The sequence below is a fragment of the Pleurodeles waltl genome, chromosome 7 (assembly GCF_031143425.1).
Source record: "Pleurodeles waltl isolate 20211129_DDA chromosome 7, aPleWal1.hap1.20221129, whole genome shotgun sequence".
Taxonomy (NCBI): Eukaryota; Metazoa; Chordata; class Amphibia; order Caudata; family Salamandridae; genus Pleurodeles; species Pleurodeles waltl.
Genome location: NC_090446.1, coordinates 1,240,070,956 through 1,240,359,313, shown reverse-complemented (window position 1 = coordinate 1,240,359,313; position 288,358 = coordinate 1,240,070,956). Strand labels below are relative to the sequence as shown.

The window sequence follows — 288,358 nt, the reverse complement described above, 5'->3', positions numbered from 1 at the left end:
AAATTACTGGCAACGCGCCTTGCACCGGCTGTACCAGGCCTGGTACACTCAGACCAAAATGGCTTCGTCCCAGCCAGAGATACCTCCCACAATATTAGAAGGTTATTCCGAGTTATGCAATACGCGAAACGGGACTGGCCACGAGCGGGCTGTCTCGTTTTAGACCTGGAAAAGGCCTTTGACTCATTGGAATGGCCCTACATGTTCGGAGTCCTTTGACAATTCGGTGCGGGACCATTCTTCACTCGCCTGACTAAGTTATTATATACCAGACCACTAATCCGAGTGAAACTGGGGTCTGAAATTTCGGAACCAATTCGAGTGGGCAGAGGTACGAGACAGGGTTGCCCCCTTTCACCACTGCTGTTCTCACTCGCTATGGAACCTCTGGCAATAGCCATGCGCAGAGCGGAGATGGCTGGGGTATCCCGTTAGGAGACGACACTCACATAATCTCACTTTATGCTGATGACCTTCTTTTATATTTCCGAGACATCACACAAATCCCTCCTGAGGCTGGGTTACTCCTACAACAATTTGCCCTCTCATCTGGCCTGAGAGTCAATTGGTCTAAATCCTGCCTCTTCCCATTCGACCCGGGTCTCCCTGACCCAAGACTTATTATTTCCGGAAACCCCATACCATGGCAACCCCATACATTCAGATACTTGGGTATACGAATATACCACCGTGAGGAAGACATATTTGAGGGCAATCTTGTAAGAGCAGTCTCTTCGGTTAAATCCCAAATGGTCTTCTGGAAAACACTACCGTTGTCAGTGGCAGGCAGGATGGCACTCCTGAAAATGGTGGTCCTACCCCGACTTCTATACTTCTTCGCTAATCTGCAGCACTATGTTCCTCCTGGTTTCTTCAGGGCTCTGGAGTCGGGACTGAGGGAATTCATTCGGAACGATGGCCGCTGTAGGGTAGCCTTAAAGAAACTGTACTTGCCACCAGATAAGGGCAGACTAGCAGTTCCTAACTTGGAACAATACTAACTAGCGGCTCAACTTCAATGGATAGCCAGATGGTTGGCAGATCTTCAGCGTGTAGGCACGGCATCAGAAAACAGACCCTGGACACTCCCACAGATACAACATTTATTTCACCCACTCACGCAGGCACAAACACCCCGACAACTCTATCTCAAGGTGGCTCACAAATGCTTTCGTCGCTCACTTCGCCTTACAAATACACAGCTCCCTTTTGCACCGGCCTTGGCGATATCAGGCACCCCAAGAGGTTCCAGAATCACGTCAGAATCAGAACTGCACGCATGGCACGAGATAGAAATAGACACACTAGGAGACTTGTATGAAGACTCCCGACTGCTCCCCTTTGCCAGACTTCAAGAAATGGGGCTACCACCAGGCCAATTCTTACTGCACCGCTCCCTGATAGACGCAATGAGATCCAAATGGGGCGACATCTCTGTGGCTCCTCCCACTCATTTATTGATTCAATACTTACAGGTGATAGGCCGAGGGCATCATTTAATTAGCTGGCTAGCAGATGCTTTGAGATCCCAAACTACTCTTGACAACGAAACGCTGCATATGGCATGGGAAACAGACTCAAGCTAGACAATCACAATGCCACAATGGAAAACTGACCTTTCAAGCCATCTTAACATACCCCGCAATTCCCGATTTCGCTTAATCCAATACTACATAGTGAATAAAGCATACCTCACACCGGCTCGAGTCAATAGATACTTTACTCGCACAGATGCAGCCTGCCCCAGGTGCCAGGTAGTCGGAGCAGACTTACTACACATGCTCTGGTCCTGTCCTACCTTGAGCTCCTACTGGAGAGCAGTAATGGAAAGCATATCCGACTGTATAGCGCTACAAATACCCTTTACATGGGAGCCATGCATATTAGGTTTATTTCCCAGAAGCAAGCAACATAGAGCAGAGGTACGCTTCGCTGACCTGGGACTTATAGTAGCAAAATGATTAGTGACCCGCAGATGGAAATCACCTGACCCGCCACCGACACAGGCCTGGAAGCGTTCTTTCGAGGTTTGGGCGGGAGCTGAAGGCACATCGCTTGCGCGGGAGGAGGTTTTAGGGCTGAGACAGTTCCCATTGTCTGCTAACTGGGAGGGAATGCTACTGCGGCTGCGAGATGAGGGAATGCACCCATCAGAAGAGGAAGTGGAGTAACACAGGAGGACGCCCTCCTGACAAGAAAACACAATGCATGGGGGAACTGAATAAGAAAAGTTAGCCAGATATACCTTGACACTGGAATTAAAAATGACAATGCTTATTTAACCTGACACCTGACCCAACCCTCCTATTAATAAACTGCTTCGCAACAATATAATCCCATTCCGACTGGAAATAATCACATAAGTGTATTCCACATAAGTGTCCATTGCCGACAAATGTTGAATGTTAATCTTTTTCTCCCTTGTTGTTTTGCACCCTCCTCCTCAATCTCAAATAAGCATATATACGAAGTTCATGATTCTTTTCCTTTCTCCTCTTTGTATCTAATCAGACCACTCCAATTGAACACACATACTAGAAATAAATGTAAATCAACGTACACTGTATGAGCATGCTGATAAACATCAGAAACCCTAGGGGGCCATCACTCCTGCAAATCTATAAGGGGTTGATAAAGTTAAAGCACAGCAAGTAACAGGTACAGGTACAACATGATGTGATAACCTTGGATGTTGTAACAACAGAAATGTATAACTGAATAATTGCAAATGTATACCAAGTGGTATGTTGCAGCAATGCATACCATATACAATATCAGTTATGTAATGATTTAAGAACACATGCCATGTTGTATGCCATGTTGTATGAAACATAAATAAATGTAGAAACATGAATCAAAGTAAAGTTTAAAAATGCCAATAAACAAATTTGTGAAAAAAAATAATCAAGGCAGCCTATGGCCAGGCTGCCATAGGCTGGCCAATCAGAGCACAGCAGCAAAAACAATGCAGGGCTGATATTGGCAACTTTTCAGGTAAAGTTTAAAACTCTTTACCTGAACTAGTTATATTAAATCCAACAACTGGAAGTTGTGGGATTTATTATAACAATTAATTTGATACCAAACTTTTTGTATCTGTCACTTAATGGGACTTTTAAAATGAAAATAAAGTCTCCCCATTCTAGCCTACGAAGGCCATTCACTACAATGAGGGAAAAACAAATGTGGCTGTTTTTACCTCACCAGGGCTTATAAAACTATTTTTATAAGGTCCCTGCTTATAGCTACATGGCACCCAGCCCTAGGGGCACATAGGGCACACCTTAGGGGTGAATTATATGTAAAAATAAGGTAGTTTAAGACTTTGGAACTACTTTTAATTCCAAAGTCGAATTTGCATATAACTTTAATTTAAAAGCAGCCAGCAAGGCAGGCCTGCCTTTAAAATGACACTGAGCACCTCAGCAGTGCACCTATGGGTGCACTAACTATGCTGGGGTCCCTAAACCTACATGCCCTACCATATACTAGGGATTTATAGGTAGGTTGACTTAGCCAATTATGATTAGCCTAATTTGCATACTCATTTTATACAGAGCACAGGCCCTGGGACTGGTTAGCAGTACCCAGGGCACCATCAGGGTCAGGAAAAGACCAGCAAAAAGTGGAAAGTGGGGGCAAAAAGTTAGGGGGCATCTGCAATCAGCCATGTTTTCTCACAATGTACCATGCCATCCTTTTGGCAACTTGAAATATGCATACTGTCCACAAATAAAAAACACTCAAGGAATCACAGGATCTTTTCCATCCTAAAAGAATTCACTCTTTCCTCTGACATCAGAAACATGTTCACAATTACCCTTCCCTATGGACAACAGATTGATATAGCTCTGAACAATGTCTATGCATAATTTCCCTTTATGTGGCCAGTCTAAAGATAAAGCTGGTAAATTCCCTTGCCCTTGGTGTTCTGTTTCTTCTTTCCTCCCTCTGTGTTGTGTTGCAAGATCTTTAACTGTTCTGGATTTAGTTTCCAATTCCCTTCTTTGGTCTTCCTCTAAAATAGCCGAACCAGTATGTTCATTCCATCATTCCCAGAACTGTGACTGTGCCATTTGCGAAGTAAGGTCAGTCTGGAAAGAATACTTATGACTAGGCACTCTTGCTCTTTTTGATCTTCTTAGTGCCACACCTTTGTGGTCGCTTTCACTCAGGTTAGAACTTTCAGTTTCTTCAGCAATCGTTGGTGGCACACGTTCTTTTGGCAAACTCACTTTCCCTCATTTCCTAGGCCAATAGTCTCCAGCTTCCACTCACTTTCTTCCAGCACTAGTTCCTTCTCCAAGGTGTGATTCTGAGTTTGACTCATTCGCCACAGGCCAAGGTTTGTTTCAGTCTCAGACGTGACTTGTTCAAGACCTCCTTCATCCTGAAAAAGTGCTGTTTTTGGCTCAATTCGGTCCCCAACAGCCTATCTGTCCACCTCTTGTCGTCTTTCTCGCACCATCGGTTCATTTAAAATAGGTACTGTTGTGTCGAGGGGAGACTCAACTGTGCGAGTGTGCGAAGCAAGTATCCAGTTGGGAAGAACTTTACAGCAGTCGTCATCACTAGGATCACCTGGTAAGACCCACACCAGCGAGATTCTAAACACATCTTTCTGACATGTTTCTTCACCAAGACCCAATCACATGGATTATGGTCATGGCCTTGTTCTTGATGCAGAAGTGTTGTGGCTGCTCCAACCTGAGGAGACACAGAACACACCACATCAGGTCGTCCTTTGCAATAGTCTAGGACCATATCATCAGTAATATTCACATGTGCATTTGCAGGAATAGCTGGCAGTCTCATTGCCCTCCCTGTTATGCTCTCATATGGGTACAATCCGATCAGGTACACTCCACAAACTCATTAACACAAGAGGCAGAGCATCAGGCCATTTCATTGACGTTGACGCACACACTTTTGCCAGTCAGGATTTCAGCGTGCCATTCACCTGCTCCATGAGAACCGAAGCCTCAGGCCTTTAACTGCAATGTAATTGCTACTCCCTTTGCAAAGCTGAACATAACAATTTCAGGACGTCATTGTTGAAATGAGTTCGTCCATCTTATTCCAAAGTGGTTGGGATACCACACCTAGGAATACTTTCCCTCAGTTTGGTTACAGGGAGACTCTCATTTCACCTAGTTAGGTATGCCTCGACCCAATGGGAAAAGACACACACTACAACCAAACGATATCTCAATCCATTGCACATGGGCATCTCAATGAAATCCATTTGTACCCTGTTAAAAGGTCCTCCTTACCTCCCTATGTGACTCAGCATGACTGCAGTTCTTTTCCCAACATTGTTCTGTTGACACATAACACATCTATGACACAATACTTCAGCTATCAACCTGAATTTAGGGTTGAACCAAGTCTGGCTAAACAATCTCACCAAGGCATCCATTCCAATATAAACTGGAACATGAAAATGTCTAACCATAGGAAGCAACAGAGTATTTGGCACCACTGGTCGTCCATCCATCGAAACCCAAATGTCATCATCTCTTAACACTGCCTGCTATGACCCAACTTTGTTGTTCCTCCTCTGACACTTCCTCCTGAAGACTTTTCACTTCATTCCAGGGGTCAACTGTTGTCTACAAAATTAGTCTCATACATTTCTTCAGTCTGTGAATTATCCATCAAATGTACAAACATTGTGTGCACAGTATTTTGCGGCTTTGTCAGCGTACTTTTTTCCCGAAGTCACATATTCTTCTCCAGAACAATGTGCAGGGCACTTAACCATGGCAATCTGCTGAGGCAATTGTAGTGTATCAAGTGGATTTCTCACTTGCTCGCCATTCCGGATCAGAAATTCAGAAGAAGTCATAAAGCCTGAGACCACAGTTGTCTGAAATCATGAACAATACCAAAGTCTTACTATCAGTAAAGATTGTTACTTTCAACACAGCATGCTCTAGTAATAGCAATTAATTCGGCAACTTGGGCAGAGACTATTCCTTGAAGCCAGGAAGCTTCAACAACTCCGGAAAGGGTACAAACAGTATAGGCTGCTCTCAGACTTCCTCCACTGACTGCTAAGCATGAACCATCGACATAGAGGACATAATCAGATTCATGGAATGGTTCATCTTAGATGTCTGGTCTAGGTTTGGTGCACAGTTCAGTGACATCAAGACAATCGTGGTCTCCTACAAAACCTTCAGTACTTTCCTGATTCACTATTGGCAACAGAGTGGCAGTATTCAAAATCCCACACCATTTTGATAGTTACATTCTCTGTAGCCAATATCACCTGCTCAGATTTGGTAAGTCATCAGCTTGCGAGATGCTGCATTCTTGTTCAAGTCAACAAAAGCTCTACGGAGTGTGGGACGTAAACAGTCAATAGGTGACCCATAACAATATTTACACACATCGCTATACTTGTGCAGACTTAAGGCACCTGGGCAATGCAGAAGCAATGGGATCTAATGTGGTGGAAAAACAGGCCACAGGTCTCTCAGCATTTCCATGCATTTGAGGTAGAACTAAAAGAGCACAGCCCTCCCTCTCACTATAGAAAAGTGCAAAAGCTTTGTTATAATCGGGCATCCCCAGAGCCAGGGCATGATGGAGACATTCACTCAGCTGTAGAAATGTGACTAGACAGTCATTGTCCCATGGTACCCGATAAGACACATCCTTGTGTGACATCCTAACTTCTCTTTGTGTAGTTGGTTTACTCATTTTCAGTATGGCTGAAATCTTCTCTTGTGACACTTTCCTCACTCCCTTATGTCCATTCTCAGGCAGGTGGTTCAGCAACACAACAGTGTCTTGTTTACAAGCTTTTTGGTTATTCAACACCAACATTAGGTCGTCGATGTATTGGATCAAGACTGAGCTGCAAGGCATGACTAAGAAGTCCAAATGATTCTTTAAAATCTGATAAAAAATAGATGGAGATTCAGCATACCCTTGTGGGACCAATACCACGTTAAGACCCTGTTTTCGAGCCAGGACTTCCCATTGTCTACTTCAGAATTCCCTGCTGTAGCATAGATTCAATCACAGGAGTTATACCAACATTAGTTTCTGGTGTCAAATTATATTGCAGAGTTCTATGGAATTCAGCATTTGGATTGACAGAAATCCAGACAAGATCTACACCATTAATAAGTTCAATACCTTCCCTGTAAAATCCCTCACCTCATGTTTGACAGTTCCTCTCAAATCTGGAGGCAAATCATCAAGTGTTAGCAATGTCAGCATCATGCAACACAGCTCATTTTTCATCTGCTTAAAGACAACATTGGGGTTTGCACTTCTATTCCTGCTGGAGTGCAAAAGATAACACAGTTTAGTTTTGTAAGTAAACTTCTTCCCAAGAGATTCACTGGTCTGCAATCACATATCATAAACTTGTGTTTATCCTAAAAAGATCCTATTTTCACCTTAACTGTGTCAGTTTCTTGAGCAGTCATTTCTTTATTCTTTACACCAACAATTTGGAATGTTTTTCCCGAGAGGGATAAGTTTGGGACTTCTACTGTTCTCGAACGTGAATGACACAGGACAGCCATCCACTTCACTGTCTATAAATGGTCCACTCTGGTCCACCTCTGAGGCTGCACCAAGTACGCAGTCTTCCTCCCCTGTCAGGAAATCCTTGGTTTCTCCGGCTTCCCCTCTCCAGGTTTTGGGGGCACCCACACAATCTGCAGACTTCGTTATTGTGAGTTTCCTGTAAGCTGAGGGCTCTCAAAATGGCGCCCAATAAGAGTCAAGGCTACCGCTGTAGTGTTTCGGCTTGAGGAGCTCTTTTGGACAGCTGAGTGATGTGAAGTGCGCGTGCAGCCTCTGAAGCGGTACACTTCACTGAGGAGATTTTGAGAGACAGAAGCCTTTCTGGAGAAGTCGTGCATTTGTTTTCCTGAGTCAATTCTTGCAGTCACACAAGTATTGTGAGTGAGAGAATGAATTCTTAAAAGTTCCAGTTTCAAGCCATAGCAATCTTTACTTCCTAGAACATTCGTTTTAGTCATGAGAAAATAGGAAGAACGGTATTTTCAAGAACACTTGTTTTCTGTCATATTAAAAAAAGTGAAGAGCAGTTATTCCTAGAGCATTCGTTAAGTCCTGAGAAAACAGTACAGAGCAGGAAGAACAGTTATTTAAAAAAACACCAGTTTTTAGTCATATGCAAAAGGTGAAGAGCAGTACTTCCTAGAACATTAGTTTTAGCAATGAGAAAACGGTAAAGAACAGGAAGAGCAGTCATTTCAAGAAAATTCGTTTTAGTCATGAGAAAACTGTAAAGACCAGAAAGTGCAATATTTTCAAGAACATTTGTTTTAGTCATGAGGAAAGTGTAAAGAGCAGGAAGAGCAGTTATTTCAAGAACATTTTGTTTTCTGTCATGTGAAAATTGTGAAGAACAGGTTTCTCCTACAATATTTGTTTTCAATCAAATCTAGCGTGGTGAAGAAGAGGAAAAGAATATGAAAACAGAAGTTGTATAATTCTATACCAAAAAAACTCCACAATTAAAATGTAATTGCAATTTTTACCATTAACTGCAAACACAGAAGAGAAGTTAATGCCTCTCTACACTGGGGTAGGTGCACTCAAAGTTACGTTTTATAAAGAAAACATTAATCCTAGTTAAAAGGAATAGAGAAGGTAGGACTTAATGAGAGAGTATTAATGTTCTGCTTTATCTTACAGCTCGAGTAACATAACCTCTAAGTTGTCAAAAACAACATGCAAAGTGATAGACGAGCGCAGAGTAGAGGCCGAGGCAGTCTCTTCTTTCACCCCCAACCCCTTTCCCCTCTAATAATTTGTTAGTCTCCAGATAAGAATATAGTTGGGGACTAAGAACTTTAGAGAGGCATTGGATTTAAGGCGTCATTCTGCTCCAGTGAAGATTTGCAATAGATACCTCTCGTGACATCCCCCCTCAGGGACCATCAGGCTGACTGATTGGAGCCATTTCCTTCATTCAAACTGAACAAGGGAAATTGCTGAAATGGATTATTTTCTTGCGTCAGACTCATATTCATTCTCAAACCTTGATTCATATTCTGACATGACCCACCAGTATTTTGTTGTAGCATCGGAAGTTGGGAACTTGCAATATTGGAGCTTGAGGCACATTAAAATTTTGACTTCTAGGTCTTTGCACACCCTGCATCTGATTGGAATAAAGTATTCGGAGAAGGTACAAATCCTGCATTTTGGACTTGATTTGCTTGATTTAAACAACATTCACGCTTCCAATCTCCCATTCTATTGCATATGTGACATGGAGTTGATCTTTTTAAACTACTTACATCCATTCCTCTACCCGGATCTATGGGAACTACCTTGCTTGGGCTTTTGTAGTTGTTGATATACACCTTGCATTGTGGTCACATTGTTTACAGCTAGGGGCATCTGGCTAGTCCTTTGAGGGGCTTTCATTTGAGCAACCGTCTGTTTTTCCATCAGCCTTTTCTGCTTCATGTCTATCTCATCATGACAATATTTTGTGTAATGCGAAATTTCATCAATAGACTTATTCTGCCAGCAAATCAAATGTTGCTGGATCATCATACTGGTTAATGGCCTCAACCCTGTCACAAACCTTGACATAAAATACCCCATATCCTTTGCTTGTAATGTTTCCATGGCACTGTGTTGTGGGAAAGTCTGCAACATTCTCTCGTAGTAAGCATGGATCAACTCCTTTGGCTCTCTCAATTTTGACCCAATAAACATCCTGAGGAGGGACTTTTCCTTTCAGGATTGGCATAACCTCCTCATATTTCTTCATTACCAATGGTGAAGGATCCTTTGTGAATGTGTTTTCTAGTTGGTTTCACCTCAGGCCATCGAACAGCTATCTTACATTCCATCCACAGGTCACTCTGAGTAAAAGTGTTGAACAACATATTCAGGTCAATCCACAACACTTGTGAAATTTTCACAAATCTTTCAACCTGTCGATACTATTCCACTAGTGTTTCTCGTAATTTTGGGAAATCGTTGGTAAATGATGCAAGATCACTTTTGCTCCATGCCACATGTACATAACCTCTAAAAGGCACTTCTCTTAAAGGGAAGTTTGCACCACCTACCGCTGCTCCAACCCGAGGCGGTTCACCTGAAGGTTTCTTCTCCTCCTTCTTCTTTGCCCATTTAGTCTCCCATTTATACAATTAATTAAATTTCCTAAAACTCAGAATTAGTTCTTTAATCTGAGTTTATAACCCTTGAGTTCTCATATCAGCAATGTCTTTTTCACTGAAGCACACTCCATAGCTCCATTGCGGAGTATTAGTTTTATTTGAGTCAACCTTATATTTCTGGGCCGATTTTGCCAATTTATCATGAACTCGCTTACTGATGTCCCTATACTTAAATGCCAACTCATCCTCTTGATAAGTCTCTAATTGTTTTAAGCCAAGATTTCCAACAATCATTGCTTTCTCTCGATGTCGTTGGACTTCTGTACTTGAGTTCTCTTCAGATGAAGTATCTTTATTAAAAAAATTGTACATATTTGTCTATCTCTTTTACACTAATAGATGTAGTTACTACAGGAATCCTAGGTGTAGAATTATTTCCCTAAGCACCATTCCCCAAATCAAATTCAAAGGCGGTTTCCATACAGGGATAGTATGAGTGGGCATCTTCTGATATGAACCTATTGAAGGACCTGCTGACATATTCAAAGTCATAGCTGAAGTTGCTGCAAATGGAGTGCTTGTATGTGTAGGAATCAAAGGAACAAATCCTCCAGTACCTGAATTATTTGGAGCATTTGTTGATCCTGCAACACTATTAGGCTGCTAGATTGTTTGTATTTCTCCAATGGCCTTCTGATTTATACATAGAAACTACTAGGCCAATAGTAACTTACATTGTGAGAGCATTCAACGGTACTCACAGTGGTGTCAACTAGGATACATTCTTTCAGAACCTCACTTCTTAGTTCACAAGGGACATTAGCAGGAATACATCCCATAGGACTAAGAGCCTTCCTATTCAGGACAGTAGGAAAGGTAATTTACGCCACTGCCTCCAATACCATTGTTCCCACTCCCACCTCTAGCTCATTCTACAGGGGTGGGTGTTCAGATAAGAACGCATCCAAAAGACTATCTCGAGAATCGTCATCATCATCATCTATGCCCATGTCATCATGCTCTTTTTGCTTATTCTTCTTTTGCTTTTTGATCTTCTTTCTTTCCCCTTCTCCTACAGTCACATCTGTGGTCAAAGCCGGACACAGCTTAACCTCCTCTGCCATGTCTGTTCTCCACCTTTTCTGATCAGCATCCCATCTAACATCTGCATAGGAACGCAGAGCTTCCTTCACTCTACCTTGATATCTCTGTTGTCTCCTTTGAATGAGTAGTGCGTTCCAAAGCATTAGATGTTTCACATTGTGCAGGTCTAGAAGGTGGCTTAATTTCATACAGCACCCTCCGCAAACTTTCAATAATTTTCAAATTAAATGTGCCATATTGTAGGAATCTCAATGGGCCATTCTTTTCTGTGGCCTTGTGCCACTGACCAATCCAAACACATATATGAAGCCCTACATTAATCGCTATATAATGACCAGGAGTACCTTCGGAAGCGGCCACTTTGTCCTCTCTAATAGGTATATGAACATCACCTCTGAACAGGTCTCGCAAAACTTTTAAACATTTAGGTGGTCATTACAACCCTGGCGGCCGGTGGTAAAGCGGCAGTAAGACCGCCAACAGGCCTGGCGGTAAAAAAATTGGAATTACGACCATGGCGGAAACCGGCAACAAAGACAGCCACTTTAACACTCCGACCGCCACGGCAGTACAAACAAACAGCGCGGCGCTCACCGCCAACAGACAGGCGGAGGACAAAGTACCGCCCACAGTATCACAACCTACCAATCAGCCACCTTTTCCGGGGTGGGTTCACCGCGAACAAAAACACGTCGGAAACAGGACTTCGAAGGGAAAACACTCACCTCTACACACCCCACGAGGAATCCGGACGCCATGGAACCAGAGCTGCACATCCTGCCAGCCCTTATCTTCTTGCTCCTCTACTAGGAGCACGAATGCCGGCGGCGAAGACAACAGTGAGTACTGCACCTACGACACAGGGGAGGGGGGAGGAAAAAAACAGGGACACACACACGCAACACGCGACACCCACACCCCCACCCTCACCCACTACAACACACACACCAATACAGCATGATACATTACAGTTACACCCCCCAACCCCCCTGGAAGAATGCAAAGGGAAAAGGAAATGAGTGGAACCATTGTAATATATTAAAATCAAGTACGCAAAAATATATATATACACTATAAACAAAATATACACCAAGCTTAGTAGTCCAGGTAGTGCTCCAATGAAGTCCGTGGAACACAGGGCCCACACAAGATCCCCGACCATGACGGAGAGAACACTGCAGGGGCACCAGAGCGCAACAAAACAGGCACCTCAGGGGGAGGGAAAGGGTGGGCACCTCAGCCGGTTGAGTGCATGACGCCAAATCCACGAGGGGGCCACATGCCCACTGTTCAATCCTGGGGAGTGCAAAGCCACAGTCTCTCAAGTCTTTTCAGTGGGTGGGTTGCCCACTGCTTTATCCTGGGGAGTGCAAAGCCACAGTTTCTCAAGTCTCTACAGTGGGTGGGTTGCCCACTGCTATATCCTGGGGAGTGCAAAGCCACAGTCTCTCAAGTCTTTTCAGTGGGTGGGTTGCCCACTGCTTTATCCTGGGGAGTGCAAAGCCACAGTCTCTCAAGTCTCTACAGTGGGTGGGTTGCCCACTGCTATGTCCTGGGGAGTGCAAAGCCACAGTCTCTCAAGTCTTTTCAGTGGGTGGGTTGCCCACTGCTTTATCCTGAGGAGTACAAAGCAACAGTCTCTCAAGTCTCTACAGTGGGTGGGTTGCCCACTGCTATATCTTGGGGAGTGCAAAGCCACAGTCTCTCAAGTGGATAACAGTCTCCACTGGTTCTGTAGGGGGCATTGTGCCCAGCGTGCTTCATCCTGCTAAAGTCAGAGGTAGTGGATGTAAATCTCCACTGGTTCTGGAGGGGGCATTGTGCCCAGAGTGCTTCATCCTGCTAAGGACAGAGGTAGTGGATGTAAATCTCCACTGGTTCTGGAGGGGGCATTGTGCCCAGAGTGCTTCATCCTGCTCGTGACGGACTCAGTAGCGTCAATGCCCTTGGCGCTCATGGGCCAGCGGTGCTTGTAGCGGCGGTGCCCTGTTCAGCGATGCTTGTGGCTGCGTGCCCTGTTCAGCGGTGCTTGTGCCGGCGGTGCCCTGTTCAGAGGTGCTTGTAGCGGCGGTGCCCTGTTCAGCGGTGCTTGAGGCGGCGGTGCCCTGTTCAGCGGTGCTTGTAGCGGCGGTGCCCTGTTCAGCGGTGCTTGTGGCGGCAGGTTCTTCTGCAATGACTCATCTGCTGGCGGTCCTCTCTAGCCTAGCGGGGCTTGTGCTGGCGGTCCTCTCTAGCCCAGCGGGGCTTTCGCTGGCAGTCCTCTCTAGCCCAGCGGGGCTTGTGCTGGCGGTCTTCTCTCGCGCAGCGGGGCTTGTGCCGGCGGTCCTCTTTAGCCCAGCAGGGCTTGTGCTGGCGGTGGCCTCTTGGGCAGCAGGGCAGGTGCTGGCGGTGACCTCCTGGGCAGCGGGGATGATGGCGGTGGCCTCCTGGGCAGCGGGGATGATGGCGGTGGCCTCCTGGGCAGCAGGGCAGGTGCTGGTGGTGGCCTCCTGGTCAGCGGCGATGATGGTGGTGGCCTCCTGTGCAGCAGGGCAGGGGCTGGCGGTGCCCTCCTGGGAAGCGGGGATGATGGCGGTCTTCTCCGCCGTGCTGCTCTTCCCAGCCTTGCCGGGTTTCTTGTGGCCCTTCCCCACCTTGGAAGCTGTTGCAGCTGACTCCACAGTCCCACGGGACCCCTGGGAGCGGTTTTGGTGGCTGGAGTCTTCCCCCTCTACCGCCGGGCACTGGCCAACTTCTGATCCTTGACAGGTGGGGGACTGTCCGTGCTGTGGCTCCGTGCCACACTGGCTGCCCTGGTGGCCGGTGCACTCCATATTCCGGTGACTACAGGCACCACTGGTCCCGGAGATGCTGTGGCTGAGGTGCTAGGTTGGGACCTGGAAAGTCGGGACCTAGGAGACGGACGGGGTGGGGGAGGTGTGGGAAAGAGGTCAAGATTGGACAGGAAAAGTTTTTGGGAGACACTGGGATGGGTAGCTGGAGGGGGTTTGGGAGTGGAGGAAGAGGTTGTGGTTGTAGGAGGTGTTCGTTTGGTGACTTTGGGTGAAGGTGCATGTGCTGGAGGCTGTCGTGAGGTGAATGGCTGTTGGGTGGGTGTGTGCCTGCGTTTGTGTATCTTGGGTGGTGGTGTCACAGACACACTGGGATAGGACACAGGGGACGTGTGAATGGTAGTGGGGGTGGTCAATGCACGTGAGCGGGGTGTGGTGGTGTGTGTGCTGGTGATGGCAGTAGTGGCTGTAGATGTAGTGTATGCAGGTGTGAGTGTAGACGAGACTGGGAGGAAGGAGGGAGACGAGGAGGAGGGGGACACAGTGGAGGCAGTGGATGTTGGTGTGTCTGCATGTGTGTGATGCTAGCGTGAGTGCCTATGGGATGTGTGGTGCTTATGTTTGCCTGAGCTTCCCTTGTGTGTTGAGGTGTGTGCATGCAGGTGTGCTTGGGATAGGCTGGGGTACAGGGGATTGGGTCTGGGTGGAGGAAGTTGGAGGGAGGAGGCTAGAGATGGGGACAATGGCTGCCATCAGTGCTGAGGCCAGAGTCTGAAAAGCTCACTGAAGCCACCTGACCAGAATGAATGCCCTCCAGGAATGCATTTGTTTGTTGCAACTGCCTTTCTACACCCTGGATGTCATTCAAAATGGTAGACTGCCCAACAGTGAGGGACCTGAGGAGGTCAATGGCCTCCTCACTGAGGGAAGCAGGGGTGACTGGGGCAGGGCCTGAGGTGCCTGGGGCAAAGGTGATGCCCACCCTCTTGGGTGAGCGGGCACGGGGAAAAGGCTGAGGGGCTGCTGGGAGGGCGGTGCTGGTAGGGGGGATGGCAGCTGTACCTGTAGAAGCAGGGGGCACAGACGGTGCCACCACCACAAGGGAGCTCCCATCAGAGGACGAGTCCGTGTCACTGGTGTCAGCTCCTGTCCCCGCCGTGGAGCTCCCCTCGGCCTCAGTCCCACTGGTGAACTCCGAGTCCGTTGTCTCGCCCTCCAGGGCCATGTGGGATGCAGCTCCCTCCTGCTCCGGTGCCACTGCTCCTCTGCCTGATGATGCTAATGCACACAAGAACAGAGAGACCACAAAAAGGGGGGGGACGACAGAAGAAAGACATGTTCAGTGCATGCATTACTGCTACCGTTGGCGGACACGACAGACACAGAAGCCCCCTGCACTACGCAGCGATCTTGGGCTCCACTGATCAATCCCTGGGACATGGCCTACAAGGCTATGGACGACATCTGCACACATGGATGACACAGGGGCATTACTAGGTGTACTTGGCACTCTACTGAGGTGGGGTGGGGTGCCACATGCCCTGCCTTACAGAGGGACCTTGCCTACAAACTCGCCCTGGCGTAGGGAAACCCACAGCCCAACTCCCCCACCCAGACACCTCCACTGCGTGCAAAATCAGCAGGATGAGAGTGTACTCACCCCCTTGTGGCTGCTGTGATGCCCTCAAGCGCCCATCCAACTCCGGGTACCCCACCGCCAGGATCCTGAATATCAGGGGGGTCATAGTGCGACGGGCACCCCTCCCACGTTGGGAGGCCATCCCCAGCTGAGCCTCCGCTGTCTTCTTGCTCCAGCGGCGAATGTCCTCCCATCTTTTCCGGCAGTGGGTGCCCTGTCTGTGGTAGACCCCCAGGGTCCGGACGTCCTTGGCGATGGCACGCCAAATATCTTTTTTCTGGTGGGCGCTGACCTACATAATTTGTACAGGGGGAAGAGAAAGTTTATTACCAATTGCACCGTCACTGTCATTGGCCCCCATCCCTACCCTTGCCATGTGGCACATGCATTCATCGTCGTTTCATGCACGCCTCAATCCCCCCCCCCATCTTTCATCCACCCCACTCCACACAGGCATAGCCCATACAGCATGCTCCCAGTGTACTTACCTGTTTGTCTGGATGACTGTAGAGTAGCGTGTACTGGGGGAGGACCCCATCCATGAGTCTCTCCAACTCCTCCGATGTGAAGGCAGGGGCCCTTTCCCCAGACACTCAAGCCATTGTCTCTTCCAGACCGAGGTCCCAGCAGCACTTGCAGTGTAGGTCCTCTCCTGTCGAAGATCAGGTATCGAGTGATTGAACAGATAGAAAATGGCGGTCACGTCCGCAGCAGTGCGTACCGTCACCGCCGGCGTACATCGTCATTGGCTCCTGGGACCCATAGGGTCCAATGTTAACCAATGCAGCATTGCGCCGCGGTCTTCGACCGCCTACCGCGACGGTGTACAACGCCAGCCCAGTTACCTCACATCCCATTGTCCCACTTTAGAGGTCAGGCAGCCGCCATTTCAGGGGCCCACATGGCTTAATTTTTAACTGCGTCATACATACCTAGGCCTAGCCTCAACACACATACAGGCCACTTTTCGGATTATGATTCGTGTTCTGTGTAAGCTGTGGGTATGTACCTCTAAGTTGGTTGACTCTGTGCTCACTGTTGTCATTCATAGGCACCGTCCGCTGGGACATGTGAGGAGATGGCGGCATACTCCGGTGTACAGACCGCTGGTGGACCTGTCGACAATGGGGGAAAGACATGTGATCATCACCTACAGGCTTGACCATGCCACAATCCATGAACTGTGTACCCAGCTGGAGCCAGACCTGATGTCAGCTATCCGCCATCCCACAGGAATCTCCCCTCAAGTGCAGGTGCTGTCAGTACTCCATTTCCTTGCAAGTGGATCATTTCAAACAACAGTGGCCATAGCATCAGGGATGTCCCAGTCTATGTTTTCCAACGTGTTGTCCAGAGTGTTGTCTGCCCTGCTGAAACACATGCGGAGCTACATTGTTTTCCCTCAGGTGGAGGATTTGCTTACAGTGAAAGGTGACTTCTATGCCCTGGGACATATCCCCAACATCATAGGTGCCATTGATGGGACACATGTGGCTTTGGTCCCCCCGCAGGAGTGAACAGGTGTACAGAAACCGGAAGAGTTATCATTCCATGAATGTGCAGATGGTGTGTTTGGCAGACCAGTACATCTCCCATGTGAATGCCAAGTTCCCTGGCTCAGTGCATGACGCCTACATCCTGCGGAATAGCAGCATCCCTTATGTGATGGGTCAACTCCAGAAGCACTGTGTGTGGCTATTAGGTGAGCACCTGGAAGCAAGACAATGGGAATGGTTGTCTGGGTCTGGGGATATCCCTACAGGTTAGTGTGTGTCTAACAGTTGTCCCTCGCCATTTGCAGGTGACTCTGGTTACCCCCAACCTGTCATGGCTACTGACCCCAGTGAGGAATCCCAGGATAAGGGCAGAGGAACGCTACAATGAGGCCCATGGGCGAACTCGGCGGATTATAGAACGGACCTTCGGCCTCCTGAAGGCCAGGTTCCGGTGCCTCCATATGACAGGTGGATCCCTATTCTACTCACCAAAGAAGGTGTGCCAGATCATCGTGGCCTGCTGTATGCTTCACAACTTAGCTTTGCGAAGACAAGTGCCTTTTCTGCAGGAGGATGGTCTAGATGGCGGTGTTGTTGCAGCTGTGGAGCCTGTGGACAGTGAAGACAAGGAAGCAGAAGAAGAGGACATGGACAACAGGAACTCGGTGATCCTGCAATATTTCTAGTGAGACACAGGTAAGAGTACAGACCTGCCTACTACATGTATTTTAACACTACTACCTCTCTACTGTCTGTCGTTTTCACCCAGTGTATGGTCACTGAGTTGTCACTTTCCATTACGATTTCACAGATGTGGGTCCCACTGTGTGACATCTGCTTTGTTTCCTCATGGACTAGAGCTGTGTGACATAGGTATGTTGACATTACAATTGAAAGAGCATTTTGTCACTGTAATTGCTAATACACAATTTCGAAATCACAGACTGAATCCAGATTGTTTTGTGCTTCAAGGGTGTTTATTTAAGTGCTCAATATTGGAGGGGGTTGTAAAATGGTGAGGGGGGATGGTGGAGGAATGTCCATGGCAGAGTCCAGTCTATTAGTCTCACAGGTGCATTGCCCAAATGGGCATAGGAAGTGCAGCTGGGGCAGTTTGAGGATGGACAGGGGGCAAAGTGGGACAGAAAGATGACATTCAGGGTGGTCTCATTTCTTGGCGGGGATCTTGGCATTGTTCTCTGTCTTTGTCCTGGATCTCAGGGACCGTTTGCGGGGTGGTTCTCCCTCTGCACGGGGTGGGATGCTGGTGTGGTGGTCCTGTGGTGGGGCGTCCTGTCCACTAGCACTGGCGGAGGTGGTGGGCAGTTCATCGTCCATGCTAGTGTCAGGGGCCCCTTGTTGTGTCACAGTGTCCCTCCTGGTGTTGAGTACTTCCTTCAGCACCCCTGCGATGGTGGCCAGGGTGGAATTGATGGTTCTGAGTTCCTCCCTGAAGCCCAAATACTGTTCCTCCTGCAGGCGCTGGGTCTCCGAAACTTGGCCAATACCATTGCCATCGACTCCTGGGAGTGGTGGTAGGCTCCCATGATGGAGGAGAGGGCCTCGTGGAGAGTTGGTTCCCTTGGCCTGTCCTCCCCCTGTCGCACAGCAGCCCTCCCAGTTCCCCTGTGTTCTTGGGCCTCCGTCCCCTGGACCGTGTGCCCGCTACCACTGCCCCCAGGTCCCTGTTGTTGTTGGGGTGGTGGGTTAGCTTGGGTTCCCTGTAGTGGTGGACACACTGCTGATTGACGTGTCCTGGGGACAGAGGTATGGGCCCGCTGGGTGGGTGCTGGGCCGGTGTTTCCAGAGGGAGGAAGGTCTGTAGTGGCCTGTGACTGTGTGAGGGGAACCAACTGTCCCGGGTCCCTGATGGGCCGGGCTGGTCATCTAGATCCAGTTGGACAGAGGTGCTGTCATCACTGTGGGCCTCTCCTGTCCGGTTACGTTGGGTAGGGGTCCTGCAGGGGTATAAAAGGATATTTATTACATCTGTGTGTGGCATCGTGTGCAATGGGTGGGTGACCGTGTACCCCAGTGCCTGCATTCCTGTGTGTGACCTTGTGTGATGATGGTTTAGGGGGGTGTATGGGTATGTGCAGTGGCCATGCTTTGGTGCTGGGTGTCAATGCTTTGTTGTTGCATGCAGGGCTTGGTGTTGGGATGGGTGGTTTGTGATATTGGGACATTTGTGAGGAGTTGGAGTGATGGGGCTGAGGGTGAGAGTGGGATATGTCATGGCATGCAGGAAAGGTGGGGGATGTAATAGTTAAGCTTTGACTTACCAGAGTCCATTCCTCCATCTACTCCTGCGAGGCCCTCGGGATGCAGAATTGCCAAGACCTGCTCCTCCCATGTTGTTAGTTGTGGGGGAGGAGGTGGGGGTCCGCCGCAAGTCCAAAAACCGCAAGGTGGTGTCTTGAGACCACGGAACACACCTTCCTCCGTAGGTCGTTCCACCTCTTCCTGATGTCATCCCGATTTCTTGGGTGCTGTGCAACTGCGTTGACCCTGTCCACTATTCTTCACCATAGCTCCATCTTCCTTGCTATGGAGGTGTGCTGCACCTGTGCTCCGAATAGCTGTGGCTCTACCCGGACGATTTCCTCCACCATGACCCAGAGCTCCTCCTCAGAGAACCTGGGGTGTCTTTGCCGTGCCATGGGGTGGTGTGGGTGATGTATGGGGTGGTGTGTGTGGTGATAGGTGTGCTGATATGTAGTGGTGTGTTGTGTGAGGTGCGTGGAAGTTCTGTTGGTGATGGTATTTTGTGCCTGTGGATGCTTGGTTGTGGATTGTAGTGTCTCTCTCTGGCCTTCTCTCGGTAATGTTGTCGTAAGGGTTTGTGGGTGATGTGGGTGTGTGTTTTATATTGTATTGGGTGTGTGGGAGTGGTGTGTGTATGTGTATCAGGTGTGTGTATTTCGATTTGTCCAATGTGGTAGTGTTTTGTAAATGTGTGTGTATTTTGAGCGCAGCGGTGTGTACCACCAATGGAATACCGCGGTTGAAAGAACGCCGCGTGGATTCGTGTGTCGTGATAGTGTGGGCGTATTTCTGTTGGCGTGACGGTGGAGGTTTTGTTTTCGCCAGTTTATCACTGACCTTTGATGTGGCGGACTTGTGTGGGTGTCTGAATTTTGGCGGATTCCGAGCGGTGGGTTGTAATAGCTGTGGCGGATTTCCGTGGCAGCGGCGGTGTGTTGGCGGTCTTCTGCACGGCGGTAAGTGGCTTTTACCACCTATGTTGTAATGACCCCCTTAATTTTTAAACAATTTCACAAGACTTCAATTCAATAAAAACAATATTGTATTCACAATTCCTTGCTTCAATGCAACCACCAATCGCAGCGCACCACCATATGACATTGTCTACCAATAACAGTGCGACACTATATCAACCAACCAATATCAGTGTGGTACACTGTGATGTAGACCACAATATCACACACACACATAAAATACAAAACCTTTGTCTGCTCCTCTAAAATGAATAATTTCAAACACACAAGAATGTTTGCAATCACTTCTGATGAAACCTCGACCTGCGCGGTGTAATCAAGACCAGTATAGTTTCACTCTGCACACTAAGATTCACTAAACCAGTCGCCTCACATTCACACATAATAAGTCCCTATTGTAACTATGCCGTTGACATCTCACGACACAACCTCTAAGCAGACAATATAATATGGTGTCTTATAAAACTTTTAAGCTATCCTGGGATCTTAGGCCACGTCAGACCCGATAACCTCTTCAACCTCTTTATAAATCATCACACTCATGCAACATGCAAAAACATCTCCACAAGATACCACTTATTCACACAATCACTGCAAACTAAAATCAACTGCCACAATCTGCAACCCCATTAATACTCACTACCAGTACAACTCTCCTCCTAATCAACACAATTCCACTATCTTCTAAGTCTGGATATGAACATCTAAACTGGACACTGGGCACTAACTGTTGTAGAGCCTAATTCCAGTTCCCCTCATTTCAGAAAGAGAACCATCCTGATTGCTACCTTCTGTTCCAGCACAAGGACCTAATTCTAGATTCCAAGGTCCGATTAAATGTTCTTATCTATTCCGAAGAGTGAGAAGACAATACATCAAATTATTCAAATTAATAACAGTGTAAGATAGCCACAAATTCAATTCCAGAGACCAACTTAAGGTTCAAAGGGTTTTACTTAGACTCAAAGTCAAACTCAAAATCATAGTATAAATGTACAGAATAACCAAAGGAGAATCAAACTTAGCATAATGTGAAATTTAACTAACATGTAAAAGACCACTAATTCAGTAGCGATAATACAGAAAATTGAGTTTGAATCCAGGTTTTCCTGCCTAACTGTTAGACTTTTCATCCTTGGCGTGGTCTTCCTTAACTTTTTGCCTCTGTTCCCCAGGTTGTTGATGTGTGCTGGACTCTGATTTTACTGTTTTTGTTACTCTGGGCACTTTACCACTGCTAACCAGTGCTAAAGTGCAAGTGCTCCTTTACAAAATGTGTATGTAATTGGCTTATCCATGATTGGCATATTTAATTTACTAGTAAGTCCCTAGTAAAGTGCACTAGAGCTGCCAGGGCCTGTAAATCAAATGCTACTAGTGGGCCTGCAGCACTGGTTGTGCCACCCACATAAGTAGCTCTGTAATCATGTCTCAGACCTGCCACTGCAGTATCTGTGTGCAGTTTTGACTGTAAATTCGACTTGGAAAGTGTACCCACTTACCAGGCTCAAACCTTCCCTTTTCTTACATGTAAGGCACCCCTAAGGTAGGCCCTAGGTAGCCAAAAGGGCAGGGTGCAGTGTATGGTTAAGGTAGGACACATAGGGGGTTATTCTAACTTTGGAGGAGTGTTAATCCGTCCCAAAAGTGACAGTAAAGTGACGGATATACCACCAGCCGTATTACGAGTTCCATAGGATATAATGGACTCGTAATACGGCTGGTGGTAAATCCGTCACTTTTCCGTCACTTTTGGGACGGATTAACACCTCCTCCAAAGTTAGAATAACCCCCATAGTAATGTGTTTTATATGTCCTGACAGTGAAATATTGCTAAATTCGTTTTTCACTGTTGCAAGGCCTGCCCCTCTCATAGGTTAACATGGGGGCTACCTTTAAATCTGATTAAAGTGTAGATTCCCTTTGGGAGTGGACAGACATGTGGAGCTCACAATTTAAAAATACATCTTTTAGTAAAGTTGATTTTGAGATTGTGTGTTTGAAAATGCCACTTTTTAGAAAGTGCGCATTTTCTTGCTTATACCATTCTGTGATTCTGTCTGTTTGTGGATTCCCTATCTGGGTCAGTTTGACAGTTGGGCTGGTTGCACCTCACACTCGACAGTGACACAAAAGGAGCTGGGGTGTAGAATGCATTTCCTGATGAGCCATCTGTGCTAGGAGGGAGGGAAGGAGAGGTCACTCACACCTGAAAGGGCTGTGCCTGCCCTCACACAATGAGGTCTCCAACCCCCTGGTGAGTGTCTGGGGCCTGGCCTAGGCAAGGCAGGATTTCACATTCAAAAGAGACTTTACTTTGAAGTAGGCCTACTTCAAAGGAGAAATTGGGTATAAGAAGGACACCCAAAACCACAGACTTTAAAAACACTTCTGGAACCAAGAGGAACCTCTGCCTGGAGAAGAGCTGAATAGCTGAGGGAGAAGAGCTGCCCTGCCTGTGCTTTGTGGAGCTATCCTGCAGTTGCTGCTTCTGCCAGAGTAAGGGCCAGATGTAGCAAAGTCCCAAATTGCGACTTGCAATTTGCGAGTCCCTGCGACTCGCAAATTGCAAGTCGCAATTTGGGATGCAGAAAGGTGTCTCAGACACCTTCTGCGAGTCGCTATGGGGTCGCAAAGACCCACCTCATTAATATTAATGAGGTGGGTCGCAATTTGCGACCCCATAGCGAGTCTAGGCACTCACGGACATGGAGGCCTGCTGGGAACAGCAGACCTCCATGTCCGTGACTGCTTTTAAATAAAGCAGGTTTTTTTTTTCAAAGTGCAACCCGTTTTCCTTAAAGGAAAACAAGCTGCACTTTGAAAAATAAACCGAAACCTTTTGTTTCGGTATTTTTCAGGGCAGGTAGTGGTCCATTGGACCACTGCCTGCTCTGAAAAATTATTTTTTAGGCCAGACACAAAGGGGAAGGGGTCCCATGGGGACCCCTTCCCGTTTGCGACTGGGTTACTGTTAGAAATGGGGTCTTTGGTTGACAGTCAGGTTACCCCCTGTTCAAGCAAGGACCCTCACTCTAGTCAGGGTAAAAGAGAATCACCCTCAGCTAACCCCTGCATACCCCCTTGGTAGCTTGGCAGAGCAGTAGGCTTAACCTCAGAGTGCTAGGTGTAAAGTATTTGTACCAACACACACAGTAACTTAATGAAAACACTACAAAAGGACACAACACCGGTTTAGAAAAATAGGAAATATTTATCTAAACAAAACAAGACCAAAACGACAAAAATCCAACATACACAAGTCAAGTTATGAATTTTTAAAGATTAAACTCAAAAATAGCGCTTAGAAACAAAAATGCTTCAATGAGATGTTAACACGGCGTCGTGACGGAGTCGTTCCCAACAAGCCGACACCAGCGACGCCGGACACGGAGTCGTGTAGACCCCCAAGTACAGTACCTTTGGTGAAGAGTGAAAACAAGCCGAGGCGCAAAGTCAGGAATCGCGGCGTCTGTGCGAAACGTTGAACCCGTGCACTTCAAGCGGCGTCAGTCACGACGTAGTGCGGCGACTTCCACGGAGTCGCGGACTTCAGGGGGGCTGCTGCAGCGACGGGCCTGCGAAGAGTGTCGCGTTCCAGCGAAGGTCACGGCGTCAGGTGCAGGCAGCGTTACCGGATTCAGCAGCGGCGTTGGTCCGGAGTCGTCCGAAGTCGATTTCCTTGGATTTCCACCAGCTTTCCTTTCAAGGGCCCAGGGACTGGACAGGGCACCACTTGTCAGAGCAGGACTCTCTCCAGAGACTCCAGGTGCTGGCAGAGAGAAGTCTTTGCTGTCCCTGAGACTTCAAACAACAGGAGGCAAGCTCTAACTCAAGCCCTTGGAGATTTCTTCACAAGATGGAAGGCACACAAAGTCCAGTCTTTGCCCTCTTACTCTGGCAGAAGCAGCATTGCAGGAAAGCTCCACAAAGCACAGTCACAGGCAGGGCAGCACGTCTTCCTCAGCTATCAGCTCTTCTCCAGGCAGAGGTTCCTCTTGGTTCCAGAAGTGTTTCTAAAGTCTGTAGATTTGGGTGCCCTTCTTATACCCATTTTAGTCTTTGAAGTCACCTTTCTTCAAAGGGGACTCACACCTACTTGTGAAATCCTGCCTTGCCCAGCCAAGTCATCAGACACACAGCAGGGGGTTGGAGCCGGCATTGTCAGAGGCAGGCACAGTCCTTTCGGATGAGAGTGACCACTCCACCCCTCCCTCCTAGCAGAGATGGCTAATCAGGAAATGCAGGTTACACCCCAGCCCCCTTTGTGTCACTGTCTGGTGTGAGGTGAAAAACAACCAACTGTCAAACTGACCCAGACAGGGAATCCACAAACAAGGCAGAGTCACAGAATGGTTTAAGCAAGAAAATGCTCACTTTCTAAAAGTGCCATTTTCAAACGCACAATCTTAAAATCAACTTTACTAAAAGATGTATTTTTAAATTGTGAGTTCAGGGACCTCACACTCCACATGTCCATCTACTCTCTAGGGGAATCTACACTTTAATCATATTTAAAGGTAGCACCCATGTTATCCTATGAGAGAGACAGGCTTTGCAACAGTGAAAAACGAAATTGGCAGTATTTCACTGTCAGGACATATAAACCACATTACTATATGTCCTACCTTATCCATACACTGCACCCTGCCCTTGGGGCTACCTAGGGCCTACCTTAGGGGTGCCTTACATGTAAGAAAAGGGAAGGTTTAGGCCTGGCAAGTGGGTACACTTGCCAAGTTGAATTTACAGTGTAAAAATACACACACAGACACTGCAGTGGCAGGTCTGAGACATGATTACAGAGCTACTTATGTGGGTGGCACAACCAGTGCTGCAGGCCCAATAGTAGCATTTGATTTACAGGCCCTGGGCACCTCTAGTGCACTTTACTAGGGACTTAACAGTAAAACAAATATGCCAATCATGGAGAACCAATTACATACAATTTACACGGAGAGCATATGCACTTTAGCACTGGTTAGCAGTGGTAAAGTGCTCAGAGTAGAAAAGCCAACAGCAACAGGTCAGAAAAAAATAGGAGGCAGGAGGCAAAAAGACTGGGGATGACCCTGCATAAGCAAAAGTCCAACAGTTACCATCCACTTCAAGTTGATGGTAACTGCGAGTCCATTTGCGACCGCTTTCGCAGTCGCAAATGGAATTGCATACCAGTGCGACTCGCAAATAGGAAGGGAACACCCCTTCCTATTTGCGACTCGGAAATGCATTTTGCAAGTCGGTTCCGACTCGCAAAATGCATTTCTACATACCAGATGGGCTTTAGCGACTCGCAAACGGCGTTTTTCGCCGTTTGCGAGTCGCTAAAGCTTTCCTACATCTGGCCCTAAGAGAGCAAAGACTGGATTTTGTGTGCCTTCCATCTTGAGAAGAAATCTCCAAGGGCTTGATCTAGAGCTTGCCTCCTGTTGTTTGAAGTCTCAGGGACAGCAAAGACTTCTTTCTGCCAGCACCTGGAGCCTCTGGAGAGACTGTGGTGCCCATCCAGTTCCTGGAACCCTGAAAGGAGAAGCTGGTAGCCTAAAGACAAGAAAATCCACGTACAGAGCGCCATGCGGGAAAAGATTGACGTGACTCCGATCTGCGGCTGAAAAAACGACGCGCCGCCGGCTCCGCAGCTGAGAAAACGACGCTCGCAGGAAACCCGACCAAAGAATCGACGCACGGAGCAGGAGAAACGATGCTCAGCTTCGCTGATGGAGGCTGGGAGATCACAACCTGTGCTGCGGGGATTTCGGGTCATCATGCGGCTGGATTTCTGACTCACGTACTGCCGTTCGGAGTTATATTTGACGCACACCCGCCCATGCTGGGTTATTTTTGACGCACACCAGGTACATTTTCACGCTAGCAGCGCTCGTGTGTGTTTAAAACTACTTAAAGACTCTTTTTGCATTTTTATTGATAACTTGACTTGTGTATGGTGGATTTTTGTTGTTTTGGTCTTGTTTTGTTTAGATAAATATTTCCTATTTTTCTGAACCTGTGTTGTGTCATTTTGTAGTGTTTTCTTTAAGTTACTGTGTGTGTTGGTACAAATACTTTACACCTAGCACTCTGAAGTTAAGCCTACTGCTCTGCCAAGCTACCAAGGGTGTAAGCAGGGGTTAGCTGAGGGTAATTCTCTTTTACCCTGACAAGAGTGAGGGTCCTTGCTTGAACAGGGGATAACCTGACTGTCAACCAAAGACCCCATTTCTAACACTAACCATTTAATTTAAAATCCTAACTATGCTAATATTCTATAGGTTCTGGAAAGTAGTCAGCATGACAGAATTTCTGGAGAAGTTTCCATCAAGAGACGTATGGCGGCATAAAACCACATAGAAATTAGAGTTCAAGACTAAATAAGGTCCACTCTAAGCTAAGGGCAGAGGGAATCTGATGCATACTAATAACCAAACCACACTTAAATTTTGTTTCTTCCAAGGATGATCTCATAGGGAAATACCGTTCCTAGTTCAAAAACATAGCCACAAATTATAATTTGCTAACTGACACTTTGGCCTTCTGGGGTTTTGGCGTCAACCTTGGTACACCCTCATGCTCTGGAATTTCATAAGAGTTACAGCTGCTATCTCAGGATACTCCTCACATCCTCAATAAGCATTCCACTGGGATTTTCTTATTATTCCAAACAATGATCTCCCTTTTAACTTGGTCTTGGATCATGACACCTGCAGCTTTAGAAAAACATTCAAAATGTTGCACATTGAAGGTTAGAACACAGAAAAATATATATGGGCCTTCAATCTGGCCAGACTAATTAAACATGAATATACATCAGGTTAAATAAATTCTATACGTCTCTGATGTCAAATATATAATGATTATAAGGAATAATATTTCTAAAACACTGTAGCATAAACATTCTTTCAAATTATGGAAAATATGGCATGCATGAAACATTGCAGTCATCTGTGCACTTTACTCGTATAATTCACCGTGCACCTTGTTAAAAGAAAACATTTCTTTGTTAAGCAGAAAACCAATAACCCTTTTATTTAATGTGTTAAGAGGTGTAATGGCACAGCGAGATTACACTTTCTCAACATCTAATCCTAAATCACCCACCCTAAACTCAACAGTGATCCTAACACATCCTAACTGCAACCTTAAAGCACAGGCATAACTATAACCTCTGAACCCATCATTTAATACTAAGCTTAACACCAACTGTAAGGATACTGTGTCTACGATTCAAGATGAACACCACACACCTAAAAAGGTGAAGTATTTACCACACATATTCAAACGGGAACAGAGGTAGCACATATCATAACACGGTACACATGCCTAAAGTCAGAACACTAACACAACGTTGTAAGCAGATTTTGAACAGCACACTGGGATGTGACGGGATGCTGGTGGCTCATCCAGACTTGGGATCATGCAATATGCCAGTGCTCTGGGACACTATTGATCCTATTAAACTAGCACTGTAAACATGATGTCCAGCTGACATAAAACAATTTGTCACCCATAATGTACTGCACTTGTATGTATAGAGCATCGTTTTTGCTTTCTTTCTGGCCTCTTTTTGCAACCACCTCCTGGATACAGAGCAAAACTTTGGAACATGCAGTATTTTGGTCCTAAAACAGTTCACGTGACTAAAGGCCACTAGTAAATAACTGTCTAGTACATATTCAAAGATGATTGGTAGAAGTACATAGCTTTGCAATGGCAAGCATGCTGGGATTTGCACACCCACACTTATAATGGTAAAAGAGAAATTGCAGACAGACAGAAAAAAACAAGGAATGGCGCAAAGCTAACGAATACTGAATATGTACCATTTTTCTAAAGTATACTATGGGTGTGGCAGTGTAGCTCTAGGAAGGGTTGGGAATTCTATATTAAGACTAGCAAACACCATGATTTCCCCTGTGAGATTCTGAACTACAATGTGTCACACTATTGTTATCATGATGTAACATGTATAATTGTATCCCTGACAGAAATGATCACAGGGCAGCATTCAGAATGGGTCGTCTATGACCTACCCTTCTTCGAGACCTTTGATGTTTGCCTTACAAAGACAGAAGCATAGTGTCATTAGCAAGCTATGACCGTTCCCTACACGACATGGTGCAGGAGATGGGTGACTGAGGACGTGAAGGCAGGGCAACATTTTCCCTTGTGTTTTATGGGTGATTGGTGGAGTCCACAGGGGAATGGGAAGTGAAAGGTCAGAGCTTAGGCAGGTTTTTAGCACAAAGTAGGATGTAGGACAGCCTCATTTGGCAAATCCTTGCACACCTGGTGGGCTAGGTCTATTCGGGTTAGAGGTAGGCCTGAGGGGGTACTAGACGATTGGGTGAGTGCAGTGACCATTGTGGTGGCCATTGACACAGTGAGGAGAGTATGGAGGATTATCCAGGAGTGTGGAAAACAGGATTTAATTTTGCTCTTCATCTTGGAGTAGGGTTGCAGGGATAGGGAGAATGCCTTTACAAGTAATGACAGGAGTGCCAGGTGCTAGAGTGCTTGTTCATGCAGGGAAGGAGCAAAACACAGAAGGAAGCTATTGAAATTAAAGGGTAGTGGCAGTAGTTGGGGCAGTAGAGTGAGGGGCATGGGGAAATAGAGTGTGCCAGCTTTGAGGCCTTACCTCTGCTCTGAACTCAGAATTGGTAAGACAGGCAGAGCCAATGGTCAAGCAATGCAGGCTAAATGAGGAGCTGAGGTAACCACAGTGGCCTTGTAGGCATAATTGATCCCATGACCTACCTGTGGTGAGGTGTGGCTGTGGCCATGTTGAGGGGCTGGGAGAGAAGAGTGGGAGATGTAGCATGCAGAAGAGAGTGCATGTCTGAGCCAAATGAGTGCCTGTGAATGTGAGCATAACTGTGCACGCACAATGCTGTTGTGCCACATACTAGGCTGAAATAGGGAGAAAGATGAGGGAGGGGTGAGCTGGAAGGTGAGGATAGTGTGCCCCACATAAGAAAAAAAGGGACAAGTGGTGAGGTGAGGAGCAAGGGACAGAGGAAGACAAACAATACTATTAGCAAAAAGGCAATTAAGTTACAGTGAGTGCGAAAGTTGATACAAATTGGGAAGAAACTGAATATGTGAATGTCGGGTAGGTGTAGTCCAAGGTTAAGTACTATGGAGTTGCATGGTGGCAAGAAGGCTGGATTTGTGAGGGCAGAACAAGGGTGTAATGAAAAGAACAGAGGAGGGCAGCAGGGGCATACAGGGGTGGCAGTGGGTAGCCTGAGGTTCAAAGGGGTTCTAAGGGTTCCAGAGGAGGCTAATTTAAACAAAGAGTCTAGTGTGATTTTTGAAGCCCCAGGTTTGTAATGATTGCAGACATGTGCAGTGCAGCCTTGAAGAAATAATGCATGAAATCCCACACAGATATCCTAAGACAACTTCTAGCTGCTGACAGTCTCAGTGATGTCAGCATTGAGAAAGGTAGTGGAAGAGAGTTGCTTTGCCAACAATAAAAAAAACAAAAATGTCAAGATTGGCATTAAGGGTGGCAGAATCAAAATCTTGTTCTTGGGATATGAATGATGGTGAAGTGGAAGATAGGAGGGTTACAAGTACAATTGAGGTGCCTGAGATGCCTGGGTCAACAGATTTGGAGGGAGGAGGGCCTAGATTATGATGAGGATGGGGACTGGTAGGAGAAAGAGGGATGCCAACGGACACAAGGATGTGGTGGGCGCTTGAGGAACTGCGAGCTGCAAGTACAAACTGCATGGAGTAGTTTTGGTGCATTTCTGGCAATAACAAACAGGCTTAACATGAGAAAGCTTTGAGTAAGACATATACAAAGAAGAAGAACAGCAGAACTTAGGTGTAAATTGCAGCTGGGAATTCTGAAATGCTCACACTCGGTATGAAGGAGTGGTAGGTGGCACTGGATTTGAGGAGAACACAAGAGTAAGGAACAGTAATAAGATTTACATCGATGGGTGTGGGCAAAGGAGAGGTAAGCATGGAGTGGGAAAAAGATGGTTAGTAGATAGGAGAGTCAAGACAGGGCCACCAAGAATGTCAAAAAGCCAAGGGTGCGTAAGAAAATGAAGGCTCGTCTCTCAAATAGCAGTAACAAGAAGCAAGATGTAGAGGCTGAGCAAAATAACTGGAGTACCAAAAATGTGGCAGATGTTAAAAAGTATCTGTCTTTCATAGAAAATACTGTGGGGAGGGGGCTCACTTGTAAACTGCCATGAAAGAGAAAATTTGGAAAGGAGAGGTACAGGAGAAGAAGGGGTCTAAGGAGTACCAGTGGGAGTTGCATAGAACACACAGAATGCCAGGTTTAATATTGGATTGCGGTCATCTGCCTTTTTGATGTATGTAGGCATCTATTGTGAAAGCCATTAAGAGAAGTGTATTACATTATTTAAGTGCATAGATGTAGTAAGAAAAGTTCAATTGAATTTCCAAGGAATGGCTTAGTTCAGATACAATGAAGAGTTTCGGACAAGAATGGGAATGAACCCAGGCAGGCAATGGAATGAGGTAGGGTATGAAATATAGCTACAATGGATGGCCCCTCCACAGCAAGGCCCAGCTCTACACAAAGAGAATTAATTAACAATAAAATGTTGACCCTTTCTCTGGTGGCCCACTCAATTTTGGGAACGTGTGGGGGAAACATTCTTTGCAACGAAGTCTTTTTAACGAAGTCGTGGTTAACGAAAGCGCAACAATGCTTTTTTTAACCACGACTGTTATTTTGTGCCTTAACTACGTATGTTCTGAACTACGAACATGCGTGGTTAAGGTACAAAGAAGGGAGTTGGTGAAGGAGGAGGACGCAGGTGACAAGGGGTCGACTAAGGTAAGTGGGGGGTTTTAGGTTTTGGGGAGGGGGGGTCAGGGGGTTTTAGGTTTTGGGGCGGGGTTGGGGGGTGGGGCGTTTTTGGTTTTGGGGAGGGGGTGGGGGGTCAGGGGGCTTTAGGTTTTGGGGCGGGGTTGGGGGGGTGGGGCGTTTTTGGTTTTGGGGAGGGGGTGGGGGGTCAGGGGGTTTTAGGTTTTGGGGCGGGGTAGGGGGGTGGGGCGTTTTTGGTTTTGGGGAGGGGGTGGGGGGTCAGGGGGTTTTAGGTTTTGGGGTGGGGTTGGGGGGTTGGGCGTTTTTGGGGAGGGGGTGGGGGGTCAAGGGGTTTTAGGTTTTGGGGTGGGGTTGGGGGGGTGGGGCGTTTTTGGTGTTGGGGAGGGGGTGGGGGTAAGGGGGTTTTACGTTTTGGGGTGGGGTTGGGGGGTGGGGTGGTTTTGGGGAGGGGGTGGGGGTTAGGGGGTTTTAGGTTTTGGGGCGGGGTTGGGGGGTTGGGGTGTTTTTGGTTTTGTGGAGATGATGGGGGTCAGGGGGTTTTAGGTTTTGGGGCGGGGTTGGGGGGGTGGGGCGTTTTTGGTTTTGGGGAGGGGGTGGGGGGTCAGGAAGTTTTAGGTTTCGGGGTGAGGTTGGGGGGGTAATGCTTTTATCAGGAATGCCTTTACAACGAAAATCGTTGTTAAGGCATTCGTGGTAAAATCATTAGTAGTAGCAACGAGGTCGGTGTTAAGACACTAGGGCGGTCATTCTGACCGCGGTGGGCGGCGGTAGCCGCCCGCCATGCGGTCACCGCCATTTGGCTGCTCCGCGGTCAAAAGACCGCGGAGGCCATTCTGGCTTTCCCGCTGGGCCGGCGGGCGCCCGCCAAAGGAGCGCCCGCCGGCCCAGCGGGAAAGACCCTGCAACACAGAAGCCGGCTCCGAATGGAGCCGGCGGTGTTGCAGGGGTGCGACGGGTGCAGTTGCACCCGTCGCGATTTTCACTGTCCGCTATGCAGACAGTGAAAATCATGCTGGGGCCCCACAACACCCGTTCCCGCCATCCTGTTCCTGGCGCTAACAACCGCCAGAAACAGGGTGGCGGGAAGGGGGTTGGAATCCCCATGGCGGCGCTGCTTGCAGCGCCGCCATGGAGGTTCAGCCCTGCAAGGGGTATTCCGGCGGGAAACCGCCGGATCCCCTTTTCTGACCGCGACTTTACCGCCGCAGTCAGAATGGGCAATGAAGCACCGCCAGCCTGTTGGCGGTGCTTCCGTTGCCCGCGGCCCTGTCGGTCTAGGACCGCCAGGGTCGGAATGAGGGGCTAGTTGTTTAGGAAATCAGTGTTCCGTCGTACAACCACGTGTGGTCATATTAAGGATTTTGGTGGCCCTGAGCAAGACATATTTAGGGGACCCTTTTCCTTTTTTGCTAATCCAAACCTGCATGATGCATGAATAGTATCAAATTATATCTTAAACTTTAACAGGCTCACACAAAACAGATGAAATATGACTTGCCCAGGACCCCAAAAATCCTCAGGGTGACACTTGGTCGAGAGACAGAATTCAGAGATAGAGGTAGGCAGAGGAGGAGAGAGGTTTTGAAAGAGAATACAATAGACAGAGGTCAAATAGAGGAAAATTTCACTTTCCCAGGAGGTCCTTTGAAAGATGGAGTCCTTGGGTGATTGCCCACTTTGCCCATGCCTTAAAATGTCTCTGGACTATGTGACAAAGGCACCTTGTTTGACAGGAGGTACATTTTGGTGTTTTAATGTGTCCAGGCCTTTTTCACATTCAAACATGAATATGCAAAATGTGAGGGAGGGGGAACAGGCAATTACAGAGTGTTGTAGACATATTGACTCAGAGAAAAGTTGCAACAAGGCAGAACTGAAGGATAACAGCATTTTTGTGGGAAGGGCAAAACGCAATTAAGGTGCATACTCCATGAGAACAAGTAGAAATCTGCAAACAAATGGTGTGGCAATTTAGGGAGGGTTTTAGACTGGTCTATAACGGCCCAAGAGTAATGAGGGGAGAAAAATGTAGACATTAGCGAATAATTTGCCTTCTGTGTTTGATTTGACGATAAATTCCTTCAGGCTGTAGGCAGAAGATACCCATGTGCCCAACAAACACAATACAATTAACACCTATCTAGTTTCACTTGGGAAGTAACAAAACTTAATTCTGTGCACTTCTGTTTGAAAATATGGGTAAATGTATAAAATGGCCAAACAAAGCTGTATTGTTCTTTAGACCTTTTATTGTTCCTCCGGGGCATAGCTTAATCAATAAGATTGGGGGAGTAGGGGGAGCTTCAGATTTCCCAACAATCATGCTGGGTTACCTTGTTAAACACATTACATAGGAAGCATGACATGAAGGGGGCATATGGAGCAGTGGAAAGAGAGAGGAGGACAAGTTTGTTAGGCACACGTAAAACACAACTTTTTTTCAAACTAATCAATATTTTTCAGGACTTCAAAACATAGACGAGAGAGTGTCTGTGTGTCTGTTTTTGTCACTGTTGGCATGCAAAAATCCCAGGTGAAATTCGACAGACACTTCACCATACCTGACTGAAAGCCCTTGTACCCACCTGTACTACAGAATACGTTTTTTTGGGGAGTGTAACACCCAAACAACCCCCTGAGGGTACACCCCTATTGTTTGTTAATCAGCAAGTTTATTGGTTTGTGCAAAGAGCAGAAGTAATGCTGTGGGTATTCGGGGTCCTGTCAGAATGAGGCTAGACCAGTGAGACCAGTCTAGCCGGTTGACCTGACAACTGCAAGACCTAGCAGGGATGCATTGGCATAACAATAGCCCCTGCAGTCCCATCCGTAAAGGGCGCCCTGAGCTCCAGGGGGCCCACTCCCACTATGTGCACAGGCAGCAGGCACTAAGAACTCCCGACTGGGTCTGGAGCGTGGGGGGCCCCCTCCATGTATTTTGCAAGGGAGGGGCCCTCAAGTTTCGTTACGCCACGGAGGGGATGGCACCCGTTCTCTCAGCATTGCTGGTAATGGTTCACAAACTCATCTGCTGGAAATATTGTCCACAAGTAACACCTAAAATAGGTCTGGAATTTTCTACCCTTGGCATAACAATAACTGTCACAGGTCAGTCACAAAAAGCAATACAATTCCTATTAGAACACGAAGTAATGCAATACTCTGTGGAAGGACGTCTGGCTGGATGCAGACAGCTCACATTTCAATGATCTTTGCAGAGTTCTCAGCTTATATATATGTATTCACTGTAAAAACAAAAGTTAAGGTGATGCTATAGTTAGGAACTGTAATAATATCGTAATAAAAAAAGTAGAAATTCACAGAAAAACACGTTAAAAGGACGTCAGTGTCAGAACATACCATTTTAAACATACCAAAGCACTGAAATTCACCAGTTATAGATATCTCAAGTAACTATGGGGGTCATTCCGACCCCGGTGGTCAAGGACCGCCGGGGCCGGGGATGCGGGAGCACCGCCAACAGGCTGGCGGTGCCCCGCCGGGCATTCTGACCGCGGCGGTTTGGCCGCGGTCAGACAAGGAAAACCGGCGGTCTCCCGCTGGTTTTCCGCTGCCCTTGGAATCCCCCATGGCGGCGCAGCTTGCTGCGCCGCCATGGGGGATTCTGTCACCCCCTACCGCCATCCTGTTCCTGGCGGTTCGCCCGCCAGGAACAGGATGGCGGTAGGGGGTGCCGCGGGGCCCCTGGGGGCCCCTGCAGTGCCCATGCCAATGGCATGGGCACTGCAGGGGCCCCCGTAAGAGGGCCCCACTGTGTATTTCAGTGTCTGCAATGCAGACACTGAAATACGCGACGGGTGCAAACTGCACCCGTCGCACATACCCACTCCGCCGGCTCCATTCGGAGCCGGCTTCCTCGTGGGGAGGGGTTTCCCGCTGGGCTGGCGGGCGGCCTTCTGGCGGTCGCCCGCCAGCCCAGCGGGAAAGCCTGAATGGCCTCCGCGGTCTTTCAACCGCGGAGCGGCCATATGGCGGTTCCCGCGGAATCAGGGCCTATAACTTGTGTGCTAATATACCTTTAACTCGCCCCCTACCATGCAGTGTTGTTGTCAGCAAATATTTTATGGAGTTAAAAACAAAACACATACACGCAATGAAACAATATTCTTTTAAATTATATTTAGTACATGATATTTGTTAAAAATGAAATTTTCAAACAATATTCTGACACACATGACTGTGTATACAATTTCTAGAATCTGAGTAGTAACTCTTGTTAAAAGCTATGGGTAATAACCCTGTTGCATGGGCCTGAGCCTGCTTCATTTGATCACTGTGTTGTATGCCTGGTCATGTACAATCGTCTCTGTGCCAGTAGCCTAATGAATAAAAAACAATAGTAGAGCTCAGTTATAGAAGTAAGCCTTATATGCCTGTCTTGGGGCTTTTTAACAATTGTTTCTGTGTTATTGATGTTGTCTCCAGCTCCACTGCTGGGTTCTAGTTTATTATATTTATGCACAGATACATTAGCTGAAAGGCTAATTTATTCTTCTTGTTTTCCCTCTTTGTGCTAACATTTCAAACTTTTCAATTCCTACTTAGTCTTCAGCTCTATCTTTTCTTCAGTTCTCTCTTATGTTTATTCCTTATATCTTCAAGCCTTTTTGAAATATATTTTAATTAAAGTTTTACAACAATCTGAAGGGTTATATGTTGACAGTCATAAATCAGCTGCATATACATACAGTTAAAACATAAATATGAAGGACCATTCGATTACTTTCCAGGCATCATTTCAAATTGCAAATTTCAATGACATTACGTTGCTACAATTTTTCAAGTACTAGCTTACTAGCTTGCAAGTTTACTAAGCATGACTTATTGAGATGGGTCTGGCATCCCTGAGCAACTTATTACATGGCAGTATACATGAGGGACTTGTGAGATTTGTGTAATTTACTTTGGAGTAATTATGTGACATTTTGGCAAAATTACCAGTAATTAGGTGAAAATAGGTGAAATGCTGTCATTGAAGCTATATTTTAGAGAAAAATTAGTCCTCAAATAACTTTTTGATGCATGTACGCAGTCCAAGCTAAAACAAACAGTGCAAAAAAAAAAGTACTTCAAACAGCCTACACTTGCCTTCTATTGTTCCTGTGTGTATGCAATACATTTCGTTTTTACTGCAAACAGCATGTATGTGAATTTCATGTAACACGTGCAATGGAAAATTCCCAAACTTTAACAAATTACACTGACGTAATTAAACATTTTCCAAGCCATATTAGTCGTGTAGCTCTACTGGAAGCAATCTAATGGGATTGTTTATTTGAAAGTGAGTGTAGACCTGCGATGGAGATCAGTGAGAGAGGAGGATATGACCGCATCCGGGTGTCTGTATTTTGTAGTGTGTTTGAAAGAGAGTCCAAAACATTTTAAAACGTACATTTTTATTCATAACTATGGCAATTCGTTTTTCCACTGTGTATAAATTCTATATTTTAGACCACAACATGCTTAATATGCAGGGGTGTGTAATTTAATAAAATATCTAGTTGTCCATGGACAGGTTGCTTCTTAAATCTAAATGTCCGGTAAAAAAACCTAGTTGTCCCTTTGGTGCCATGTAGTGCGGCGACAAATTATGGCAGCAATCTCATTATGTAAGAGCTCTGATAATAGCCTTTCTGATTATGTCAGGGCTACTAATATAGTAGGGCTTGAATACTTACAATTTCAATCCCTACTATAGCAATTTCCTTATTTTACCACCTTTCCACAGCTCTACATATTGGGGATGGACAAAGAAGTAAGCAATCGTTCCAGGGCTGGAATGGCTTTGAGTCTGCAAACTTACTAACTTGCATGTTTTAAGGATTTTCACCAGCTCTTCTGTAAACTTTTCCCACATTGAGAAAGTTTGAAATTTACTCCTGACAAGGGCAGAAGTAGATGTTCTTCCACGGTTTGGGAAAAAGTGTTTGGAGCAAAAGTGAACTTGTAAACGCTCAATAGATTTTCACATGAGCAAATCTACACATGCATATTTGCTTGTGCTAAACTACAATTCACACATATTTTCTAGGAGTATGATTTCCTGGTCTACTTCTGTAAGTTCTTTTGAATTCATGAAAGCCACTAATTCAAAGACATATCCCATTGGTGCACTTTTGTGACTTTCTTTAAGAATTGGGTCCCTTATTAGGGTTGGCGTTAACAAAGACATTTTATTTTTATTAAACTTCTGTTTCTCTCTCTATCTATCGGCTGGCTTTACTGTGATTGATCGCATTCTGCTCTTCCACAAGGAGCATATTGGCACACAAAGTAGTTTTGTTCACTGCCAGGAACCACTGTGGCAATCAGTAGTGTAACGAAACTAGAGGGCCCTCCCTGCAAAGAACATAGAAGGCCCCTCCCTCCAGACGCACTCAGGGCAGGTGCTTTGCTGAGGGGGCCCACCATAGAGGGGCTGGGGGCTTTTGTTACACAACTTGTGGCAATGTGTGCTTTTTGAGACCAAAAATGTTTTTTTTTTTCTTTTTGCCAGTGTTTGTTACAATGGTGTGGGCCTGGCAGCTCTCACAACAATAAAGTGTTACAAAAGCCATGTCAAAACAAGACACGATTGACCAAATGAAAAGACTCACAAAAAATGACAGATCAGTTGGCTTTGCCAATGCTTGTTTATTTTCATACTTCGCATAGTCTTGTTGAAAATGGTTACACTGATTTTCCATTAGGAATATTTTTTGGGAAATACTAGCATGCGTCAACATATTTTACTAGATGACGCTTCAAAGAAATAGCATCTAAAATGTCATAGTAGCAAAACGTTTTTCTTTCCTGAACGTTTTATTTTGAAAGAAAAGAATCATCACTCTTGCTTACAAGCTGCTGCAAACATTTGCATCTAATCAGAGAGCATTCTGGGAGCATTACACTTAGCCTCATATTGTTAAACTTTTCGAACATGTGTGTACACTTTTTTATTTTTTAATGGAATTACTGTCAGTAGTGCACTGTGACCTTAAAATGTGAGGCTGGCTGTGAATAAAAGTTAAGAAATAAGCTTTCCAATTGGTGTTGACAGTGGGTATAGCCCTTCATTGTCTACTTCCCTCAATGGTACCACTGAGGATTCATCTGTAGCTGTTTATATCTTTATTGTATGACAGAACTTCTTTCCAGATGCCCTTGACACTATTGCATGGCCACCACATACGATAGAGCATCCTCATTCTGTACAACCTCTCCAGCATATATCTGAGTCTCCATATAAAGCTTTTATGTGAACGGGCATCGGATACCAACTGAGCATTATTGTATAGATACTGGGTCAGACCTTGCTTAGCTGGCAACAAGGCAAGCAACAGCTAGGGGGCCACAGCTATGGTGGCTGGAGTCGTTTGCCTCTGATGTCACGGGAACATCCTACTATAGCTCTGCAAGTTGGACCAAGTACAACCCTTTCAGCATTTGACTCTCAGCGATGACAAGCTATCACAGGCTTTGCAGGGATGTTAGTGTGGGGGTACAGCAGATTCAATAGTTAACGGACACCAAAAGGTGCAATAATGTGATTTTCAAGCTCAGGGCTTATCTTTATGAAAAAAAGTACTTTATTACACTTTAATAATCACTACTAACACTGGGTTATAGACATAAGGCCAATACTTCCAGGTAAGGCTGTCTTTCTTTCTTACTATGCCTCCTTTCGCCATGCCTTCTTTAATCTCTGGTGCTCTAGGGTGGGTTGTAATACAAGTTTAGTCGTTTAGAGGTTTTGCTCCCTAGTTACCAGTCTATGGTAGTAAAAGCACTCAGTCTCTAGCCCTTGTTCTAGGGCTGTTGTAGTCCTCATGTCAATCTCCTGCTCTTCAGTTCATGCTCCGCTCATAGTGGGCAGGCACATGGCAAAGTCCCGGAGGCTGTGGTGGTGCTTTTCTGGCAGGCCACAATGGCAGCAAGTGCACCCTTTGGTAGTCATCAGGCCTCCTCCTTAAGGGCGGATGATTTTTGGGAACAGTTGTTGGAGTCTCCCTGCAACGTGGCATCAATGTACTGGTTCTTCAGGCCCAAGTCACAGAGCAGTGACTAGGTTACTTTGAGGTACTTCTGGGTAGCAGTAGCTAGATTCCATTGGGTTCGCTTGAGGGTAGTGCTACAGAAAGCCATTTAGTTTTTTTCAGCACACTTGAAAGAGTTTTGAAGTTGCAATTACTTGTTGCAGCATAGCTCCTACAGGCACATAAATGACAAGTATTGGGGGCTCAACACAATCTTATTTTATTTAGAACATTTTGGTGAGTATCACAGTTTCACAGGTTTATTCTTACACTGCACAGACCGCTCTGCTGCAAGCGAGCAAGTGCCACAGCTACACTGGCAAGTCACTTCAGGCACACAAGCAAGTGCCGCATGCCAGGACTGGGCCCTACTTCAGCAGGCCAGATTGTTTGAGCACACATAGGCAAGTGCCAGGACTCAAGCAGATCTACTCAGGCACACTTTGGGAGAGCCGCAAATCCTCTGCTTCTGCATCAGTGACCATCTCCAACCTAGAAAATGCCAGTCACTCTCTTCCCCAGTCTCTTGCAGATGGACCGATAGCACGAGAAGCCACAGTTCTTGCCCACAATCAGCTCCTTCTTCAGGGAAGGCTACCTCCATCTCCTTTCTTCCAGGTAGGGCTCTCCAGGCATTCTAGGACAGGGAAACAGTTCTTCCTCCTGATCAGACCCCAGATGATGCCTTGGTAAGAAGCCTTGCAAAGACAATTTTCCCCTTTCTTCAAAAAGAACTCAAAATTTTGGTGACTTTAGCACTAGTTATTTCTAAACTGGACTATTGCGATGTGCTGACACTTAATATCAAGAAGGCCTCTCTCAATAGACTGCATTTTTTTCAGAATGCTGCGGCTCGCTTACTTTTAGATCTTCCACACTTTTCTTCAGCTAGCAGTAGCCTAAGACAGTTGCACTTGCTACCGGTGGAAAAACCGATTACGTTTAAAACACTTTGCCTTACTTACAAGGCTCTTCACCGGGAAGTCTGTAATTATCTCAGCTCTGTCCTGCGGCCGTACCGGCCGGGCCGTTAGCTCAGATCTTTTGCTTTGAATCTCATATCTATCCCTCGCTACTGCAGGGCTAGATGTGAAGACAAAGCCTAATCAGTGATAGCGGCAAGACTCTGGAATTCACTTCCATTATCCATCAAGATGGAGGAGATGTATCTCCGCTTCCGGACGTAGCTTAATACCTGGTTATTCTCATACTAGGGCAGGCCCCCCTTTCTCTTTTTGGCCCGACTTTGTCACTTTTTTTGATAAAATTGGCATCTGGTCTCTCTCTATACTCTTGGAAGGACTCCTCCGACTTACTGTTAGTTTTTAGCGCTTCAATGCTACGGCTAGAATGCGCTCTATAAATGCTTTACAATACAATACAATACAATCTCTGGTAACCTCTAGGAAGCATGCTGACTGGCAGACACCTGCTCTGATTGTGTAGCAGTCCTCTGGATACTCTGTGGAGCACCTCTTCCTTGGTTAAAGAGAACGTCGAATTGGAGCAAATGGGTCAACAACTTCAAACTTAATGCAGGGATAGCAGACAGATGATGTGTATTCTCTGTATGTACTTTCAGAACCGGTTTGAATGAGTTCTCCTTTCGTGTGTCCACCTCAGGCTGTCTTTCAAACTCAGCCTTTGTCTAAAGTGATGCTATTCACAGTAGGATCATCTCCACGCTGGAGCACTCACAATAGAAGCGCAAAGTGATGTGAGCACTCTGTACCTGACTATCAACAGCCGCACCCGACAATGATCAGGAAGAAAGACAAAAGGCAAACTCCCTTCTAAAGGACCCTTCTTTCTCTGCCAACAAGGAAATGCAGTTTTATCATCACCTCCTACCATTCACCAAATGGCAGCCAAATAACTAATTAATAGCTCTTTCTGCCAATGGGACCTAATCACATTTCTGAAGGGAAGCCTGTCCCCTCTTTCCATGCGTCAGTGCCTTGATCCTCTTCCTTCAGTCTTAGGAGTGTCAGCAATACACTTTCACTATCTGGGAAAGTAAACTCACCTCCATCTTTAGCAGATGAACAGTCCAGGAGTTCCTAAACAATAATTTGTTGTGTGCCACGTTTACCACACACAACAAACACCTATTCACACGCTATAGATCTTTTTACTAGGATCTAGGTTTATCAGTTTGTGGTAAATCGGTTTAAAGGACAACACGGGGTCTGGGAGTATAGTTCGAATGTGATTTATTTTGAGAAAATAGTGGAGTAACGAATAGGCTTTTCTCTGGGTTTCTTGTAGTGTTTTTTCTTGGGCAGCTTCGGTCTCGTTTCCCTGGATCCTTACTTCTTCGTTGTTCTTTTCTTCTCTTTCAGGGCTGCCAGGAAGCACATGCGTGGAGAAGAACAAGAGAAGTATCGGTAAGTGGTTGTATTCTTTACCTGCCTCTTATCCTTTTCTACCTCTTCTTTTCCTTCCTCCTCTGTCTCACGCACGTCTTGCTCTCTTTCTTTCTTCCTGTTCTCTGTACTGGTTATTACTGGGTCCTTTTCTTTCTCTCTCTCTTTTGTCTCTGTCCTATCTAGGACTCTGTGCCTCTGTTCTTCCGTTCCTGTCTCTTTGTATTAGTTTTCCCTTTCTGCACGTAGCTTTTCTGTTTGTTTTACTGACCTTTCTGTGTGTTCTTTACTCTTATAGCACCTTCCCCTTCGATTACTGTGCTTTTGGTGGTTTCCTGGTAAAACCCTTTCTGCCAGTGATGTCCCTATGTTGTGTTCTTAATTCTTTGGTGGGTTTATACCGCTGTGCATTCATTTAGTGAGGTAGTGCTCTTGAGGTGCCCGAATTCCCTCCCCTTTTTGTCTTTTTTCCACCACCCACATCCCCTTGATTAGTGGTTACCGTTCCTCCCGTCCTCCGAAACGCCTGGTTATTCGTAGTGGGGCGGGGACACGCACCTGATAGTGCCACGCTTCTCCAGAAGCGTGGCGGGTTTCTTTGCTTGGCCTCCCGGAGCCGCCGCGGTGTTCGGTCCTCCGGCTGCAGCTTCCTCGTCTTCTTCTTTCTTGCGGGCCAAAAACTGCTCTTCGTCGTCTCCTTTTTCCTCCTCCTCGCCGCGCTCCTTGTCCGCCTCGGACATCGGCGTTTTCTCCTCTCCTGAATCCCTATTTCCGCCTCGGCCCCTCCACGTCACCGCCGCTGACGACTCCTGATTGGTTCCTGCCCCAGGCTGCTCCGGAGCACCTGGCGCAGGGTCAGCACCAGTTACGGCTGTGCACGGGCTGTCTCCGACCGGCCCGTCACATACACTCCCCTAGCGAGCGGCTGATAGAGACGCTTCGACGAAGGATAGCGCAATAAAAAGTCAGCATTTGCCATGTGGGAACCCGGGGAGTGTCGTATCTGAAAGGAGAAAGGCTGCAGTGAGAGGAACCATCGCAGAACACGGGCGTTGGTATCTTTGTTGTGGGCGAGCCAGGTAAGGGGAGCATGATCAGTCACTAAGGTAAAAGTCCGGCTCGCTAAATAGTATCGTAGGGACTCCACTGCCCATTTAATAGTGACACATTCCTTCTCTAATGTGGGATAGTGTTGTTCCCTTGGGAGGAGTTTCCGACTAATGTATACAATGGGGTGAAGGGTCCCATCATCCTGTTCTTGTGAGAGGACGGCCCCAAGACCCACATCTGAGGCGTCGGTTTGTACTATGAAGGGTTTCTGGAAATCCGGACAACACAACACCGGTTCGGATGTCAACGCTGTTTTGAGTGTTTCAAACCTCTGTTGTTCTCTATCAGAAAGAGGGGGTAGGGTATTTGGACATGATTTCCGTAGGAGGTCAGTAAGCGGTCCTGCTAAGGTGGAGAATTGTGGTATGAATTGCCTATAATAGTGAACAAGGCCCTTATATCTTTCTTTGTACGTGGGAGGGTGATTTTAGTGATGGCCTGTATCTTCTCAACCTGTGGTCTAACCTGTCCTTCTGCCAATATATAGCCCAAATATTTGTTTCTTGTGTGTCCCAACCTGCATTTCTCAGGATTGGCTGTCAAATTGGCCTTTCTCAAGGCGTGTAAGATGTTGTCTAAGTGTTTCAGGTGAACCTCCCAGGTCATGCTGTATTTTACAATATCATCGAGATAGGCAGCTGCATACTGATGGTAAGGGCGCAGTATCCTGTCTATAAGTCTCTGAAAGGTGGCTGGAGCCCCATGAAGACAAAATGGAAGGACCGTGAAGTGATAGAGTCCGGATGGGGTCGCGAATGCAGTCTTTTCCTTATCTTCTGGCCGCAAGGGTATTTGCCAGTAACCACTTCGTCAGATCTAATGTGCACATATACCGAGCCTGTCCCAATATATCGAGAAGCTCATCGATGCGTGGCACGGGGTATGCGTCAAAGTGGGACAAGTCATTGACACGTCTGAAATCAACACAGAAGCGGGTGCTTCCATCAGGCTTTGGTACAAGTACCACAGGGGAACACCATGGGCTAGTAGATGGTTCAATAATGCCAGCTTCTAGCATGGTTTGCACTTCTTGTTCTATGATTTTCTGTTTTGCTTCTGGGATACGATAGGGTCGCTGGCGGGCTATACTGTCTGATTTACTGCGAATCGCATGCTGTACTAATGATGTTTGACCTGGGGTTTTAGAGAATACGTCTCGATTGTTATCAATCAGATGGTTGAGTTGCCTAAGATATGGTTCTGTGAGTGCGGGATTTATTTGAGGGGACGGATCCTTGGAGGGGCCATCAATGGAAAGGGAAGGGTAGGGAATCTCATCATTACTTTCCTGTGTGACATACATGACAGACTAATCGCATGAGAGTTCCTCCCATTTTTTTAGTAGATTGATGTGATATATTTGCTCCCTTCCTGAGCTTTGGGGCATGGCCAGCCTATATGTGGTGGGATTGATCTGTTCTATGACCTCATAAGATCCCTGCCACCGGGCAAATTGCTTATTTTCACAGCTAGGTAAGAGGACTAACGCCCTGTCTCCAACCTTCAGACTTCGATAAACACGTTTAGCATCATATAGCCGTTTTTGCTTATTTTGGGCCTCTCTTAAGGTGGTATGGGCCTCTTCCCATACCGTGTGGAGATTTTCTCATAGTTCTCGCATATATGTCAAGAGGTCTTTTACCTCTTCCTCAGTTTCTTCCCATTGCTCAGCTAACATCTCTAAAAGGGTACAGGGTTGTCTCCCGAATAACAGCTCAAAGGGACTGTGTCCTGTGGAAGTCTGAACATGGGTGCGTATGGCATAAAGCACGAGAGGTCGTTTTTTCTCCCAGTCTTTTCCAGCTTCGGAAATACTTTTTCGAAGTAGGGATTTAATTGTCTTATTATATCTCTCTACTAATCCATCTGTTTGGGGATGGTAAACTGATGCTCTGATTTGTTTAACCCCTAGGGAACGACTCACCTCCGCCATGAGTCTCAACATAAATGGGGTCCCTTGATCTGTGAGTATTTCTTTCGGAAACCCCACCCTGAAAAAATTGTATCATTGCCTGGGCTATGGTTTTTGTGTGCATACTGGGTATTGGTATGGCCTCAGGGTAACGTGTTGCGTAATTGACCAATACCAAAATATATTGTCGTCCTCTCACCGAAGGAGTTAGGGGTCCTATAATGTCCATCCCGACTCTAGAAAACAGGGTTTCTATAATGGGAAGGGGTTGAAGGGGAGCGGGACGTTCTGGAGAGGGATTTAAGAGCTGGCATTTCGGGCATTCAGAACAATGTTTTCGAATATCACCAAACACTCCAGGCCAATAGAAGCGACGCAATACTGCTTCTTCTGTTTTCTCTCTCCCCATATGCCCTTCCCCATTATCCCCATGGGCTAATTGCAGGACCTGCTGTCTATGACTGCGGGGTACCACTAGCTGTAGTTCTCTCTCCCTTGCAGCGGTGGAGCTTCTATACAGTGAGTTGTTCCTGACCAGGAATTTGGGACCTAACATATGGTCATCTGGGTTCAAGGCTTGGTGCCACGCATGTTTCAGCGTGAGATCGTCGTGTTGGCTCTGACGGAAGTCTCCTGTGATGGTGCAGATGACGGCGGAGGGGTTTTGGGAGTCTGTATTACGGGATTCCTGAGCCAGCGGATATTTTCGTCGTTGCTCTCTCTTTTGTTTCCTACTCAGTTTGATCCGCGGTCTTCTATTCTCTTCCTCACCTGCCCCTAATGGTATCTCTTCCCACCAGGTCTTAAAGATATGTTCAAGACCTGCTTTATTTAGGAGGGAGGAAAAATCCACGTAGTAAGTCCCGAGGAACAGATCCTCTCCCAATTGTGGAATTACACCCACCTTTATTGACTCATTCTCTCCTTTCCAATTCAGGTTTACTGTAGCTACTGGATAGGATCGTTGATCTCCATGTACACAGGCTATTAATACACGGCTCTGTGGATTCACTTGTTCAGGTAGTACTAAATTCTGTCTGATCACGCTTTGACTGCATCCTGAATCTACTAGAGCCGTTCTTTCAATATCATTGAGGAGGACAGTTAGAGTATATGTTGGTCTTTTCCCTCCTGACCATAATACTCGCCCTCTCATCATTCCGATTTACATAGGTTCTTCAGGATCCTTTTTTAACGGACAGTGTCTAGCAATATGGCCCCATTCGGAACAAAGGTAACATTGTGGCCCTGTTGTTGGGTAACCTGGGGATGTCGAAGTCGTGGGGAGAGAACGCTCTGGGCCATGCACGGTCATAGGTCGCTGGGTGGTACATTTGGCTATGGCTGGACGGACAGAAGGGGATGTGTACTGGCTGTAGCACGGAAATCTGGGGCCCGGTGGTAAGCACATGCTAGGTCAACGGCAGTTTGGTTCGTTAACCCCAGATGTTGTCTAACCCAGTTCCGTGTGCTAGCTGGTAGGGCATCCAGAAATTGTTCAAGGACAAGAGTCTTGAACATCTCCTCCCTGGTAACCTCTGTAGGATGTAACCATTTTCCTGCAGCATGATGCACCCTATAATATAAGGTGCGTGGGTTTTCTTGTTGGTGCCATTTTGTCTGGCGGAACTTGGTTAGATAGCTCTCGTTATCTAGTCCAATTCGTTCCAGGATGGTTTTCTTTATCTCCTTACACGGAAGAGTACCGCCCGTGTTAATGGCTTGGTAGGCGGCTTGCAACTGTCCCGTAAGGAGCTGGGCTATATACTGACCCCATTTGTCTTCAGGACAGTTTGCCGTACTGGCTACCCTTTCGAAATTAGTAAAGAATGAATCTGGATCCTCCTGTTCTTGGTATCTTTGCAGCACGCTACTCAGTACGTTAGGATGGATCTTTGTGTGGGCAATAGTTTTCCCAAGGCTGTTTCGTGAACTAACTGGTTATTTGCTATTATGGTTGCTTGGCTTTTTAGAGCAGTTTGCAAAGCCTCTCGTTCTTCCTTTTCCTCTTTCAGCTGTTGTTCCCAAACGATTTGTAGATGTCGTTGCCCTTCGGCCAACTGGGCAATCATGTCCGCCAAGGTTGGTTTCTCTTCCATGTTGGCGATGGTCCTTTCTGATCCCATTTCTGACACCACTTGTGGTAGATCGGTTTAAAGGACAACACAGGGCCTGGGAGTACAGTTCGAATGTGATTTATTGAAGAAAATAGTGGAGTAACGAATAGGCTTTTCTCTGGGTTTCTTGTAGTGTTTTCTTGGGCAGCTTCGGTCTCGTTTCCCTGGATCCTTACTTCTTTGTTGTTCTTTTCTTCTCTTTCAGGGCTCCCAGGAAGCACATGCGTGGAGAAGAACAAGAGAAGTATTGGTGAGTGGTTCTAATCTTTACCTGCCTCTCATCCTTTTCTACCTCTTCTTTTCCTTCCTCCTCTGTCTCACGCACGTCTTGCTCTCTTTCTTTCTTCCTTTTCTTTGTACTGGTTATTACTGGGTCCTTTTCTTTCTCTCTCTCTTTTGTCTCTGTCCTATCTAGGACTCTGTGCCTCTGTTCTTCCGTTCCTGTGTCTTTGTATTAGTTTTCCCTTTCTGCACGTAGCTTTTCTGTTTGTTTTACTGCCCTTTCTGTGTGTTCTTTTCTCTTATAGTACTTTCCCCTTCTATTACTGTGCTTTCGGTGGTTTCCAAGGTAAAACCCTTTCTGCCAGTGATGTCCCTACGTTGTGTTTTTAATTCTTTGGTTGGTTTATACCGCTGTGCATTCATTTAGTGAGGTAGTGCTCTTGAGGTGCCCGAATTCCCTACCCTTTTTGTCTTTTTTCCACCACCCACTCCCCCTTGATTAGTGTTTCCCGTTCCTCCCGAACCCCTGGTTATTCGTAGTGGGGTGGGGACACGCACCTGATAGTGCCATGCTTCTCCAGAAACGTGGCGGGGTTCTTTGCTCGGCCTCCCGGAGCTGCCGCGGTGTTCAGTCCTCCGACTGCTGCTTCCTCGTCTTCTTTTTTCTTGCGGGTCAAAAACTGCTCTTCGTCGTCTCAGTTTTCCTCCTCCTCCTCGCTGCGCTCCTTGTCCGCCTCAGACATCGGTGTTTTCTCCTCTCCCGAATCCCTGTTTCCGCCTCAGCCCCTCCACGTCACCGCCGCTGACGACTCCTGATTGGTTCCTGCCCCAGGCTATTCCGGAGCACCTGGGGAAGGGTCAGCACCAGTTACGGCTGTGCACGGGCTGTCTCCGACCGGCCTGTCACACAGCTGTTGCGGAATTTCACACAAGTGAACAAGTGGGCGTCCACTCTTGCAGCACAGTATCAGAACTCTTTTCACTGGGTCACGGGCAAGCAAGAGTTACTTGGTCCAACAGTGGTGGCCAAGGCCTTTTACTCACAATGTTCCAGGACCCGCCCTCCTAAGGATACTGTTCAACTGGTCCAAGCACCCATTCTGCACCTGACTCTCAGGTAGCGTTGGAAGAGAGGTCAAGCTCCTTCAGGGCAGAAAGTAAATAAATGTCCAGTCAAATACTTGTTTTTATGTAAAGCAGCATTTTAATTCTAATTCTACATGTGAAAAGGTAAATGACATGCAAAAGTAATAACAAAATTCCCCTAGAAGTCAAGGCTCTAGTAGGTGTCAGGTCACTCCCTGCCCTACTAACTTTAGTGCAGTGGGTTCAATGTTCTTCCCTATTCACTGATGACCACATCCAGGGAATGTAAACTATTAGGCCGTACTCTCCCCTCTGACTTCTTTTGGAAGTTCAGTCATAAAAGTCCACAGGGTTGCAGTACCGATCACAGTATGTCCCCAGGGGACCCAAAGGCCCAGTTCATGGCTTACTCGTTCCTGCGGTATGGAACCCCTCAGCAGCGCAGCAAAGTCCTGCTCCAGACTGGCAAAGTTGGGTTGTGTGCATTCACAAGTGGCAGCACCTAGGAGGTTCAGGCTATCTCCTCCGAGCAATGCTACAAGCTGGTTGTGGGGATTAGGGTTGTTCCTGCTCTGTTGATCACACTGTAAGTTACACTTCCCTTTGGAGGGGGGAGGTGGATCTTCTTGCTTTGAAGGGGCTTTGGTGATGTCTTTTGATCTTTGGGCTTTCTTCTGTGTAGTTAGCCTTGGTCACAGCAGCAGTTTCTCGGTTCTGGGCGATGGCCTGAATCCTTCGTCTCAGCGCCTCCGGCGGCCCCTTCTGGCATTTGGGGTCGCCAACACGGCACTCATAAGTCCAGTATTTTAAAAACACACATTGCCAAGATACACACATTACCCATGTGTTTACTGTACCACACTTCACCCCTTTTGTAGTGTATTTTTTGCGAGCACACATACAATCAGCATGTTTTCATTATGCACCAATTTCCACATCTACCTGATGTAGGCCAGGGGTGAGTTAAGCACACTCCTCACTTGTCCTACAGCTTTACTCCATTTTTTATTCAAACCCCTCATTACCCTTCCCAATTTACTCCCTTTTTCCAAACCCCTTAGCCACTCTCCTTTGTGATCCTTTACTCACAAACCCCTTACTTCCACTCCTCCTTTACTCCTTTTCAACAACCCCCTACTATTTCCCATCCATGTCTTCCCCTTTGTATACCCCAACCCATTTTTCCATTATTACCTCTTTATCTCTGTGTCCTTCAAAATAAATATTTTCCTCATCCTCTGAAACATTATATTTTTGTGGAAATGGTGTCATATAATTTTACCCTTTCTCTAAGATTACGTCTCAACAGCCTGTTTTCCTCAGTCTGGCTTTCTTCATTTCAGGAATTCTTCAAAAGTATATATTACCATCTCCTTGTACCTCTTTGTGACTTGTGGCATAAAACACCACCAGTTAAAAAGTTGACACAAGGGTAGCTCTAAAATGAACAAAATGTTTTAAAAAAAGCGAATCTGCAAATTTTTAAACATAACAAATGAATACTGCCATACCTCGCTAGCTCTAGTTAGTGTTTTAGTAGGGACTCAAAATAGGGAACTTATATCTGGGAACAAAGGACTGCACTTCTGTATTATGATCTGTGCTGGGGAATTTGAGGCTGCTTCAAGGCTTAAGAGATTGTGTGCGTGCTGTGTATTTTATGCTGTAATTACATAAGGCTGGTATGTGATGGTTGTGCCTCTGACCTAAACAGGGTGCACTCCTGGAATAGCATGGCAGTACCCAAACAGATAATGAATGAACAGATATTAGTTTACTTTAATACGTCAAGGTTAAAGTTCACATAGGATGACTTTCTGTGTGGTCATTGGAGAGAAAGATCAAGTAATATCTCTTAATGTAGTGTTAGGAGTATCAAATGTCATTAAATGCCACTTCAGCTGCCCCTGGCATTATGGTGAATCAACGCTCATGATTCCATTAATCAATTACTAATATTACTTATTCCTAGTACTTTTCTGATCCCTGATGTTTTCCTGAATTTGATCAACTTCCTATATAATGTACTTTAACATTGAGGATATCATACGTTTGGTTTTATTTCACCCCGATGGTGGTATGAGGCCTTGAGATGAAGCATTAGATGATCATTTTAAGAAACAAGTCATGGCATGGTGGCATGAACAAGAACTTTGTTGAAATGTGGATGCAGAAAACATTCCACCAAAACGTTCTCCTGCTAACCTTTCTGCCACAGGAGGGAAAAATAAAAAAGTATGTCCAGCATTTACCTGAAGCTCAACCCCACCAAGACAGAATTCCTGTTAGTTGCCAGAAGCAAAAAACAAGAAACAGTAGAAACTTGGCTCAGTGACATGAACCTTGACAGTTTCAAACCCCTACTTTTACTGAATTACAAGTTACTTCGGTTCATCCTAGACATCAACCTCGACATTAAGGAACACACTGCCAAAGATGGCATGGCACTAGCTCTCTCCTCTAAAGGGAGTGAAACTGTTTCTTACAGAAAGCAACTTCAGAACTACTGTAGAAGCTCTGCACTGAAACCCCATAAGGGCATCATAAACACTGCTGCATGTTTCATTCAGTGGCTGAATAAATATGATCAAATCACCCAAATACTTCTGGAACTCTATGGGCTCCCTTTGTCAGCATACACCATCTTCAAAACAAGCTGTATTATTTGCAAAGACATCATGACCAGCACCTCCACTTCTCTTCCAGACAAGCTAGCCATTTAGGTAGTTCTTGACACACCTGCAGCCATAACACTATCAGACTGCATTAAAAAAAGTGTAAAAAAAAGAAAGAACACAGCAGCAGCCCTTTCTAACTATGTCCCTAGATCTGGAACAACAGCCTTCCATCACTGCTCCAATTTAGGAAAGAGTTGAAAATGCACCTCTTTACAGACCATTACATCACAATACAATAACAGTCTACATAACTAGTTAGAGAATTTGCCAGTTTTTTCCCTGAGGAGGGTATGATATGTACTTTTCCTTTTGGGACTTTGGAGATGTACCTGGTGTCCTCCCTTTAAAAGCAGAGAACAATCAATCAATCAGCGATTTGTAAAGCGCACTACTCACCCGTGAGGGTCTCAAGGCGCTGAGGAGGGGAGGGGGGAAAAGGTGGGGGGGAAGGTGCTGCTTCTACTCGAACAGCCAGGTTTTGAGAAGTTTCCTGAAGGTTAGGAGGTCTTTGGTCTGGCACAGGTGGGTGGGAAGAGTGTTCCACGTTTTGGCGGTGACGTCGCGAATGATCTACCGCCGGTTGTAGTTCTGCGGATGCGTGGAATGGTGAAAGGGCGAGGTCGGCAGAGCGGAGATGCCGGGTCGGGGTGTAGAAGGAGAGTCGTCTGTCGAGGTATTCTGGTCCGGTGTTGTGCAATGCTTTGTGAGCGTGGGTGAGGAGTTTGAAGGTGATTCTCTTGTTGACTGGGAGCCAGTACAGGTTTTTCTGGTGGTCTGTGATGTGGCAGTGGCGGGGGATGTCCAGTATGAGGCGTGCGGAGGTGTTCTGGATGCGTTGCAGCCTCTTCTGGAGTTTGGCCGTGGTTCCTACGTAGAGGGCATTGCCGTAGTCCAGTTTGCTGCTTACGAGGGCTTGGGTGACTGTTCTTCTGGTTTCAGGGGGTATCCATTTGTAGATCTTTTGAAGCAAGTGGAGGGTGTTGAAGCAGGAGGAGGAGATGGCGTAGGCTTGCTGGGTCATGGATAGTGAGGGGTCTAGGATGAATCCTAGGTTGTGTGCGTGGTCGGTGGGAGTCGGAGCGGTTCCGAGAGTGGCAGGCCACCAGGAGTCATCCCATGCGGAGGGGGTGGAGCTGAAGATGAGGACTTCCGTCTTGTCGGAATTGAGTTTAAGGCAGCTGCTCTTCATCCATCCGGTGATGGCCTTCATTCCTTAGTGGAGGTAGGTCTTGGCGGAGTCCTTGGTGAGGGCGAGGATCAGCTGGGTGTCGCCGGCGTATGAGATGATGTTGAGGTTGTGGGATCGGGCGATGTTAGCGAGCGGGCCATGTAGACATTGAAGAGGGTCGGGCTGAGGGACTTACCCTGGGGTATGCCGCAGATGATTTTGGTGGCCTCCGAGCGGAATGGGGGGAGGCGGACTCTCTGGGTTCTGCCAGTGAGAAAGGAGGTGACCCAGTCCAGGGCTCTGTCGTGGACTCCAGCATTACTGAAGCTTGAGCATAGGGTGTGGTGGCAGACGGTGTTGAACGCTGCCGAGAGGTCCAGGAGGATGAGCGCCGTGGTTTCGCCGCTGTCCAGTATGGTTCTGATGTCGTCAGTGGCGGCGATGAGGAAGGTTTTGGTGCTGTGGTTGCTGCGGAATCCGGATTGGGAAGGGTCCAGGGTGCGGTTCTCCTCTATGAAGCGGGTTAGTAATCTATTGACGGCCTTCTCTATTACTTTTGCCGGGAAGGAGAGAAGGGAGATAGGTCCTTTGGGTCCCCCTTGAACACAACAAAGGTTCATGATATGGTTTTACTCCTGGTCATTATTAATGTATTATATATAATGCAAGTCTGTCCCTCCTTAAACCCTGTCATAAATATGCCCCTACGTGCCTCTTGGAAGATTATTTTTTTTGTTAGGATATTCTGTACTCATAGATCAGAATGTTTTTGTAGCCTAAGAGCCTACGCTTGCCATTAAAGTCTAAACCTGTGTTATTAGTCATTCCATTCTCTTCAAGTCAATATCAAGCAGCCATTTGTTTTTACTTGTTGTTCTATAGGAAGACTAGGGTTTAAGGACATTTCCTAATAAACGTAATCACTCTAAATTAACTTTAAACCAACAAATGTGTGCAGTTATTAGTAAAAAAAAAACATATAGTTTATATTTTTGCTATTTTTGAAAATCTCGTTGCTGTTTTAAATTAAATGTCACTGTTACTCTAGAGTTATTATTTAATGTGTTGATATATTTATTTGCAGAGTTTTATGCACTGTTGTCATTACACAGTCACTTTCAAGTGCTGGATCTATCAAGTATCTATGTACCACAGATGTGATTGGTGCAACTGAGTCGTAATCACAAGTACCACAGGAGCTTCACTCAGGGACTCTTGGTGGTGTTGAGTCACCCTCAAGGAAAAGAAGAGTGCTCCTTGAAAAACCTAGTAGGCTGATTTCAGAAAAACCTAGGGGGCTGATTTAAGAAAAGTGCTGCTGCACCCCGGGCAGCGCCACTTTTCTTGCGTCCCTCTGTCGCCCCCCCACCGCCACAATGTGTGTGCCATATTTAAAATACAGTGCACCATGGTGCAGGATAGAGGGCAATAGCATCAGAATTCCTGACCCTAATGATGTACTCTGCAGGAGTAGTGCCAAAATTCTGCTGCTACACCTGCAGAGTACATAGGGACCCATTGTATTCAATGGTATGCCCCCTTTTAATGCCTGCTCTGTGCAGGCATTAAAAGTGCCGAAAAAAATGGGGGCACCCCACCCCCCAACGTGGGAACACCCCCCATGCATACATTATGCCTGGTGCAGGCATAATGTGGTGCAATGGTTTACAAAGTGGCGCAATGCATGCATTGCGCTACTTTGTAAATATGGCATGTGTAAAAAATTTCAAAAAATGCGACACCTTAGCGTAAAAAAAATAACGATATGGCGACACTAAGGTAGCGCTAGGGCCTCCTAAATCAGGCCCTAAGTATCACCAGTAGGCGTCAGGAAAGGCATGACAATATCAAAACCAAAAAGTAACCAAAGTGTTCTATGACAGCTCACAGCCCTACAATAGTGCCTCCAGCCTTTGGCAAGTTATCAGCCCTCATATTGTGAAGAAGCCACAGATAAGCAGTCTTGGAAACATACCTGTTTTTTTCCTAACATTGATTTTTACCTGGTTGTTCATGACAGTAGAGTCAATCTTATCATAAGCTACACTTTCCTGCATTTGAAGGGCCCTGCTGTTTTCTGTCTCAGCTGGGTGCTCTTGTTTACGCTGATTTTATTATTGAAATTATGAATTAATATTCATGTATTTTGAGTGTTGAGTTGGCGTAGGAAATGTAATAATATAGAGAAAATAATGCACGCATCTGAAAGTGTGACCATGTCAGTGGCCACCAATGTTCACAAAGTATACTTATTAATGTCTTATTAATATGAAATGTTGAGCTTTTGTTCGATTAATTTAGTAATATGTCATGTTTAGGGTTATGCATTATGTATTAACTTTATTAACTGTAGGCCTTAACTTAGCGAAGGTCTTGGCCTTGTTGCACGGCCTCATGTCAAGCTGCATTTCTTATGTGTTTGACAAAATGTCTGCTTAGAGAGTTGAATTGTGATTTTCCACTGTACTGTCCATGTGCTTGTAGCTAAAAGTCTTACTCTTGAGAACTGCTTGCTAGGAGATGATGTACTAGCTAATGCAACATTGTTAATGTATTGTGTGTAAGACGGACTTTCCCAGGAGAAAACAAAGACCATACTGACTGGAGTATAAACTGCAACAATATTGTTACCTGACGAGCCAGATGAATGCGAACAGGACAAGAGGAGCCAATTGTCGACATGTGAACCATGTACTAGTAGGAATGTAGATTTGAAGTTTTAGTTTTATTGGACAAAGTGTAAACATGACCAATAGGGACGTGGGAAGTAGTTTTAGGAAACCTAACTTAGCCAGACTGCACTGAGAAGAAGACACCAGTTGTCCATTTTCCGTTTGCCATACCGCCATTATGTTCTTGAGCATCTTGAGAATAGACGTCCTTAACTTTACTGCTTAAAGATTTTGCCTTCTCTGAACTTTGATGCTGAATCCTGATGCCTTGCTGATCAGACTGAAGTCCTGATGACGAAGACTGTCACAGCTTGCTGATCCAAACTGAGGATAGGTATATTTTTTGCTATGTCAATTTGCTTTTGTTTCTAGGTAACAACTGCAGTAATTTTGATAGAGCCACAGTCAGATGTTTTTCCAAATTTGTGTTGACCAACTTGTTTTGCATGAAGCCCAGTATGCTAATTCTAATCTGATGTTAGCTAGGGTCCTCATTAATTTAGTTTGTTATATGTAATAACAGCTGATGTATTTTATTTGCTGAATATAAATGTATGTGACATTGTTTGCGCAGTTGTTCGTTATTAATTTGCACCGCTATTTTAGAATTCATAGTAGCTCATTCTTTGATTAGATTGCGATTCTTTCGTCGCTTCGGACAGTCAGTGTTGTTTCTGTATGTTTATCAATTGATTTTGAGATTAACCTACATCACATTAGCTTTGTTAATACAGGTAAATAAATATTCGAACTTTTATATAAAGGTGTGGTTATTCATGATTGCAAGGTCAAGTTGTGTAACAATTACTGACTTCAATTGATTATTAATGTTATTGATTGTTATTGATTATTGATCTGCATGTGCGGGATATATGGTGGGAACATCTTACGTGCAGCCAAAAGGTTCATCGATCAATTCGTGTCACCTTGTATGTTTACTTATTAAGGTCAGATGCTCCAACACTCTTCGTGCTTCGGTTAGTAGCATGAGGTATTACTTAGCACTATATCAAATCTCAAGAATTACTAGAGGAAAAAGGGAACTAACTTATCTTTGTAGAAGAAGCATTCAGTAGCAAGAGATTAGACTTTCACTTAAGTGTAAGAAGTATCACACTGGACACGGGCCCATAAACATAGCTATGTAATGCTCTATCAATGCTGTCTTATATGCTTATATAGTGAGAGGAAATTTCTTAAGTAATATTGTGAGATATTTTAGAGTTGTGTCTGAACACCGGATTCTCCCAGTGTGAACAGATAAATCAAGAACAGACAAGGGGATTAACAGAGCCTACTGTCAGCTAATATTCTCTTTTTCCCATTTCCTTTCTTTTGTATTTCATATCCTCCTCTGTGATGCTCAAGATGGGTGAAAGATTAGACATTAGAGCAGGTCATCCTCCTGCTCCTACGAACAATCTTGACAATTCTGACAGTATGAAGAACCCATTTGTATCGGTATAACTAGGTGGGATGGTAGGGGGCTTTTCATTGTCTTATTTGAGAGGATTCCGAAACACCTGTCAACCTCATGAGAAAATCACTGCTTACAAAAGCACGTTGCAGCAACATGTTCAGACAGTTGGTTGTGCTGCAAACTTGACATTTACCCTTCATTTTTAGGTTTTGCTTACAGCGGAGACGTGTTGTTTTCAATATATTACAAAAGCGATTTTGGTTCCGTCCCTAGTTCATGATGAGACGGCTTTGATGTCTACCTCACTTCTCTGGTCCGAAATATGATGATTTCCATTCCTTCTCTTGTGTTTTTCCTGCCCAGAACCATTTAAGTTTCACAGTGTTTTGAACTGAAGGTGTATTTTTTTCATTCAAAGATGACTCCACTTGTTACAATAAAACAACCATCGAATAAGATGCAAATGTGAGTGACAAGAAAGCCTACCAATGGTAAGCAATGGGTGGGCTCTAAGACCATTGAAAATGTTTGAAATGGTCCACAATAGTTCTTTTGATAACATCCAGTTTAAAGCTGTATGTAGGCAAGACCTAATCAGGGTGACGAGTTGCTCACATGGCCCTCTACAAATCTGACCAAACGTGGAGCACTACCAACTCACTCTTTGGCCACATGGCTGTACCTCATAACGTGTCCTAACATTCGAATATCTCCCTTTTCATGTGCTGCAGGTACTTCACAACGGGTGTGTCAGAAACACAACATAGTCAATTTTCAAACAAGTAGGTACAGAGACCTCAATGATTACTGTGAGTCAGACTTACACGTTTGGAGGTTAGGTGATGCTCTCACTCACAACAGCCTAAATGTCACACATGGTAAGAAAGGCTGCAATTTGAGCACTAAATGAAACACTTTTCAAAGCTCTGCTGTATGCAGAGCAGCCCCAGTGAGCTGAAAAGACTCCAGGAGGTAATTCCACCACAATGAGAAGGCTTCTAAGGACTGCTTCAGTGAATGTATGAAACCACTTTGGAAATATGAGATTATTACTCTGCTACTTTTGAAAGCCATGTATGTACTTCAGTGAAATTTTGTGTGTTTGTACTTCGTATTAGCTATTTTATTAATTTTTATTTTAATGATCACTTCTAGCGTTTTCATTGATTTCAACATTTCTGGGATATCACATCGTATAATGTCATCGAATATGCTAATTAGTTTTTGGTCCTGCAAATTCTTCAATGTGCAGGACTAAAGAGTCCTAATAGAGTTGGAAACTCAAAGCAGAATATATTGGCTATCTCTTTTCCTTAATTTTCTAATTACTTTGTAATCAGGTTTTGTAAAATGCATAAATATAATAAATAAATAAATAAATAAGCAGAGGCCGCGTTCTCATATCAAACTTGTGTGTTTCCCTTAGTAAATGTTGCGTTTTTAATACAGCGCGAGTCTCTTGAAAAACACGATTAAAGTTGAAATTAATTTACACTTTCACTGTAACGATAAATGTATATGATTATACAATGGAAAAAAATAGGAATATTTTTGTCATCTATAACCATACCCGTGAAGAGGATATTTGAAATAGAAGCCGTACGGTCTACCGGAATGGCGCTCAAATGAGGAACTTTTTAAAAAAATCACTCCATTTATTTTACAGACCTTCTAAGGGTGAACTTGCGTTTTTAGCGGCCATATTGAAACGGAGTTTCTTTATTTCGTTTCTAGACCTGCGCGATTAGTATAGGCAACGGATTTAGTTCTTTTTTTTTGTTACTTTTCGAATATGTTTCACTGCATGGGGTGAGCCGTTGAGCTTAACACGACATAACAGCTTGCATTTTTGTCAGTGATTAGAAGACGCAATGGTAATACGGAGTTATCCTGGAACTCTGAGCTGCATGTGTACCCTAAAATTCGTATTATAGCTCGGTGATGTGTACTTGCAACTGGAATACTAAGGCTGAAGCACGGCTCGGAGGGGAGTTATAATGTCAGAACTTTATGTGCACTTTTCATAGGTACCGACGCCGACGCCATTTTGCAACGGGGAAAAGGTATTGAACATTGACTCGTGCGGCACGTTCGGACACGTTATAGAGTCGTCGATGATAGCACTACTCGGCGAGGGCGGGTGTACACGAAACTAACATAGAAGAGAGACATCCTCTAGTGTACGTCTGCTGTGAACAGGAGCTGCATGCCCCTCACAGCTGAATGCTGCTGCCCCGTTTGGCAGTCTTGCTTCGCCGCACCTTCCTGCTCCGCAGGATGGAGGAACACCAAGGAAACAGCCGACCGCTGTGCTCACGGAAACCACGGCCACCGAAGGATACCTTGCGGCACATCAAGAACCGGGAAAAGCGGCGCGGTGTAGAGCGCCCGGGGCCAGCAACCGTGTACCTGCAGGTGGCGGGAGCGGGCAGCCGCGACGCTGGGAGTTCTGTTTACGTTTTCTCAGAGTACAATAGGTAAAGGGGTACACGTGTCTGCATGTATGGGGTGGTTGGGGGTCCTGAACGGAGCAGTATGATTGGGCGGCCGTCATGTGCAGCCTGTCCAATCAAATTCAAGACCATAACAACTTCATCTTCCTTAAAAAACTATAGTGATAAATAATACCTGAAGTGAATTTCTGTAATGAAATTCACGTAAAGATGATGTACAAATCGTCAGAACGTGGATTATTAGCCTAAGTGGATGGTCTCCTCTTACTGTAACAATATCACTATTTTTTACTAGGTCCACTTGGGTCTCAAAGATTTAATCATGAGCTCAACCCGTAGTAGCTGTAGCACAGGGCAGACAGGCTTAACTTGTGAGTAATTTGTAAAGCATTTACCAGTACTGAAACAATTAAAAAGAAAACGCAACAATAAAATAAAAAATAAAAAACTCACTTCTATTTATAAAAAGATATATTTTTTTTACTGGGTAGACAGACACTAAAATGACAAAAATCAGACATAGGGATCTGGACATATGATTTCTCATGTTTCTAGCACAAAGAAGCTCAAAGTGCGTGCTAGACTGGGTCAATCTCAAAAGTTAAGTCCAACCATGATTGATCGTAGGTCCGATACAGGGGTCAGGTTTGGTCTGATGTAAAGCTTACTTTCTATCTTGGACTTTTTCTTCAAGAAAATCCTAATTGACGGAGCCGTCAGCTAGTTGAGGTGCTAGCTGAATCTGAAGACCTCATTGATGTTGGTCAGATGAAGCACAGGACCTTGGTGGGAGCCTCATCTCCTGCAGAATTTTGAGGCACTTGGGTCGAAGGTGAAAATACTCTGAGCAGCAATCCAACGACCAGGTCTAGGAAGGTGTTGCTGTCGACGGGGCACTCCTGCTTTGGTCAAGTATCAATGTTCAGCTGGGCAAACCAGCAAGTTGAGTCTGACCAGCAGTTTGACGTCAGTGGCTGCAGCTCGCGGAGGTCTGGCTGTAGCCTCTGGTTCTTTTGGAAAATATTCTAAGTCTCATCTTTTAGGGATAGGCAGGTATACTACATTCTGACACTTATTCAGGGACCCGAGGACCTTAGGGACACCTCTTGGGCGGTCAGGACTCACACCTGTGTAAGCCACCAGCAAGATCCAAGGCAGGTCCAGTTAGAACTGGTCAGCTGTGTCCTTCAGAAAGGTGTACTTTGTGCATCTTTTGTGTCTTTGTAGCTTAACAAGAGGTCAGCCAACTGACCCTTGGAGTCAACTTTGCAGTCCTGGGTAAAAAAAAGTAGGAGCAGGTCACACCCCTATCGCCCTCCCTTCCCCAAGTGTTGGACTGATGATGCTGTTTTTTTGTTTTACTCTGTTCACCCATGTCCTTCTAACTAGGCTCCAGTGCATGTGCTCTGATGCCTAAAGCTTACATACAGTTGGTGTTAGACCTGATAGCCTTAGGGTGGTCACCCCTAACTTTTTGTCTGCCTCCCTCCACTTTTTGGACACTGTTTTTGCTGGTTTTTAGACTCTGTGCACTTTACCACTTCTAACCAGTGCTAAAGAGCATATGCTCTCTCTCCCTTTAAACATAGTAACATTGGATCATACCCAATTGGACTATTTAATTTACTTCTAAGCCCCTAGTAGAGTACACTATATGTGCCCAGGGCCTGTGAATTAAATGCTTCTTGTGGGCCTGCAGCACTGATTGTGCCACCCCCTTAAGTACCCCCTTAACTTTGTCTCATGCCTGCCATTGCAAGGCCTGTGTGTGCAGTTTCACTGCCAATTCGACTTGTCATTTAAAAGTATTTGCCAAGCCTAAAACTCCCATTTTTCTACATATGGGGCGGGTGCTGTGTAGGCAAAAGGCAGGACATGTACCTATGTAGCTTACATGTCCTGGTAGCGTAAAAATCCTAAATTCGTTTTTACATTGCTGTGAGGCCTGCTCCCTTCGTAGGCTAACATTGGGGCTGCCCACATACACTGTTTGAGTGGTAGCTGCTGATCTGAAACGAGTAGGAAGGTCATATTTAGTATGGCCAGAATGGTGATATAAAATCCTGCTGACTGGTGAAGTTGGATTTAATATTACTATTTCAGAAATGCCACTTTTAGAAAGTGAGAATTTCTCTGCACTTAAATCTTTCTGTGCCTTACAATCCACGTCTGGCTGGGTTTAGTTGACAGCTCCTTGTGCATTCACTCAGACACACCCCAAACACAGGATACTCAGCCTCACTTGCATACTTCTGCATTTTGAATGGGCCTTCCTAGGCTGGGAGGGCCTGCTCTCACACAAAGGACTGCCACACCCCCTACTGGGACCCTGGCAGACAGGATTGAACTGAAAGGGGACCTGGTGCACATCTAAGCCACTCAATGAAGTCTCCCCCACTTTAAAGGCACATTTGGGTATATAAACAGGGACTGCCCCTTCTAACTCAGACACTTCCTGGAGAAGAAACTAACCAGAACCTGCATCCTTCCAAGAAGAACTGGCTGGCTGCCCAAAGAACTTACCTGACTACTTTCTGTGAAAGACTGCTGCTTTGCTGTTGCCCTGCTGCTTTGCTGCTCTCTGGTTGTGGTGAAGAAGTGCTCTCCAAGGGCTTTAATAGAGCTTGCCTCCTGTTACCTACAGTCTCAGGACAAAAAAGACTTCATCTCTTCTAGAAGCAAAATTTGCCGCACAGCCTGCCAGAAACACTGCATAGCCTGCACCGTGGTGAAAATTTCACCGCACGCCAAACCGGAACGACGCAGCCCGACTTCGCAACGAGAAGATCGACACAGCGACAACGTAGCGACTGGAAATTTGACGCACTGCCCACTGGATCGACGCATAGCCGAGCCGGAACAACGCAGCCAGACTTCCAGAGAGGAATCGACTCTGCGCTTGCAGTGTGGTAGAAAATTAGACGCAATGGCCACAGGATCGACGCAGCTGCTGTGACTTCGTCCTGCCAGCATAGGGAATCCAAGCACCGTCCCTAGGGTGTCTGAAAACCCTGCAACTCGAAGAGGATCCACGACCGAGCGCCGGAAATCGATGCACAGCCGTCCCTGCGTGGAAACTAAACAACGCATCGTCATGTGCTGCCAGAGAAATCAACGCACCCCCCCTTTGTTTCCATGCTTCTCCTCCTCTGTGGTCCTTTGTGGAGATTTTTCACGCAAACCAGGTACTTTGTGCTTAAAGAGACTTTGTTTGCTTTAAAAAGACTTAAGACACTTTATATCAATTTTCAGTGATAGCTCTACATTTACTTATTGCATCTTTTGATCGTTTTGACTGGCTTTATCCAGATAAATATTATATATTTTTCTAAACACTGTGTGGTGTATTTTTGTGGTGCTATATGGTGTTATTGTATGATTTATTGCACAAATACTTTACACATTGCCTTCTAAGTTAAGTCTGACTGCTCCGTGCCAAGCTAACAGAGGGTAGGTACAGGTACATTGGATTGTATGTGACTTACCCTGACTAGAGTGAGGATCCTTGCTTGGACAGGGGGTAACCTGACTGCCAACCAAAGACCCCATCACTAACAGTTGGCTAATCCCTGATTGACATATTTAACTTACTTGTAGGTCCCTTGCATATGATATCTTGTGTACCCAGAGCCTGAAAGGTAAATGCACTAGCGGACAGCAGCACTTACTGGGCCACCACCAAAGTGACTAGGTAAAACAGCAGCTTAGCATGGCAATTTTAAAACTGCCATTTCAATCCTGTTAAAATCACCCGTTTAATAGGCCTAAACCTTGCCTTCTAATACTTTTAAGTCATCCATAATTCAGGGCTTAAAACGCTCATAGGGTAGGGTCCATGATATTTAAAAAGGACATGTGAAGTTTTACTTACCCTGGCAGTGAAAAAACTCCAAAGTCGTCGTTCATTGCATCAAGGCTGTCTGTGTAGGAAAGTACCATCTTGCCTGGCATGTTACCCCCATTTTCACTGTATGTATGTTTGTTTTTGCCCACGTGTCACTGGGATCCTGCTAGGCAGGACCCCAGTGCTCTTAATGTATGCCCTGTATGTGTTCCCTGTGTGGTGCCTAACTGTATGCTGAGGCTCTGCTAACCAGAACCTCAGTGGTTATGCTCTCTCTGCTTTCTAAAATTGTCACTGCAGGCTAGTGACTAATTTTACCAATTCTCATTGGCACACTGTAACACCCATATAATTCTCTTGTATATGGTACCTAGGTACCCAGGGTATTGGGGTTCCAGGAGATCCCAATGGGCTGCAGCATTTCTTTTGCCACCCATAGGGAGCTCAGACAATTCTTTCACAGGAGTGCCACTGCAGCCTGAGTGAAATAACATCCACGTTATTTCACAGCCATTTACCACTGCACATAAGTAACTTATAAGTCACCTATATGTCTAACCCTCACTTGGTGAAGGTTAGGTGGCAAGTTACTTAGTGTGTGGGCACCCTGGCACTAGCCAAGGTGCCCCTACTTCGTTCAGGGCAAATTCCCAGAACATTGTGAGTGCGGGGACACCATTACACGTGTGCACTACACATAGGTCACTACCTATGTGTAGCGTCACAATGGTAACTCCGAACATGGCCATGTAACATGTCTAATCATGGAATTGTCACCCCAATACTATTCTGGTATTGGGGGGACAATTCCATGATCTCCGGGGTCTCTAACACAGAACCCGGGTACTGCCAAACTGCCTTTCCGGGGTTTCCACTGCAGCTGCTGCTAACCCCTCAGACAGGTTTCTGACCCCCTGGGGTCTGGGCAGCCCAGGCCCAGGAAGGCAGAACAAAGGATTTTCTCTGAGAGAGGGTGTTACACCCTCTCCCTTTGGAAACAGGTGTGAAGGGCTGGGGAGGAGTAGCCTCACCCAGCCTCTGGAAATGCTTTGATGGGCACAGATGGTGCCCATCTGTGCATAAGCCAGTCTACACCGGTTCAGGGATTCCCCCAGCCCTGCTCTGGTGTGAAACTGGACAAAGGAAAGGGGAGTGACCACTCCCCTGACCAGTACCTTCAAGGGGAGGTGCCCAGAGCTCCTCCAGTGTGTCCCAGACCTCTGCCATCTTGGATTCAGAGGTGTTGGGGAACAATGGACTGCTCTGAGTAGCCAGTGCCAGCATGTGACGTCAGAGACCCCTCCTGATAGGTGCTTACCTCTTTGAGTAGCCAAGCCTCCTTTCTTAGTAGCCAAACCTCCTTTTCTGGCTATTTAGGGTCTCTCCTCTGGGCTATTCCTCAGATAACGAATGCAAGAGCTCACCAGAGTTCCTCTGCACTTCCCTCTTCGACTTCTGCCAAGGATCGATCGTGGTGCATTCCCCTGAGGGCTGTCTGCCTTCACCCTGCAAGAAGAAATCTCCTGTGGCTCGACGGAATCTTCCCCCTGCCAACGCAGGCACCAAACTTCTGCATCACCGGTCCTCTGGGTCCCCTCTCATCCTGACGAGCGTGGTCCCTGGAACACAGGAGTTTGGTCCAAGTGTCTACCACAGTCCTGTGGCCCTTCTGTCCAAATTTGGTGGAGGTAAGTCCTTGCCTCCCCACGCCAGACAGCAAACCTGTGTACTGCGTGATTTGCAGCTGCTCCGGCTTCTGTGCACTTCTCCAAGGATTCCTTTGTGCACAGCCTAGCCTGGGTCCCCAGCACTCCGTCCTGCAGTGCTCAACCCGCTGAGTTGGACTCTGGCGTCGTGGGACCCTCCTTTTGTGACTCAGAGTTCACAGATCTTCTAAGTGCCTGTTCTGGTACTTCTGCAGGTGCTGCCTGCTTCTGCGGGGGCTCTCTGAGTTGCTGAGCGCCCCTCCCCCGTCTCCTCCTCCAAGGGGCGACATCCTGGTCCTTCGTGGCCCCCAGCAGCACCCAAAATTCTCAACCGCGACTCTTGCAGCTAGCAAGGCTTGTTTGCAGTATTTCTGCCTGGAAACTCTTCTGCAACATCCAGCACGCTGTGGGACAACTTCCTTCCAAAGGAGAAGTTCCTAGCCCTTTTCGTTGTTGCAGAATCTTCAGCTTCTTCCACCCGAAGGCATCCCTTTTGCACCTTCATCCGGGGTTTCCTGGACTCCTGCCCCCCCCGGACACTCTCGTGACTCCTGGACTTGGTCGCCTTCCTTTACAGGTCCTCAGGTCCAGGAATCCGTCTTCAGTGTTTTGCTGGTGCTTGTGGTTCTTGCAGAATCCCCTAGCACGACTAATGTCTTTCTGGGGTAGTAGGGTAACTTTACTCCTACTTTTCAGGGTCTTGGGGTGGGGTATTTTGGACACCCTTACTGTTTTCTCACAGTCCTAGCGACCCTCTACAATCTCCCATAGGTCTGGGGCCCACTCGTGATTCGCATTCCACTTTTTGAGTATATGGTTTGTGTTGCCCCTAGACCTATGTGTACCTATTGCATCCTATTGTGATTCTACACTGTAAGAAAAGTAGTGCAAACTGTTACTTACCTGTTTTTTGGTTTGTGTACATATAACTTGTGTATATTACTTACCTCCTAAGTGAGGGTATTCTCTGAGATACTTTTGGCAAATTGTCACTAAAATAAAGTACCTTTATTTTTAGTAACTCTGAGTATTGTTTCTTATGATATTGTGCTATATGATATAAGTGGTATAGTAGGAGCTTTGCATGTCTCCTAGTTCAGCCTAAGCTGCTTTGCCATAGCTACCTTCTATCAGCCTAAGCTGCTAGAAACACCTCTATTCTACTAATAAGGGATAACTGGACCTGGCACAGGGTGTAAGTACCACAAGGTACCCACTATAAGCCAGGCCAGCCCCCTACAGTCTGTCCCATAGAAGTGCACTTTAGGTTACATTATAACACCATACAATGCATACTTTCATTTTGGGAAAAAGCTACAACCATGGCCAAAAACTCAAATATGAATTAAAAATCCAATCTGAAGGTCCAGTCTAAAAAAGCTGCCATTTGCCTGTGTAAAGCCTCTAATAGCCTTTTCCGAGTTAATCCCCAACGGTCATCTGGCAGCCTGCTGGTAGTGGTGGTGAACAGCTCCCAGGAAACAGAACATAAGGGCCTTGGCTTGGCTGGGAGGAGGTGTGATCTACTCTTGATTGGATGGCCCCGGGGTGTGTAAACCAACTGCAGAAGCTTCATAGGGGCATCGCCTGTCACAGGCAGATGTAATTCACACGTAGACATGTCCCTACCATTATCCAAGTAGCCAGGGTAGTACCAATCCCAGTGAGGGGAAAAACCTGCCCCAGAACTGGTTTCTATGTTGGGGGGAGTTATTCATTTTCATAGACACTCCTCCGGGAGTATGCGCAGTGCTCTAACCAAGGGAAGAACAATTTTGCCATGTTGAAGCCGAAGTCCAAGTGGGTAGGGTTGCCCCGGGACCATTTTTCCTCTTGGTCAGGGAGTGCCCCCCACCTCCAAGCTAGCGCTAGACATACAAGTGGTAACCTTGGGTACCTGTTTCAGAACACCTCTGGATCTTTGAAATACAGAAGGAGGATTACACTTGCTATTGAACCTGTGGAAAGAACGTAGGGTGTAACAAAATACACTTGTCCCTTTGGTGTCGTGTAGTGTGGCAACAAATTATGGCAGCAATCTCATTATTTAAGCACTCTGATAATAGCCTCTGATTATGCCAAGGATCATACTATAGTAGGGTATGTATACTAGCAAATCCCTGATTTTGCCACCTTTCCACAGAAGTACATACTGGGGCTGTAGGTAGCAGTAAGCAATAGTTCCTGGGTTGGAGTGCCCTTATGAGTCTGTGCAAATCGACGAACTTGCATGTTTTATGGATTTTTGCCAGCTCTTTCTAATCTTTTCCCATACTGAGAAAGTTTGGAAATGTATTCCTAACAGTTAGGAAAAATAATTGGAGGGAAAGTGAACTTGTACATGCTCAACAGATTTTTGCACGAGCAAATCTACACATACATATTTCCTTGATCTAAAATACAGTTCACAAATATTTTCTAGAGGTACTATTTCGTGGCCTACTTCTGTACATTCTTGGTAATTCAGTAGTCCTAAATCTGCACTAATGAAAGAGTCTATACCATGGATTTATTTTCATGACTTCCTATAAGAATTGGGTCCCTAATTAGGTCTGGCATTAACCAAGACCTTTTTGTTTTTTATTAAAGTTCTATCTATTGGCTGGCTTCCCTAGGAATGACAGCATTGTGCTGTTTCACATAGGGCATATTGGCACACAAAGTAGTTTTGTTCAATGCCAGGAACTACTGTGACAATGTGTGCTTTTTTTAGACCAAAAATATTTTTGATTTTTGCTAGTATTTGTGATAATAATGGGGAGCCGGCAGCTCCCACAACAATAACGTTTTGCAAAAACCATGTCAAAACAAGACCTGCATTGACAAAGCCAAAAGGCTGACGACCAAGGTCGACCCTACTGGCTTTGCCAATGCTCGGTTATTTTCATGTTTCCCATAATCTTGTTGAAACTTATTACACTGATTTTTCCATTATGTGAATATGTTTTGGAACGACTAGCATGCATCAACGCATTCAATTAAATGATACTTCAAAGAAATGGTACCCAAAATTTCACAGTGGTTTAGCAAAACCTTTTTTCCTAGTTGCAGTTTTAATGAACGTTTTGATTTTGAAACCAAATAATCCACAATATTGCTTTTAAGTTTTTGCTGATATCTGCATCCAATTAGAGAGCATTCTGGGAGCATTAGGCATAGCCTTATATCGTTATACTTTGTACATATTTTTATGCTGGAACTATCAGTAGTGCAGTTCCGATTACAGCTTTTCCTTAGCCCTCTCACCCTAATAAAAGGCTTTGCATTAATGAACCATAAATCCAGGTTTGAACAGCATTAACATAAGGACCCAAATGTTACCTTTACTGTAGACAATACCTTTCGCTGATCCATAATGTGGTACTGTAAACAGGCAGACAAATGGTATGTGCTGCAGGGGGTTGGGCCTACTTGTTACAAATACAAAAATAAACATGACGACTTGTTGCCCTTGACCCCAATCAATGTGTCATGGGCACAAATGTCCGGCTATAGTAATTCCACACCCCTGCATTTAAAAAAACATTGTTTACCTTCCAGCTCCACTACACCATCCTTCACACTTTTTGAAATGTATATAGTGAAACTCACATTTTGTTCTTCCGGCTATTTCCTCTCCTAATCAAAACAAGTTCACCTACTCTTCCATTCAGTGTTCTTACACCATATTTTCTTTCACAATATTCTTTAATTTCAGTTTGTTTAGCTTCCACCCACTTTCTAACCAAATGATTGTTCATTAGCTCAATCAATATATCTACACATTTCTCAAATTATGTTGAATTTATTATGTGTCTGATCAATGAGTAGTTTCGTTCCTCATTTAAGTGTAATACCAAACTTTGCCTGATCTTCCCAGCCCACTATATCTCGTCCGTCTTTTGCTGCATCCACTTTGGTGCAAATAGTTCAATCCTTGAAATTTAAATTAGCCTCAAAAAATTATATGGTATTTATGACACGTTTTCTATCCACTATCAGGATTTACACACCTTGTTTTAGATCTCATGCATTTTTTATCAACTGCTAGATGTTGAGTGTAACTTCTGATGTGTGTTCTTGAACCATATCTACAACGGTTTCTATTAGTTCTGTCCATTTGTTGTCTCACATGTTTTTCTTGCATACCACATTGACAGGTGTCATGACATGTCCTTCAACTGAATTTACCAATGTTTTGCTTGTCACCAAATATCTCTCTATTCCTTATATAATGTTTATTTTTTGCTCAAGCGTAGGATTCCTGCAGCACAGCACATGTTCCTGTACAATTAGTGACAATTTGTTCCCTCGGTTTTGATCTATACTACTCTCAAATTCGTACGAAGATGGGAATACTCGTAACTCAGCAGCATTTTTATCAGTACCTTCAACAGAGCCTTGCTTTCTTAAAATATCCACCACTGCACTTGGTTCGTCCTTACACTGACGTTCCTGTCTTGTAACCGCTTCCTTATAGACATTTCAACTACCAAGTTCTATCCATCTGAACCTAACACACTGAATAAAAGTGCAAATTTGTGTTCATAATTCATTCATCCTGGGTCATTTGCCACAATGTCATTTTCAAAAGCTCAAATTCAATGCTTCCATCAAACTGGAGGTTTTCCTGGACTTCTCATAATGGTATTTGTGTTAAAACACCATGTGATGATGCCATAATATCCTTGTTAAAGTTTTTATATATATACATAAAGTCAGTTCCTGCCATTGACTATTCTTTCCGATTTAATATTCAAATTCTTCAGTTGCATTGCTATAAACACAACAAGAACTTCATACACATTTTAATCTATATAAGAAATGACCATTACAAGCAGTACTCACCACAAAAACAGTACTCACAATTCACTGATGAAGTGTGGTGCGCTCTTACATTATTTTTTTGTTTGAATTTGTGCCCTGAATTGGCTGGTAAAAACACCACAAGATACCAGTGAGCATTTAACAGCACTACACTGTGGCTAACCTTTAAATGAGTTGTGTCTAACACAGCCAGGATGCCTGCTACAGCACCCGATCATGCATTATGTGAAATTAGGCATAAATCGAGAATGAATGACTGAGTCCTCAGATGTTAGTCACCTACCTGTCTGTGCTATATCTAACAGCTCCCCATGGCCTATGACAGTAACCCATCCAGGATTCATTGGTTCAGCTGCAACAGTGGCTCAATCTCTACATGCAACTGCCCTGCACACATCTGCACCATTTTCCAAGCCCTCCACGTTGACAGCCTGCACATACAGCCTCAGACACAGCAGCAGCCATTAACACTAAAATGGGCAGCACACCAGAAACTCCTGCATTCTATTATCATGTTGCCAAATGCATGTTGTGGTGTATAGGAGAGAATTACACTTACCTGTAATAAGAACTTACATAATGTTATGAGAACAACTCGAGCTTTCAATTATGCAGTACAAAGGGGACCAGGGGTCCTTACTGGAATTCCCCGATATCTTACTTCCACATTAATATTCTTAATTCTACATAGTAATTTCAACAGACTTTGTCAAAGCACAAATAGTTAAATAGGTATACCTTCAGAAACCACAGACATGCACCAAAAAACTGTAACCTGCTGTAAGTATCCAATCTAAAATAAATAGCGTGGAGAGTTGAGTCTGTACTGCAGACATCTGTGTGCTGCCTGTAGGTCACAAGTTCAAATCCCTGTTCTATTGTTGATTGGATGAATGCATTAGCTCCAAATATGCATGACCTTAGGGTTATGTCCTGTTAATATTGCATGTCGGGAAAATATTCCTGATGCGGATATCTCTCCATAAAGTGTAAGATGCATTTTCCTATACCATTATGACTTGTCAGTAAGTTAATGAACTCATGGTAGAGTGTGTATTGTGTGATGTACTGTTGTTAAGTTCCAGCCCTAGTAAAATAGCTTAGTGAAATAATTTGTCAACTCCGTAGATGTGTGTGTGTGTGTGTGTGTGTGTAATCTGCTGGTTACACTTCGTCCAACACAGTCGTCAACTAGCTTAATCTGCCTACTTCTAGATATAGTTAATCTGCAAGTCATTGGTTGCAATCTTTCTAGGATAGCTTGGGGATTAATTTGTCTGCTGCACAGATTTACTTGTAAACTGCAAGTCACAAGTTCCTGTACGATAGATTAGAGGCTTAATTAATTGCTTAGATCTGTGTGTAACCTGTAGGTCATAGGCTTAAATCTTGGCTGGGCCAACTCAACCTTATACCATTTTATAGTTTAAAAAAAAAAGTATACTTGAATCTGTGCACTGTTTGCAAGTTGTGAATTGGGGGTCAAGCATTTTGTAGTTAATAAGCATATTGCCTATCCCCGCCAACTTTTATGTACCACAAGGTAAATTCCAGTGCTTGGCATGTTGGATTTTTACAAAATGAAATATACCCAAATGTTGCAAATCCACAGCTTTGTTTCAGGGCTCTGCTTGACAACTGGGCAATATTTACACTTGCACAGAGGGCCCCTGATGCATCCCTTACTCCCCCCACTCCCTCCCAAAAAAACATAAAAATAGTAGTATGTGGGTTTATTTTACACTTACCTTTTCTGTTAGTTCTCCTGTCCCTGCTGTGCTCTTTCCATCTTTTGTTGGTAGGACTCCGTAATTCCTTACTTTATTCCTAGCATCAAGATGGGTAAGGTTGCAAGCTTTTGTTCTAAAAACAAATAACTGACTTCACTTTCTGGAAGGCTGTAGGCTCGCTGCACTAGCCTCAACAGTTTTCCGATGATTTAGGCTTTTCAACATCTGTAAATGATGCATATGGAAACAAGGTTATGTGAACCACCTGTATTTGGGTTCAGCTATCAAATTAGGCTTGAAAGTGACTGACATACTAAGTACTTAAAAACCCATGGATCCTCTTTAAAGGCTGTTGGTTGATCATGTGCGTGGACGCTGATGGAAGATTTATGGTGGGTATTTACAGGGGTATGGAATTAAATAAATGATCTGCTTGTCTATCGGACAGGTTGCTTCATAAATCTACTTGTTCTGTAAAAAAAAAAATATATATATATATATATATATATATATATATTCCACTTGTCCCTATAGTGCAGCATCAAATTGCAGCAGCAGTCTCATTCTAGAACAGCCCTGATAATAACCTATCTGATTTATGCCAGCGTTCATACTATAGTAAGGTTTGAATGCTAGCATTCCCTTATTTTGCCTCCATTCTGCAGATCTACACACTGGGGCTGGTGGTAGTGGTAAGCAAACATTTTAGGGTTGGAAAACCTCTGGGTTGGGGAAAAAGGTGGTTGTAGGGAAAGTGATTATGCATATTTGCTTGTGCTGAAATGTAGTTCACAAATATCTTCTAGGTGTATGATTTCCTGGCCTACTTCTGTAAAATCTTGTGAATTCATGAAAGCCATAGATCTGCACGAATACAAAGACTTCTACTATTAGTTCATTTTTGTGACTTTTTTGAAGAATTGGGCCCCGAATTAGGTCTAATGTTAACAAAGACATTTTTGTTTTTATTAAAACTATATCTCTCTATTTCTTGCCGGGCTTCACTATGAGTGGCAGCATTTTGCTCTTTTACTTGGAGCATATCAGCACACAATGTAGTTTTGATCAGGGTCAGGGACTACTGTGGCAATGCATGCTTTCTGAGACCAAAACATATTTTTGGTGTACTGGTGAGGGCCGGCAGCGGTAAAGCTTTATGGAAACCATGTTAAAACAAGACACACTTTGTACCAGTGGCAGACCTGTTGGCTTTGCCAATGCTTGTTTGTTTTCATCTTTCCCATATTCTTGTTGAAACTGGTTACATGTTTTTTCCCTCCATTATGAATATTATTTTGAAAATATTAATATGCATCAACGCATTTTACTAAATTATGCTTCAAAGAAATGGTACCTAAAATCTTACTGTAGTTAAGCAAAACATTTTTTTCCTAGTTGACGTTTTGTGAAAATGTTATTTTGAAAGCAAAGAATAATCAATCTTGCTTTCAAGCACCTATAAATATTTCCATCTAATCAGAGAGCATTATACGTAGCCTCATATTGTTAAACTTTGCAAAATGTGTACACATTTTTATACCGGAACCACTGCGAGTTGTGCAGTCTGAACATTTATTTCCTTAGAACACTCACCCTAATTGTTAAACCTGGCATCCCTGGTGTGATTTCCCCTAACATTTTGCCCTCTGACCTCCTGTTATGCTGACATCGCTTTTGCTGGCTTTAGGTCTCTGGGCACTCTACCACTCCTGGCCAGTGCTAAAGTGCACATGCTCTTTCCCTAAAACATGACAACTTTGACTTATCCACAGTTGGCATATTTGATTTACCATTAAGTCCCTAGTAAAGTGCACTACATATGCCTAGGGTCTGTAAATTAAATGCTACTAATGGGTTTGCAGGGCAGTTTGTGCCTCTCACTGCAGTAGTCCTTCAAATATGGCTCTGACTGCCATTGCAGAGCCTGTGGGTGGAGTTTCAAACTTCCACGCTGACCTGGAAAGTTAACCCTCTTGCCAGGCCCAAACCCTCCTTTTTAATACATGTCACCGCTAAGGTAGGGTCTGCACAGCCCCAAGGGCAGGGTGCAGTGTATTTAAAAAGCAGGACGTGTACTTTTAAGTTTTACATGTCTAGGTAGTGAAAATCTAATTAATTCCATGTTTTACTACTACATGGCCAGTCTCTCCCATAGATTAACATTGGGATTGGATTCTTGTATTGCGTTTTATAAGTGCAATTTCCAATTGAGAAGAGTTGGGACCCGCAAGACTCATGTCTGTGGAATCGCAATTTAAAATCACAACTTACAGTGAAGTCTCATTTTAAATTGTAATTATAAAAATGCCACTATTAGAAAGTTGCCTGCTTCTTTCATTAAATCATCTACTGCCTTCTGCCTGTCTCTGAATACACATCTGGGTGGGTGACAGCTAGGTTCTTGTACATTCCCTCCAGACAGCCACAGACAGAGGGAGCTTAGGTGTGACTGAGTGGCCATCTGCATGTTGATGGGCCATCCTGGGCAGAATGGTAGGCAGGAGCTGACACACCTGAATGGGCTGTTTCTTGAGCCCTCACAAAGTGCTGCATAACCCCCTGTAGTGTTTCTGGAGTCAGTACAGGAAGGACAGGAACTTTGTGGATTTCAAAGACCTTTCTTTGAAGTCTCCCCCACTTCTAAGGCAGCACTGGGTATAAGAACTGAATTCTGGACCCCACCAAATCAATACACTTCTGGACTTGAGGGCATTCTGCCAGGAAGAAGGACTTCTGCAGTGTTGAAAGGACCGTTACTCTGTTGGACTCCTGCTTTACTGTGCCTGCCCTGCTGCCCTCCTTGCCTGAGAGTGAGGACCGGATCTGAATCCTTACAGCCCCAGAACCAAAGTGACTTCAAGGGCTTGCCTCTTATTCTGAAGTCTCCGGGACATCAAAGACTTCCAGCAACTTTTCTGAAGTTTCTGGACTCTGTCGCCCGTGAGTCCTGTCTTGCCAAAAGGTATCAGTCCAGTCCTGGGCCCTTCGAAGTGGGTTTGCTAACTGTCTTTTACCAGAATCCGTGCATTGATGCCATTGTCATCAGTCGGAATTGACGCATCCTCTAAGCATCCTCAGGAGACATCACATTGCCGGCTTCCCGGCTTGACGACGACACATCACCTGCACCTAAGGGGTTAAACATAGACATGTCTCAGATTGTGAAGCTCTGAACCGATGCATCACCTACACACCAGGATCATTGACGCATCAACATTGCTCCTCGTGTCAACGCAATCTAACCAAGGTACTGATTTTAAGGGGGCAAGTTTGGTTACTGCTTCTGACATGCATTTAACTGCGGTCAGCCTAACTTTTCAGCTTTCACCTGGTCTAGTGTAACCTTACAGCCCCCGTTTGCACCTCTGTACTTTTAGGCATTATATTTTGAGATATTTTTTTTAAATCCATATTTCGACTTCTTATTATATTTTTGTCGTTTTGGTTTTGTTCTGCTCATTAAATTAAGCTCTATGTTTCTAACCTGTTGTGGATTATTTTTGTGTGGTGTTTTTTACTGTTTTAAGTGTTGCACAGGTGCTTTACACATTGCCTCGTAAGTTAAGCCTCACTGCTCTGTGCCAAGTTACCAGAGGGGAGCACAAGTAAATTTATGGTGTGTATCTGACGTACCCTGACAAGGATTGTGGTTCTTGCTTGGACAGGGTGCATACCTCTGCCAACCAATAACACAAATTCTAACACTAATTGTAAAGACTTTGCATTAATTAATGTATATTGGAACAAACTTGAACATTATTAAAGTTCAGACCCATAAATTAACTGCAGACAATGCGCTTAACATGGCAGCCAAAGAGTGTGTGTTGCAGTGGGAGTTCGGACTACTTGTCCCAAGGACAAAATAAACATGTCCTTGACCCCAAACAATATGTCCTGTGTCAGGTGCAGGAAAGTGCTCTCTTTTATGTCATGGTCACCCCTACTTTTTGTCTGGTATTCAAAGCAATTTTGACTGAAAGTGCATTAGGTTCCTACCAACCAGGTTGCCAGTGTCAGATCTCTCTCTAGAACTGTGCAATTGTTCTCCAATTTGCAATACCCTTGCCCCTGCCTCCCCCCACCCCCATGTGTCCCTAGTAAACGGTACCACTTGTACCAAAGAGGGTCCCCAAGGGCTGCAGTATGTATTGTGCAGCCCTGACATGGCATACAGGCTGTATGCCATGTCCCCTAGCACTCCGTGCAATATATATGTCATCCCTACTGCAGGCCTTACAGCCCTAAGACAGGCTGCATTATAGTACATGTGAGGACACCCCTTCACAAGTGGATATGTCCCTGCTATGTCTTTGTCGATTTCTAGACATAACTAGTGGACAGGGAAGCCATTTTAAGTACATATGCTGGACACTGGTCAGTACAACTTCCCCAGCTACATGATGGCTTCACGGAAAATAGGGATGTTTGGTATCAAACATCTCACATTAATAAACTCTCAGTGATGCCAGGGATAGATTTATTATTACATGCACCTTACAGGTGCCAACTGAAAGTCTGCCAACCATCAGTGTAGTTTCAGCCAGCCACCACCAGGCATGATTTTGGCCCCCTAGGGTGAGAGCCTTTGCTCTTGGGGGGTCAGAAACAAAGCCTCCACTGGGGGAGGTGATTACACACTTCGCGTAACAGGATGACCTGCAAATCTGCTTTTCAAGGCAGGGGGCTTTATAGAAGCCCTCTGCCTTTGGTACGCAGATCTGGCTTCACTCAAAGGAGAGGTGCTGACACCCCCCACACATCCCCTGCTACCCATTTGGCACCTGGACAGGTGTGAAATGTAGTATTCAGGGAGGTGTCCCCACTCCTCAAGTCAGTCCCACCCTTAAGGGGAGCTGTCTGATGTGGTGTGGCAGAATTAGGAAGTCCGGGACTGGGTTATGCCCACTTCCCACAGGGAATGATCATGTAGGGGCTGTAGTGAACCCTGTTTTAAGTAGCCCATTCGATTCTACCCTACACTCCTCCAAACAGCCTTAAATTCAGTATTTAGGAGAGCTTCTGGCACCAGGAAATCTGATTCCTGCTGACCTACAAAGGACACTCAAGAGCCGCAAAAGCAAAGCCTGAGGAATAAGCACCTGACTTTGCACCAGCCCTGCCGGCCTGTCTACTGTTCCTGTCGATTTGTGCCAAAAATCAACTTGTCCTGCAAGCTGCCGTACCTCCAAAAGCATGGAAGGACTGCCACCCTTCAACAAAGACCCAGGAACTTCTGAGGAACAGTGGAGGTGCTTCCCTGAATCTTGCAGGAATCCCTGACGTCTCCGGCAGCCTCTGCCCACAGGCCTCCTCAAACATGAGTGCTCCCAGTGGAGAAAACCGGACACCCCAAGACACTTCTGTATCCGTCATCCCTGGCCTGTGGAGAAGAGGATCTAAGGTGTCCCACCGTATCTCTAGATTTTAACCCACTTGTTGGTTTACCTCGACTGGACTCCCAGTTCCAACCGGACTGACCCCCATTAACACTAGGCACCTGACACTGAAAAGCACCTCTGCACCTGGCTACCCCAGTGCCACCCGAGGTGACCTGTTGGTGCTGCCTTGGACCTTGCCCTTTACTTACCTTCAGTCCAGAAGATTGTTCCTGTAAGTCGCTGTGAAGTGCCTGAATGCAGTACATGATTTTTCCCCCATAGGCTAACGTGGGCACCCGACGCTGAACCCGTCCGCCTCAGGTGACCTGTTGGTACTGCCTTAAGTTGAGGAGATGAGTCCTGTAAGCCGCTGTACCTTTATATAACTTTATGCAGTATTTGTTTTTCCTCCCTAGGATAACATTGCCACTTCTGAAAAATGCACTGTCAACTTTTGAAATTATTTTTCTTGCAAAACGTACTTACCTGATAGTATTGCCTCTGCTGCCTAAATACATATAATGTTACTTGTTGTTTTTGTAAATTGGTGTGGATCTCCATATTGGGTCCGTGTCTCATTTATTGGCTGTGTGTGTATGTGTATTTGCAGATGTCCAACACCGCCTTATAAGTCTAGGGCTGCTCGACCACACTACCCCCTACAAAGAGTACCTTGGGATTGCTTGAGCAATACCCTGTCCACTAGTAAGGGAACCCCTGGACTTTTTGCATTGTATACTTCATTTTGGCACACCAAATACATTGGTGATGCAGCAGTGGGGGGTGTACAAGACTTGACATTTGCTTACCACTCGGTTAATAGGTGATACAACTAAGAAATCCAAAATTTCTTTAGTCAGGAAACATTATTTCCAATTTTCGATTTTTCTAAATTGTTTCAAATTTACTGTTGGGGCCTTGTTGTTAAGTCCCCCAGTCCAAACTATTTAGAATTCAAAATACTTTATTTAGTTAGGCCTTTTGAAAGGATACTTAATTTTTTTTTTTTTTTTTTTTTACATTTCTAAAAAGGTCCCAACTACTTTAAAACCATGACTGAGGCAGCAGGTTCATACCAGGAGCTCAAACTGAACCCCTACCTAAACGTTAAGTTGACCCAACTTCAATACATCTGCCAAGCATGGAAATTTGCCTTGGGGGCTAAATCCACACAAGCCCATCTGCAGCAGTTGCTTGCAGAAAATGAGCCCTGGCAAGCAAAGAAGTGAGGATCAGGAGGTGGAGTATGTGGAAGAGGATGATGAATCCCTCCACAACTCCTAACAGTAACACCACTGGGAGCACTTCTGATAGTACCCCATGAAATAGAGACAGTGAAGATGCTGATCTCTAGAAGCGAACTAAGAGGATAGAATTAGAAGCTAAACTCTTAGCCATAGAAAAATAGCTGAGATGGGACTAGGACCCATCTCTGGGGGCAAGCAAAATTTTAAATTGGGAGAAAGAAGCAGCTTTGGACCCTAAGATTCCCAAAGGGATTGTTCCCAAATATGTAGGAGGTGAAATCATCATCATCCAGTGGTTTACAGCCTTTGAGAGGGCTTGTAAACTAAGGAAACTCAACCAAAAGTATTGATGCTCTCTACTGTGGGAGCTGTTTTCAGGGAAGTATAGGGATAGACTCCTGACACTGAATGAGGCAGATGCTGAATCTTATGGCCGAAAGAAAGATACTCTGAGAGGTTTAGGAAGACTAGGAAAACCTCTAGTCAATCCTGGGTAGATTCTGTTGACTTCTCTCAAAACACTGGGTGGCTGGCTAAAAGGGAACTAAGTGCAAGACTATAATGGGCTTTCATACTCTTATTACAAAAGAGCATGTTAAGTAACTATTTTTGAAAACTTCCATCAGTACATGGCAGACAGAGGTCCAGTTTCTCTTCAAGGACTTGGAAAGAAAGCAGGCCACTGGATCAAGGCAAGGGTATCCAAGACAACTCGGGGTGGAGGTGACCGAAACAAAGGGGTTTGCTAAGACCCCTGCCCCACCACCCCAGGGAAAGATGGTGACCAGTCTGAAAATAAAAACAGAGTCTTCTAAATACCCCCAAAAACCTGTTCAAGAGGGTGTGCCCCAAGACAAGACACTGATCAAGAGTGGGTACCAGGGTAAGAACTGGGATCCCAAGAAGGCTTGGTGCTTCAATTGCACAGGCAGTGAGCACCAAACAGGAGACCATGCCTTTCCAAAAAGAACCCCCCCACCCCCACCCCAGTGCACCTGCAGCACCTGCTGCATTGGTGAGTCTCCAGATGGGATCCCAGGTGGGCCCTGACCATGTCACAGAGCTCACAGAAGCAACTTTAGTCTCTGATGTTGGGTTGGATGAACCTGGTTGTCAGGCCCAGTAACCTGGAGAAATACAGAGAACAGCTTCATATAAATGGGATAAGAGTTGTGGCACCGAGGGATACAGGTGCAAGTGTCACTATGGTGACTGGAAAAACTGATATCCCTATAACACTATCTGACTGGTGAAACCTTCATTCACCAGTGCTGACAACATTGCTAAGGTCCATCTCATGGCAGTGGTGTCTTTAGAGTGAGGAGTGGTACTGGCCAAAAGAAGATGGTGATATACTCTGTAATTCTTGTAGCCTGTCTGCTAGGAAATGGTCTAGAGTCCTCAGCATGGGCTGAGGTCGAAAGAAAGGCCCATGCTGCTATGCTGGGTATACCTTAATGGGTGTTCGTGAAAGCCAGAGCACAGTGCAAAGGCCAGGATGAAAAAGAGGTGCTGGAGTCTGGAATAATGGCCCAGCCCTCCAAGAGAAAAGGTAGGAAGGCAGGTAAGCCATCTTCTGAAGAGCCCCAAGCTCAAGTCCCTTCTCAGGAAAAAGACCTGTTAGCCCTTGAGGGAACTGTGCCCTAGGAACTTGGGCCTTACACGGCAGAGCACCTGGCCCAAGGGGCTCCCTCTAGGAAAGAACTGTGCCAGGGATAGGGTACTTGGCTCGCTATTGAGAGCCCGAGACAGCAAGTTGCTGACCAGGAAAAAGGAGATGTCTGTGGCACCCAGAGAACGTATTGGGAGGAGGGATTTCTGTATACTAAGTCGAGAGACCCTAAACCTGGTGCCACTAGGAGAGTGGTAGTGCCTCAGAAATGTAGAGTTTCTACTCACCTTAGCACATGACCTCCCCTTAGCAGGGCATCTTGGCCAGACCAAATCTTGGAGTAGGTTAGACCCCCACTTTTACTGGCTGGGCATGTCCCAGAAGGTGAAGGAGTTTTGCTGCTCCCTTATCACCTGTCAAGACAGTGGCAAGAAAGGTAGCAACCCAAAAGCCCCCTTAATTCCACCTCCAGTAGTTGGGGTTCCCTTTGAAAGGATATGGGTTGACGTTGTTGGCCCTCTATACCCTCCAACAGCATAAGTGAACAGATTCATACTGGTGGTAGTGGATCATGCCACCCAGGTACCCTGAAGCTATACCCCTATGGACTCCCACTGCAATTGCTAGGACCCTACTCAGTATCTTTACTAGAGTGGGCCTCACAAAGGAGGTGGCATCAGACAGAAGTAGTAACCTTATGTCTGCATACCCCAAGGCAATGTGGAATGAATGTGGAGAGACTTATAAGTTCACTACCCCGTATCGCCCACAAAGGAAATGGTTTAGTTGAGAGATTCAACAAAACCATGAAAGGCATGATTGCAGGTCTCCTTGAAAAGCTCAAAGGGAGATGGAAATTCCTGGTACTATGCTTGTTTTTTTTTTAATACAGAGAAGTGCCCCAGAAGAGAGTAGGTTTTTCCCCTGTTGAACTTATGTTTGGTCATCCTGTAGGGGACCACTGTGTTTAGTGAGGGAATGCTCTAAAAGACCACCCCCCCCCCCACAAAAAAAGAGCCCAAGCAAGACCTTGTGGACTATGTGCTACGTTCAAGGATGGCTGAGTACATGGAAAACAACACGGAGCCAGCTAAGAGCTCTGGTATGACCAAAAGGCTGCCATTGTGGAGTTCCACCCAGGGCAGAAGGTGTGGTTACTTGATCCTGTAGACAAATGGAGTGGCCCTTACCCTATCCTTGAATAGAAAAGTGAGTTCACCTATCTGGTTGACCTAGGCAATCCCTGGAATCTTCAAAGGGTTATCCACGTGAACTGCCTAAAGCTCTTCCATGGCAGGTATTGTGTGGCCATGTTGATGGTCACTGATGAGGACCAGAAAGAAAAGAGTGAGCCTCTCCCTGACCTCCTCTCCCACAGCCCCAAAAATGGGGTCAGTTAATGGAGTGGTCTTTTCAGACACCCTCATTGCCCAGCAGCAAGCTGACTGCAGGCAAGTCCTACAGCAGTATGCTGAGCTCTTTTCCCTTACCCTTGTCGATCTACAGATCACCTGCCCTAAAAGAGACTTAAGTTTAGTTTAAAACTGCTTGACGTCCTTGCATTTTATGTAGTGCATTCTGAACACCTTCTTCAGGTTGGATTTTAATTTTCATTGGGAAAATGTGGACGCATTGAAAGATGACCTTGAATGCTGGAGCTATGTCAGCACCCTGTAGTTCCAACTCATGTAGCAGGACACACATTAGAATTAAACTTGCATACCTCCAACAACACAGGGTTATCACCCTGGTCGCCCTCACTGGACTGATCATTATATCATACATTTCGAGATGTGGCTGGAGGCCCCTTTCGGTGGTACCTTAACGCCTCCATGTACATTTCACCCTTGGAAGTCATTAACGGAAGATAAGCTTAGAAATGCCCTCAATCTCCCAAGGGTAAATAATGAGGTGGATAAAGACATTGTATCCACTACATATAATAACCTATTAAAAGAGGTCTTTCATAGCCTAGTTGCTGCTAAAGCTCTGGTAATCCAAGTGTAAGACTCTTTACGCTAAATAGTACTCTGAGAATTTATGGAAGCCAAACGGATGTGAGAGCCTGGAGCACGTTTGGAGGCGCTTCAAGTCTGCAGAATAAATCTGTGCTAAAACTGGTGCTTAAAAAGTATCATAAGCAACTGCTCACGGCACAAACAAACTTAGGGCCAGATGTAGCAAGCAGTTTTGCCCATTCTGTGTCTATGGGAAAATGTGTTCGTACATATGGCCCTTACTCACTGAAAGGATTGACAATAGTTCCTCCTTTGCCAAATAAATCTTTATTTTTTGTAGAGTTCATGTACCCAGGTGCTTGTGCCTCCCCTCTTTCTCCCTCCTTTGAATGCTGTGAGACCGTATCTGTGTTTTTTTCATTAAGATTTGAGAACTTTGACATCCACTCACATTCAATGAGCCTATCTTTAAATTACGATTCATTACCTCATCCAGATGCTTGCAGAATTTTTTGCACAAGGGGACATTTGTCTTATTTACTCTGTTCAATCAGGCTCTACGGATGATCCATGCCCGGCTCATGGTTTCTTCGTGTCCCTCTTTGTTTGCACCTTCTGTGACTGATATTTTCAGTCTCTTGTTAAACATGGCCAGGGTCCCCACTACCTGGAAAGAGGTAACATGCTGCTAATACTCAACGAGGCCTCTGCAAATATCTCTCATCCACTAACTTTCATCCTATCTTTTTTGCCATACCTTGCTAAAACGGGCCTCGAAAAATCTACTTACCCACTTGCTATGGCGCGGAAATTTTTCATCAGGATGAGCTGTTTTTTTTAGCAAACTCACCCGTTCTGGCAGGCTGACAAATAACAGGTGTTCTGTTCACTCACAAAGTGAAGGAACAACGAAGATGCCTTTAAATCTTGTTTTTATCTTGTCACATTTGCTCGCATTCAGAGACCGGTCAAAAGGCAATTTGTCTTCCTGCATTTATGTTTGGTTCTATGTGAAGTTAGAGGATTTTGTCAAGTGAACTGTGTGACAGTCATGCTGTGCAGAGTGTGTGAAATGAAAGGATGTAAGATGTCAGGCTTTTTTTTTTTTTTTAAACCCAATGTTGAAAAAGCTAACAAGTGAACTGTACAAACATTTCAAAATATATTTTAGTAGTTATGAAGGCACATCTTTGTAATTCTGTGTGGTGGGAAAAAAAGATTTTTATAGAATGAAAACAAATTAGAACACTTGGTGATGAGCAACTGTTGTTTTTATTTTTGCTGAAACTTAATTTCCAAATATTGTTTATGCGCTATATAGTTTTATCAGTAAAACTGCATATTAGTGGAAACGTGTGTGGCCATTTCAGTGGAAAATGTGCTGTTTATAAATGACAATGTACCCAATAACCCGTTTCTATATTTATTAAAAGTGAGTTTTTAAGCATGAACTGGAAAGTGTTCCTGCCCCTACCCTAATGACAATGCTGTTAGTGAACTAGGAGGCATGTGTACCCTACATGTGGGCTCAATTCTTATTTTACATGGAGCAAACATTTAGTAAATAAGTTAAGCATATTTTTTGTACATCAGAAATGATGAACTTGCATACTTGAAAGAAAAAGATGGCTTCAAAAAACAAATTATTTGGCTAGGATCACACAATTTGAGACCAGTTTATGGGTCAAGTACATTAGTTTGGTTGAGTAGATTATTCAAGTTGCTAGGCTGGCAGATTATGATTTTTCAAGGCCTGCAAAAAGTATCCATCAACAATTACCTCGTTATTTGGAGGTCAACAATAATTCCTCTGAATCCGGATAGTACAGAGACTATCCTGTTGGCCATTTTGGGTAGTATCAGTATGGATGAGGGCCGCCTGTTGCCTTCATCATGTTAGATTGCTGTGCAGCCTTCAACATCGTTTTGTGTGTGGTCACGCTCATGAGGCTTCATGAATTTGGCTTATTATTTAGCCTTGCCTGGTTCACAAGTTTTTTTTTTTTTTGGCACAAAGAGCACAAGCCATCTACATTTCTTCTTTCTAGACCAAAGCTGTCTGGAACACCTGCAGGGTACCCCAGGGATCCTCTAGGAACATTTCTCTTTTTAATATCAATGGCGCACCCATAGCCAAGGTTTTTAAGGGACTTTAATTTGAAATATTGTAATATTCTGGTGATACTCTGCTTGTGGTATCCATTGCCGACAATCGGGAAGTTGCAACACAAAGCTTCTGTGACTGCATGCGCTCAGTGGCCCAGTGGCGATAGCCCTTTTTGGCATGCCTAAGGAGATATGGGCAGTTGATGGTGGCTTCACGAAGTAGGTCCTGCTCACTGTCCCTAAAAGATAGCCAAGAATCCCGGCATTGGGATCGATTACCTGCTCAGCATGAAAAATCAGGTTGACGTGGTTTGTGGTCCCTGCTATGGAAATGTACGTAAGCTGTGATTTTTATTTTAAATAGATCTCTCTGCACTGTGTTGCAAGATGATTGTTCAGGCTCTTGTAACTAGCTGGTTAGACTACTGCAGCGCGCTTGTATGTAGCAGAATACTGCAACCAGACAAGTTTACCATCGTCCACAACCAACATCGTCAGTACGTCTTCTGAAAACTCTCAGTTGGCTTCCTGTTAGGAAAAGTGATAGTTTCAAACTGCTTTGCCACGCTTACTGAGCTTTGCTTGATGGTGTCCCATTTTATCATCAAACATGGCTCAGCTTTTATCAGCCTACCAACAAGTTACGGTCCACGGATATGTCCATGGTCTCCGCACTGTGAACTTTATAAGGCTTGAAGTAACTTTCCTTTGCTTACCTGTCCCTCCGTCACTGGGACAAGCTCTCGTTGGATATCAGTACTTGTAGGAGCTTTCCATCTTTAAGAAAATGCCGAAAAGGTGGCTTTCCTGAGCTATTTGCCGCCTTTATTCTCTTATTTTTCTTGAGCTTTCTTGTTCCCTGGCGCTAGGATGCTCCTTTGCGAGTGCGTGGTTACTCTTTACACATGGATTTAGCATAACATTTTTTCCAGATGATTTTTTTTTTTGTAATTGTTGTTAAAAAGCCTTTGTCCCATTGGTCAGATTGTCAGTGCCCACGGCTGCATTTATTTTCTAAAGTAAGGTTTTGCCACTTTTTTGTGACTTTTTTTTCCCCCCTTCAGCACTCCCACTGTGAAAAGGCTATACATACACGCGGACGCCGTTGCTGAAATAGTTTAAATCTGCTCATCTTTGAAGTTATGTTCTTTACTTCAGTCTTAAAAACATTTCTTTGGAAATAGAGCCCCTCTTTCCCTCACATAGAGAGATTCAGGCTCATTACAGTAAAGAATTGTATTTAAACAAATTACTTTATTCTAGGGCTGCTTCTCATTCCGGTCCTCTGGATGCCTGAAAATGTCATTATCCAGCTAAATCTTTGAGTGCATGTTTTCGTCGACGGTGGGCGTGAAACGAAGACGACTTTAAATACATGAAAGAGCACCGCATCATAAAGACTACAAAGGAGCGCTAATTAGATTATTTCTGGTGCGTCTTAAACATGACATTTACATTCTTCAATTTACCTGTTGATGTGGAAGGGAAGAGGGTAAAGCTTAAAAATGTAACCCTACACTACACTTGTGGGAATATGAAAAGCAGCAGCTTTTCTGTGGGCCGCTGTTGGCTATCTTCACGGAGACCGTGCCAGGCACATGTATGAGTTGCTTTACGGTGGCGGGAGAGAGGAAGGCACCACAGTCCTCAGAGCCGGCTCTGATCTTTGTAGGGCGACAGCATTGCTTTCATGCAGCAAGTAGGAGAGAAACTAAACACTTTACCTCACTGCTGCTCACACAAAATTATGACTGCGCTCAGTAGGAACCGATGGCGCAAAGGCCAACAAAAGGACGGGCCAGCAGTCACTTACTATAATTTGGAAGGACTTTTGTATAAAATGCGTATTGTTTCCGCAGAGAAGTGGCGTGTGCTTGTTGGCAACGGTAAAGATCCGCGTGACAAGTAAGCTATCGTTATCACTCCATTCACGAGTTTAAACCACACGGTGGCGGTATTGTTCAATTTGTTGACTTACGGGAAAAATGAACTTTGAAGGAACCATTTGCATAGCCTGTTCCAAATATTGTACCATGTTATATGATTGATAGCCTCTTTTCAGTGATATCAGGACCTCGGATTGCTGCTTTAAATCAGACTGCCCAAGGTAAGGGGTGAATTAACGAAAGATCAGCAGTGAAACATCAGTTTATAATTGGTTCAGGGGAGGCCTATATTCTTTTAACCACTTGGTATGAGGTCTGCTGAGTTTCTTTCTAACATCATTCACGCTGTTCCGGCCACTGATGACACAAAGTGGCTTGTCTTCGTCTTTTGCTGCTGCAGCTGACAGAAGCTGTTCCACCCCTCTCAATCTCTTCACGTGCCAGTCAGTGGAGGTGAATATTAAGAAAGTCGTCGGCAGGCTGATCCTATTGGGCATTTGGTTAATTGGGTGAAGATGGAGTACAATACCCTTCAGATAAAGCATATTGAGACGGATGCTGTTTGTACTCTGAACTTAAATTCCCTGTAATCCGTTGAGTCGTTCTTTGCAGTGACCCAACACACCCAAGTGTATTTGTTCAAACAACACATTGAGACATTCGTGCCTTATGACTACATCTTGACCAATGAGTTGACCGATACTAACTTTCTCGTTTTCAGAGCATGTTCTGATCTGCTCTTTCCATTATAGTGATTAGTTGGTGGGAAGGAATGGTGGGTCATGGTAAAATCAAAATAAAAACTTGTGTAGCTGTTGAAAACAGCAAAAACCTAATTAGTGTGATAGAAGGAACACAAACCTAACTTAGCAGATATGTGTTTAGCACACTAAAAGAACTCTGATAAATGTGTAGCATTTGTTTTTATCTTGCGAAGTGCAGAGGCACACAAGTACTTGTTAGATAGCTTGTCGATGTATAGTGGACATCATTTTTTGTTCCTGGGCTTTGTGGGAGTTATATCCCTCCCTGTAATCAATACATTTGATAACAGCGATGTGTAAAGGTAAAGGCCAGATGTGGGTGCACGTGGCTAAATCTATGTTTGTTATATGTCCGTATTAAAGGAATGAAGACCTTGACCTGCAGCTCTTGGTGTGTATTATCACTGCAGGGGCTAAGGATGGAGTGGTTATGCAGTAAGAGCTGCAGTGTTGCAGACAGGTGAGCATTCGCGGGCTACGGTCGCATGTATATGGAGGCTGATGTATTCTGCAAGCAGTGAAAGTGAAAGTGATTTCTCAATCAAGAGGCTAGTGATTGATTATGCATTGACACCAATATTTCCCTACTTCTAATCTGTCACTGAAGATTCCAAGTATTATGCCTATTAAATCCATGTACCCATGACTTTACCCGTCCTCTTTCCTCACCACTCATCTCCATTTTCTTTCAATGCCTTCTTTTGAGCTGAGACCGATACTGTGTTGGGTAGGATTGTATGGGAGCCTATGTGTCTGTTGTCTTGTGTGTCATCCTTTGTCTGTTTGTTCGACCTGAGTACCAGACCTTCATGGGATTGCCCTGCCATCTCCCTGCGGTCGCCAGGCCCTGATTTCCTAATCTTTGCACCTTTTGTCCTTCTGCTGAAGCCTTTATATTCTTTTGCCTCCACCTTGCCAGATAGACACTGAAGACAGTGTTCTGATTGCTGCTTTCTGTTGGGGCGACACTCCTTCCTCGCTCCCATCTTTTGTTCACTCCTTTCACTCTTTGTCACATATATATATATATAACGGAGGATGGCTTTGAAGCCGCATTGAACGCTACACATAAGGCCAGCATAACCAATGTTTCTAAGCCTGTGTTTCAGGGTAACCGCATAACAGATGATCTATGTATCTGGGTGTATGGACGTAGTAGGACTGTGCGCATGGGATCCTGTTTATTTACTGGTCGTTGATCTGTCATCTGAGTCCGTGTGTGGATGATTGTGTGTGTGTTTTAGGATGGTCTGCTCACTTCATTTAATCACAGACACTGTTTCAAGGTCTAGACTTTTGACCTGCAGATTATCTTTCTCACGTATATTTCATTGCTTTGATTGAAGCAAACCAAAACTGTAACACGGATAATGCATTCGGTTGTCCTTTGAAAGCCAACCCCTATATACACTGTCTGTTTTTTCTGTTTTTTGTTTACACTGTGGCTTTTCCTGAAACTCCAGATCCCAAAGTGTCTTGTTGATTTAATTGCATCTTTGGAACAATAACAAAACCAAAAAACATAAAATGGGAGGGAAGCAGATAAAAGATCAAGGCAAACCACAAATTCATTCTAAAATGTGTGCATCACAATCGGAACTAAACAAAAAAAATAATGTGTAAAATGCATGAAACCTTTGTTACCGTTTCCATTTGTTCATGTTATTGGATAGTTGGCATTGCTGGACTGTACTGTAGTTTTCTGAAGAAAAGCAGCAGTTACCCGCTTCTTGTGACACAATTTCTGCAGTGTCTCCCATACAAGCAGGACACCAAAGTAGTTCCCACATAGGCCTTACTGCACTAGTACAATTTCTCATTCCATGCTCTACCTTCCAATGTTTACATTTGCTATCTCTCGCTTTTGTTTCAAATTCACTCGGTCAAATCAACAAACCCCAATAAATGTGGAGCTATGGTCCTCATATAGGACATTTAAAACATCCTGAATACGCCACGACATGCACGCACACTTCCATTGCACCCACACAAAGTAGCTGCTACATATACACAAATGCATTTTGGCAACTCTCGTATGAAGCACTGTCTAAATGCAACTTGCCCATTTGTTAAAGCACTTTCTTTAATGAAAAATGCCGAACCAATTGGCTTTCCAAATGCTTGTTAAATTTTGATTGTGCATTTTATTTTTCTGCATTTTGCAAGCAGTAATGAAGAACCCTACACTTGTCTTTAGGTAAAAGAAAACCCTTCACTGTCAAATTACAAGCTAACACTTAGGGCTGTTATTATTATTTTTGACAGGTCAACAATTAGCGATGAGTGACTCTGGTAGTGCCTTGTCCCTTTACTAAGTGGCTTCGCCCATTCAAGGGTGTGAATGATTGCTGTAAATATGTTTTGCCATTTTTATATAGTACTCTTGTTGCAAATCTCAAGCAATGTAGCAGTGGATCTGCGTACATCAATAACGTGAAGTTGGTGGCCTTCAGAAATATTCTTAGCTTTCCCAGTTCAGCTAGAAAGTCAGAGGTTTTCTATGTGCTCCATTTCTGACCTTACCTCCCTTTCTGCCTAAGATGTACGATTAAGGCACGTTGAGACAAAATTAAACCAGTTTTAATATGGTGTTCTGTTTTGCCTGAGCAGAGTCCTATTTTAGCTATTGAGTCCTGTCATCAAATCACAGAGAGGGTGCAAATTAGGGTGGGAATATTCCTATTTCCAGATTACCTGCTGATATATTGTTACAAATATGCCGTTATTGCTCCAATGTTCTCTTACTTCAAATTACATAACTGTAATAATTATCAGGCAAAGTTTATTTATTTTGATTTTTCATAGTACTGTCCTTGCCTGTGTTTCTTCAGGGTGTTTGGTGAGATATAGAGTGGGGGACTTGGAGACCAACTGATGAAGGGACTGTGTCTGGCTGATGTGCTTTATCACTTACCCTTAGTGTTTTGAGTCTAGTTAAATGCATGATGATATAACATTCACATTTGAAGCCGTTCCTGAGTCATGTCGTTTTGTCCCTGTGACTTGGGTTAATTGAGTTCCACAATGTAGGTAATTGGATTCCCACAAAAGTTCTGTTCGTTCCATCTGAAAATCGTTGGCAGACGTGGTTTGCCTTTGCTAATTGCAGTTTTCAGTTGGGTACATAATGTGTGGCCAGTTATTAGTTTGATGCTTATGCATAATACTAAGAAATATACAATTCATTTGTGTAACTACTGGGGATCTTGGCTGACTTTGTTCTGCTGCTGGCTTCGAATCAAACCCATTCTAGCTACTAAATTCTAGACCTTCTAAAGGCTGTTGACAAGTTTCTTTGAAAAAAGAGTAAATGATGGAGAGAAATTAAATTATGTTTCAGAGGGATACCTCGCCCGCTTTATAAGACAATATATAGCTAGATTGTAGTACAGTTCAATGAGAAATGAACTGTGCCCCTGGCAGCTATGTTACAAGCAGCAGACTTTCCCAGCTAAATGTGACACTATCTAGCAGTATCAAACAACCTAAAAGTTAAAAAAAAAAAAAAAAAACAGCAGCATAATAAAGTTCCCTAACCAGTGTAAACAATGTACTGGTCAAAATGACACAAGAATAGTATTTTTCAAAGTATGGGAACTATGGATATGAATGCTAAAAGTTTAAGTCAGAAAATGCCATAGAACTCGCTGTGTTATAAAAGTATCTTTTAATCTAAATGCATCACCAAAGGCAGCCACTGGCGGCCATTCTTGCACCGAAGCCAAAAACAAAGAAAAGCTACAAGCAGCGTGGCTGCAAGGGAGGGGATAGTGTTGGTTAACTTACGGACTGCTACACTTCTGTGTTTTCAGTCTTAGGGCTGAGAGACTGTTCTGGCATTGCCTTCTGCTACAGCCCAGATTCCTAATGTCTTGTATTTGCTGAAAAAGTCGCTCCTCTTTTCTCCCACAAACCAAAAACATACATGGAAAGATCGTAGAGTCTAAGTCTCTCTCTCTCCTTCTACGGCTTCCACATTGAGAGTGTACCACACTGGACTAATAGGCAGCGTGTTCTTCACGCAAGATAGAGCCCTTTCAAGTGTGTCCTGAGGCAACTGACCCTTTGAGGGCACATCCAGTCCTTGGGTTTATATAGAGAGCGGAACGAACCTAATTTATCTTCATAGGTAGCTCTAGGCAGAATCTTCCTTCTGAGTCTTTCCTGTACCCAGGATGTTTCAGTGAGTTGGTGTAGTGATGCAATGTTTATCCTGAGTGTGTGTGTGTGTGGTGATATCTATTCTAATCCCTGCAGAATTCTCACTAAGCCAGCCCACTTTGATATCTATTCCTGTTTGCTCATCTGTAGATTGTCCCAGAAGCCTTTGTTCAAGGTAGTAGGTTCATAGATACTCTGTTCAGAGCATCCAGTCAGTCACCTCCCAGGTCCTGCCCTGTGAAAATCAAGCTCCACTCCTCTCATTGTGCTGGATCAGGTTTCCTACTACTGGAAACAGAAACCAGTACTTAAGAGAGATGCATGGTTCAAAAGGCTTCCCCTCACCAAACAAATTCATGTCATAACCGTTTGTTTGATAGTATTTTCCGGTCTACTTCCAACTTCAAAATGCCTAGGTAGTAGGGCAATGATTATGTCCTTCACAGCACTCCTACTGTCGGAAGCAGTCTCATTGTTCTACTGTCAGGGAAACTTTGTCTCATCAAAGCGTATTCACTGTCAGGTGGAAAGCCCAGCAGAACTGAAGTTCTTAACGTTTTAGGAAGCACAAAATATGATTCTTAAAAAAAGTTGTCTACCAATATATGTATCAAAAAAGCTAACTTCAGTAGTCAACTAGATTGTTGATAAATATTAAAAATAAATATTGGCTGAGCCCTTTTTTGCTTTTTATTGACAAACTCTAAAAATGAGCTTTCATGAACAACCAGGTCTCAGAAAAATGCTACTGGACTTCTAAAGTAAAAACACAATTTTGCAGCTATTCACTATGGGGACATATGCTTCTTAACTGGTGGACTCTAAGAATACTTACTTAGGGCCTGATTTAGATTTCGGCAGAGGGGTTATTCCATCACAACGGCGACGGACACCCCGTCTGCTGAAATCTAAATCCCATAGGAAACGATCAGATTTATATTTCGGCGGATGGGATACCAGTCACCGTTGTGACAGAGGAACCCCTCCACTGATATCTAAATCAAGCCCTTCATGCGTAAATGGAGGTTTTTGAACATGCCAAAGCGGTTTCTTCTGACCTGCTAATGGGGAGTTTAAAGCTACAGTAGTGAACAGAGTGGCCACCTGACTCCAAAACATTACAGATACTGTGTTCAGTCCTGCACATTCCAACTACAAATAATTTATTTTAGGTTTGTTAGTCTAGTTTTTGGCGGAAGCAAAACAAGACCACAACACCCAGAATGCATTATGCTGTCACACAAGCCCAGGACTGAAAATAGTGTCCGTAAGGACCTTGTGGGTGATGGTCACCTTTTGTAGTAAATCTGGACCCTTGTTTTTCCAGTCAGACAAGTGGGTAAGTGTGAATGTACACTGCAGCCCATATGTGACGCTTAACCTTTATGCCACTGCTTTATTTCTTGTGCTGACTTATAGTGGTTGTAGATTTTAACTCTTGCTTTACGGACCAGGCTTGACCAAGCAGAAAAAGTACATTTCATCGACATTGTTGCAATAGTCTAATTGATCCAACACAAGTGTTTTAATTGGCTTTAAGCAGTGGGAAGTTCAGTGGATTGGGAGCCTTCTCTTTAGGAGAGGACATAGCTGATTCTTACCCTGATCATTACATTGACCTTTGAACCGAATAGGGATTCAGAAGCCAAAATAACTTCCTAACTTTCAGAACTCTGGAAGGAGGTGCTCCTAGATTCACAAACCGTTATTACTCATTGAGGTGGAATATTTCTTGGCTCCATTCATACATTTCTTCATCCATCTACATTGTTCAGGTGGATGGAGCTCAGCCAGTGTGGTATTTAATTTAAACTGGATTTGAGTGTGATCAGCATACATTTGCAAATGTACCTGTTACTTCTCTATGAGCTGTATCAGCAGACGTGGCTTGATTAAAATAAACAATAGGCATAAAATGAATGATGCTATTGCTACTCCGTATGACACACTTTCTGAGAGAGGAATCCATTGATCCAATTTGAACTTCTTGGTTGCTGAGGGACAGTAAGAATCTGACGCGTTACAAAGCTGACCCAGAGTTCCAGCACACTCCTTGAGCCCGTGAAAGTGTACCTCCTGGTCCATGTTTCCGTTGGCTTCAGAGGGTTGACATGCTCCTTTTTCTACATGGACAGTAGCAGCTGTTCTTTTTTATTAGCCAGGATGACTTTAGTATCCCCTGCTGGCCTAAAAACTAAGATTGGAGATCTTGGGTGATGTTGTTGTTATATTTAAAGATTTTGCAGCGGTTTGAAATATCTCAGTTTATTATGGCACAGGGATAGGTTAGGCTGGTAATTAGTCAGGATTTTCCGGTCCGCATATGATTTGTTTAGTAGCGATGTGAAAATTGAGAATCAAAGTTGGACTATGTGTGGCCCTTCCTACTGCAACTTGAACTTCTGCAAGTTGTAACTGTATATTGACAGATGTACAGCAGCATTATTTAAGCACATGATGTTTAGGCACAGTGTACTATGCAGTTTTATTTTTTTTAAGTAAGTAGGTGCATCATTTTGTGGATCGCCGGCTCTGATCAAATCTCTATAATTTTATCTCATTTTAGGTATCTTTTCAATTGTGGGGAAGGAACACAGAGATTAATGCAAGAGCACAAGTAAGTTTTCCTTGCCTTCTGTGAAATGCGCTTTTTCGGCCAATGTTTCTGTGACCTATGCAGACCATGTTAAATGTGTCTTTACAGGTTAAAAGTGTCTCGTTTGGACAATATCTTCCTAACCAAGATGGACTGGGCCAATATTGGGGGATTATCAGGTACACTTTTTTTTTTTTTTTTTGAGTCCTCCAAGCGTGAACAGTTCGCCATCTTGTGTTTGATTTGTTTGTCTCCCCCCAGCCCCCCGCACGCTAATCCATGTCCAACGTTCTAGAGATTTATCGTGTTTATTTACATTTTTTTCATTTTGAACTCTTTTCTTAATTTTTCGAGTAAGGCAAAAAAAGCAGTAAGCCTTTAATAGCTTGTATTTCTGACTTGACAAATGCGGTCATTTGACAGTTTCCATTTTAGCATATTTTCCTTCACATTCAAATGTATTATAATTGTAACGTTTAGATTGTGTTTTATTTTTTACTGCCATTTAACACTGCGTGTGAATTGATAGTTTGTAGCCTGATTTTTTTTCTTTTTGGATTATTAAGTAGTATATTGTGTTGTAGATCTCTACAGGCTTCTGCTGGGGGTGCATTTCAAGCCTTTCATGACGTGGGTATTGGCTGATGTGATGAAGGACAGAAACAGGAGTGGCGTTCCTTCTATTTACGCACTATAACCAAAATACTAAGGTTCGCCCAGCGGTTTCAGGTTCTTGTCATAGTAGAAGTAACTGAGAGCATCAAACGCCCTTTGAGGCCTCACCTCTGTCTATGCAAGCTTTGTGGCAATCTGCCTAGCGGCCTTATCCCTGCTGTGCTGCAAAGCTTGTGAGAGCAATTTGTTTCTGATCAGCTTTTGCCGCTCGATCTCCGCTGTAAGTCCCTTCATTCTTGCTTGGGTGTTTCCCTCCAAATGCAGAGTTTGATAGGGTAAGCCCAGTCTAGGGCTAGCTTAAGGGCACATATTGCCACTAAAAGCAGCGATCGTGGCATGTATTAGAAGTAGAATGTTATTGCATCTAATATAGCAGAATCAGAATGGCATCCATGCTCGTTCCAACTGACCCAAGCTAAGGAGCTCTTGAAAGTCATAATGTGTGTAAGGCCACCACATAAACTGCCTTTATGAAAGCAGTGCATTTGCTACTTCTTAATTTTACCTATAGAGCCGATTTCCGATTTCAGCAGGTGCTTATGCATTTTTTTCACTTATGGTGGACAGACCTTTGTTGTTACCACCATTCATTATATTCTTGTGCTTATTTGTATGTACCTGTGCTTAGTGGCTTTTCCCCACAAGTTGTATGTTATGGAGGTTGGACGCAGGGCGTCACAGAGTTAGTTACCTGAGTAGGAACTGATATATTTGAACCTTCACATCAGTCTCTTACCATCGGACGGCACTTGGGCCTCGTCCTCTGGTCGTTAGTGGGGGTTTGGAGCTTTAGGTCTGCAGGGTTTCGTGGGTGGTAAGTATTCTAAGCAAGGATGATGTGCATAGATAAACCCTAATCTGACAGTGATTTGGATCACAGTCTGGCATCAGCCACCTGATGACACTGTTCCTACAAGGTGGCTTTAAAGTGTATGATTAAAAGAACTAGAAAAGTTATATGCAACTTTTTTTGTATTTTTGTTTTTGGAAGGAAAGTTTTGCACTATTCCGAATTTTCATTCTTCTTTTTTTTTTTATGAAGATTGCAGAGCTTGCGGTATGCATTGCATTTATAAAACACATCTCTTCATTACAGGATGATTTTCACATCATATCCAAACCCTTTTCAATCTAATCAAAACCAGCGAAGTTGAAAAATCTGTCGAGGCACTTCTTTTGCAGGGGTATTTACAGAAAGTACATTTGCGTATCGAAATAAGTATTTTTTCAGTATAGCTTATGCAGAACCATTTTGTCAGTGTTTAATGATGATGAATGCAACATAAGTTGTAGCAAATGTCACGATGTTTGTAAAAATGTAGCAAAGCGCTCTCGGCAAAGATTGCAAAAAAAGCAATACAAAAAAATCACACCCCTATTTGGTATTTCAGGGAGCAGTGCCCACTGCTAATCTTAAATCTGTTTTTTAACAAGGTTACAAAGGTGCCAACCTACTAAAATAATAGTCTTCGTTGTTCAGTTCGCCTGTTAAACATGTTTAAGGCTTGGCCTTGTTCATGGGAGTTCAGTGCGTTTAGCATAGCACCAGTAAGATGCCTCTCATCAACTGAATGCAGAATATGTACCCATGTCGGAGACTGTGTTGCTTCACTTGAGTACATGTTCACAGAATCTACAACTATTAAGTCTGCTTGGCTGCAAATTAAAATAGACACACAAAGGAAATATTTGCAGTACAGGCCCTTATGCTAACTAGCCTCCGGGCAGAGTTGAGATTTGTATGTTGATCACTTGATCACACACTTGCAGAAACCTAATTTGACAAGGAAAACCATATGGTCGTGTGTTTTGTATGGTGAACAGTTACGAAGCATTAATTTTGTGCTTCAAAGCAGGCACAGTTCACATCTTCAAATGACTTTCTTGAAAAAAAATGTATTTTTCTTTTAGGAATGCTTCTTACATTGAAGGACACAGGAGTTCCTAACTGTGTTCTGTCTGGGCCCCCTCAAGTCGTAAGTAGATGAATCAATATCTTTTTAAGAGTACATTGTATTGTAATTATGCTATGAAATCGATTTTTCTCAATCCTGTTTCGGATTATGATCTTGCTGTTTCACCAGACTTATAAAAAAGAATTTTGTTTTGTATTAAACACTTTTTTTTGTTTTTTTGGGGGGTAGATTTTTCTGAACGATGTAGCACAGATGCACCATGACCAAATGGTCAGTTTCTTTAAATAAAACACCTCAAATACCCGTTTTACCTAAATGTACCTAATTACATACCTTACCAGAATGAAAAAGTGTATGTAAAAAGTGAAATTACTGAGATGGTCAGAGAGGTGAACACAACTTTCTGGGCCTTATTTTCTGTACACTACTTAATAACAAATAGTATAACAATATGAAAATTGTAGTTCTGTGTGTGCATCCTCGTTGATAATTAGTGGATGAGGACTGCAGAGGAGAGCATTCATAGCCAGTGAATGACCTGTACACTGCCTAGATAGAGTATTTACATCACATTGTTTTTGCAATATTGATGTTTCTGAATTCATCCATTGCAGCGGGATCTTTCCATTTGACAGCAGTGCACATTCACTTTGGAATACTTTAGCGACTAATCTAAGTTTTTCCTTTATCCAGGAGCTTCCAATTTCCATTTTACATCCATATTTCAGTTTTTCTTGATAGTGGTACTGGTTAGGCATCTAAAAGAAAAATTTGCTTAGACACTAAATTTGCAAGTTGTTCCGGTGTGCCATTTTCCCTAAATACGTTTCCTGTATATTTCCACACACAGAGCATGAGATACTTATAATTATGAGGACCGGCCATTGACTGTAATTAAGTGTGTATTCACTATTCTAACTCCACACGCGCTTTGATACTATGGTAGGTCTTAAAGCGGACCGAGGAAAATATAACTGCACTTTTGTTTATTGATGCACTCAGTCGAAACTACCTATACACACACTACGGGAAACCTGTGTTTTCTTATTTATTTTTTATATATATATATATATTCATTCGTCAGTAGGTCTGTGTTACACACAGCAGCCTCCCTTTAAAGAAGGTCATATTTTTCTATGAATTTTAACAGCACTTCTGTCTATGGATCATCCTGTGCTAGAGGATCTATTGTAGCATAGTTTATGAATAGCGCTGCTGCATTGATGGCTTTTATTTTAATCCATGATTACGGTATGTCACTGGTACATATTGGGCTAGCTCTGTTCACTAATGTGATTTCACCCCATATTAATGGGAAGTGGCCAGTCAGGGTAGGGCACATGCTCTCAGGTATATCACGTTTCTATTTCTACCTTCTTTGCACCTCTGGCCGTTGTTTATGAACACTCTGAATTGGTTCCACCGATTCAGCAGATCAGTTATAGTCCTTAAGCGGCCAAGACAGCTCAGTTGGGTGTGGCACACTTTCCCCAGCATTGAGGAGGATCTAAAATACCCCCAGATGTTACTTGTCGATTTCGTTTCAGGTCCTCAAGGGTTGTACCCCACTTTCAACACCATAATGTTACCCCCAAATTATTGGAGTTAAACCCAGCAAATTCCCTTAGGTCAAACACTGTGACCATGCTGGAGAAAATGGAAACCTGCAGGTGTCTGTTAGTCCTCCCCCCACTGAGTTATGCTCGAATAGGTGGGGGACAAGCCCATCAGAACATCTCTTATCTGAATGTTGTAGATGCAGATTCCTGCCCCTAAACCTTAATCAGCACACACAATAGTTGACATTCTACACTACATGACTATTTACAATATGATTCTTTAATAGGCACCGTTCATCTACAAATCACGTCAATCAATCAATCAGATTTGTGGAGTGCTGCTTGTTAAACGTAAGGGTATCCAGGCACTGGTAGGGTCCAGTTGATTAGCCTACTAGCCATGTCTTCAGGGACTTTTGAAACTCTGGAAGAGTTGAGTAGGTCCAGAGATGAAAGGATAGCTCATTCCATGCCTTTGTGGCTAGGTAGAAGGAGAGACCTCTGCATCCGCTACGTCAGATGTGGAGGGTGAAGGTTAGAGAGTGTGGAGCGAAGGTGAGTGGTGGGCTGATGGAAGTTCAGGCGGTGTTTCAAATGGGTGGGTCCGCAGTTGTGTATGGCCTTGTGTGCGTGGGCCAGTAGTGTGAACTGGCATCTTTTCTGTACCTGGAGCCAGTGGACTTCCCTGAGGAGGGGGTGATGTGGGTTTGTCTAGGAAAATCCAGGGCGAGGCTGGCTGTGGAGTTCTGTATGGTCACATGCGTTAGAACGATTGTGAATTTTAGAAGCAGCCAAGTAATTATTATACTTGATTGGACAAAGCTTAGATAAGCCCCAATCATATTTGATCATTAGTCTATAGCCTACCTAACTTGTATACAGCCTTTTAGCAACATGGTTTTAGTAGATTATCAACATCACTAATTAGAAAAATGGATGGCGTGTTGAAACTCTTTAAACACCCACCCCCAGTCACAGATCTGGGTTTAATCCATCATTATTTTGCTCCCCATGTCACCCCAGTTTGGACCCAGCCGTATAAAAATCAGTCTTAACTCTGCTCCCTGTGGGAACAGTCCAGGCGTGGCTCGCGGGAGGGAAAAGGAGCGGGGGTGGAGCGTGGCAAGCAGTGAGGGTGTGGTGGGGGACCCAAAAAAATAAAAAGTTAAAACTTACCTTTTGTTCCGCACCACATCGCTCCATTCGCTGTGCTCTGCTTCGTCGTTGCAGGCACATGCTCCCAGCCTGCCCTGCGCCTAATCCAAGCAGAGGTAGGATTGGATACGAGGCAGAGTGGGAGCCTCTGTCTGCTCTTTCCAATCCTGCACTGTGTTGCTGGATTGGACAGAGTCTACTGCGCATGTATTTTTGGCCGGCCTGAGGAGCCGCCCCTGGAACAGTCCAGCCTGAACAGCTCCTCCCTGGACCGGAAACGAGCATCCTAGGACCAGTTTCGGGGTATCACCCCTCGTCAGCCAGTCTAGCTTGAATCAAGTGGCACAGCGAGCATAGGTTATCATCATATGTTAAGACACGTAAAGTCTCCTCACATACCTAACTGTGCCATGAGGCCTGATGACGGAATTCTGTTTTTCAGTATCCCTCCATCGATTGGTCTGTATTTCTAACCCCACCCCCTATACTGGTATCTTTTATACCTTTTTGATCCATTGTGTTCGAAGGAGCGAATAGTGATCAACTCAAGCTTGGCTTCCGCTTTGTTTATGCAGGATGTTTTCTTTTTAAAAATATATATACAGAAGCTTACGTCTACTTTACTTCCTTCTTCGTACAATACTGACTGCCCAAGGATGTCTCTCCTTGTAGCTATAGTGCAGCTCTTCTGCTCTCCTAAACAGTGAGTACACCAGAAAATATTACGTTTCTCTACCTTGAGTGAACTCAAGAAATAAATGCAGTTAAACACCCATTCTTTACCTGCATCATTCAAGCAAGTACAAATACAAATTACTATTGAATTAAGTCCCAACAGATTATTACTTTCACTGACCAACTTTTCTGGTGGTAAATTAATCCTTCATGTCATAAATATAGTTATTAATATAATGCACATTTTGACAATAGTATGGCCTTGCAGCATTGACATAGTCTTGTTACCTTTCAACCTTGTTTTGAAGATTCCATCGCACACCGGAGTGTGATTTGTTTAAAAACTGACATCAGTGCTATGTTTGTGGCTCTTTTACTGTTTTCAGAAGTCATTTAGTTGTTGGTGTGTTCTAGGGTATGCCGAGTGTGATGAGAGGTTGTATCAAATGAACTCATTGTCTTTTGGTTTATCTGCTGCAGATATTTCCCAGCACGGAATTGGAGTTTTGTGATTGGGTTTCAATGGTTTATTTATGACTGGACATGAAGTTTAGGGGTTGATACCTTATCAAGCTATTTGAGTTCCAAATCTATCTAATGGTGTATAGAGAGAGTAATTTGGTTTCTCAAATTGAAGTGCAGTACCTGATGTCCAGAGGCAACAGTGATAAATGAAAATATACACACACAAGACATTGTCATTAATTGCTAGCTCATTCAGCACCCAATGGAAATACTTTAAGACTATGAAAGCAGAGAAATAAAGAAGAGATATATATATATATATATATATATATATATATATATATATATATTTATTTTCCCCCATCAACGGTGATTGTTCTACAAGTTTCTTTCTCATGGTGTACAGCCACCTCAAAAGAGCAATCTTAATGATTTTTCTTAATAGCTGATCTTCTAGCTAGGTAACTGTAATGGCTACAGGAGTATAGCTGCTTGGGTGTCAGCTGGACAGGTTCAGGTTTTCGTCCTTCTGAGGTTTAGTTTAGTAGCATTACGAAGCGCATGGCAACCCAAAGGCCTCTCAGCGCTAGAGCGGAACAGACTGAGAGGGTACATAGTTAAACTCTGAACAACCAGGTTTTCAAATTCCTATGAAATGAGAGTTCATGACTGGTTTGAAGAAGCTCCAAAGGGAGAGAGTTCCTAAGTTTTGCTGTTTTATGAGCCATGGATCTACCACCCCACCGTGCTCTCTTAACCAGAGGGATCTTCATCAGAGAGGCCGTCGAGGATCTGAGGGACTTATAAGGGGTATAATGAGAGGCAATGGGCCTCAAAAGAGCAGGGCCTCAGTTATGCAGTGCTCTTTGTATAATGCAAAGGGAATTAAAATGTATACTTTGTTCAACCGGAAGCCAATGGAGAGGGGAGCTATAGTAGGTTCGGATGATTGATATCTTGGAAGGTTCAAGAGGAGGCCTGCAGCAGCATTGTGTACAACCTGGAGTCTCTTTACCACATACTGGGGTGAACTGAAGTAAAGAGCATTCCCATAGTCCAAGTGAAAAATTATAAAAACTTGAACAATGAGCTTTTTGGCTTGAAAGGGAAGAACGTTGAATGTTTTCCTTAAAAGCCCTAGTAGCCTGAAACAGGTGGCTGCCAGATTTTGCGGTTGATAATCCATGGTAAGGCAGGAATCTAACCAGACTCCCAGACTTTATTGGTTCTTTCGGAGGAGGTAACCTTTTCTGCCCTTCAGGGACAGGAGTCTGGGACCTATGAAAAAGATTGTTCCCTAATAACATCACCTCAGTCTTGTCTTTGTTTAGTTTGTATACAGTCAGCCATCCATCTGGCTACTGATTGGAGACAGGGGGTTAGTTTGGATTGATCCAAGTTTGTGTTCGTGGAGAATGAGAACACCAACTGAGTGTTGTTGGCATAGTAAACCAGCAACAGGCCATAAGGTTCTACAATCTCAGCTAAAGGATACTGTAGGAAGTTGGCTCTGTATGTGCTATTTCAAAGTAAGGAATAGCATGCACAGAGTCCAAGGGTTCCCCTTAGAGGTAAAATAGTGGTAAAAATAGATAATACTAATGCTCTATTTTGTGGTAGTGTGGTCGAGCAGTAGGCTTATCCAAGGAGTAGTGTTAAGCATTTGTTGTACATACACATAGACAATAAATGAGGTACACACACTCAGAGACAAATCCAGCCAATAGGTTTTTATATAGAAAAATATCTTTTCTTAGTTTATTTTAAGAACCACAGGTTCAAATTCTACATGTAATATCTCATTCGAAAGGTATTGCAGGTAAGTACTTTAGGAACTTCAAATCATCAAAATTGCATGTATACTTTTCAAGTTATTCACAAATAGCTGTTTTAAAAGTGGACACTTAGTGCAATTTTCACAGTTCCTAGGGGAGGTAAGTATTTGTTAGTTTTACCAGGTAAGTAAGGCACTTACAGGGCTTAGTTCTTGGTCCAAGGTAGCCCACCGTTGGGGGTTCAGAGCAACCCCAAAGTCACCACACCAGCAGCTCAGGGCCGGTCAGGTGCAGAGTTCAAAGTGGTGCCCAAAACACATAGGCTAGAATGGAGAGAAGGGGGTGCCCCGGTTCCGGTCTGCTTGCAGGTGAGTACCCGCGTCTTCGGAGGGCAGACCAGGGGGGGTTTTGTAGGGCACCGGGGGGGACACAAGTCCACACAGAAATTTCACCCTCAGCAGCGCGGGGGCGGCCGGGTGCAGTGTAGAAACAAGCGTCGGGTTTGTAATGGAAGTCAATGGGAGATCTAGGGATCTCTTCAGCGCTGCAGGCAGGCAAGGGGGGGGTTCCTCGGGGAAACCTCCACTTGGGCAAGGGAGAGGGACTCCTGGGGGTCACTCCTCCAGTGAAAGTCCGGTCCTTCAGGTCCTGGGGGCTGCGGGTGCAGGGTCTCTCCCAGGTGTCGGGACTTTGGTTTCAAAGAGTCGCGGTCAGGGGAAGCCTCGGGATTCCCTCTGCAGGCGGCGCTGTGGGGGCTCAGGGGGGACAGGTTTTTGTACTCACAGTCTTAGAGTAGTCCTGGGGTCCCTCCTGAGGTGTTGGATCGCCACCAACCGAGTCGGGGTCGCCGGGTGCAGTGTTGCAAGTCTCACGCCTTTTGCGGGGAGCTTGCAGGGTTCTTTAAAGCTGCTGGAAACAAAGTTGCAGCTTTTCTTTGGAGCAGGTCCGCTGTCCTCGGGAGTTTCTTGTCTTTTCGAAGCAGGGGCAGTCCTCAGAGGATGTCGAGGTCGCTGGTCCCTTTGGAAGGCGTCGCTGGAGCAGGATCTTTGGAAGGCAGGAGACAGGCCGGTGAGTTTCTGGAGCCAAGGCAGTTGTCGTCTTCTGGTCTTCCTCTGCAGGGGTTTTTCAGCTAGGCAGTCCTTCTTCTTGTAGTTGCAGGAATCTAATTTTCTAGGGTTCAGGGTAGCCCTTAAATACTAAATTTAAGGGCGTGTTTAGGTCTGGGGGGTTAGTAGCCAATGGCTACTAGACCTGAGGGTGGGTACACCCTCTTTGTGCCCCCTCCCAAGGGGAGGGGGTCACAATCCTAACCCTATTGGGGGAATCCTCCATCTGCAAGATGGAGGATTTCTAAAAGTCAGAGTCACCTCAGCTCAGGACACCTTAGGGGCTGTCCTGACTGGCCAGTGACTCCTCCTTGTTGCTTTCTTTGTTCCCTCCAGCCTTGCCGCCAAAAGTGGGGGCCGTGGCCGGAGGGGGCGGGCAACTCCACTAAGCTGGAGTGCCCTGCTGGGCTGTGACAAAGGGGTGAGCCTTTGAGGCTCACCGCCAGGTGTTACAGCTCCTGCCTGGGGGAGGTGTTAGCATCTCCACCCAGTGCAGGCTTTGTTACTGGCCTCAGAGTGACAAAGGCACTCTCCCCATGGGGCCAGCAACATGTCTCTAGTGTGGCAGGCTGCTGGAACCAGTCAGCCTACACAGATAGTCGGATAGGTTTCAGGGGGCACCTCTAAGGTGCCCTCTGGGGTGTATTTTACAATAAAATGTACACTGGCATCAGTGTGCATTTATTGTGCTGAGAAGTTTGATACCAAACTTCCCAGTTTTCAGTGTAGCCATTATGGTGCTGTGGAGTTCGTGTTTGACAGACTCCCAGACCATATACTCTTATGGCTACCCTGCACTTACAATGTCTAAGGTTTTGTTTAGACACTGTAGGGGTACCATGCTCATGCACTGGTACCCTCACCTATGGTATAGTGCACCCTGCCTTAGGGCTGTAAGGCCTGCTAGAGGGGTGTCTTACCTATACTGCATAGGCAGTGAGAGGCTGGCATGGCACCCTGAGGGGAGTGCCATGTCGACTTACTCGTTTTGTCCTCACTAGCACACACAAGCTGGCAAGCAGTGTGTCTGTGCTGAGTGAGAGGTCTCCAGGGTGGCATAAGACATGCTGCAGCCCTTAGAGACCTTCCTTGGTATCAGGGCCCTTGGTACTAGAAGTACCAGTTACAAGGGACTTATCTGGATGCCAGGGTCTGCCAATTGTGGATACAAAAGTACAGGTTAGGGAAAGAACACTGGTGCTGGGGCCTGGTTAGCAGGCCTCAGCACACTTTCAATTGTAAACATAGCATCAGCAAAGGCAAAAAGTCAGGGGGCAACCATGCCAAGGAGGCATTTCCTTACACAACCCCCCCCCAAACGAAAGAGGATGAGACTAACCTTTCCCAAGAGAGTCTTCATTTTCTAAGTGGAAGAACCTGGAAAGGCCATCTGCATTGGCATGGGCAGTCCCAGGTCTGTGTTCCACTATAAAGTCCATTCCCTGTAGGGAGATGGACCACCTCAACAGTTTAGGATTTTCACCTTTCATTTGCATCAGCCATTTGAGAGGTCTGTGGTCAGTTTGAACTAGGAAGTGAGTCCCAAAGAGGTATGGTCTCAGCTTCTTCAGGGACCAAACCACAGCAAAGGCCTCCCTCTCAATGGCACTCCAACGCTGCTCCCTGGGGAGTAACCTCCTGCTAATGAAAGCAACAGGCTGGTCAAGGCCATCATCATTTGTTTGGGACAAAACTGCCCCTATCCCATGTTCAGAGGCATCAGTCTGCACAATGAACTGCTTAGAATAATCTGGAGCTTTGAGAACTGGTGCTGAGCACATTGCTTGTTTCAGGGTGTCAAAGGCCTGTTGGCAGTCCACAGTCCAGTTCACTTTCTTGGGCATTTTCTTGGAGGTGAGCTCAGTGAGGGCTGTCACAATGGATCCATATCCCTTCACAAACCTCCTGTAGTACCCAGTCAAGCCAAGGAATGCCCTGACTTGAGTCTGGGTTTTTGGAGCTACCCAGTCCAGAATGGTCTGGATCTTGGGTTGGAGTGGCTGAACTTGGCCTCCACCTACAAGGTGGCCCAAGTAAACCACAGTTCCCTGCCCTATCTGGCATTTGGATGCCTTGATAGAGAGGCCTGCAGATTGCAGAGCCTTCAAAACCTTCTTCAGGTGGACCAGGTGATCCTGCCAGGTGGAGCTAAAGACAGCAATATCATCAAGATAAGCTGTGCTAAAGGACTCCAAGCCAGCAAGGACTTGATTCACCAACCTTTGGAAGGTGGCAGGGGCATTCTTTAAACCAAAGGGCATAACAGAAAACTGATAATGCCCATCAGGTGTGGAGAATGCTGTCTTTTCTTTTGCTCCAGGTGCCATTTTTATTTGCCAGTACCCTGCTGTCAAGTCAAAGGTACTTAGAAATTTGGCAGCACCTAACTTATCAATGAGCTCATCAGCTCTTGGAATTGGATGGGCATCTGTCTTGGTGACAGAGTTGAGCCCTCTGTAGTCCACACAAAACCTCATCTCTTTCTTTCCATCTTTGGTGTGAGGTTTGGGGACTAAGACCACTGGGCTAGCCCAGGGGCTGTCAGAGCGCTCAATCACTCCCAATTCCAGCATCTTGTGGACTTCCATCTTGATGCTTTCCTTAACATGGTCAGACTGTCTGAAGATTTTGTTCTTGACAGGCATGCTGTCTCCTGTGTCCACATCATGGGTACACAGGTGTGTCTGACCAGGGGTTAGGGAGAAAAGCTCAGGAAACTGTTGTAGGACTCTCCTACAATCAGCCTGCTGTTGGCCAGAGAGGGTGTCTGAGTAGATCACTCCATCTACTGTGCCATCTTTTGGGTCTGATGACAGAAGATCAGGGAGAGGTTCACTCTCTGCCTCCTGATCCTCATCTGTTACCATCAACAGATTCACATCAGCTCTGTCATGGAAGAGCTTAAGGCGGTTCACATGGATCACCCTCTTGGGGCTCCTGCTTGTGCCCAGGTCCACCAGGTAGGTGACCTGACTCTTCCTTTCTAGTACTGGGTAAGGGCCACTCCATTTGTCCTGGAGTGCCCTGGGAGCCACAGGCTCCAGAACCCAGACTTTCTGCCCTGGTTGGAACTCAACCAGTGCAGCCTTTTGGTCATACCAAAACTTCTGGAGTTGTTGGCTGGCCTCAAGGTTTTTGGTTGCCTTTTCCATGTACTCTGCCATTCTAGAGCGAAGGCCAAGTACATAGTCCACTATGTCCTGTTTAGGCTCATGGAGAGGTCTCTCCCAGCCTTCTTTAACAAGGGCAAGTGGTCCCCTTACAGGATGACCAAACAGAAGTTCAAAGGGTGAGAACCCTACTCCCTTCTGTGGTACCTCCCTGTAAGCGAAAAGCAGACATGGCAGGAGGACATCCCATCTCCTTTTGAGTTTTTCTGGGAGCCCCATGATCATGCCCTTTAATGTCTTGTTGAATCTCTCAACTAAGCCATTAGTTTGTGGATGGTAAGGGGTAGTGAATTTATAAGTCACTCCACACTCATTCCACATGTGCTTTAGGTATGCTGACATGAAGTTGGTACCTCTGTCAGACACCACCTCCTTAGGGAAACCCACTCTGGTAAAGATACCAATGAGGGCCTTGGCTACTGCAGGGGCAGTAGTCGACCTAAGGGGAATAGCTTCAGGATATCTGGTAGCATGATCCACTACTACCAGGATATACATATTTCCTGAGGCTGTGGGAGGTTCCAGTGGACCAACTATGTCCACACCCACTCTTTCAAAGGGCACCCCCACCACTGGAAGTGGAATGAGGGGGGCCTTTGGATGCCCACCTGTCTTACCACTGGCTTGACAGGTGGGGCAGGAGAGGCAAAACTCCTTAACCATGTTGGACATATTGGGCCAGTAGAAGTGGTTGACTAACCTCTCCCACGTCTTGGTTTGTCCCAAATGTCCAGCAAGGGGAATGTCATGGGCCAATGTTAGGATGAACTCTCTGAACAGCTGAGGCACTACCACTCTCCTAGTGGCACCAGGTTTGGGGTCTCTGGCCTCAGTGTACAGGAGCCCATCTTCCCAATAGACCCTATGTGTTCCATTTTTCTTGCCTTTGGACTCTTCAGCAGCTTGCTGCCTAAGGCCTTCAAGAGAGGGACAGGTTTCTTGTCCCTTACACAGCTCTTCCCTTGAGGGTCCCCCTGGGCCTAAGAGCTCAACCTGATAAGGTTCAAGCTCCAAAGGCTCAGTTCCCTCAGAGGGCAGAACTTCTTCCTGAGAAGAGAGGTTCCCTTTCTTTTGCTGTGTTGCAGTTGGTTTCCCAACTGACTTTCCTGTTCTCTTGGTAGGCTGGGCCATTTTTCCAGACTCCAGCTCTACTTTTTCACCCTGTGCCTTGCATTGTGCTCTTGTTTTCACACACACCAGTTCAGGGATACCCAGCATTGCTGCATGGGTTTTTAGCTCTACCTCAGCCCATGCTGAGGACTCCAGGTCATTTCCAAGCAGACAGTCCACTGGGATATTTGAGGAGACCACCACCTGTTTCAGGCCATTGACCCCTCCCCATTCTAAAGTAACCATTGCCATGGGATGTACTTTTCTCTGATTGTCAGCGTTGGTGACTGTGTAAGTTTTTCCAGTCAGGTATTGGCCAGGGGAAACCAGTTTCTCTGTCACCATGGTGACACTGGCACCTGTATCCCTCAGGCCCTCTATTCTAGTCCCATTAATTAAGAGTTGCTGTCTGTATTTTTGCATGTTAGGCGGCCAGACAGCTAGTGTGGCTAAATCCACCCCACCCTCAGAAACTAGAGTAGCTTCAGTGTGGACCCTGATTTGCTCTGGGCACACTGTTGATCCCACTTGGAGACTAGCCATACCAGTGTTACCTGGATGGGAGTTTGGAGTGGAACCTTTCTTGGGACAGGCCTTGTCTCCAGTTTGGTGTCCATGCTGTTTACAGCTATGACACCAGGCCTTTTTGGGATCAAAGTTTTTACCCTTGTACCCATTGTTTTGTGAAGAGGCTCTGGGCCCACCCTCCTGTGCAGGTTTTTGGGGGCCTGTAGAAGACTCTTTACTATTTTTAGTTTTGGTTGTCTCATCACCCTTCTGCTGGGGAGTCTTTGTGACCCCTTTCTTTTGGTCACCCCCTGTTGAAGTCTTGGACACCCTTGTCTTGACCCAATGGTCCGCCTTCTTTCCCAATTCTTGGGGAGAAATTGGTCCTAGGTCTACCAGATGCTGATGCAGTTTATCATTGAAACAATTACTTAACAGGTGTTCTTTCACAAATAAATTGTACAGCCCATCATAATTACTTACACCACTGCCTTGAATCCAACCATCTAGTGTTTTCACTGAGTAGTCAACAAAGTCAACCCAGGTCTGGCTCGAGGATTTTTGAGCCCCCCTGAACCTAATCCTGTACTCCTCAGTGGAGAATCCAAAGCCCTCAATCAGGGTACCCTTCATGAGGTCATAAGATTCTGCATCTTGTCCAGAGAGTGTGAGGAGTCTATCCCTACACTTTCCTGTGAACATTTCCCAAAGGAGAGCACCCCAGTGAGATCTGTTCACTTTTCTGGTTACACAAGCCCTCTCAAAAGCTGTGAACCATTTGGTGATGTCATCACCATCTTCATATTTAGTTACAATCCCTTTGGGGATTTTCAACATGTCAGGAGAATCTCTGACCCTATTTATGTTGCTGCCACCATTGATGGGTCCTAGGCCCATCTCTTGTCTTTCCCTCTCTATGGCTAGGATCTGTCTTTCCAAAGCCAATCTTTTGGCCATCCTGGCTAACTGGATGTCCTCTTCACTGGAGTTATCCTCAGTGATTTCAGAGTTGTTGGTCCCTCCTGTGAGGGAACCAGCATCTCTGACTATTATTTGTGGAGTCAGGGCTTGAGAAGCCCTGCTCTCCCTAAGTAGGACTGGAGGGGGGGAATTTCCCTCCAAGTCACTATCTTCATCCTCTGAGTTGCCATCCTCAGAGGGGTTGGCCTTTTCAAACTCTGCCAAAAGCTCCTGGAGCTGTACTTTGGTAGGTTTGGGGCCCATTGCTATTTTCTTTAGTTTACAGAGTGACCTTAGCTCTCTCATCTGTAGATGGAGGTAAGGTGTGGTGTCGAGTTCCACCACATTCACATCTGTGCTAGACATTATGCTTCTAAAAGTTGGAATACTTTTTAAGAAACTAAAACTGGTTCTAGAATCTAATTCAAACTTTTACCAAACTTTTAAACTCTAAAAGAAATGCTAAACAGGATCTAACACAAGGCCCTAGCAGGTCTTTTAAGAATTTAGAAAACTTTTCAAATTGCAAAAATCAATTTCTAATGACAATTTTGGAATTTGTCGTGTGATCAGGTATTGGCTGAGTAGTCCAGCAAATGCAAAGTCTTGTACCCCACCGCTGATCCACCAATGTAGGAAGTTGGCTCTGTATGTGCTATTTCAAAGTAAGGAATAGCATGCACAGAGTCCAAGGGTTCCCCTTAGAGGTAAAATAGTGGTAAAAATAGATAATACTAATGCTCTATTTTGTGGTAGTGTGGTCGAGCAGTAGGCTTATCCAAGGAGTAGTGTTAAGCATTTGTTGTACATACACATAGACAATAAATGAGGTACACACACTCAGAGACCAATCCAGCCAATAGGTTTTTATATAGAAAAATATCTTTTCTTAGTTTATTTTAAGAACCACAGGTTCAAATTCTACATGTAATATCTCATTCGAAAGGTATTGCAGGTAAGTACTTTAGGAACTTCAAATCATCAAAATTGCATGTATACTTTTCAAGTTATTCACAAATAGCTGTTTTAAAAGTGGACACTTAGTGCAATTTTCACAGTTCCTAGGGGAGGTAAGTATTTGTTAGTTTTACCAGGTAAGTAAGGCACTTACAGGGCTTAGTTCTTGGTCCAAGGTAGCCCACCGTTGGGGGTTCAGAGCAACCCCAAAGTCACCACACCAGCAGCTCAGGGCCGGTCAGGTGCAGAGTTCAAAGTGGTGCCCAAAACACATAGGCTAGAATGGAGAGAAGGGGGTGCCCCGGTTCCGGTCTGCTTGCAGGTGAGTACCCGCGTCTTCGGAGGGCAGACCAGGGGGGGTTTTGTAGGGCACCGGGGGGGACACAAGTCCACACAGAAATTTCACCCTCAGCAGCGCGGGGGCGGCCGGGTGCAGTGTAGAAACAAGCGTCGGGTTTGTAATGGAAGTCAATGGGAGATCTAGGGATCTCTTCAGCGCTGCAGGCAGGCAAGGGGGGGGTTCCTCGGGGAAACCTCCACTTGGGCAAGGGAGAGGGACTCCTGGGGGTCACTCCTCCAGTGAAAGTCCGGTCCTTCAGGTCCTGGGGGCTGCGGGTGCAGGGTCTCTCCCAGGTGTCGGGACTTTGGTTTCAAAGAGTCGCGGTCAGGGGAAGCCTCGGGATTCCCTCTGCAGGCGGCGCTGTGGGGGCTCAGGGGGGACAGGTTTTTGTACTCACAGTCTTAGAGTAGTCCTGGGGTCCCTCCTGAGGTGTTGGATCGCCACCAACCGAGTCGGGGTCGCCGGGTGCAGTGTTGCAAGTCTCACGCCTTTTGCGGGGAGCTTGCAGGGTTCTTTAAAGCTGCTGGAAACAAAGTTGCAGCTTTTCTTTGGAGCAGGTCCGCTGTCCTCGGGAGTTTCTTGTCTTTTCGAAGCAGGGGCAGTCCTCAGAGGATGTCGAGGTCGCTGGTCCCTTTGGAAGGCGTCGCTGGAGCAGGATCTTTGGAAGGCAGGAGACAGGCCGGTGAGTTTCTGGAGCCAAGGCAGTTGTCGTCTTCTGGTCTTCCTCTGCAGGGGTTTTTCAGCTAGGCAGTCCTTCTTCTTGTAGTTGCAGGAATCTAATTTTCTAGGGTTCAGGGTAGCCCTTAAATACTAAATTTAAGGGCGTGTTTAGGTCTGGGGGGTTAGTAGCCAATGGCTACTAGCCCTGAGGGTGGGTACACCCTCTTTGTGCCCCCTCCCAAGGGGAGGGGGTCACAATCCTAACCCTATTGGGGGAATCCTCCATCTGCAAGATGGAGGATTTCTAAAAGTCAGAGTCACCTCAGCTCAGGACACCTTAGGGGCTGTCCTGACTGGCCAGTGACTCCTCCTTGTTGCTTTCTTTGTTCCCTCCAGCCTTGCCGCCAAAAGTGGGGGCCGTGGCCGGAGGGGGCGGGCAACTCCACTAAGCTGGAGTGCCCTGCTGGGCTGTGACAAAGGGGTGAGCCTTTGAGGCTCACCGCCAGGTGTTACAGCTCCTGCCTGGGGGAGGTGTTAGCATCTCCACCCAGTGCAGGCTTTGTTACTGGCCTCAGAGTGACAAAGGCACTCTCCCCATGGGGCCAGCAACATGTCTCTAGTGTGGCAGGCTGCTGGAACCAGTCAGCCTACACAGATAGTCGGATAGGTTTCAGGGGGCACCTCTAAGGTGCCCTCTGGGGTGTATTTTACAATAAAATGTACACTGGCATCAGTGTGCATTTATTGTGCTGAGAAGTTTGATACCAAACTTCCCAGTTTTCAGTGTAGCCATTATGGTGCTGTGGAGTTCGTGTTTGACAGACTCCCAGACCATATACTCTTATGGCTACCCTGCACTTACAATGTCTAAGGTTTTGTTTAGACACTGTAGGGGTACCATGCTCATGCACTGGTACCCTCACCTATGGTATAGTGCACCCTGCCTTAGGGCTGTAAGGCCTGCTAGAGGGGTGTCTTACCTATACTGCATAGGCAGTGAGAGGCTGGCATGGCACCCTGAGGGGAGTGCCATGTCGACTTACTCGTTTTGTCCTCACTAGCACACACAAGCTGGCAAGCAGTGTGTCTGTGCTGAGTGAGAGGTCTCCAGGGTGGCATAAGACATGCTGCAGCTCTTAGAGACCTTCCTTGGTATCAGGGCCCTTGGTACTAGAAGTACCAGTTACAAGGGACTTATCTGGATGCCAGGGTCTGCCAATTGTGGATACAAAAGTACAGGTTAGGGAAAGAACACTGGTGCTGGGGCCTGGTTAGCAGGCCTCAGCACACTTTCAATTGTAAACATAGCATCAGCAAAGGCAAAAAGTCAGGGGGCAACCATGCCAAGGAGGCATTTCCTTACAGATACACATAAAGATTAAACAGTGTGGGGCTCAGGGATAAGATGTTGGAAAGGTTGAGGATGAAGTCAGTTAAAATACCTTTAAAGTTGGCTCATGTTGGAAATGGGGTCTCTACTTGGCAGTGGTTTGCACCCTGACCAAGTAGGGACCCTCACTCTAGCCAGGGTAATGGAGGCACACAGCTAAGATGACCCTTGCTCACCCCCTTGGTAGCTTGACACGAACAGTGAAGCTCATCTCAGAGGCAATGTGTAAAGTATTTGTACCCACACTCAGTAACACAGTGAAAACACCACAAAAGTACTCCACAGCAATTTAGAAAAATAGCTAATATATGTATCTGAGTAAAATGACCAAAACGACACAAATCCAACATACACAAGCAAAGATACAAATTTGTAAAGAATAAATCTCAGTAAAGCGATTAGAAACACAATAGCTCGAACTATGGCTATCATAACGTCTTGACTGGGTCGTTTAAACAGTCCAACTCCACTCGCGAGGGAGTGTGGGATGGTCACGGAGTCACACGTACAGTACCTTTGGAAAACAATGAATCAAAGACATTGCACAGAGTTGGGCGGTGAGGCGTTGCCAGAGCCAGTGCAGCATTGATTCCTTACTGCTACTGAATAGGTGACGTGTCAGTTCCATACTGCTAGGCAGGGGAGCTGAGATGTTGGTTCCTTAGAGTTGCAAGGGAAGTGATGCAGCTTTGGTGGTGGGGCATCGGTACCTTATGATCTGGTGGGGTCAATGAATCCAGCAGGTCAAAATGCGAAGCGTTGATTTCGTGATCACACCACAGGGCCACAGGTGCTGCGGCGGAGTCTGGTGTCTCGTACGTTGGGGACCCGGCACTTAGGACTCAAGCTGGGGGCGGGACTTCAGAGGTGCTGCAGCTACGTCAGTCAGTCGTTGCACTCAGCGGGGACAACGGGTCCGGTGCAGGCAGCAGAGCGGTGCCGGTTCCGAAGTCGCTCTGTAGTCGATGTATTTGGTTTCTTCTTAGTTGCCCCAGAACTCAATCCCAATGGCACAGGCACTGGATTTGGCACCCCGTGGCAAATCAGGACTCTCAGCAGGAAAGCCCAGGTACTGGCAGATGAAATCTTTAATGTCTCTGAGACTTCTAACAGGAGGCAAGCTCAGCCCAAGCCTTTGGAGAACCTTCTGAAGGAGGGTGTAAAAAGCAAAGTCCATTCCTTTCATTGCCAAGACAGAAGCAGCAGGCCAGCTCAGCAAAGCCCCAGGCAGAGTGGCTGTCCCTCCTACAACATCCAGCTCTTCTTCCTGGCAGAATGTCATCAATCCAGATGGATTTTAAAGTTGTGGTCTCAGAGGTCCAATACTTCTACTAATTTCTGCCTTTGAAGTAGGCAAACTTAAAAGAAAAGTCTTTGTAGTACACAAGACCCTGCCCTTCCTCCCCTGTTTGCACACAGACTCCAGGAAGTTGGAGATTGCTTTGTTTCAGGACAGGCACAGCCCTATTCAGGTGCAAATGTCATGTCCTGCCACCAGGAAGTCCCATCCGGATATGCAGGAAACACCTGAGCTCCTTTTTGTATGAATGTCTAAAGTGAATTCACAAACAGCCCAACTGTCATTCTGATCCAGACATTTATTGCACAGACAGGCAGAGGCACAGAACGGTTAAGCAGGGAAAAGTGGAATTTTCAAACTTACATCTTTTGGTGAGGTTGGTTTTTTAGTTTGTATTTTTAAATTGTGATTTCAGAGACCACAGACTCCATATCTTTATCTACTCCCAATGGGAAATTAAACTTGAAAGATAATTCAAGGTAATCCCCATGTTACCCTATGGGAGAGGTAGGCCTTGCAGTAGTGAGAAAAAAAAAATTAGCAGCATTTCTCTATCAGGGCATGTTCACTACACCACTTCACTGCATCCTGCCCTTGTGTCTGCCTTGGGCCTACAGGTCAAAACTCCCCACACAGACACTGCAATGACAGGTCTGAGACATTTTTACAGGACTGCTCAATTGGGTGGCACAATTAGTGCTGCAAGCCCACTAATAGCATTTGATTCACAGACCCTGGACACACATAGTGCACTTCACTAGTGCCTTATAAGTAACTAAAATAGACAAATAATGGAGAAACCAATCACCAATACAATTTGCAGAGGGAGCACTTGCACATTATCACTGATCAGCAGTGGTAAATTGCCCAGAGTCCTAAAGCCATCAAAAGTGAAATGCAGCACGCAGTCTAAAAAAGGACGTCAGAGGCACAAAGACAGGGGGAACCAACAGCTCACAAGAAAACCTGTTGTTTAAGCCATGGGGTGATCCGATGTTTATGTAAACTATCAGTGTTGCTAATTTTGTCTGCTTGCATTTATTGGTTTGTGCGAAATATTAATGATCTCTACTTTTTTTTTTTTTAATGAAGGTTGTTTTTCTCGTTTCAGCAAAAGTATCTGGATGCCATTAAAGTGTTTTCTGGCCCGTTGAAAGGAATAGACCTAGGTAAGAATGGCTGGCAATATATTATATTAGCATGTGGCCTTTAGTAGCCTGAAAAGAGGAAACTACTGTTCAGAGGAAATCACTGGTGTAGAATTAGTCTTGGTTCTATTTCTGAATTTGATACTGTACATGGTCTCCTATTTACCCCACACACCCATCTGTGCTCTTCTGATATAGTGCTAACAGTGTGAGGCAAGAATCTGCCTATAACATAGTTCATGTACTAATCCGATAAATCAGGCAGTTCACAACTTGTGCAGTCTGTGGTTTATTTTTTTGTTTATTTTTCTAGTCAATCATTGGAGAAAATAAGATATTTTAGCCAGGGTTAAAACGTGGAGAACAAAGACTTATTTTTCTACAGAATATTATTTAATTACATTAAGCACATTACAAATTGAGCGTGCTGTCTGATCTGCAACTTTTTAAACAATTCCCAGGGCTAACTGGTATATTGTCGACTATTTCAAGCTTAAATCTTTAAGAGCTTCTTGATTTCAAAGTATGTATGAAAAGTGCCTTTGAAAACATTCCCATCATCCTTTGGATATAGTGTACATCACACATATTGGTTTAATATTGTGTCAGCTAGACGTTCTGAACCCCAGTACCTTTTACTGCAAATTACATCCTTTCTTTTTTGCAGTTCCTAGTGCTTGATCTACAGCTGCATTGTCTCTGGCAGCCTTCACTCCTGAGAGAGGAAAGGGTGTGTACCATATCTTTAGAGCCCTACATGAGTTGAAGATGGGGTGAGGTCGGTGGAATAATAGCTATCAGCCATTAGAACAGGGCTAGTAAAGCAAATATGTATGTGTTCCATTACATATGCCTGTTTGTGCAACACAATTCTGATCATATGAAGATGTCTCTTTTAAAGCACTCTGTAGTTAATAGTGTATTGCAATAATGTCAGAGGCGTGCCATCTTTTAACCAAGCTGCAACACAGACACATTACTTTAGGTTTGAGTGGCGTGCATGTGTAATCCCTTCAGTTAATTGTGTCCTAGTTGCTGTACCACCGGGGTGATTTACAAATAAATATAACAATTATTTTTTACCATATTTTATGGTATTTTCTTGGTACCAAATGACATGATCAATATATGGGATAAGGTATCCCCTCTGTACATTAAGGATTTTGAAAGTTACTAATGTGTTTTGTGGCAATATAGAAGTCATGGAATTCCATCGTGACTTGTGATATCCATCGTGACTTGTGATATCCATTTAACCTATGACAGATTTTTTTTATTCCTTATTGTACATGGTCACACCAGCACCCTTCATCCAGACTGCTTACATCCGTCATGTCTTGTTCTTTTAAGCATGAAAAACCAGGTCATGTTTCCTTGTGTACCTATAATAATGATCTGTGACCTGCCTTTCATCTTGACTGCTGACGTTGGGTTTTAAACATGTTTAACCATGTTGCAATTTTTTTCTTTGAGCAGAACTGGGTCCCCAAAGATCAACCATTACATGCCTGTATCTCTCTCTGATGAGAGAGAGGCTAAATGTACTAAGTGTTTTAGGTATGTAACCTTTCCTTTTTGTTGACAGCTGTACGCCCTTATACTGAGCCAGAATATACAGATGATACCATGACGGTCACTCAAGTGCCTCTATTCTGTAAGTATGTTTGATTATAATTGAGGATGTAACACTTTGATTTTAGGCTTTTCAGTTGAAAATTACATAATCTAGAACTCTGTCGCCTGCTCCTGAAAACATATGTAAGCATTATAAGCATATACAAGCATTTCTTAAGTATTTGGGCTATAGCAATGTTTGTGCTAATATGTATGAGAGACATCATTCTTAAAACGTGTGGTATCCCTTCACGGTTAACCTGTTGGACAAAAACCATATACCTAATAAGACAGTCCATAAGTGAAGGTAAGATTTGACATTGGGACATCCTGCATTTTAATGTTTTTCTAGATGAAAGACATCCCTTCCTGCACTGATTGTCAAGTCAAACATCTATTCAGAAAATTCACTAGAAACAACTGATGTAAAAAAATAAAATCATATAATATCTTACGTATGTTGGGAGCTACAGGAACGGGGCTAACCGCACAAGCAGTGCTTAAAACAAGAGAATCATGGTGGTCAGTTGAATGCACCAGTAGTCAAGGGAACAAGAAGTCTGTGAAATGGGTGATGGTGAGAATCCCAACAATGAGAGCCATTCAGCAATGCCTAACTCCTGTTTATGTTGTCACGGTATGACCGAACACAATCACTAAGGGAGTATGGCTTCAAAGTTCCCCTCGCTCTTTTTGGAATGTAAAGGGCATAAGTGGCATGATTCACAGTAGCTGTGTGTGAAGTGGCGGGTGACATGGTGGATGCATATCCGACTACTCCCTCAACCCAACAAAGATGTTATGAATGCTACCTGCAGCCTTTTTAGGAATAGAAAAAACACATGGATGTCACCAGTATTATAAACAATGCCACCTCTGGCAAGGGTAGAAGTGAAAGTCAAAAATCGAGGGAGAACAACCCCTGCTCACCTCAGGGCCTACAAGAAAATATGTTTCTTGAAGTAACTGCCATTAAATCCAAAATGGGTGCCTGCTGCAGTATAGACTTCTGTAGACCTCCTCTTGCTCCATGGCAGAAAAACCTTGTGAACTTGGAAACTTGGACTTCTCTTTTCAGAGTTGGTAGGTATACTTGGACATGGCTACAATAGTACTTTTTATTTTTACCTATACAGTCTTTAGCATTTTTGTTTGGAGGGTGCCTGTGTTGGCCATCAATTCAATATACAGGTGATTCAGTATGGAGTTTTGAGAAACATGTCTACACACTGTGTACTAGACGATAAGTCAAAGGTACATGTTCTCACTTTCTATAGACTTGATGATGGTTTTTAGCAGGCCTGCGTTTGAAATGAGGTTTTGTATCTTCTTGCCAGGTGTTAGAGGTAAAGTTATTAACTGCCTTGAAATTGACTGGATGGTAAGAGACCTCCCTCTGTCATCAGACACTCAGTGTAAAACATTGAGAGAGTGAAAGACCTTTTGCCTCTCGCAGATCAGATGCTGTAAGGGAGGTTACTGTAAAAGCTAAACCTGTAGTAGTCTGAGATTGCCACTAAATACTGAAAAGAAAAACACGCAGTAGTTCTGGGCATAGTGCACAGTCTCCTACAGCATATTAAAAAAACATTTCCTGAGTATCTAGTGGCTACGCTTTTGCACCTAACGTAAACATCTAACCTGTCTGTCAGCCCATAGATCCTTGTCGGGTGTATTATCCACAACTTAATCGACTCTAGGACATTCAGTCTCCTATAGCTGCACTCCACGATTGTTGGCAGAAACCGCAGTACAGGATCTTACTGTGTAAGGTGGTCAGCACCATTGAAATGGTCTTGCATTTGTGATAGTGTTGGCACCCCCTTATTCATCCTTCTGCTACCACTAAAACTGAACTTCCTTTCCCTGTGATGCATCGCTGATATTTGTGGAAGAATTCCTGTCTTCCAAAAAGTAACCTTCCAAAGGTTGTATTCTATCTCCTGATTGTGATTTAAGAGGAGGTTTCCATCACGATCAGCAAGTGGAACTGGTAGGAGCACCAAAATTGCCAGTTTTCTGAGCAGAGGGCACTAAACTATTATTAGCTGGCATGGACAACCACCCATGTTAGAAAAGTTCTATCTATTCTCGCTGTTGGTGACCTGCATCAGTATTGTTTAATTATATTGAATGTGGTTATTACTCATGTAATAAACACTTTTTTAAATATAAAGTGTCTTTTCCTACTTCAGTACGTGTTTGTGCTAGTGTAATGCAAGAAATTGGGTTTAAATTACCACTGCATCCTTGATCCCCCTTTAAGGGTCTGTTAGTAACCCAGAAAACACAGACACCAACCACATCAACAAGTATGTTGAGCAGGGTTGTGTGGGGCTACAACAGCCTGAACTTTCACACTCAAGCATTGGTGTGCTGAACCAAGTTCAGGCATTATCTGTGGGAAAGTCAAATCTTGTAGAGCTGAGCCAGAGTCTTAATTTATGCAGCACGTTAATTTATTTTTATTATTAACGACACCCAAGAGACCTCTCTATATACAATATGTGATGGCTTCAAGACCACCATCAGGGGAGTCATGCTCACTATTGCTATAGCTTGAGCGAGGGGGTCCCCCTTTGTAGAAACCTGTGTGACTACTGAGATTAAGAACCTTGTTCAGTCTAATCCTCCCCTCCCACCCCCCAGTTGCATCAAGGGGCAATTAGCCCTGCTACAGGGGCAATTGAGAACTCCCAGGACTTATTGGGCTGAAAGATCCTTTCTAGCACTGAAACAATGGTTCTATGAAGGGGGGAATAAGGTCAGTGTGATCCTCGCTTGCAAATTGCGGCAACGGCAGGCTCCAGCCCACCTAGCTAAAATTAGGCTTAGCGACACAGAATGGGCCACTTCCAAACAAGCGAAGCAGCAGCCATTCTGCAGCTTCTAACGATCTCTCTACTCCGGGGAAAACTCTCCCCTAGTACTCATTGACTCCTGTCTCGAGACCTGCAACTGGGAACCGCTCGACCCGCAACACTTGGAACTCTTGAAAGGCCCTATGATCCTCGCTGAAATCTGCAGAGCTCTGAAGGCACCCCCCCTCCCCTTTGGAAAGACGCCAGGCCCAGATGGGCTTCCGGTCATTTTCTACAGGACGTTTCTCCTTCTCCTTCAGGACCGTATGCTCACACTCTTCAATGCGCACACATTTGATGCGGGTGTCTCCCCAGTGATGGCAGCTGCAGAGATTGCCTTCCTGGTTTAATCAACCCTGACCAGATGGGCTTAAAATGCAATCATCAAGGAACAGACAATATTTGCTGAATTGCTCACTTTGAGTAGACGTCTAACCGCCATAATATACCAGCTTGCCTTCTCTCGCTTGACATGGAGAAGCCCTGTGACAGGGCATTCTTAAAGACTGTTCTTAAGACAATTAGACTGGATCCAGCCATGGTTACTAGAATTATGGCCTCTTATGCTGTCCCCAAAACTACCATCAGAGTTAGCTGGCAAAATACAAAACCGATTCATCTAGTGAGAGGCACTCTGCTGGGATGCCTGCTTTTGCTTCTGCTGTTTGCTATGGCAGTGGAACCGTTGGCCTTTACCATCTGACAGCCAAGATCCATAAAGGGCATTTCTTGGTTGCCGTTCCCACAAACTTTGCCTTTTCGCAGATGACCTCTTACACAACTTACCACCTCTCCCTGCTGTGATGCAGATCCTTATGACTCCTGAAAAGCTGAAAGGCTTGAAGATAAATATGACTAAGTCCAATGCCTTGAATCTCACAATACCCCAGCAAGACCTCCCGACACTACAAGCTCGCCTTTTCACAGGGCCCCCAAAACCATACGTTATCTGGGTCTTAACCTGATCCCCTTCCTTGACGACATAAACCCAGACCAACCGGTCGAGTTATTATAAATCCCTCCTGGAAGACTTCCATCATTGGAAGCAACTACATGTGACATGGTTGGGATGGCTCAACGCTGTCAAAATGAGAATCTTACCGAAGAACCTCTACCTCTTCCAGGTGCTATCCACCCCCATCCCATGCCAGGACATAGTCATTTTCACGGGACATATAAAACTTCATTTGGGCATGCAAACGAACCAGGCTATCCAACACTGTGCTAATGCTACCCAGAGATCGGGGGGACTTGCCTGCCCTAACCTCATTGAATATTAATGTGCAGCTCATCTTCACTAGATCTCTGAGTGGGTGGCAAGGGAGAGTGAAAAGCATTGGTTTCATGTGGATCAGGCAGTGGCTTTTCACCCCTTTGGGCCCTTGCTTGGCTGTCCAAACATGCTAGACCACGCAGCGCTTCTATAGCGGCCCCTACAAAAACAGTCTTTGAGGTCTGGGATAGACTTGGGTTTAAAAGGGGCCTCTCTAACTTCCCCTCTCCTAACACTCCTTTAGCTTGTAATACAGGCTTAACCCGGGCTCATGAGGCCCATTTTTTTTCCCCAGCTGGGAGGCAGGCGATTTCCTCACCTAGCACAACTTACTCGAGGGCATGACTATCAAGACATTTGAACACTGTAAGACCGAATTCTGCACCTGAAACATTTAGGCTGCAATACTGTCGGCTGCATCACTGGGCACTTCACCCCTCTAACGTTTGGGTGGCGACACAGCAATGCACCCCTTTTGAGATACTAGTCAGGGCATTTGATGGCACTAGAAGCCTGATATCTCGCACCTATCGGGTACTCCAGCACTCCTCACCAGCAAGACGCAACATTACTAACACAATGGCAGAGCAACACTATGGAGGGCATTTCCCAGAAGCAATGGGAGGCGCACTGGCGAGATTCCCCTAGCTATAAAAGCATACCACAGCGCAAGACTGCATACAGACTGATGACCCAATGGTACTTCACACCAACTCGTCTCCACACCGTATATTCAAATACCTCCGATAAATTGTTGGAGATACAGTCTTGCTCCTGGAGCCTTTCACTACATATGGTGGCCTTACTCTCACATCACAACACACTAGAAAGATGTTCTAGGCCATATTAAAGACACAGTAGGCTTCTCCTTTCCCACTTCAAATAATGCAGTAGTTCTGGGCGTCCATCCCCTGGACTTCGAGGCGATGACTTATCAGTTACATGCTAGGTGCTGCCAAATAACTCCTAGCACTACACTGGAATAAATCCACTGCTCCCCCTATTGCCCAGTGGTTCAGGCGCCTCTGACATGTAAGCAGTTCATTGTGCAGACTGATGCCTCTGAACATGGGATAGGGGCTGTTTTGTCCCAAACAAATGATGATGGCCTTGACCAGCCTGTTGCTTTCATTAGCAGGAGGTTACTCCCCAGGGAGCAGCGTTGGAGTGCCATTGAGAGGGAGGCCTTTGCTGTGGTTTGGTCCCTGAAGAAGCTGAGACCATATCTCTTTGGTACTCACTTTGTAGTTCAAACTGACCACAGACCTCTCAGATGGCTGATGCAAATGAAAGGTGAAAATCCAAAACTGTTGAGGTGGTCCATCTCCCTACAGGGAATGGACTTTATAGTGGAACACAGACCTGGGACTGCCCATGCCAATGCAGATGGCCTTTCCAGGTTCTTCCACTTAGAAAATGAAGACTCTCTTGGGAAAGGTTAGTCTCATCCTCTTTCGTTTGGGGGGGCGGGGGTTGTGTAAGTAAATGCCTCCTTGGCATGGTTACCCCCTGAATTTTTGCCTTTGCTGATGCTATGTTTTGATTTGAAAGTGTGCTGAGGCCTGCAAACCAGGCCCCAGCACCAGTGTTCTTTCCCTAACCTGTACTTTTGTTTTACACAATTGGCACACCCTGGCATCCAGGTAAGTCCCTTGTAACTGGTACCAAGGGCCCTGATGCCAGGGAAGGTCTCTAAGGGCTGCAGCATAGCTTATGCCACCCTGGGGACCCCTCACTCAGCACAGACACACTGCTTGTCAGCTTGTGTGTGCTGGTGAGGACAAAACGAGTAAGTCGACATGGCACTCCCCTCAGGGTGCCATGCCAACCTCACACTGCCTATGCAGTATAGATAAGTCAACCCTCTAGCAGGCCTTACAGCCCTAAGGCAGGGCGCACTATACCATAGGTGAGGGCACCAGTGCATGAGCACTGTGCCCCTACAGTGTCTAAACAAAACCTTAGATATTGTAAGTGCAGGGTAGCCATAAGAGTATATGGTCTGGGAGTCTGTCAAACACGAACTCCACAGCACCATAATGGCTACACTGAAAACTGGGAAGTTTGGTAGCAAACTTCTCAGCACAATAAATGCACACTGATGCCAGTGTACATTTTATTGTGAAATACACCCCAGAGGGCACCTTAGAGGTGCCCCCTGAAACCTTAACCAACTACCCGTGTAGGCTGACTGGTTTTAGCAGCCTGCCACACTCGAGACAAGTTGCTGGCCACATGGGGAGAGTGCCTTTGTCACTCTGTGGCCAGTAACAAAGCCTGCACTGGGTGGAGATGCTATCACCTCCCCCAGGCAGGAGCTGTAACACCTGGAGGTGAGCCTCAAAGGCTCACCCCCTTTGTTCCAGCACCACAGGGCACTCCAGCTAGTGGAGTTGCCCGCCCCCTCTGGCCACGGCCCCACTTTTGGCGGCAAGGCCGGAGGAAATAATGAGAAAAACAAGGAGTCACTGGCCAGTCAGGACAGCCCCTAAGGTGTCCTGAGCGGAAGTAACTCTAACTTTTAGAAATCCTCCATCTTGCAGATGGAGGATTCCCACAATAGGGATAGGAATGTGACCCCCTCCCCTTGGGAGGAGGCACAAAGAGGGTGTACCCACCCTCAGGGCTAGTAGCCATTGGCTACTAACCCCCCAGACCTAAACACGCCCTTAAATTTAGTATTTAAGGGCTCCCCTGAACCTAAGAATTTAGATTCCTGCAACTTACCGAAGAAGAGGACTGCTGAGCTGAAAGACCCCTGCAGAAGAAGAAAGAAGACACCAACTGCTTTGGCCCCAGTCCTACCGGCCTGTCTCCTGCCTTCAAAAGAAAACTGCTCCAGCGACGCTTTCCCTGGGACCAGCGACCTCTGAATCCTCAGAGGACTGCCCTGCTTCCAAGAGACCAAGAAACTCCCGAGAACAGCGGCTCTGTTCAACAAAGACTGCAACTTTGTATCCAGCGGAGCAGATTTAAAGACCCCTGCAATCCCCGCAAGAAGCGTGAGACTTGCAACACTGCACCCGGCGACCCCGACTCGACTGGTGGAGAACCAACACCTCAGGGAGGACCCTCCGGCGACTCCGAGACTGTGAGTAACCAAAGTTGTCCCCCCTGAGCCCCACAGCGACGCCTGCAGAGGGAATCCCCAGGCCCCCCTGACCGCGACTGCCTGACTCTAAAATCCCGACGGCTGGAAAAGACCCTGCACCCGCAGCCCCCAGCACCTGAAGGATCGGAACTCCAGTGCAGGAGTGACCCCCAGGAGGCCCTCTCCCTTGCCCAGGTGGTGGCTACCCCGAGGAGCCCCCCCCCCCCCTTGCCTGCCTGCACCGCTGAAGAGACCCCTTAGTCTCCCATTGGAAACCCGACGCATGTTTGCACACTGCACCGGCCGCCCCAGTGCCCTGAGGGTGTACTTTTTGTGTGAGCTTGTGTGTCCCCCGGTGCCCTACAAAACCCCCCTGGTCTGCCCTCCGAAGACGCGGGTACTTACCTGCTGGCAGACTGGAACCGGGGCACCCCCTTCTCTCCATTGAAGCCTATGCGTTTTGGGCACCACTTTGAACTCTGCACCTGACCGGCCCTGAGCTGCTGGTGTGGTAACTTTGGGGTTGCTCTGAACCCCCAACGGTGGGCTACCTTGGACCCCAATTTGAACCCCGTAGGTGGTTTACTTACCTGCAAGAACTAACATTACTTTACCTCCCTCAGGGACTGTGAAAATTGCACTGTGTCCACTTTTAAAACAGCTAAATGTGTTTTATGTAACAAGTATATATGCTATTGTGATTATTCAAAGTTCCTAAAGTACTTACCTGCAATACCTTTCAAATGAGATATTACATGTAGAATTTGAACCTGTGGTTCTTAAAATAAACTAAGAAAATATATTTTTCCATAACAAAAACCTATTGGCCTGGAATTGTTTCTGAGTGTGTGTTCCTCATTTATTGCCTGTGTGTATGTACAACAAAGGCTTAACATTACTCCTTTGATAAGCCTACTGCTCGACCACACTACCACAAAAATAGAGCATTAGTATTATCTCTTTTTGCCACTATCTTACCTCTAAGGGGAACCCTTGGACTCTGTGCATACTATTCCTTACTTTGAAATAGTGCATACAGAGCCAACTTCCTACATTCTCTTTTTGTTGTTGTGTTGCAGCTGGTTTCCCAGTTGTCTTTCCCTTTCTCTTTGTAGGCTGGGCCCTTTTTCCAGACTCCAGCTCTACTTTTTCACCCTGAGCCTTGCACTATGCCCTTGTCTTGACACACACCAGTTCAGGGATACCCAGCATGGCTGCATGGGTTTTCAGTTCTACCTCAGCCCATGCTGAGGACTCCAGGTCATTTCCAAGCAAACAGTCTACTGGGATATTTGAGGAGACCACCACCTGTTTCAGGCCATTGTCCCCTCCCCACTCTAAAGTTACCATAGCCATGGGATGTACTTTAGTCTGATTGTCAGCGTTGGTGACTGGATAAGGTTGTCCAGCCAGGTATTGACCAGGGGAAACCAGTTTCTCTGTCACCATGGTGACACTGGCACCTGTATCCCTCAGGCCTTCTACACTTGTCCCATTAATTAAGAGCTGCTGCCTGTATTTTTGCATGTTAGGAGGCCAGGCAGCCAGTGTGGTTAAATCCACCCCACCCTCAGAGACTAATGTAGCTTCAGTGTGGCACCTGATTTGCTCTGGGCACACTGTTGATCCCACTTGGAGACTAGCCATTCCAGTGTTAGCTGGAGTGGAGTTGGAAGAGGTACTTTTCTTGGGACAGGCCTTGTCTCCAGTTTGGTGTCCAGGGTGATTACAGCTACGACACCAGGCCTTTTTGGGATCAAAGTTTTTACCCTTGTACCCAAAATTGTTTTGTGAAGAGGCTCTGGGCCCACCCTCCTGTGCAGGTTTTTGGGGGCCTGTAGAAGACTCTTTACTATTTTTGTTTTTGGATGTCTCAACACTCTTCCCCTGGGGAGGCTTTGTGACCCCTTTATTTTGGTCGCCCCCTGTGGAAGCCTTGGTCACCCTAGTCTTGACCCAATGGTCCGCCTTCTTTCCCAATTCTTGGGGAGAAATTGGTCCTAGGTCTACCAGATGCTGATGCAGTTTATCATTTGAACAATTACTTAACAGGTGTTCTTTCACAAATAAATTGTACAGCCCATCATAATCATTTACACCACTGACTTCAATCCAACCATCCAGTGTTTTCACTGAGTAGTCCACAAAATCAACCCAGGTCTGGCTCCAGGTTTTTTTAGCCCCCCTGAATCTAATTCTATACTCCTCAGTGGAGAATCCAAAGCGCTCAATCAGGGTTCCCTTCATGAGGTCATAAGATTCTGCATCTTTTCCAGAGAGTGTGAGGAGTCTATCCCTACACTTTCCAGTGAACATTTCCCAAAGGAGAGCACCCCAGTGAGATCTGTTTACTTTTCTGGTTGCACAAGCCCTCTTAAAAGCTGTGAACCATTTGGTGATGTCATCACCATCTTCATATTTAGTCACAATCCCTTTAGGGATTTTCAACATGTCAGGAGAATCTCTGACCCTATTTAAGTTGCTGCCACCATTGATGGGACCTAGGCCCATCTCTTGTGTAAGGAAATGCCTCCTTGGCATGGTTACCCCCTGACTTTTTGCCTTTGCTGATGCTATTTTTTGATTTGAAAGTGTGCTGAGGCCTGCTAACCAGGCCCCAGCACCAGTGTTCTTTCCCTAACCTGTACTTTTGTTTTCACAATTGGCACTCCCTGGCATCCAGGTACGTCCCTTGTAACTGGTACCAAGGGCCCTGATGCCAGGGAAGGTCTCTAAGGGCTGCAGCATATCTTATGCCACCCTGGGGACCCCTCACTCAGCCCAGACACACTGCTTGTCAGCTTGTGTGTGCTGGTGAGGACAAAACGAGTAAGTCGACATGGCACTCCCCTCAGGGTGCCATGCCAACCTCACACTGCCTATGCAGTATAGATAAGTCAACCCTCTAGCAGGCCTTACAGTCCTAAGGCAGGGTGCACTATACCATAGGTGAGGGCACCAGTGCATGAGCACTGTGCCCCTACAGTGTCTAAGCAAAACCTTAGACATTGTAAGTGCAGGGTAGCCATAAGAGTATATGGTCTGGGAGTCTGTCAAACACAAACTCCACAGCACCATAATGGCCACACTGAAAACTGGGAAGTTTGGTATCAAACTTCTCAGCACAATAAATGCACACTGATGCCAGTGTACATTTTATTGTAACATATACCCCAGAGGGCACCTTACGTGCCCCCTGAAACCTTAACCAACTACCCGTGCAGGCTGACTGGTTTTAGCAGCCTGCCACACCCGAGACATGTTGCTGGCCACATGGGGAGAGTGACTTTGTCACTCTGTGGCTAGTAACAAAGCCTGCACTGGGTGGAGATGCTTATCGCCTCCACCTTGCAGGAGCTGTAACACCTGGCGGTGAGCCTCAAAGGCTCACCCCCTTTGTTACAGCACCACAGGGCATTCCAGCTAGTGGAGTTGCCCGCCCCCTCCGGCCACGGCCCCACTTTTGGCGGCAAGGCCGGAGGAGATAATGAGAAAAACAAGGAGGAGTCACTGACCAGTCAGGACAGCCCCTAAGGCAACCTGAGCTGAAGTGACTCTGACTTTTAGGAATCCTCCATCTTGCAGATGGAGGATCCCCCCAATAGGGATAGGAATGTGACCCCATCCCCTTGGGAGGAGGCACAAAGTGGGTGTAGCCACCCTCAGGGCTAGTAGCCATTGGCTACTGCCCTCCCAGACCTAAACGCACCCCTAAATTCTGTATTTAGGGGCTCCCCACAACCTAGGAACTCAGATTCCTGCAACCTAAGAAGAAGAGGACTGCTAAGCTGAAAAACCCTGCAGACAAGACGGAGACACCAACTGCTTTGGCCCCAGCTCTACCGGCCTGTCTCCCCCCCCCCCCCTCCCCCTTCTGAAGAAACTGCTCCAGCGACGCTTTCCCCAGGACCAGTGACCTCTGAATCCTCAGAGGACTTCCCTGCTCTAGAAGGACCAAGAAACTCCTGAGAACAGCGGACCTGTTCACCAAAGACTGCAACTTTGCTTCCAAAGAAGCACCTTCAAGACAACTGCGTTTCCCGCCAGATGCGGGATTTCAAAGTAAGGAATAGTGTGCACAGAGTCCAAGGGTTCCCCTTAGAGGTAAGATAGTGGCAAAAAGAGATAATACTAATGCTCTATTTTGTGGTAGTGTGGTCGAGCAGTAGGCTTATCAGAGGAGTAGTGTTAAGCATTTCTTGTACACACACAGGCAATAAATGAGGAACACACACTCAGAGACAATTCCAGGCCAATAGGTTTTTGTATAGAAAAATATATTTTCTTAGTTTATTTTAAGAACCACAGGTTCAAATTTTATATGTAATACTTTAAACAAAAGGTATTGCAGGTAGGTACTTTAGGAACTTTGAATAATCAAAATAGCATACACAGTTTTCAAATAAATCACATATAGCTATTTTAAAACTAGACACAGTGCAATTTTCACAGTTCCTAGAGGGAGTAAGAGTTAGTTAGTTTTTGCAGGTAAGTAAACCACCTACGGGGTTCAAGTTTGGGTCCAAAGTAGCCCACCGTTGGGGGTTCAGAGCAACCCCAAAGTTACCTCACCAGCAGCTCAGGGCCGGTCAGGTGCAGAGTTCAAAGTGGTGCCCAAAACACATAGGCTTCAATGGAGAAGGGGGTGCCCCGGTTCTAGTCTGCCAGCAGGTAAGTACCTGCGTCTTCGGAGGGCAGACCAGGGGGGTTTTGTAGGGCACCGGGGGACACACAAGTTAGCACAGAAAGTACACCCTCAGCAGCACGGGGGCGGCCGGGTGCAGTGTGCAAACACACATCGGGTTTCCAGTGTAAATCAATGGGAGACCAAGGGGTCTCTTCAGTGATGCAGGCAAGGGGGGTGCTCCTCGGGGTAGCCACCACCTGGGCAAGGGAGAGGACCTCCTGGGGGTCACTCCTGTACTGGAGTTCCGATCTTTCAGGTCCTGGGGGCTGAGGGTGCAAAGTCTTTTCCAGGCGTCGGGATCTGGGAGTCGGGCAGTCGCGGTCAGGGGGAGCCTCGGGATTCCCTCTGCAGGCGTCACTGTGGGGGCTCAGGGGGGGGCAACTCTGGCTACTCACGGTCTCGTAGTCGCCGGGGAGTCCTCCATGAAGTGTTTGTTCTCCACAAGTCGAGCCGGGGGCGTCTGGTGCAGAGTAGCAAGTCTCACGCTTCTGGCGGGAAACGCAGTTCTTTTAAAGTTGCTCCTTTGGAAACAAAGTTGCAGTCTTGGGTGAACAGGGACGCTGTTCTCGGGAGTTTCTTGGTCCTTCTAGAGCAGGGCAGTCTTCTGAGGGTTCAGAGGTCGCTGGTCCTGGGGAAAGCGTTGCTGGAGCAGTGTCTTTAGAAGGGAGGGAGACAGGCCGGTAGAGCTGGGGCCAAAGCAGTTGGTGTCTCTGTCTTCTCTGCAGGGTTTTTCAGCTTAGCAGTCCTCTTCTTCTTAGGTTGCAGGAATCTGAGTTCCTAGGTTCTGGGGAGCCCCTAAATACAGAATTTAGGGGTGTGTTTAGGTCAGGGAGGGCAGTAGCCAATGGCTACTAGCCCTGAGGGTGGCTACACCCTCTTTGTGCCTCCTCCCAAGGGGAGGGGGTCACATTCCTATCCCTATTGGGGGGATCCTCCATCTGCAAGATGGAGGATTCCTAAAAGTCAGTCACTTCAGCTCAGGTTGCCTTAGGGGCTGTCCTGACTGGTCAGTGACTCCTCCTTGTTTTTCTCACTATCTCCTCCGGCCTTGCCGCCAAAAGTGGGGCCGTGGCCGGAGGGGGCGGGCAACTCCACTAGCTGGAATGCCCTGTGGTGCTGTAACAAAGGGGGTGAGCCTTTGAGGCTCTCCGCCAGGTGTTACAGCTCCTGCAAGGGGGAGGTGATAAGCATCTCCACCCAGTGCAGGCTTTGTTACTAGCCACAGAGTGACAAAGGCACTCTCCCCATGTGGCCAGCAACATGTCTCAAGTGTGGCAGGCTGCTAAAACCAGTCAGCCTACACGGGTAGTGGGTTAAGGTTTCAGGGGGCACCTCTAAGGTGCCCTCTGGGGTGTATGTTACAATAAAATGTACACTGGCTTCAGTGTGCATTTATTGTGCTGAGAAGTTTGATACCAAACTTCCCAGTTTTCAGTGTAGCCATTATGGTGCTGTGGAGTTCGTGTTTGACAGACTCCCAGACCATGTACTCTTATGGCTACCCTGCACTTACAATGTCTAAGCGGTCCAAGGAGAGGACGGTATAGGCGCATGGCGAGCGCCCCCTTTGATGTATGTTTGACTATAAGGGGACACTCCCCCTCCTGGATACCAGAGGCCAGTAGCCTCTATGAAAGAGCCGCCTCAAGGTAACTCCTTGGGTAAGGTAGACCTTTTACTTCACACTCTTTGACCTTTTACATAAAGTAAATTTCCTCCAACGTGAGATATAGGGATCCTAGGCCCTGACGAATGCCCCTAGACCTCTATTGGCTCACTTCTGAGTGCAGAAACATGTTGGCTATTAGTTAGGTGACCCTGTGAGTCCTTATCCTCACAGAGGTGTCCCAACCCCTGTTTTAACTACACCAATCGGACACCACCATTAAATTTGTCACTCCTTACAGGTGTCTGCTTAGGTGTTTTTAATTTTTCACTAGATTAGCTGGATCCCGATCTTTCCAGAAACAAGTTTATTTACGCACTCCCTCCTGTTCCTTTAACAGTGAGGTTGAGTCCGCCCAGGTGGCACTGTCCTACCTGGGTGGGTCTAGGTGGTCAAATGATGAAGCATGACACTATATAGTGTGTGAGACCACCTAGTCCGTAAAAGGAACTGCCCCCGGTTTCTCTCCCCGCGCACGCACTCTGCAGTTACTTACTGACATTTCACTGACATTACCTTTCCAAATAGGAACACGTACAACCTAGGGCTACGCTGGTACCCGCGACGCCCTCTTTAGAGAACCCCGTACTTTCTTGTGTACTTTAAGGTTTTGCTTAGACACTGTAGGGGCACAGTGCTCATGCACTGGTGCCCTCACCTATGGTATAGTGCACCCTGCCTTAGGGCTGTAAGGCCTGCTAGAGGGGTGATTTATCTATACTGCATAGGCAGTGTGAGGTTGGCATGGCACCCTGAGGGGAGTGCCATGTCGACTTACTCGTTTTGTCCCCACCAGCACACACAAGCTGGCAAGCAGTGTGTCTGTGCTGAGTGAGGGGTCCCTAGGGTGGCATAAGACATGCTGCAGCCCTTAGAGACCTTCCCTGGCATCAGGGCCCTTAGTACCAGGGGTACCAGTTACAAGGGACTTACCAGGATGCCAGGGTGTGCGAATTGTGTAAACAAAAGTACAGGTTAGGGAAAGAACACTGGTGCTGGGGCCTGGTTAGCAGGCCTCAGCACACTTTCAAATCAAAACTTAGCATCAGCAAAGGCAAAATGTCGGGGGGTAACCATGCTAAGGAGGCATTTCCTTACACTTTATATATTTGGATTTCCTAAAGTCACTTACTGTACTCCATGTATCTGTTTTCCTGTAATATGCTGGTATCTTTGTTCCGATTTTCTTGAAGAAAAAAAAACAGGAAGGAAATAGCTGTATGGTATATCAATACACTTTTTCAATAGTTTAATGAAACTTAAATACAGCAAAAATGGGCGCTGTGCGTCGTTCAATGTAATTTTCTACAACAAGTAGGGCATGTTTGATCAACGTAAAGAAATAGACGTCGTACGTTGAGCAGCGTGTGCAACACTACACTGAACTGCAGGGTCGCGAGTCCAAGAACGTGCAGAAACATGCATTCACCCAAGCGCATCTCCAAAACGGTCAGCTCTCACGCACTGAAAGACAGTTAATGCAGGTAAGCCACACCAGTACAAGTACAAGAACACAAAACACAATGAACTTGTACCAATGAAGTTTTTTTCACTCGCCCAAAATAAGTAGCATTAAGATAAACGGCTCTTCTTCAAATAAATCCTAGTTCATGAAGATCCCGATCGTCGCCATACTCTGTAGTAACCACAATGACACTTTGGGGGTCATCCCGACCCTGGCGGTTCGAGACCGCCAGGGCCATTCTGACCGCAAGCACCGCCAACAGGCTGGCGGTGGTTTTTTCCCCATTCCGACCGCGGCGGTAAAGCTTGCAGCGCTGCCCTGGGGATTATGACCCCCTTACCGCCAGCCTGTTTCTGACGGTTTTCACCGCCAGGAAGAGGCTGACGGTAAGGGGTGTCTTGGGGCCCCTGGGGGCCCCTGCACTGCCCATGCCACTGGCATGGGCAGTGCAGGGGCCCCCTAACAGGGCCCCGGCCAGCTTTTCAATGTCTGCCTAGCAGACAGTGAAAAGCGCGACGGGTGCAACTGCACCCGTCGCACGGCCGCAACACCGCCGGCTCCATTCGGAGCCGGCTCCTGTGTTGCGGCCTCATTCCCGCCGGCCCAGCGGGAATGTCCGAATGGGGGCCGCGTGAGTGTGGCCGCATTGGCGGCCGCATGGCGGTTTCCGCCTACCGCCGCCCGCCAAGGTCGGAATTGACCCCCTTTGTTCTTTCTTAATCCAGGTTTATTAAGAAGAATCCTTCTGTTATATTATAAATAGTAACAGGGACATATGAAATACAACCACCACCGTTAAACCTCCTCACGTAAGAACTAAACAAGGTCTTATACTCTCAAGAACTAAGTTGCAGGTAATGCCACTGGGATAGATAGATGAAAAAGAAAGCAATCTGCTCCCACTGTTTTTTTTTTTTTTTTTTTTTTTTTTTTTTTCCAATGCTGCTACATGGTTCCTTTACCTTCATCATGAAATGCTGCCCAAGGAGCATACCTACCAGTGTTACAAAAGGCAGGTAACGAGAACTCCTGTACTGTTTGACTCCTTGTGCATAATTTCACTGTGATTGATCATTCCGTAATTCTTTTTGTAAATTTTGCATCTTCATTTAGCGTGCATAAACCCAGAAGAATATCAAGTGCAATGTTTAGGAGCTAAGGCTGATGTGTCTCTATTTGTCTGGAAACAGCTAGGGAAAACAATGAAGTCCGAAAAAGCCCTTCAAGATCACCTGGCAGAGTAAGCCCGAAGACAAAGTCACCCAAAGCAGAGAAGTGGTTTTTAGAGGAAAATAAAGCCCATGCAGAAGAGAAGACTGAATCTCATGAAACCACAAGTAATATAAACATTTCTGATTTTGTAAGAAAAAGCAATCTGTTGTAAAAACAATAAAAATGGCAGTTATGCAAAGTCACACCCAGAAATGCCACAGGCGTGTAGCATGTATGTCTGGATCATCAGTACTTGATCTCAGGTTTAGAATTGTAACGTGCATCTTGGGAGCTCTGCATCCTTTGTTCTTTTTACAGCGTAAAGCTGTAAGCAGTTTATCAGCCATTAATGAGTAACCATTGGAAAGATGGTTATAATGTGAAGTCGTAAAGACCATTGAATGTCCTTGCAGTCATTTGAGGGAACAAAGCAAACTTTAACTTTCTGTTTATTCAAGGCACTCGCTTAGTTCTCCATCATTGGTATGCTCTTTAATAGTCAACCTATTAAATGTCTTGTAGAATTTCAGCTGTATCTTAGTTTTTTTCAGTTTGAGTTAATGTAGTGGTGTTAAGCTTTGGAAAACTGCAATTGCTGAAAAGTTCGCAGAAATGTAACTTCACCTTAACAAGCGTTAAGTAGAAATACCTCCGTCTGTGCAGTGGTAACATTCCATGGGATCTATCTTAATCTCGGATAATACTCTTGGTGATGCACAGAGACCAGGTGCTGTGGGATATGTTTAGGAGATTATGACAGTAAAAGAGGCAAAAACAGTAAAATAGGGCAACCCAAGGATATTACCAAGCGACCGAGAAGTCAGATAGGCGTGCCCGGGTGTGAAGAATGCCAGCCCAGGAGACCACTAGAAACTGCAAAAGGAGCTCCATGAGTCTTACCTAGCTGTGGAGTTAGGCTACTCATTGGGGACCTAGCCATGTCATCCTCGATGGGAGGTCAACACATGGGAAGCTAATGACGTGAGCCAGTCCTCTGCAATTGTAGCATGGCCTGCGCCCGTTATAGCGACAGACTTTTTAATTTCCCTAGATACCGGGTGGACAGAGATGTAAAGGTTTAAAGAGTGCTCTTTAGGATTCCGTATAAAGCTGGTCTAGAATGAAGTTCCTCACTCTGTAGGTATGTTAGGTGCTCTAGTTGCACATTTAGGGGTGTTCAGTCACATTCCTGGATTTTAGCTTTCTAGGGGGTTGATTAATTCAGAGCACCAGTACAGTGGAGTAAATTGTGGAGGAGGAAGGATGCAGGGTGCAGACTATGCATGTTTGGCTGTACGGTTTCAAGGTCCTGAAATGCACGAAGAACATGATTGAGTGCTCTGATGTGATGACTGCCCAATATCCTCATCACACTACATATTGTGAGTCTTCAACAGTTGATTTTAATGCCCAGTAAATATTCCCCTCTACATTCACCAGCAAGATAACATGCATCCGTGAAAAGGTGCAGTACAGTGACCCAATTACGTTCGGCTTTACTGTTTTTTTCTTGGAGGATTTGTTTCTTACTTAAGGAACTGGGCCTCTAGATCTTTGTAGGCTTAAAACCCAGCCTGTGTCTATTACTTTCAGTTGCCAAACGATCTGACAATGTAACAAATAAAGTATTCTGAACCTGAAGACAGTTAACTTGCCTGATTTAAGCTGTGGTGTAGCTTTCAGATGATATGAGCAGTTGCCAAGTCAATGAAATGTGACAAGTATTCAATGCCCTGATGTATACTCCCCACTTGACTTTCCGTTGACCCCCGGCAGGTCCTCAATTAGGGGGTTCTTTAGTAGCAAAGGGACTTCCTGGCTGGAAGTGCTATATGGCAGACAGCAAAGTATGGTTGTTTTTAATGTAGGATAAGATTCTCAACATGTTCTGAGAATTTGAGGCTCTGAGATCCATTCATGTTCTGGCAGGTCCTGCCATACCCCCTATAGGCAGCAACTCAAAAGGCAGCTAAAACCACCAGGTAGACATTATTGTATACTTAAGGTCTCCTCTGTGGCTAGTTGGTGCTTACTCTGGTCTTTCAAAGAGAGCTTACCTTATCCCTCTACTTCTTATTAACTACTACAATTAAGTATACAGGCTCACATATTAACTGCTTTGACTGACTTCCCTGTCGTTTTTCTGTTACATTGGACAAATGCATTTTGTGTTACATTTTAGAACAGCCTGCATTGGAAGCTATTAATTCCATCTAACTTTATTTATTTGATTTTAGAGACATTTGAAAGAATAGGAGGAGAAAGCGATTCTCTGGTTGTAGCATTCATTTGCAAGGTAAAATAGTTCATTATATGTTAATTTACAGTCATTTTGGCTTCAGTGTTTATGTAGCAGTAAATAATTGTAAATGAATGCCACTTCAAAATGCACAGTTGTTACTATAGCATGTTTTCATGTCTTCGTTGTTTTTTAGAAGAAACAGAATAATGAATTGAAATTAATTATTACTAGTCAAATTAAGCATAACAGATAACTTGGGTTTAATTCTATTGAAAGCCGGTGTCACTTTGCTACAAGCCTTTCAACATAGAATGGCTTGTCTCACAAACATAATGGACCCCATTCCCACCATTATTACTGTTTGACCTTTGAGATTTAGGGCCTCATTACGACTCTGGTGGTCCAATGACCGCCAGGGTCGCAGTGACGGTGAGACCGCCAGTTTCGTCTACACGATGGTCTGGTGGTCATAATCCACCAAGGCAGCGCTGCAAGCAGCGCCGCCCTGGGGATTACAGCCCCCTTTTACGCCAGCGGTTTCATGGCAGTAACCCCGCCATGAAAACGCTGGCGGAGACTGAGTGCAGGGGGCCCGTCGCAATGTTCACCGCCTGCTTTGCAGATGGTGAACATTGTGATGGTTGCTGCTGCACCCTATGCACTATAGCATTGCCACCGGCTCCTTTATGAGCCAGAGACATTGCTGTAGGCCGCCCAGCTGGAAACTCGTAATGGGCCTGGCTGGGAGACTGTCGCATGGCGGTAACCTACCCGTCAGGATTTTGGCAGACAGGCTTTTCAGTCCGCCAAAGTCATAATAAGCCCCTATAGGAAGCTGGCTCTGTATATACTATATCAAAATGAGATCTAGTGCGCACAGAGTCCAGGGGTTCCCCAAGAGACTTGACAGAGGCAATAACAGATAATACTCATGCTCTATTTATGGTAGTACAGGGAGTGCAGAATTATTAGGCAAGTTGTATTTTTGAGGATTAATTTTATTATTGAACAACAACCATGTTCTCAATGAACCCAAAAAACGCATTAATATCAAAGCTGAATATTTTTGGAAGTAGTTTTTAGTTTGTTTTTAGTTTTAGCTATGTTAGGTGGATATCTGTGTGTGCAGGTGACTATTACTGTGCATAATTATTAGGCAACTTAACAAAAAACAAATATATACCCATTTCAATTATTTATTATTACCAGTGAAACCAATATAACATCTCAACATTCACAAATATACATTTCTGACATTCAAAAACAAAACAAAAACAAATCAGTGACCAATATAGCCACCTTTCTTTGCAAGGACACTCAAAAGCCTGCCATCCATGGATTCTGTCAGTGTTTTGATCTGTTCACCATCAACATTGCGTGCAGCAGCAACCACAGCCTCCCAGACACTGTTCAGAGAGGTGTACTGTTTTCCCTCCTTGTAAATCTCACATTTGATGATGGACCACAGGTTCTCAATGGGGTTCAGATCAGGTGAACAAGGAGGCCATGTCATTAGATTTCCTTCTTTTATACCCTTTCTTGCCAGCCACGCTGTGGAGTACTTGGACGCGTGTGATGGAGCATTGCCCTGCATGAAAATCATGTTTTTCTTGAAGGATGCAGGCTTCTTCCTGTACCACTGCTTGAAGAAGGTGTCTTCCAGGAACTGGCAGTAGGACTGGGAGTTGAGCTTGACTCCATCCTCAACCCGAAAAGGCCCCACAAGCTCATCTTTGATGATACCAGCCCAAACCAGTACTCCACCTCCACCTTGCTGGCGTCTGAGTCGGACTGGAGCTCTCTGCCCTTTACCAATCCAGCCACGGGCCCATCCATCTGGCCCATCAAGACTCACTCTCATTTCATCAGTCCATAAAACCTTAGAAAAGTCAGTCTTGAGATATTTCTTGGCCCAGTCTTGACGTTTCAGCTTGTGTGTCTTGTTCAGTGGTGGTCGTCTTTCAGCCTTTCTTACCTTGGCCATGTCTCTGAGTATTGCACACCTTGTGCTTTTGGGCACTCCAGTGATGTTGCAGCTCTGAAATATGGCCAAACTGGTGGCAAGTGGCATCGTGGCAGCTGCACGCTTGACTTTTCTCAGTTCATGGGCAGTTATTTTGCGCCTTGGTTTTTCCACACGCTTCTTGCGACCCTGTTGACTATTTTGAATGAAACGCTTGATTGTTCGATGATCACGCTTCAGAAGCTTTGCAATTTTAAGAGTGCTGCATCCCTCTGCAAGATATCTCACTATTTTTGACTTTTCTGAGCCTGTCAAGTCCTTCTTTTGACCCATTTTGCCAAAGGAAAGGAAGTTGCCTAATAATTATGCACACCTGATATAGGGTGTTGATGTCATTAGACCACACCCCTTCTCATTACAGAGATGCACATCACCTAATATGCTTAACTGGTAGTAGGCTTTCGAGCCTATACAGCTTGGAGTAAGACAACATGCATAAAGAGGATGATGTGGTCAAAATACTCATTTGCCTAATATTTCTGCACTCCCTGTATGGTCGAGCAGTTAGTCAGTGGGTAGTGTTAAGCATTTGTTGTACATACACAAGCAGTAAGTGAAAACACACACTCAATGACTTAATTCCAGGCCAATAGTTTTTTTTTTTATAGAAAAATATTATTTTCTTAATTTATTTCCAGAACCACAAGATTCATTTAGCATGTAAGTACATTAAATGAAAGGTACTTTGCAAAGTAATACTTAGGACTTTGAATAGAATCAGTATTGTACACAGTTTTCTTTAAAACTGCAAAAAGCTATTTTAAAAGTGAACACTGCAATTCTCAACAGTTCCTTGGGGAGATAAGTAAAGTACAGTTTCTGAGTACCACATTTACAGGTTCAGTCTCCAGGGCATAGGTAGCCCACTGTTGGCGGGGTTCAAGGTAACCCCAAACACCCAGCAACACAGGGCCAGTCAGATGCAGAGGTCAAACAGGAGCCTAAATAACGTGGGCCCCTATGGAGACAGGGGGTACTCTGGTTCCAGTCTGCTTGCAAGTAAGTACCCGCGTTGTCGGAGGACAGACCAAGGGGGTTTGGAGGGGCCCCAAGTAGGCACAAAAACCACACCCTCAGTGGCACGGGGGTGGCAGGGTGCAGTGTGCAAACAGGGCGTCGGGTTCTCAATAGAACTCTATGGAGGGACCCGGGGGTCACTTAGGCGCTGCAGGCCGCACAGGGGGGCCTCTCGGGCAAGCGACTGACTGGGCAAGGGTGAGGGCTGTCTGCTGGCTGTTGCTGCACCGGTGGTTGTTTTCTCTCGGGCTTGGGAGCTGCGGTTGCAGTGCTTCTCCAGGCGATGGATATCTTCATCCCAGGCACTGGTGGTCCGGGGGGGCCCTCAGGATTCCCTCTACAGGCTCCGTAGGGGTGCAGAGAGGTCAGCCCAGGGTGGACACGTCGTCAGAGTTGCCTGGTGGTCCTCTCTGGATAGTTGGTTTCCTTGGACACGGGCCGGGGGACTCTGGTGCAGAGTAGTTGGACTCACGCTTCTGTAGTGAGGTGAGAGTCCCTTTAAAGTTTTTTTTTTTTTCTTTTTTTGTATAGGTCCGCTGTCCACAAGGAGTGTCTTGGTCCTCGGTGATGCAAGCAGTCCCCTGGAGGCTTTTCAGGGGGTCGCTGGTCCTTCAGAACGCGTTGTTTCTTTTCTTGCAGCTTTTCGAAGCAGGAGCCAGGCCGGTAGAGCTGAGGCCGAGTCAGTTGGTGTCTCCTCTTCTCTGAGTGGTTCCCAGCTCAGTAGTCCTTTCTTGTGAGGTCGAACTTGCAACCAATAGTGGGGGCTCGACGGGGTCGGGCATCTCCACTGGCTGGAGTGCCCTGGGGATGCCATATCGACTTTGCCTTTTTCTCCCCACCAACACACACAATCTGCAATGGCAGTGTGCATGTGTTAGGTGAGGGGTCACTTAGGGTGGCACAACACATGCTGCAGCCCTTGGGGACCTTCCCTGGTCACAGGGCCCTTGGTACCACTGTTACCTTTTACAATGGACTTATCTGTGTGCCAGGGGTGTGCCAATTGAGGAAACAATGGTACATTTTTAGTGAAAGAACACTGGTGCTGGGGCCTGGTTAGCAGGGTCCCAGCACACTGTCAAGTCAGCATCAATATCTGGCAAAAAGTGTGTGTGGGGGGGGGGGGGGGGACTGCAACAAGGGTGATTTTCCTACAGTCCCTTAGTGTTTCACAACAATATACAACTACATAGCAGTATACATCAATACAGCTTTCAGTAATACATACTGAAAAATTTGAAAGCTGGCCAATATTCCACATTTAAATTTCTTCTACAAAACATGCCTCCAGCTTCTGAAAATCAGCACATAGGTGTTTGGGCTTATGTAAGGTGAATTTTGAAACCGGCTTGAAATATATTAATGGGTAAGGGCAGGTACTGTAGCTTGTAATTCTACTTTTAAATTGGCAGATTATTCTTATGTGCTGTAAAGATGATGAAATTGACCCAGTCTTTTGTATTTACAGCTTCACCCAAAAAAGGGAAATTTTCTGGTTCTTAAAGCAAAAGAGCTGGGGTTGCCAGTGTAAGTAAAATGACTTGAATGTTCCTGTTGTGTTTTAATATGATCACAAAGGATGAAATAATTTGTGTTGACTCTGTTTTTTGTTGTTGATTGTTGTAGTGGTACCGCAGCAATTGCTCCATTTATTGCAGCTTTAAAAAATGGGAAAAGTGTAATTCATGAAGGGAAAGAGGTAAGCCAAGACATTCCTTTATGCTTCAGCAATAACTGATTGTCCATGACCTACAACCAGTGAATGATTTTGACTTACTAATGTAATGCAGGGGTCAATGTAAGCTTTTGCCAGTAAATACATGGAAGCAGTTTTCTTTGTTTCTCAGATACTGTATGCTATCCACTTTTGTTCATGTCTTCACATATTAAGCTGGTGCTCAAGGAATGCCTGGGTAGCAGCTGAGCATAACTCATTTATTAGCCTCCACAAGGCACCATGTGGGCGCCAACACTTGGCCTTGTAGTGAATGTCATTGTAAGATGTTTGTGACGTATATGTATACAGTTGTTGTTTCAAGAGCTCCCATTCTGTTATAGATATTTCCAGAAGAGGTTTGCACACCAACGGATCCAGGCCCAGCATTTATTGTAGTTGATTGTCCTAATGAAGACTTTGTGGATCCCCTTTGTGAAAATGACACTTTCAAAAGGTAAATCCAGGGTTATGTTTAGTTTGTCATTGGTCTATGGAATGCATTGGTACCTTTTATCTATTATTCATAATTTGTCCCTACTTAAAAATCTTGAGTCTCTGTAGTATTGCTCCTCTACAATCACAAGATCATGACTAAAAGGCTTTTTCAGTGGTCATTTCACTTATCAGTCTGTTATTATTCATGTTTTTTTTTGTTTTGTTTTTACTTTATCAGCCGTATGGAGAGTTTGTTGTTTTCAAACTGTACTGCTTTCTAAGTTGTGTGCCTGCAGAACTTTTCCGTTCCTCAGTCATCTTTTTTACTGAAAGGGAAGGACTCCAAGGTGTGTGCCATTTCAAACCAAACAGTACAGACTGCATAGTTGTGAGCTGTGTAGAGTTAGAAAAACAAATGGACCTGCTTTCTGCATGTCTGATTACTGGAGATAATGATCACTTCCATTTGCATTTACTGTACTTGAAATTGATCTAGTGGGACTCCATATATTATTTCATTTTGTTAATACAAGAAAAGGGATTACATGCTAGTAGACACAGACTAGAAGAGCAGCAAGGTGAGAGAGAGAGAGAGAGACAATAGGATGCCGGGCTGGTGAACATCATAATAGAAAGTGTGAATTAATGAACCCAAAGAAAACTATTACATAGTGGCTAAATTGCAGTAATCATGTCAATGATTTGGGATTTTAGTGGATGCCAATCTAAATATATGTGCACACTGCTTCACATAAACTACGAAAAGAGGAATGGTCACTGAATACAAAAGTACTCATTCAACTTTCTTGTGGGATGTTAGGAACATACATATACCTCTGTGTTCAGTGTTGTCCTCAACAGTATGAAAAGGACCAGGATAATGTCCAGGGAAATGCAGAGAAACCTATTCAATCGCTGCGGGTAAAGGGGCTTAACTAAGAAGAAACTATATATAAGTATTGTGTCATGTTTGAAAAACAAATCCGAAACCTTTGCAGTTCTCTTCCCATGACAAGTGCTGGTCCACATTATTGACTGCTGTGCGTAAAGGACATCTGTTCTGAAGTAGGGCCAAGTAATGTTGTCTTTTAATTGAGTACCTTCAATTGTAAAAATAACAGTTTATCAAAAAGTTCTGGCTTCATTTTTGAAAATGCACAGTACATCTTACCGGTCTTGCTTTGTACCTTGTTTTTGGGGTAAGGGTTCATTAATGAAATGTACATGGAGTCAGTTGGCCTACCAACAAACTAATTCTTAAGTAGCTATGTTACAGTAGTAAGACAGTCTTCAATAAGTTACCAGTGAATTTGTTAGATTAGGACAAACAATGGTGTAGTTAAGAAATGATATGTTAGGAAGATAATGTAAGAAGCCAAAAATAGACTTAATTGTAGTATTTAATGCATTCAATAATAGCACGGAAAAATATCAATAATAATCCAAATAATGTGGAATGGGCAATTGAGAAACACCAATAACAAGCACAGCTCTTTTTATTATGCCTTACTGGTAAACAGGGGTTCGGACCTCTAACTTGCATTGTCTTTCAGTTCAAATTGCAGAGCAATATGTGAAACGCAGAGATGACATTTGCAAGGTTTGGTCCAATTATGTTTGACTTCATATATCAATCAGGCTTATGCAGTTCTAGCTCAAACTTATTGGGTCTTTGGCTCGTGGAAATCTGTATCTGTGAGGAAGGAGTTGAAGAGGATGCTGGTCAAATGTTGAAGAGACGTCAAAGGCAGAAGTTTTTTGAGTCACTAGTCCAAAAGAGTGTTGGCTCGACAAAGTGGTTCTGCAGTAAAACACTCCAAGGGCTTTGATGGGCAGCTTCAGCCTAGTGAAATTACTCTTTCGAAGGGCACATTCCACTGTTGGCTGAAAAACAGGCAGTTGGAATCAGTCTCTGGCTCTAAATAGATATTGATACCAATTCAAATATTCAAGAGGGTTAAAGCAGTTAGATCTACAATACTCAGCCCCCTTCATGAAGGTCTTTCTAGTTTCATTGACATATTTTCAGCCTGCAACTTCATTGACGTAGGCTACTCTATCAAATAGGTTTCCCAGCAAAAGCGGGTCTAAGTAACCTTACGGTCCTTTTGAGGAAAGTGGCTCCCACACTTAGGGAAGTAAGGAAAGAACCTTTTTGCAGAAGTCAGGGGAACGTCTTCCTTGGTTCCAAGCAGTTCTTTGATGGCAGATCCCTATGCAAAGGTTCTTAAATGGGAAAGGAGCAGGCTAATAATGAATTACCCTCAACCATTCAGTAAAAGTTGCAACACACCCCAACATCTCCGCTTTATTTCCGGAACCTCTCCTCACTTTGTTTAGAATCTGTCATTCCCTTGGTTAATGATGTATATAAAATGTTGTGTACAGCATGAATAATATCACCTAACTCCCGTTCATATTTGCCAACTCATCCTCCGATGTTCTTTACCAGTATCTTAACCTGCCCTGTCATTCAATTGGTTCTTCAAAATGTTTTTCCTAAGGAATATGGTTGTGTGCCTACAGCAGAATTGGCAGCTTTTGTAGCACATAATCAAATAAAAGCATATTTCAATATTACAGGTACCAAGATCAAAAGTCTGAAAATCCAGTATCCTTAGTGATTCATATGACTCCAGAGATAATTCTTCGCAGCGGAAAATACCAGCATTGGATGGAAAGGTGGGTTTGTTTAGCATTTCAAATAAAACCTGCCGGAATTTGTTTTAAAAAAAAATGTTTTAAAGGGATGCTTTATTACAAAATTGCTTTGACTAAATATTATTTCTGACTTCGAACTGCAGATTCCGCGCCTTAGGGTATTCCCCAGGTATCAGATTGAATTTAGAAACATTTCAGTACCTCTGCAAGCCGGACATGGCACCAACTGCTTTGCGTCGACCTTGTCCTCACTGAATCTGACACATGGGGTCCTATGTAGACATCACCCATGCGGTCTGACGTCAGTTCCTTTCTTTCTGCCCCAACAGACAGAACTATCTTGGTCTGTAGACCAAGCTTATCGAAGTTTTATCTTCAGAAGTTTCTTCAATCAGCATGCAAAGGAAATGCCCCCTAATAAGTCCACAGGGTTTAAGCTTGTTAGGATTGTCACAAGCAGATGTCTGTGACAGATCCCCACTTGGTCTGTCTCTGGTGCCTGCGGTCCGGCTACAACCCCAAGACTTTCAGTGACTGTGCTTCCGTGGTCACCCGGAAGCATGAGGCGAGACTATTGGTCACCCGGCATCTCAAGGCCCTGCACCACTCCAGGTAGATCCTGATCTTGTTCCCTGAGCCATTCCTGTGACAGGTCGTCATTCAAGTCCAAGTCTTCAGATGTGTTTAAGTAACCGAGGCGCAGCTCAACTTCATTGCTTCCCTCCATGACGCTGAAGTGGTCATGGAGACGTTATTGTTCCTCATGGTCCCGCTTGTGCAGTCGTTTCTTCAGAGCTGGCGCCAAATCCGAATCCCAACAGCCTGAAGTCCCCAGGCTAGTGCCACTGCTTCTGTGAACTAGGAGCTTTAGGATGCGATGAGTTGCTTCTTTGGGGGACCTCCCTCGTAGCTAGTGGGGCCTGTGGATCCCTTTCCGGATCCACACCAACTCTGGTTCTGAACCTCATTCTGACCCCGAGATCTTCGCTGGAGAATGTTCCATCAACAACGATTTGCTTTTCACTGTAGTCGGACGACAGCCCGGTTCTAGTTCTGACTAGCTCAGTGAGGGTACCGCTGTGACCTCAGTCGAAGCCCCACTGTACGTCACTTGTGCCACACATAATGGGTCATCCCTCTGATTCAGATACCATTCCTTTGCCCTTTGACAGGCCACCCATAATTCATGATCTGTTTGGGGATGTCACAGACAATGGCTGTTTTAAGGATGCTCCCCCTCCCCCACCCCCAGGACTGCAACTAGAATGAGGAACTCAAGGATAACTCACCAGACACTGACCTTGCCTCTACCCTGGGACCGGCAACAGAGGAAACCACATCCTTCATTAGGGTTATGTGGAGGGCAGAGGACGTCTGGGACTTGCATCCACCAGTCCAGCAAGTCAAAAGTTATGTCCTCACTGACATCCTTCAGCTGGGCCAAACCAGCTCTTTACCGCTTTTGCCATTTAATGAGGCCTTGATGGATGTCTTTTTGGGGATCTGGGCCAAGCGCTGGCTGGGGCCGCCGGTCAGCTTACAGATTGCCCATCATCATCTCCATACCCCTGGGGTCCAGACTTTCTGATGCAGCACCCTGCCTCAGAGCCTGGTGGGGCCGGCGTTTGCAGCCAAAGTGAATTTATATGCATTCCCTACGACTCTCCGATAAGAAATTAAATTGACTGTCACCTTTGGGAAGAAGGTATTTTCTTCCACCAGCTTGCATTGCGCTCTGTCAATACCACTTGCTGGCTGGGTTGCTACTCCAGCGCCCTATGGGACTCATTAGCCCAAGTTCTGCTGACGGTCCCCAGGGGAGGCCTCAGGAATCTTGTTGATAACCATGACAGATGTCCAGAATGCAGCTAAATTTACTATTCGCTGTGGGCTGGATACTACAAATTCTTTGGCCAGGGCCCTTGGCTCCATGGTCGGTCTCTGCTGTCATGCCTGGATAGGATCCACTGGCTTTTCGGTGGATGTCCAGGTCACTCTTAGGACATGCTCTTCAATGCATTCTGCCTGTTTGGTGAAAAGTTTGACTGCGCTAATGGCTTTAAAGATTGCCTTGCTACAGTCTGCTTGTTGGACCTCATTGATGCCCCTTGCCAACCTCATCCCAAGCTCCTATCATAGCTCCTATCATCAGCCCCGTCACCAGTTTGTGCAAGCCCAACATACCCCATAGCCTTTTTCCAGATCTGGCTCTCACAGGTCACGTGGCATACAGAGGCAGTGTGCAGCCCAGTCCTCTGCCCCTCCCACTGCCGAACCCTTAAACCTCTTAATTATGCCCACAGTGCCTCACACAGTGGGAGAGAAAGAAGTTGTTTTCAGAAATGCCCTCTAATCCATAAGCTATATGGGTACCCACAAATTCAGAGATATGCAAATAACCCTTTCTTCTAAACTCCATATATTGGGCCCATTTCTGAAATTCATAGGTTTCCTTGATACTTATTTTTCACTGTTTATATTTTATCATATGACTTGCCCCGTACCTGGCAGACAATCGGTAACCATTGGAAGGTGCAGCTCAGTTATTTGCTCTGGGTACGTCAAGTTTTTGGAAAACACAAAAAAACTATTTATCCCTGCAACCAGAAGGGTCAAGCAGATGTAATGATCTATTGCTTTTGTAAATCTGTCATCATGATGAGAAGTTACAAATGAAAACGTTGTCACAAGTGACCTTTTTATTCCTACTAATTTTCAGCTTTTTCATTTCAACACTTAGTTTCTTTAGGAATCCTTGAAGAATCTACACAAATGACCCCTTGCTGAACTCAGAATTTTGTTTAGTTATTGGAAATGTATAGCCTTCCAGTATAGATAATAGGTTTCACACTCATTTCCACCACAAACTGAAGGAGGTTAAAACCACAACAAATAGGAACAAGCATTGGCAAAGCCCGTAGGTTTTGCCTCTCCGAACTCTTGTTTTGTCATATGTTACACAGCAGCGCTAGCTATTGTGCAGCATGTCTTAAAGTTAACAAACAGTATGGTGCTGTCATCGCATAGACATTTTGTACAGTGGCTCTAACTGTTCCACCACATGGTGTAAAGTTTTTAAAAAGCTATGACGCAGAAAGTGTTGTCTGTCTCATACTGCTTTTTTATTTTTTTTAGACATGCTGCAAAATTCCTGTTAGACCTAATGTTGCTTGTAGTATGTTTTAAACCTCTTAAATTCATGTGTTAGCCAAAGGTCGACACACAAACACCGTCCGTGGTGCATGTTTCGGCCATTGGCTGACACCAGGGAGGCATTTAAAGGCCCCTGTGGTGCTTGGCAACAGAGGGAGTCCTTTTTTTTTTTTAATCAGGCTGCTTGGGAAGTGCTTCCTGAGCAATATGATCCTTTTTTTGTGTTTACAGCAATGACAATGGGCAGAAACGGACCAGGCCCAAGAAATTTATTTTAATAATGATTAGGGGTGGAGGGTGCCCCAAATGGTCATGACTATCCCCCATTCTCTGTTCCCCATACCTCCTCCCCACCCCTGTCCAAAAAATGGCCACAGTCTTTCTCCCTCATCCCTGGGAAGCAGATGGTCCCCTAATGTGCAGAAAACCCACTAGACGCAAGATAATTATTGCTTTGTTGTGTTTTGAGACGTTTCCTGTCGCTAACACTTGGCCTACCCCCACAAGTGAAGTACCATTTTATCAGGAGACTTAGGGGAATGCTGGGTGGAAGGGCGTTTGTGGCTCCCCACAGATTCCAGAACTTTCCATCACAGAAATAATGTGAGATAACTATTATTTATTTCATTTTTTGTTGTTGTTGTCAGTTTGAGGTTTGCAAGGGATTCTGGGTAACAACCTGGTGAGAATCACGCAAATCACTCCATCCTGGATTCCCCTAGGTGTCTAGTTTGAAAAAATGTACAGGTTTGTTAGGTTTCCCTATGTGCCGGCTAAGCTAAAACCCAAAATCCAAAGCTGCCCACTTTGCAAAAAACTGGTCCATTTTGACAGGAAAAATCAGATGTATCCATGTTGCGTTTTGGGCGGTTTCCTGCATAGTTGCTAGAGCTGCTATGTAGCATATTTAAACAGCATTGCCAAAACATAGATTTTGTTGAGGCTAAACCTATTGGCTTTGCCAATGCTTATTGATTTTTGGAGTCTTATGTAGTGCAAATTTCATCCAAAGGGCCTAGAGTGCTTTACATGAGCACCAGTTACATCACTCAAAGTCACGTTAATTGAATTTATTGTTATAGGCATAAAAAGCATCCTACAAACATTCAAGGAGCTGGGTTTTAAGGCCTGAAAACGCAAGGTAAACACGCTGGACTTACTTTCGCTGCATCTGGGGTTCATGTAAAAATGCCAAGTGGGGGAGGGGGGTCTGGAGCACATAAACGAGTATGTGGCAAAAAGCGAGAAAGAGAAACCAGCTGTGTTTGTGAGACACACCTATGTTCATGAAGGCTAGCCCAGCTAACCTAAAGGAGAAGATCATGTGTCTGAATATGCAAGGTTGCCTGTGACTTGACATCACCAGTCCTGTGCGCATGTTAAACTAGTCGGTGCATTCTGGAAGTTGTAGTCTTTGAGCGAACACTACTGTTTACAAAGAGTTGTAAAGGAAAGGCTAGGGCTGGAAAAGATCATGTGCAAATGGCATTGAAAGGTCCATGATCAAGGGGTACAGTTTCAGTATACCCTATCCCTCCTCTATAAAGGTATTTCTATGCTCCCCACACAGCGCCCATCGTTTTTTGTAATCGCATATCACTCCTTCTTTTTTGGTCCACTTCTGACAAAACTTATTTTGTAACTGTAAGGAAATGCCTCCTTGGCATGGTTGCCCCCTGACTTTTTGCCTTTGCTGATGCTATGTTTACAATTGAAAGTGTGCTGAGGCCTGCTAACCAGGCCCCAGCACCAGTGTTCTTTCCCTAACCTGTACTTTTGTATCCACAATTGGCAGACCCTGGCATCCAGATAAGCCCCTTGTAACTGGTACTTCTAGTACCAAGGGCCCTGATGCCAAGGAAGGTCTCTAAGGGCTGCAGCATGTCTTATGCCACCCTGGAGACCTCTCACTCAGCACAGACACACTGCTTGCCAGCTTGTGTGTGCTAGTGAGAACAAAACGAGTAAGTCGACATGGCACTCCCCTCAGGGTGCCATGCCAGCCTCTCACTGCCTATGCAGTATAGGTAAGACACCCCTCTAGCAGGCCTTACAGCCCTAAGGCAGGGTGCACTATACCATAGGTGAGGGTACCAGTGCATGAGCATGGTACCCCTACAGTGTCTAAACAAAATCTTAGACATTGTAAGTGCAGGGTAGCCATAAGAGTATATGGTCTGGGAGTCTGTCAAACACGAACTCCCCAGCACCATAATGGCTACACTGAAAACTGAGAAGTTTGGTATCAAACTTCTCAGCACAATAAATGCACACTGATACCAGTGTACATTTTATTGTAAAATACACCCCAGAGGGCACCTTAGAGGTGCCCCCTGAAACTTAAACCGACTATCTGTGTAGGCTGACTAGTTCTAGCAGCCTGCCACAAACCGAGACATGTTGCTGGCCCCATGGGGAGAGTGCCTTTGTCACTCTGAGGCCAGTAACAAAGCCTGCACTGGGTGGAGATGCTAACACCTCCCCCAGGCAGGAATTGTCACACCTGGCGGTGAGCCTCAAAGGCTCACCTCCTTTGTGCCAACCCAGCAGGACACTCCAGCTAGTGGAGTTGCCCGCCCCCTCTGGCCAGGCCCCACTTTTGGCGGCAAGGCCGGAGAAGATAATGAGAAAAACAAGGAGGAGTCACTGACCAGTCAGGACAGCCCCTAAGGTGTCCTGAGCTGAGGTGACTCTAACTTTTAGAAATCCTCCATCTTGCAGATGGAGGATTCCCCCAATAGGGCTAGGATTGTGACCCCCTCCCCTTGGGAGGAGGCACAAAGAGGGTGTACCCACCCTCAGGGCTAGTAGCCATTGGCTACTAACCCCCCAGACCTAAACACGCCCTTAAATTTAGTATTTAAGGGATACCCTGAACCCTAGAAAATCAGATTCCTGCAACTACAAGAAGAAGGACTGCCCAGCTGAAAACCCCTGCAGCGGAAGACCAGAAGACGACAACTGCCTTGGCTCCAGAAACTCTCCGGCCTGTCTCCTGCCTTCCAAAGATCCTGCTCCAGCGACGCCTTCCAAAGGGACCAGCGACCTCGACATCCTCTGAGGACTGCCCCTGCTTCGAAAAGACAAGAAACTCCCGAGGACAGCGGACCTGCTCCAAGAAAAGCTGCAACTTTGTTTCCAGCAGCTTTAAAGAACCCTGCAAGCTCCCCGCAAGAAGCGTGAGACTTGCAACACTGCACCCGGCGACCCCGACTCGGCTGGTGGCGATCCAACACCTCAGGAGGGACCCCAGGACTACTCTGATACTGTGAGTACCAAAACCTGTCCCCCCTGAGCCCCCACAGCGCCGCCTGCAGAGGGAATCCCGAGGCTTCCCCTGACCGCGACTCTTTGAACCTAAAGTCCCGACGCCTGGGAGAGACCCTGCACCCGCAGCCCCCAGGACCTGAAGGACCGGACTTTCACTGGAGAAGTGACCCCCAGGAGTCCCTCTCCCTTGCCCAAGTGGAGGTTTCCCCGAGGAATCCCCCCCTTGCCTGCCTGCAGCGCTGAAGAGATCCCGAGATCTCTCATAGACTAACATTGCGAACCCGACGCTTGTTTCTACACTGCACCCGGCCGCCCCCGCGCCGCTGAGGGTGAAATTTCTGTGTGGACCTGTGTCCCCCCCGGTGCCCTACAAAACCCCCCTGGTCTGCCCTCCGAAGACGCGGGTACTTACCTGCAAGCAGACCGGAACCGGGGCACCCCCTTCTCTCCATTCTAGCCTATGTGTTTTGGGCACCACTTTGAACTCTGCACCTGACCGGCCCTGAGCTGCTGGTGTGGTGACTTTGGGGTTGCTCTGAACCCCCAACGGTGGGCTACCTTGGACCAAGAACTAAGCCCCGTAAGTGTCTTACTTACCTGGTTAACCTAACAAATACTTACCTCCCCTAGGAACTGTGAAAATTGCACTAAGTGTCCACTTTTAAAACAGCTATTTGTGTATAACTTGAAAAGTATACATGCAATTTTGATGATTTGAAGTTCCTAAAGTACTTACCTGCAATACCTTTCGAATGAGATATTACATGTAGAATTTGAACCTGTGGTTCTTAAAATAAACTAAGAAAAGATATTTTTCTATATAAAAACCTATTGGCTGGATTTGTCTCTGAGTGTGTGTACCTCATTTATTGTCTATGTGTATGTACAACAAATGCTTAACACTACTCCTTGGATAAGCCTACTGCTCGACCACACTACCACAAAATAGAGCATTAGTATTATCTCTTTTTACCACTATTTTACCTCTAAGGGGAACCCTTGGACTCTGTGCATGCTATTCCTTACTTTGAAATAGCACATACAGAGCCAACTTCCTACATTGGTGGATCAGCGGTGGGGTACAAGACTTTGCATTTGCTGGACTACTCAGCCAATACCTGATCACACGACAAATTCCAAAATTGTCATTAGAAATTGATTTTTGCAATTTAAAAAGTTTTCTAAATTCTTAAAAGACCTGCTAGGGCCTTGTGTTAGATCCTGTTTAGCATTTCTTTTAGAGGTTAAAAGTTTGTAAAAGTTTGAATTAGATTCTAGAACCAGTTGTAGATTCTTAAAAAGTATTCCAACTTTTAGAAGCAAAATGTCTAGCACAGATGTGACCGTGGTGGAACTCGACACCACACCTTACCTCCATCTTAAGATGAGGGAGCTAAGGTCACTCTGTAAAATAAAGAAAATAACAATGGGCCCCAAACCTACCAAAATACAGCTCCAGGAGCTTTTGGCAGAGTTTGAAAAGGCCAACCCCTCTGAGGGTGGCAACTCAGAGGAAGAGGATAGTGACTTGGAGGACAATTCCCCCCTACCAGTCCTATCTAGGGAGAACAGGGTCCCTCAAACCCTGACTCCAAAAATAATAGTCAGAGATGCTGGTTCTCTCACAGGAGAGACCAACACCTCTGAAATCACTGAGGATAACCCCAGTGAAGAGGACATCCAGTTAGCCAGGATGGCCAAAAGATTGGCTTTGGAAAGACAGATCCTAGCCATAGAGAGGGAAAGACAAGAGATGGGCCTAGGACCCATCAATGGTGGCAGCAACATAAATAGGGTCAGAGATTCTCCTGACATGTTGAAAATCCCTAAAGGGATTGTAACTAAATATGAAGATGGTGATGACATCACCAAATGGTTCACAGCTTTTGAGAGGGCTTGTGTAACCAGAAAAGTGAACAGATCTCACTGGGGTGCTCTCCTTTGGGAAATGTTCACAGGAAAGTGTAGGGATAGACTCCTCACACTCTCTGGACAAGATGCAGAATCTTATGACCTCATGAAGGGTACCCTGATTGAGGGCTTTGGATTCTCCACTGAGGAGTATAGGATTAGATTCAGGGGGGCTCAAAAATCCTCGAGCCAGACCTGGGTTGACTTTGTAGACTACTCAGTGAAAACACTAGATGGTTGGATTCAAGGCAGTGGTGTAAGTAATTATGATGGGCTGTACAATTTATTTGTGAAAGAACACCTATTGAGTAATTGTTTCAATGATAAACTGCATCAGCATCTGGTAGACCTAGGACCAATTTCTCCCCAAGAATTGGGAAAGAAGGCGGACCATTGGGTCAAGACAAGGGTGTCCAAGACTTCAACAGGGGGTGACCAAAAGAAAGGGGTCACAAAGACTCCCCAGGGGAAGGGTGATGAGACAACCAAAACTAAAAATAGTAAAGAGTCTTCTACAGGCCCCCAAAAACCTGCACAGGAGGGTGGGCCCAGAGCCTCTTCACAAAACAATGGGTACAAGGGTAAAAACTTTGATCCCAAAAAGGCCTGGTGTCATAGCTGTAAACAGCATGGACACCAAACTGGAGACAAGGCCTGTCCCAAGAAAGGTTCCACTCCAAACTCCCATCCAGGTAACACTGGTATGGCTAGTCTCCAAGTGGGATCAACAGTGTGCCCAGAGCAAATCAGGGTCCACACTGAAGCTACTCTAGTTTCTGAGGGTGGGGTGGATTTAGCCACACTAGCTGTCTGGCCGCCTAACATGCAAAAATACAGGCAGCAACTCTTAATTAATGGGACTAGAATAGAGGGCCTGAGGGATACAGGTGCCAGTGTCACCATGGTGACAGAGAAACTGGTTTCCCCTGGCCAATACCTGACTGGAAAAACTTACACAGTCACCAACGCTGACAATCAGAGAAAAGTACATCCCATGGCAATGGTTACTTTAGAATGGGGAGGGGTCAATGGCCTGAAACAGGTGGTGGTCTCCTCAAATATCCCAGTGGACTGTCTGCTTGGAAATGACCTGGAGTCCTCAGCATGGGCTGAGGTAGAACTAAAAACCCATGCAGCAATGCTGGGTATCCCTGAACTGGTGTGTGTGAAAACAAGAGCACAATGCAAGGCTCAGGGTGAACAAGTAGAGCTGGAGTCTGGAAGAATGGCCCAGCCTACCAAGAGGAAAGGAAAGTCAGTTGGGAAACCAACTGCAACACAGCAACAGAAAGGGAACCTCTCTTCTCAGGAAGAAGTTCTGCCCTCTGAGGGAACTGAGCCTTTGGAGCTTGAACCTTATCAGGTTGAGCTCTTAGGCCCAGGGGGACCCTCAAGGGAGGAGCTGTGTAAGGGACAAGAAACCTGTCCCTCTCTTGAAGGCCTTAGGCAGCAAGCTGCTGAAGAGTCCAAAGGCAAGAAAAATGGAACGCATAGGGTCTATTGGGAAGATGGACTCCTGTACACTGAGGCCAGAGACCCCAAACCTGGTGCCACTAGGAGAGTGGTAGTGCCTCAGCTGTTCAGGAAGTTCATCCTAACATTGGCCCATGACATTCCCCTTGCTGGACATTTGGGACAAACCAAGACGTGGGAGAGGTTAGTCAACCACTTCTACTGGCCCAATATGTCCAACATGGTTAAGGAGTTTTGCCTCTCCTGCCCCACCTGTCAAGCCAGTGGTAAGACAGGTGGGCATCCAAAGGCCCCCCTCATTCCACTTCCAGTGGTGGGGGTTCCCTTTGAAAGAGTGGGTGTGGACATAGTTGGTCCACTAGAACCTCCCACAGCCTCAGGAAATATGTATATCCTGGTAGTAGTGGATCATGCTACCAGGTATCCTGAAGCTATTCCCCTTAGGTCGACTACTGCCCCTGCAGTAGCCAAGGCCCTCATTGGTATCTTTACCAGAGTGGGTTTCCCTAAGGAGGTGGTGTCTGACAGAGGTACCAACTTCATGTCAGCATACCTAAAGCACATGTGGAATGAGTGTGGGGTGACTTATAAATTCACTACACCATACCATCCACAAACTAATGGCTTAGTTGAGAGATTCAACAAGACATTAAAGGGCATGATCATGGGGCTCCCAGAAAAGCTCAAAAGGAGATGGGATGTCCTCTTGCCATGTCTGCTTTTCGCTTACAGAGAGGTGCCACAGAAGGGAGTAGGATTCTCACCCTTTGAACTTCTGTTTGGTCATCCTGTAAGGGGACCACTTGCTCTTGTTAAAGAAGGCTGGGAGAGACCTCTCCATGAGCCAAAACAAGACATAGTGGACTATGTACTTGGCCTTCGCTCTAGAATGGCAGAGTACATGGAAAAGGCAACCAAAAACCTTGAGGCCAGCCAACAGCTCCAGAAGTTTTGGTATGACCAAAAGGCTGCACTGGTTGAGTTCCAACCAGGGCAGAAAGTCTGGGTTCTGGAGCCTGTGGCTCCCAGGGCACTCCAGGACAAATGGAGTGGCCCTTACCCAGTACTGGAGAGGAAGAGTCAGGTCACCTACTTGGTGGACCTGGGCCCAAGCAGGAGCCCCAAGAGGGTGATCCATGTAAACCGCCTTAAGCTCTTCCACGACAGGGCTGATGTCAATCTGTTGATGGTAACAGATGAGGATCAGGAGGCAGAGAGTGAACCTCTCCCTGATCTTCTGTCATCAGACCCAAAAGATGGTACAGTAGATGGAGTGATCTACTCAGACACCCTCTCTGGCCAACAGCAAGCTGATTGTAGGAGAGTCCTACAACAGTTTCCTGAACTCTTCTCCTTAACCCCTGGTCAGACACACCTGTGTACCCATGATGTGGACACAGGAGACAGCATGCCTGTCAAGAACAAAATCTTTAGACAATCTGACCATGTTAAAGAAAGCATCAAGGTGGAAGTCCACAAGATGCTGGAATTGGGAGTAATTGAGCGCTCTGACAGCCCCTGGGCTAGCCCAGTGGTCTTAGTCCCCAAACCTCACACCAAAGATGGAAAGAAAGAGATGAGGTTTTGTGTGGACTACAGAGGGCTCAATTCTGTCACCAAGACAGATGCCCATCCAATTCCAAGAGCTGATGAGCTCATTGATAAATTAGGTGCTGCCAAATTTCTAAGTACCTTTGACTTGACAGCAGGGTACTGGCAAATAAAAATGGCACCTGGAGCAAAAGAAAAGACAGCATTCTCCACACCTGATGGGCATTATCAGTTTACTGTTATGCCCTTTGGTTTAAAGAATGCCCCTGCCACCTTCCAACGGTTGGTGAATCAAGTCCTTGCTGGCTTGGAGTCCTTTAGCACAGCTTATCTTGATGATATTGCTGTCTTTAGCTCCACCTGGCAGGATCACCTGGTCCACCTGAGGAAGGTTTTGAAGGCTCTGCAATCTGCAGGCCTCTCTATCAAGGCATCCAAATGCCAGATAGGGCAGGGAACTGTGGTTTACTTGGGACACCTTGTAGGTGGAGGCCAAGTTCAGCCACTCCAACCCAAGATCCAGACTATTCTGGACTGGGTAGCTCCAAAAACCCAGACTCAAGTCAGGGCATTCCTTGGCTTGACTGGGTATTACAGGAGGTTTGTGAAGGGATATGGATCCATTGTGACAGCCCTCACTGAACTCACCTCCAAGAAAATGCCCAAGAAAGTAAACTGGACTGTGGAATGCCAACAGGCCTTTGACACCCTGAAACAGGCAATGTGCTCAGCACCAGTTCTCAAAGCTCCAGATTATTCTAAGCAGTTCATTGTGCAGACTGATGCCTCTGAACATGGGATAGGGGCAGTTTTGTCCCAAACAAATGATGATGGCCTTGACCAGCCTGTTGCTTTCATTAGCAGGAGGTTACTCCCCAGGGAGCAGCGTTGGAGTGCCATTGAGAGGGAGGCCTTTGCTGTGGTTTGGTCCCTGAAGAAGCTGAGACCATACCTCTTTGGGACTCACTTCCTAGTTCAAACTGACCACAGACCTCTCAAATGGCTGATGCAAATGAAAGGTGAAAATCCTAAACTGTTGAGGTGGTCCATCTCCCTACAGGGAATGGACTTTATAGTGGAACACAGACCTGGGACTGCCCATGCCAATGCAGATGGCCTTTCCAGGTTCTTCCACTTAGAAAATGAAGACTCTCTTGGGAAAGGTTAGTCTCATCCTCTTTCGTTTGGGGGGGGGTTGTGTAAGGAAATGCCTCCTTGGCATGGTTGCCCCCTGACTTTTTGCCTTTGCTGATGCTATGTTTACAATTGAAAGTGTGCTGAGGCCTGCTAACCAGGCCCCAGCACCAGTGTTCTTTCCCTAACCTGTACTTTTGTATCCACAATTGGCAGACCCTGGCATCCAGATAAGCCCCTTGTAACTGGTACTTCTAGTACCAAGGGCCCTGATGCCAAGGAAGGTCTCTAAGGGCTGCAGCATGTCTTATGCCACCCTGGAGACCTCTCACTCAGCACAGACACACTGCTTGCCAGCTTGTGTGTGCTAGTGAGAACAAAACGAGTAAGTCGACATGGCACTCCCCTCAGGGTGCCATGCCAGCCTCTCACTGCCTATGCAGTATAGGTAAGACACCCCTCTAGCAGGCCTTACAGCCCTAAGGCAGGGTGCACTATACCATAGGTGAGGGTACCAGTGCATGAGCATGGTACCCCTACAGTGTCTAAACAAAATCTTAGACATTGTAAGTGCAGGGTAGCCATAAGAGTATATGGTCTGGGAGTCTGTCAAACACGAACTCCCCAGCACCATAATGGCTACACTGAAAACTGAGAAGTTTGGTATCAAACTTCTCAGCACAATAAATGCACACTGATACCAGTGTACATTTTATTGTAAAATACACCCCAGAGGGCACCTTAGAGGTGCCCCCTGAAACTTAAACCGACTATCTGTGTAGGCTGACTAGTTCTAGCAGCCTGCCACAAACCGAGACATGTTGCTGGCCCCATGGGGAGAGTGCCTTTGTCACTCTGAGGCCAGTAACAAAGCCTGCACTGGGTGGAGATGCTAACACCTCCCCCAGGCAGGAATTGTCACACCTGGCGGTGAGCCTCAAAGGCTCACCTCCTTTGTGCCAACCCAGCAGGACACTCCAGCTAGTGGAGTTGCCCGCCCCCTCCGGCCAGGCCCCACTTTTGGCGGCAAGGCCGGAGAAGATAATGAGAAAAACAAGGAGGAGTCACTGACCAGTCAGGACAGCCCCTAAGGTGTCCTGAGCTGAGGTGACTCTAACTTTTAGAAATCCTCCATCTTGCAGATGGAGGATTCCCCCAATAGGGTTAGGATTGTGACCCCCTCCCCTTGGGAGGAGGCACAAAGAGGGTGTACCCACCCTCAGGGCTAGTAGCCATTGGCTACTAACCCCCCAGACCTAAACACGCCCTTAAATTTAGTATTTAAGGGCTACCCTGAACCCTAGAAAATCAGATTCCTGCAACTACAAGAAGAAGGACTGCCCAGCTGAAAACCCCTGCAGCGGAAGACCAGAAGACGACAACTGCCTTGGCTCCAGAAACTCTCCGGCCTGTCTCCTGCCTTCCAAAGATCCTGCTCCAGCGACGCCTTCCAAAGGGACCAGCGACCTCGACATCCTCTGAGGACTGCCCCTGCTTCGAAAAGACAAGAAACTCCCGAGGACAGCGGACCTGCTCCAAGAAAAGCTGCAACTTTGTTTCCAGCAGCTTTAAAGAACCCTGCAAGCTCCCCGCAAGAAGCGTGAGACTTGCAACACTGCACCCGGCGACCCCGACTCGGCTGGTGGCGATCCAACACCTCAGGAGGGACCCCAGGACTACTCTGATACTGTGAGTACCAAAACCTGTCCCCCCTGAGCCCCCACAGCGCCGCCTGCAGAGGGAATCCCGAGGCTTCCCCTGACCGCGACTCTTTGAACCTAAAGTCCCGACGCCTGGGAGAGACCCTGCACCCGCAGCCCCCAGGACCTGAAGGACCGGACTTTCACTGGAGAAGTGACCCCCAGGAGTCCCTCTCCCTTGCCCAAGTGGAGGTTTCCCCGAGGAATCCCCCCCTTGCCTGCCTGCAGCGCTGAAGAGATCCCGAGATCTCTCATAGACTAACATTGCGAACCCGACGCTTGTTTCTACACTGCACCCGGCCGCCCCCGCGCCGCTGAGGGTGAAATTTCTGTGTGGACCTGTGTCCCCCCCGGTGCCCTACAAAACCCCCCTGGTCTGCCCTCCGAAGACGCGGGTACTTACCTGCAAGCAGACCGGAACCGGGGCACCCCCTTCTCTCCATTCTAGCCTATGTGTTTTGGGCACCACTTTGAACTCTGCACCTGACCGGCCCTGAGCTGCTGGTGTGGTGACTTTGGGGTTGCTCTGAACCCCCAACGGTGGGCTACCTTGGACCAAGAACTAAGCCCTGTAAGTGTCTTACTTACCTGGTTAACCTAACAAATACTTACCTCCCCTAGGAACTGTGAAAATTGCACTAAGTGTCCACTTTTAAAACAGCTATTTGTGTATAACTTGAAAAGTATACATGCAATTTTGATGATTTGAAGTTCCTAAAGTACTTACCTGCAATACCTTTCGAATGAGATATTACATGTAGAATTTGAACCTGTGGTTCTTAAAATAAACTAAGAAAAGATATTTTTCTATATAAAAACCTATTGGCTGGATTTGTCTCTGAGTGTGTGTACCTCATTTATTGTCTATGTGTATGTACAACAAATGCTTAACACTACTCCTTGGATAAGCCTACTGCTCGACCACACTACCACAAAATAGAGCATTAGTATTATCTCTTTTTACCACTATTTTACCTCTAAGGGGAACCCTTGGACTCTGTGCATGCTATTCCTTACTTTGAAATAGCACATACAGAGCCAACTTCCTACAGTAACCTTTGCTAAAAACTCATGTCAGAGTGCACTGTGGGAATTGAAGAGTCAGTGTGAAGTGTTGCACTCTACAATCCATAATAAAAGATTTCTTGAATGCACCGACCCTTAGAAGAAAATGGTGGGTGGGTGTGGTTTGATCCCTGAGAACCAGAGGTCAGTAAAATGTGACAAGGAACAAGGGTCTAGGTGGTCAGGTGTGTTTTTTTTTTTTTTTTGCCTGCTTGTAAGGGAGCGTTGATTGGTGGTTTGTGCATTCCAAACACTAATAAAAACGAGTGACTTTAACTATTGTTCAGTGCACAGTTTTTACTCGAGCAGTAGGAGGTCATACTTTGGAACTAGAAACCAACTATACTACCACCAGAATTTTGGCATGGCTCTCAATGTTGTGAGAGCCCTCTGATAATGAAATGGTTGGCCAACCAAAATTAAGATACAAATATTTTGATTTGTGCAGTGAACATTTAGAAAATTGTTTATTTAGGGAAGCCAGGCCCTCAAATGAGGGTCATGTGATTGTTGTGAATGAGTGAAGGAGGAGGGCGTAGTGGTTTGAAAAACAATGGCAAGGTGAGTTGAAAACAATGGTGGAAGATGGGGGGTGGGGAGGGGGGGTCAACAAGACCTGAAAATGTTTCATAAACAAAAATACTTTTTTCCCTGCTCCGCCCCAGGCACACGTATGCAACACAAGTCTTCTGCGTTATCCTGCCAACCTGTAAGAAAGTAGAGGTGGGTGTCGCTTTGGCTGGAGTCCCACATAACCTTAAATTAAAGTCTGGTGTAGCAAGCATTGAGCATTGACGCCAAATGAGCAATTTTACATTTTTATAGCTTGCTAGGTTTCACGACTATTGGAATGGTTGCTTAAACGGACCAGTTTTGTTACATATCAAGTGGGTTTTATTTCAGTAGTACTGTTATTGCAGTTTCCAACATTATTCATCCGTTGTTCTTTAAGGAAACGGTTTTCTAGACAGTGGATTCCAATTCTTCTGGTTTTCTTATCAACCTTGACAGCTGACGCATGTTTTGCTCCTGTTTTTTTTTTTTTTTTTTTTACTGGATTTACTTAACAATGAACAAATTAAAAGAGCAAGCCTTGATACAGCTTGCAGGATGGATATTTATTGCAACTTGTGGCAGCTGACAATAGTTGATGGTGGACCCAGAAGAACTGCAAAACAACGATTTGGAAAACTGAAACAATGTTAAAACTGCAACAATTCTATTCTAAACTTTACAAAAATAAACTGCTGGATGTACAACAAAACTTGTCCTTCACAGTAAAATGGTGTAGCTCATCTCCTAGCTTATTTTACTGAACTGTTGCGTGGCTAAGGAGGCCACTTCCTGGAAAAGCAGATCTCAATATTAAAATCAAGGCATTGATTTACTATATTGTTCATTTATTTATATAGCCCTTACTACCTCTCAAAAGACATTGAGGCATTGAAGTGCTGTGCAGATGGGTTGCACACTACTACTTGGCACCCAAAGTTAATTTCCAATGCTAGTTGCAAGTATATAAATATATGTCGGAAGGTCTGGCTACCAGCACTCATCTTGAAACTAAACAGATTTTTCAAGGACGTGCGATCATGTATATTTCACAAGTGTAGCTATGGTGCATATGTAACTAGTGGCACCAGTGATACATGCCCCAGCAGTGACAACAGCCACACACATTTTTGCACTGAGTTTAGTCACATACCAACAGTGCCTTAGCACCCCCACCCGGGATATCAGGATATCTGCAGGAATACAGTTTCTAACAGCACCGCGCGTCTCACACTAGTCACACACAACTACACCTAAGCAGTGCCTCCAATAACGCCCACATTCCAGTGGTTCCTACAACCCTGTACGTGCCAATGACTTAAAGTTAAAACTCAAATCTCTGTGCTGCCTCTGGTTTTAGACAATTCAATCAGTGCCGTTGGTGTCCCATGCATGAACCAGTTGTTCTTACTGGCACAGCCATCTTTCTCACAATGCCTCGAGGCTCATACAATGCTGTACCTAATGTGTTTGACACATATGTGTCTGTGGTATGTTTTGACGTGCCCTGTTTTTCTGCCCTTGCGGGGATATTGAGGGACTAACGTTAGCTGATCCCCAGAGCAGGGGTGTTCTACGTGAACCATGTAAGAAAAGGTTACGAATACCCTCACTAGTTCACTGCAGTTTTCCCTTATCTGGGATCCCTCACTCCTTGTGTGATTGTATTTACCAAAAGGTGCACAGTGTGCATGCACATAAGTGGTGCCATACAGCAGAATTATCAATATTCCAAGTTCTCAGTACCTGATGTAGACCCTGGTGCTTTTGCTTTTGAACCTCGCAGTAGTCAAACCTGATGTCCACCTACAATGTACGTATCCACGATAAAATGGGTATCCCTTGATAAAATTATCAACTACTTTGGTGTACAACGGTACAAAAATAGACATTATATCACTGCCTAAGTACGACAACGGGACAAACTGCAACAAAAATGGATGCAAGAAGGGGGAGGGGGACAAGCTTACAAAGATGAAAACAGGGCAAGCTATGACAACCGTGCAATCTGCAACAACAACAGACAGGAAGGGGCATGTTACAACAACGAACAAGCACCAGAAGGTGTGAGGCAGCAACAGGAGGGAGGTGGTGGGGGAAATAGGGAAAGATCAACAAATGCAAAATCAGAGATGGACAGGTGGTGGGGGGGGGGGGGAAATCTGTGGATGGGGCAGTGACAGGAGGACGGAGGTGGCTAGAAGAGAGCAAAAAGCATTGATCTAAACGCACGTTGGGAGGGGCAGGAAACAACCTGCAAAATGATTCACTCTGCAGTGTTCCAGTTTGAAATAAAAAAAAAAGAACCTCTGCAAGCCCACAAAAACACCACAAGCAGTACGTGGTCCAGGCACCACGGCATGGACACACACACAAGCCCAGGGAGGAAGCTTGAGGACAGGACAAGGCGCTGTCCAATGAGGAGTAACAAAAGGAGAGCGACGTGGGAGGCAACCAAAGGTAAGTAACGGGTGGGCTTTATGCCCCTTTTCAGATTGTTTTTGTTTTAAGAGATTTCATAAGCACAGCGCAGGTGCTGTTAAAGCAAAATCTACAAATGGGCTATCTCCAAATGAAATGCCAAAACTGTGGTTAAAAAGTTGGTTTTCTGAATCAAGTCTGATTGTTCCTGATAGCTGGAAGATGATGATATTAGCAGCGCAAACCTTTTGTTGATGCCATTTGCAGGAAATAAACTAGACATTTTCTTCTGCAGCACTTATTATCCACCTTCCCCCCCCATCTTTACACACATGAAAGAAAACACTCTGGGGGTTATTACAACTTTCGAGGAGGTGTTAATCCGTCCCAAAAGTGACGGTAAAGTGACGGATATACCACCAGCCGTATTAAGAGTCCATTATATCCTATGGAACTCGTAATACGGCTGGTGGTATATCCGTTACATTTGGGACTGATTAACACCTCCTCCAAAGTTGTAATAACCCCCTCTGTTACAAAAAGAAAGGTATTTTATTTTGGTGACACAAATACCAAAAATCTCAGAGACTGTACTCCCTTAGGAGGTAAGTAATACACACATTTTATACACTAGTATGTAGAAATAGGCACAAAAACCATGCAGTTAGTGAAAATCACAACAGTTAGAAATGGGCCTGGGGGAGCACAAACTATATACTAAGAAAGTGGAATGCAAAAGTCAGTCCCCCACCTAGGCAAGTGTAGGGGGGGAGCTTGGAGTACTAGTTAAGCCCCAAGGTAAGAACCACAACCCACCCCAACGACCAGGAAAACAGGAGTAAATTACACTAAGTTTCCCAGATCACACACAGAAACCAGAAGAAGAATTATGCAAAACCCAGAAGAGACTGCAAGACACCAACAGTGGATGTCTGGACAAGAGGACCTGTGGAAGAAGGGGACCAAGTCCAAGAAGAACCGAAGAGTCCAGGAAGAGCAGGAGCCCCTGCTAATCTGGACAAAAGTGCAAAAGGAGAACCACCGGTGGAGATGGAAAGTCAGTGCTGCACCCCAGGAGATGAAATCATGTTCCTGGAGGGTGCAAGTGATGTCCCACGCCGGATGGAGGATTGCAGTCGGGTTTGTGTCATCTGAGTATGCCAACAAGCCTTGGCACAAGCAAAGCTTGCGGTTAGCGGAAAATGGCGCAGCCTGGGACCAGTAAGGACCAGGTAGACTGTACACAGGAGGGGGAGCAAGAGGGGGCCCTCAGCAACTCAGAGCCCATAGAAGACCAGGCAGCGCACACAGGAGTCCCACAGCACGGGGACAAGAAAGTTGTAGAAGAGGCCAATGCAGCACTATGACAATGGCTCCCACGCCGCTGGTAAACCACTCTGGAAGCTGCGTCGCAGGATAGACTGCTGGGGGACGGAGCTACAAGAGGCACGAAGGACTTGGAAGAAGGATGGCAAAAAGCTTTAGCAGCTGCAAAAGACGTGCACAGGGGTACTGTCTTGCGTGGGGAGGAAAGGTCTTACCTCCACCAAAGTGGGACAGCTGGAAAAGAGGACCATCGGGACCACTTCGGTCTACCACCTGCGATGCAGGATCCAAGCAGCTCAGCAGGAGAGGGAATCCACACAGCCGGTCATCGTCTCAGTTTGTGCCTGCAGAAGCAGGGGAGTGACTCCTTCACCCCAAGGGAGATTCATTCTTCCTTCTGATGCAGTATGAATACGGGCTGTCCTCTGAGGATGCACAACTGGGAAAAACTGTTGTAGTTGCTGGCAGGAGCCGGCGATACAATGTTGGAGGAGGCGTCCTGCTTCTTTGTTGCAGCTTGTAGGTTCCTGGAGGGTCTGTATGCAGGTTCTTCAGTGAGAAGTCAAAGTGGAGGATGCTGAGGATTCCTGCTGGCGTCTTGCAATCCGAATCTGAGGAACCACTGAAAGGAGAGACCCTAAACTGCCCTGAAAGGGGATTGGTCACCTAATCAGGTAAGCACCTATCAGGTGAGGGCTATGACTTCACTTGCTGGCACTGGCCACTCAGATGCTCCCACAGTTCCCTGCAAACCTTGAATCCAAGATGACAAAACCCAGGGACCCTCTGGAGGAGGTCTGAGCACCACCCCTGGGGTGGAGATGGACAGGGGAGTGGTCACTTCCCTTTCCTTTGTCCAGTTTCGCGCCAGAGCAGAGACTGGTGGTCCCTGAACTGATGTAGACTGGTTTATGCAAGGAGGACACCAAATATGCCCTTCAAAGCATTTTCAGTGGCTTGGGGTGGCTACCCCTCCCAAGCCTGTAACACCTATTTTCAATGGGAGAGGATTTAACACCCCTCTCCCAAACGAAATCCTTTGTTCTGCCTTCCTGGGCTAGAGCTTCTCAAGCAGCAGGAGGGCAGAAACCTGTCTGGGAGGTGGCAGCAGCTTGGGCTGCCTGGAAACCCTCAGACGACTGTAACAGTTATACTGGGGGTCCTCTAAGGAGCCCTCCGAGGGTATGGAATCATACAACGAATGCTTGCAAAAGCCTTGGGGTAAGATTCCAACATGTTTGATACCAAACATGGCTATGTTCGAAGTTACCATTATGTAGCTGGACATAGGTAGTGACTCAGATCTCCCTCTGTTGTTTCCAATTTATCTTCTGTATCCAAGCATTCCCAACCCACCCCCCACCCCAAAAAGTTGAGTTGAAGAGACCAGACTGAAGCTTAAACAGCAACAGCTGGCCTTAGATAGGGAATCCTTAGACCTGGAGAAGGAGAGACAGAGATTGGGGTTAGGACCCCATGGTGGCAGCAATAGCAGTATTCCTGATAATAATCCTGTTAGAGAACATGATTCCAGGAATCTGCACAAGATAGTCCCCCCCTTACAAGGAGGGGGATGACATCAACAAGTGGTTTGCTGCACTTGAGAGGGCCTGTATGGTACAGGGGGTCCCTCAAAGGCAGTGGGCTGCTATATTGTGGCCATCTTTCACTGGAAAGGGTAGGGATAGGCTCCTTACTGTTAGAGAAAGTGATGCTAACAACTTTGCAGTTTTGAAGGATGCACTCTTGGATGGATTTGGCTTAACCACTGAACAATACAGGATTAAGTTCAGAGACACCAGAAAAGAGTCCTCACAAGACTGGATAGACTTTGTTGACTGTTCAGTGAAGGCCTTGGAGGGGTGGTTACATGGCAGTAAAGTTTCTGACTATGAAAGCCTGTATAATCTTATTCTGAGAGAGCATATTCTGAATAACCGTGTGTCTGACTTGTTACACCAATATCTAGGGGACTCAGATCTGACCTCTCCCCAAGAATTGGGAAAGAAGGCAGACAAATGGGTCAGAACAAGAGTGAACAGAAAAGTTCATACAGGGGGTGACAAGGATGGCAAGTCTTCTGACAAGGGTGGGGACAAAAGTAAAAATTAGTCTTCATCAGGCCCACAAAGATCATCTGGTGGGGGTGGTGGGTCCAAATCCTCTTCAAATCAAGATAAAAAGCCTTGGTGTTATTTGTGTAAAGTCAAAGGCCATTGGACAACTGATGCCAGTTGTCCAAAGAAAAACACCAAACCTCCCACTACCACAACCCCTACTGCAAATTCTAGTGCCCCTAGTAATAGCAGTGGTGGTGGGAGCAAACCTACTAATAGCCAATCCAAGGGAGTAGCTGGGCTTACTTTTGGTAATTTAGTTGGGGTTGGTCTTGTTAGGGATACCACAGAGGCTGTGTTAGTCTCTGAAGGTGCCATTGATTTGGCCACCTTGGTTGCTTGTCCCCTTAATATGGATAAGTACAAGCAACTTCCCCTAATGGTGTTGAGGTTCAGGCCTACAGGGACACAGGTACCAGTGTTACCATGGTGATAGAGAAACTGGTACACCCTGAACAATACCTACTTGGTCACCAGTACCAAGTGACAGACGCTCATAACAACACTCTTAGTCACCCCATGGCTGTTGTGAATCTCAACGGGGGGGGGGGTTACTGGTCCAAAGAAAGTTGTGGTTGCCTCAGATTTACCTGTAGACTGTCTACTAGGAAATTATTTAGAGACATCAGCTTGGGCAGAAGTGGAGTTGGAGGCTCATGCAGCAATGCTGGGCATTCCTGGGCATATTTTTGCTTTGACAAGGGCTCAGGCCAAAAAGCAAAAAGGACAGGGTAACTTGGATCCTGGCACAATGGACCAAGTGCTCCCTAAAGCCAGGGGTAGCAAGGTTAAATCCCTACCCACTATCCCTCCCTCTACAGATGATTCTCCTTCTGAGGAAGAAGAATTTCCTCCCTGTGCAGAACCTTCACCAGATGAGCTGGCAGCAGACACTACTGAGCTTTTGGGTGGAGGGGGCCTGCCAGGGAATCTGAGTGTGGCACAGCAAACCTGTCCCACATTAGAGAATCTCAGACAGCAAAATGGGGATGTCAGTGACTCACATAGGGTTTACTGGGAGGACAACCTCTTGTACACCGAGGCAAGGGACCCAAAACCTGGAGCATCCAGGAGATTGGTCATTCCCCTGCAGTACAGAGTTCCTCCTAACTCTGGCACATGACATTCCTTTGGCTGGGCATTTGGGCCAGATCAAAACATGGGAAAGGCTTGTCCCCCTGTTTCACTGGCCTAGGATGTCAGAGGACTCAAAATATTTTTGCAAGTCTTGTGTGACCTGCCAAGCCAGTGGCAAGACTGGTGGAACACCAAAGGCTCCCCTTATTCCACTACCTGTGGATGGGGTCCCCTTTGAAAGGGTAGGGGTTGACATAGTTGGCCCCCTTGACCCTCCTACTGCTTCAGGCAATAGGTTTATCTTGGTGGTTGTGGACCATGCCACAAGATATCCTGAAGCAATTCCTCTAAGGACCACTACAGCTCCTGCAGTGGCAAAGGCCCTCCTGGGAATCTTTTCTAGGGTGGGTTTCCCAAAAGAGGTTGTATCAGACAGGGGTAGCAACTTTATGTCTGCATACTTGAAAGCAATGTGGAAGGAATGTGGTGTAACATACAAATTCACCACTCCTTATCATCCACAGACTAATGGACTGGTAGAGTGGTTTAATAAAACTCTCAAAGGTATGATAATGGGACTTCCTGAAAAACTCAGGAGGAGATGGGATGTCGTGTTACCTTGCCTCTTTTTTGCTTACAGGGAGGTACCCCAGAAAGGAGTGGGCTTCAGCCCCTTTGAACTCCTATTTGGACACCCTGTAAGAGGTCTACTAACACTTGTGAAGGAGGGTTGGGAACAACCTTTAAAAGCTCCCAAACAGGACATAGTGGACTATGTACTTGGCCTAAGATCCAGAATGGCTGAGTACATGAAAAAGGCCAGTAAAAACCTTCAGGGCAGCCAAGAGCTCCAGAAGCAGTGGCATGACCAGAAGGCTGTTCTGATCCAGTACCAACCAGGATAGAAGGTGTGGGTCTTGGAGCCTGTGGCCCCAAGAGCACTCCAGGACAAATGGAGTGGACCCCATCTAATTGTTGAGAAAAAGGGTGAGGTTACCTATCTGGTAGACCTGGGCACTGCCAGGAGTCCCCTTAGGGTGATTCATGTCAACCGCCTAAAACCCTACTATGACAGGGCTGATCTCACCCTGCTCTTGGCAACAGATGAGGGACAGGAAGAAGAGAGTGACCCTCTCCCGGATCTCTTCTCCTCCACTGAAGACAATGCTTTAGTGGAGGGAGTAGTTTCTGCAGACTGTCTGACTGCAGAACAGAAAGACAACTGCATAAATCTCCTTGGACAATTTTCTGAACTCTTCAACTGTGCCAGGCACCACATCTTGGTGTGAACACACAATTGATACTGGAGACAGCATGCCTGTCAAAAGTAAAATCTATAGGCAGCCTGACCATGTCAGGGACTGCATAAAACAAGAGGTTCAGAAAATGCTTGATCTAGGAGTGGTTGAACCTTCTGAAAGCCCATGGGCGAGTCCTGTGGTGCTTGTACCAAAGCCTCACTCAAAAGATGGAAAAAGGGAGATTAGGTTTTGTGTAGACTACAGAGGTATCAATCAGGTAACAAAAACTGATGCTCACCCTATACCCAGGGCAGATGAGCTCATAGATACACTGGCATCTGCCAAATATCTAAGCACCTTTGATTTGACTGCAGGCTATTGGCAGATCAAATTGGCTGAGGATGCTAAACCTAAAACTGCATTTTCAACTATAGGAGGGCACTACCAATTTACAGTGATGCCCTTTGGTTTGATAAATGCACCTGCCACTTTTCAGAGGTTGGTGAACACAGTCCTGCAAGGGTTGGAGGCTTTTAGTGCAGCATATCTAGATGATATTGCTGTCTTTGGCTCCACCTGGGATGAGCACCTGGTCCACCTTTGTAAAGTTTTAGAAGCCCTGTAAAAGGCAGGCCTCACTATCAAGGCCTCAAAGTGCCAGATAGGGCAGGGAAAGGTGGTTTATCTGGGGCACCTGGTAGGTGGAGAACAGATTGCACCACTTCAGGGGAAAATCCAGACAATCATGGATTGGGTTCCCCCTACAACACAGACCCAGGTGAGAGCCTTCTTAGGCCTCACTGGGTATTACAGGAGATTCATTAAAAACTATGGCTCCATAGCAGCCCCTCTTAATGATCTCACAAGTAAGAAGATGCCTGAAAAGATATTGTGGACAGCTAGCTGTCAGAAAGCTTTTGAGGAGCTCAAACAGGCCATGTGCTCTGCACCTGTCCTAAAAAGCCCATATTATTCCAAACTGAGGCATCTGAATTAGGAGTAGGGGCAGTCTTATCACAACTGAATTCTGAGTGCCAGGATCAACCAGTTGCTTTTATCAGCAGAAGGTTGACCCCTAGAGAAAAGTGTTGGTCTGCCATAGAGAGGGAGGCCTTTGCTGTGGTCTGGGCACTGAAGAAGTTGAGGCCATACCTGTTTGGCACTCACTTCATTGTTCAGACAGACCACAAACCTCTACTTTGGCTAAAACAAATGAAAGGTGAAAACCCTAAATTGTTGAGGTGGTCCATATCTCTACTGGGAATGGACTATACAGTGGAACATAGACCTGGGAGTACCCACTCCAATGCAGATGGACTCTCCAGATATTTCCACTTAGACAATGAAGACTCATCAGGTCATGGCTAGTCTTATTGTCCTTCGTTTTATTTTTTTTGGGGGGGGGGGGGTTTGTGTAGGAAAGTACCATCTTGCCTGGCATGTTGCCCCCATATTTCACTGTATATATGTTGTTTTAGTTGTATGTGTCACTGGGACCCTGCCAGGGCCCCAGTGCTCACAAGTATGTGCCCTGTATGTGTATCCTGTGTGATGCCTAACTGTCTCACTGAGGCTCTGCTAACCAGAACCTCAGTGGTTATGCTATCTCTGCTTTCCAAATTTGTCACTAACAGACTAGTGACTACATTTACCAATTCACATTGGCATACTGGTACACCCATATAATTCCCTAGTGTATGGTACTGAGGTACCCAGGGTATTGGGGTTCCAGGAGTTCCCTATGGGCTGCAGCATTTCTTTTGCCACCCATAGGGAGCTCTGACAATTCTTACAGAGGCCTGCCAGTGCAGCCTGAGTGAAATAACGTCCACGTTATTTCACAGCTTTTTACCACTGCACTTAAGTAACTTATAAGTCACTTATATGTCTAACCTTCACCTGGTGAAGGTTGGGTGCAAAGTTACTTAGTGTGTGGGCACCCTGGCACTAGCCAAGGTGCCCCCACATCATTCAGCGCAAATTCCCCGGACTTTGTGTGTGCGGGGACACCATTACACACTTGCACTGTACATAGGGCACTACCTATGTACAGCGTCACAATGGTAACTCTGAACATGGCCATGTAACATGTCTAAGATCGTACTGCTAAACTGCCTTTCCGGGGTCTCCACTGCAGCTGCTGCCAACCCCTCAGACAGGTTTCTGCCCTCCTGGGGTCCAGGCAGCCCTGGCCCAGGAAGGCAGAACAAAGGATTTCCTCTGAGAGAGGGTGTAACACCCTCTCCCTTTGGAAATCGGTGTGAAGGCTGGGGAGGAGTAGCCTCCCCCAGCCTCTGAAAATGCTTTGATGGGCACAGATGGTGCCCATCTCTGCATAAGCCAGTCTACACCGGTTTAGGGATCCCCCAGCCCTGCTCTGGCGCGAAACTGGACAAAGGAAAGGGGAGTGACCACTCCCCTGACCTGCACCTCCCAGGGGAGGTGTCCAGAGCTCCTCCAGTGTGACCCAGACCTCTGCCTTCTTGGAAACAGAGGTGTTTATGGCACACTGGACTGCTATGAGTGGCCAGTGCCAGCAGGTGACGTCAGAGGCTCCTTCTGATAGGCTCTTACCTCTCTTGGTAGCCAATCCTCCTTCCTTGGTAGCCAAACCTCCTTTTCTGGCTATTTAGGGTCTCTGCTTTGGGGAATTCTTCAGATAACGAATGCAAGAGCTCACCAGAGCTCCTCTGCATCTCCCTCTTCACCTTCTGCCAAAGGATCGACCGCTGACTGCTCCGGATGCCTGCCAAACCGCAACAAAGTAGCAAGATGACTACTAGCAACCTTGTATCGCTTCATCCTGCCGGCTTTCTCGACTGTTTCCAGGTGGTGCATGCTCTGGGGCTAGCCTGCCTCCTCTCTGCACCAGGAGCTCTGAAGAAATCTCCCGTGGGTCGACGGAATCTTCCCCCTGCAACCGCAGGCACCAAAAGACTGCATCACTGGTACTCTGGGTCCCCTCTCAGCACGACGAGCATGGCCCCTGGAACTCAGCAACTCTGTCCAAGTGACTCCCACAGTCCAGTGACTCTTCAGTCCAAGTTTGGTGGAGGTAAGTCCTTGCCTCCCAAGGGTAGACTGCATTACTGGGTACCGCGTGATTTGCAGCTGCTCCGGCTCCTGTGCACTCTTCCAGGATTTCCTTCGTGCACAGACAAGCCTGGGTCCCCGACACTCCTTCCTGCAGTGCACAACCTTCTGAGTTGTCCTCCGGTGTCGTGGGACTCCCTTTTGTGACTTCGGGTGGACTCCGGTTCACTTTTCTTCTAAGTGCCTGTTCAGGTACTTCTGCAGGTGCTGCCTGCTTCTGTGAGGGCTCCCTACGTTGCTGGGCGCCCCCTCGGTCTCCTCCTCCAAGTGGCGACATCCTGGTCCCTCCTGGGGCCACAGCAGCACCCGAAAACCCTAACCGTGACCCTTGCAGCTAGCAAGGCTTGTTTGCGGTCTTTCTGCGTGGGAACACCTCTGCAAGCTTCATCGCGACGTGGGACATCCATCCTCCAAAGGGGAAGTTCCTAGTACTCTTCTTTCTTGCAGAACTCCAAGCTTCTTCCAACAGGTGGCAGCTTCCTTGCACCCTCAGCTGGCATTTCCTGGGCTCCTGCCCACTCTCGACACTGTCGCGACTATTGGACTTGGTCCCCTTGTCTTACAGGTACTCAGGTTCGGAAATCCACTGTTGTGGCATTGCTGGTGTTTGTTCTTCCTGCAGAATCCCCCTATCACGACTTCTGTGCTCTCTGGGGGTAGTAGGTGCACTTTACACCTACCTTTCAGGGTCTTGGGGTGGGCTATTTTTCTAACCCTCACTGTTTTCTTAGTCCCAGCGACCCTCTACAAGCTCACATAGGTTTGGGGTCCATTTGTGGTTCGCATTCCACTTTTGGAGTATATGGTTTGTGTTGCACCTATTGCAATCTACTGTAATTGTATACTGCTTGCATTACTTTTCTTGCTATTACCTGCATAATTTTGGTTTGTGTACATATATCTTGTGTATATAACTTATCCTCATACTGAGGGTACTCACTGAGATACTTTTGGCATATTATCATGAAAATAAAGTACCTTTATTTTTAGTACTTCTGTGTATTGTTTTCTTATGATATTGTGCATATGGCACCAGTGGTATAGTAGAAGCTTTACATGTCTCCTATTTCAGCCTAAGCTGCTTTGCCATAGCTACCTTCTATCAGCCTAAACTGCTAGAAACACCTCTTCTACACTAATAAGGGATAACTGGACCTGGCACAAGGTACAAGTAACTGTGGTACCCACTACAAGCCAGGCCAGCCTCCTACAACCCTTGAAAGACAGATCTTTATTCTCATCACCCCCCCCCCCCCACCCCCCCAAAATGGCAATTGGTTCCCTATATTTTTCTACGGTGTGCTAGTATCTTCCTATCTGGGCACGGGTTTTGCAGAAGCACCCATACTCCGTTGCTAGCACTAAATGCCTACAGCATGTGATCCCTTTAGGAAAAGGATAGATGTTGCTTCCCTTCTCCTAGGCAATGAACACCTGTCTGCCATCTCAAATCCCATGTATTCTTTGAACTGTCTGAGGAGGACATATGTGCTAACTTGTGCCAATGTATAATCAAACTCCCTCATTCATAAGGAGATGATAGTCCAATGTCCGCTTCAATAAAACTATGGGTTGCTGCGCTCCACTAAGTGGAATGCTGTTCATCCTCAGTTATTGAAGCTTTTCGTGCATTGGGCAGCCAGCATAGGAGATGGATCCACCTACACCTTTTGTGTTTTACGGACTCACCTCCGACTCGGGCATCTGAAAAAACTATAGTCTGCTGCTAGCCAGCCGATGCTGGATTCTGGTATTTAGACAGACCATTGGCGGTTTCCTTCTGATTTTGTATCAAATATAAATATCCTATAAGGCTCCGTATGAAACTCCGTCAATGTCACCAATTGGGTTGCAGGTTATTAGTGAGCCAGGGCAGCTTTGGCCAACCGGTATCCTCTTGCAATCACCTCAGATAAAGATGAGCACAGAAGTGGGGAGCCCCCAGAATACCTTCCTCTTTAGTTCTAGTGTTAGTGGCATTTAAAGTCGCTGCTTCTTTTATTCACCTTCTCTTGGAGTCCTGACTGACTTGTTCCATGCAGCTTTCTCCTTTTGGGGTTCCTCAGTGGCCTCTCTTCCAGTAGGCTGTGGTGGTCTCTGCCTTGCACCCCTTAGGCTGTAACTTGCAAATGTGATGTCCAGTTTTTGTTTGTAGTAGAGAATTCTTGTTATTGAGCCTGCCTCATTAGGGTAGTATTCCAGCGCTTGCCCATTCAAGTCACTTAGTACCTTACACTTTTTCCCCTCGTCTCACTTATTTACCTGGATGGGGCTAGCAGGATATCCCTTTGAGGTGTGAACTGTGTACTGCACCTGAACCCTTGCATTTCCCAAATTCTGAAGGGTGTAGGAGCCTGCATCTCCCTTTTTCGGTTTACTTCGCCCGTAATTGGCACATATAGGCGTCTTTAAAGTTAGCAAAAGTGAGAGATAGGGCAGATCCTCAGGATTAAGCTTGTTGCTCTCTTGAGCCAAGAAATCACACCAAACTCATTACGTTTTAACAGGGTCGGTTTGTGTTTTATGCATACTTTTAAAATCCAAATCTTTAGTAAATCTGAATAATCTCTGGAGTATGTGGCTCCATTTTCTAAAAATGTTTTTAACTTGGAATACATTGCAACGTTGTATTCAGCATTGTTTTTCAGACATGGAATCTTAAATCTCGCCTTTTTTCTTCTCCTACTATTGACCCTGTAAGAATTACCAACTTACCTTGATAATCAGTCTTTCTGATGCAGTCACTGCCTTTTGTACAATGCAGTTGTTCTTTGTGCAACAGTGGAGAAAATGTATTACTGGAAATTAGCTCTCCATAGCATGGATATGAATTATTCGAGGAAATTACATGGTGATTGTCATAATGTCCTTTGAAACTTTGGAGATATAGCATGTTGTGGCAAAAAGTAAGAATGTATTGTTCCCAGACAAATCCTGCAACTCTAGGTTTATGGAAAAATTAGTTCCTTAATTCGGAACTGGAACATTTGTTTTCATTGTGCTAGACTAAAGATATATTCTCTACCTTGATCATTGAATTTTAATTGTGCAGTTTGAAGACTCCCCACAGTTTTGCCATAGCTCTGAAACCAGGGATCACTTGTGCCTACTGTTGATGATTGAAGCATTTGGGGGACGCCAGTGTTTGGCTCGCAAGACACTGCACAAGATGTTTAAAGCCAGATCATGCAGCGCTATCTCAAAAGCCTTTTTCTAGTTCTGGAAATGTATCACTTTTGGGTTGGTGCACCAATGGATGTTCGCAGCTTTTAAAGATCAAGATTTATGGCAGGCAAATGTGAGTGCAAGGATGTCCCAGTTACATGTTTGGAAGTACATTTGTAAAGTTAAAGAAGCAGCTATTGTTATGGAAACTATTGTAAGTACAGGAAGTGCATGTGTATTTCACTGGCAGGAAAACTATTTCTTATTTCTTTTACAAGGTTTGGACCTTCAACGGAACACCTGATTCTTAATGAGAATTATTCCACCGTACATAACCTTCGTAGTGACAAAATTCAAACCCAGTTGAATTTAATTCACCCAGAGATTTTCCCTCGGCTAAGCAGAACCCAGAATAAGGTAGGTAAGTTGGTCTGTTTAGGCATGGCCACTCGGTTGCCACATTAAGGGCAGAGTTTGAATATAGCTGTTTCTTAAAATTTTCAGGAAGAACATGCAGCCTTGACTGTGCCTACTGTCCGAGGGGAATGCCTTCTTAAGTATCAGCTGAGGCCCAAACGTGAATGGCAAAGGTTCGTGTCCTTTACAAGTTTTCTCAGATGGCCACATAGTATAACCCTGATTATTGTCAGTCTTTCAATGAGATCTAGTTATTGTTTATACTGACATGCTTGTAATTGTGTAATACAAATGTACCTTTAAAATTAATCTCGGCAGAATAAGTTATATAGCCAAGTAATTGCACTGACTGCAACATGTTTAATACCGGAATCCACCCAGTTGCGCCCTTATTTCAATTCTAAAGAACATGGTATAGGTCTTCTTAACTGATAAAGTATAGCATAAACAGTTTACTGAATTGTTGCTTAGTCACTGGTTCAATTTGTGAAATAGGATAGACTGGAAAGAAGGTCCTTCTGCCCACCCATCCCTAAAAATGTTTATCACACATTCTCTTACTCTGTTTTCAGAGTTAGATAGTCTTTGATGCGCCATTGAGTTGTCACTGCACAGCCCACCAGATCAAGTTCAGCCCCATGCATCAATTTCAATAAAGACTGGTTTGAAACATCCTGCCTGCGGATGGTTTAAGTAGAAAGAATAACTTGCTGCCTATATTTCAGTCATTTGCTAGATAATACTTAGTAAGTAATTGTAAAGCAGGAATGGGATGCTAAATCCTTTACCTATTTGTTGATCTGAAGTCTGTTGCTGGCTAGATGCAGGGCCTGATAAGCAATATTGTAACTGGACAGGGTATTATATAATGCAAAAGAGCACATATTTTACACTACCCATTATTACCAGTATTGTTATATGTTTGGTGTTAGCCTTCTCTTAATTTTCGTTACTCTCAGTCCACTCCAGTCGCATGAAATTGAGCCACTATGAAAGCAAATGATGTCTGTGTATGTTAGACATCTTATAGCTGTTTCTGACAGTTGCATGTAAAGGGACACCGTTGTGTGTCATGGACCACCACTCAAATACCGGTAGTTTGAAAGTGTTCTTATGTTGTGTAATTAATTGGTCCCAAGATATTTGAACATATTTTAAAGCATTTTCAACCATAGTAAAAGTCTAAAAATCTGATATGTACTATTTAGAAATGTATGTGGTAATTCATTATGAAATAAGTTTCCTTTGCTAGCATATCAGATGTGACGCATATGTTGTTTAAGATCACACGCTGTACACTCTTGTCATCTAGGGTTGGGCTCGGAATGCTGCACTTAATTATGCTTGCAGCTGCTTCCTATGTACGGTCACATTTCATTGGCAAGCTTTAGTCATTGTAACTGTAAATAGCATACATTAAACACCTCTGCCTAAGCTGTGCATAACTGTGATAGAAATGTTTTTATTTTAAGAGATGCTGTCATCACCTCTGGTGCTGCTGATTTTGTAAAGGAAGCAATGGAAATACCCCATTTTGAGGAAAGAGTGAAAGAATGTAAACAGAGCCTGAAGACTCATCCTGTGGTGAAAGGAGGTAACTTTTTATGTGTTGTCTAATCCTGAGATTATTGTTTTGAAGACCACTTTGAAGTTTGTACCATCATGTCATTTTTTTTATGAGTCCTTACCCGAATTTTCATGGTTCTGGAGCTTCAGCTTTCAAAATACCTATCTGTAAGCTTTAATGTAGTTTAATAACAATCCACGCTTAAATACCTATCAACTTTAAAATTAGTTTTTCACAATAAATATGTGAGGCCTAGGGCCTTTATAATAGCTTTTCACCATAAATAAATCAGGCCCATACCCATGATCATTGGCTTGCACGATAACCAACTCATTCTTACTTTATGGAGTATGAATTTTGCCACAAGCCAGAAAGTGCAATACAAGCAGTCTTTTTAGTGCAACCAGACAAGCCCAGTTAGATCCTGTCCTCAGGGGAACAAACATGTGGGAGAGCCCCTCTCTTAGTAGGGATCTGAGAACGTTTATTGTTTCTCACATATGGTCAGGCAACAGTTACACTGTCAAGCCAGACCAGTAAATTAATGTAGCTTAGTGTATCCATGAGCTCTCTAACACAAAACTGCAGACTGAAGTCCAAAGTTAATGACCATTATCCCACTTGCGCTGCTGCCAGAGAAAAGGCAGCTGGATAAATAAAATGGTCACAGCTATGTGGAGGGCACACACTTTTTTTTTGTGGTAGCACACAACTTCTGCCCAATTAAAACATGTACGCCTGGCTACCATCATGTGGACAGAGCCTAAGCCCCTTTCCTGATGGTGCTTTGTAAAGCCCTTTTTTATGTAAATCACTTATTGTCTGGCAACAGCTGCGCTGTGAAGCTGAACCTAAAAAGTTTTTATTAAGGTGAAACAGAAAAAATATACTTTCTCGAGGTTATGGACCCAGCAGCATATATTATTTGTAATCCTCCATGTAAAAGAATGAACATACAATTACAGCCTAAGAACACATGACATTTAGTTCATGATATCTTTACAAAAAGAAAATAAGTGTTATCAAATCCAGCATTTCCTTATCAACTGACAAACCTGTGTGTATGTGTGGTAGTGTGGCTGGGTGAGTGAATGAAAACAGAAATAAAACAATGGGTGCAATACAGAAGGCTGAGAGCATGGATAGATAAATGATTGAGTGAGTGGATGAACATGGCTAATTGTTAACAAATGTACAGTCTCCTCATAGTGCCTCGGGTTTGGGTGCTGGCTCACTGAGAGGGATAGTCACAATCCTCTACTAAAGAATAAGGGATACCATCTCAGACAGAACTCAAATGTTTGCAATTCTTTGGACATCACATCTAATATTTAATCATTTTCCCAGACTTCCCAAGCCACTGTATAGTCTTGAGTCAATAACTAATAAAACAGTCCTAGCCAATCCCTTGACAATTTCCTCACAACCAATACAAGGTCATTTCATTTTCTCCACACACAAAAAATATGTTTGATGGCATGTGTGACTGTAGATACACATGCTTTGCATACTCCTGCCATCTAGTGTTGGGTCCGGAGTGGTGCAAGTTGTTTTTCTTCGAAGAAGTGTTTTGGGTAACTAAATTGATGATGACTCCTCTCAGTGATATTGGTCATGGGCAGCGACTCCTATGTTAGATTGTTTTCTCTCCACCATCTGGTTCGGACGTGTGTTTCTTTTCTGTCTAGCTACTTGCTTTGGTTTCTTCATGCCTTACTTTATTGCAACTTTATCGTACTTGATCGCGCTTTCTTATCTTAGCGCTTTCCTCGTATCATCGAGTTGGGCACCAACCGACCACCCTTAAGGATTCCAGTGCCCGCTTCAGGCCTGCCTTCCACTTGGTACAGATGGAAATGCTTTTCTGATAGAAAGGACTCCATTCCGCTTCTGTTCTCTGTGGCACTCCAAATTTCTGCACACTGACCAGCATCTAGTGTGCAATCTCTGCCTCTCCCTCGATCATGAGGTTGACTGAGACACCTGTAAGTCCTTTCTCTCCAAGAAAACTCTTCAGAACCGAAGAGCTTGCCGGCTGGAGATTGCCCAGAAGACTCCAGACGACACCCCCAACATCTGTGGAGAGGAGTCTGCTCAGGCGGAACCTGCACAGGAGGAGGAGGCCCTCTCCCTTGAGGATATTTAAGGCTCAGATGTCCAGTCTGACACCAAAAGCCACAAAATCATTTCTGCCCACCACGTGAGTACTGTGGCCTCTCCTGCCTGCCATAAGACTTTAAAAAAAGCTTTCCAACCCCTCCTTGAGGTCGCTGGATCGCCACAGGGCCATGGTCTGTACTGAAAGACTACTTCGGAAGCCCTGCCTGTTGACTCAGTCCAAGAACATTCACTAAAGCCTAGGCCGTGTCCTCGGATCAAGAGATCGTATTGGTTTTGAGCCAAACCTTGGGACTGAGCCGATGGCCTTTGGCCTCCACTTTTGGTGCCGACTAAGCCACATCGACCGAAATCTTCAGCACCAAGATCTTCATAGCCGAAATCCTAAGAACCTGGCGACTCAAGCCAGTTTTCTACCACCCCTTCTCTGGTTGAGCCAGAAACTATGGACGCTCATTCCTGTCCTGCTAAAAAGAGGACCAAGGACGAAGCCACCAGCCCCCCACGTGGATCATCTCCACCGCCTCCCCTGCACCCCTTTCCCCTCCTCATTCCCCCACTTAACCCTTGCTGGCGGATTACACCATCAGGGTTCTCCTTTTGTTTTCCCACTGGGGGCTTAGGCGAGCCTCAGGATGACACAGACCCTAGGGACGCATATGACTGATTCTAGTCCTTCCAGTGACCCTGGTCTCTACCCTGCATGCCCCTCACCACCTGAAGATACTACCTCTGTCCAACAGGAAGTAGCTAGGGCAGCTGTGCTCCACAACGCAGAGCCTCATAAGGACCCCATTGAGCTGGACTTCCTGTTCGACACACTAACCTCCACTCACAGGGACATATAATATCTCCCCATACTCCCAGGCATGCTTCGCCATGCAGAGGCTATTTTTGAGGATTCTATCCGCTCTTGGGTTGATTAAAAAAAAGTACAAGGAAGCACCCTCTGACTCGCTCAACATCCGGTCACAGTTTCCACCCAACTCTGTTGTAGCAACAACAGCTTATAAATGGGCAAACAGACATGCCACTGGGGACTGTCCTCCCCCTGAGAAGGCGAGTAAGACAATAGATGCTGCAGGCAAGAGAGTGGCAGTACAGGCCGCCAACCACTGGTGTATAGCCAACTCCCAAGCCCGACTACCCCAGGTATGACTAAGATCATTGGGTTGAACTGGAGGAGGTCCTCCAATTCTTAACTGATGAACATCGTAAAAGGGGACGACAGTCGCAGAGGAGCAGGTCATTTCTAATAATTCGACGAGGTGCGCCCTGGATTCCACAGACATAGCAGCTCGCAGTACTATTACTACTGTAATTATTTGGAGGTATGCTTGGCTGCGTTGCTCAGGTTTTAGTCCTCAATATGCCATTTGATTAGGAGCACCAATTTGGGCTCCAGGTGGATACCCCCTTAGAAAAGACATGAACACTGCTAAGGCCATAGGTGCCCTTCAGTCCCCACACAAAGAGGCACTTTTTGTCGTCCTGGTTTTAGAGACTCATTCAAATCCTCCACTGCTGAGGCGTCCACCCCCACCCTAGTCAGTCTCAAACCACCCGTACTAGAGGATTTTACAGAGGCTCTTACTGAGGTCCCATAACAAAGGCAAAGGAAAGAGCACTGCCACATGTGGATCCTCTTCCACTGCCAAGCAGTGATTACCTTTATCTTTCCCCCGCTCATCCTACACTGGTCAGGGAAAGACTCCAACATTTGTATCAAACATGAAACAGCTTTACCACGGACCAATGGGTCCTCGCCATTATCCAGCATGGTTATTGTTTGGAACTCATCACCACTCCTCCCAATATTCCTCCTCACACTCACAGGCTATGTCAGGAACACTTAACTGGTTTCAAACAAGAGGTCCAATCCCTTCTTCTCAAGGGGTCCAGAGAGCCCGTTTCCCCTACATCATCAAGGGAGAGGAGTATATTACTTATGCTTCCTGATTCCTAAAAAGGACGACTCTCAGGCCAATACTTGACCTCAGGCCTCTAAATGAATCAATTCTGTTGGAACATTTTCACATGGTCACCCTTCAGGATGTTATTCGACTCCTACAACAAGGCGACTTTATGACAATTTTAGATCTAAAAAACGACTCTTTCACATTCCAATTCACAGCGCACATTGGAAATACTAAGATTCTTTTTTGCAGGCAAATACTACTAGTTCAAGGTCCTTCTATTCGGAGTCACTACCACCCCCAGTCTTTTCACAAAGTGCTTAGCAGGTGTCGCTGCTCACATGCGAAGGCAAAACATTTGTGTTTCCCTATCTCGATGACTGGCTCATCAAAGCCAGCACGTTGCATCAGTGCCAACAACGCACACAGTTGTCAGTGTATCTTCTTCACAACCTACGTTTCACTCCTCATTCCAAAATCCAACCTACAACCTCTTCAGGCGCAACCTTACTTAGGGGCAGTCTTGAACGCAGAGCTAGGGGTGGCAAATCCCAACCCTGCTCGTGTTTAGAATTTTCAAACCTTACTCCTTCAATATCAGGAGAACCATTCTTACACAGTCAGGACAGTTATGCGTCTGTTAGGGATGATGGCTTCATGTATCGCCATCGTTCCACATGCCAGACTGCACGTGCACCTCCTTCAGCAGTGTTTGTCCCACCAGTGGTCTCAGTCACAGGGTCACCTGGAAGATCTAGTGTTGTTAAACTACCGGTCTTGCCATTCTCTGCAATGGTGGGACACCAATAACCTCTTGAATGGGTAACTTTTCTAGACCCTGTGCCTCATGTCGCATTGACCACAGATGCATCACTCCCAGGTTGAGGCATTCACCTTAAAGACCTTACAGTACAGGGCCTCTGGGATGAAAATCTCCAGTCCCTACACATCCGTTACCTATAACTTCAGGCAGTATTTCTAGCCCTCAAAGCATTCCTTCCTCACCTGTCTCGCAAGGTTATCTTAGTCCGCACGAACAACATGACAGCTATGTATTACTTGGGGGGTGCGGGGGAACTGTCTTCTCAGCTCTCACAACTCTCAGACCATAAGGAGGTGGGCCCTTCACCACCACATTCCCCTGATGGCGGAGTACCTGCCTGGGATGGATGACGACTTTGCAGACCTGCTTAGCAGGATGCATCAACAAGTCCATGAGTGGAAACTCCACCCCCAAGTCCTTCAGTCATGCTTCCAAAGGTGGAGGGCTCCTCACATAGAACTTATCGCCACAGCAGAAAAAGCTAGATGCCCAAGCGACTCCTCCAGGTCCCCACACCATCTATCCAAGGGCAACACTCTATGGATTCATTTATCAGGGATATTTGCCTACGCTTTCCACCTCTACCTCTCATTTCATTTCATTTCTAGTTCAGACGACCAGGCAAACATCTCTCACCATAGTCCTTGTGGCTCCCACTTGGGCACACCAACCTTGGTTCACCACACTCCTGGATCTCTCTGTAGTCCCCCACAAGAAGCTCCTCAACAGGCCAGACCTTCTCACGCAAACTCAAGGACAAATCCGACATCCAGATTCCAAGTCGCTTAACCTTCTGATATGGCTCCTAAATTCATTGAATTTGACTTTCTCGGCTTGCCTGGGGGAGTGTTTGGACATTCTCCGTGAAGCCTTAAACCTACTACTAGAGCCTGTTATGCAAAGTAGAACCTCTTTGATTTGCTACTGCATAACTAAACACATTGACCCATGAAAGCTACAGTCTTAGTCGCCATCACATCACTTGGGGGTGTCAGCGAGCCCCAGGCACTAACCTTGGAAGAGCCCTTCTTCCAAATTCATAGGGATGAAGTAGTTCTTCACACTCACTCTAAACTCCTCCCTAAAGTGGTTTCACATTAAGCAGTCTATTGAACAGCAAGTCTTCTTCCTGCAACCATACTCTGTAGCGGTAAGAGCCATTCACGTTTTAGATGTCAAAAGAGTGCTCATGTTCCGTCTTGACAGAATCAAAGAGCTTAATAAGACCAAGCAACTTGTGGCTTTTACCCACCCTCATAAAGGTAACCCAATATCCAAATCGGGCATAGCCATATGGATAGGTATATGTATACAGACCTGATATGCTAAAGCCAAAGACCTTTACCTGTAACACCTAGAGTGCATTCTACTAGAAAAAAGGTGCTACCATGGCCTTCCTTGGAGACATTCCTATAGCTGACATTTGTAAGGCAGCTACATGGTCCACACCACACACATTCACAGAACACTACTGCGTGGATGTGTTGTACACCAACAAGCCAATGTTGGTCAGGCTGTGCTGTGCACACTTTTCCAGTCAGCTGCAATTCTTACAGGATAGCCACTGCCTTTAAGGAGAGTCTGCTTAACAGTCTATGCAGAGTATGTGTATCTAGAGCTACACATGTCATTCAACGGATTATTTGACTTACCCTGTAAGCATCTTAGTGGCATGTAGTGTTGTAGATTCACATATGCCGTCCCTCCTTCCCAGACACCTGTGGTGGTTGTAGTTGCATCATATTTGTATACATCTGTACATATGTATTTATCTTTTTGCATGGACATCCTCACTATACTTTCCTTCCTTACACTCCTTTCTCACCCGCCTGAGCGAAAGCAATATAACAAAGGAGTTGATGCACATGTGCAGTATCACTGAGAGGAGGAGCCACTCGATCAAGTGACTCTGAACACTTCTTTGAAGAAAAACAACTTGCACTTTTACTCCGGTTCCAACACTAGATGGCAGGAGTATGCAGAGAATGTGAATCGACAGCACTACATGTCATGAACAGATGCTATTCCCTAGTGAGCTGCAAAGCTTAAGGAAAAAGTGTGTACAGGTCCTAGGTGGATTCAACTCACTACTAAGTAATTGAGAGGATGTATACGCTGCAAGGGAAACTTCTCCTGCACGATTGACAGTTACAACTTTTAGCAGTACTATGCACTGATCAATATATGAAAGAAAACAACGAATAGTTGTAGAGGACTTTCCTCTCTCTCTCTGTCTACTGATGGTATAAACTCTGTCAGACAGCTAAAAGTACCTCTTGATAGCCATAAAAAGATATTTTGCTTTGCTATGTGTAAATATTTTATAAAATGTACGCTTATGACTGAATACCGAATGGTTGACTTGTGGGAAAGTTTACAGTCAGTACATTAAGCACCAGTTGATTATGGTTATGGGCCAGTGAAGCCTGATTAGCTCTCGAGGAAAAGAATTTCTGTTGCCATATGTCTGATCTTTTTATTTTTTAAATGCATTAGGCCTGACAGATTGATCGAAAAAAGCTTACATTTAAATCAATGGGCATTTATGGGCAGATTTTTATTTCTTCAACAGCCTTCAGATGGGTACTTTGTTAACGAAATGTCACAGATTAAGTTTGTAGGGAATTGTTTTGGTGTTAGTTACTGCCTCTGACACCCCTTAGGGGTGGAAGATTTGCACTGTAATAATTATCGCTAGAATTTGTTCTTAGCTACCTTCCAGGATCTTGTAGTAAAAACAAATAATTAAATAATACGTATATCGCTATACATGCATAGCGGGCTTTTGGGTCAGCTCTGTTCATCCTTGGATCTGAGTTTCATTAACACTCTGCATACATTCATAAGAGCAAAATGCATGGGATAATGGTTTAGTCCAGATCAGTCATGGGTTTTCTTGGCTTCCGAATGACCGTATGTTCTGATTACATGTATTTGTCCACCTGAAAACTGGTTGTGGTTCAGTGTCGGGGCTGGTTGACTAGTCCATAAGTTATGGATTTTCTCTGTTTCTACTTCCCTTTTCATTTCTTTGCTTCTTCTTTTAATGGTTTGAAGAGGATACTGCAGCTATTCAGGGGGTGCTAATGTGTCGCCTGTTTGCTGCTTATCTCATCCGCCATGCACCACATCTCTCAAGGTCACTAGTTCTAAACAGGCAAAGCATTATGGAATGCTTTTGTCCATAGTGTATCATTGTTTTACCATTCCAAGATGGCCAACATATTGGTTCTAAATGTGGTCATTTATACTTTAACATTTGCAAGACAGTCAGTGGCTGCTATGTTTAGTTTTGTTATTGCAAGCATATGCCGGAGAGTTTAGCTGGCAGGATGTTTTCTTATTTCTTTATATATTGTTTTGATTTCTCTTGCATATATTGTTGACTTTGTGTGTGTCTAATTGTGGTTGTGTCAGAGGGTAAAAGCAAGCAAGTGTGAGTGGATGGATGAATGGATACATGAATGCAAAGATGAGTGACAGAATGCATGTATTCTTAATTACTGGGTGCCTGAGCTCATCAGTGACACAAGACACATTCATAAACCAGACCTACAGGCATTGTAAATGCTTGTTTCGCAGGTTGGAATAATATAGTTCCTTTATGTTTCAGGAAAATATGACCAGTATCCAGAAACTGTGTTCTTGGGAACCGGATCAGCAATCCCAATGAAAATCAGAAATGTTAGTTCCACTCTTATAAATATCAGGTAGGAAACACTTCAGTAGTCTTATCTCAATGCACATATGCTTGTGTTCTAATTACGATGTAACTATCTAATTTTCCTTGGACAAAGCGATGTGTTCCGCATTTTATTTTATAATCGGTGTATTCTTTAGGAGGATGAATGGGTTCATTAATGGTAACATCCGTCTGCTGAAGCTCGCTATGCCTTCTCTGTACCTTCCTTTGCCTGGGTGCAGTTCCTCTAGAAATGTGTTTTCTGTCATAGGATCTTCAGTAATATGCATAAATACTGAATACTGGATGACCTGTCTTTATGGGACCCATTCCAGCAATTCCTGGATGATGAAGAGAGAGAAAATATATATACATATATTTTATTGTAATCCTGAATGAGGGCATGATTGTGTCTAGCCAATTGAACAGAGCTGCTGAAGATTCATCTTTATTAGTAGCACATGTTTATTGTGACAAATTACCCTTCAGAAGACATTCTTGGCTTCAATTGACAGCTCTCAAACCGGAGTCTCCGCACAGGATTATCAACCTACCCTTCTCTCTGATGCAACTTTATGGGGAAGTCATACAGATGATGAGATGACTTGGATCAAAACTGAGACCCTGCAAGCCGTTGGACTGGAGAAACATTAGGAGCAGAAGAAATATTCTTACCAATGTTATAAATGCCTTTATTACCATCAGAGGGTTCAACTCCCTTTGTGGCCCATGTTCACCAACAGAAGCAGCAAAGCCTTTCCAACAGCAGCAGAAGCAACAAACGAAAGGGAGTGATGGTCACCAAATGGCTCAAGCAGGTAAACCTCTGTAAGGAATAAAATAATGATCCTCAACTTCCGCTTCCTCTATTTCCCTCTTTTGTAGGGGAAAGTAATTCAAATTACTTGTAGGAGTGGAGTTCCATCCCAAAAAGAGCATGGGTGCTGAATTGTTCATGGAGTAGTTAAGGTCTCAGATTTATCCATCCTTCACGAGCTATACCACCAAAAAACATCCAAACGGCATCTAGAAATGCTTCAACAAGAAGTCAATGCTCTTCTACAAAAGCAAACAGTGGAGCCTGTACTCTTTCCCAGAAAAGAATTAGGATATAGTCCTGGCGCTTTTTGGTAAACAAGAAGTCCAAAGACAGAACTGAGACCCATCTTAGATCTCAAAATCACAAACAGATGAATTTGCATAGCGTAATTCAAAAAGCTAGTGTTAGGCAACATTTACCCACAGATCCATCAAGGGGACTGATTGTGCTTCATAGATTTTTAGGATGCATATTTACATAGAGGGAAAGACCACATATTGGAAACAGTGACTCCGAGTACAAAGCATTTCTTTTCGGCCTCAAATCAGCCCCAAAAACTTTTTCAATGTGTATGACAGTGGACGCCACACATCTTGGGAAACTCAAGATCTTCATCTATCCGTATCTAGATTACTGGCTCATTGAGGCTGCACCACACTAACAAGTTTGTCAACATTATCAAATAACTGTCTCTACTTTCAATCACTTAAGACTGCATGTCGAACCCAAACAATCAACATCATCACTAGTGCAGTTTCTTAACTATCTAGGAGTGATTCTCAATACCATAAAAGCAAAACTGTATCCTTCAGAGAAGAGACTGTTAACCATGCATCTGAAATGTCAATCTCTAATGAAAGCTTCCCTTCCAACGGAGAAACAATTGTCATCTCTACTGGGCTCAATGGCATCCTCCATCTTTCTATCCCTGAATGCCCACCAAATGCGACTGGTACAAAAGTGTCTCAAAGACCAGTGGAGCCATTGGGCAATTGGGAAGACAAGATCATCCTCTCCCTCAAAGTAAATCAGTAGCTCAAAAAGTGGTGGCAATCAAAACATCTCCTTCTCGAAATAACATTTAATCTCGAGGTCTCCCTTTCAGGTGGGACTGCACACATGGATCACCATCAGACACAGGGAAGGTAGTCCACACAAAAACAGTATACCACATCAGCCTAATGGAACTAAGGGCTGATCACTTGGTCCTGAAGTATTTCCAGCCCTGTTTCAAGACACTCATTCCTTGTTCAGACCGACTACACAACAACAATGTACTATTTGAACAAACAAAGAGGAGTGAGGTTTAGAGCTTTATCACTAGAAGACCAGACTGTCTAGAATTGATTGCTGGTCAGAAGCCTGAGGGTCACCTCTGCGCATTGTAGGAAAGTGCCCCTTTTTGACATGGTCACCTCCATTTTTTTGCCACTGCTACCAAGGTTTTTTGACTGAAGGTGCACAAACAGGTCCCCAGTGCCAGTGCCCTTTCCCTGAAAGAAGGTAACAAGACTGATTGTATATAGTAGGCACAACCTCTAGTACCTCTGTAAGTCCCTAGTAAACGGTTCCGCTCGTACCTAGGGCTTGGGTACTAGAGAGGGTCCCTAAGAGATGCAGCATGTATTGTATCAACCTAAGGGACCCCCACTAAAAATTGCACACAGTCTGCCATGTCAGACTGAGTATCATGGGGCAAGCCATGAGTGAAAACACAACAATGCACTTGTGTGCCATGCCCCAAATCATTGTACCTAATATATATGTCACCCCTGCAAGCACGCCTTAGGGTCCTAAGGCACAGGGTGCATTATATTTGATGGGAGGACCTAGCTGCATGAGTAGATATGCACCTGTAATGTCTACTTAGATGTTTCAAGTGAACAAATTAAGCCATCTTTAGATATGTGCTGGGAGCTGGTCATTACGAGTTACCAGCTACATAATGGCGTCACTGAAACCTATGGTGTTTGATACACCTCGTCTTAATAAATCCAGGCTGATGCTTGCCTTGGAATTATTAACACAAGCACCCAAAGGGCACCTTGTAGGTGTCTCATGAAGTCTACCAGACCCTTAGTGTGTGGGCTGAGAGGTATTGACCAGCCTACCACCACAGACATGTTTCTGACCCCTTAGAGGTGAGGGCCCGCTCTCTGAGGCTAGAAACAATGCCTGCTTTGGAGGAAGGTGTTATCACCTACTCCAGCAGGATGGCTAGTGAATCTTCATACCAAGGACAGGTACTTAAAAGACCCTGCTGCCTTTGATAAGTAATCCCAGCTTCCCCCAGACCTGGGAGTTGCCACCCCCCTGCCCTGAGGCCAATTTGACACCGGGACAGGTGGGAAATTAACTATGCAAGTAGGTGTGTTGCACTACCAGTCACACCCCTACGGTGGGCAGCCTGATGTGCTCCACGAAAGAAGGGTTCCACCATCTTGTTTTTGGTGGAAATAGGAATTTTGGGACAGGGTTATGCCCATGCCCCACAGGAAGTGGGTCATATAGGGGGGTGTAGTCATGCTAGGGGTAGGTACGCCATTGGCTACTACCCTACTATCCCTAAAATTCCCCTAAATTGCATATTTGGGTAGCCCCTTTACACCAGGAACTTGGATTTGTCTGACAAAATAAGAATAAGGACCAAGATGATCCAAATAAGTGAGAACTATGGACTGCTGGTGGACTTTGGTGCAGAACACTGGCTGCCTCCCTGCTCCTTTCCCGACAATCATGACAACCCGGCTTGTCCTGCCGCTGTGCATCCTCCAAAAGCGTTGGAGGGCATCCTACACTTCACCCTGCGGTAAGCATCTCCCTTGAAGTGGAGGAGCCACTTCCTTGCAGGCACGAACTGCAACATCCAGCTCACTGTTCTACTGACCACCAGGTCTACTGACACAACCGCCACCCCGGAAAAGGTCACAGTTTTCCAGTATGTAAGATCCGTCTCCCCACCCAGTAAGAAGACGCCAGGACTCATCGGAGCCATTCTGTGCCAAGACCCGGGGTACCGGACCTATTACAGGAACCATTTGTTTGAAGTCTAATCAGGACTGCAATGCCAAAACCTGAGACCAGCTGTCGAGGGATGTCCGCATTGCAGAGGCCATCAACAAGAGTGGACCAGCTGTCCTGTTTTGTCCCCTTCTTGCAGGTCCAACCAAGAGCCATGGGGGGCTTGATGCACTCGACTACCAAAAACCCGCTGCACCCAAGCTCCACTTTCCGAGCCCACGACAACCAATGGTGTTCACCTACCCCCTGTACCCACATCGACTGAGCCCCTTTTGGGAGCTCCCGGACTTATCCCCAAATCCCCCTGTGCAGCCTCTTTCCATGTGCTCCCTTCCCCACGCCGGTTGTGCAGTGCATAAGGCACCGAACCCAACCAGCACCTATGCACTCAGACGCTACGGGGCAGGTAAAAGTGTACTGCTGGTGTTTCTAGTGACCTTGCCCCTTTAGCATACTTAGGATATATTTTAGAGAAGTGTTATGTGATCTCCGTACGAGGAAAGATATTCAGTGCTTTTGATTTCAATTGAGATTACACTGAAGGAGAACTAGGAGTATAGGTAAGAACCATTACCTTGCATACTGCCCTACAGAGGTGTCTGATTATAACAAAAAGCACTTTGTGAGGAAAGAAGTGTGATTAAATGAGATGGAGAGCCGTTGATATGTCTTATTGGAGGGCTTTGAAGAGTAAAAAAGGTAGTTGGCACCACAGCACCGCAAAAATTTATGGATTCAAGAACCTTTTCTTTGGCCTAAAGCATTTCTGACAAAGCATGTACAATTTCACTGATAAATTGTGTGCATGGTACTCTGGGCCTTATCCAGAGTTTGGCGTAAGGATATTCCAGCACAACCTGATGGATATCCCATCCCCATTATTACAAATGCAGTAGAGTAGAATTCACTTGTAATAAGGTGGATGGTGTATCTGTCATAGAGTAACATGTCTACTCCGTTCTAAATCAGGCTCTGTGTCTTAAATTGGTCTGTGGCTCCAGGATTGGGAGACATGAACAGGCTCACATATGTATATCTATTGACTCATTCATTTAAAATCACTCAGTTCCTATATTATCTTACTAACTCAGATAATTTTCTCGCTAGCCCTTCACAATCTCTGCTTCTGGACTGTGGCGAAGGTACATTTGGCCAACTCTGCCGCCATTATGGGGATGAAGTGGATATGATCCTTTGCAATATATCGGCTGTCTTTCTTTCTCACATACATGCTGATCATCATACAGTGAGTATAGCCAGAAAGTTCTCATTGAAATGCATTAAATAGTTTTGTTTATTTGTTCTCCATTTTTTTGTATTAGGTCTCCCCGTCACCTGAATATATTTAGTTATGTTACTGTTTGTAAAGCACAAAATCACCATAAATGACCTTTTGGCTATGGGAACTCAGGCCCTGTAACAACATCTCCTTGCTAGATTTCGATTTGAAAAAGGAAGAGATTTAGATTGTCAAAAGTGTTGGTGACCAGGCATCAGAACCGAGCATACAAAGCTATTCTGGCAATAAAGGAACAGCAGCTTGTATCAAGAAGGGACCAATTGTTTTTCAGAATATCATTGGTGTAGGAAGTTGGCTCTGTATATACAATCTCAAAGTGAGAGATAGTGTGCACAGAGTCCAAGGGTTCCCCTTAGAGGTTGATAGTGGCAAAATTAGATAATACTAATGGTCTATTTCATGGTAGTGTGGTCGAGCAGTAGACTTATCAGAGGGTAGTTTTAAGCATTTGTTGTACACACACAGGATATAAATGAGAACACACACTCAGACTTAACTCCAGGCCAATAGGTTTTTATGTAGAAAAATATTATTTTTTTCATTTATTTTAGAACCACAAGAGTCAGAATTTTGGTAAGTACATAAATTGTAAGGTACTTCACACAGGTAAGTGTGGAACTTTGAATTGAAACAGTAGTATACACAGTTTTGGCAAAAATGGCAATAAGCGATTTTAAAAGTGGACAATGTGCAAACATCAACAGTTCCTGGGGGAGGTAAGTAATAGTTAGTTTCTCAGGTAAGTAAAGCACTTAGAAGTTCACTCTCCTGGGCATAGGCAGCCTGCCGTTGAAGGTTCAAGTCAACCCCAAACAACCAGCACCAGCAACACAGGGCTAGTCAGGTGCAGAGGTCAAAGCAGGGTACGAACAACATAGGTGTCTTTGGAGAACAGGAGTGCTCCGGTCCTAGTCTGCTAGCAGGTAAGTACCTGCGTCCTCAGGGAGCAGACCAGGGGGGTTTTGTAGAGCACTGGGGGGGGGGTCCCAAACAGGCACACAAAATACACCTTCAGCAGCGGCCGGGTGCAGTGTGTGAACAAGGCATTGGGTTTTGTATTGAAAGCAGTGGAGGGACCCGGGGGTCACTCTGGCGATGCAGGCAGGGCACGGGGGGGGCTTCTCGGGCCAGCCACTGATTGGGCTAGGGTGAGGGCTGCCTGCTGATCACTCCTGCACCGGTGGGTGGTTCCTTCTTGGTCCTGGGGATGCAGTGCTTTGTCCAGGTGTCGGGGTCCTTTGTTACCGGCCAGTTGCAGTCAGGGGAAGCCTCTGGATCCTCTCTGCAGGCATCGCTGTGGGGGTGCAGGGAGGTAGACTTCAGGGTGTCCACGTCGTTGGTGTCGCCTGGGGGGTCCTCTCTGCGGTGTTGGTTTCTCTGGACACGGGCCGGGGGCGCCATGTGCAGTGTGAAGACTCACTCTTCCGGAGTGAGGCTGGAATCTTCTTTAAAGATGGTTTCATGGTTGTAGTTTTGGACAGAGCTGCTGTCCTCTGGAGTTTCTTGCACCTTTAGGTGCAGGTCAGTCCTCCGAGTCTTCAGAGGTCGCTGGTCCCACTGGATACGTCGCTGTGCAGGCTCTTTGAGTCTGGAGACAGGCCGGTAGGGCTGGGGCCAAGTCAGTTGTCATCTCCGCCATCTCTGCAGGGCTTTCAGGTCAGCAGTACTTCTTCTTTCTTCAGGTTGCAGGAATCTGGTTTCCTGGGTTCAGGGTCGCCCCCAAATACTCAATTTAGGGGTGTGTTTAGGTCTGGGGTCAGTAGCCTCTTTGGGCGGGTCTTCTGTCGTAGCAACAGGGGACGGTTCTCCACCCGAACCTGTCCAATCTCCGCCTTCAGGCGTGGAGATTGAGCAGCAACAGTTGATGACTTTTGAACTTCCACCCGAAGTCTACAATGTTATCTTGGCAGCCAGGCATCCCACCACCAAAACGGTATATGCCTTTCTTTGGCATAAATTTGTGGCATGGTGTACCAACAAATCTGTTGATCCCCTTGCTGCTCCTCTATCTGAGGTTCTTTTGTTCATTCTTTCTTTGGCCCAGCCAGGCTTTGCTTTGGGCACCCTTAAAGGGTATTTATCTGCCATTTCAGCTTTTCTTAGGCTACTTGATCAGCCCTCACTCTTTAGATCTACTATTGCCAAAAGATTCCTTAAACGTCTAAACCATTTATTTCCTCCCACTCCATTTATCATGCCTCAGTGGGACCTCAATCTTATCCTTACTTACTTAATGTGTACTCCCTTTGAGCCGATGCACAATTGCCCTTTACTGCTTCTCACTTTCCAAACGGTCTTTCTTGTTGCAATCACTTCTTCTCGCAGAGTGGTTGAGCTTCAAGTTCTTTCTTCAAATCCTCCATTCTTGTCTGCGCACCCTGACAAAGTGGTGTTGCGCACAAAGGCTTCCTTCCTTCCCAAGGTTATTACACCTTTTTATGCAGGCCAGTCCATCACATTGCCTACTTACTATGCACCCCCACATCCATCTCATGAGGAGGAGAGACTCCACCGTCTGGATCCAAAAAGAGCGTTGGCATTCTATCTAAATCATACTAAAGATTTCCAGGTGGACGATCAACTCTTTATCGGGTATGTGGGTGCGAAGGAAGGGAATGTGGTGCAAAAATGTACCATCTCTCGATGGGTACTTCTTTGCATCAAAAAGTGCTATGCTTTGGCCAAGAAGCAACCCCCTCAGGGCTTGCGCGCTCATGCCACCAGAGCAACTGCTGCTTCCACTGCATTACCACACGGAGTTCCTGTCCTTTTATCTCTGCCAGGCGGCTACGTGGGCATCCCTGCACACATTTGCTAAACATTACTGCCTCGACAGTCAGGTCTGTCGGGACGGCTACTCTGGTCGTTTGGTCCTGCAGGACTTTCTAGTATGATCTTGGTTCGCATCCCACCTCGGAGGATTGCATTGCTTGGGTATCTATTCTAAAGTAAGGAATCTGTAACTAGAAGTCTCTATCAGATGTACAAGTTACTTACCTTCGATAATGAAATATCTGGTAGAGACATATTCTAGTTGCAGATTCCTTACCGACCTATCCATCCTCCCCGCTTGCGAACTGATTTCTAGGGACAGGGATTCCCCCTTCAGGTCCTTCGCTCTGGGGCACCAATATCACTGTTCTTGGCGGCTCTGCACTTTGGTGTGGAAAGTCATTAAAAGAAACTGACGTCACTGCGCTGAGGCTGCGTCTGTCCTACTCCCGATGTCATCATGGCAACTACGACCTCAGTGGAGTCAACCAACGCCACCTATTGACGCGCATGGGTATTGCTCGAAGAAAAATATCTCCAGATCCAGTCTGACGCATGAGGGAAAATTCTAAAGTAAGGAATCTGCAACTAGAATATGTCTCTACCAGATATTTCGTTACCGAAGGTAAGTAACGTGTACGTTATGCGGCTCCTAATACTACTTAAACTCCGCATGCAATGAATTCCCTGTCTTTGCACATGATATCAGAGCCATGTTTTATGCTAGATTTGTTGTTCGTTTTCACAACTGTTGTTTGCTAGTGTAATTTATCTGGTGAAGTATCATTTATTTGTTTTATTTCCAGTGTCCTGATTTACAGTTTGAACATCTGCAAATGAGCACCCATGTCTGAAGTCTCTCACAATGCCGGTATCTTCTGTTTGTAGTCTAATTCCTGTTGCAAAGTTTACAGAGGATAAGGAACCCTTAATAGCGGAAGGTAGCACAAGCAGAGGAAGTTTGAGTGGGACTTTAGTAAATATTTCATTGATCTGAGGAACATTTGTCATCCCAGTTGTGTGGTAGTGATAGTTCCCTGTACAGAGAGACGATTTATGGTTTAAAAACCTGGACGTTACGGCATGAGGCTGTGCTCTATTGCTGAATTAGTTGGAGGTGACCGAATAGTTTCATTGATTAGAATTAGTATTTGCAGATTTTTAAAGCTGAAATCATGTGTTGTGCACATTGTTTCTTTGACCCAAATTTATGCGCGAGGCCCTACTTTGCCACTTCATTGTGTCTTGTTGTAATAAGTGTAATGTTCCAGTGGAAATTGTGGAATGAAGGCTGTAATTGTTTCCCTTGGGAATGGGTGCAGCAGACCAACAAGATGGTGTATTCCTTTTATCAAGGCGTCGAAGACTGAAGTGAACCTTTCTTCATCTGCTTTTGTGATGTTTGGCAGAGGTGGGCATATGTGCTGCTATTTTAAGTATCTTCAATTGTATTATTAGTACTATTATGCCAAGAAATTCCAAATGTGAATCCGTGGAATAATTATATCTGATGTGAAGAGCTTGCATTACTGAATAGATAAGGTGAGTTTATTATTTCCTATAGATTCCCTCTTCAAACAATTGTCTAGTGTTTTTCAGTTACTTTTTATTTGATAATGTGTGTATGTGCAATCCAATCAAAACTCAACAGTGGTTGCTTTGTGTTCTAGCACTCGTTTTTTCTTTTTTAGCTACACTGTTGATAGCTAAACACGGATATGCTATTGCTAGTTGATTCATTTAGAACCACAGCAATACTATTTTTCAAAAGCAGGTGAAAGTGAAAAATCCTCACATTCTGTTGTTTGGTGCCCTATACTATTAGTTTTGTGTTTAGAAAACGTGACCTGCAATATTTAGTTTTGTTCTTTAATTCCAGGGTCTGTTGAATGTGCTGCTTGAACGAGAGAAGGCATTTGTAAGTTGTTTTTTCCCCTCATGTTTTATATTTTGTGCAATTTGTTTTTGACGTTGATGATGGTGTTGGATCCATTAATCCTCCTGAAAGTGTCCTTGTCTTTTAGAAAACGCTTGGAAAGACTTTCAGTCCCGTGCTGCTAATTACTCCTTTACAGATTGTAACATGGTTGAACCAGTACAGCGACCATTGTCAGCATGTCCTTCACCATTTCACGTGAGTAATATATGATCTATAAATTGAGCTCCTGGTGTTCTTATCTGAACTTTATTTATGTAGTTTTGCCTTTAAAATGTTATACTCAATCTAAAAAGGCACTTTAAACACTTGAAAAGGCTCTTTTCACTTCCCCTTCAAATTTTAAACCCTGCCAACTAACACCTATCTAAAACAACTAATATCCAGTTGTGCTATCGAACACCCATCTCAGTGATATGTTTCAGAGCATTACTGCTTTCTACCCTGTATGCGGTCTTCTCCACCTCCTCTCCATATACCTTCTTTATCTTCGCTGACAACCATTTTTTCTGTTCCTATTCTTTAATAAATAGGGCAGTATTTGACTCAAAAGATCACAGGCTCGTTTATCCCCAGGTTATAGACCACCGCGAAACGTACACACCCTAGACAAGCAATAAAAAGCCAGAAAAAGTAATTCATATCAATAACCATTAATAATCAATAACAAATAATATAGTGCTTCTAAAAAGTTGTGCTAGAATGTACATTTATAAAGGCTCCATCAACAAGCACAAGAAGCATCCAATATTATCTCACCACAAATGTGCTATTCAGCCTCAAAACATGGATTTCCTCTGCATTTACCCTCTCTGGGGACATTCCCTATCAGAGGGTATCCCTATCCTCCACAAAGACAGCCTCCATATAAATGGAGGCACAGTAGCATGTATCAGTACAAAAAGGGCAAAATCACCATTCGAGATGACCCCCTCATCATTCTCCTTTAAATGTTTTTCAGTAACTATCGAAACAGATCCCAAAATAAAATCTGATTTCATATGATCTACAGTCCCACCAGACAAGGATACTGCTTTTCATGAACATTTCAGTGAGTTCCTTCAATGAGCTCCCACTATTCTAGTTATATCACCCTAGAGCATTTCAGTACCCCTTGGACAATTAATATAAATCCAACATCATCCTAATCAAAATGACAGCATTGCATAGCACACAGCTTTCGGGAAGCTACAGCTGGTGCACTGCTGCTCTGGGCACCACCAAAAGATCTGATTCAAATGAGCAGTTTTCTAGATATTTCCCTTTTCAAGAAATTACCTCTTGGGGTCAGGTGGAAAGGGTGTAACTGGAATAGATGGTCTTCGTGACGTGCAGGGACTGATGGAAGAATGTTCCCCTTCCCCAGGGGAGCTCCCTGGGTCTGGGCAGCATAGCCCTGGTTAGCAGGAGCACTGTCTAGTTTTGACAATTTCTGCGCTGCCCTGTAAGATTAGAATGAGCCAACAGTAAGACTAGAGAAGGCAGATCCACTTCTGGCTGCACAGTCAGCCCCTTTGTGTGCACGGAGGATGCCCCAGAATAAGCAGGCACAACTGAATTGGGGATGGGGGAGATAACTAGTTGTGTAATTGAAGTGAAAAAGCATGAGTGGGTAGAGAAGCTGCTTCAGGCAGAAATACATTTTTGTATTTTATATGGATTGTCTGGTGGTTGAAGGGCATATGCAGTGTATACAAATGGGTTTTAGGACTCCATGGTGCAGTTGTGTGCCCCTAGAGAGCAATTTATACAGGGAGAATTTTTTAAACAGTAAAATTCCCAATTGGGAGAAGTGGGTACCCAGAAAAAGCAGGCCTCCATGGTCTTTTTAGAAGCACTGAAATGGCTGACTCCTGCCATTGTGGGGACAGGGGTGGTGATTGGTTAATTGCAAATAGCAGCTAAATGTTCATATTCGATGCTGTAAAAAGTCCTTGTTTATAATGAAAATTACATTAAAGCAATTGGGCCTTGTTCATACATTTTAGAACAGATGCTATTGTTCATGTGATGATAAAACCAATAGGTTGATTGCTTTAATGATGAAGCATGCACTACCAAAGACTGTATATCTTTTATAATGCTTGTGAATAACTTCACAAGACCAGTAGCATAATAGTGAAAATCCATATATTTGTGGTTGTTATATTTCATCTAAGATAACCTGGAACAGGCTAGATTTATGGTACTTTGAATGATCTTTTGTGTGTTGCTGAGTTCTAAGTTTCTAACTGAAGCCACCTCCCTAATATAGTCTTCGATTTCTGCACCGCCTTAACTTGGAAGTCAAGTGCTTGCCTGTAGGAAGCTTGCCCTTTATGTTGTAGGAGAACACCGTGTAAAGGGTTCAGGAGTTGCCCAGTGAGTGTAAGGGCTTGCTATGCAATCCCAAAGTGCTCTATTTAGGGGTAGTGTGGTCAAGCAGCCTTTGTCTTAACACAGAGGAGTGAAAGACATCTACAAATACACACAGTAGTCAACAAATGAGACCTGTGAATCAAAAAGGAGATCCACAGCAATTTATAAAAATAACAAGTATCTAAATTTAAACATGTTAAGGCATCCGAGAAAAAATCATTCAGATAAGTAGGTTTTTAAATAGGATTTCTTTTCACTTTAAAAAGTGGACTCGGTGCAATTTCTTAGATCTGTAATGGTATTCTATGGGAGGAACGCAAGTGTTGCAGAGTACAGCGACTTACAAGACCAAGCGACTGAGGTTGAGGTGAGTAGTGGGCAAGGTCCAAGGCAGCACCCTCAGTACACCCTCAGCGGCAAGGGGGCGGCCAGGGCTCGGAGAACAGGCTGCTGGTGTGAACAGGGGACCCAGTCCGGGTATACCAACAAGTGGGCTCAAGTCTCACGAGCCTGAGGGATGCAGGGACACCAGTGGTCCTCATCTCCTCAGTCCAGGGCGACCAGGTGAAGAGGTGCAGTAGACCATTGTGGGTTGCCGTCACCCGAGGCGATCTCAGTTGAGGGGGGCCTGCACAAAGAGAGGCTGCAGACATAGGTCTGAGGGTCACAGAGGGAAAGCCCACAATGGACTTTTTCTGGATGTGCTGGAGGCCAAGTTGGCACAGTTTGCCCACTTCAACATGGGCTGGAGGCCTCTGGTGCAGTGGTGCTGTCTGGCGAGGGGAGCCAGATTTGCATTTCAGTGGCGGCAGCCCTTTGAGGGTTGCTGCCTTAGGTAGGCTAATTAGCAGGTCATCCTGTTGGAGGGGGTGTTACAAAGATCCTTTTGTTTCTAAAAAATAAAGTAATTCAGAATATTTGTTTGATACATAAACATTGGCCAAGAGTTATTGAGTGAGTGTGTGCCTAATTTCTTGACTGTGTGTGTACAACAAATGGTTAGCAGTACCCTCTGCTAAGCCTAACTGCACAACCACACTACCACAAAAGAGAGCATAAGTATTGTCTACTTTAGCCTCAGTAAAGACTCTGGGGATCCACTGGACTCCTTGCACACTATACCTCACTTTGGTATGGTATATACATATTCAGTGGCATGTGTGGCTGGAGATGCACATGCTTTGCATAAGTCCATCATCTAGTGTTGGGTCCGGAGTGTTACAAGTTGTTTTTGTTTGTCACAGGATTGAGTGACTACTCCTCTAGGTAATACTGCTCATGGGCATCAGCTCCTTTGTGAGATTGTTTTCTCTCCGCCATCGGGTTCGGATGTGTGTTCCTCTCGCTCTGGCATTACCTCAGCTCGATCTATCCCGAACTCTTCTCTTCCCTCTTTCTTTCAGTGACCGTATTGTATTTTGAACAGGTTTTCTATATATTACATATTCAGTCCTAGTTTCCACACTGGGAGTCTGTTCAATGCTCTTGGAAAACCTACCTAACTTTTTGCCTTTTGTTGATGCCAGCTTTGATTGAAAGTGTGCTTGGGGGCCCCTGCTAACCAGGCCCCAGCACCAGTGTTCTTTCCCTAAAACTGTACCTTTGTCTCCACAGTTGGCACAGCCCTGGCATACAGATAAGTCCCTTGTAAAAGGTATCCCTGGTACCAACGGTCCTGTGGCCAGGGAAAGTCTATAAGGGCTGCAGCATGTATTATGGCAGCCGGGGGACCCCTCACTCAGCACATGCACACTCACAGCTTGTGTGTGCTGGTGGGGAGAAAAAGACTAAGTCTACATGGCACTCCCCTCAGAGTGCCATGCCCACAACCCACTGCCTGTGGAATAGGTAAGTCACGCCTCTAGCAGGCCTTACAGCCCTTAGGCAGGGTGCACTTTACCACAGGTGAGGGCATAGCTGCATGAGCACTATGCCCCTGTAGTGTCTAAGCCAATTCTTAGACATTGTAAGTCCAGGGTTGCCATAAAGAGTATATGGTTTGGGAGTTTCTCAAACACAATCTCCACAGTTCCATAATGGCTACACTGAATACTGGGAAGTTTGGTATCAAACTTCTCAGCACAATAAATCCACACTGATGCCAATGTGGGATTTATTGAGAAATGCACACAGAGGGCATCTTAGAGATGCCCCCTGCATGCCAGCCCAACTGCTAGTGCTAGGCTGACCGGTCTCTGCCAGCCTGCTGCTTCCAGGCCAGTTTCTGGTTACATGGGGTGACTGCCTTTGTGCACTCTGTGACCAGGAACAAAGCCTGTCCTGGGGTGAGGTGCTTCACACATCCCCCTGCTGGAACTGTAACACCTGGCGGTGAGCCTCAATGTTCCCTGGAGAGCCCCAGGGCACTTCAGCTAGTGTAGATGCCCGCCCCCCGGACACAACCCCAAGTTTTGGTGGCACGTCCGGGGAGATAATGAGAAAAACAAGGAGGAGTCACCCCCTCAGCCAGGTCCACCCCTAAGGTGACCAGAGCTGATGTGACCCCCTCCTTAAAAAATCCTCCATCTTGTTTTGGAGGGTTTAGCTGAATAGGAATAGGAATTTGCCCCCTCCCCCAAAGGGAGGAGGCACAAGGAGGGAGTAGCCACCCTCGGGGACGGTAGCCATTTGCTACTGCCCTCCTGCTCTAACATACCCCTAAATTTAGTATTTAGGGCCGACCCTGAACCCAGGAAATCAGATTCCTGATGACCTACAAAGAAGGACTGCCTAGCTGAAAAACCCACAGAGAAGGACAACGACAACTGCTTTGGCCCCAGCCCTACTGGCCTCTCTCCAGCTTCAGAGAACCTACACCAGCGACGCATCCTGGAGGCCCAGCGACCTCTGCCGACTCAGAGGACTGCCCTGCAACTACAGAGGATCAAGAACTCCCATGGACAGCGGACCTGTCCAACCAAAGAAAGAAGAAACCATCTTTAAAGGGACTGTCGCCTCACTCGAGAAGCGTGAGTCCCCACCACTCTGCATCCGATGCCCCTGGCCTGTGTCCAGAGAAACCAACAACCCAGAGAGGATCCCCAGGCAATCTGACGATGTGTCCACCCTGGGCTAACCTCTCTGCATCCCCATGACGACGCCTGCAGAGGGAATCCCGAGGACCCTGCTGAACGCGACTGCCCGGGACAAAGAAACCCGATGCCTGGAAGAAGCACTGAACTCGCAGCCCCCAGGCCCATGAAGAACCGACCACCGGTGCAGCAGTGACCAGCAGGCGGCCCTCACCCTTGCCCAGTTGGTGACTGGCCCGAGAAGCCCCCCTGTGCCCTGCCTGCAACGTCTGAGTGAGCCCCAGGTCTCTCCATTGAAACCTATTTACAAACCTGACGCCCTGTTTGCCCACTGCACCCGGCCGCCCCTGCGCCGCTGAGGGTGTACTTTGTGAGCCTACTGGGGACCTTTCTCCACCCACCCCACCCCCCACACCCCAGTGCTCTACTAAACCCCCCTGGTTGGCTTCCCGAGGACCAGGTAATTACCTGCCAGCAGACTGGAACCAGAGCACCCCCTGTCTCCAGAGGCGCCCATGTTATTTTGGCTCCTCTTTCACCTCTGCACCTGACCGGCCCTGTGTTGCTGGTGCTGGGTGTTTGGGGTTGACTTGAACCCCCAATGGTGGGCTACCTGTCCCCCGGAGACTGAACTTGTAAGTGATTTACTTACCACATTAACCTAACTGTACTTACCTCCCCCAGGAACTGTTGAATTTTGCAGTGTCCACTTTTAAAATAGTTTGCCATTTCATGATAACCTGTGTACATTACTGTTTTGGTGCAAAGTTCTAACTATACCTATGCAAAGTACCTTACATTTAACCGCTTAGGTGCGGGCGTCGGCCACTGGCCGACGCCCACACACCCTCCCTGGTGCGGGTCACGACCAGTGGCCGACACCAGGAAGGGCATTAATAAATCCTCGGGTGCGTCGCACCCGAGGATTTATTTTTTATTTTTTTTCCCCCCCCGGGAGACACGGAAGCTACCGTGTCTCCCCCCGCCCCCCACCCGCCCCTTTGTGACGTCAGCGCGCCGCGAGGCGCGCTGACGTTGCAAAGGTGTTTTCCCCATGAAAGCAGGAAGCAGCCTTGCGGCCGCTTCCTGCTTTCATGGGGAAAACGGCCTTTTTCACGTTCGGGAAGGCCTCGTAAGAAAGGGGAGTCTCCCCTTTCTTACGAGGCCTTCCTGAAAGTGTTTCCTGGCCCCCGATCGCAGCACAGCTGCGATCGGGGGCCAGGAAACACTTTCAGGAAGGCCTCGTAAGAAAGGGGAGACACTCCCCTTTCTTACGAGGCCTTCCTGAAAGTGTTTCCTGGCCCCCGGTCGCAGCTGTGCTGCGATCGGGGGCTAGGAAACACTTTCAGGTTTCCTGGCTCCCCCGATCGCAGCACAGCTGCGATCGGGGGGGTCAGGAAACATTTTGAAAAGGCCTCGTAAGAAAGGGGAGACTCTCCCCTTTCTTACGAGGCCTTCTGAAACTGTTTCTGGCCCCCGATCGCAGCTGTGCTGCGATCGGGGGCCAGAAACAGTTTCAGAAGGCCTCGTAAGAAAGGGGAGAGTCTCCCCTTTCTTATGAGGCCTTCTGAAACGGTTTCCTGGCCCCCGATCGCAGCACAGCTGCGATCGGGGGCCAGGAAACCCCACTAGACACCAGGGATTTCACTTTTGGGGGGCAGCCCCCCCCCCCGGAAAACGGGCCGCCCCCCCCCCCCCGGATAATTTTCCGAAAAAAATAAAAAGGTAGGTGCCCCCTGGGGAGGGGGGGGGGCGCGATCGCGCCCCCCCCCCCCCAGGGGATTTAAAAAAAATAAATAATAATAAATCAAATAAAAAAAAAAATGAAATGACAGGGGGTCGCCCGTGGCAATTTTTTTTTTAGATGTTGTAGGGTTTCCCTGGGGGCCATTTTGGCCCCCAAGGAAACCATACAACAACTAAAAAAAAATATATGTATATATCTATATATATATATCTATGTAGATAGATATATCTAGGTACATGGATATATCTATAGATATATCTATGTAGATATATATTTATATATATATATATATTGGTAGATCTGTATCAAAGAGATTTATAAAGCGCGCTACTCACCTGTGAGGGTCTCAAGGCGCTGGGGGGGGACGGGGGGGAGGGAAAGGGGCTAGGAGGTTCACTGTTCAAAAAGCCAGGTTTTGAGGCCCTTCCTGAAAAGAAGTAGGTTTTGGGTCTTGCGAATGTGGGTTGTGAGTGCGTTCCATGTTTTGGGTGCAATGTAGGAGAAGGATCTGCCCCCGGTGGTGGTGTGTTTGATGCGGGGGTCAGAGGCGAGAGAGAGGTCAGCTGAACGGACGTTTCGTGTGGGGGTGTGGAAGGTGACTCTCGTTGAGGTAGGCAGGGCCTGTGTTGTGGAGTGATTTGTGTGTGAGGATGAGGATCTTGAAGGTGATCCTTTTGTCAATGGGGAGCCAGTGGAGGGATTTGAGGTGTGGAGAGATGTGTTCGTGTCGGTGGAGGTCGAGGATGAGTCGTGCTGCTGAGTTCTGGATGCGTGTAGTTTGCACTTGAGTTTTAGAGTGGTGCCGGCGTAGAGGGCGTTTCTGTAATCAAGCCTGCTGCTGATGAGTGCGTGAGTGACAGTTTTTCTGGTCTCTGTGGGGATCCATTTTAATGTTTTTCAGTATACGGAGTTTGTTGAAGCATGAGGAGGTAAGAGCGTTGATTTGTTGGGTCATAGAGAGGGAGGAGTCTAGGATGATGCTGAGGTTGCGTGCGTAGTTGGCGGGGGTGGGTGCAGGGCCTTGCGTGGTGGGCCACCATGGGGGGTCCCAGGTTTTTTTGGTGAGGGCCAAAGAGGATTATTTCGGTTTTGCTTGAGTTGAGTTTCAGGTGGTTGGCTGTCATATATACATCACTTTTGTCAATATGTGTGTGGTTTCCCTGGGGGGAAAAGGGTCCGACTTGTCTAGTGGCAGTTTTAGTGCCATAAAGAAGCGCAGAAGGTTTATATGCCTACTGCAAAGAGCACATCTGTATTTTATGTAAATAGCTGAGTACATTAGTAAAGTCTATGGAGAGATGAAGGGCACTTTTGCTGGGTGGTAATGAGGGAATCCGAGGAGGAGGGAGTGGGAGCACCAATAATGATTGTTGGACTGGGCGCAGGAGGTGCTAAAGACTGTGACGAATGGTATGTGACAAGGTGTTTTTTGAGTGTCTTGAAAGTACGTGCTGATTGAGGGAAGAAGCGCAGGTAAGGTGGCCTCTACTGTTGCACGTATCTCACACACACCATCGATTTTGTGACTGTCTACGTAGGCTAGTGTTTTAGAGCAACAGTTTAGCCAATAGCAGAGATGGCATCTTGATGGATGACTGCTGCCTGCACTCGGGTTATAGAGGACCGCTCTGACATAGGATCAGAGACTGAGACATCAGATACTGAGACAGCATCTGAGGGATAGGACAATGGCGCAGACTCTGGGAGTGATTTTTCAGTCAGAGGAGTCCCATTCGAAAACTCCTCTTCCAGTACATTATGAGGGAGGTGATGAGGACAGTCCTGCTGTCCCTTCGCAAGCTGTTCGTGCAACTGGGTAATAGTGGGTTAGGCCAACCCAGAGAGCAGGTGAATGCGGCGGCAAGCAGAGAGAGAGTGCTCTCTTGGGAGCTCACCAATTTAGTTCAGCCCCAAATTCCACCACCCAAATCATATTGTGGAGACATCAAAATTGTCTATGGCAAAACAAACTGGTTTTGTAAGGCAGGCACCTGTGTTTTTGGTCCTGGATTCGGCGGCCATATAGAGAAACACACTAAACCCAAACATTTCTGGAAACTAGACATTCGGGGGAGTCCACAGAGGTGTGACTTGTGTGGATTCCCCAAAGTTTTCTTACCCAGAATACCCTGCAAAGCTGAAATGTTGAGAAAAAACTCTATTTTTCTCGCATTTCTGTCACACAAACTACAGGAATATGCTGGGATCCACAACATTCCTACCACCCAGTGACTCCTCACCTGTCCTGATAAAAACACTACCCCACTTGAGTGCCTACACCTAGTGCCTGTGTCAGGAATGGATCACCCCAGGGTCAACAGCTGCCTCACGTAAGGACCAACATTGACCGTTGTGTGATCTATTCCTGTCGCAGGCACCAGGCCTAACCACACAAGTGAGGTATCATATTTATCGGGAGACTTGGGGGAACGCTGGGTGGAAGGAAATTTGTGGCTCCCCTCAGATTCCAGAAATTTCTGTCACCGAAATGTGTGGAAAACGTGGTATTTTAGCCACATTTTGAGGTTTGCAAAGGATTCTGGGTAACAGAACCTGGTCCGAGCCCCACAAGTCACCTCATCTTGGATTCCCCTGGGTTTCTAGTTTACAAAAATGTGCTGGTTTGCTAGGTTTCCCCAGGTGCCGGCTGAGCTAGAGGCCAAAATCCACAGGTAGGCACTGTTTTCTATGAAAAAATGTGATGTGTCCACGTTCTGTTTTGGGGCATTTCCTGTCGCGGGCGCTAGGCCTACCCACACAAGTGAGGTATCATTTTTATCGGGAGACTTAGGGGAACGCCGGGTGGAAGGAAATTTGTGGCTCCTCTCAGATTCCAGAACTTTCTGTCACCGAAATGTGAGGAAAACTTGTTTTTTTAGCCACTTTTTAAGGTTTGCAAAGGATTGTGGGTAACAGAACCTGGTCCGAGCCCCGCGAGTCACCCCTCCTTGTATTGCCCTAGGTCTCTAGTTTTCAGAAATGCACAGGTTTGGTAGGTTTCCCTAGGTGCCGGCTGAGCTAGAGGCCAAAATCTACAGGTAGGCACTTCTCAAAAAACACCTCTGTTTTCTTCCAAAAATTTTGATGTGTCCACGTTGCGCTTTGGGGCGTTTCCTGTCGCGGGCGCTAGGCCTACCCACACAAGTGAGGTATCATTTTTATCAGGAGACTTGGGGGAACGCCGGGTGGAAGGAAATTTGTGGCTCCTCTCAGATTCCAGAACTTTCTGTCACCGAAATCTGAGGAAAACTTGTTTTTTTAGCCACTTTTTGAGGTTTGCAAAGGATTCTGGGTAACAGAACCTGGTCCGAGCCCCGCGAGTCACCCCTCCTTGGATTGCCCTAGGTCTCTAGTTTTCAGAAATGCACAGGTTTGGTAGGTTTCCCTAGGTGCCGGCTGAGCTACAGGCCAAAATCTACAGGTAGGCACTTCTCAAAAAACACCTCTGTTTTCTTCCAAAAATTTTGATGTGTCCACGTTGCGCTTTGGGGCGTTTCCTGTCGCGGGCGCTAGGCCTACCCACACAAGTGAGGTATCATTTTTATCAGGAGACTTGGGGGAACGCCGGGTGGAAGGAAATTTGTGGCTCCTCTCAGATTCCAGAACTTTCTGTCACCGAAATCTGAGGAAAACTTGTTTTTTTAGCCACTTTTTGAGGTTTGCAAAGGATTCTGGGTAACAGAACCTGGTCCGAGCCCCGCGAGTCACCCCTCCTTGGATTGCCCTAGGTCTCTAGTTTTCAGAAATGCACAGGTTTGGTAGGTTTCCCTAGGTGCCGGCTGAGCTAGAGGCCAAAATCTACAGGTAGGCACTTCTCAAAAAACACCTCTGTTTTCTTCCAAAAATTTTGATGTGTCCACGTTGCGCTTTGGGGCGTTTCCTGTCGCGGGCGCTAGGCCTACCCACACAAGTGAGGTATCATTTTTATCGGGAGACTTGGGGGAACGCCGGGTGGAAGGAAATTTGTGGCTCCTCTCAGATTCCAGAACTTTCTGTCACCGAAATGTGAGGAAAACTTGTTTTTTTAGCCACTTTTTGAGGTTTGCAAAGGATTCTGGGTAACAGAACCTGGTCCGAGCCCCGCGAGTCACCCCTCCTTGGATTGCCCTAGGTCTCTAGTTTTCAGAAATGCACAGGTTTGGTAGGTTTCCCTAGGTGCCGGCTGAGCTAGAGGCCAAAATCTACAGGTAGGCACTTCTCAAAAAACACCTCTGTTTTCTTCCAAAAATTTTGATGTGTCCACGTTGCGCTTTGGGGCGTTTCCTGTCGCGGGCGCTAGGCCTACCCACACAAGTGAGGTATCATTTTTATCGGGAGACTTGGGGGAACACCGGGTGGAAGGAAATTTGTGGCTCCTCTCAGATTCCAGAACTTTCTGTCACCGAAATGTGAGGAAAACTTGTTTTTTTTAGCCACTTTTTGAGGTTTGCAAAGGATTCTGGGTAACAGAACCTGGTCCGAGCCCCGCAAGTCACCCCTCCTTGGATTCCCCTAGGTCTCTAGTTTTCAGAAATGCACAGGTTTGGTAGGTTTCCCTATGTGCCGGCTGAGCTAGAGGCCAAAATCTACAGGTAGGCACTTTGGAAAAAACAGCTGTGTTTTCTATAAAAAAAATAGGATGTGTCCATGTTGTGTTTTGGGGCATTTCCTGTCGCGGGCACTAGGCCTACCCACACAAGTGAGGTATCATTTTTATCGGGAGACTTGGGGGAACACAGAATAGCAAAACAAGTGTTATTGCCCCTTATCTTTCTCTACATTTTTTCCTTCCAAATATAAGAGAGTGTGTAAAAAAGACGTCTATTTGAGAAATGCCCTGCAATTCACATGCTAGTATGGGCACCTCGGAATTCAGCGATGTGCAAATAACCACTGCTCCTCAAAACCTTATCTTGATCCCATTTTGGAAATGCAAAGGTTTTCTTGATACCTCTTTTTCACTCTTCATATTTCAGCAAATGAATTGCTGTATACCCAGTATAGAATGAAAACCAACTGCAGGGTGCAGCTTATTTATTGGCTCTGGGTACCTAGGGTTCTTGATGAACCTACAAGCCCTTTATATCCCCGCAACCAGAAGAGTCCAGCAGACAAAACAGTATATTGCTTTCAGAAATCTGACATCGCAGGAAAAAGTTACAGAGTAAAACATAAAGAAAAATGGCTGTTGTTTTCAGCTCAATTTCAATATTTTTTTATTTCAGCTGTTATTTTCTGTAGGAAAACCTTGTAGGATCTACACAAATGACCCCTTGCTGAATTCAGAATTTTGTCTAGTTTTCAGAAATGTTTAGCATTCCGGGATCCAGCATTGGTTTCACACCCATTCCTGTCACTAACTGGAAGGAGGCTGAAAGCACCAAATATAGTAGAAATGGGGTATGTCCCAGTAAAATGCCAAATTTGTGTTGAAAAATTCGGTTTTCTGATTCAAGTCTGCCCGTTCCTGAAAGGTGGGAAGATAGTGATTTCAGCACCAGAAACCCTTGGTTGATGGCATTTTCAGGGGAAAAACCACAAGCCTTCTTCGGCAGCCCTTTTTTCCCATTTTTTTGGAAAAAACAAAATTTTCACTGTATTTTGGCTATTTTCTTGGTCTCCTCCAGGGTAAACCACAAACTCTGGGTACCATTAGAATCCCTAGGATGTTGGAAAAAAAGGACGCAAATTTGGCGTGGTTAGCTTATGTGGACAAAAAGTTATGAAGCCCTAAGCGCGAACTACCCCAAATAGCCAAAAAAGGGCTCAGCACTGGGGGGGAAAAGGCCCAGCAGCTAAGGGGTTAATGTACTTATCTGCAATTTGAATCCTGTGGTTCTATAATAAATTAAGAAAAGTAAATTTTTCTATAAAAAAAACTATTGGCCTTGAGTTAAGTCATCTAGTGTGTTGTCACGTATTGCTTGTGTGTCTACAACAAATGCTTAACACTACCCTCTGATAAGCCTAACTGCTTGACTACACTACCACAAATAGAGCATTAGTATTATCTATTATTGCCTCTGTCGAGCCTCTTGGGGAACTTCTGGACTCTGTACACACTCTCTCTCACTTTGAGATAGTGTATACAGAGCCAGCTTCCTACAACCGCCCTTCAGGGCATCCACTCCATCCTACACCTCTACGTGGTTTCGGACTATGCAGGGCTATTGTAACGTACTCTATTTCGGTTCTGTCCTCTATGCCCTTCGAAATTCCCACACAGACAACATCTGGCGTGTAATTTGTGTCTCTCCCTAGACCACAACGAACAAAGTTGTGGTGCCTGCCGTTCCTTTTGATCCAAGACGACGCTCCGGGACCGAGGATCTTGTTGGATGGGGTCCAAAACACAGACGACATTCCAGATATCTGCGGGGAAGAGCACTCACAGGAGGAGCCACAACAGGAGGAGGCCTTCTCCATCAGTGACTCAGTCGTACGTCCAATCAGATATTGAGACCCAACCTGTTACATCCGTGCAACCCATGAGTAGAACAGCCCCTACTCCCCTTACAAAGACTTTGAAGAAACCCCAGAAGCAGGTCGCCGGACTGCCACTGCCTTCGAGCTATGGTTGGATCTGAAAATATCCTTTGGATGCCCCGTCTTTCCGGCCTGGCACCGAAAACAGCCAAGACTTCTTCGGCAACATCACAGGCACCTTTGGGATCAAGCAGATCCATCAAACCGAATTTCGGAACTTAAGACTGTGCTTTCTAGAGACTCCAGTCATTCCTCCTAAGCAGCTTCACCAGTGGAGCCTATTTTAGAGATAATGGACGCTCGTCAGCACCAGCTCCATATTCAAAAATGAACATGGAGAATAATTGTTTCCACCTCTGCTCCAGTTAAAGGGAAGCTCAACTTTGAAGAGGCCTTGGACACTGCTCCTCCCTCTAAGGTGGTCTCCAAGGACAAGGATCCAGCCTCTACCGAGCCTTCCGCTTCTCAGACCCATTTCTACAAAAGAAGTTCCTTTAGGGAATCCTACAGAGGTTCAAACAACAAAGGCAGAGGGAAGGCATCCACCTCCAGAGAATCTGCCCCCACTGCACACCAGTGACTACTTACACCGAATGTATGATGGAACAACGCATGTGCCAACCAGGCATGCCTGAACAACTCGGTCAGACAACCTTTACAACCATTTTTCGTAGTAAAGGCATGTGTGGAATGGCATGCGTGGTTTTTGCATGCCATCCCCCCACCCGCCCTAAAAGTACAACTACCCCTGATACCCACCATCCACCCAGAGCCCTAAAACCTATCCCAACCCCCCCCCCCCCCCCACCCAACCCGCCGGAAAAACAACCGACCCCCAACCCCAAAAATAAAACTACCCTGCCCCTAAAAACAATTACCGTGACCCCCACCCCAAAAAACAAACTACCTAACCACCCCACCCCTAAAAAAAGAAAAACTATCCCAACCTCCCCCACACCAAGCCCTTAAACCACCTCTACCCCTAAAAGGTATCCCCAAACTTGACCCAGCCCCACTTACCTGACCACATCCTCTCCGATGCAGACTCCCTTTGTTCAGCACATGCGTGGTTAAGGCCGAGAAAAAGGGAGTCGTTTTTAACTCAAGCGTGGTTCCGCTTGCGTTAACGATGACGTGGTTCCGGCGTCATTGTTGAGGATGTTACCCCTTACAATTTCCACCACCTCACATCTCTCAAGTAGGGGGAAGACTCAAAAACGTCTACCCACAATGTCTAATATCACCACAGAACAGTGGGTTCTCTCAATTATCCAACCTGGTTATTGTCTGGAGCTCACTTCCACACCACCAAACATTCCGCCTTGCACTCACAAATGCCCACAAGAACATCTTTCTCTTAAATAAGAGGTACAATCCCTTCTTCTCAAAGGGGCTGTAGTACCAGTCCCCTTCTTCCATCAATGGCCAGGTGTATATGCTCTATACTTCCTTATACCAAAGAACGACGGGTCACTCAGGCCAATTCTAGATCTCCGACCACTAAATCTCTACATTCTCTCAGAGGATTTCCATATGCTCACTCTCCAAGACGTAATTCCACTGTTAGAGCAATGTGACTTTATGATGGCTTTAGCTCTAAAGGACGCTAAAGGAGCATACCACAAATATCTCAGATCTGTAATTCCAGACCAACATTACCAGTTCAGGCTCTTATATTTCAGTGTCACAACCGCTCTCAGGGTCTTCACAAAATGTCTAGCAATAGTTGCCACATATCTCAGAAGTCAACACATTCATGTCTTCCCTTTCTTGGACGACTGAATCATCAAAGGCAATATCTTACAACACTGTCAGTGTCATTCTCAACTCAGGGTGGATCTCCTTCACACTCTGGGATTCACTCTGTTTCTAAAATCCCATCTCCAGCATTTGTAGATATAGCCTTACCTAGGAGCAGTGCTCAATGCACAGATAGGGTTGGCATATCCAAGTCCAGCTCAAATTCAAACTTTTCAAACTTTCATTTCTCAATTACAGAAAGACCAGACTTACATAGTGAAGACGGTGATGTGGCTATTAGGGACGATGCGACTTGCACTGACATCGTACCTCATGCCAGGCTGCACAAGCATCTTGGATAAGCTATATTGGAGATATACTGGACTTCATTGTGTTCACACACCGTTTACAGTATTATCTGTCACCAAAATTCATGACCCTGACTATCATAGAACAAGGAGGGGCTACAGGTGGCTGCCTATGCACCAGTACCCGATGCGCTCTTTCAAGGATGAAATATGGTGAAGAAGAGGTATTTTTCCAGAGCTCACAATTTAACCAAGTTAAGGAGTTGTGTGGATCTGCGATCCTCCTCACACTCTGTGATCCCCACCACTCACAAGTTATTCCTTTCAGACTTTACTTCCTCGTCCTCCACCCAGTGGTCAAGTTGCAAAGTGATACCTTTGAACCTTTTAAGGTCCTTTGTAATTGTTTGGAGTTTTTCCCCTGCTGTATAAATTCAATTGTGTCTCTCCTTCCTCCGATCATGCAGTTTCAGGACATCCTGGTGTAGCAGGAGATCTTTGTATCCTCTAGGGTCATTTGAGTATCATGGATTGCCTATTGCTTTCAGTATCACTTCCTAAAATACTGAATCTGACATATTGTCCTGTGGATACTGTGAGGATTCACATGGCCTTCTACCTTTGCATGGGAGGGCTTGGTGAATTTGCCCCAGCAGGCCTTGACTCGGTCAGCAGGCGTAGCTACAGCCCCACCACTGTGGATCAGGTGTTGAGAGCAGAGCTCCAAAACTAGTCCCCTAGATGACCCCTTCACACCACTGGTCCAGAAGGAGGGATAACTGCAACGCCTCTTCCTTAGCCATGCCAGGCCATCTATTAGGTCAGCTGCATCTGATGGGCACGTCCCGGCCCCAGAGGTAGACTGCAGCTCAGCAGACATAACCTTCACTCCTCGGTCTCTGAAGTCTCTCTCGATCAGGCTGCCTGTGTCTCAGCAGCCAAATTCAGACCTCCATGATTAAGGCTGCAGCTCACTTTGTCCTGTTGGGGCACAGCAGTGGGGAGGATGAGGATTCTGAAGGATGAACACTGGTGGCTAAGAGCTTCTGTGGCTTGCGTCTGCCTTTTTACCTGGCAACCATGACGTCCCTTATCACAGGTTTTTAAACTTTGCATATTGTGATTGTGCTGGGCAACGGCCCCCTATTTCTTTTGAATATAGTAATCTATTGTTTGACTTGTTCCTCTATTGTTAAGTGCCAGTTGCCATTCCCGCTTATGTCTTGGCTTGTTTGGCATCAGGGATGCCATCAGTAGGGAGTGAGTTGACTCTTCTCTCTCTCTCTAGGTAAGATGCCGTCTAAAGACAATATAATGTTGTGATTGTTGTGAAGAGAGGACTGGATTTGAGTCCGAATCCTGTGCTTCTGAGAAAAAGAACTAATTACTTTTTGTAGTTCTCTCCATTTCAGAGGCCCGTGTTGTGAATCCCTGCAGTGTGGGCATATATTTATTATTGATAATTAGGTTGAAATCACCACCCAATATAAGAAGTGCCATTGGGAAGTCTTATAATATTCATCCTAATGTGTTTGGCATAGAATAACAGACTGGATAAGATATGTATGTTCAGAGATATCTGATCATCTCCCACATTTTCCTAGCACAGCTGCATATCCCTTGCTGCCATCTATCTGATCTGCCTATGTGTTAAAAGTGGTGGACTTATTTATTAGTATTCCCATCTCTCTAGTGCTAGTTGTATAACCTGAGTGACAGATTAGCTTGTGTCACGCTGCCTATAAAGTCGCAGTTGCAGCCTATTAGGTTTGACTTGAACAAGAATAATATCTGCGACTTGCCTTGTCAGTATGCGCCCATGTGTCGTCTCTGTCCAAGGAGTACTAGGATGTTACTGCTCATATGGCAAACCAAGCAAGTATTGAAACCATTGTTAAACCCCAGCTCCCCACACATTTATACTGTGAGCCTAAAACTGCCCACTGCCTCAGCACAATGTTTGTTGCTAATATTAATATTTTAGAGCACCGTTGTCTTGCCAGACACACTATCATTGATTAAATTAAGACTGGTCGAAGTAAAGAGGGGGCCACCACTCATCATTCCTCCATCCTAGCACTACTTCATGTGAATTAGTCCACATTTTCTATCTTCTGTTTCTGTATGTATTTCCTGATTGTTGTGAGCACTATGTGACAATGCAATGCAATGCAATACCATACCTAAGCTTTACCATTTGGCCAATGTCTCTGTTTCTCGTCTACAGTGAACACACTCAAGCTTTTTAAGTTTTTCTGTTGGTGTGTCAGTCTTGCTCTTGGGACACACCCGAGTTCTTTCCTTTGATTGTTGATGTTCTTAATTGGTGGGTGTAGTTTCTTTGGTACTCATCTCCTCAGCTGTTCTTCATTGAACGGGCAGTGACTTACGGGTTATCATTGTGCTTTGAGTGTTCCTGTATGCTGGTATTCATTGGTGCTGTCAACATTTTATGAAGCAACGTATATTGCAACTCACCTGCACTTCACCATTTAACCTTTGGCATTCGGCCCACTGAGCATTGTGAAGTTGGTGCTAAGCAGGATGCCTGCCCTTGAGCCAATCCCACATCTTGAGTGAAAGAAAATTGCATGTGCTCTCTTCACTGCCCCTTGCGGACATGCAGAAAAAGTCATCATGTATGTCGGACCTTGATGAGAAACAAACCTCTTTTTTTTTTTTCCACTGCAGCTCTTAATTGGTTTCTGAATGACTATGGTAAAATCTGGGAACTGAAGTATCATTGCATTTTTGCATTTCATAGTCCCTTGTTGTCTTGCTGCCTGTAGTATGATATACCAATTGCAAAAGTTGAAGAGGTAGGCAATAATTACCCTAGGGCCATTCCTGGTCTTGGTGGAAGAACTAGGACCATTTCAGCGTTTCATGTGGTAACACATTTTTCCAGGAAGATTTCAGTATGTGGTCCCTCTGCTTCTTCCAGCAGCATCATTACCCTTATGTTGTTTCTCCTAGAACGCCTTTCAAAGTCCTCCAGTCTCATATCATTCTCTGTTCCTTTTTAAGTGTTGTAAAGGTTACTTTTGACTTTACTTCTGACTTTATTTCTCAAATTTGCTGTTCATTGTGGCCGACTCCGTTCATTTTACAAAGGGCATCTCTGAGCAATTTCATATCCGGGTTTGTGTCCATCTTGGGCTAAGTAGTCCTTGCCTCTTGTACTGCTCAAGCACCTCTGGGGTGAGCTCAGTCACTGAAGTGGTCTGCAACACCAGTCCCTCCTTTGATGATTCGAGTAAGGGGTGAATGTGGTGTGTGACAAGAAAGAGAACTGGGTCCAGACGCTTCATATTCATATCTAAAAGCCCCTAAGTGGTACCAGACCACTGCATATCACCTGTGTGAGTTATTAGAAACTCTAGCTGGGGCCTCTAGGTATCCCTCCAGCATGCAGTCATGGCTCCAATGGCTGAGATCATCACTTCTGGTGCTTTGTAGGGTTCACTTGGTAGTCACTGTCTCACTGAACTACCTTGGCCTCTTATCTCACCAGACACTTGTTACAGAAGCATTCTAACACACAGTGGCAGTCCCACACTTGCCTCTGGTTTGTTCTGAATGTAATTCCTCAGTCTGGGACTGCTATGATTAATCTTCCATACCCCTCAGTGGGCCCAGCTCCTCAACCCCAATGGCTGTACGTTTTTGTCAGTCGAAGCTTCTGTTCTGATGTGTTTGGCCCTGGCTCTGTCCCTCTCCGCATAAGAACTCCTCCCTCCCAAGATTTACAGACCTCAACTACAGTGCTTCTCCCTAAGTGTCTGCTCCCCAGTATGGTCCTAGTTTATCAGACCCCACGCCTCTGAAGTGGAACAGCAGACCCAGGTTGCAGTGCTGCCACCTTAGTAGTCCTCAGTGGGCTCTGGGTAACATTGCACCTTAGCCCATCTTCGCTGTTAACAGGTCACTGAAGCACTATGTCTGATGTAGACCTTGTCACCTCTACCTCAGAGCTCTGCATTTTGTGGCTCATTATGCCTTCCCTGTAGGTCTTCTTTTGAAGTGCATTCTGCATGGCACGAGTCCAATCATCACCATCCTATTCCTTTCCTTGCAGCCTCCGTCTTTCTTGCTGGGCTCCGATAGGCCTGTGTTGTTCCTCAAGCACCACAGCGGGTGTGGAATACAGTTGTGGTGGTCCAGCCAGGCCCCTCTCATACCCATGCTGATGAGCAACAGCAGATTGAATGGTGCAGGCGTGTAGTGCTTTTCTCAGCCCACTTCCACTATCTCCTGGTTTGCCATAGTCAACAGACTTTTTTCTCTCTCACCACTTGGGTGTGCACTTTATGTGCACATAAATCCTAACTGGATGGCAGGTCTGTGGACATGCTTTAAGGGTAATTCATGCAGCTTGAAGTGGATTCCTTTTTAAAGCATCAAACATACAAAATGTGATGAGAGGAAAGCTTTGTAATAATTCTGACCACTGACACTTTCTCATCCCAACCCATGTTTTTTTGCCCACCCCACCTTACTTTAGACCGAGCCATATGCAAATCAGTCTTGACTCCACTCCAGTAGGAAAAGTCCAACCCGAACTGCCAGGTCAGGTCCTCCATGAACTGGAACAAAAGCAACCTAACTTATTAGGGTTCTTCAGTTGGCTGTAGCATGGTTGCAGTCACACTAGAGGCATGGGAGCCATGTCTGGGCATACATTGAATGTAAGATTTTTCCAGATTATCCTTTGCTTTTGTTAAGTATTTATCGAGATTTGGCTTTGGTTTGAGAGTAGCCTTGTTTTTGCATGCCCCGTAATACATACCCCTAAATTACCTTGTCATATCACAACAATCGTAATGTACCTTCACTGGCTACTCATGTAAGCATATAGTCACTTCAGATTGTATGTATACAATACAGAACTTTACATGTTTGCCTAGCCAGCTACAAACTACAACTGACAGGAGGTCTTAAAGACACTAGAAACAATTCTGACCTAACACACAGAACCCAAAAGAATCCACACAAATTAATCATCCTTTTGTGTGACTGCCATCAATGGAATCAACCTCTATATAATCTAAGACTTGGGAGCAACTTGTTTTCTTTTAGGAAAGACTTGGACACACCAATTTAAAATGTATCTTTATGTTTAACTATCTTTCATATATTCTAAAAATAATACCCAGATTGTGCCCTGTGGGGCTGGATTTGTACTATACAAATTAAATAAGTAAATACAAATTTTTCAGTGAAGCTCAGTTGTCACAAGTAGTGAATTTAATTGATTGGCTGTAAATTTCCATGGCATTTTCCTTCCGAAATGTACTAAGTAGTATGGTTGCTTTATACAACCTTTACCAACTCTGAGGACTGAAAAGGAACAACTACATTCTCTTAGACACCTTAACAATTTTGTGATTCAATGAATAGCTCTATGCCGTGTTTCCAATTACTGGTAGCAAGACATGTTGATTAATGGTTGCGAGTCCTTGACTTTCTTTGACCTCTTCCATGCTTGAACTCATCAGTGAAACCTTAAAGTAGAATCTGTAAATTAAGTATTACTCATTACTAAAATGGTTTTAATGCAGAACTTGGGCGTGCTTCACAGAAAAGAAAAACCCCATATATAAGCATAACTAGCAATTACACTTACACGTTCACAAAACTTACCGTATGTACATCGAAGGAAAAAACAAGGCGTAAGTGTAGCTAATAAGCACTGTCCGTAAACCAACTGTGACCTCTCCTGTAAAAACAAAGATGGGGAAAATGAAAAATTATCCTTCGAGTGGCCACTCAAGAAACCTTTAAAATTCTGGATACAACAGCCATAGAAACAATGTCCAGAAAAATCATAGTGGCTATAGCTTAAAATCTTGCGAAAACAAAGCAACCCGAAGAGAAAGTGAGACTCAAAGGCTAGAAGTGAAAACAAGTAGTGTTGCTTGCCATAAATAATCATCCTTTTTTTTTTTTTCTTGCATATCCAAGCCTAGACTGCCCAATGTGGTGGCGAACTAACAAATGCACATTTGTTATAAATCCATGCACTATCTGCTGGCTGTTACATAAGCCCTATTATGTGAACCACATCAGTGGTCCCCTGGTGAGCTGCTCTGGGGTTCTCCAACAAATGGTGTTCTCATATTGTGTTCCACCTTCTCACTCTCCCCCTCGCTTCACCAGTCAGACTCAAAAATATATTTTACAAAGGTGAATCTGCACAAAGGTGCAAATATTAACGATTGATTTTCACTTTTAAAATTCATACCAATGATTAATCTGCTGTTCTTCTTTTTTTTTATTTTCTTTTTTTAGTGTAATTCCTGCAAAGTTTCTTACAGAAGATTTTCAAGTCATGAACGTTGAGACTAAATCCTTCATAGATTCACTTTTACAAACTTATGAACTGGAAAAGGTAAAGACTGAGCATTTAGCAACATTGTTGTGCTAAGCTTTTAAATGTTGTAGTCTGCACAAGGTGTGGGCTTGCCTTACGTTATTTATCTTACCTTTAACATTTGTTTTCTTTTTAGTTCCAGACTTGTTTTGTACGACATTGTAAGAATGCCTTTGCTTGTTCAATAGTACACAAATCGGGCTGGAAAATAGTGTACTCTGGTGACACCATGCCATGTGATTCACTGGTTCAAATGGGTCAGTAGTAAATGTACTTTTGTATCAGCTGATTTTATATCAATACCACGATGAAAGTCATGTTAGGTTTTGAATTGTATGCTGTGTTCGAACATCTCACATCAGGCCAGTTTCCCAAATATTATAATTTATTTACAGTCACTGATGAATATGCTGTTAACATTTTTCTGTGTATTATATCCTTCCACTATACATAGTGAGGACTAGTCGAGTGAACATTCTCTTCAACTGTTATGTTGCCTCTTTCTATGGGGTCTTACATTGGAGCTTTATGTAAGAATCCATGATGTATTTATTTGTTATCCTCTTGGGTATATTGGTCCCCTCCTACAGATGCTATTAATTGTTTGCTATGCACATTCAAACTTATTCAAGTGTTACTGGATATCTGTCGTACTCCGGGGGCAAGCATAACTTTTAGCAAAAGATGGCCGCACACCAGTGAGGCTCCTGCTGTCTGGAGGAAAAATCTGGAATAATCGGCTGTATTTTGTGCTCACCACAGCCAAGAAATAGTCGCCTGAGGGCCATAATGGATGCGCACAAGAAGCAGTCGTTAAAGCCTTACGGCACCCCACAGAACAGGGAAAATTGAATGCTACATGAGATCGGCGCTCGGCCCAAGAGGACGGCTGCAGCGGAGATGCATCGCAAACTCACTTGAAGACAGCGTTGTATCGGGTACGTTTTGAGACAGAGCAGACACCATGCCATGTTGTATACTTCTCTGCGGCCCATGCAGTGACCCGCCCCTCCCAGGCCTGCCGTCCGGCGGCATGTCAATCCATGCAGATGCTGAGAAGTCAGACAAGGGTGCTGATAACGCCGGAGCCGGGCTCCGGGAAGAACACCCAGAGGGAGCCTGCTGTGCGCCCGACTCTCAGACACGCCACCACACTCCAGCAGGTGGTGAGTGCGTGGGGGTGCTCATAAGTACTCTGTGATGGCTGTGCTATATAGCTGCAAAGAACTGTCACGGCGCACCACTTACAGCCAGCCACATTAATGTCCCCTGAGTTCATCCTTCTCTCACATGATCCAAACTCAGTCAGGTGAAGCCACATAATTCAGAAACCGGAGCTGCGCTGCCAGGGCATCCGCTGACTGCTGGGCCACACCTTGCTACCCTGTCTCCCAGTGCTGTGACACCAAGACACTGCACCTTAATTAGCCATATCTGCTTGTGACACCCTCCTCCCCCACAGCCTGCATGTGGAGGAAGAGGGGACTGCTCTATGGCAGCACTATTGCAGTACCAGACTTTCAGCCTCCACTTTACAGACTTTGACAGCTGGAGCCAAAATAAAATGCACCTTATCGCGCCTCTACAAATCGGAATTATTGATTCCATTTTGATCCTCGCCGCCCTGCTAAATCATCCACTGATGATGTTGCCCCTACAGACTTTGCAGAATGCCTCACTGAGGTTCAGTGGGACGACTTGGAAATAAAGGATTAGTTGATTGCCTTGAACCAAACCTTGACCTCGGTAGAAGCTAAAATGGACACTATGTGCACCAGAATTGACTTCATGGTACACAAACTAGAGAAGCACGATGGCAGGATTCAAGAGGCAGAACAGCCTCTTTTCTACAGTAGAGGACACAGTAGCCTTGCGTGGAGAACAGCTGCTAAACATGGAAAAGTTACTAAAAATTATTGCAGTAGAAAATGAAGACCTAGAGTCATGATCTTGTCGCAATAATATACACACGTGCCTGAGTCAACTGATACAGGGAAAATGGTGGAATATGTGTAACGTCTCCTTCTGACCCTATTTGATGCAGACTCATTTTCCAAAGTCTTCATCGTTGAGTGAGCACATTAGAGCCTTATGACCCACCCGGGGCACCTGTGCACCGGATCATTGCGCAGCGTCTCAATTACAAAGTTAGGGATACAATGCTCCGACTGGGTAAGGGAAAGAAATCCCTGACCTTTGACAGACACGATGCACCGCTTTAACCTGGCTTCACCATAATGGTGCAGGAGACCTGAAGAAAATTCCTGTCAAGCAAAAACTCCAGCAAGCACGAATTATGTATGCAATGCTATATCCCGCCCGGTTGCGAATCTCCTACCACAGGAAGGACCACATCTTTGCAAATCCTCAACAAGTTCATGACTTCATTAGGAAAAATGCCATTGGACCAATGAGAAAAGAGACGAAAAGTCCTGATCTACCTCGCCCACTTCTGACATAGACTAGTGCTATGGATCGCTACCCTACAGGGCAGTTCGGGACTGGGCGAATGCTCTCCCTAACTAGATTACAGGAATCAACATACTATCGGTCTACTTTCTACTGTTTCTGTAACTCCTTGGTAGTGGTACTGACAATTTAATAGTTTTACAAAATGCTGTTATTGTTGCTATTCCTCCAGACTTCCTCATTCCACCAAGGAAGAGACTGCCTGGCTCCTAGGGTGACCCAGCACAGGTTAACACTATTGTTATCTTCCTTCTCACTGAGCACAAGAGGGTTGTAAATGGGGAAGTTTTTTGGACATGGGAGGGCATATTCATGCATGATGGGTTTGGGCTGTTGGAGTGGCTGAGGGGAGGGCTTGGGGGAGGTTGTTCGATGTTCTTACCCTAGACTAAATAAGGAAGGGTCATGGCTGGGAGCAAGAGGTATGATGTGGCAGAGACCTAGCCTCCTCCTACACACAAACTATTTCATCTGGCCAGTCAGGACCCCCTGCATACCTGTGAACCACACAAGTTGGCTGCTCAGGTGGCATACAGATGCTTGACATGGAATGTTCGAGGCCTAGGTTAACCCGCGTAAATGTAGACACATGCTGGCCTATTTGAATAGACATGATATTCACATTGCACTACTAGAAGAGACTCATTTCTCCTCCACTACAGGTGCAACCTTCGCTGCAAAACGGGCCGCTTGATGACAATATTCCACTTATTCCTCCGATGCGTGGGGCACTGTTACGTTAATGCACAAGGGGATATCCTTCCAGTAGCAAGGCTTCCTGAATGACGATCAAGGCCGATACAACCTGCTGTAAGGCAGATTGAAGATTCATGCCTTCATAATAGCTAACTGTTATGGCCCAAACCCAGATTAACCGTTTTTTTATGACAGGTTGTGGGGACTGATAGCGGATCTGGGGCCCAGTCTTATATTGTAGGGAGGAGACTTCAATCTAGCACTAAATGTGGCCGCTGATAGATGTGGATCTGTCCATAATCCTCGTGGTGCTGCTGCCAAGCACATCATAGATAATCATGGAGGAAAACTACTTGGTAGATGCCTGGCGGCAGGCCCACCCTGCTGCTCAAGAGGGTACTTAATACTCCGGAGTCCATAATGGTTGGTCTTGGATAGACTACTGGCTTGTTTTCAAAAGGATGTTCCTCTAGGTTGTCGAAGGGTGGCACCTTGCAAGAACATATTCTGATCAGTCACCCGTACTCTTGGTGCAGAATCTTCCCTCCGAGAATGGAACAGTGCCAACACAGCGACTGAACCCCACTATCTTGCTAGATATATCATTTAGGAAGGAACTCAAAGCAGAAATAACACTTTTTTTAATAGAAATGTGAACTTCATCCCATCAGTCAGCACTGTATGGGAAGCATTCAAGGTCACAGTGCGTGGATATTGTATTGCAAAGAAGTGGGGAGTACAACGTACTCTCCGCTCTGACTTGAACAGATTGAAGGCCAAACTCAATAGACTCGAGGGGCTCCAAGAAGCTCATGCCAACACCAAAAAGTTATCGGCTATTCGTGAAACCTTAACTGAATACAAGACAGTGGCTGAGAGAGAGTGCCTATATAGTGGCAGGTATGCGACGGCTCAGGCATACGAAGAGGGCAAAAAACCGGGTCACGCACTAGCCACCATGTCCTGCACCTCCTAAATGTCTAACGAAGTATTCGAAATTAAGACCTCCTGAAGGACATACTTGCACGGATACGGCAGATATTCTGCACACCTTTGTATGTTATTGTGAAAACCTTTACTCCTCTTGTACACCAGAGCCAATCGACCTTATGCCTTACTTTGAGGTGGTACTGGTCTGGATTAGTGACACAGCGCGAATTCCCGCTGGACAAATTCACAGATGGCGAAATACAGGAGGCCATTATGCAACTGCAAACAAGGAAGGCCTGGTGGCCTACCGGCAGACTTCTATAAAGCATACATGGAGTTGCTGATACCCATCTGTAGGAAGCTGGTTCTGTATATACTATATCAAAATGAGAGATAGTGTCCACAGAGTCCAGGGATTCCCCAAGAGGCTTGACAGAAGCAATAATAGATGATACTAATGCTCTACTTGTGGCAGTGTGGTCAAGAAGTTAGGCTTATCAGAGGGTAGTGTTAAGCATTTGTTGTACACACACAAGCAATCAGTGAGAACACACACTCAATTACTTAACTCCAGGCCAATAGGTTTTTATATAGAAAAATATTATTTTGTTAATTTATTTTTAGAACTACAAGATTCAGATTGCACTTAAGTAAATTAAATTGTAGGTACTTTGCATAGTAATACTTGGAACTTTGAACACAGTTTTGCATAAAATGGCAATAAGCTATTTTAAAAGTGGACAATTTTCAACAGTTCCTGGGGGAGGTAAGTACAGTTTAATTATTATGGTAAGTAAAGCACTTACAAGTGCAGTCTCCGGGGCATAGGTAGTCCACCGTTGAGGGTTCAAGTCAACCCCAAACACCCAGGACCAGCAACACTGGGCCGGTCAGTTGCAGAGGTCAAAGAGGAGCCAAAATAACATGGGCACCTTTGGAGACTGGGTTCTCCGGTTCCGGTCTGCTGGCAGGTAAGTACCTACATCCTCTGAGGGCAAACCAGGGGGGTTTGGTAGAGCACAGGAAGGCACACCCTCAGCGGCACAGGGGCGACCGGGTGCAGTGGGCAAACAGGGTGTCAGGTGTTAAATAGGTTTCAATGGAGGAGCCCGGGGGTCACTCAGACACTGCAGGCGGGCTTCTCGGGCCAGCCACTGATTGGGCAAGGGTGCGGGCCTCCTGCTGGTCGTGGCTGCACCGGTGGTCGGTTCCTCATGGGCCTCGGGGCTGCAGGTGCAGTGCTTCTCCAGGCATATATCTTCGTCCTGGGCAGTCGGGGTCAGGGAGGGTCCTCTGGATTCCCTCTGCAAGCATCGTCATGGGGGTGCAGAGAGGTCAGCCCAGGGTGGCCATGTCGTCAGTCGCCTGGGGATCCTCACTGGGTTGTTGATTTCTCTGGAGACTGAGGAGGGGCATCAGATGCAGAGTGGTGGGGACTCATGCTTCTGGAGTGAGGTGAGAGTCCCTTTAACCCCTTCGCTGCCAGGCCTTTTCCCCCTCCTGTGCCGAGCCTTTTTTCGGCTATTTGGGGCAGTTGGCGCTTAGGCTCTCATAACTTTTTGTTCACGTAAGGTACTCATGCCAAATTTGCGTCCTTTTTTTCCAACATCCTATGTATTCTAGAGGTACCCAGACATTGTGTGTTCCCCTGAAGGAGACCAAGAAATTAGCCAAAATACAATGAAAATGTTTTTTTTTAATTCTTTTTTTTTTTTAAAGGGCTGCAGAAAGCAGCTCGTGGTTTCTTCCCTGAAAATGGCATCAACACAGAGTTTGCGGTGGCAAGATCACCATCTTCCCAGCTTTCAGGAACAGGCAGACTTGAATTGGAAAACCCAATTTTTCAATACAATTTTGACATTTTATTGGGACATACCCCATTTTTACTATTTTTTTGTGCTTTCAGCCTCCTTCCAGTTAGTGACCAAAATGGGTGAGAAACCAATGCTGGATCCCAGAAAGCTAAACATTTCTGAAAAGTAGACAAAATTCTGAATTCAGCAAGGGGTCATTTGTGTACATCCTACAAGTGTTTCCTACAGAAAATAACAGCTGAAATAAAAAAATAATATTGAAATTGAGGTGAAAAAAACAGCCATTTTTCTCCACGTTCTACTCTAACTTTTTCCTGCGATGTCAGATTTTTTAAAGCAATATACCGTTACCCTTAGCCCCTTAGGCAAGGGTCACTCCCCTGGGGCACAAATTGTCTTTAGGCCATCGGCAGATTGGCCTAATAAAAATAGGCCGATCTGCCCCCAAAGGGGGCTGAAACCACTAGATACAAGGGATTTTTATTTTTTTGCTTCAATTTCAGGCAATGGTCACTCCCCAGGGGGAGCAAGTTTATTTTAGGCCATTTCTGCTCCCCTTGGGGGCAAATCACCCCATTTCTATTAGGCCGATCTGCCCCTTGGGGGGAAGAAACCACTTAGGCACCAGGGATTGGGGAGTGTTGGACTTTTGCTTTTGCAGGGTCATCCCCAGACTTTTTTGCCTCCTGCCTCCTATGTTTTTCTGACATGTTGCTGTTGGCTTTTCAACTCTGAGCACTTTACCACTGCTAACCAGTGCTAAAGTGCATATGCTCTCCTGTTTAAATTGTATGTAAGTGGTTTATCCATGATTGGCATATTTGATTTACTAGTAAGTCCCTAGTAAGGTGCACTAAAGGTGCCAGGGCCTGTAAATCAAATGCTACGAGTGGGCCTGCAGCACTGGTTGTGCCCCCCACATAAGTAGCTCTGTAATCATGTCTCAGACCTGCCCCTGCAGTGTCTGTATGTGTATTTTTACACTGTAAATTCGACTTGGCAAGTGTACCCACTTGCCAGGCCTAAACCTTCCCTTTTCTTACATGTAAGGCACCCCTAAGGTAGGCCCTAGGTAGCCCCAAGGGCAGGGTGCAGTGTATGGATGAGGTAGGACATATAGTAATGTGGTTTATATGTCCTGACAGTGAAATACTGCCAATTTCGTTTTCACTGTTGCAAGGTCTGTCTCTCTCTCATAGGATAATATGGGGGCTACCTTTACATATGATTAAAGTGTAGATTCCCCTAGAGAGTAGATGGACATGTGGAGTTTGGGATCCCTGAACTCACAATTTAAAAATACATCTTTTAGTAAAGTTGATTTTAAGATTGTGAGGTTGGAAATGCCACTTTTAGAAAGTGAGCATTTTCTTGCTTAAACCATTCTGTGACTCTGCCTTGTTTGTGGATTCCCTGTCTGGGTCAGTTTGACAGTTGGGTTGTTTTTCACCTCACACCAGACAGTGACACAAAGGGAGCTGGGGTGTGATCTGCATTTCCTGATTAGCCATCTCTGCTAGGAGGGAGGGGTGGAGTGGTCACTCTCATCTGAAAGGACTGTGCCTGCCTCTGACAATGCTGTCTCCAGCCCCCTGGTGTGTGTCTGAGGCCTTGCCTGGGCAAGGCAGGATTTCACAAGAAGGTGTGAGTCCCCTTTGAAGAAAGGTGACTTCAAAGACTAAAATGGGTATAAGAAGGGCACCCAAACTTACAAACTTTAGAAACACTTCTGGAATCAAGAGGAACCTCTGCCTGGAGAAGAGCTGATCGCTGAGGAACAAGTGCTGCCCTGCCTGTGACTGTGCTTTGTGGAGCTTTCCTGCAGTGCTGCTTCTGCCTGAGTAAGAGGGCAAAGACTGGACTTTGTGTGCCTTCCATCTTGAAGAAGAAATCTCCAAGGGCTTGATGTAGAGCTTGCCTCCTGTTATTGAAGTCTCAGGGATAGCAAAGACTTCTTCCTGCCAGCACCTGGAGTCTCTGGAGAGACCCCTACTCTGCTCTGTGGTGCCCTTCCAGTTCCTGGGACCCTGAAAGGAGAGGCTGGCAGCCTAAGGACAAAAATACACGCACCGAGCGCCGTGCGGAGAAAAGATCGACGCGAATCCGATCGCGGCTGAGAAAACGACGCGACGCCGGCTCCGCAGCTGAGAAACGACGCCGCAGGAAACGCGACCGAAGAATCGACGCCCGGAGCAGGAGAAACGACGCGCAGCATCGCTGACGAAGGCTGAGAGATCGCAACCTGCGCCGCGGGACTTTCGGACCGTCGCAGGGCTGGCTGTTTCGACGCACATCGCCGTGCCGAGCTGTTTTCGACGCATATAACCGTGCAGGGTTATTTTCGACGCACACCGCCCGTGCGGGGTTATTTTTGACGCAAACCAGGTACATTTACACGCTAGCAGCGCTAGTGTGTTGTTACAACTACCTAAAGACTCTTTTTATTTTAAACCTTTTAAAAATCATAACTTGACTTGTGTATGTTGGATTTTTGTCGTTTTGGTCTTGTTTTGTCTAGATAAATATTTCCTATTTTTCTAAACTGGTGTTGTGTCATTTTGTAGTGTTTTCATTAAGTTACTGTGTGTGTTGGTACAAATACTTTACGCCCAGCACTCTGAGGTTAAGCCTACTGCTCTGCCAAGCTACCAAGGGGGTAAGCAGGGGTTAGCTGAGGGTGATTCTCTTTTATCCTAACTAGAGTGAGGGTCCTTGCTTGAACAGGGGGTAACCTGACTGTCAACCAAAGACCCCATTTCTAACAGGGAGCATGTGTGTGTTTTGTTTGGGGGGGGAGGGGGTGCCAGCCCCTTGGGCCGTGGTCTCTGCCATTACTGATGGCCATATCTGCCCCCCTTGGGGGCGGATCGGCCTATTTTTGGAAGGCCCATCTGCCCCAAAGGGGGCAGAAAGCCCACCCGAGACCTGGGAAGATCTTTTTTTCAAAATAAGAGGTTGGGGGTTTGCCCATACCCCCACCCCAAATAAATGGGGCCAAAGTTGTTCTGCCCACCAGTGGGTAGACATAGCAATTACCCCCGATCCACACCCTAGGGTGCAGAAAGTCTACTAGGTGCCAGGAAATTAAAAAGTTTACTATTTTTTTTTAAATAGTAGGGTGGTGGCTACCAACCAGTATGGGCCTGGTTATGCCCCCACCCCAACTGAAGGGAATAATAATCTTTCAGGTCACCCCCACGCACTAAAACATCTTAATCCACATCAAGCAAGAGGACATTTGATTATTTTGGGTTTTGGTTTTTCATTTGGGCCATGAGAGCTTGGCTAACTCTCAAAATTGTCCCTCTTGGAATAGTGAGGGCTGCACTTTTTGGACTTTGGGACGTTGCCATGTAAATAAATCCACAGGACCTAGACATATCTGAAAACTAAATGTTCGATGGCATCTGTCGCTGTAGATACGCATGTTCTGCAATAGCTCGCCATCTGGTGTTGGGCCGGAGTGTTACAAGTTGTTTTTCTTCGAAGAAGTCTTTCGAGTCACGGGACCGAGTGACTCCTCCTTTTGTCTCCATTGCGCATGGGCGTCGACTCCATCTTCAATTGTTTTTTTTCCGCCATCGGGTTCGGACGTGTTCCTGTCGCTCCGAGTTTCGGAACGGAAAAAATAGTTAATTTCGTAAGATTTTCGTCGGTATTGTTGCGTTCGGGATCGGCGTACTTAGATTCCACACCGCATCGAAGATCGAAGAGCTCCGGTGCCCTTCGGGGTAGTTTTTCGATCCTCCGTCGGGGCCTGGTCGGCCCGACCGCGTGCTGAAGAACGCCGATGGAACGGACCCCGTTCCGTTTCTGCCCCAAATGCCACAATAAATACCCCTACACAGACCAACACTTGGTCTGCAACCTGTGCCTGTCACCTGAGCACAGCGAAGACACCTGCGAGGCCTGTCGTGCGTTCCGGTCCCGAAAAACACTCCGAGACCATCGAGCCAGAAGACTTCAAATGGCGTCCGCACCGACAGCCCAACGGGAGTTCAAGGAACAAGAAGAGGAAGGTACCTTCTCGATCCAAGACTCAGACTCCGAAGGATTCGACGATACACAAACCGTGAGTAAAACGTCGAAAACCACACAAAGAAACATTTACAAGGCCCAGGGGACGCCACTGCCACCAGGCCATGGCTCGACCCATAAATTCGGTGACCGACCGTCGGCACCGAAAAAGGCCCAAACAGTGCCGAGATCGTCCGACTCCGGTCGAGACACCGGCACGCAGCCTTCTCGGGACCGAGAAAGTGCTGGAGACAAGCCTCGACACCGAGATGCCGGTGTGGACACGGCTCGACGCCGAGACAGCGGCACCGAAACAGATCGACGCCGAGAGGTTTCGGCCCCGAAAAGGAAAAAAGTCACCTCGGAGCCGAAAAAACACGCAGACAAAGTTTCGATGCCGAAACAAACTGCAAGCGACCCAGCTTCAGGCTCTTATACAGAAGAGCACTCGCTAACCTCCCAAATGCAAAAGCATAGGTTTGAGGAAGAGCTACAAGCAACTGATGTGGACCATACGCAAAAGCGTATCTTCATTCAGCAGGGGACAGGAAAAATAAGCACCCTTCCCCCCATTAGGAGAAAGAGAAGGTTGGAGTTCCAGACGGAACAAGCACCACAACCAAAAGTGGTGAAAAGAGTTACACCACCACCCTCTCCTCCGCCCGTGATTAACGTTTCACCAGCACAAACGCCATCACACTCCCCAGCTCACACCACCATGAGCCAGGGTGACCAAGATCAGGACGCATGGGACCTATACGACGCCCCAGTGTCAGATAACAGCCCGGAGGCATACCCTACAAAACCATCTCCACCAGAAGACAGCACCGCGTACTCTCAGGTGGTGGCTAGAGCAGCACAATTTCACAACGTAAGCCTCCACTCAGAACAGGTCGAGGATGATTTCTTGTTCAACACACTCTCCTCCACCCACAGCTCCTACCAAAGCCTGCCTATGCTCCCTGGTATGCTCCGGCACGCAAAAGACATATTTAAGGACCTGGTCAAAAGTAGGGCAATCACACCAAGGGTGGAAAAAAAGTATAAGCCGCCTCCTACGGACCCGGTTTTCATCACAACACAGCTGCCACCAGACTCTGTTGTTGTAGGAGCAGCTAGGAAAAGGGCCAACTCTCACACATCTGGAGATGCACCACCCCCAGATAAAGAAAGCCGCAAGTTCGATGCAGCTGGTAAGAGAGTCGCAGCACAAGCTGCAAACCAGTGGCACATCGCGAACTCCCAGGCACTACTTGCGCGCTATGACAGAGCCCACTGGGACGAGATGCAACATCTCATTGAACATCTGCCCAAAGACTTCCAAAATAGGGCAAAACAAGTGGTTGAGGAGGGACAGACCATCTCCAACAACCAGATACGTTCCTCCATGGACGCTGCAGATACAGCTGCACGGACAATTAATACATCTGTAACTATCAGAAGGCATGCATGGCTCCGAACGTCTGGATTTAAACCAGAGATTCAACAAGCAGTTCTCAATATGCCTTTTAATGAAAAAGAACTGTTCGGTCCAGAAGTGGACACAGCGATTGAGAAACTCAAAAAAGATACGGACACTGCCAAAGCCATGGGCGCACTCTACTCCCCGCAGAGCAGAGGGAATTACAGCACATTCCGTAAAACGCCCTTTCGAGGGGGGTTTCGGGGTCAAAGCACACAAGCCAGCACCTCACAAGCAACACCTTCCACTTACCAGGGACAGTATAGAGGAGGTTTTCGGGGACAATATAGAGGAGGGCAATTCCCTAGAAATAGAGGGAGATTTCAAAGCCCCAAAACCCCTACTACTAAACAATGACTCACATGTCACTCACCCCCTCCACACAACACCAGTGGGGGGAAGAATAGGTCATTATTACAAAGCATGGGAGGAAATCACTACAGACACTTGGGTTCTAGCAATTATCCAACATGGTTATTGCATAGAATTTCTACAATTCCCTCCAAACATACCACCAAAAGCACAAAATTTAACAACACACCATTCCAATCTCCTGGAGATAGAAGTGCAGGCACTATTGCAAAAGAATGCAATCGAATTAGTGCCAAACACACAAATAAACACAGGAGTTTACTCACTGTACTTTCTGATACCAAAGAAGGACAAAACGCTGAGACCAATCCTAGACCTCAGAGTAGTGAACACTTTCATCAAATCAGACCACTTCCACATGGTCACACTACAAGAAGTATTGCCATTGCTAAAACTGCACGACTACATGGCAACTTTAGACCTCAAGGATGCTTATTTCCATATACCAATACACCCATCGCACAGGAAATACCTAAGGTTTGTATTCAAAGGAATACATTACCAATTCAAGGTACTGCCTTTCGGATTAACAACCGCACCAAGAGTCTTTACCAAATGTCTAGCAGTAGTCGCAGCACACATAAGAAGGCAGCAAATACATGTGTTCCCATATCTAGACGACTGGCTAATCAAGGCCCATTCGTTAATAGAGTGCTCAAATCACACAAATCATATCATACAAACCCTCTTCAAACTAGGGTTCACCGTCAATTTCACAAAATCCAAAATTCTGCCACGCAAGGTACAACAATACCTGGGAGCCATAATAGACACATCAAAAGGAGTAGCCACTCCAAGTCCACAAAGAATTCAAAATTTCAACACCATCATACAACGCATGTATCCAACACAAAAGATACAGGCAAAGATGGTATTACAACTCCTAGGCATGATGTCATCATGCATAGCCATTGTCCCAAACGCAAGACTGCACATGAGGCCCTTACAACAATGCCTAGCATCACAGTGGTCTCAAGCACAGGGTCACCTTCTAGATCTGGTGTTAATAGACCGCCAAACTTACCTCTCGCTTCTGTGGTGGAACAACATAAATTTAAACAAGGGGCGGCCTTTCCAAGACCCAGTGCCACAATACGTAATAACAACAGATGCTTCCATGACAGGGTGGGGAGCACACCTCAATCAACACAGCATACAAGGACAATGGAACGTACATCAAACAAAACTGCATATCAATCACCTAGAACTTCTAGCAGTTTTTCAAGCACTAAAAGCTTTCCAACCAATAATAGTTCACAAATACATTCTCGTCAAAACAGACAACATGACAACAATGTATTATCTAAACAAGCAGGGAGGGACGCACTCCACGCAGTTAAGCCTGCTAGCACAAAAAATTTGGCATTGGGCAATTCACAACCAAATTCGCCTAATTGCACAGTTTATACCAGGGATACAAAATCAACTCGCAGACAATCTCTCTCGAGATCACCAACAGGTCCACGAATGGGAAATTCACCCCCAAATACTGAACACTTATTTCAAACTCTGGGGAACACCTCAGATAGACTTGTTTGCGACAAGGGAGAACGCAAAATGCCAAAACTTCGCATCCAGATACCCACACAAACAATCCCAAGGCAATGCCCTATGGATGAACTGGTCAGGGATATTTGCTTACGCTTTTCCTCCTCTCCCTCTCCTTCCTTACCTGGTAAACAAACTCAGTCAAAGCAAACTCAAACTCATATTGATAGCACCAACTTGGGCAAGGCAACCCTGGTACACAACGCTGCTAGACCTATCAGTGGTACCCTGCATCAAATTGCCCAACAGGCCAGATCTGTTGACACAGCACAACCAAAAGATCAGACACCCAGATCCAGCATCGCTGAATCTAGCAATCTGGCTCCTGAAATCCTAGAATTCGGGCACTTACAACTTACCCAAGAATGTATGGAAGTCATAAAACAAGCAAGAAGGCCATCCACCAGGCACTGCTATGCAAGTAAATGGAAGAGGTTTGTTTGCTACTGCCATATTAATCAAATACAACCATTACACACAACTCCAGAACATGTAGTGGGTTACTTGCTTCACTTACAAAAATCTAACCTAGCTTTCTCTTCCATTAAGATTCACCTTGCAGCAATATCTGCATACCTGCAGACTACCTATTCAACTTCCCTATATAAAATACCAGTCATTAAAGCATTCATGGAGGGCCTTAGGAGAATTATACCACCAAGAACACTACCTGTTCATTCATGGAACCTAAATGTTGTCCTAACTAGACTTATGGGTCCACCTTTTGAACCCATGCACTCCTGCGACATACAGTTCCTAACCTGGAAGGTGGCATTTCTCATCGCCATTACTTCCCTGAGAAGAGTAAGCGAGATTCAGGCGTTTACTATACAGGAACCTTTTTATACAACTACACAAAAATAAAGTCGTCCTAAGGACCAATCCTAAATTTTTGCCAAAGGTTATTTCACCGTTCCATCTAAATCAAACAGTGGAACTTCCAGTGTTCTTTCCACAGCCAGATACCGTAGCTGAAAGGGCACTACATACATTAGATGTCAAAAGAGCATTAATGTATTACATTGACAGAACAAAGAACATCAGAAAGACTAAACAACTCTTTATTGCATTTCAAAAACCTCATGCAGGAAACCCAATTTCAAAACAAGGTATAGCCAGATGGATAGTTAAATGCATCCAAATCTGCTACCTTAAAGCTAAACGACAGCTGCCCATTACACCAAGGGCACACTCAACCAGAAAGAAAGGTGCTACCATGGCCTTTCTAGGAAACATCCCAATGCAAGAAATATGTAAGGCAGCCACATGGTCTACGCCTCACACATTCACCAAGCACTACTGTGTAGACGTGTTATCCGCACAACAAGCCACAGTAGGTCAAGCTGTATTAAGGACATTATTTCAGACTACTTCCACTCCTACAGGCTGATCCACCGCTTTTGGGGAAATAACTGCTTACTAGTCTATGCAGAACATGCGTATCTACAGCGACAGATGCCATCGAACTGAAAATGTCACTTACCCAGTGTACATCTGTTCGTGGCATCAGTCGCAGTAGATTCGCATGTGCCCACCCGCCTCCCCGGGAGCCTGTAGCAGTTTGGAAGTTACCTTCAATTATTTATATATGTATCATCTCAACCTTAAATAGGTGCATACTTAGTCACTCCATTGCATGGGCACTATTACTACAATTCAACTCCTACCTCACCCTCTGCGGGGAAAAACAATCGAAGATGGAGTCGACGCCCATGCGCAATGGAGACAAAAGGAGGAGTCACTCGGTCCCGTGACTCGAAAGACTTCTTCGAAGAAAAACAACTTGTAACACTCCGGCCCAACACCAGATGGCGAGCTATTGCAGAACATGCGAATCTACTGCGACTGATGCCACGAACAGATGTACACTGGGTAAGTGACATTTTCAGTCTGGGTGATTCCAGGGTGGTGTGCTACACATGTACCCCGCACCATTTTCTTACCCACAATGCCTTGCAAACCTCCAACTTTGCTGGAAATCACACATTTTATCCACATTTTTGTGATGGAACCTTCCGTAATCTTCAGGAATCCACAAAATTCCTACCACCCAGCATAGTGTCATCTATACAGATAAAAATTCTGCTGCACTTGTCAGCCTAAAAATGATTTTTTTTCAAACTGCCTTTTTGGACCCGCTTTGGTTCCCCCTCAATTTCAACATGTTTTTAGCTCTTCCCTGTCACAGGCACTTGGCCGACCTACACAAGTGAAGTATCATTTTTACTGGGAGACTGAGGGGAACGTTGGGTGGTAGGAAGTTTGTCCCGGTGCGGTTTTTTTTTGTTGTTTTTTTTTCCTATATGGCTGCGGAGCCCAGGACCAAAAACGCAGGTCTCCACCCCTGCAAAAACAGGTAGTTTAGTATTTGATAATTTTGATGTGTCCACATAGTGTTTTGGGGCATTTTCTTTTGCGGGCACTAGACCTACCCACACAAGTGAGGTACCATTTTCATCAGGAGGCTTGGGGGGAACGCTAGATGGAAGGAAATCTGTGGCTCCTCGCATTCTGGGTAACAGAACCTGATGAGAGCCCCACAAGTCACCCAATCTCGGATTCCCCTAGGTGTCTAGTTTTCAAAAATGTGCAGGTTAGGTAGGTTTCCCTAGGTGCCGGCTGAGCTAGAGGCCAAAATCAACAGCTAGGTACTTTACAAAAAAAACAGGTCTGTTTTCTTTGGGAGAATGTGATGTGTCCATGTTGTGTTTTGGGGCATTTCCTGTCACGGGCGCTAGGCCTACCCACACAAGTGAGGTGCCATTTTTCTCAGGAGACTTGGGGGAACGCTGGGTGGAAGGAAATTTGTGGCTCCTCTCAAATTCCAGAACTTTCTGTCACCAAAATGTGAGGAAATAGTGTTTGTTTGGCCAAATTTTGAGGTTTGCAAAGGATTCTGGGTAACAGAACCTGGTGAGAGCCCCACAAGTCACACCATCTTGGATTACCCTAGGTTTCTAATTTAAAAAAATGCACAGGTTTGGTAGGTTATCCAGGTGCCGGCTGAGCTAGAGGCCAAAATCCACAGCTAGGCGCTTTGCAAAAAACACATCTGTTTTCTTTGGGAAAATATGATGTCGTGGGCATTAGGCCTAACCACGCAAGTAAGGTACCATTTTTATCGGGAGACTTGAGGGAACACAGAATAGCAGAACGTGCTATTGCCCCTTGTGTTTCTCTACATTTTTTCCTTCCAAATACAAGACAGTGTGTAAAAAAGAAGTCTATTTGAGAAATGCCCTGTCATTCACATGCTAGTATGGGGACCCCAGAATTCAGAGTTGTGCAAATAACCACTGCTTCCTTATCTTGTGCCCAATTTGGAAATACAAAGGTTTTCCTGATACCTATTTTTCACTCTTCATATTTCACCAAATGAATTGCTGTATACCCAGTATAGAATGAAAACCCATTGCAAGGTGCATCTCATTTATTGGCTCTGGGTACCTAGTGTTCTTGATGAACCTGCAAGCCCTATATATCCCCGCAACCAGAAAAGTCCAGCAGACGTAACGGTATATTGCTTTCAAGAATTCGACATTGCAGGAAAACGTTAGATCAAAATATGGGGAAAAAATGGCTGTTTTTTTCACCTCAATTTCAATATTTTTTTAATTTCAGCTGTTATTTTCTGTAGAAAAACCTTGTATGTTCTACACAAATGACCCCTTGCTAAATTCAGAATTTCTACTTTTCAGAAATATTTACCTCTCTGGGATCCAGCATTGGTTTTACACCCATTTCTGTCACTAAATGGAAGGAGGCTGAAAGCACAAAAAATAGTAAAGATGGTATATGTCCCAGTAAAATGCCAAAATTGTGTTGAAAAATGGGGTTTTATGATTTGTCTGCCGTTCCTGAAAGCTGGGAAGATGGTGATTTTAGCACTGCAAACCCTTTGTTGATGCCCTTTTTCAGGGGAAAAAAACACAAGCCTTCTGCAGCCCTTTTTTCCCCATTTAAAAAAAATAAAATAAACTTTTCGCTGTATTTTGCCTAATTTCTTGGTCTCCATCAGGGGAACCCACAAAGTCTGAGTACCTCTAGAATCTCTAGGATGTTGGAAAAAAAAGGACACAAATTTGGCGTGGGTAGCTTATGTGGACTAAACGTTATGAGGGCCTAAGTGCGAACTGCCCCAAATAGCCAAAAAAAGGCTTGGCACCTGAGGGGAAAAGGCCTGGCAGCAAAGGGTTTAATGTGGGTTATTTATTGTGTTGTAGAACAACAATTATTGTGATTTAATCCACTTTGTCACATTGTCCTTGACACAGTTTTTTTGATGTTGAGTGTTTGAGTCTGGATGGGCAGTGAGTGTTGTATGAAGTGGAAAATATAATGCATGTGTATATAGGGTCTTTTTTGTGAATTATCATTTATTTTGCATGATCATTTTACATTATATATGATATTATATTGAGCAGATTATATTTATGGTTTAAATTAATAGAAAATGACTGAATTCACATAATGGCTCGTTATGTATACAATATAGTATGGTATCAATTTAGTATTTGTTTCACTAATCCTAGGTGGCCCATTGGTCTATGTATATTGATTTTGTCCATGGTTGGGCTACCTTATGTGGATAGGGACCCTCTTGTCTCATTATTTACCATCTCCTTATCATCCAGGGACACTAAAATAACCTCTGTTCTCTCCGCCATACTAACTATGACCACCCTGGTGTCTGTTAACCAGTGTGGGGCTGTGGTCTCTTGAGTCACTTGGCATCTCCCTTCCCCCCTCTCCTGTCTTTTCTGCTGGGGACCTTACCTACCCTTTGTGTGATCACAACTCATTTATCTTTTTGTGGACCCTGGTACTGAGATGGTGGTCTGCCTCCTTAGCAAGCTCCGTGGGGGTCAGTGAGCTTACTAGGTGTTGGCGCAGCTCTGGAAAACAATTGCTGAACTTGTGCTGTCCCTAAACTTCTGCCTATATGTCTCTAGGGTAGGCCCATATATTTTGATACACGTGTCCTTCATGGAGGGGTACTTTATCTTGTCCCCATTCCTAGGACCAACAGGGAATATCCTCCCCCCCCCCCCCCCCCCCCCCCTACTAGGTGTGTATCTCCAGAGACTGCCACCCACCCCCAATCCTCTTCAGGGACCATGTGCATCTGCAGGACAACTTCAAAGTCCTAAAACCACTTAATCTATGTTATGCCCCACATCAAAATTAGGCACCAGATCCTTTGGAATGTGGCCCTTCTTGTCTCCAGGGAAAACTGTAGGTGCGCTGCCACCATTGTTGCTCGACTCTACTTGTTTGGCCCTGATGTCCAGGTCTCTGAGACTCAACTCATGGGGCATTCTTTTTTCCTCCAGGGCCAACATCTTCTCCTTAATGGCCTTTTTGTGTTGGTAGCAGCCTCCTTGGCTGCCTCCCTCTTGGCAGCAGACTCCTTCTTGGCTGCCTCTAATTTTAATTTGGCTAGCTGCAGCTAGAATTCTCTCCCAGCCCTTCTGTCCTTCAACTCCTCTGTAGACAGACCATTGAAAGAGACCGTGCCAGCGCAGGGAGCTCCTCCTCTCTAGGCTGCTGCAGCACAGGATATGTGCCTAGGTCCTCCTCTTGCTCCTTCATAACCTTCTTCTCTGCTGTGCCTAGCCACTGGTGGGTCTCCTCATAGGCCTTGAGGGCCTTCTGAACCTCCTCTTTTTTTGGAGATTGTTTTTGCTAGAAGCTCCCTTCTCCTTGCAAAATCCTGTGAGCTCAGCTGCAGTGTAACTCTTACGGTTACTAAGCTCAAACTCCATAATTATAGGTAGGATCACTGGCACCAACAGTCATGCAGTATGGGTATGAATTTTGAAAAAGCCAAAAATGCCAATATATGAGAATTTAAAAAAAGGTCGAATTTGGTATCACATTATTTGTACTGGGATTTTTGTGTTGCACAAATGCAAGTTCTGCATCCCGCCTTGAGCACCAATGTGAGAAATTGGGTTGGTGTTTGAGGGTAGTATGAGCCTTTCTCGAACAGTAGCCACAGTCCTTGTAAGGGTGAACCACCAAGCCACTAAATTAACCTGTGCTTAACCCTTTCCACAGTAATTTAGAAAACTAGAGACATTTTTTATAAATCATTTGACACCAAAACAGCAAATATCCTGTCAGTAGAACCACAGATTTGCAATTTAAAATATTTAAGGTAAGTATAGCACCTAAAACCACAAAGCGCCACTCAGTTTTCAGATAGAGTGAGACCAGGTGAAAGTCACAAGTTCAGGCCAGCCACAATGGAGTCCATCAGATAGAGGAACCAGGTTAGTCCCCCAAAAGTTACCTTCCAAAGTCCAGTGCGAAGAGTCCAGTTTGCAGTGAAAGGGGCCTTGAGGAACGGGGAGAGCGTTGCAGATGGTGAAATCTGTAGTGTTGGAAGAGCAGGCCAGGCATCTCAGACGGTCATTGTAGGAGCTTCACATTGGTGGTCCCTATGGGCTGTTGATGCTATAGCACAAAGTGCCATTCTCGCGTTGCTGGTCGGTCTCTCTGGCACAAAAAGTCTGAATCACCAGAGCTTTGTGTTGGCGTGTGGCAGGATCTTGGCATAATCTGGCCGGTTCACAGTCACAAAGAGAACTTGTGTGTTTCCAGTCCTCAGGGAAGGTGCCCGTGCTGATGGAGTAGTGGATTCTGTTACGAATCTCAGGGGCGATGGATGCGCTGGCTCCGATGTATATGTGGTGCGAGAAGGGGTCCGAGGGGGCTCCGGAGTGGGTGCTGTTCATAATGTTTACTGTTTCCTCTCTGGTGAGCGAGGACCAGTTGTGGATGGTCTGGATCTTGTGGTGGAAAAAGGAGGCAAGTTTGTCACAGAGGTCCTGTGACAGGGGGATGCTGGTGGCTTTTGGAGGGGGGGAGTCTGTGAACTTGTTGATGACTGAGAAGAGTTCCTTCAAGTTGTGTGCGGAGGATTTGATGCGCTCCTGGAGTCTGTCCTTCCTTGCGTTCTTGATTTTTCGTCGGTGGTTGCGGCTCTGAATGAGACAAGGTCTTCGCTGGATTGGCTTTTCCTCCATGATTCTTGGAGTTCGGTGGTGAACCAGCTGGCCTTCTTAGGTATGCGTTTTGCCGATGTCAGTCAGAGAGGGGCTAAAGTGTCGCACATTCGTTGATCCATGCGTTGAGATTGAGCGCTGCTGTGTTGGCGTCATCAGAGGGGGGGAAGGAGATATTTGGAGAGCAATGAGATGAGTTGCTCGTTGGTGATTTCCTTTTGGGGGGTCCTGGAGATGTGGGTGCCGGCTGCTGAGTGCGGTGATTGTATAGTGTATGCAGCAGTGGTCGGTCCAGTCTGGGTTGGAGATGGTCTCGATGGTGATCCGGTCGCTTGAGGGGAAGATGGGATCCAGTGTGTGGAGACAAGCTGTCTGAGGCCGAGGGTGGCGAGATTGTCGAATAGAGCGGTGGTGTTTGGGTCGGTGCAGTCCTCTCGGTGGAAGTTCTGATCGCTGAGGAAGAGGTAGTCGACTGATGCCAGGGCCTGGGAGGTAGTGATGTCTACGACATATTCTATGAAAGCTAAGCGGGCCAGGTAGCCTGTACACCAGGGTGCCGCAGATGGAGGAGTTGTGTTTGGAGTGGACCAGGAAGTGAAGGTGTTCCATGGTGGTGCAGTGATCTTCTTGGACGGCCTTGACAAGTAGTGATGACTTGTGTACAATGGTGAGCCCTCAACCTGGGCGGGAGGGCCGGTCCCTCCTTAGGATGATGTAACCGTTGGAAAATGGTGATGGCGATGTCTGGACCCGAGGTGGGGTTGCTCCAGGGTTCGGTGAGGAAGGCGATGTCCTTTCGGGTGGTGTCTATCAGGTCCCAGAGTTCGGTGGCATTGTGGAGGGAGCGGATGTTCAGGAGCAGACAGTTGATGGAGTTGTGGAGGTTGTTGATATCTTTGTGTGCGTAGAGTACCTTTGGTTTGTTGAGGTTGGTGCTAAAGTTGCAGTTCCTCCAGGTGGAAGGTCCGTGGGTGTCCTTGGAGGAGATGGTGCAGCAGTTGTTGAGACGTCCAGTGTTGAGGAGGGTCTCAGAGTCATACCGGAGGCAGTCCATGGGGTGGTTTAAAGGAGATCCAGGGTTCCTGGCACTGGGCGCGGTCCAGGTGGGCTTGCCTTTGGCGTGCCTGCGGCACGGCCACCATTGAGAAGGGGCAGAGGGAGCGGTCAGCTGGGAGGCGGGAGGGTGGGAAAAGTGCTTTGCAGGGGCAGAGGAAGAGGGGAGAAAGGAAAAAGCACTAGGTAAAAACGAGGGATTGTGGAAGAAAAGGGCAGAAAATGCAGTGAAAGAGCAACAGAAAAAAAGAAAAGGAAAATACTTACTTGTGATGGCCACTAGACCACCAGGGATGTCAGGAGACCCTCAGTTCGTCCCAGGCAAGAGGCAGAGGAAACAGTAGCCAGAAGAGCGTGAGAGGGCAGCAGACACTAACCAGGAGGTCAGTGCAGGTGCCCTCTCTCAGCGCTGCGGCCTCCATTAAGAAGGGGAGGAGGCGGTGGAAGCAGTCAGCTGGGAGGCTTGAGGGTGGGAAAGGTGCTTCACGGGGGGGGGCAAAGGAAGTGGGGAGAAAAGAAAAAGCACTAGGGAAAAACAAGGGATGCTCGAAGAAAAAGGCAGAAAATGCAAGAGTGAAAGAGTGACAGAAAAGAAAAGGCAAATACTTACTTGTGATGGCCACTAGACCACCAGGGATGAGGCATGGGGATGAGCCTGCGGGTGGAGGAGGGCCTCGAACTGGGATTCAGGAGACTGTTTGTCCCAGGCAAGATAAATAGGCAGCAGCCAGAGGAGCAGGGGAGGGCAGCAGACACTGACCAGGGGGTCAGTGCAGGAACTCACTCCAGCAGAGGGCAGCAGGGATCAGGAAGGTCAAGTTGCAGGTCACACGCAGCATGTCAGCTGGGCAGTTGCAGAAAGGCCGCTGGAGCTTGTAGTATCCCTGTAGTTCAGAAGAGGAGGTCAGTCAGCTGATCCCTGGAGTCACTTCAGCCTGGGATGAAGCACACAAGTCCAGTCTCTCTGCTCAGCCAGCAGGGCAAGCTGCAAGCAGCAGAGCAACCCTTCTGGCAGCAGGGCAGTTCTTATGTAGTATTGATAGATCCAGGAGTGTACTGAAAAATGGGTCTGAGGGTCCTATTTTTGTACCTGGTACTCCCTCTGAAGTGGGAGAATCTTCTGGTGTTTTCCCCTTACAGAAGGGAGTGCCTGGAATTTAATGTCTCACTGTCCTGCTCCATGTCTGTCTGGGGGCACAACAGGCTTATGTGCAGTCCTCAGTGAGTGGACCGGGCCAGTTGCTTCAAAGTTTATAAAGTGCAAGCGTGGAAGGTAAAAGCTCTACGCACCCCCTCCCCACCTCCCCAGAACGTCTATTGTAATATTATCTGGGAGGAAAACACAAAGGCCAACTAAACTTGGTCATGTGACCAGGGATTCTGGCTACAGGCACCAAATGGTTAGTACAAGAAAATTTCCCAAAGGTGGTATTTTCAGAATTATGGCTTAAAATCTGACTTTTCCATTAAAGGGGGTTTTAAATTGCCATTCCTCAGACACAAAACGTGACATTTCTATCTGCTCCTAAACAAAAGTTAGCACTTATTAAATGTAATAAGGTAACTCAGTGTTATCCTTTAGAAGTAGGACTCTTAGTAGTGAAAAACGACTTGGAACTTTTTCATTGCCAAGATATGCAAACAAAAAGTACATGTCTAGCTGTTTAAATACACTGCACCCTGCCCTACATGCTGTAAGGGCCTACCTTAAGGGGGGTGGGGGGTAGACTTATTTATATTATTTTTTTTAAAGGAGATTCAAGCCTGGTAAAAGGTAATGGCAGTTTAAAACTGCACACACATGTTGCAATGACAGATCTGAGACCTGTTTAAAAGACTACCTAAAGTGGGTAGCACTGTCAGTGTTGCAGCCCACTAGCAGCATTTATTTTACAGGCCCAGGGTACATGTAGTATTACTTTACTAGGGATTTAGAAAATAAAAATACCAAATGGATGTAAGACAATTTTATCAAGTTCATAGGGGTGAGGACAAGCACTTTATCACGGTTTAGCATTGGTAAAGTGTGTAGAATCCCAGAGCCAACAAAAACGAATTCAGCAAAACGAGAGGAGTCTGAGGGCAAGGGTTTTGGGTGAAACCATACCAAGGATGTCGGATACAATCGGGAGTAAAGTGCATTGAGTTCTAGAGCCAGCATAAATACAGTGTTGAGCAAAATGTGAGAAAAATGTGAGCAAAATGTGAGAAATCAGCAGAAAATGCAAATTTCCAACATGCATGGCTGAGATGTTTTAATATAAGCATTCCTGTGACTTCTGTTTTCCTCAACAGTGTTGTCTTTAAAGCACCTGTTCCGTTCTTTTCCAAGGTATTCGGGAACGCACAGAAAAGTGGCATGTTCTGGTAATTAGTGTTTCCACCCCATCCCTCGCCAATTTCCCTTAAATTGTAGCATGTTTGACCAGCCAAATTATCACATTGATCAATGATTAGTTCTGCTATTATCTCATTATCCAAGGAAGAGCTGTTGAGGAGTGAAAGTCATTGAGTTCCATGAGTATTTCAAATAGCGAATATCCAGCCTGCAAGAACTACGGTCTCAAGAGACTCATAATCGATGAGGCATCCAGTGGTATTTGATCCTTTGTAGAGCAGTTCCTGCAGTCGATATAATTTATCAACGGTTATCATATGTCATGTTAATTTTTTGGGTTCAGCTCATACTCTACCTTAGGTGCCTCCAACCAGCAGCGCAGGGAGCTACCAGTAGCTCCCAGACTCCTTCTGAGTAGCCTAGAGTTCATTTGTAAATTAGCACAGGGTCACATTTTTCCTTTTAAAGTTGAGGGAAGGCTGGGTGGTTTTTACATTAGCATCTTCAGGCTTCAGATAGCAGGGCCTGATAATGAGCAGTGCTGGAGCTAGATTTATGACCCAGGACACAGAGGTAAAGAATTGAAGCACTGCAGTATTTAACTCTTAAATAAAAGTCCTTGTCAACTCCGTATTGGAGATGTGAACAAAATGATGTTTCTCAATGTTCTTAAATTGGAGAAAATTTGAATGAAATGTTACCTAATAATTGTTAACTTTTAATTTAATGTTTTTTTTTTTTTTTTTTTTTAAGTGTTGCATTTACAAACAGCAGGCCTTTTGCTCCCAGTTGCCAGTGGAACACCATGCCATATCTGTAACTGAAAATACTGAATACAGTCATTTTTTTTAAATGGGACAAATTTAAAGTGCAGAAAATTTTGAGCATTTTTCCACTTTAGATTTCTCAGTTTTAAAAAATGGTTGTATAGTTGTGTTATACGTGTATATTCCTGTTCCACAAGTACATATGACACAGGTTATGAATACACATATGTAGGAAGGTGGCTCTGTACATGCTATATCAAAATGAGATATAGTGTGCACAGTCCTGGGGTTCTCCAGAGGCTTGACAGAGACTGAAATGGATGATACTAATGCTCTATTTGTGGTAGTGTGATCGAGCAGTTAGGCTTATCAGAGGGTAGTGTTAAGCATTTGTTGTACACACACAAGCAATGGAAGAAACACACACTCAATGACTTAACTCCATACCAATAGGAGTTTACATAGAAAAATGTTTTTTTTAATTTATTTCTTGAACCACAACATTCAGTTTGCAAGAAAGTACATAAAATGAAAGCTACTTTGCATCTATATGTATGATTAGGACTTTGAATAGAATCAACAATGTATAAAATGGCAGAAAGTTATTTTAAAAGTGGACACAGTGCAATTATCAACAGTTCCTGGGGGAAGAAAAGATAGTACAGTTTTACAGGTAGGTATTCAACATACAGTTCTTATCTCAGGGTTTTAGGTAGTCCATTGTTGGTGGTTTGAGTTAACCCCAAACACCCAGCAACACGGGGCCGGCCGGGTGCAGAGGTCTTAGAGGAACCAAATTAACATGGGCTCCTATGGAGATAGGGGGTACTCTGAATCTGGTTAGCCAGCAGGTAAGTATCCGGTACTCAAAGGGCAGACCAGGGGGGTTTAGGAGAACAATGGAGGGGCCGCAATTAGGCATCAAACACACACCCTCAGCGGCGGCAGGGTGCAAACAGGACTTCGGGTTTCCAATGCAGGTCTATGGGAAGGCCCGGGGGTCACTCAGAGGCTGCAGGTGGGGTACCGGTGGGTGTCTCGGGTACAGTTTTGGGGAAAGAACACTGGTGCTCGGGCCTGGTTAGCAGGGTCCCAGCACAATTTCAATCAAAGTTGGCATTAACACTAGGCAAAATGTGGGTGGGAGGTAACCATGCCAACAGTGGCACTTTCCTACAACATATATCCCATTTATATGCACACGTTCATAGATCCCCAAGGACCATGCTGTCACTGAAACACATGGCAGCTCTGTCATAGTGCCCCTAGTCTAAGTATTTTGTTCAAACCATAGTATCTGGCTTTGTGGACATTAAGCTAAAAGTCAGTGAGGATGGGTGTCTGGGCATCTGGTAACAATGTGCGAGTTGATTAGCCTTCGGTTGTTCATGATGACTTTCACTGATCAGAAGTAGCTCTCTCTACAGAAAAGGTTGGAGACCCTTGCTCTAGCTCATTGAATTGTTAGTGTTCTTCCACAAAGCGATCCATTCTGTCATACTGGAAATTGTGAATAAGTTTGAAAGGACATATTTGAAAACGAGTGGAGCATAACAGGTTGTCTGTATTTTTGATTAATTATTTCTTTCATTATACATTCTGGGCCTGATTTAGAGTTTGGCGGAGGGGTTCTCTGTCACAACAGTGACCTAATTCCAATATACCCTATGTGATTTAGATTTTGGCAGACTGGATATACGTCACTGTTGTGCTGGAGTAACCTCTCCGCCAAACTCTAAATCAGGCCCTCTGTTGGGATTACTGTAATGAATGTTCTGACAAAAAAAACTGACAGTTAAAGGAACCACTTGTGACTTCTGTCACCATTAATATCCTTTATATGTAATAAGAGAAACAAAATGTATCTGCCACCGTGTCGCAGTTAGTTTTAATTCTAAAGAGCGTCCACTTTTGTAGTTTGGCAGCATGCTTGTCTGTGTAAATGCCCTTTCTTCTGTTCGAGCTAACGTTATGTCTGTATTAACAGGCAAGAATGCAACTTTGCTGATTCATGAGGCAACACTAGAAGATGGCATGGAGGAAGAGGCCATTGAAAAAACTCACAGGTAACGTCCACAAAAAGCATTGTTACAAGAATAGTATTTTGAATTTATTACTGGGTTGACATTATGCTATTGTTACCAGTACCAATTTCTAAATAAGAAAGAAATTGACCTTGAAGCACCAGGCTCACTCACAAATGCCTCCTTCAGGCAGTGCTTAATTTGAGCTGGGAGTTGCAGGTTAGGCCTACTGGTGCTGACACCTTTTTTTTTTTTTTTAACTATCAAAACGGGAGGGAAAGGCAGAAAAAGGAGGAACATAATGATGGAAAAACAGTGGCATGGTAGAAATAGGGGATGAAAAAGAATCTACAAGAGTGGGATAAAGGGGAAGGGAGTTAATGACCGTGGGCTTACGAGAAAAACTTTGGGCACACGTATTTGTGTTACAAAATGGGCACTGTCTTCAAGGGTCATATTTTTTCCATACTGCTTTTGACCAAAGGCCGCCCAAGTCAGGGTTTTCGGGAATCGCAAGAATTCTGTGAGCTTTATGCGTAGAGGCGAAGAGCAGGCACAGAATGCTTGCCTGTATATGCAGCTAATGTGCACCCCTGGTTTCAGGTCAAAACCCCTAGTTTGCAAGATGTAATTAAAAATAAACCCTCTATTTGAGACTATGCAGGTGTTCTCACTTTTAGTAGTAGACTAGCTTTGTGTTCCCCTGGTGGCACGGTAGTAGTTAGCAGGATGTCTGACATGTTCTCTTATGCTAGTCCTCCTTTTCTGTAGATGTCATTCAGACTTCCATTGTAGATATTATCCTAGCCCCTTTAGTGATTAGGGGCAGTGATCTCATGCACACCCCATGGTTCATACTTTTTACACCTCTAATAGATGAAGTACCTATTTTTAGGGTTGAGCGCGTACAAGTGCTCTGGACCATGTTGTGATCTCTCTGTGGGCTTCTGACCACGCCTATGCCACACACGACACTCATTAGTTCGTGGGCTTGCCTTTTAAAAATTGATTCATTCCATTTGTGGAAGGCATGTATACGTCATTCCTTTTCCGGTGTTTAGTCCTCCTTGAGCGCACCGGTAAACTACTGAAAACATACGAGGCTGGGTGCCTTCAACTGGTTTCTGAACTACTTTTAGCTTTTTACTTCTTGCGCAGCGTGATCTCTCTGGGCAGAAGTCGAGCACTTTGCATGACATCGACCCTGTTACATGGATAATTCGACTTTTTCCAGTTACATGAATAATTGCACTTTTGCCGGTAACATGGATAATTGCACTTTTGCTGATAAGTTTCACTGCAAGCAAACTTCTGCTCCCTTTTCTGTGTCTCCTTCACGCTAATGGCGACCATCGGCTCGCATATGTGAAACTGTTTTACTTTTCATTATTAGTTTGTGGCAAGAAAAGTCCAGTTAGGAGTTCACAACGCTAATAGCTCTAACGCGAGCAAACGCGAGACCCGTTGCATTGCAAATGGTTGTTGCTTAATGTTTTTCACTAAAGCCTATACCCCGGTTACTCGTTGAACCCTTAATGAGCGATCCTTACTAGGCTGCCTGCCCACAGTTTGACCTATTTCACTGTCAGTTGGTCTGGGCTTTTTTTTTTTTCTCAATCTGTGGGGTATTTAACTTAGAAACTACTTTGTTCGGGCCCTCCCCCTCGGTTTTGCAACACTTATTTGGAGAAACGGCTGCATATTGTGGATTGTTCTCCAGTAGGGCCTTTATTAACATGTCACCAGCCCACAGCGGGATTACATATGTTCCCATCTGTCAAACGCCATTGCCGGCCCTGTACAATATGCTTAGTCAGGTAAACTTAGTTTGTATTAAGGGAAAACACTCTTATAATTACTGCAACTTTAGCACATCTATATCTACTAAGCAGGAGGAGCTGATCAGTGTTGATGCCACACTACATTGCGCGACAGGCACTAATCCCTCCCTTCCCCCGCCCCCTGCAGTGGTTAGGTGCGATCGGACCCTCTCTGCCTACCAGTTTTCTCTTCTGCCTGCGCCTTGACCACGTCCTTTAATGCCCACTTCCCTGGTCTTCCCCTGACAAAAACATCAACAGTTGTATGTTTAATTACCTTAGTGAGAGATTGGTTGTCGACCATTTAGCTATTCTTAATCCAAATGTGAAAAAGTCAGTGGTTGCACCACAACATTAGGTACGGAATAACACTCTCCATGTGAGAAGTTGCATCACATAACCTGACGCAGGAGGGTCCTACAGACTGACCAGTGCGCCCTCTAGTGCAGTCCATTACATACATATTCTGAAGGCTGTCCTGTGGTGAGGAACACATGGCCTCAGCTCCCTTCCTGGTGTGAGTTAGGGTAAACTGTGTTTCACTTCTTTAACTCCATGTGTCATTCTAATAGGTTGCCCCACGCCTTTAAGGTTAATTAATGTTTCTAGTACGTGAGTAGATTGTTTAGGTCTGAAAGAACACACACATTACAGCTTGTGAGGTCTAGGTATCTGCCTTTCAGACCTGGATACATCTCCAGTGCACACTCATTCCAGGAGGAGCGGAATGATGTGGAAATGCACAATAAAATCACATAGCAAGCAGAAGTGACTGCATAAGAAACGAGGTTATCCCTGCCATCCTTTGATTTCTCCTTTCTTTCTTTTCTCTTGCTCCCTCCTGTTCTCAAGTGACCCTCTTCCTTTGTAACCAGTAGATTTTAACACATTTAAACGGACTGCTTTCAGTACCCTCTAGTCCTGCGGCATTTATAGATTCCAGCAGTGCTCCAATTTTTATCCCCTGTGATTGCTTATCTGTACACGGTGCTTTAAGTGTCCTTGTCAAGTATCACTTGACCCCCATAGAACGATGTCAACGTGCAGCTATATCTCAAGGCATCGTCCAGTGACAACTGAATACTCTTTTTTTGGCTACCATTCAGTCCCGATTTTCGGCCTCTCTGATGCTAAATCATCCCAAAAATTTTTTTATTCGCAAACGTTTTGTCAAGAAACAGCAACATAACATACAGTGGCTGTGCAAACTGCTATGCTCACAAAGTTTTATTATGAAAGATAAAATAAATGCCCGCTTTAAGCGGTCCTCTGCGGCTGTAGGAAACCGTTCCCAGTGTCAGAAGTGGCCGTGGGTGAATTGCCAATGCTTCGCGGAAGCCTCCGTCTGAGCGCTCCTCCGAGGTGCCTGTTGTGTTTAAAGCCCTGAAAAGGGCTTAACACACATCGCGCGTCGCGCTGGTAATAAAGTGAAACACGCGACTCAGTATATTTTTTTACCGGTCGGTGTGACTTGGGGAGGCCTGTTCCGAGACTAGCCCTTTCACACGGGGCTCCGTCTCGCGTATCTGTGCCAGCATGCCCCCAGCCACGCCTCCTCTTTATTTATAGCTCCGGGCAAGAGGCCACGGAGCAAACCAAACAACACCCAAGAACGAGGTGAAATCCCTCGGAAACATCCGGGTATTTCACACGGTGTAGGAAGTTGGCTCTGTATGTGCTATTTCAAAGTAAGGAATAGCATGCACAGAGTCCAAGGGTTCCCCTTAGAGGTAAAATAGTGGTAAAAAGAGATAATACTAATGCTCTATTTTGTGGTAGTGTGGTCGAGCAGTAGGCTTATCCAAGGAGTAGTGTTAAGCATTTGTTGTACATACACATAGACAATAAATGAGGTACACACACTCCGAGACAAATCCAGCCAATAGGTTTTGTTATAGAAAAATATCTTTTCTTAGTTTATTTTAAGAACCACAGGTTCAAATTTAACATGTAATATCTTGTTTGAAAGGTATTGCAGGTAAGTACATTAGGAACTTTGAATCATTTCAATTGCATGTATACTTTTCAAGTTATTGACAAATAGCTACTTTAAAAGTGGACACTTAGTGCAATTTTCACAGTTCCTGGGGGAGGTAAGTTTTTGTTAGTTTTACCAGGTAAGTAAGACACTTACAGGGTTCAGTTCTTGGTCCAAGGTAGCCCACCGTTGGGGGTTCAGAGCAACCCCAAAGTCACCACACCAGCAGCTCATGGCCGGTCAGGTGCAGAGTTCAAAGTGGTGCCCAAAACGCATAGGCTAGAATGGAGAGAAGGGGGTGCCCCGGTTCCGGTCTGCTTGCAGGTAAGTACCCGCGTCTTCGGAGGGCAGACCAGGGGGGTTTTGTAGGGCACCGGGGGGGACACAAGCCCACACAGAAATTTCACCCTCAGCAGCGCGGGGGCGGCCGGGTGCAGTGTAGAAACAAGCGTCGGGTTTGCAATGTTAGTCTATGAGAGATCAACGGATCTCTTCAGCGCTGCAGGCAGGCAAGGGGGGGCTTCCTCGGGGAAACCTCCACTTGGGCAAGGGAGAGGGACTCCTGGGGGTCACTTCTCCAGTGAAAGTCCGGTCCTTCAGGTCCTGGGGGCTGCGGGTGCAGGGTCTTTTCCAGGCGTCGGGACTTAGGTTTCAGAGAGTCGCGGTCAGGGGAAGCCTCGGGATTCCCTCTGCGGGCGGCGCTGTGGGGGCTCAGGGGGGACAGGTTTTGGTACTCAGTCGTAGAGTAGTCCGGGGGTCCTCCCTGAGGTGTTGGTTCTCCACCAGCCGAGTCGGGGTCGCCGGGTGCAGTGTTGCAAGTCTCACGCTTCTTGCGGGGAGATTGCAGGGTCTTTAAAGCTGCTCCTTGAAACAAAGTTGCAGTCTTTTTGGAGCAGGTCCGCTGTCCTCGGGAGTTTCTTGTCTTTTTCGAAGCAGGGCAGTCCTCAGAGGAGTCAGAGGTCGCTGGTCCCTTGGAAGGCGTCGCTGGAGCAGAGTTCTTTGGAAGGCAGGAGACAGGCCGGTGAGTTTCTGGAGCCAAGGCAGTTGTCGTCTTCTGGTCTTCCTCTGCAGGGGTTTTCAGCTAGGCAGTCCTTCTTGTAGTTTGCAGGAATCTGATTTTCTAGGGTTCAGGGTAGCCCTTAAATACTAAATTTAAGGGCGTGTTTAGGTCTGGGGGGTTAGTAGCCAATGGCTACTAGCCCTGAGGGTGGGTACACCCTCTTTGTGCCTCCTCCCAAGGGGAGGGGGTCACAATCCTAACCCTATTGGGGGAATCCTCCATCTTCAAGATGGAGGATTTCTAAAAGTCAGAGGTACCTCAGCTCAGGACACCTTAGGGGCTGTCCTGACTGGCCAGTGACTCCTCCTTGTTTTTCTCATTATCTCTCCTGGACTTGCCGCCAAAAGTGGTTGGCTGGGTCCAGGAGGCGGGCATCTCCACTAGCTGGAGTGCCCTGGGGCATTGTAACACGAAGCTTGAGCCTTTGAAGCTCACTGCTAGGTGTTACAGTTCCTGCAGGGGGGAGGTGTGAAGCACCTCCACCCAGAGCAGGCTTTGTTTCTGTCCTCAGAGAGCACAAAGGCTCTCACCGCATGAGGTCAGACACTCGTCTCTCAGCAGCAGGCTGGCACAGACCAGTCAGTCCTGCACTGAACAATTGGGTAAAATACAGGGGGTATCTCTAAGATGCCCTCTGTGTGCATTTTTTAATAAATCCAACACTGGCATCAGTGTGGGTTTATTATTCTGAGAAGTTTGATACTAAACTTCCCAGTATTCAGTGTAGCCATTATGGAGCTGTGGAGTTCGTTTTTGACAGACTCCCAGCCCATATACTCTTATGGCTACCCTGTACTTACAATGTCTAAGGTTTTGCTTAGACACTGTAGGGGCATAGTGCTCATGCACATATGCCCTCACCTATGGTATAGTGCACCCTGCCTTAGGGCTGTAAGGCCTACTAGAGGGGTGACTTATCTATACTGCGGTGTGAGGTTGGCATGGCACCCTGAGGGGAGTGCCATGTCGACTTACTCGTTTTGTTCTCATCAGCACACACAAGCTGGCAAGCAGTGTGTCTGTGCTGAGTGAGGGGTCCCCAGGGTGGCATAAGATATGCTGCAGCCCTTAGAGACCTTCCCTGGCATCAGGGCCCTTGGTACCAGGGGTACCAGTTACAAGGGACTTACTTGGGTGCCAGGGTTGTGCCAATTGTGGAAACAACTGTACATTTTAGGTGAAAGAACACTGGTGCTGGGGCCTGGTTAGCAGGGTCCCAGCACACTTCTCAGTCAAGTCAGCATCAGTATCAGGCAAAAAGTGGGGGGTAACTGCAACAGGGAGCCATTTCTTTACACACGGGGTGTTACATAACCCCGGAACACCCCTCTTTAACATTTCAATGTCGGCTGGCCAGTTACGCCACTGGCCAGCGACACTACATTCCTCCAAAAAATGGAAAACAACAAATATGCCCAACAGACTAATAAGTCAATAATCACACAAATAATCACGGAGACGAGTAGAAGGACAGGGATTGCCCCGCAAACCATATCTGGCAGATCCCGACCTTTGAGATGCCACCTCAGTCACTGGTTCAAACGGGACAGGCTCAACACCACCGTCAGGGCGATACACTCGCTTCAGGTCCTTCGAATACCGGGCTACCTCCATCAGCATCATTAACACTTTCAGCTCGAGAGGGTCCCGCGTCATGAAACCTCTTGAAAAACGACACATTGCGGGTCACGATATCGGTACCCCGCTGGGCAACCACAGCAGACCCATTCCGTTGAACAATTCTCCAGGGAACCGTAGAGTAAGGCGTACGAAACTTACTACCAGGTAGGGTCTGCTTGAGTAACACACAATCACCCACTCTCAGGTCTGACGCTGTGGCTCGCCGAGCACAGCTGACTCGTGCATTCGACATCCGCCTTTTCTCCTGAACCACGTCTCGGGCCAACTCCGGAGGAACCCAAGAAGGATGATGAGGAATAGCATCAACAGACGCCCGCCCAAAGACAACATGACTCGGAGCGAGATTGGTGGTAGAATGAGGCGTTTGTCGATAATTCCCTAAGAACGAGAAAATTGCATATTCAACAGACTGGCTGCCGGCCACTGCAATTCGTATCACTTTATTCAAAGTCCGCATAAACCGTTCCACCTCCCCGTTGGCTTGAGGCCACCGAGGGGTAACCCGGCGATGACGGGTGCCAGTGATCCTTAGGTACTCAGCCAGTTCCTTGCTCTGAAAAGGCGGCCCATTGTCAGTCTTAATTTCTGCAATAAGACCATGAGTGGCCATAACTTTTTCTAATCCAGAAATTACTACCTCTGCAGTGAGGACTGGAATAATCTCAACCTCCGGATACTTCGAGAATCATCAGTGATGACCATAGTGTGACGTCCATCAGGCAAACTGCCGAAATCCAGACTTGCAGAAACCCACAGACCTGTTGGGGTTGGCTCAGTCTCAATGGGGACAGGCCGGCTCGACTCACCGGTAGCCTGACACCAACGGCACGACCTGACCAAACGTTCAACCTTTTCATCCATTAGGGGAAACCATACTTTGGATAGGAGGCGGCTCTTAGTCTTGACCATCCCTTGGTGGCCATTGTGTGCCAACTCAACAGCTTTGGCGGTGAGGGACGAAGGGATCACCAAACGACTTTCCCTTAACAGGCACCCTTGGGAGTCAGTGGTAAGTTCACTCTTCACGCTGTAGAGACTTCCAAGGACACGTTGAGACTCAATGTTCAACAAAGGCAATTGGCTTTTAACATGGTGCCACTGATTACTCTGTACGGCTGCCATAACTTTCTGCAGGCACTCGTCCAACTTAGTTGCTTGTATTATTTCCCCCATAGTCATTGGCAACGGCCGGGATCGAGCAGTCACATATCTAACATATTCTTCAGTTTCCTTTGCTGCTTTAACCTCCACCTCTGATGCACTTCTGGGATGTCTCGATAGTCAGGCGGGTTTTCGGACCCTGGGCGATATTCCAATTGACATCGATAATCTTGAAATTGTAGCATCCATTTCTCAATTCTGGGCGGTGGCTTGGAAGCGGTTCCATTGAAAAGCGGAAGCAATGGCTTATGGTCAGTGATCACGACAAACGGGCGGCCATACACGTAAATATGGAAATGCTTGCAACCCCAGTGGACCGCTATGGCCTCCTTTTCAATTTGCGAATAACGCTGTTCAGTGTCAGTGAGCGAACGGCTGGCATAGGCGACATGAGCCCACATTCCTTCCCCATGTTCCTGCAATAGCACAGCACCTAAACCCTTGGGTCCCGCATCAACAGCGACCTTGGTATTTCTTCTTGGATCAAAATATTTCAGCACCGTGTCGCTGGACAACGCTTCTTTGATTTTATCAAACGCTGTTTGTTCAGTGGACCCCCATTGCCACGATTCGGATACCTTGAGGAGGTTCCTCAGAGGTTGAGTCAGATTGGATAAGTCCTTTATAAATCTACCACAGTAGTTTACCATCCCTAGCAAACTTCTGACCTCGGTGACTGTAGTGGGCGGTGGCGCCTCCTTGATGTTGTTTACTTTCGCGGGGTCTGGAGCAACCCTGTTCTCCGAGAACGTGTAACCAAAGAATTGTATTCTGTTTTTTAGAAATTCACCCTTTTGCCGATGCAAAGTGAGTCCCGAGTCCTGAAGGCGCTGAAATACCTTTTGTAGTCGGGCGTTGTGTTCAGCAATGTTGGGGGCATGGACAAGGATATTGTCACTTACATTTATGGTGCCTGGCAAATCCACCAACAGCTCCTGGATGATATTTTGGAATACCTCTGCCGCACTGGATACCCCAAAACTCAGACGTTTGTACCTCCGGAGCCCCACATGGGTAGAGAAGGTCGTTATGTAGCTGGATTCCGGGGCCAACACCAACTGGTGGTATCCAGACCGGAGATCAAGCTTCGAGAACCATCTAGAATCACTGAGTTCTCCTAAAATGTCATCGATCGTAGGGGTCAGGTGTCTCTCTCTCTTAATAGCCGCATTTGGGAGACGCATGTCCACCACAGATTCTCACCTCGCCTGGTTGTTTGGGCTTCCGAGCTACCACGATTGAAGAAACCCAGGGGGTGGGCCCCGAAACCTTCTCAATGATCCCGGCTTTCTCCAGATTGTCTAATTCTTTCTCCACCTGGGGTCTGAGATGAAACGCTACTCGCCGATGGCGGAGAGCTATTGGTTGGATTGTGTGATCAATATGGAGCTTGATCTCCCGGCCTCGGAGGCACCCAATGCCATTGAAGATTCCCTCATATTTGGCTACCAAGTCCGTCACCGACTCTTGGTGAATGCTGAGCGCAAAGGTCACTATTTGTAACTCCTCTGCGGCCCGACAGCCTAGTAGCATGCCGGTTCCTCCCTCGGTCACGTACACCTTCGCCACTATTGACTGTTGTCCATGAGTGATGGTGGTCTAGAACATACCCCTCAGGGAGAGGGGGGTGCTCTGTCCATATGCATACACCTTGACATTTGTCTTGGTCAGTGCTGGAGTCGGGGACATTTTGCAATGTTCTTCTGCTGCCAGTAGGTTTATGGATGCCCCTGTATCTACTACAGCAACCACTTTGTGATGACCCATGAGTATCTGGCACCTTGGAAGTTGCGCTTGGCGAAGGCTGGTAGGTGTGGCCGCAAATAAGGAGTGTACGACATGAATGACCGTTTCGTCATCATCCATGTCGCTCCCTCGCTCCGATTTTTCGGGAGGGGCATCTTCGAGTGCAATGTTGACAGTAGCCCCTCGAGCGCTTTTGGATCTGCAAACCTTGGCAAAATTATTCATTTTTCCGCAAGCAGAGCATATTTTTCCCCTTGCCGGACATTCAGATGCTCGGTGTGGTACTCCACCACAATACCCGCACTGTCTGGGCCGTGGACTATTCACCTTTTGTGGGGTTTTCTTCCTGGGTACCATTACTGCATTGGTCACCTCTTCCTTGATGGGATGCTGTAATGCTGCCACCATGTGCGAAGCCCTGGCTTTTGATAGCTCCTTTGTGCGACCCAGCTGTAGAATATCCTGTAATGATTTTCCTGATTCCTCTAGGATGCGTTCCCTGAGCGGGAGAGAGGCACATCCTTGTATCAATTCTCCTCGGACTTCTTCAGTTTCATCGTTGAATCGGCATGTGCCCGCTAACTCCCTTAGCCGTAGGTGAAAAGCATCTAACAACTCCTCCACCTGTTGCCTTGCTTGTCTAAATATAAATCTCTCGTAATCAGTATTGACCATTGGTTCAAAATGGCGGTTGAGGGCAGCTATGAGTGTCGCATGTGTTTTTGGCGCATCTTCCACGAGGTTTTTTGATATCTTATATATGTCCTTCCCTCCTATGTGGATGAGCATGGCACGTTTCTGGTCATTTGCTACCTTCGTGGCCTCAAAATATAGCAACACTCTCTCTAGCCATTCTCTCCACTTTGGCGCTTGCGTAGAGGGAGCGCCTTCCACCACAAATGGTTCTACTGGAGGTATTGCCGACATTGTGGCAAGGGTGATGCCAGATGTGTCTCTTGCCGCAGTGTCTGTCTTTCGAAGTGACTACTGGTGTTCTGTGCCTTGTTATTGGCTATGGGGGGGAGGGGGCACTTGTACTCACTGTGCCTTGACGTGCTTTTTTTTTTCAGTGTGGATTCTCCTTCCTATGTTTGCCAGTTCTCTTCTTTAGAGGATTCAGAGGAAAAAAATACTTCAGCATGGGTGCTTTGTATGAGCACTTCTTTGTTTTTCTTCTTTACAATTTTCATTTGCTTTGTTCTGTAGCAGTTTTTTTTTTTTTTTTTTTTGGGTCGGCTGCCCTCTGCACGAGCACCGTGTGTGTCACACAGCCGCAGGGGAGCTCCAAACCAGGGGCGTGAGGTCGCCTGCCTCGTCGCCAATTTGTTGTGTTTAAAGCCCTGAAAAGGGCTTCACACACATCGCGCGTCGCGCTGGTAATAAAGTGAAACACGCGACTCGGTATATTTTCTTACCGGTCGGTGTGACTGGGGGAGGCCTGTTCCAAGACGAACCCTTTCACACTGGGCTCCGTCTCGCGTATCTGTGCCAGCATGCCCCCAGCCACGCCTCCTCTTTATTTATAGCTCCGGGCCGGAGGAGCAAACCAAACAACACCCAAGAACGAGGATAAATCCCTCGGAAACATCCGGGGATTTCACACGGGGTGTTACATAACCCCGGAACACCCCTCTTTAACATTTCAATGTCGGCTGGCCAGTTACGCCACTGGCCAGCGACACTACAGTGCCCGTGTTTCACCCGTATCACCCTTCACATCACCAAATCCTCTTTCACTCTTCGGTAAGGTTCCCGTGAGCCTGCCTGCCCGCCATGCCCTCATTACTGAAACTTGAGCCTTCCCTGGCGTTGGCCGAAGGTTTTACCTTCACATGCTCTGTCCCCTCACCCGCCCTCCATTCCTAATTCAGTTTGGCCAGCCCTCGTTCCTGTCAGTGTCACCACATGATTCATCAATGAACTTTGCCCCCTGCTGGCAGGACGTCTTCCTGAGGCCCACATCTAGAAATGTTTAACTTTAGTGTCGCGTGTACTCTTTAAATTATGTCATTAATGACCCTGATAGCATACATCATGTTTATATGTTTTTAAAAGTGTCCTTTAACTGTGTACCTACCGTTCGCCTCTGTTCATATTTGCAACTTGCACTTTATCATGTGAAGGCTTTAATTATCATGGTTAATAAATAAAATTGTCTAATTTAATAGTGTGCACATCACAAACATCATGACCGTTAATCCCCTTTTCTCTCCCGTACCCTCCTGCCCATAGAAGCAGTCTTAGTGTGATACATTCTGCACAAACTGTAAAATCACAAGATGTCAGTCTGTAACTCGTAGCTGACGTCATGTCCTCTTGGCGTTCTGTTGGAAATGTAAGGCGAAACGCCTGTCAGCAGTGTGCTTTTCTCGCTGTTTATCAATGTTTATTTGCCTTCAAGGTTGCTTTACCTAATAGTTTGAACTACCTCTATTCACAGTACAACATCTCAGGCGATCAACGTAGGTATGCAAATGAATGCAGAATTCATCATGTTAAATCACTTCAGTCAGCGATATGCCAAAATTCCCCTGTTTAACTCTGACTTCAATGAAAAAGTTGGGATTGCTTTTGATCATATGCGGGTAAGTAGTAAAATCTCTAATCTTAATTTAAAACCATAGCAGTATAGCCATAATAATTATTCACTGAAGTACTTTTTATTGCCTTACTAACGTATTCTTCTGGGCAATCCTGCTGTGGTAGATCTAGCATATTCAAATTGAGGTTTAATATCGTACTTTTTCAGTTTATAGCAGTGACAGGCGGGTATGAGGCTGGAGGTTGTGGGGGGGAAATGGCAGAAGGTGGCATTAGCTGCAAACCTTTATTTGATATGACATGTTTGTGAAATCGCAGGTATACTTTGAGAAGTAATGTTTTGGTACAGTGGGGTGTGCCTTCTGTGGATTATGACTCTTTCCTAATTACTTCTGTCTATGGAATTTTGGTAAGGATGAGGCAGAGTTGATCAGTCGCATATGGTGCAGGCCCAGACTTTCAGCGAAGTATGCTTTTAGGGAACCACCAACTGTTTCTGTTGATAAGGCTATAATTTACTCCCCAAAGCTGGTCTCCAGCATTCAGAACCAGTTGTCTGCTTGCTGTCATCTGATGTTGATTGGAAGCTCTGCAAAGTGGCAGGTAATGGTAAACCTTCAGCTTATTGCCCCAAACTGGCCTATACCAGGGCCAAATCAAACCTTTGAACTGAAGGAAAGTCACTCTTTTTGGCATGGTTACCCCCATATTTTGCCTGTTATCAGTGTGCTTAGACTGTTCTCACTGGGATCCTACTAACCAGGACCCCAGTGATTGTGCGCTCTCCTATAAATTTACACCTCACAGTACTGATGTACCCCTGTAAGTCCCTAGTATATGGTACTTAGGTACACAGGCCATTGGTACATCAGGGGTCCTACATGGGCTGCACCATGTATTATGCCATGCTTGGTAGCCCATGCAAACTGTGTCTGCAGGCCTGCCATTGCAGCCTGTTTGAAAAGGTACATGCACCCTTTCCCTACTGGTCACTACACCAGGTCACTGTAAGTCACCCCTATGGTAGGGCCTCTGAGCTCAGAGGGCATGGTTGCAGGCTCCTGTGTGTGAGGGCACCCCTGCATAAGCAGAGGTGCCCCAACAAACTCCAGGTCCAATGCAATAGACTTCGTAAGTGCAAGGATGCCATTTTACCCGTTTAGTGGCCACAGGTGGTCACTTGTGGTCCAGCTACATAATGGTAAACCTGAACCTAGGCTTGTTTGGTATCAAACATGTCTGAACCATACCCCAATACTAATGCCAGTATTGGCAGCATGATTCCATGCACTCTGGCGGCTCCTTAAGGGACCCCCCTCCAGTACTGCTCCTACCAGTCTTCCAAGGTTTTGTGAGCAGCCCCTGCTGCTGCAGCCCCTCAGACAGATTTCTGCCCTCCTGCTGCTTGACCAGCTCAAGCAAGGAAAGGCAAAACAAATTATTTCCTGTGGGAGAGGGGATGCAGCACCCTCTCCCTTGGAAAAAGGTGTTACAAGGATGGGGAGGGGTAGCTCCCCCACGCCACCGTCTTGCTTTGAAGGACACATTTGGTGCCTTCCTTGCATAATTGAGTTTGCACTAGTCCAGGGACCCCCCAGTTCCAGTTCTGATGCAAAATCACACAAAAGACAGAGGAATGACCACTCTCCTGTCCATCACCACCCCAGGGCTGGTGCCCAGAGCTCCTCCAGGTAGCCACTTGATACTGCCATCTTGGAAACAAGATGTGCAGAGGCGCCTGGGAGCATCTGGTTTGTCAGGACAAGAGACTGACGTCAGTGCCCCCCCCCCCCCCCCCCCCTTCTGATAGGTGGTCCTCCTGCAGAGTGACCAAGCTCCTTAATTTTAGGGCTCTTTAGGTGCTCCTTTGTGGGTGAGTCCCCAGATTTGGCATGCAAGACTTCACCAGGACTCCTCTGCAGTGACCTTCTGCTTCTGGCCACCTGAACTGCTGCTAGACTTCACAGGAACCAAACAAGCCTGTAACTCCTGAGACAACCTCACCTTGAAACATTGTTTCTCTGGCGCCTTTCAGCAATTGCGACATTTCCATGGCTCTGTGTCCCCTAGGGCTGGCAAGACTTCAGCTGAGCCAAAGAAGCAAGAAGAAATCTCCCTTGAAGTGAAGGACTCTCTCTCCTCCATAAGCAGACACCTAAGGTAACAACTCCAGCTGCTGGGATCTGCTCTCCACTGAAACTGCTTGGGTCCTCCAACACAGGTGGCCATTCTAAGTGGTCCTCTTGGTCTTCTCTGCCTTCTGTTCAACTTGGGAGACAGTGAGGCCTTGCCTTTTCCTTGCTGGACAGAATCCCTGTGCTCTGCAACTCTTGTAACAACTAAGGCTTGTTGACTCCTGCTCCGAGGGATCTTCAGGTTTTAAGTAGCCCTGGCCTCCAGGACTTCATCCTTGCCAGACAGTCTCTCCTCTGCTGCTCCACCGACGTGGGACTTCTCTCCAAGTGTGCTGGCTGGACCTCACTGCAACTTACTGTGGCTGCTGCCAGTGGGTTGCCTGTGGGGGTTACAACTGCTTCTGCTGGCTCTCCCGACTGCTAAGGGTCAGCCCAGACTCCCCTCCAAGGGTCGAGTCCTCTGGACCTTGCTGGTCCTCTTCAGCTCTGCAAATCCTCTTCTGTCCAGATTTGCACTTGTCAAGGCTTGTTGGTGGTCCTCACCTTCGTGGGTCCCAAGTCCTCCCAGCTCCCTCCTAACTACACCACATCCTTGGGTTGGAGGGACCTAACTTTGCATTCCACCATTTTAGTATATGGTATGGCTCCTCGATAGGGCCCAAGCTTGTTGTTTTTCTATGCTAATTCCTAATACTTTGTGTGTGTGTGTGTGTGTATATATATGTTCGATGGCATGTGTAGCTGCAGATACACATGCTGTGCACAGTCCGCCATCTGGTGTTGGGCTCGGAGTGTTACAAGTTGTTTTTCTTCGAAGAAGTCTTTTCGAGTCACAAGACCGAGGGACTCCTCCCATTTCGACTCCATTGCGCATGGGCGTCGACTCCATCTTAGATTGTTTTTTTTCCGCCATCGGGTTCGGACGTGTTCCTTTTCGCTCCGTGTTTCGGGTCGGAAAGTTAGTTAGAATCTCGGAAAAAAATCGTCGGTATTGTTTGCGTTCGGTATCGGGTTAGTTAGAACAAATCAACACCGAATTTTGAAGAGCTCCGGTGGCCCTTTGGGGTTTTTTCGATCCCCCGTCGGGGCCTGGTCGGCCCGGCCACGTGCGACTTCAAGGCTGATGGAACGGACCCCATTCCGCTTCTGCCCAAAATGCCATAACAAGTATCCGTATACGGATCAGCATCTGGTCTGTAACTTGTGCTTGTCCCCCGAGCACAAGGAGGATACTTGTGAAGCCTGTCGAGCGTTTCGGTCGAGGAAGACGCTGAGAGACCGAAGAGCCAGGAGACTACAAATGGCGTCCACGCCGACAGGTCAAGAACGTTTCGAGGAGGAAGAAGAAGCTTTCTCCATCCGCGAGTCGGATTCTGAAGAGCTCGAAGCCGAAGAAACACCCCAAACCGTGAGTAAGACGTCGAAAATCAAGACTCATGAGAAGTCCACAAAAGCCTAGGGGACGCCACCGCCAACAGGCCATGGCTTAACCCGAAAAATAGGTGACCGATCCAAGGCACCGAAAAAGGGCATGCTGATGTCGAAGTCATCCGACTCCGGTCGAGATACCGCCACACAGCAACCTCGGAGCCGAGACAGCGGCTCCGAGAAACTTCGGCACAGAGACAGCGGCACTGAAGAATTTCGGCACCGAGACACCACGCCGAAAACAAAGAAGGTTTCTTAAGAGCCTAAAAAGACTTCCGAAAAGGTTTCGGTTCCGAAACATCCAGCCTCGGAGCCGAAAACTAGTTCCTATACAGAGGAACAAGGATTAACCTCCCAATTACATAGATTTGGAGAGGAGCTTCAAGCTGGAGAGCCTGACTACACGCAAAGAAGGCTTCATATTCATGAGGACACAGGGAAGATAACCACTCTTCCCCCAATCAAAATAAAAAGGAAACTTGCCTTTCAACAAAAGGACAAGCAACCACAGGCAAAAGTGGCAAGGAAAACAACCCCACCACCGTCTCCACCACCATCAATACATGCATCACCAGCAACAACTCCACCACTGATGCACTCACCAGCTCATACTACAATGAGTTAGGATGATCCCAATGCATGGGACCTTTACGATGCTCCAGTGTCTGACAACAGCCCAGACTCCTATCCCACAAAACCGTCACCACCTGAGGACAGTACATCCTACACACAGGTGGTCGCAAGGGCAGCCGAATTTCACAACGTCACCTTACATTCTGAACCAATTGAGGATGACTTTTTTGTTTAACACCCTATCCTCCACCCATAGCCAGTACCAAAGCCTTCCCATGCTCCCAGGAATGCTAAAACATTCAAAACAAATATTTCATGATCCAGTTAAAGGCAGAGCCATAACTCCAAGGGTGGACAAAAAGTACAAGCCACCGCCAACAGATCCAATCTATATTACAACACAACTAACACCAGACTCAGTAGTTGTCGGGGCAGCTCGTAAGAGAGCCAACTCTCATACCTCAGGAGACGCACCACCTCCAGACAAAGAGAGCCGCAAATTTGATGCTGCGGGAAAAAGGGTTGCAGCACAAGCAGCAAATCAATGGCGTATTGCCAATTCCCAAGCATTTTTGGCAAGATACGACAGAGCTCATTGGGATGAAATGCAACATTTCATCGAACACTTACCCAAGGAGTTCCAAAAAAGAGCGCAACAGGTGGTAGAAGAGGGACAAAGTATCTCAAATAATCAGATACGGTCTTCCATGGATGCAGCAGATACAGCTGCAAGGACAATAAACACTGCAATCACGATACGAAGGCACGCATGGCTGCGCACTTCAGGGTTCAAGCCGGAAATCCAACAAGCTGTGCTCAATATGCCATTTAATGAACAGCAATTGTTTGGGCCGGAGGTAGACACTGCCATTGAGAAACTCAAAAAAGACACCGATACAGCCAAAGCCATGGGCGCACTCTACTCCCCGCAGAGCAGAGGCACATTTCGAAAAACACCTTTTAGAGGAGGGTTTCGAGGTCAACCCACAGAAACCACAACCTCACAAACAAGACCTACTTACCAGGGTCAATACAAGAGGGGAGGTTTTCGGGGGCAATATAGAGGGGGCCAATTCCCAAGAAATCGAGGAAAATTCCAAGGCCCCAAAACTCCTCAAAATAAACAGTGACTCACAAGTCACACAACCCCATCACATAACACCTGTGGGGGGAAGACTAAGCCAATTTTACAAACTTTGGGAGGAAATAACAAGAGACACTTGGGTCTTAGCAATTATCCAGCATGGTTATTGCATAGAATTTCTTCAATTCCCTCAAAACATCCCACCGAAAACACACAATATGTCAAAACAAGATATAGATCTTCTAGGACTAGAAGTTCAAGCATTGCTACAAAAGGACGCAATAGAATTAGTACCAAATCTACAACAAAACACAGGAGTTTACTCACTGTACTTTCTAATACCCAAAAAGGACAAAACTCTGAGACCAATACTAGATCTCAGAACACTAAATACCTACATCAAATCAGACCACTTTCACATGGTCACGTTACAAGACGTAATCCCACTGCTCAAACAGCAAGATTACATGACAGAATTAGACCTAAAAGATGCGTATTTCCATATACCAATACATCCTTCACACAGGAAATACCTAAGGTTCGTATTCCAAGGAATACATTACCAATTCAAAGTGTTGCCATTCGGGATAACAACTGCGCCAAGAGTTTTTACAAAATGCCTGGCAGTAGTAGCTGCACATATCAGAAGGCAGCAAATACATGTGTTCCCGTACTTAGACGACTGGTTAATCAAAACCAACACGCTAAGACAGTGTTCACAGCACACAAAATATGTCATACAGACCCTTCACAGGCTAGGTTTCTCCATCAACTACGCGAAGTCTCACCTTTTGCCGTGTCAAACACAGCAATACTTAGGAGCGACAATCAACACAGCAAAAGGGATTGCCACTCCAAGTCCACAAAGGGTTCAAACATTTCACAAGGTAATACAGGCCATGTATCCAACACAAAAGATACAAGTCAAAACGGTAATGAAACTCCTAGGCATGATGTCTTCATGCATAGCCATTGTCCCAAACGCAAGATTGCACATGCGGCCCTTACAACAGTGCCTAGCATCACAATGGTCACAAGCACAGGGTCAACTTCTAGATCTGGTGTTGATAGACCGCCAAACATACATCTCGCTTCTATGGTGGAACAGTACAAATTTAAACCGAGGGCGGCCTTTCCAAGACCCAGTGCCACAATACATCATAACGACGGATGCTTCCATGACAGGGTGGGGAGCACACCTCAATCAACACAGCATCCAAGGACAATGGGACATACATCAGAGGCAGTTTCACATAAATCACTTGGAACTGTTAGCAGTATTTCTAGCGCTGAAAGCATTTCAACCCATAATAACCCCAAAATATATTCTTGTCAAAACAGACAACATGACAACAATGTATTATCTAAACAAACAAGGAGGGACACACTCGACACAGTTGTGCCTCCTAACACAAAAAATATGGCATTGGGCGATTCACAACCACATTCGCCTAATAGCACAATTTATTCCAGGGATTCAGAACCAGTTGGCAGACAATCTCTCTCGAGATCACCAACAAACCCACGAATGGGAAATTCACCCCCAAATACTAAACAATTACTTTCAAATTTGGGGAACACCTAAAATAGATCTATTTGCAACAAAGGAAAACTCAAAATGCCAAAACTTCGCATCCAGGTACCCACAAGATCAATCCCAAGGCAATGCTCTGTGGATGAACTGGTCAGGGATATTTGCGTACGCTTTTCCCCCTCTCCCTCTCCTTCCATATCTAGTAAACAGGTTGAGTCAAAACAAACTCAAACTCATTCTAATAGCACCAACATGGGCAAGGCAACCTTGGTACACAACACTACTAGACCTTTCAGTAGTACCTCATGTCAAACTACCCAACAGACCAGATCTGTTAACACAACACAAACAACAGATCAGACATCCAAATCCAGCATCGTTGAATCTAGCAATTTGGCTCCTGAAATCCTAGAATTCGGGCACTTAGACCTCACACAGGAATGTATGGAGTTCATAAAACAAGCTAGAAAACCTACCACTAGACACTGCTATGCAAATAATTGGAAAAGATTTGTTTATTACTGCCATAAAAATCAAATTCAACCTTTACACGCATCTGCAAAAGAAATAGTAGGATACTTACTACATTTGCAAAAATCTAACCTAGCTTTCTCTTCCATTAAAATACATCTTACGGCAATTTCTGCTTACCTACAAATTACGCACTCAATTTCATTGTTTAGGATACCAGTCATAAAGGTGTTTATGGAAGGCCTAAAGAGAATTATACCACCAAGAACACCACCAGTTCCTTCGTGGAACCTCAACATTGTCCTAACAAGACTCATGGGTCCACCTTTTGAGCCCATGCACTCTTGTGAAATGCAATACTTAACGTGGAAAGTTGCATTTTTAATTGCCATCACATCGCTAAGAAGAGTGAGTGAAATTCAAGCATTTACCATTCAAGAACCATTTATTCAAATACACAAAAATAAAGTTGTTCTACGGACCAATCCTAAATTTTTACCAAAAGTAATCTCACCGTTCCACTTAAATCAAACGGTAGAATTACCAGTGTTCTTCCCACAGCCAGATTCGGTAGCCGAAAGAGCACTACATACATTAGACATCAAAAGAGCACTAATGTACTACATTGACAGAACAAAACTAATTCGAAAGACAAAACAACTATTTATCGCCTTTCAAAAACCTCATACAGGAAATCCAATTTCAAAACAAGGCATTGCTAGATGGATAGTTAAGTGCATTCAAACCTGCTATCTTAAAGCTAAAAGAGAACTGCCTATTACACCAAAGGCACACTCAACCAGAAAGAAAGGTGCTACCATGGCCTTTCTAGGAAATATTCCAATGAACGAAATATGTAAGGCAGCAACATGGTCTACGCCTCATACATTTACCAAGCACTACTGTGTAGATGTGCTAACTGCACAACAAGCAACGGTAGGTCAAGCTGTATTAAGAACATTATTTCAAACTACTTCAACTCCTACAGGCTGAACCACCGCTTTTGGGGAGATAACTGCTTACTAGTCTATGCACAGCATGTGTATCTGCAGCTACACATGCCATCGAACGGAAAATGTCACTTACCCAGTGTACATCTGTTCGTGGCATTAGTCGCTGCAGATTCACATGCGCCCACCCGCCTCCCCGGGAGCCTGTAGCCGTTTAGAAGTAGATCTTAAACATTTGTACATTTGTAAATATATTACTTAAAACTTTATTATGTACATACGCATTCACTCCATTGCATGGGCACTATTACTAGCATACACAACTCCTACCTCAACCTCTGCGGGCAAAACAATCTAAGATGGAGTCGACGCCCATGCGCAATGGAGTCGAAATGGGAGGAGTCTCTCGGTCTCGTGACTCGAAAAGACTTCTTCGAAGAAAAAAAACTTGTAACACTCCGAGCCCAACACCAGATGGCGGACTGTGCACAGCATGTGAATCTGCAGCGACTAATGCCACGATCAGATGTACACTGGGTAAGTGACATTTTCCATATATATATATATATATATATATATATATATATATATATATATATATATATATATTATATGTGTATGTATGTGTGTGTGTGTGTATATAATATATATATGTATGTGTGTGTGTGTATATATATGTATATGTGTGTATATATATATATATATATATATATATATATATATATATATATATATATATATATATATATATATAGTATTCTGTGGCATGTGTAGCTGCATATACACATGCTATGCATAGGTTCCGCCATCTAGTGTTGGGCTCTGAGTGTTGCCTTCGAATAAGTCTTTTTTCGAGTCACGGGATCGAATGACTCCTCCCTTCGGTGATGGTGCACATGGGCATCGACTCCTTTGTTAGATTGTTTTTTTTCTGCTGTCGGGTTGGGACGTGTTTCCTCTCACTCCGAGACTTTCGATTCTGAAACTTTATAATAACTCTATTTCACAGTCATTATTGTTTCGATTGTGTTTCCATCTGTTATCGAACCAGCAGTACCGTTGAAAAAACAGAAAACACCCTTTTGAGGCGCGCATGCCCAACTCTGGCCTGTTCAGGCCTACCACGTCGGAGCCTGATAGATCGGACTCTGTTCAGATTCTGTTCTCAATGCCACACAAAATTTCTGTATACAGATCAACACGTGGTATGTAACCTCTGTCTCTCTCCTGACCATCGAGAAGAGGACTGTGAAGCTTCTCTGTTGTTCTGGTCGAAAAAAACATTGCGTAACCAGAGAGTGAGAAGTCTTGAGATGGAAAAATACAGAGTACATTGACACCGTAGAACAACAGGCAGAGAGCAGTTTCCATCCATCCATGAAGATAGCCAACCGATCACTATGGCTCAGCATGTGAGTACAACTCCCCCTGCGCCCACTTCCAAGAGACCAATTAAGGCCTTGGGTGTACCACTGCCAGAGAGCCATGGTCCCACCCGTAAGAAAATCATCGGTGACTGACCTTCGGGTTTGGCGCCAAAAAACGCCACACCTGTTTTGTTGCCGGAGTCGAGCAAAATCCATTAAAAGCTCCACATCTGAGCCAAACCGGTGTCCACACTCTTAGGAGTCGAAAGTTCGACGTCTAGCTTCGGAGCTGAAACCACAGGCTGTTTCTTCGGGACCGAAAAAAGTATCCACTTCAGAGCCGAAAAACTCTTCTTATACAGAGGAACAAGGACTTTTGAGTCGATTAAAGCACAGTTCAAAGACCTACCTTGATCAATCCTCTAAATTGCCGAAAACATCAGAATATATTTCTGAAGATTCAGATATTCAGCCTATACTTGAAGTCATGGACACCAAACAAACAAGGATACATATCCAATAAGAGACTGGGAGGTTCATTGCTCACCTCCTCCACAAACCAAAAGAAAGTTGGCGTTTCAAGAAAACCTTGATACTGCTCCACCACCAGCAAAAATCTTTAAAAGGAAGGAGAAACCATTACCTTCACAATTTTCTCCACCACATTCACCACAACGTTTTCCCACCACCACTTGCTACCCCACCACCATTGCCTTCACCAACACACTCCCATACATATTCTCACAGTGATACAGTTGACCCCTGGGAGTTGTATGAGCCTGATCCCATACCACTAAATGACCCAGACCTCTATCCTTCCAAACATCCTCCTCCAGAGGATAGCACAGCATATACACAGGTCATAGCAAGAGCAGCTGCATACCATAGGGTACAGATGCATCGTGAGCCTTTGGAAGAGGATTTTCTTTTCAATATATTGTCCTCCACCCACTCACAATACCAGTGCTTACCTATGTTACCTGGCATGCTCAGACATACAGACGACCTATTTAAAGAACCTGTTAAGGCAAGAATTTTAACACCACAAATAGACACAAAAAATACAAGCCTGCACCAACAGACCCAGATTACATCACGCAACAGGTACCACCAGACTCTGTTGTCGTCTGTGCTCCTAGGAAAAGGGCTAATAGCCAATCTTCAGGGGATACCCATCCCCCTGACAAACCTGGAAATTTGATGCTGCTGGTAAAAGGCTGGCTACACAGGCAGCTACCCAATGGCTCATTGCTAATTCACAAGCTCTACTAGTGAGATATGACAGGGCACACTGGGACGAAATGCAGGAATTCTTACAATACCTGCCAAAAGAACATCAAAAAAGGGTCCAACAAATTGTTGAAGGTCAGGCAGTAAGCAACAACCAAATAAAATCTGCTCTTGATACTGCTGATACAGCAGTTAGAAGTGAAAATACTGCCATAACCATACATAGGCATGCATGGTTAAGATCTTCTGGTTTCAAACCAGAAATCCAACAAGCAGTGCTCGTTCTGCCATTTAATAAAAAACACCCATTTGGTCCTGAAGTTGACACAACAATTGAAAAGCTCAGGAAAGATTTGAACACTGCAAAGGCTATGGGAGCTCTATACACTACATCTTATAGAGGTTAATTTTGTAAACATTAATTTAGAGGAGGTTTCAAGCCCCAATCTGCAGACGCTTCCACCTCACAACCTAAACAAGGCCTACAGCAACACAAAGAGAAGCATTTAGAGGCTCTTATAGAGGTCAACACTTCAGAGGCAAATTTCTAGCCTCAAAGAGTGTCATATCAATGTTTGCCAATGTTACCAGGTATGGTAAAACATGCCAATTACATTTTCAAAGAACCAGTGAAGGTCAGGGTATTAACACCTAAAATAGATACAAATATAAAGCGTCTCCAACTGAACCAGTCTTTATTTCAGTTACCGCCAGATTCCGTCGTAGTTGGTGCAGCCAGAAAATGGCCAAATAGCCAGTCCACAGGGGATACTCCTCCCCCTGATGAAGAAAGCCGCAAATGTGATGCAGCAGGGAAAAGAGTAGCAACTCAGGCTGCAAATCATGGAGAATTGCTAATTCCAAAGATCTTTGTCAGGGATAGTGGGGCACATAGGGACGAGATGCAGGGGTGCCTGCAATATCTCCCAAAGGGAAACCAGAAAAGAGCACAAGTAGTAGTGGAAGAGGGACAAGCCATTGCTAATCAGATCTGATCACCACTAGGCGCGGCTGATACAGCAGCTAGGGGAATAAACACTAGTGTCACAATTAGGAGACATGCTTGGTTGAGGTCCTCAGGCTTTAAGCTTTGAATACAATAAGTGGTTCTTAACATGCCTTTTAATAAGCAGCAACTCTTTGGACCGGAGGTGAATACAACCATTGAAAAATTAAAAAGGGACTCTGAGAAAACCAAGGCCAATGGGAGCCCTTTATACAACACCTTTTGGGGCTCATTTTGTAAACCTCAATTTAGAGGAGGGTTTAAGCCACAAACTTCAGAGGCATCTACATCACAACAAAAACAAGGACCACAATATTATCCCATGGGATTTTTCCAGCCCTCTTATAGAGGACACACTTTCAGATCCAGAGGTAAATCCCCTGCCGCAATAGATGCCTCCACCTCATCAAAGCAGTAACTTTCCCTGCATCCCAAAACAACATACATCTCCTATGGGAGGAAAATTGCAATATTTCCATCCTCACTGGCAACCAATTACAACAGATCAATTGGTACTGTCAATTATCCGCAATGGTTATTGCCTAGAACTTATCGTCACTCCACCAAACATTCCACCCCGTTCACACAGGCTTTTTCTCGAACACATTGCTTTGTTAAAACAAGAGGTAGAATCTCTTCTACTCAAAGGTGCAATAGAGATGGTTCCCACCAGTCAACAAAGGACATGGGTATATTCTCTATACTTCCTCATACCAAAAAAGGATGGCACTTTCAGACCAATTTTCGATCTCCAACCTCTAAATCAATATATCCTCCCATAGCATTTCCACCTGGTCACTCTACAAGATGTAATTCCCTTGTTAGAAAAACAAGACTCCATACCCGCATAAGATTTAAAGGGCGCTTACTTCCACATTCCTATACATCCAGCACACCGCAACTATTTAAGGTTTGTGATAGCAGGCAAACGCTATCAATTCAAAGTACTACCTTTTGGATTAACAACAGCACCAAGGGTATTTACAAAATTTCTAGCAGTAATTGTGGCATACCTCAGAAGAAAGTACATACATGTCTCCCCTTATCTGGACGACTGGTTAATAAAAGCAAGTACCATTTGAAACGGTCAACAGCACATACAATACACAATAGATACCCTACACAAATTATGGTTTACAATCTATTACCAGATATCTCACCTTCAGCCAGCACAAATTCATCCTTATCTAGGAGAAATTCTGAACACTCAGTCATCATTAGTCTACCCAAATCCACAACGAATCCAATCGTTTCACACTCTCCTATCCCAATTGCAAGTCAATCAAACGTATGCAGTAAGGTTTGTCATGAGACTATTAGGAATGGTGGCATCATGCATAGCAACAATGCCCAATGCACGTCAAACATGAGACCACTGCAACAGTGTCTCTCACAACAATGGTCTCAGGCACCGAGTCAACTACAGGATCTAGTGTTGTTGGACCGCCAAGCTTACATATCTCTCCAATAGTGGAATCAGGCCAACATATCAAAAGGGCGGCCATTTCAGGACCCTGTGCCACAGATCATAGTCATCACAGATGCATCAATGACAGGTTGGGGAGCCCATCTCAGCAATCTTGTAATACAGCGGGAATGGGACTAAATTCAACAAACTTGCCACATAAACCACTTGGAATTGCTGGCAGTGTTCTTAGCCATCAAAGCGTTCCAACCACAGATCATACACAAAAAAGACTTAATAAGGACAGACAACATGACAACAATGTATTATCTGCAAAAACAGGGGGGTGACACACTCATCGCAGCTGTCCCTTCTAGCACAAACAATTTGGAAATGGGCAATTCACAGTCACATTCACCCGCTAGCGGAATACATCCCAGGGATTCACAACCAGCTAGCGGACCTCTAAAGCAGGACATAGCAACAAATACATGAATGGGAGATTCACCCACAAGTAATTCAGTATTACTTTCAGATATGGGGAACACCAAACATAGACCTTTTTTGCAACAGGGGAAAACGTAAAATGCCAAAACTTCGCGTCCAGATACCCACACCCCCAATCCAAGGGCAATGGTCTATGGATCAATTGGTCAGGGATATATACTTATGCTTTTCCCTCTCTCCTGTTAATTCTGTTTCTGGTCAACACACTCCGTCACACTTCCCTCACTACGATACTCCTAGCTCCCACTTGGGCACGTCAACACTGGTACACAACACTATTGGATCTGTCAGTGGTGCTACATCACAAGCTCCCAAACAGACCAGACCTATTTACTCAAAACAAGGGTCAGATCAGGCATCCTAATCCCAGTGTTTTCAACCTGGCTATTTAGCTTCTGAGTTCATAGAATTTGGATACCTACAGCTTCCATCAGAATGTACGGACATGCTAAAACAAGCATGTAAACCTACAACCAGGCAGTGCTACGCAAATCAATGGAAATGTTTTGTATATTACTGCCAACCTAAAAACATTGATCCACTTAAAGCATCAGTACAGGATATTGTATGTTATTTGCTTCATTTACTGAAAGCTTATCTTGCATACTTATCAATTAAAATTCATTTAACAGCAATATCAGGCTACCTCCAAAACAGACAGCAGACCTCTGTCATAAAAGCTTTTATGGAAGGTCTTAATAGTTATTCCAACTAAAACTCCACCGGCTCCTGCATGGAATTTTAACATTGTGCTCACAAGACTTATGGGTCCACCATTTGAACCCATGCATTCTTGCGCTCTTCAATCTCTCTCATGGAAGGTTGCTTTCCTGGTAGCAATTACTTCCTTAAGAAGAGTAAGTGAAATTCAAGCATTCACTTTAGAAGAACCCTTCCACTGAGTACACAAACACAAAATAGTACTTAGGACAAATCCAAAATCTTTACCCAAAGTGGTTTCACCATTTCACATTAATGAGTCAGTGAAATTGCCTTTCTTCTTTTCACAGCCAGATTCAGTTGCTGAAAGAGCTTTCCACACTCTTGATCTCAAAAGAACTCTAATGTATAATATAGACAGAATGGAAGACTTTGAAAAATCTAAACAACTTTGTCTGGCTTTCCAACAGCCTCATAAGGGTAACCCTATTTCCAAACAAGGATTGGTCAGATTGATGGTAAAGTGTATTAAAACTTGCAATCTTAAAGCTAAAAGGCAATTATTAGTAACTCCTAAAGCACATTCTACTAGAAAGAAAGGAACTTCTATGTCATTCTTAGGAAATATACCAATGGCAGACATATGCAAAGCAGCCACATGGTCCACACCACACACATTTACTAATCACTACTGTGTGGATGTGTTATCTTGACAACAAGCAAATGCTGGTCAAGCAGTGCTTAAAACACTATTTCAAACTACTTTAACTCCTACAGGCTAGCCACCGCTTACGTAGGAGAGGGACTGCTTTTCAGTCTGTGCACAGCATGTGTATATGCAGCTACACATGCCATTGAACGGAAAATGTCACTTACCCAGTGTACATCTGTTCGTGGCATGTGTTGCTGCAGATTCACATGCGCCCTCTCTCCTCCCCGGAAGCCTGTAGCTGCTGTAGTACTTTATTATGTAGATATGTATATACATTGCATGGACATATTCTTTACTTACTATATATATTTGTACATATGCAATTCACTCCTTACTTTATCCACCTGCGGGAAAACAATTTAACAAAGGACTCTAAAAAAGCTTCTTCGAAGAAAAACAACTTGGAACACTCCAAGCCCAACACTAGATGGCGATAAATGCACAGCATTTGAATCTGCAGCGCTACATGCCACCAACAGATGTACACTGGGTAAGTGACATTTTCCATATAGTGTATGCTTGCCTCAAGTTGGGGGTCTGCCTAGAAGTAACCTAGTTCACTGTTAATGTAATAAAGTACCTTTATTTTTGCAATACTGTGTGGTTACTTTCATGTGAGATATGTTGCTGTGTGACTACTGTGGTATTGCCAGTGATTTACACTCCAGCTAGATAAGTCTTGGCTGCTCACTACAGCTACCACTAGAGAGCCCTAGCTTCCTAGACACTGTTATACTAACTAATAAGGGTTGCCTGGACCTGGTATAAGGTGCAAACACCATAGGTGGCCACCACACCCCAGGCCAGCTTCCTACATGAACATAAGACACAATGCCAAAGGTAACACCAGTGACATACGTGCAGTGCGTAGGCACATGAGAAGTGATATGGACATTTCCATTGCCAGCCATGTTGTGTTCCATTGTAAAGGTTTGCTTTGATATCAGCAAAAGCATTTTGTTGGCCAGGTTTGACTTTGATTCGGGCATTGTTATTCTGACTGTGCCGTAGGGCAAGATGTCAAACAGCTTAGTTTGAGGTGCCCTGTTGCTACGTACATTACTTCTCTGGTATTGATTCTGTGAACTAATGTTCAGGGGTTGATTATTTGAGGTATGTTGGGGTGTCAAGAAAGATTATTGTTTTTACAAAGACTTGTTTTAAAAAAGTTGAAGTCCATTTGTAACACTGTCGGTATTTTATCACACTGCACCTGTCAGATGTAGTGGTTTGCCATGTTAAACAAGGGAGGTGGGTGGAAAAGATAGAAAGTAGACTATTCATGATGCACTGGGTATCCACAGCTCCTTTCCAAACTTCACAGTTGGGCAAGCATTTAAAGTCATTCACCCGCAGACATACCCCTTCCATCTTACTAAGTACTGCAGTTGTTTTCTGACAATTCTTAAATCTAACATTTTATCAAATCAAAACATTTATAAAGCGCGCTACTCACACGTGAGGGTCTCAAGGAGCTAGGGGGAGGGGGTTACTGCTGCTCGAAGAGCCAGGTTTTGAGCTGCCTCTGGAATGCAGGGTGGTCCTGAGGTTGGCGGGGAGGGAGTTCCATGTCTTGGCTGCCAGGTAGGAGAAGGATTTCCCACCTGCCGTGGTGCGGCGGATGTGAGGGATGGCAGCGAGTGCGAGGTTGGCGGAGCGAAGTTGACGGGTGGGCGTGTAGAAACTGAGGCGACGGTTGAGGTATTCGGGTCCCTTGTTGTGGAGGGCTTTGTGTGCGTGGGTGAGGAGCCGGAAGGTGATCCTTTTGTTGACGGGAAGCCAGTGCAGGTTTCTCAGGTGGGCGGAGATGTAGCTGCTGCGGGGCATGTCGATGACGAGGCGGGCGGAGGCGTTTTGTATTCGCTGCAGACGTTTCTGGAGTTTAGCGGTGTTTCCTGCGTACAGGGTGTTTCCGTAGTCCAGGCGGCTTGTGACGAGGGCGTGGGTCACAGTTTTTCTGGTGTCAGCGGGGATCCAGCGGAAGATCTTTCGGAGAGTGAGGAAGCAGGAAGATGATACGGCGTTGACTTGTTTGGTCATGGTGAGGAGCGGGTCCAGGATGAAACAGAGGTTGCGTGCGTGGTCTGAGGGGGTAGGTGCGGCGCCCAGGGCCGTGGGCCACCACGAGTCGTCCCAGGCAGGTGGGGTGTTTCCGAGGATGAGGACTTCCGTTTTTTTTTTTCTGAGTTCAGTTTCAGACGGCTGAGTTTCATCCATTCTGCGACGTCTTTCATTCCATCTTGCAGGTTGGTCTTGGCGCCAGTGGGGTCCTTGGTGAGGGAAAGTATCAGCTGAGTGTCGTCGGCGTAGGAGGTGATGATGATGTTGTGTTTGCGTGCCGATGTCAGCGAGGGGGCTCATGTAGACATTGAAGAGAGTCGTGCTGAGCGAGGAGCCTTGTGGGACGCCGCAGATGATCTTGGTGGGGTCTGAATGGAATGGAGGAAGGTAGACTCATGGGAGCGGTTGCAGAGGAAAGAGGTGATCCAGTCCAGGATGCACTTTGTATTCATCCTCCTCTTTTGTCTGAATTGGCACAGAGTTTAAGGCATGGTGTGTCTGCAGGAAATGGTTTTAACAAATATGGCATACATGATGAATGTACATAAACTGGGGTTATTTGAGCTTTACATTACAAGGATTCATAATGTAGTCGGAAGTGAATTGGCCCACAATTTTGGATTGCAACTTCTAAAATGTCCTCAAATGTATTTTTGTGAGTAATCATACCTTTCCTCTAACAAATTGTAAGATATGTTCAGCACCCCAATCAGCATTGAATCTTTTATTAGCTTTCTCCGCGTTTCCTAAGCTGACTTCTAAACTTCTTTTAACTTGCACAAGCAAGATTGCACTTATGGAGCTGATATCCATAATGGCTCATCCAGAGTTGGTTTTCAGTGATGATGGCCATGCACAGAAAAGAAGGAGGCTCATTCCAACAGATGAGTGTTCACTATTCTTTTTTTTTTTTATAACAAAACTTTATTCATTTGGGTATAAACAAAGATGAGCAAGCACACATATAGCGGGCCACGGCAGGGGGTTCCTATAACATCAATATTGGCTGCCACAATTACCCCACCCTCCTGAGTTCATGCATCTACAGTGGTTAGTCCATATTATGTCCACCACTTCCCCCATATCTTTGAGGACACCCTCAGGCTAAATAAATTCGGTCCTCCAATTTAGCGGAACGGTCCATGCCCAACCTCTGTTCCTTCAACTTTGGGACATCTGTTGACTTGTAGTAATTGTCCCTTTCAGCAATGAATGTGTCAAGTCCTATCAAGGCTTGGTCCCTCCTTGTGCCTCTGATCTCATCTACCAGGCTGAGCAGCATGACTGGTTGAGGCCTTCAGCTTTTGGCTCAAGACCCTCGACAAGCTTGCAAATATAGACAGCCAATATTTGAGGATAGTAGGGCACCTCCATACATTGTGGTAGAGGTCCCCCATGTCTTCATGACATCAGGCTGAGTCCAGAATGTTATTGGCCTTCCATAAACGTTGGTGTGTATAGTAGGTACAGTGTAGGTAATTTTTGTATGTTAGTTCTGATCACAAGAATATATTACTCTAATTTTCTTCTTGTTTCAAGGCTTGATATCTCAGCTCTTGCTCAATACATTGATTCAACCTCTGTCTGTCTGTCCATCGGAATGTGGTAACAAACTGCCAGAACAGATAACCTACATAGGGAAAGACAAACGCGCTATTGTGTATGGTTGGTCTCTGGATGAAAAAGGCTGAACTGGAATGCAGTCTCTAACAATTGCTAGTTGTCAGTATCCTATATAAATGAAAGTATTCCTTCCATCAGTTGTTGCAGTGGCCTCTCCGAAACTAATGGGTATGTCCGTACAGTGGGTCCTTTGCTCACTGTGCCACAGGACTCGAGCTATACCTAAATTAAAAGGCCTGATCAGGATGTACACAATACTGTTTGCTTGTTTTCCAACCCTAGGAGCAGTTCAAGCTGGGCTGTTATAGTGGAGCGGTATCAAGATGGATTATCTGATTATTGCTTGTCCGGTCCTACAAGCATGTAATATATGTCAGATTTCTGATGGATACAAGTACCTCTGGATTCCTCACCTTATGGATTCTCTCATGCGCTAGCATCCGCCGGAAAATCTTCTTCCCAGCTCTCCACGTCGACGAGGGCGTCACAATTGCACGGCCCCACGCGACTCCGTCTGATGTCACCGTGCCAATAAGAGGTCCTCGCCAGCGTGCTGACATCAGTTCCCTTTTTTCTGTGCCTTCGACACAAACGTTTTTCTCCTAGCTCTTACTACTGTTGAAGGTGCCATCTTGTATCTGGTGCGATTTTGTTTCTGGTTACAATGTCTCCTCCTAGGAAGTCGTGATTTAAGCCGTGTCGAGAGTGTGGGGGTCGCATGTCAGTCACTGACCCTCATGATGATTGCCTTTGGTGTTTGAGCTCCGAGCATGACGTCGAGGAGTGTGTATGCTGCCAGAGCATGAATCCAAAGGCTCTGAAGGAGAGGGAAGCCAAACTCTTTTTGGCTAAGGCGAAAAAAGGACATAAGAGCCATCACAGGTCATCTTCTCACACTTTGTCGAAGAAGCACAAGAGACGACGTCATCATGACTATCCGCGTCGTTCGGTTCGGAGCCGTTCAAGGTCTAGGTCTCCATCTAGATGGCGCTGTGCGATGTGGGAAGTTAGTCCGACTGTGACTCCACAACCTAAAAGCCCTCAGGCTTCTTTGGCGCCATCAGTCTTCGATGTGGTTGCGTCTCCAGAGAGTCCTCGCTTTTCACCTGTGGCGCAGGATTCGGATGCTCAACAGGCGCAAGTGCAGCATGGAGACCAGCTGTATCCTGCCTTCCCGACTCCAGGAGCAGATCCGGCAACATTTTTAAATGCCATGTTTTTTTATGTTTAATGCTCTGGCCCCTGCTGGTGCACCAGCTGGTCCCATGGGTCCTTTTGCATTTTCGTTGGGCTCCCCGGCTCCTTACAAGGGGGTGCCGTTTATGCCCTTCTATCTGGCTGGAGTGCCGGTTTGGCGCCGATGACGTTGCCACGGAGACCTGCGGTTCCGATGACGTCGCCTTTTAGACATCACCTAATCGGTCAATGCCGATGACGGAGCCACAGGTAACCACATCGCCGATGGGATCCGCTCTGGCGCCGCATGGCTCCGGATTAGACCATAGTCAGCCTTCTTCTCCTGGTCTGTGCCTTACAGTTCTGAAGCCGGTGTCATCGACGTCGGCTAATTCTATGTCGACACCAAGGTTAGAGGCCAGGCTGAGGTCGTGTAGAAAGGCTTTAAGACTTTTGGAGGAGCAGGAGTACCAGAGGCAGTTGTTGGAAGAAGGAGAGATTGTGGAGCCCTTGTGGGAATATCAAGGGCTTGACTCAGCCAGTGGGCTAGACACTTCCCCGGAATGGGACCTTTCTTCACCAGGGGAGTTTACGAAGGAGCCGGCCTCTTTCCATACTGTAGTCAGGAAGGCGGTGAATTTTTTGGATCTTCCGTTGCCTGCTGCAGCAGTCAAAACAAATCTCTTAGCTGACGTCCTGCATCCTTCTTCTACTTCGGCAGATCCATTGCTTCCGTTTAATGATGCTCTTACGGAGCCTATCTTAGAGACATGGAGGAAGCCTGTGTCCTCCCCAGCTGTCAACAGATCTGTGGCAAGGAGGTACAGGGTGGCTCCTGGGGAACTGGGATTCTTTTCTAAACATCCTACCCCGGAGAGTCTGGTTGTTCAAGCCTCTTGCTCCACACGGTCTGCTCCAGGCTCCTTCCCTGTGATTCCATCGGACAAGGAATCCAAGAGGATGGAGCAGTCTGCGAAGAAGACTTTTTCTTCATGTAGTATGGCCCTCAAAGCAGCAAACGCTACCTGTGTATTGGGTAGATAGGTGCATGCCCTGATGGATTCAGCTAGGCCTATGGTTCCAGACCTGCCTCAGGAGGTGCAAGGACAATTTGGAGAACTCCTGTCGGATGCTCAGGCTGCAGCAAAGCAGATAATCCAGTCTGTTCTGGATTCTAGCGATTCAGTCGCCAGGGCGATGGGTACCTCTGTTGCTACCAGGAGGCATGCATGGTTGAGGTCCTCTGGCTTTCCCTCGGATGTCCAGACTGCTCTTTTGGACTTTTCCTTTGATGGGTCAAAACGTTTTGGTGCAAAAGCTGACTCTGCCTTAGAGCGCTTTAAGGATAGTAGGGCCACAACAAAGTCTTTGGGTCTGCAGGCTTCCACTACTACCCCTTTCAGGTCCTTTCGGAGGTTCAGGGGGTTTGGGCGTGGAGCCGTTTACTGTGGGGGACCCCAGTCCATGGTCCAACAGCCTCCCTTATAGATCCTTTAGAGGGCGGGGAGGGTTCGGACAAGAGCGGCCACCCAGCAGCACCCTGCGTCATCCTCTTCCTCTGGAGGACAACAACAAGGGAAGCAGCCCTAGTTTTCTGCCCATTTTCAGCCATACTTCTCCTGTAGGGGGAAGATTGCGTCTTTTTCTCAAAAGTGGGAGTTAGTCACATCAGACTCCTGGGTTCTGAACATTGTGAGGAAAGGATATGCTCTACCTTTTCAGGAGTTCCTCCCCCCCCCCTACCATCCCTCCCCATCCCTCGTTTTGTTCAGAAGACCATCTCGTATTGTTGCAGCAGGAGGTTCAAATCCTGTCATCAAAAGGTGCATTGGAGTTGGTTCCAGAGCAGGAAAGGGGTCAGGGTTGTTACTCAAGATATTTCCTGATTCCCAGGAAGGATGGTCGATTGAGACCAATCCTAGACCTTAGGATTTTGAATTGGTTCCTCAAACAGGAAAAATTCAAGATGCTGACTCTGGCACAGGTGCTTTTGGCGTTGAACAGAGAGGATTGGATGGTGTCTGTCGACTTGCAGGATGCTTACTTTCATATCCCTATACTCAAGTCGCACAGGAAGTATCTCTGGTTTGTGGTGGGGTCGCAACACTGCCAGTTTGCGGTCTTTCTGTTTGGTCTTACTTCAGCACCTCAAGTCTTCACGAAGGTGATGGCGATGGTTGCAGCAAGTCTCAGAAGGGAGGGAATATCTGTATTCCCTTACCTGGACGATTAGTTGATCAAATCCAAGTCTCCAGGGCTCGTGCTGCTTCACTTGCAGATAACAACTCAGTTGTTGTTCAGTGTGGGCTTTTCGGTAAACGTGCCCAAGTCTCACCTAGAGCCCTCTCAGTGACTCATGTTCATAGGGGCAGTACTGAATACAATATTGAATCGGGCCTATCCTCCGCCTCAGCAGATTCAGGACATCCAGGCGTTGATTCCAATGTTTCAAAATGGAGCGGTTGTTCCAGTTCTCAAGGTCCTACGCCTGCTCGGTCTGTTCGCTTCTTGCATTCGGTTGGTCACTCTTGCACATTGGCACATGAGGGCTCTCCAATGGTGCCTCCGCAAGCAGTGGTTTCAACACAAAGGGGACTTCGAGGAGTCAATAACGATCTCCAGAGACGCTGCAGCAGATCTTCAATGGTGGGCTGTGGACTGCAACCTTTCTCAAGAAAAGCTGTTTTCATTGCCGCCACGGTGACAGGTGATCGCGGCCACGGTCATGACCGATGCTTCCACTCTGGGGTGGGGAGTTCATCTGGGGGACCTGGAGATCAAGGTTCGTTGGTCTCCAGTGGAACAGACTTTTCATATCAATCTGTTAGAATTGCAGGCAATACGTCTGGCTCTCAAGGCCTTCCTCCTGTCCCTTCGTGGTCCGTCAGTTCAGGTCCTGACGGAAAACACTACAGCGATGTGGTATGTAAACAAGCAGGGAGGAGTGGGGTCGTATCTTCTCTGCAGAGAGGCTCTGTGACTCTTGTCCTGGCTTCGGGACCATCGGATTTGCTTGGTAGCGAATCATCTGGCCGGGGTGCTCAACGTACGTGCCAACACTCTGTCGACATTTCTTGGCCGATCACGATTGGCGTCTCCATCCGGATCTGGTCCTACACATCTTTCAGATGTGGGTTTCTCCAAGGATAGATCTGTTTGCCACTCGGGAACGCGCACTGCCCATCATTCTGCAGCCTCCAGTATCCGGTGCAAGGAGCTTTGGGGGATGCGTTTCAGATCTCTTGGTGCAGCCAGTTGCTTTACGCATTTCCCCCAATACCCTTGATTCCTCGGGTTCTGAGAAAGATTCACCAAGATCGGGCTCAGGTCATTTTAATAGCCCCAGATTGGCCAAGAAGGGTGTGGTAGACGCACCTTCTCCAACTCTCACTGTACCCTCCGCTCTGTCTCCCTCTCAGGGCAGATTTCCTCTCACAGGGGCAGGTTGTACACCCCCACCTCCAGAGCCTGCACCTTCATACCTGGAGATTGAACCGGGCAACCTGAGTTCTTTCTCTCTCCCACCAGAGGTAGTGGATGTTTTTATCGGCCAGGCGACACTCCACTAAGACGGTTTATGCCAGCAGGTGGGCAAAGTTCGTGGCTTGGTGTGGAGAGAAGCAAATTAATCCTCTGAGAGCCCATCTATCCGATGTTCTGTTGTTTGCATTAGCTTTAGCACAGAAGGGTTGTGCAGTTGCTACTGTTATGGGCTATTTGGCGGCACTGTCAGCCTTTCTATGTCTTCCGGATCAGCCCTCCTTGTTTAAATCGCCTATTGTTATTAGGTTTTTAAAGGGTTTGACTAATAAGTTTCCTCCCACTCCTTTTCTTATGCCTCAGTGGGATCTGAATCTTGTTTTAACTTTTTTAATGGGTTCACTGTTCGAACCCATGCATTCTTGTCCATTAAGATTTTTAGTTCTTAAGACAGTGTTTTTGATAGCTATAACGTCAGCTAGACTTTTTGGTGAGCTTCAGGCTCTTTTTGTTAAACCTCCCCTTACTTTATTTTTTCCTGATAAAGTGGTGCTGAAAACCAGGGTGGCTTTCCTACCAAAAGTTGTCACTCCTTTTTCATATGGGGAAGACCATTACCCTTCCATCTTTCTACCCTCCTCCTCACCCCTCAAAGGAGGAAGAGAGGTTCCATCGTTTGGACCCCAGAAGGGCTCTCAGTTTTTATATTGAGAGGATGAAAGACTTTAGCTTGGAAGACCAGCTGTTCGTGCAAGATATATTGGAGAGAGGAAGGGCAGATCGCTCCATAAAAGAACGATCTCCAGGTGGGTCATTCTTTGCATCAAGGTTTGCTACTCGTTGACAAAGAAGATTCCCCCTGAGGGTATTCGAGCCCATTCCACCAGGGCTAAGTCAGCCACTTCGGCCCTGGCTAGAGGGGTTCCCGTGGTGGATATTTGCAAGGCAGCAACTTGGGTGTCCCGCCACACCTTCGCAAAGCATTACTGCTTGGATTCAGGGGTTAGGAGGGACAGCCATTTTGCACGTTCTGTATTACAAGATTTCTTGGTGTAACCAGTCAGGCACCCACCTCCGCGTGCGGTACTGCTTTGGGACTCTATTCATAAGGTGAGGAATCCACAGGTAATTATATCCATCAGAAGAAAAAGTTACTTATCTTCGGTAACGCTTTTTCTGGTGGATAAACTAGCTACCTGTGGATTCCTTACAGTCCCACTCGCCTCCCCGTTGCCTGTCTGGTCATACCAAGATTATTGTTTTGCAAGTGTTCATAAGTTTTGGTAATTATGTGTGTATATATAAATGATGGTTATAATGTTTTTGCATCATTATGGTTTTATGTATATATGTATTCATTTGAGCTATTGTGAGGACCTGTTTGCCTCAAAGGTACGTAAAAAATGGGTGAAACAAACGTCATCACGCCGGCGAGGACCTCTTATTGACACAGTGACGTCAGACGGAGTCGCATGGAGCTGTGCAATTGTGACGTCCTCGTCGACGTGAAGAGCTGGGAAGAAGATTTTCAGTCAGATGCTGGCGCATGGAAGAGCTCATAAGGTGAGGAATCCGCAATAGCTAGTGTATCCACCAGAAAAAGCGTTACCGAAGGTAAGTAACTTGTTCATCTGGCCTGAATGCTTTTATAGAGGAAAGCTTTTCCATTGCTCTTTTAAATTACATTTGATGATTAAAAGTTGTTTGCTTGTGTGTCGAGGATATCATCACGCAAGACTGGTTTTAAGCCCTGTGGATCCTGTCATTGAGCGATGTCTGTGATGGATCGGCAACTCATCTGTGATGTTTTAGATCGAAAACATGACCCGAAGTCGTGCTCTGAGTGTCCGGCCATGCCTTCAAAGGCTTTGAGGGAGCGGTTCCTAAAGCTGATGGCGGCCCGGCTCGCCACTCCACTCAGCTCAAGGTCCCACTCAAGGGGACAGATCGCAAAGGCTAAAGTTATCATCATCCCACTCCAAGTCTGCTGGACAATCGGGTCAGTTAAGGCACCAGTAGTAGAGCAAGAAGTCGTGTTAGACTTCTCCTCGTCCGTCAGCAGACGCGCCAAGGCAACTTTGAAATTTCAGGTCTTGTTCTTCAGAGCCTGCACCAGCTCCACCTCTCCCTGACTTTCCAGGAGCCAGAGCTACCCCAGCCCAACTGAAGGTGTTTTGTGAGGCCACACGCTTCATTTCTGGGCAGTCTGACCTTGTTGGCGTGCCTTTTGGCCCCCTGAGTCAGAAGGGGCCCTATTTAATTCCATGCCCACAGCTCCTGCTCCTAAGGGCCTCAGAGGATTCAGTCCTGGATCCGGACCAACTCCTGATGTGCCATGTTGACCTTCTCTGGCGCCAGTCCCAATTTAGATGTTGCTGGTGCCCACTAGTGCTGCCATCCCCATTGTCATTCCTGACTTCGACATGGAGCCAGATGGGCGTTGCCTGACGCCAGCAGGAACTTTGCCACCTGGATCGGAGCCTGAGCCCTATACTGTTTGACTAGGCCTCGAGAAATACTGGAAGGGGTTGTTATACCCTTTTGAATACCAGCCTTATGAGGAGGAAATGGACTGCTGTGGTGATTTGGGTGAAGCCAGTGGACTGGACAAATCTCTAGACACTGGTATGCCTTCTCCCCCCCTACTGTGGTTACGGAAGAGAGAACTTCTTATGTAGTGGGGGTGAGGAGGGTGGCTGAGGTCCTGGACCTTCAGCTACCCTTGGTGGCAGTCGAGACTAATTTCTTGACAGTGCTGCAACCTGTAGCTTCCACACCTCAGTCCTTGCTTCCTTTCAATGATACACTCACGGACGTCCTGTTCGATACCTTGGCCAAACTCTGCACAGGGGCTCCTACAAATAGGACAATTGCCTGCTGCTGTTGTCCAATGCCTGGGGTCCCAAACTTCCTCATGCAACATCCCACCCATGAGAGCTTGGTTGTCCAGTCCTCAGCTTCCCACAGTCCATTCCCTACCACTCCTCCGGATAGGGAGTCCAAGAGGCTAGACTCATTTGAGAAGATGATTTCTTTCAACAGCCTGGTATTGCGGTCTGTGAACACTGCCTGCCTGCAAGCAGTTATTCCCACACTTTGTAGGACACGGTTGCACAAGTGCTGCCACAGGTCCCATGTAGGCCTAGTCTGTACTCTCTCATGCTGTTGCCAATGGGAGAGACGCAGCAAAATCCACCATCCATTTGTGACTTAACACAGCCGATTCGCTTGGCAGAGCGGTTTCCACGACAGTGGTCCTGATGCACCACGCCTGACTGAGGATGTCTGGCTTTTTGGGGGAAGTTCAAGCTTCCCTTATAGACTGGTACCATTCATGGGGCACGTCTCTCTGGAGACAAGGCATATTCAGTGCTTGAGTGCTTCAAGTATACTTGGGCTAAAGTCCGGTCCTTTGGCCTTGCGGGTGCCCCTCTGCTCCATACCCCCAAATCTGCCCTTTGCTCCTTTTGTGGCTACGGAAGGGGCTTTCAACTGGGCCAATTTCCAACCAGCCTCTTGCCTCACATGCTGTCCAGTCTCTGCATAGAAGAGGGTGAAGGACTTTTCATTGTGAGTGGAATTGTGGCCTCCTGTACGCTTTTCCACCTATACCACTCCTACCCAAAGTTTTCAAGAACATTGGGAATGACCGGGCTCAAGTAATTCTTTTGGCCCTGGGCTGGGCATGGAGAGCCTGGTAACCTGAGCTACTGAGCATGTCCATCGATTCTCTGAGCAGACTGCCCTTTCAAGAAGATCTTCTGTAGCAGCAGCAAGGGAGGGTTCTTGACCTGAACCTGTCCATTCTCTTATTTCTTGCGTGTAGATTGAGCGACGGGAGTTGACTGCTTTTTACCTTTTCCCTATGTCTGTAAAGTGATCTTGGCAGCCAGGCGTCCCTCCACAAAAATGGTATATGCCTTTCGTTAGGAGAAAATTGTGGCCGACAAATCTTTTGATTCCCCTTTCTGCCCCTCGCTCTCTGAGGTTTTACTTTTCATTCTTTCCTTTGCCCAACGGAGCTCTTCCTTGGGCACTCTTAATGGCTAGTTATCTTTCATTTCTTCTTTCTTGTGGTTGCCTGATCAGCCATCCTAGTTTGTATCCTATTGTACATAGGTTTTTCAAAGGTCTTACTCATCTGTTCCTTCCTTCCCCATTCATTATGCCCCAGTGGGACCTTATTTCGGTTCTGAAGTTTTTTTAAATGTGCACTTCTTTTGAGCCCCTCCACAATTGTCCCCTCAGGCTTCTCACATTGAATACAGCCTTCCTCGTGCCAATTACATCTGCCCGCATAGTGAGTGAGCTGCAGGCCTTATCTTTGCCGCCCTACCTCTCTATATATCCTGACAAAGTGGTGCTTTGCTCAAGGGCCTCTTTTCTGTCAAAAGTGGTCACACCTTTTCATGTAGGCCAATCAATCACCCTGCCTACTTTTTACGCATCCCCACGTCCTTCAAGGGAGGAGGAGAGAATCCACTGCCTGGACCCAAGAATATCCTGGGTGTTCTACCTTGATCATACCAGTGAGTTCCAGATGGATGACCAAATCTTCATGGGGTATGAGGGTGTGAAGAAAGGTCAGGCAGTGCAGATGCGAACTATCTCTCGATGGGCCATGCTCTGCATCAAGATCTGCTATTCCCTGACCAAAATGGACCCTCCAGAGGTTTGGGAGTCCTGGCTTAGGGCTTCCTCCAGAGGTAAAACAGTGACAACTGTGTTAGTATGCAGAATTCCCATCCTGGACATCTGCCAGGCAGCAATGTGGACATCTCTGCACATATTTAAAAAACTCTACTGCGTGTACAGTCTGGTCCGATGAGATGGGCACTTTGCCATTTGGTCCTGCAGGACTATCTAGTTTGAAATTGGTTTGCAGCCGCACCTTCGGGAATGGTATTGCTTGGGTATCTATTCAAAGGTAAAGAATCTGCAGCTTGAAGTCACTGACAGATGAACAAGTTAATTACCTTTGGTAACGCCTTATCTGATAGAGACTATGGGGGTCATTCCAACTTTGGCGGGCGGCGGAGGCCGCCTGCCAAAGTTCCGCCGCCAGAAGACCGCACCGCGGTCAAAAGACCGCGGCGGTCATTCTGGCTTTCCCGCTGGGCTAGCGGGCGACCGCCAAAAGGCCGCCCGCCCACCCAGCGGGAAAGCACCAGCAATGAGGATGCCGGCTCTGAATGGAGCCGGCGGAGTTGCTGGTGTGCGACGGGTGCAGTTGTACCCGTCGCGATTTTCAGTGTCTGCCAAGCAGACACTGAAAATCAATGTGGGGCCCCCAGGGGCCCCACGACACCCATTCCCGCCAGCCTGGTTACCAGGCTGGCGGGAAGGGGGTCGGAATCCCCATGGCGTGGAGGATTCATACGGGCAGCGGGAAACCGTCGGGAAACCGCCGGCTTCCCTTTTCTGACCGCGGCTTTACCGCCGCGGTCAGAATTGCCTTGATGCACCGCCAGCCTGTTGGCGGTGCATCCTCCAACCCCGGCCCTGGTGGTCCATGACCGCCAGGGTCGGAATGACCCCCTATATCTGCCTGGAGATTCCTTACTGACCCACCCATCGTCCCCTCTTTGCGAACAGATTTCTGGTGGCAGGGGCATTCTTCTCAGGGCCATAGTTTTGACACACCGGTGGTCAGTGTTCTTCATGGCTCTGTGCTTCTGGCGGAAACCTCATGAAAAGAAACAGACGGTGCACCTGGGTGGCGTCTATATAGGTACCATATTATCTTTTCTGGCGTGCATGACACAATGACTTACTTGGAGCCGATTGCCACCAACTGGCGCGCAGGGATACGCTCACAAACATTTTGTAGATCCAGTCTCACACCTGGGGAGAATTCAAAGGTAGGGGATCTGCAGCCAGATGTAGTTACTAGCAGAAAAGGCGTTACCGAAGGTAACTTGTTCTAACCCAACAGTAACTGCAAAAAAATTTGACTGTATCTAGGTGATGGATAGTCCCTTTTTTCCAAGTTCTCCTCTTTTTAGCAAATTCAAAGTTATGTATCTACATAGTTTGATCAGTAAAAACTGTTGTATTGTGTTTTTTTCCTTTTTCGCCATCAATTACCAGATTAACGTTGGTTTCCCCGATCAATCAGTAACTTAGTTGTTTGCACATATATTTTCCTAGAGTCCTCTTTCCTCAACCTTTTTCCCCACAAAATATACTTTAGAAAGTTAATTTTCATTTGTGATGGGAAGCTTGCAATAACCTAAGGTGGCGTTTTTTTTTTTTTTTGGTTTTATTTTTTTGTTAATTTTTTTTAAACATTTTAACCTCCGTGGACCTTCACTGACTCATTACTGAAGTCCGAGAAACTCCAATGAGCCATTATAGTAATCCGGGGACCCCAGTCCTAAGCAATTGTAATGATTTGAACCTCAAAATATTACAAAAAAATATAGAAACAAGTATATACCAAACAAATGATCATATATTTTGTTTAATTCTCAATCGAATATTGGAAAAACATTTCATATTTTGAATTTTGCCTGTTTATTTCTACATACTTTATTAATTTCAATTTGTTAACTTCAATATTTTTTAATTTTGTTAAAGGCACGGACCCCTGAGTAGGCCTTGTGGACCACCAGGGGTCCTCGGATCCCAGGTTAAGAACCACTGACCTAAGGAAAATGGCAAACAAGGTTTCATTCAGACACACACAGGCATTAGTTTAGTTGATGCCAGCTGAACTGAATGATTCCGTTTGACCCAGGTAAAGATATCGGTTCACAATCTTGAACATGAGTGTATATGCATTTTAGAAGAAACCTTACATCTGTCATGATGCTAACCTTATCTAGTGTTACTAAATTGTAGGCAATGGTCAAATGCAGTGGAAGTGGTTTTGCAATGAGCAATGCGTGCAAATGGCTGGAGGACGGCTAACTATGGCTTGTTTGTTTTGATTTCACTTCAGATACGCATTGATGACTTTGGGGTCATTCCTAAATTGATTCCCCCCCTGAAAGCCCTGTTTGCAGAGGAAATTGAGGAAATGGAAGAGAGGAGAGAAAAACGGGAGCTGCGTCAGATTAAAGAGGCTGTACTCCTGCTTGAAAAAACGAATGGAGCAGTAGCTAACTGTAGCGTGCCTGGTGGTAAAAAACGAGAACTTGAAGAATCTCCAGTTCTGGAAAGCAAGAAGCTAAAAACGAATTGACGAATATTCCTTTGGGCACATTGACAACCTGTTAGTAGTGCCAGTCTGGATAACCCGTGCAGTCTTTATCAGATGTGAGATGCATCTAGAAGATTGCAGATACTGATGAGTAGCTGGTCTGCTGTGAGTACGTTCTTGATGTCCTATCAGTCTGGCGTGATCTCCAGAGGTGTATGTTAAGTATTTGTGACTTCAGAAGAAGGGGGTTAATGATTTGTAATCAACTACTGGAAATTTTCCTGTGAAATAAATGCTTTTGGCAGGCGGATTTCTCCTGGTTACAAGGGTGCTGCCACCGTGATTTCAAATACACATGACAACACTCACACCCATGATTGGCAGTCAGTTATTAAAAATGTAACTGTCCCTCTCTCATTAAAATTATTTGCATTCGGCTGTTCAAAGTTTTTCACCGAAACGTGTTGCTACCTTGTTTGACCGTAAAAGGAATAAGGATTTTTTTATTCCCACGCAGTGATTAACAATTAATTGCATAACAGTAAATCACATCTTGTCATTGTATGTCTTCTATTTGCACTTCACAAATTCACTAAAAGGAAAAGGTAGACGTTTTATGTGATACTACAATGCGCCTGCATCGTTTTTAGTTGTGCATTTTCTGTGGAGGGAGTTCCAGCTGATCTTCTCTGACTGACAATTTTTCATCTTTGCAAATGGTTACCTCTATCTACCGGAGGTTGAGACTTTTTGCCAGGGACAGCTTTCTTATGATGCAGATTGGGACCGATAGATCTAGTTCTCAGTCCATTATGGTCAGGCCGACCATTTGTAATTTCTGGCTTGTGTAGAAAGGCTGATGTAGAGTGCTGCCACAACTTTTTCCCCACCTGAGAAGTCTCCACCTGCAAGCCCGATTCATGAACAAATATGGGATGATGGCTGGAAGCTCTCGCTGGAAGTCATGAATGTTGTACAGGCGCACTGCCCTGGGACCCCTGGGGGTGGATCAGCTATTCTTAGAAGTCTAAATATTAATACTTATCATGGTTTCATTGCTACTTTTTCTATATTTGTGTTGATCCGAAGTGAGTTATTACTTTGAAGCTCCTGACGCTTATCACTTTTACCAGGTTTAAACACATTCTTTTCTTGGCGCCATGTCAGTCCAGTAGGGTTTGAAGTGGACTTCCTTTTGATGTTTGGCGTGGTTGATATTATTCCAGCTCGGTAACAACGCTGCTATATAGTTGAAATGGTTTTGTAGTGAGGAAAACCCAAATGTAATCTTAAGCATTTTCCTCTTCCAGAAGTAGTGTGGGTGTTTCATATTGACCAAGCTAGTGAACATGTAGCCAGCTTTCCATTTGCTTCATCAGCGGTAGAATAAAAGCTTCATTGATTGGCCTGAAGTACTTCCAGTTCCTAAAGTTTTTCCTCTGTGACGTTCTTGTAATAAATAGCAAGTCTTCCGAATGTCTTAAGAATGAGGCAATCATTTCCAAGTACACAACCTTAATCTGGATCGTGTCATCCATTACTGCTTGCTGCTTCATACAACAAATGACATTGTGATACGTAGTCACAAATACAGACTATTCAATTAGAGACCGGGCAGCCACATTTGCTATTCGAAGCAGAAAATGTGACTTTTTCTTTACTGCATAGCAAAGAAGCTTATCTGTGCTCTGACTCGGGTCGTATTTGGCTTGCATTGCTGCATAATCTTCTTGATTGTGGTGCTAACGTTTCTAGCCATCATCCGGCCTAACTATCCAAAATACTAGGGTTTGCTTCAGAAGTTTTATAAGAGACGGACATGGGAAAATATGTACGTGGTAAGACTTTTTTTGTGGTAGCACTGTTTCATGCCACATTTCTTTGGTAAATGTATCATACGAACCTTCCTCCCATCACGGTACACCCCACTATATGCTGATTTCAGATAATTTGCAATTCAATTAAATAATGAGGATGGGGTGGCAGTGTACAAACATCATAGATAAATACCTATGTGTCACATAGGCTATGTCACAACCAGTGCATCACTTGCCACCCATTGTATTATATTGAACAGTGTCCAGGTGTCACCCGGGCTTTTAGACACCCTTACCAGATGAATCATCTCTACACAAACCTACAAATTTATTTTTATCCTTGGTATTTTTTAAAGCGGCATACTGTTGCGAATTTGTTTGAAAGCGTTGGTTCCGATAAGATTATATCATCCCAGTCTGATTTTCAGTATTAAAATCCAAACCTCCTAATTACATTAGTCATTTAATTCTGTTTATTTTATATGTTCTGCTTACTTTGTAGAGTTTTATCTCTAATATGACAGCACCGGATTATTAATTGAAGTGATGATGTTTGCTTCATTAGGAAATAAAAATGTGTAAATATTAGTTAAAATAATTTATTTTATGAATTGAAACACATTGTCCATTTTTGAGTTAAAAACCAAGGTGCTTTATTAAATACATATTTGCTTTACACTGTGTGTTGGTTTCTTTTGTGAAATCTTTTACATGTTGTGTATAAGGACAGGCGTGGGTGCTCTTTTTAGGTTTGGCCTGTCTGACTCACCAGCCTCGTTTTCCCAAAACAACAAAAATCCTAATCTAAAACGCATACATGTGTATATAGTCATACGTGGTCAGCTCTCTTCATCCATTGGTCTCCAAGTGCAATATGCTTTGCGTCTGCTCACCACATATATCATGCACCAAGGGACAGCCAACTTCAGACATTGATTCTCTTCATTGTGAATGACTGTCATTTTTTGTTTTGCACATCCACCTAAAAATAGTCTACTTCATTGCTGGGGCTTGTGGGTCAACCTCTGCTTTTAGTTCGTATGTTTTATTTACTTTTGCTGTGGGTCATATTTCACGTTTTTGTCAATTGTATGCACACCACCGTTAGATGTCAACATTTTTACTTTTGACTTTGAAGACAGTCGCCTCTGCCAATTTTTGTTTTGGGCAATTTCAGTTCTGGCAGAATTATAGGTGTCATTTGATAAAGCTGTTGTATTTGTACCTCTGCAGACTTACTCAAATACAAATTGTGGTGTCAGGGAAGGTGCATTCAGATCCATATATCACCCACCACTGCATTGTTTCTTTTGGTCCACCTTTGTAAATATGTTTGTAAGGCTTACATTGTTTCTAAAGTCTTGGTAAATGAAAGCACACACTGTTCCTAAACCATTTCATATTATTTCCCTCCTCGGTTTTATGTGAAATTTTTAACTGACGCGAAGGCTCTCGCTTATTAATGGGTTCTTACAAAGCTACTGCAGCTCTTCCTGACATTAGTGCTAATTGTGATTTATTTTCACATGCAAAGCTTTCTTGCTGCTAACTTTCAGTGACCAGTAGGAGTCCTCAACATTCTCATAAATGCAGATGCTGCTAGATTGTTGTGGTTGGTAGGCAGCCTCTTGAATGCCCCCCTCCTTGTAATCAAAAACAACAGATGATGGACGGAATGCAGAACAAATCAAACATTCACCCCCGTCACAGATCTGGGTTTAATCCATCACTTTTTTTGCTTGCCAGCCCATTCCAGTTTGGACCCAGCTATATGCAAATCAGTCTGGGGTGGCATGGTGAGCAAAATAATTAATGGATTAAACCCAGATCTGTGACTGGGGGTGAATGTTTGATTGGTTCCGCATTTCGTCCATCATTTGTGTTTGTTTGCTTTTGTCACCCTCCATTTAATCAGCAGCCTTTCTGCTACTTTCCACAGTTACTCAGTTCCCAAAAATGCTTCTTAATTTGTTTGGCCTTCTGCCATGCCTGGCAAACTCTGGTATGTGATAGAGACTTCTGGTCACAGATTGCTTAACTTAGTATTATCTCCAGGCGTCAGACTGGACCCAGAATTTATTTCACGAGCAGTACCTCTGTACACTAGTAGATGTTGTTCAGCTCCCCATGGTGTTGTCAATGCCATCCAGGCTCGAAGTGTCTTGCACAATGCCTATGTAGACTCCCAGCGCACTGACATCCATTCTTTTCTTTCCACTCCAGTCAGTCCAGATCCAGAGAAGAAATGCCCCCAGTACTTTTTAACTGACCTTTTTTTCAACCCTTTTGATGAAGATTTTTGAAACATTGTCACCTTGTGTGGCAGGATGTCCACGAGGAATGCTGGTTTCAAGCCTTATGGTTCCTGTCACCCACAAATGTGGGAGGCGGTTCCACACCTCGTCTGCCTTTGGTGCCTCAGGCGCAACCACGACATCAAGACCTGTTGATTGTTGCACTATACAGCCAAAGGCCTTGAAAGAGCAGTCCTTCAACCTCCTTGTAGTTTGATTGTCTCGATCCCGGTCGAGATGAAGGTCCAGGAATCGATCATGGAGCTATTTCAAATGCTAGTCCTCTAAGTCATCTGCTTATCGGGGTAAGTCCCACAAGCATAAGGAGAACAAGAAGTTGAAGAGGTCTTTGACTTTGACCTGTCTCCCAAAGTAATCCGATGAGACGAAGGAAACGTCTTCATTTGAGGCCTGGCTCCGCGGTTGAACCTGCACCAAGGCCCTCTCTTCCAGTTTCCTGGATCCAGAGCAACGACCCTCCCCACATATGTGAGTTTTATGAGGCTATGCACCTCATATATGGGGGGCCCATTCTGCTGGTGCACCCGTGGGCCCCACAAGTTCGAGAGGGGCCCTACTAATTTTCTACCAGCTGGCTCATCCCCCAGTATCAGTGAGACTCCTTGAATCCATGCACGAATCTGGGCCAATGCTGGTTGAGCCACCTTGACTTTTCCTAGCGCCGGCCAACATTCCTGGTGGCGGCACCGTCCCCATACTCCTCTCCGACTCAGACTTCGTCTCTCCTCCCACCGTGGCTATGGAGCAGGGGGCCTTATTTGCTAGGATGGTGAGGGCTGCCGAGGTCCTGGCCCTTCAGCTGCCCCTTGTGGCGGTCAAAAGGAACATCTTGACTGAGATGCTTCAGCCAGGAGTGACCCCATCGAAACCACTTTTTTCATTTAATGAAGCTCTCATGGACATTGTTGCAGCAGATATGCTAATATGAGAATATGCTAATGAGTTGTGTATAATGACTAATGAGGAAATTTGACATTTGATTAACAGTAATTGAAAATAACTTGTAATGTGCAAAATGTGCCCACAGGGAGTGGTCACCATCTGTGTTAACAGTACTAAATACAGTGAATGTTTAATAATTGTATTAATGTGTTATAATGAGAGATATAAATTTATGTTATGATGCTTCATATTCTTAAATTAGCTATACCAGAGGCCTAGTCGGCACGGGGCCTTGCTTGCTTAAACGTGGAGACGTGATGAGCTGCCACAGACTGGAACTGGAGAAAAGAGACCTTGAACTGTACAGAGTTCACCATGAAACACTGCTAGAAAAATCTGCAAACTCACCAGCGGACAGGAGACGATCAGAACACATTGATACAATTACGTGTAGAATAGGCTCAATGTACTTTCCCAGGACTTGAACAATGGAGCTACAGACTAAGAGTTGGGAGAAACAATTTCGTTTCCAGAAGAAACGGATGATGTACTCATCGACAGGAGGACCAATCATGTTAATGGAACTTTTCTCTCAAAATAACGTAGACAAGTGGTAAACAAAAATTATAGGTTAGTCATAACC

The 288,358-nt window shown here is 45.7% G+C and overlaps 1 protein-coding gene across 1 annotated transcript; it reads left to right on the top strand.

Moving 5' to 3' along the window:
• Window positions 1-58,079: 58,079 nt before the first annotated feature.
• ELAC2 (elaC ribonuclease Z 2) lies at window positions 58,080-285,197 on the top strand. Its single transcript, XM_069200369.1, has 24 exons — window positions 58,080-58,462; window positions 92,203-92,253; window positions 92,341-92,411; window positions 94,819-94,883; window positions 113,064-113,121; window positions 114,686-114,754; window positions 130,948-131,094; window positions 133,207-133,265; window positions 137,720-137,778; window positions 137,878-137,950; window positions 138,310-138,422; window positions 140,987-141,085; window positions 171,592-171,730; window positions 171,818-171,903; window positions 173,203-173,324; window positions 181,768-181,864; window positions 186,785-186,923; window positions 191,629-191,667; window positions 191,774-191,883; window positions 213,627-213,726; window positions 213,845-213,965; window positions 240,172-240,250; window positions 252,055-252,199; window positions 282,501-285,197. Exons 1-24 carry the CDS (start codon window positions 58,209-58,211, stop codon window positions 282,741-282,743), a joined length of 2,538 nt encoding a protein of 845 aa, XP_069056470.1. The 5' UTR covers window positions 58,080-58,208; the 3' UTR covers window positions 282,744-285,197.
• The last annotated feature ends 3,161 nt before the right edge of the window (window positions 285,198-288,358 follow it).

What these genes read in the sequence shown, in the direction of transcription:
- ELAC2 (XM_069200369.1), top strand. Translation starts at nt 58,209, where the DNA reads ATGCTGCTGCCCCGTTTGGCAGTCTTGCTTCGCCGCACCTTCCTGCTC. An exon ending in TACCAGCATTGGATGGAAAG is followed by an intron (nt 141,086 to 171,591) that starts GTGGGTTTGTTT and finishes TTCTTTTACAAG; the next exon opens with GTTTGGACCTTCAACGGAAC. An exon ending in AAACTTATGAACTGGAAAAG is followed by an intron (nt 213,727 to 213,844) that starts GTAAAGACTGAG and finishes TTTTCTTTTTAG; the next exon opens with TTCCAGACTTGTTTTGTACG.